The sequence below is a fragment of the Bubalus kerabau genome, chromosome 17 (assembly GCF_029407905.1).
Source record: "Bubalus kerabau isolate K-KA32 ecotype Philippines breed swamp buffalo chromosome 17, PCC_UOA_SB_1v2, whole genome shotgun sequence".
Classification (NCBI taxonomy): domain Eukaryota; kingdom Metazoa; phylum Chordata; class Mammalia; order Artiodactyla; family Bovidae; genus Bubalus; species Bubalus kerabau.
The window spans coordinates 68,329,159-68,599,529 of record NC_073640.1 but is presented as its reverse complement, the minus strand read 5'-3'; the positions used below and the strand labels follow the sequence as shown (position 1 = coordinate 68,599,529).

Sequence of the window (270,371 nt, the reverse complement as noted above, 5' to 3'; positions counted from 1 at the left end):
GTAAAGAATCCGCCTGCCAAATCAGGAGATGTGAGTTTGCTCCCTCGGTGGGGAAGATCCCCGAGAGAAGAGAATGGCAACTCACTGCAGTATTCTTGCCTGGAGAATCCCATGGACGGAGGAACCTGGTTGGCTACAGTCCATGGGGTCACAAAGAGCCACTTCACTTTCTTTCACTTTGCAACTCCATGCACTGCAGCACTCCAGGCTTCCCTGTCTTTCACTGTCTCCCAGGAGTTTGCTAGAACTCGTGTCCATTGAGTCAGTGATGCCATCCAACCATCTCATCCTCTGTTGCCTCCTTCTATCTCAAAGGATGTTAACTTACAGGCCCAAGATGGAGGCAACTAATTCAAAGAAACAATATAGAATATAAAGCCTGGGTCTCTTCAGAAACAGGGGTATTAGAACCATTATCGAAGAATCAACACAAGAAATTAATACAATGAAATATGAATAAGACTTCAAAACACAGACCCAGTTAAGTACTAGTTAAGAAAAGTGAATAACAGGGCTTCCCCGGGGGCTCGGAGGTAAAGGCTGTGCCTGCCAATGAGAGGACACGAGTTCCATCCCTGACCCGAGAAGGTCCCAGGGCTCAGGAGCAACTAAGGCCATGCGACACAACCACCAAGCCTGGGAGCCGCCACTCCTAAAGCCCAGAGCCCCGAGAGCCCGGGCTCCACACAAGAGAGGTCACTGCAGCGAGAAGCCCATGCCCGCGACGGGAGAGGAGCCCTGCGCCCTGAGCAGCAACAAAGACCCAGCACAGCCAAAACTGAATGGATTTAAAAATAAAATACATACCGACGCTGAGAAACTGCTATTGAGGAAACGTGGTGATGGAGTGAGATGCCGGGTGATAAAGCAACAGCCAGGCCTGTCCGTCTCCAAAGAACCACTGATTGTGTGGAGATCTGAAGACAGCCTGAGGGTGTCAGGGGAAGGACTTTCCAAACAGCAGAGTAAAACCCTACAAACTAGACCGCAAAGCCAGCTGGGCTTGGTGTGGTCAGGTGTGCCAGGTGGCTGGGGAGTGGAGGAGAAGGTAGAGAGTGTGAGGAGTGGTGCCCTCCGAGGGTGTGAGAAAGGATTTGGATTTGCCAAGGGAATATTTCATGCAAGGATGGGCACAATAAAGGACAGAACTGGTATGGACCCAAGAGAAGCAGAAGATATTAAGAAGAGGTGCCAAGAATACACAGAACTACACTAAAAAGAAGATCATGACCCAGATAATCCCGAAGGTGTGATCACTCACCTAGAGCCAGACATCCTGAAATGTGAAGTCAAGTGGGCCTTAGGAAGAATCACTATGAACAAAGCTAGTGGACGTGATGGGATTCCAGTTGAGCTATTTCAAATCCTCAGACATGATGCTGTGAAAGTGTTGCACTCAATAAGTCAGCAAATTTGGAAAACACAGCAGTGGCCGCAGGACTGGAAAAGGTCAGTTATCATTCCAATCCCAAAGAAAGGCAATGCCAAAGAATGTTAAAACTACTGCACAATTGCACTCATCTCACATGCTGGCAAAATAATGCTCAAAATTCTCCAAGCTGGTCTTCAACAGTACATGAACCATGAACTTTCAGATGTTCAAGCTGGATTTTAAAAAGGCAGAGGAACCAGAGATCAAATTGCCAACATCAATTGGATCATTGAAAAAGCAAGAGCGTTCCAGAGAAACATCTACTTCTGATTTATTGACTATGCCAAAGCCTTTGTCTGTGTGGATCAGAAGAAACTGTGAAAAATTGTTAGACACGAATACCAGATTTCCTGAGCTGCCTCCTGAGAAATCTGTATGCAGGTCAGGAAGCAACAGTTAGAACTGGACTTGGAACAATGGACTGATTCCAAATTGGGAAAGGAGTACATCAAGACTGTATACTGTCACCCTGCTTATGTAACTTATATGCAGAGTACATCATGAGACAAGCTGGGCTGGATGAAACACAAGCTGGAATCAAGATTTGCAGGAGAAATATCAATAACCTCAGATACACAGATGACACGACACTTTTGGCAGAAAGCAAAGAAGAACCAAGGAGTCCCTTGATGAAAGTGAAAGATGAGAGTGAAAAAGTTGGCTTAAAATTCAACGTTCAGGAAACTAAGATCATGGTATCCAGTCCCATCCCTTCATGGCAAATAGATGGGGAAACAGTGAGATAATTTATTTTTGGGGCGGGGGAGCTCCAAACTCACTGCAGATGGTGACTACAGCCATGAAATTAAGACTCTTGCTCCCTGGAAAGAAGTTATGACCAATCTCGACAGTGCAGTAAAAAACAGAGACATTACTTGGCCAACAAAGGTCCAGCTAGTCAAAGCTATGGTTTTTCCAGTAGTCATGTATGGATGTGAGAGTTGGACTTAAAGAAAGCTGAGAGGCAAGAAACTGATGCTTTTGAACCTTGGTGTTGGGGAAGACTCTTGAGTGTCCTTTGGGCTGCAAGGGGATCCAACCAGTCAATCTTAAAGGAAATCAGTCCTGAATATCATTGGAAAATATTTTAGCTGAAGCTGAAACTCCAATACTTTGGCCACCTGATGCAAAGAACTGACTCATTTGAAAAGAGCCTGATGCTGGGAAAGATGGAAGGCAGGAGGGGAAGGGGATGACAGAGGATGAGATGGTTGGATCGCATCTCTGACTCAATGGATGTGAGTTTGAGTAAACTCCGGGAGCTGCTGATGGACAGGGTGGCCTGACGTGCTGCATTTCATGCCGTCTCAAAGAGTTGGACACGACTGAGCGACTGAACTGAACTGACCTGAACTGAACCCATAGATGCAAGAAGTAGATGAATGGATTGCCAAGGGTAAGGGGGGAAGTGGGCAGAGAATGGGGAGGGACTTTTCATGATTCACATTTTGTTCTTGGGGTGATGAGAAAGCTTGGAAGTAGACAACATTGACAGCTGCACAACATTGTGAACGAACTTGATGGAACAAGATCGTACACTTTGGAAAAGAGTCAAAATTGTATGTTGTGTGTTTCATGACCATAACAAGTATGTGATCAGGAACTTGATTCTCTTTGGATCCTTTTGTGTGTCCCTTCCTTGGAGCAAATAAATACCCTGGTGACAGCAAGTAAATGTTTGGTGTGGACAATCTGTGCTTAATGTTTCCAACGTCACTATACTACATAGAATTCAGTGTTTAAATAAGCTTCCTCGTATTTTTTTCCCCCAGAAGAATCATGACGGAGAGCCTTGCCTGGTGGCTTGTCTTGACCGAATCATATAAAACCTGTCATTGCTGTTCATGTCCATTTGAGGAGTCTCACACAGTGCAAATTTCTTGAAAGTACAGCAAAGGACAACATAGTCCCAGACGACAGAATCAAAATCTAGGGAGCCGTTCAGACATTTCAACCTTTTTTTCCCATAAAGGTGGATGTCAGAAGAATGATGGATGGACTAAGGTCCATTCAATATGAAAGATTGTACCAGTGAGAGAATGGTATTTGGTATTGGGGTGAGCAATGTAGAGGAGACGGAAGGGTAGAATAAAATGGAACTAGTTCTGTTCATTTATCTTTTGCCCCCATTCTTCTGAACAGTGAATACATTGCTGATGAAAGGTAGAGGAAAACCCTTTACATAGGGGTGAATTGTCATGGGCTTCTAGAAGCATGTGCTCAACATTTTGCTAGTAAATTCCTCAGTCTCTACGGCTAAAGAATGTACATTTTTTGTGGGGTCATGGAATAGTCCTAGACAGGCTGTAATCAGAACCACTGGTGTCTGTGCCGCACCGAAGTGTACTTACTGAAAAGCCAGACTGTGACCCCAAAAGTGGCACGTTCCCTGCAGAACATTCCAGATTCAGACTTCGTCCGAGATCTTTACATGTGGAATTTTAAAAAGGGTTGTTTAGTCGCTGAGTTGTGTTCGACTCTGCTATTCCATGGCTCACCAGGTTCTTCTGTCCATCGAATTTTCCAGGCAAGATTACTGCAGTGTGTTGTCCATTTCCTTCTGCGAGAGATCTTCCGAACCCAGAGAGTGAACCCATGTCTTCTGCATTGGCAGGTAGATTCTTTACCACTGAGCCACCAGGGATGCATAGGTGAACCAAACTGGTTAAAATTTTCAGATACCTATGCTTTGACTCCTTCCAACTCTCCAGGTAAATGAGAAAAGTATTTGCTAGATCAGGAAAACCAATCTTACCTCCAAAAAGTGCACGGGCTTCCCTGGTGGTACGAGACAGTAAAAGAGGCACTGATGTATAGATCAGTCTTATGGACTCTGTGGGAGAGGGAGAGGGTGGGGAGATTTGGGAGAATGGCATTGAAACATGTATAATATCATGTATGAAACGAGTCACCAGTCCAGGTTCGATGCATGATACTGGATGCTTGGGGCTGGTGCACTGGGATGACTCAGAGGGAGGGTGTGGGGAGGGAGGAGGGAGGAGGGCTCGGGATGGGGAACACAGGTATACCTGTGTTGGATTCATTTCGATATTTGGCAAAACTAATACAATATTGTAAAGTTTAAAAATAAAATAAAATTAAACTAGAAAAAAAAATTAAAAAAAAAAAAAAAAGAAGAATCTGCCTGCAATGCGGGAGACCTGGCTTCGCTCCCTGGGTTGGGAAGATCCCTTGAAGAAGGGAACGGCTACCCACTCCAGTCTTCTGGTCCGGAGAATTCCATGGACTGTATATCCACAGGGTCACAAAGGGTCGGACATCTAAAAGATTTTCACTTTACTTCTTTCCCAGCTGAGCCACAAGGGAAGCCCAAGAACACTGAAGTGGGTAGCCTATCCCTTCTCCAGCAGATCTTCCTGACCCAGGAATTACTCTAGCATCTCCTGCATTGCAGGAGGATTCTTTACCCCCTGACCTATCAGAGAAGTCTACCGCAAAACCAATATGGAGGCCTCTTTGATATACTGTGCTTTTTTTCTGGTGGAGTGTCCGTGTGAAACTGGATCCATGGATAAATTGGATTATCTAAAGTGAGGTCATATAAATGGCTTGACCTGCCCTTACACAATCGCTGTGCTGATGGGGTAACAAGCAGGGACCCTTGCCATTTCCCCTGGCTCTATAAATACAGAGTTTCAGCCCCAGACACACTCTGATAGCCAGTCACTGACTTGAGGAGGCTTAGGGCAAGAGGGCTCAATGGAGGTAAGTGATGAGTGAGAACGTCTAAGGAGAAGGTTTGGGAATCAGCACAGAAGGAGGTGGTGGGTTTCAGAAGGATGGGTTTTCTACTCACCTTGCATCAGCTCAAAGGCCTTGTGAAAGCAGTGGATCTCCCTTAAACTCCATATTAACTACGGTTGGGTGCTGAGCTCTCTGTGAGGGGGGAGAAACGGACTTGAAACATGTAAATGGAACTTTGGAAATATAACGGGCACGGATCCTTCTCTTGCAGAAAAGACATTTAAATAAGAGGTCTTTCAGGTCCCCCTCCTGCCTCCATCTGATTTACAGGTTTATAAATCACCCTGATTTATAGACGTTGCCACCCTCCATGCTGTGGTGTGGTGTGCTGCATTTCTTCCTCAAGGCTTTCTGAACCTTCGCCCCCTGGGCTAAGCAGACATGTTCGTCTGTGTTCATTTGTGTTAACACGCACAGAGAGACCCTCTCAGATCTACAATACAGAACGATATTGTCCCAATTTCCATTTGAGAAACCTGACGCCCCGTGACTTTTGTCCATTTAGAAATCCGAATCCAAAGATGGGCAGCATGGACGCCTACGAGCAGGTCCAAATGGACCCCGGAAGCTGAAAAGAGTCACCGAACTTGGCGTGACCAAGCAGAAGGAGAAAAAGGACAGAGACAAGGCAAAACTCCTGGAACCGATGGGAAAAATCCAGAAGAACCAGGAAGAGGAGCTGAGGCGCCACCTCGACAAGCGCACTCCAGCCTAGGTGGCCTTTGAGAAGGTGCAGGAGAAGCACAAATGGAGAGGATGCTGAAGAAAGCATCCAAAACTCACAAGCAGAGAGTGGAGGACTTCAACAGACACCTGGACATGCTCACAGAGCACTATGACATTCCTAAAGTCAGCTGGACCAAGTAACCGCCCCACCCAGGAGATGGAGTATTGTCCAGGGGAAGCAGGAAGCAGAGTTGGGGTCATCTCTGGAGCCTTTGGAAACATTCTTGTACACATATTCTGTGAGTCTTCTGCTGAGCCCGTGCTTATCAAAGTAATGGGCCTTTATTCTGGAAGTGCATTAAACAGAGACGGCCCTTTAAATTACAAAGAGAAAAAAGCAACATCCATGTCCAGTGGTTCATGCAGCCTCGGGACCTGTGTGTTCACCAGGAGACCCACATGGGCAAGTAGCCCTACAGCAGTGATCTCTGCCCGAAGAAGTTCCACCATGACTCCACGCTGCAGGCTCACCAGAGGACCCACACCCAAGAGAAGCCTTTCTGCTGTGAGCACTGTGAAAAAGCTTTCGACCACAGTGGGAACCTCAGTGGTCACACTCTGGGCTCGAGCCCTACATGTGCCCCGAGTGTCACCAGTCTTCTGCTCCCTGAGGTCTGTCAAATCCCACCAGGAAACCCATTCCGAACCACTGGCCCAGGACCCTGCCCTCGGGCCAAGTCCTTTCTGCTTCAAGAAGGAAATTCACAATGATTTGTCACTTCTGCAACACAAAGGGTGGATGACATGGGAAGAGCTTCGGAGGATATTGGGTCCAGGGGGTTCCCTTTACATGAATGAGGAGGATATTTGAGTGATGGCTTATTGTTCCCTTGGGATTTTGTTTTCTACTTTAGTGTACCCTGTTTCAAAGAGTTTTTGCTTTCTTTTGTTATTCTTTTACTGAAAGCATGTCTCATTAGTTATCAGTATTTCATCATGAAACTGAGCCTACTGTTGACTGCCTTCCTGTTAGGCAGGACTTCTCTGTAAACCTGCAGGACCTGGCACAGAGGCCAAGCTCTCCAGTGGAATTTAAATGTAAATAAACACATTTCTGTCAAATGTGTCTCATAGTTTCTAAGACTTTTGTACAGGGAATAGGTGATGGCCGTGGTTTTGCCTACATGGCTGTTATTATGCTGAGGTAGATTCACTCACTCCATACTTGTTCGGGGATTTCTTCCCGAGGTGTTTTGAAAAAGGAAGGCTTCTGAAAGTGATAGGGGTCATTCTTCTTTCCTATTGGTGTACAACTTCTACTCTTCAAAAAGGCTACTTAGAAATCGGGTCTGCTCACACCTTAGCTCATCAGCTGATTTTAGAAAAGCCTTTGAAGAATATCTCACATGAACAGAAAAGACAAGAGGAGTCAAACCGATCTGGCTCCCACCACCATGTCTCTGACACCGTCAGACCCTCCAGGCAGTGAGACCAAAAATTCACGAGATCATTGAAACCAGTCCGTTCACCCCAAAGTGCAGTCCCCGAAGTCCAAAATCAATGAAATCCAAAAGGAAACCGAGGGATTTCCCGCGCGGCCCATTGGGTGAGACTCAGCGCTCCCGCGGCGGGGGGGCGTGGTTTCCTTCCGCCGTCTGGGAACTGAGACCATACCTGCCTCTCTGCTTGGCCAAAAACGGAACAAACAAAATACACAGAACCTGTCGCTAAATCACTATGGAGGCCTCTTTAGCAAATCGTGGTTTTTCCTGAGCGAGTTTCCGTGGGCAATCGAATCCCTGTGATTAAGAAAAGAGGGATTATCTAGAACGTTTCGCCCCGCCCTCACCGAATCCATGCGCCGATCGGGTAACAGGCCGAGAGGGCCGGCGTTTCTCCAGCGCGAAAGAGAGACGTGTCTCCGCCAGCCGAGTTGGAGAGCGAGTCCCCAACTGAGGAGGACCGAGGCGAGAAGGCTTCAAGGAGGTGATTGATGGGAAGTGTCTAAAGAGAACGCTAGAGAGTCAGGGCCCGTGGAAGTGGGTTTCAGTAAGTCCTGGCTTTCTGTTCCCCTTGCATTCGCTCAGAGACCGTGTGAAATCCACCCATGTCCCTCCAGCCACACATAAACCGTGGTTCATTTGTGGAATCTTCTGTGAGATGAGATTGTTTCCACACTCCATGGTGTGGTGTGGGGTGGTTCATTTTTTCAACAAGGGCTTTTAAGCACCGCCCTGTGGACAGTTGTGACCACACAGTTTCTTGTAGTATAAGATGGATGTTGGAGGAGTAAGAGAATGGATTCTTGTCCCTGGTGTGAAATTCTGAGGGGGGAATACTGCCCAGTACTGGGATGAGGGATGGTAGGGTGGATGAAAATAAAACTAATTGGCTGCATTCTTTTTTCTTTTTTGCCCGCTATTTCTGAACACTGAATCTATTCCTGAGGAAAAGCAAGAGGAAATTCCTTTCGATCGGGGTCAGTTGGGCACCAACTTCTAGAGGCATTTGCCCAGAGTCCTACTGAAAAGCTCTACAGTCGGTATGGCTGAGAACCAGACAAGGGGTCGTGGCCCCGTCGCGGACAGCCCCGGAGCAGAGTCGCCGGCGTCTGCGCCAGGCCAAGACACCCGAAGGGAAAACCGCGACTCAGACCTGGAAGAGTTGCGCGTTCGCTTCAGAACGTTTATCAGCTCAGACGAATCCGACCCCATCAAGGCTCTGAGGAGGCTCCGTGAACTCTGCGGGCTGTGGCTGAGGCCGGATCTTGACACCAAGGAGGAGATGGTGCTGGAGCAGTTCGTGATGTGCATGCCGCCTGAGATCCAGGTCTTAGTCAAGAGTAGTGGTGCCGAGACTTGTAAGGAACTTGTAAGAAACTGACGAAATGGGTGAGTAGGACCCTAGTGACCCTGTGAGACAGGGAACGGTGGGATGAGGGGCTGGGAGCTGGGAGATGAAGCAGAAGGATCACAGGGCATGGCTCTAAATCAGTGATTCCCAGAGGGGTGAGCACTTGCCTGTGGCATCACTGGAGATGTTTCTGTTGATCCTCACTTGGAGGGTGTTGGTCTTTCAAATGTCATTCGCAGGAGGTGGGCTCCTAGGGTGGGATACGCAATGAATACCTTTTTGGATCTTGTGAAGGGAGACTGATCGTATTTGAATTTTTCCTCACAGGCTGTAGTGCGTGTCCAAGGCGAGGATGTTTTGATGCCCGTCTCGGGTGTTGAGATGTTAGGGTCTGAGGTCAGTGAGGGGCACAGTGAGGGAGACCGAGCCAGGGAGCCCCAGCCTACAGTCAGTGTCATCCCTCCAGACGAGGGCCAGCAGGAAAGCCAAGACGGGCAGCATCTGCCAGGAGCCAAGGACCTGTCGAGGGGGCAGGTGAGTGTGATGTCCTGACCTCCAGTCTGGGAGCAGGTAGAAGGGGGTCGGGTGGGGGTGGCTGCGGAAGTAATTGAGAGAACTGGGCAAAGGACAGGAATGGACCCTCTGCCTCCAGGAATTGCCATGGATGCATTCCGTTCCCGGCCGTTTTCCAGACAGTATGAGAATGAAGACAGTCCATGTTTCATAGTCCTTCACCATGAAAGCTTGTGGCCCTAAGCATGAGGGCAGATGAGTCCTGTTTCCACGGGATGCTGCTGGGTCAGTTCATCAGGCATAAATGCACTCACAGCGGTCTCACCCATGATGGATTTCGTCGGAGGCACTTAATATTGGGGGATAGTGTAAACACCTTGAATTGCATAACAAGTTCCCCATTGGAGTCATTTTCCCGCTCAGATTTTGGAGTATGTCTGGAGAGAGTGGAGTTTTTTGAAATGTGAATCAGGGGAGGAGATGCTACTGATTTCTCATGAATAGAGCTATATAGTATAGAATGAGCTGTGTAGTATAACAGCTATACTGCTTATCATCTTATTATGCCCCAGGCCACCTTCCATGACGAAGACAAATCCAGGCAAGGTATCAGCAAGTGGTGAAGTCAGGAGCCCTAGAGCCAGAATCCTCTGCTTTCAGATTCAGGGCCTGGAGACTGTGAGATGAGGTGGAGAGATAGGTGCAAAGATAATTGGCAGTGCCAGCTGTGAAGTCTGGACTTGTTTGCCAGAGGTGGTCGGTATAGATCAAGGACTGACATGGGAATCAGAAGAGGATTGCCAATCAGGGTGATGGGAAGCAGTCAGGGCATCTCCCCCAAACTGATATTCAGAAAGCTGGAGTGTGAGATCAGGGTACGAGGCGGGTGGGGAAAGAGGAGACAGAGCTTGCCGTGGGCTAAGGCAGTGGGATTGACTCTGCTTGGTTGCCCCTTGTCAGGACCAGAAAGCTCTCCCGCCAGAGACCATTCCTGAAAGAGGTGAACTGGAGGGTCAGACGCCCTCCAAGGAGAACTTGGAGAAGGACCTGTGGGAAGACACAGGAGTGACAAGAACCCTTTCATCTCAAGAGCGTGAACTTCTGCAGAATCGTGGTGAGTATTAAAAACTTGGAGACCACAGGAGGTACTGACTGCCTCCATTCATGTCCAGGAAGGGGTACCCAGCATTTCCATCCCTTGTTGTTGTGGGGTAGGAGTTGGTTCTCCAATGCCAACCTTCTCCATCGTCAACATTCCAGAGTGTTTCATCAGCTAGACTCTTAGGTAGTTTGGTTGCTAGGAAGTCTGTAGCCAAGATTATGGATGGTTCCAATGAGGCTGGCACCATGGAAAATGCTCCTTGATAAATATGGTGCTGAATGTCTTCTTTCAGCAGATTCTGGGAGGGCAGAGAGAGAGGAGAGAGTCCCCCGGAAGGAAGTGATACTTCAAATGTGGCTCTGAACCCTTTGCTCTTGTGTTCCAGAGAGAGATGTTTTCACTCCGAGTGGATCCAGACGAGGTCCTCTGAAGAATCGCAGACATGTGAAAAGGAAGCGGGAGAGCAGTCCCACTTGCCAAGACGTGGGTCAAGAGGCAGCCACGTGTCTGGACCAAGGAGAGTTCTCAGGACAGCTTGGGTCCCATTCCTTTAGTGCATTTGGCACCATGCGACCCACCAGTCTTCCTGAGGGAGCAGAAACCCTGGGACGGGCACCATCTGAATGCAAGGTGTGCAAAAAGAGCTTTCCTTGTCAATCTCAGCTTACCTTGCACCAGAGGACACACACAGGAGAGAGGCCCTTTCAATGTGACGTCTGTGCCAAAGGGTTCATACAGCCTTCAGACCTGTGGGTTCACCAGCGGATCCACACTGGTGAGAAGCCCTACAGCTGTGGTATCTGCCTCAAGAAGTTCGCCCACAACTCCACGCTGCACGCTCACAAGAGGACCCACACCCAGGAGAAGCCTTTCCGCTGTGAGCAGTGTGACAGAGCTTTCGGCCACCTAGGGAACCTCAACGTTCACCTACGCACCCACTCTGGGCTCAAGCCCTACGTGTGCCCTGAGTGTCACGGTGCCTTCCGTCAGCTGGGGACTTTCAAACGCCACTGGAAAATCCATTCCAGATGACTGGCTCAGGACCCTGCCCTCAGGTCCAGGTCTTTTCTGTTTTAATGAGAAAATTGGGAATGATTTGTCACCTGTGTGATACAAAGTGGGATGACAGGGGAGGGCTTAGGAGGATCGTGGAACCCAGTGGGGTTCCACTCGCGTAAATTAGGATATTTGTGTGAATTAAGATACTTGAGTGATGACATTTTTCCCTTTGGATTTTGTTTGCTACTTTGCTATAGACTATAGTTTTCTTTTTCATTTGTGTATTTTCAGTTGGAGGAGAATTGCCTTACGATGTTAGACTCTGGTTTTCTTACATGTTTTCGCTTTGTGTTGTTCTTTTTCTTCCAATGAAGCTGTGTCTCACTGGTTATCAGTACCTCATCATCAGAGTGAGGCACTGCTGATTGCCTTCTTGTCAGGTGTGATTTCCTTTTAAAATAGGATGCTCCTAGCAGGATGGCTAGATTAAATACAGGATCACCAGTGAAATTTAAATTTCAAATAAACAAACACATTTTGATCAAAGAGCTGTGTGTTTTCTCTTCTAAGACTTTGCTACAGGTAGGTGATAGCCATAGTTTTTTCAATGTGGCCATTATTATGTTGAGATATGTTCCCCTTATACTAGTTTGGATACTGCTTCCTTAGGTATTTAGATAAAGAAGGCTTCTTAAATTGATAAGTGTCATTCTTTTCCCCTCCTGCTGCTGCTGCTGCTAAGTCGATTCAGTCGTGTCCGACTCTGTGCGACCCCATAGACGGCAGCCCACCAGGCTCCCCCATCCCTGGGATTCTCCAGGCAAGAACACTGGAGTGGGTTGCCATTTCCTTCTCCAATGCATGAAAGGAAAAAGTAGGAGTGAAGTCGCTCGGTAGTGTCTGACTCTTAGTGACCCCATGGACTGTAGCCCACCAGGCTCCTCCATCCAGTCCCTAGACTACTAAACAGTGACTTTAATGCGGAGGGAAAGCAGAGGAAATTCATTTCCATAGGCATCAACTGGGCACCCACTTCTAGAAGCATTTGCTCAGAGTCCTACTGGAAATTTCCTCCATCAATACGCCTGAGGACCAGACATTTTTTCCGGGTTGTGGACACATCACAGACAGCCCTGGGGCAGAGTCACTGGCGTCCGTGCCATCCTAGGACACACTCATGGAAGACTCAGACTGTGACCAGGAAACCTTGCACGTCCGGTTCAGAACATTTAGCAGCTCAGAGGAGTCCGACCCCGTCGAGGATCTGAGGAGACTCCGTGAACTCTGCCATCTGTGGCTGAGGCCAGATCTTCACACCAAGGAGCAGATGATGGACAGGCTGCTGCTGGAGCAGTACATGTTCTGCATGCCCCTGGAGTACCAGGTCCTGCTCAAAGAAAGTGGGGTGCAGAGTTGCAAAGCCCTGGAGGACGTGCTGAGAAATAAGCAGAAACCCAAGAACTGGGTGAGTAGGACCTTAATGATGGGTGTAGGAGGAGGAGACAATTGCAAGCTGCAGGAATCACAAGATAGGACCTGTGGGTTTGGATTTGTATCAGTGATTCCCAAACAGGTGAGAGAAGTTCACAGTTGGGCAATTTGGGAGATTCTTTGGTTGTCTCAACTCGAAGGCTGTCGATCTTTTACACCAAATGGGAGCTTCTATCGTCAATGCCATTGGATGCCTGAGAGCTACATTCCAGGTCTTATAGAGACTGATCTTGATTGATTTCTCCCCTCACAAACCATAGTCTGCATACAAGGGCAGAATATCTTGTGTGCGATCCAGACATTGAGATGGTTGAAGCCAAGGCCAGTGACATGGATGATCAGAGAGGCCCATGCGGGGAGCCCCAACCCCCCACAAAGGTCATACCTCCAGAGCATGGCCAGGAGGGAATCCAAGAGCTGCAGAATCTGGAAGGAGCCACGGACCTGTCTCGGGAGCAAGTGAGAGCATGGAAACAGGTAGAAGGGAGTCAGGTGGGTGTGGCTGTTTGAGGAATGGGGAGGTTCGGCAAAGGACAGGAATGGACGCATTGCTTCCAGGAATTCCAGTGGATGCAATCAGTTCCTAAGCATTTTTTCTAGTCAGTGTGAGAATGAAGCTAATCCATCTTTGTCCCTCTGCCATGAAAGCCTCTAGTCTTAGGAGTGGGGAGAAAGGAATCCTGTCTTCCTGACATGATGCTAGGTTCAGTTTGCTGCAGGTAAATGCACTGACAGCTGATTTACCCACGGCCACTTTGCCCAAGGGCACGTCATATTTCAGAATATGATCATTCCTTGCAACTGAAGGAGTGACTCCAAAGTGGACTCATTTTGCCCCCTAGTAGACATTGGGCTTCCCTGGAGGCTCAGATGGTGAAGAATCTGCTGACAATGCAGGAGACCTGGGTTCGATCCCTGGGCCAGGAAAATCCCCTGGAGAAGGGAATGGCTACCGACTCCAGTGTTCTTGCCTGGAGAATCCCATGAACAGAGGAACCTGGCGGCTATAGTCCCTGGGGTTGCAAAGTGTCAGACATGACTGAACGACTAACACTTTCACTTTCGGACATTGAAGAATGAATGGAAGACGGTTGATTTGTTCAAATAAGGTTGGGTATGGGCTGCTGCTGCTGCTGCTGGTAAGTCGGTTCAGTCGTGTCCAACTCTGTGTGACTCTATAGCCGGCAGCCCACCAGGCCCCACTGTCCCTGGGATTCTCAAGGTAAGAACACTGGAGTGGGTTGCCATTTCCTTCTCCAATGCATGAAAGTGAAAAGTAAAAGTGAAGTCGCTCAGTCATGTCGAACTCTTCATTATCCCATTGACCGAGCCTACCAGGCTCCTCTGTCCATGGGATTCTCCAGGCAAGAGTACTGGAGTGCAATTGCCTACTCCGTGGGTATGGGCAGGGGATACTACTGACTTGCATGGAGTAGAGACCAAGAATACTGGTCATCATTTTCCTATGTACCGGGTAACCACCATTACAAAGATGCATGCATGCAAAGTCTCCAACAATGATGGAGTCAAGTGAGCTAGACCTAGAGTTCTTTACTTCCAGAGTCAGGGTCAGGCAGAAGTGGGTATGATTTGGAGAGACCTATGCATAGAGAAGTCCGAGTGCCAGTGTGATGTCCTGATTTGATTGCAAGATACGGTCTGAATAGATCCAGGACAGTCTTGGGTATCAGGAGATGATTATCAATCAGGGTGATGGGCGGACCAGAAGAAGTCAGGGCATATGCCCTAAAATGACATGAAGAAAGCTGGAGTCTTAGATCACGATACGAGGCAGATGGGGAAACAGGAAACAGTTTTCCATGGACTGAGGTAGAAGGGTTATTGACTCTGCTTGTTTGTCCCTTGTCAGGGCCAGAGAGCTCTCCCGCCAGAGACTGTTCCTGAAACAGGTGAGCTGGAGGGTCAGACGCCCAGGGAGAACTTGGAAAGGACCTGCTGGAAGACAGGGGAGAAACAAAAACGCTTCCGTCTCAAGCACCTGAACTTCTGAAAGGTCCTGGTGAGTATTCAAAACCATGAAATTCAGCAGAGTTAGTGACTCGGTCCTATGGTGGCATGCAGCTGGGTAGCCAGCATCACCATGCTTGGATGGGTGGGGTGGAGATCATTGTCCAGTGCCAACCTTCTCCGTCATCAACGTCCCAGAGCCCCCACAGTCCAAGCTCTTAGCTTGGTTGCTTGATGGGAACTTCTCAGCCAACATCAGGTTTCCTGTGAGGCTGGCAGCACAGAAAATGCTCCTTGTTAAGTGTGGTTCTGAATCTCTTTCAGTGGATTCTGGGAGCGTAGATAATCCCTAAGCTGTGATCACTCACCTAGAGCCAGGCATCCTGGAATGTGAAGTCAAGAGGGCCTTAGGAAGAATCACTATGAACAAAGCTAGTGGAGGTGATGGAATTCCAGTTGAGCTATTTCAAATCCTCAGACACGATGCTGTGAAAGCGTTGCCCTCAGTGAGTCAGCAAATTTGGAAAACTCAGCAGTGGCCACAGTGCCCCGCCCTCCACAGTTGTTGGAGAAGGAAATGCCAACCCAGTCCAGTACTCTTGCCTGGAAAATGCCATGGACGGTGGAGCCTAGTAGGCTAGAGTCCACAGGGTCGCAAAGAGTTGGACATGACTGAGCAACTTCACTTTCACTTTCAACAGTTGCTGGCATCGAAAATAAAGCTAACTTTCCTTTCCCCCAACCTGGCCTCTGTATTGGCTTTTAAGTGCGAGCAGCCAGACACCAATATCTATTACAATATCATCCTTCAGTTTGCCGCCCCCAACAAATTCCCAGGCTAATTAATAGAAGAAAACGCTGATTCTTTAAAAGAAATACTTCATTTTCTCCATTCTGCTTCAAATGACCTCTCTTCATTTCTGCTGGAGGAGAGCCAGGTGGGATGAAAGAGTGCTACCTTGAAGAATCTTTTCAAGCACAGACACCCTAGAATCTCAGTGTTCAAAAGGGCATTAATATTACATTACCTAACAGTTCATAATTCCAAAAGAATACAGTTACTTTAAATGCTTGAGTGGATGCTCAGTCACTTCAGTCATGTCCGACTCTTTGCAACCCAACAGACCACAGCCTGCCAGGCTCCCCTGTCCATGGGAGTCTCCAGGGAAAATACTGGAGTGGGTTACCATTCCCTTCTCCAGGGAATCTTCCTGATGAGGGGATCGAACCTGGGTCTTCTAGGCTGCAGGTGGATTGTTTACCGCTGAGCTACTGGGGAAGCCTTACAGAGGGTCGATATTCCACATAATAATGGCATGTAACAAACCGCTGCTATCATCTACTCCATAGAAAGACTTTGGGGATAGGGTGGGATGATTTGGGAGAATGGCACTGACACATGTATAATATCATATATGAAACGAGTCGCCAGTCCAGGTTCGATGCACGATATTGGATGCTTGGGGCTGGTGCACTGGGACGACCCAGAGGGATGGGACAGGGAGGGAGGAGGGAGGAGGGTTCAGGATGGGGAACATGTGTATACCTGTGGCAGATTCATGTTGATACATGGCAAAAACAATACAAGATAGTAAAGTTAAAAAATAAAATAAAGAAAAAAAAAATCTTTGAAGGGGAAATACACAGGACACTTATTTGACAAAAATGTCTTTGTTTATTAGAAATTTAAATTTCACTGGTGATCCTCTTTTTCATCTAGACACTCTGCTAGGAGCATCCTATTTTACGATGAAATCTTCCCTAATGGGGGGACAATCAGCAGTGACCTCAGTTTCACAAAGAAGAAAACTAATGAGACCTGCATTCACTGAAAGAAGAACAACACAAAGCCAAAACTTATCACCAAAACACAGGCTACACTAAAGTAGAAATCAAATTCTGAAGGGAAAGAATTCACACCTAATTCATGTGAATGGAACCCCATCGGGTTCCAGTATGATCGTAAGTTCTTCACATGTCACCCTTTCATTGTATCACATAAGTGACAAATAATCCCGAATTTCTTTCTTGGAGCAGAAGGCACTTGGACCTGAGGGCAGGGTCCTGAGCCAGTCATCTGGAATGGATTTTCCGGTGGCGTTTGAAAGTCCCCAGCTGACGGAAGGCACTGTGACACTCGGGGCACACGTAGGGCTTGAGCCCAGAGTGGGTGCGTCGGTGAACACTGAGGTTCCCTCGGTGGCCGAAAGCTCTGTCACACTGCTCACAGCGGAAAGGCTTCTCCTGGGTGTGGGTCCTCTTGTGAGCGCACAGCGTGGAGTCCTGGGTGAACTTCTTGAGCCAGAGATCACAGCTGTAGGGCTTCTCGCCAGTGTGGATCCGCTCGTGAACCCGCAGATCTGAAAGCTGTATGAACACTTTGGCACAGATGTCGCACTGAAAGGGCCTCTCTCCTGTGTGTGTCCTCTGGTGCAGGCTAAGCTGAGACTGATAAGGAAAGCTCCTTTTGCACACCCTGCATTCAGAGGGTGCCCGTGGGGGTTTCTGCTCCCTCAGGAAGACTGGTGGGTCCCACGGTGCCAGATGCACCAACAAATGGGACCCACGCTGTCCTGAGAACTCTCCTGGGTCCAAACACGTGGCTGCTTCTTGACCCACATCTTGGCAAGTGGGACTGCTCTCCCGTTTCCTTTTGATATGTCTGCGATTCTTTACAGGACCTCGTCTGGATCCACTCATAGTGGAAACGTCTCCCTCTGGAACACAGGAAGAAAGGGTTCAGGAGACACATTTTAAAGATCAGTTTCTTCTTGAGGATTCGTCTCTCTCCCTATGCTCCCAGAATCCCCTCAAAGAAATTCAGCACCACACTTAACAAGGAACATTTTCTGTGCTGCTGGCCTCACTGGAAACCTGATGTTGGCTGAGAAGTTCCCATCAAGCAACCAAGCTAAGAGCTTGGACTGTGGGACAGTGGAACGTTGATGATGGAGAAGGTTGGCACTGGACAATGATCTCCACCCACCCATCCAAGCATGGTGATGCTGGCTACCCAGCCCCATGCCACCATAGGAGGGAGTCACTAACTCTGCTGAATTCCATGGTTTTGAATACTCACCAGGACCCCTCAGAAGTTCAGGTTCTTGAGATTGAAGGGTTTTTGTCTCTCCCCTATCTTCCAGCAGGTCCTTCTCCAAGTTCTCCCTGGGCGTCTGACCCTCCAGCTCACCTATTTCAGGAACAGTCTCTGGCGGGAGAGCTCTCTGGTCCTGACAAGGGACAAACAAGCAGAGTCAAAGCCATTTACCCTAGTCCATGGAAAACTGTTTCCTGTTTCCAATTCTTCCTCGTATCTTGATCTAAGACTCCAGCTTTCTTCATGTCATTTTAGGGGATATGCCGTGACTTCTTCTTGTCCACCCCATCACCCTGATTGATAATCATCTCCTGATACTCAAGGCTGTCCTGGATCTATACAGACTGTATCTGGCAATCCAATCAGGACATCACAGTTGGCACTCTGACTTCTCTATGCATACGTCTCTCCAAATCATACCCACTCCTGCCTGCCCTTGACTCTGGAAGTAAAGAACTCTAGGTCCAGCTCTCTTGACTCCATCACTGTTGGAGACTTTGCCTGGATGAATCTTTGCAATGGTGGTTACGCAGTAGATAGGAAGATGACGACCACAATTCTTGGTCTCTACTCCATGCAAGTCAATAGCATCCCCTGCCTATACCCAACCTTATTTGAAGAAATCAACTGCCTTCCATTCATTCTTCAATGTCTGAAAGGGAAAGTGTTAGTCGCTCAGTCGTGTCTGACTCTCTGCAAACCCATGGACTATAGCTGCCAGGTTCCTCTGTTCATGGGATTCTCCAGGCAAGAACACTAGAGTGGGTAGCCATTCCCTTCTCCTGGGGATCTTCCTGACCCAGGCATCGAACCCAGGTCTCATGCATTGTTGGCAGATTCTTCACCATATGAACCACCAGGGAAGCCCAATGTCTACTGGGGGGCAAAATGAGTCCAATTTCGAGTCACTCCTTCAGTTGCAAGGAATGATCATATTCTGAAATATGACATGCCCTTGGGCAAAGTGGCCGTGGGTAAATCAGCTGTCAGTGCATTTACCTGCAGCAAATTGAACCTAGCATCATGTCAGGAAGACAGGATTCCCTTCTTCCCACTCCTAAGACTAGAAGCTTTCATAGGAGAGGGACAGAGATGGATTATCTTCATTCTCACACTGATTAGAAAAAATGCCTAGGAACGGAATGCATCCACGGGAATTCCTGGAAGCAATGGGTCCATTCCTGTCCTCTGTCAAATCTCCCCATTCCTCCAGCAGCCACACCCACCTGAGTCTCTTCTACCTGCTTCCACTTTCTCACCTGCTCCGTAGATAGGTTCATGGCTCCTGGCGGATTCTGCAGCTCTTGGCTTCCTTCCTGGCCATCTTCTGCAGGTATGACCCTTGAGGGTGGTTCGGGCTCCCCGCATGGGTCTCTCTCATCATCCATGTCACCGGCCTTGGCTTCAGTCATCTCAATGTCGGGATCACGCACGGGATATTTCTGCCCTTGTATGCAGACTATGGTCTGTGAAGGGAGAAATCAATCAAGATCAGTCTCTATAAACCTGGAATGTAGCTTTCAGGCACCCAATGGCATTGACAATAGAAGCTCACGTTTGGTGTAAAAGGTCGACATCCTTCAAGTTGAGACAGCCAAAAGTATCTCCCAAATTGCCCAACTGTGAACTTCTCTCTCCTGTTTGGGAACCACTGATACAGAGCCAAACCCGCAGGTCCTATCTTGTGATCCCTGCAGCTTGCACGTGTCTCCTCCTCCCACACCCATCACTAAGGTCCTACTCACCCAGTTCTTGGGTTTCTGCTTATTTCTCAGCACGTCCTCCAGGGCTTTGCAACTCTGCACCCCACTTTCTTTGAGCAGGACCTGGCACTCCAGGGGCATGCAGATCATGAACTGCTCCAGCACCAGCCTGTCCATCATCTGCTCCTTGGTGTGAAGATCCGGCCTCAGCCACAGATGGCAGAGTTCATGGAGTCTCCTCAGATCCTTGACCGGGTCGGACTCCTCTGAGCTGCAAATGTTCTGAACCGGACGTGCCAGGTTTCCTGGTCACAGTCTGAGTCTTCCATGAGTGTGTCTTGGGGTGGCACGGATGCTGGTGACTCTGCCCCAGGGCTGTCTGTCATGTGTCCAGAACCCTGAAAAAATGGCTGGTCCTCAGCCATATTGATGGAGGCAATTTCCAGTAGGACTCTGAGCAAATGCTTCTAGAAGTGGGTGCCCAGTTGAAGCCTATGGAAATAGATTTCCTCTCCTTTTCCTCAGCATTAAAGTCACTGGTGAGCAGTCTAGGGAGATAAAAAAAAAAGAGAAACAATGGTTTCATTTTTTTCCACCCTTCTGTCTCCCCTACATCCCATATATTGGACACCATTGCTCAAATCATTCAATATTTCATAAAACTGTCTGGTCAGAAATGACCATAGGGCTTCCTTGGTGGTCCAGTGGATAAGAATCTGCCTGCCAATGCAGGGGGACATGGGTTTGATCCTTGATATGGGAAGACCCCGCCTGCCTCGAAGCCTGTGCACCACAACTTTTGAGCCTGAGAGGGGCAACTACTGAACACGAGCTGTAGACTCCCAGCTCTGCCACGGGAGAAGCCACCACAATGAGAAGCCCATACCCCTCAGCTAGAGAGTAGTCCCCACTAGCTACGACTAGAGAAAGCCCTCACAGCAAAGAAGACCCAGCCCAGCCAAAATGAAGGAATTAAAAAACTTAAAACTAATAATAAACATATATGTAGTTTTTAAATGGCCATAGGGTGCCGCTCAGAAACCCCTGAAGAAAACGAGTCACCTCACAGCAACATGTGTGGAAACATTTTTCTCCCCTGGCAGAAGACCTGGATTAACCATTGTTAACGTGGGGTTAGAGGAAGATCTCCTGTCACAAGGTCTCCCAGTTAATGTAAGATGAACAGAAAGCAACATCTTTCTGAAACCCACCCGTGTGTCCTGATTTCTAGCCATCCTCCTTGGACGTGCCCACTCATCACTTACCCCTTCCAGGTCTCTTGCCTTCAGCCTCCTCAGGTCAGGCACTGGCTCTCAAAGTGTCTGGAGCTGAAATGTCTGTATTCATAGAGACTTGGGTGAAACTCCAGGGGTTTCTGGCCATAACCTCATCATCCCAGTGATTGGATAAAGGGCATGGAAGGAACCACTTTGGATAATCCGGGTAGATTCCATTTCCTGTGGAGACTCCAACAGGACTAACCATTAAAGAGGCCACCATATTGGTTTGGCAGTAAACTTTCTCTAATATATTTTATTTACTTTAGAGTTCATGGATGGCATTTCTTGGGGAAACAGATTGATTTTCCTGATCTAATGAATTTTTTCTCTCTGCTTGGAGACTGTGAAGCAGTCCAATAATTGTAATCCGATGGTTGTAATCAAATTGGGTTACCTAATCTTGTTTCTTTTCTCAAGAAATAAGTCATCAAAGACTTTTGTCTAAAATCAGCTGATGAGATCAACTGTAAAAAACCATTTCAGAGAGGCATCACAGAAACCAGAGGTTGTACACCAGTAGGGAAAAAGAGGAGAAGGCAATGGCACCCCACTCCAGTACTCTTGCCAGGAAAATCCCATGGATGGAGGAGCCTGGTGGGCTACAGTCCATGGGGTCGCTAAGAGTCAGCCACTACCAAGCGACTTCACTCCCACTTTTCCCTTTCATGCATTGGAGAAGGAAATGGCAACCCACTCCAGTGTTCTTGCCTGGAGAATCCCAGGGACAGGGGAGCCTGGTGAGCGGCCATCTATGGGGTCTCACAATGTCAGACATGACTGGAGCAACTTAGCAGCAGTTAGCAGCAGCAGGGGAAAAGAATGACACTTATCAATTTAAGAAGCCTTCTTTTTTTCAATACCTAAGGAAGCAGTATCCAAACTAGACTAGTACAAAGGGAACATATCTCAACATAATAATGGCCACATAGACAAAACCATGGCTATCACCTACTGTAGCAAAGTCTTAGAAGAGAAAACACACAGCTCTTTGATAGAAATGTGTTTGTTTATTTGAAATTTAAATTACACTGGTGAACCTGTATTTAATCTAGCCATCCTGCTGCTGCTACTAAGTCGCTTCAGTCGTGTCCGACTCTGTGAGGCCCCATAGATGGCAGCCCACCAGGCTGCCCCATCACTGGGATTCTCCAGGCAAGAACACTGGAGTGGGTTGCCATTTCCTTCTCCAATGCATGAAAGGGAAAAGTGAAAGTGAAGTCGCTCAGTCGTATCTGAGTCTTAGCGACCCCATGGACTGTAGCCCACCAGGCCCTTCCATCCATGGGATTTTCCAGGCAAGAGTACTGGAGTGGAGTGCCATTGCCTTCTCCAGCTGTCCTGCTAGGAGAATCCATTTTACAAGGAAATCACACCTGACAAGTAGGCAATCAGCAGTAGCCTCACTCTGATAATGAGGTAATGATAACCAGTGAGACACAGCTTCATTGGAAGAACAAGAAAAGCACAAAGCGAAAACATGTAAGAAAACCAGAGTCTAACATCGTAAGGCAATTCTCCTCCAACTGAAAATACACAAATGAAAATGAAAACTATAGTCTATAGCAATGTAGAAAACAAAATCCAAAGGGAAAAATAAGTCATAACCCAAATATCCTAATACTCTCAAATATCCTAATTCACGTGAGGGAACCCTGGGTTCCACGATCCTCCTATGCCCTTCCCCTGTCATCCACACTTTGTATCACACAGGTGACAAATCATTCTCAATTTTCTCATTAAAACAGAAAAGACCTGGACCTGAGGGCAGGGTCCTGAGCCAGTCATCTGGAATGGATTTTCCGGTGGCGTTTGAAAGTCCCCAGCTGACGGAAGGCTGTGTGACACTCGGGGCACACGTAGGGCTTGAGCCCAGAGTGGGTGCGTCGGTGAACATTGAGGTTCCCTCGGTGGCAAAAAGCTCTGTCACACTGCTCACAGCGGAAAGGCTTCTCCTGGGTGTGGGTCCTCTTGTGAGTGCGCAGCGTGGAGTTGTGGGCGAACTTCCTGAGGCAGACATCACAGCTGTAGGGCTTCTCGCCAGTGTGGATCCGCTGGTGGACCCGCAGGTCTGAAGGCTGTATGAACCCTCTGGCACAGATGTCGCATTGAAAGGGCCTCTCTCCTGTGTGTGTCCTCTGGTGCAAGGTAAGCTGAGACTGACAAGGAAAGCTCTTTTTGCACACCCTGCATTCAGAGGGTGCCCGTCCCGGGGTTTCTGCTCCCTCAGGAAGACTGGTGGGTCCAACGGTGCCAGATGAACGAATAGAATGGGACCCAAGCTGTCCTGAGAACTCTCCTTGGTCCAAACACGTGGCTGCCTCTTGACCCACGTCTTGGCAAGTGGGACTGCTCTCCCGCTTCCTTTTGTTACGTCTGTGATTCTCCAGAGGGCCTCGTCTGGATCCACTTGGAGTGGAAACATCTCTCTCTGGAAAACAAGAGGAAAGGGTTCAAGGGCCACATTTGAAGTATCACTTCCTTCCTAGGGACTCTCCCCTCTCTCCCTGCCCTCCCAGAATCTTCTGAAAGAAGAGACTCAGCAACATATTTATCAAGGAGCATTTTCCATGGTGCCAGTCTTATTGGAACCATCCCTAATCTTGGCTACAGTCTTCACAGCATCGAAAGTACCTAAGGGTCTAGCTGATGAAACACTCTGGAACGTTGACGATGGAGAAGGTTGGCATTGAAGACCCAACTCCTATGCCACAACACCAAGGGATGGAAATCCTGGGTATCCCTTCCTGGACATCAGTGGAGGCAGGCAGTACTTCCTGTAGTCTCCAAGTTTTTAATACTCACCACGATCGTGCAGAAGTTCAGGCTCTTGAGACGAAAGGGTTCTTGTCACTCCTGTGTCTTCCAGCAGGTCCTTCATCAAGTACTCCTTGGAGGGCGTCTGACCCTCCAGTTCACCTCTTTCAGGAATGGTCTCTGGCGGGGGAGCTTTCTGGCCCTGACAAAGGGCAACCAAGCAGAGTCAATCCCACTGCCTTAGCCCACGGCAAGCTCTCTCTCCTCTTTCCCCACCCACCTCATACCCTGATCTCACACTCCAGCTTTCTGAATATCAGTTTGGGAGATATGCCCTGACTGCTTTCCATCACCCTGATTGACAATCCTCTTCTGATTCCCATGTCTATCCTTGATCTATACTGACCACCTCTGGCAAAAGTCCAGACTTCACAGCTGGCACTGCCAATTATCTTTGCACCTATCTCTCCACCTCATCTCACAGTCTCCAGGCCCTGAATCTGAAAGCAGAGGATTCTGGCTCTAGGGCTCCTGACTTCACCACTTGTTGATACCTTGCCTGGATTTGTCTTTGTCATGGAAGGTGGCCTGGGGCATAATAAGATGATAAGCAGTATAGCTGTTATACTACATAGCTCTGTTCTATACTATATAGCTCTATTCATGAGAAATCAGTAGCATCTCCTCCCCCCGATTCACATTTCAAAAAAATCCACTCTCTCCAGACATACTCCAAAATCTGATGGGGAAAATGACTCCAACGGGGAACTTGTTATGCAATTCAAGGTGTTTACAATATCCCCCAATATTAAGTGCCTCTGATGAAATCCATCATGGGTGAAACCGCTGTGAGTGCACTTATGCCTGATGAACTGACCCAGCACCATCCTGTGGAAACAGGACTCCTCTGCCCTCATGCTTAGGGCCACAAGCTTTCATGGTGAAGGACTATGAAACATGGACTGTCTTCATTCTCACACTGGCTGGAAAATGCCGGGAACGGAATGCATCCATGGGAATTCTTGGAGGCAGAGGGTCCATTCCTGTCCTTTGCCCAGTTCTCCCAATTACTTCCGCAGCCACCCCCACCCGACCCCCTTCTACCTGCTCCCAGACTGGAGGTCAGGACATCACACTCACCTGCCCCCTCGACAGGTCCTTGGCTCCTGGCAGATGCTGCCCGTCTTGGCTTTCCTGCTGGCCCTCGTCTGGAGGGATGACACTGACTGTAGGCTGGGGCTCCCTGGCTCGGTCTCCCTCACTGTGCCCCTCACTGACCTCAGATCCTAACATCTCAACACCCGAGACGGGCATCAAAACATCCTCGCCTTGGACACGCACTACAGCCTGTGAGGAAAAATTCAAATACGATTAGTCTCCCTTCACAAGATCCAAAAAGGTATTCATTGCGTATCCCACCCTAGGAGCCCACCTCCTGGGAATGACATTTGAAAGACCAACACCCTCCAAGTGAGGATCAACAGAAACATCTCCAGTGATGCCACAGGCAAGTGCTCACCCCTCTGGGAATCCCTGATTTAGAGCCAAGCCCTCTGATCCTTCTGCTTCATCTCCCAGCTCCCAGCCCCTCATCCCACCGTTCCCTGTCTCACAGAGTCACTAGGGTCCTACTCACCCATTTCGTCAGTTTCTGCTTCTTTCTCAGCACCTCCTCCAGATCCTTACAAGTCTCGGCACTGCTACTTTTGACTAAGACCTGGATCTCAGGCGGCACGCACATCACGAACTGCTCCAGCACCAGCCTGTCCACCATCTCCTCCTTGGTGTGAAGATCCGGCCTCAGCCACAGCCCGCAGAGTTCACGGAGCCTCCTCAGAGCCTTGATGGGGTCGGATTCGTCCGAGCTGCTAAACGTTCTGAAGCGAACGCGCAACTCTTCCAGGTCTGAGTCGCGGTTTTCCCTTCGGGTGTCTTGGCCTGGCGCAGACGCCGGCGACTCTGCTCCGGGGCTGTCCGCGACGGGGCCACGACCCCTTGTCTGGTTCTCAGCCATACCGACTGTAGAGCTTTTCAGTAGGACTCTGGGCAAATGCTTCTAGAAGTCGGTGCCCAACTGACGCTGATCGAAAGGAATTTCCTCTTGCTTTTCCTCAGGAATAGATTCAGTGTTCAGAAATAGCGGGCAAAAAAGAAAAAAGAATGCAGCCAATTAGTTTTATTTTCATCCACCCTACCATCCCTCATCCCAATACTGGGCAGTATTCCCCCCTCAGAATTTCACACCAGGGACAAGAATCCATTCTCTTACTCCTCCGACATCCATCTTATACTACAAGAAACTGTGTGGTCACAACTGTCCACAGGGCGGTGCTTAAAAGCCCTTGTTGAAAAAATGAACCACCCCACAGGCCACCATGGAGTGTGGAAACAATCTCATCTCACAGAAGATTCCACAAATGAACCACGGTTTATGTGTGGCCGGAGGAGATCGGCGGATTTCACACGGTCTCTGAGCGAATGCAAGGGGAACAGAAAGCCAGGACTTACTGAAACCCACTTCCACGGGCCCTGACTCTCTAGCGTTCTCTTTAGACACTTCCCATCAATCACCTCCTTGAAGCCTTCTCACCTCGGTCCTCCTCAGTTGGGGACTCGCTCTCCAACTCGGCTGGCGGAGACACGTCTCTCTTTCGAGCTGGAGAAACGCCGGCCCTCTCGGCCTGTTACCCGATCGGCGCATGGATTCGGTGAGGGCGGGGCAAAACGTTCTAGATAATCCTTCTTTACTTAATCAGAGGGATTCGATTGCCCATGGAAACTCGCTCAGGAGAACCACGATTTACTAAAGAGGCCTCCATAGTGATTTAGCGACAGGTTCTGTGTATTTTTTGTTGTTGTTCTGTTTTTGGCCAAGCAGGGAGGCAGGTGCCATCTTAGTTCCCAGACGGCGGAAGGAAACCATGCCGCCTGCCGCGGGAGCGCTGAGTCTCACCCGCTGGACCGCACGGGAAATCCCTCGGTTTCCTTTTGGATTTCATTGATTGTGGACTTCGGGGATTGCATTTTGCGATGAACGGACTGGTTTCAATGATCTCGTGAATTTTTGGTCTCACTGCCTGGAGGGTTTGACGGAGTCAGAGACATGATGGTGGGAGCCAGATCGGTTTGACTCCTCTGGTCTTTTCTGTTCATGTGAGATAAGTCTTCAAAGGCTTTTCTAAAATCAGCTGATGAGCTAAGGTGTGAGAAAACCCGATGTCTAAGACGCCTTTTTGAAGAGAAGAAGTTGTACATCAATAGGAAAAAGGAATGACACCTATCTCTTTCGGAAGCCTTCCTTTTTGGAAACACCTCAGGAAGAAATCCCCGAACAAGTATGGAGCGAGTGAACGTATCTCAGCATAATAACAGCCATGTAGGCAAAACCACGGCCACCACCTATTCCCTGTAGAAAAGTCTTAGAAACTACGGAGACACTCGTTGACAGAAATGTGTTTATTTGAAATTTAAAATTCCACTGGAGAGCCTGGCCTCTGTGCCAGAAACATGCAGTTTTACAGTGAAGTCCCGCCTAACAGGAAGGCAGTCAACAGTAGGCTCAGTTTCATGATGAAGTACTGATAACTAATGAGACATTCTTTCAGTAGAAGAATAACAAAAGAAAGCAAAAACGGATTGAAACAGGCTACACTAAAGTAGAAAACAAAATCCAAAGGGAAAAATAAGCTATCACTCAAAATCGTCTACATTCATGTAAATTTAACCCCCTGGACCCAATATCCTCCGAAGCTCTTCATGTGTCATCCATCCTTTGTGTTATAGAAGTGACAAATCATTGTGAATTTCCTTCTTGGAGCAGAAAGGACTTGGACCTGAGGGCAGATTCCTGGGCCAGTGGTTCCGAATGGGTTTCCTGGTGGGATTTGAGACACCCCAGGCAGCAGAAGGCCAGTGACACTCGGGGCACATGTAGGGCTCGAGCCCAGAGTGTGACCACTGAGGTTCCCACTGTGGTTGAATGCTTTTCACAGTGCTCACAGCAGAAAGGCTTCTCTTGGGTGTGGGTCCTCTGGTGAGCATGCAGCATAGAGTCGTGGGGGAACTTACTGGGGCAGAGATCACTGCTGTAGGGCTACTTGCCCATGTGGATCTCCTGGTGAACACACAGGTCTGGAGGCTGCATGAACCATTGGACATGGATGTTGCACTATTTTTTTTTTTTAATTTAGAGTTAATGAGCCGTCTCTCTTTATTGTGGTTCTGGAATAAGGACCCATTACTTTGATAAGCATGGGCTCAGCAGAAGGCTCAAAAGGATGTGTGTAAAAGAATGTTTCCAAAGGCTCCAGAGATGACTGCAACTCTGCTTCCTGCTTCCCCTGGACAATACTCCATCTCCTGGGTGGGGCGGCTACCTGGTCCAGCTGACTTTAGGGATGTCATAGTGCTCCGTGAGCGTGTCCAGGTGTCTGTTGAAGTCCTCCACTCTCTGCTTGTGGGTTTTGGATGCTTTCTTCAGGATCCTCTCCATTTGTCGCTTCTCCTGCACCTTCTCAAAGGCCACCTGGGCTGGGGTCCGCTTATTGAGGTGGCGCCTCAGCTCCTCCTCCTGGTTCTTCTGGATTTTGCCCATCGTTTCCAGGAGTTTTGCCTTGTCTATGTCCCTTTTCTTCTTTCGCTTGGACACACCAAGCTCTGTGACTCCTTTGAGCTTCAGGGGTCCCTTTTGGACCTGCTCGTAGGAGTCCATGCTGCCCATTTTTGGATTCGGATTTCTAAAAGGACAAAAGTCTGGGGTTGGTTTTCTGAAATGGAAATTGGGACAATATCGTTCTCCTCTGTAGATCCGAGAGGTTTTTGTGTGTGGGGTAACACAAATGAACACAGATGAACATCTCTGCTTAGTCCAGGGGGCCAAGGTTCAGAAAGCCTTGTGGAATAAATGCAGCACACCACACCACCGCATGGAGGGTGGCAACACCCTATAAATCAGGGTGATTTATAAACCTATAAACCAGGGTGATTTATAAACCTATAAATCAGATGGAGGCAGGAAAGGGGAGCCTGAAAGACCTCTTAATTAAAATGTCTTTTATGCAAGCGAAGGATCCGTGTTCGGTTATATTTCCAAAGTTCCTTTTACATGTTTCAAGTCCGTTCTTCCCCCCTCACAGAGAGCTCAGCAGTCAACCATAGTTAATACGGAGTTTAAGGGAGATCCACTGCTTTCACAAGGTCTTCGAGCTGATGCAAGGTGAGTAGAAAACCCGCCTTCCGAAACCCACCACCTCCTTCTGTATTGCTTCCCAAACCTTCTCCTTAGACGTTCTCACTCATCACTTACCTCCTTTGAGCCCTCTTGCCCTCAGCATCCTCAAGTCGATGACTGGCTATCAGTGTGTGTCTGGGGCTGAAACATCTCTATTTATAGAGAGATGGGGGAAATGGCAAGGGTCCCTGCTTGTTACCCCATCAGCACAGTGATTGTGTAAGGACGGGTCAAGCCATTTATATGACCTCATTTTAGATAATCCAGTTTATCCATGGATCCAGTTTCACAGGGACACTCCACCAGAAAAAAACCAATTTATCCAAGAGGCCTCCATGTTGGTTTTGTGGTAGACTTCTCTGATAGCTCAGGTGGTAAAGAATGTGCCTGCAATGCAGGAGATGCTGGAGTAATTCCAGGGTCTGGAAGATCTGCTGGGGAAGGGATAGGCTCCCCACTTCAGTGTTCTTGGGCTTCCCTTGTGGCTCAGCTGGGAAAGAAGTAAAGTGAAAGTCTTTCAGTCATGTCCAGCTCTTTGTGACCCTGTGGATATACCGTCCATGGAATTCTCCACGCCAGAAGACTGGAGTGGGTAGCTGTTCCCTTCTCCAAGGGATCGTCCCAACCCAGGGAGCGAAGCCAGGATTCCCACATTGCAGGCAGATTCTTTACCACCAGGGAAGCCCATGCACTTTTTGACAGCAAGATTGATTTTCCTGGTCTAGAATATACTTTTCTCATTTACCTGGAGAGTTGGAAGGAGTCAAAGCATAGGTATTCGAAAATTGTCACCAGTTTGGTTCGCCTATGATCCCTGGTGGCTCAGTGGTAAAGAATCTACCTGCCAATGCAGGAGACGTGGGTTCACTCCCTGGGTTCGGAAGATCTCTTGCAGAAGGAAATGGATAACGCACTGCAGTATTCTTGCCTGGAAAATTCGATGGACAGAAGAACCTGGTGGGCCATGGAATAGCAGAGTTGGACACAACTCAGCGACTAAACAATCCTTTTTAAAATTCCACATGGAAAGATCTCGGACGAAGTCAGAATCTGGAATGTTCTGCAGGGAACGTGCCACTTTTGGGGTCACAGTCTGGCTTTTCAGTAAGTACGCTTTGGTGCGGCACAGACACCAGTGGTTCTGATTACAGCCTGTCTAGGACTATTCCATGACCCCACAAAAAATGTACATTCTTTAGCCATAGTGACTGAGGAACTTACTAGCAAAATGTTGAGCACATGCTTCTAGAAGCCCATGACAATTCACCCCTATGTAAAGGGATTTCCTCTACCTTTCATCAGCAATGTATTCACTGTTCAGAAGAATGGGGGCAAAAGATAAATGAACAGGACTAGTTTCATTTTATTCCACCCTTCCATCTCCTCTACATTCCTCATCCCAATACCCAATAGCATTCCCTCACTGCTACAATCTTTCATATTGAATGGACATTAGTCCATCCATCATTCTTCTGACATCCACATTTTCTGGAAAAAAACTTTGAAATGTCTGAAAGGCTCCCTAGATTTTGACTTCTGTAGTCTGGGACTATGTTGTTCTTTGCTGTACTTTCAAGAAATTTACAGTGTGTGAGACTCCTCAAATGGATATGAACAGCAATGCCAGGTTTTATATTATTCGGTCAAGACAAGCCACCATGCAAGGCTCTCAGTCATGATTCTTCTGGGGAATAAAAATATGAGGAAGCCTATTTAAACACTGAATTCTATGTAGTATAGTGACGTTGGAAATGTTAAGCACAGATTGTCCACACAAAACATTTACTTGCTGTCACCAGGGTATTTATTAGCTCCAAGGAAGGGACACACAAAAGGATCCAAAGAGAATCAAGTTCCTGATCACATACTTGTTATGGTCATGAAACACACAACATACAATTTTGACTCTTTTATAAAGTGTACGATCTTGTTTCACCAAGTTCGGTCACAATTTTGTGCAGCTTTCAATGTTGTGTACTTCCAACTCTTTTCATCACCCCAAGAACAAAATGTGAATCATGAAAAGTCCCTCCCCATTCTCTGCCCACCTCCTCCCTTACCCTTGTCAATCCATTCATCTACTTCTTGCATCTATGGGTTCAGTTCACTTCAGTTGCTCAGTCGTGTCCGACTCTTTGAGGCCCCATGAAACGCAGCACGTCAGGCCACCCTGTCCATCGCCAACTCCCGGAGTTTACTCAAACTCATGTCTATTGAGTCGATGATGCCATCCAACCATCTCATCCTCTGTCGTCCCCTTTCCCTCCTGCCTTCAATCTTTCGCAGCATCAGGCTCTTTTCAAATGAGTCAGTTCTTTGCATCAGGTGGCCAAAGTATTGGAGTTTCAGCTTCAGCGTCAGTCCTTCCAATGAATATTCAGGACTCATTTCCTTAAGAATGGACTGGTTGGATCTCCTTGCAGTACAAAGGACACCCTAGAGTTTTCTCCAACACCAAGGTTAAAAAGCATCAGTTTTTTGCCTCTCAGCTTTCTTTAAGTCTAACTCTCACATCCATACATGACTACTGTAAAAACCATAGCTTTGACTAGCTGGACCTTTGTTGGCTAAGTAAAGTCTCTGTTTTTTAATATGCTGTCTAGGTTGGTCATAACTTTTCTTCCAAGGAGCCAGAGTCTTTTAATTTCATGGCTGCAGTCACCATCTGCAGTGATTTTGGAGCCCTACCGCCACCCCTGAAAATAAATTCTCTGACTGTTTCCACTGTTTCCTCATCTATTTGCCATGAAAGGATGGGACCGGATGCCATGATCTTAGTTTTCTGAATGCTGAGTTTTAAGCCAAATTTTTAACCCTTCTCCTTCACTTTTATCAGGAGACTCTTTGGTTCTTCTTCACTTTCTGCCATAAGGACGGTGTCATCTGCGTGTCTGTGGTTATTGATATTTCTCCTGCAAATCTTGATTCCAGCTTGTGTTTCATCCAGCCCAGCTTGTCTCATGATGTACTCTGCATATAAGTTACATAAGCAGGGTGACAATATACAGCCTTGACATACTCCTTTCCGATTTGGAATCAGTCCTTTGTTCCAAGTCCAGTTCTAACTGTTGCTTCCTGACCTGCATACAGATTTCTCAGGAAGCAGCTCAGGAAGTCTGGTATTCCTGTCCAACAATTTTCCACAGTTTCTTGTGATCCACACAGTTAAAGGCTTTGGCATAGTCAATAAAACAGAAGTAGATGTTTCTCTGGAATGCTCTTGCTTTTTCAATGATCTAATTGATGCTGGAAATTTGATCTCTGGTTCCTCTGCCTTTTCTAAATCCAGCTTGAACATCTGAGAGTTCATGGTTGATGTACTGTTGAAGAGTGCTTGGAGAATTTTGAGCATTATTTAGCTAGCGTGTGAGATGAGTGCAATTGTGCAGTAGTTTGAGCATTCTATGGGATTGAAATGGAAACTGACCTTTTCTAGTCCTGTGGCCACTGCTGAGTTTTCCAAATTTCTTGACTTGTTGAGTGCAACACTTTCACAGCATCATGCCTGAGGATTTGAAATAGCTCAACTGGAATTCCATCACGTCCAGTAGCTTTGTTCATAGTGATTCTTCCTAAGGCCCACTTGACTTCACATTCCAGAATGTCTGGCTCTAGGTGAGTGATCACACCTTCGGGATTATCTGGATCGTGAAGATCTTTTTTGTACGGTTCTTCTGTGTATTCTTGCCATCTCTTCTTAATATCTTCTGCTTCTCTTGGGTCCATACCATTTGTGTCCTGTATTGTCCCCATCCTTGCATGAAATCTTCCCTTGGCAAATCCAAATCCTTTCTCACACCCTCGGAGGGCAGTGCTCCTCACACTCTCTACCTTCTCCTCCACTCCCCAGCCACCTTGCACACCTGACCACACCAAGCCCAACTGGTTTTGCAGTCTAGTTTTAGGGTTTTCTTCCACTGTCTGGAAAGTCCTTCCCCCGACACGCTCAGGCTATCTTCAGATCTCCACACAATCAGTGGTTCTTTGGAGACGGACAGGCCTGGCTGTTGCTTTATTGCCCGGCATCTCACTCCATCACTACGATTCCTCAATAGGAGTTTCTCAGCCTCGGTATGTATTTTCTCTTTTAAATCCATTAATTCTGGCTGTGCTGGGTCTTTGTTGCTGCTCGTGATGCAGGGCTCCTCTCTAGTCGCGGGCACAGGTTTCTCACTGCAGTGACCTCTCTTGTGGGGAGCCCGGGCTCTCGGGGCTCTGGGCTTCAGGAGTGGCGACTCCCAGGCTCGGTGCTTGTGTTGCGCGGCCTTAGTTGCTCCTGAGCACTGGGAGGCCTCCATAGTGATTTAGTGACAGATTCTGTGTATTTTTTTTTGTTCTGTTTTTGGCCAAGCAGGGAGGCAAGTGCGATCTCAGTTCCCAGAGCGCAGAAGGAAACCACGCCGCCTGTAGCGGGAGCGCCAAGTATCACCCGCTGGACCGCTAAGTCTCAACCGCGGGACCGCTCGGGAAATCCCTCGGTTTCCTTTTGGATTTGATTGATTTTGGACTTTGGGGACTGCATTTTGGGGTGAACGGCTTGGTTTTAATGATCTCGTGAATTTTCGGTCTCACTGCCTGGAGGGTTTGACGGAGTTAGAGACATGGTGGTGGGAGCCAGATCGGTTTGACTCCTCTCGTCTTTTCTGTTCTTGTGAGAAAAGTCTTCAAAGGCTTTTCTAAAATCAGCTGATGAGCTAAGGTGAGAGAAGACCCGATTTCTAATAGCCTTTCTGAAGAGTAGAAGTTGTATGCCAATAGGAAAAAGGAATGACACCTATCACTTTCGGAAGCCTTCCTTTTTCTAAACACCTCAGGAAGAAATCCCCGAACAAGTATGGAGTGAGTGAATCTATCTCAGCATAATAACAGCCATGAGGGCAAAACCATGGCTATAACCTATTCCCTGCAGAAAAGTCTTAGAAACTATGCAGACACTCTTTGACAGAAATGTGTTTATTTGAAATTTAAATTCTACTGGAGAACCTGGCCTCTGTGCCAGGAGCATGCAGTTTTACAGTGAAGTCCCGCCTAACAGGAAGGCAGTCAACAGTAGGCTCAGTTTCATGATGAAGTACTGATAACTAATGAGACATGCTTTCAGTAGAAGAATAACAAAAGAAAGCAAAAACGGATTGAAACAGGCTATACTAAAGTAGAACAGAAAATCCAAAGGGAACGATAAGCCATCACTCAAATATCCTCCTCATTCATGTAAATGGAAGCCCCTGGACCCAAAATCCTCTGAAGCTCTGCCCATGTCATCCACCCTTTGTGTTACAGAAATGACAAATCATTGTGAATTTCCTTCTTGGAGCAGAAAGGACTTGGACCCGAGGGCAGATTCCTGGGCCAGTGGTTCGGAATGGGTTTCCTGGTGGGATTTGAGACACCCCAGGGATAGAAGGCAGGTGACACTCGGGGCACATGTAGGGCTCGAGCCCAGAGTGTGACCACTGAGGTTCCCACTGTGGTCGAAAGCTTTTTCACAGTGCTCTCAGCAGAAAGGCTTCTCTTGGGTGTGGGTCCTCTGGTGAGCATGCAGCGTGGAGTCGTGGGGGAACTTCTTGGGGCAGAGATGGCAGCTGTAGGGCTTCTCGCCCACGTGGGTCTCCTGGTGAACACACAGGTCCAGAGGCTGCATGAACCATTGGACATTGATGTTGCTTTTTTCTCTGTGTAATTTAAAGGGCCCTCTCTCTTTAATGCAGTTCCAGAATAAGGGCCCATTACTTTGATAAGCACGGGCTCAGCAGAAGACTCAAAAGGATGTGTGTAAAAGAATGTTTCCAAAGGATCCAGAGATGACCCCAACTCTGCTTCCTGCTTCCCCTGCACAATACTCCATCTCCTAGGTGGGGCGGCTACTTGGTCTAGCTGACTTTAGGAATGCCATAGTGCTCCATGAGCGTGTCCAGGTGTCTGTTGAAGTCCTGCACTCTCTGCTTGTGGGTTTTGGATGCTTTCTTCAGGATCCTCTCCATTTGTCGCTTCTCCTGCACCTTCTCAAAGGCCACCTGGGCTGGGGTCCGCTTGTCGAGTTGGCGCCTCAGCTCCTCCTGGTTCTTGTGGACTTTTCCCATCGTTTCCAGGAGTTTTGCAGCAGCAGCAGCAGGATGGCTAGATTAAATACAGGTTCACTACTGTAATTTAAATTTCAAATAAGCAAACACATTTCTATTAAACAGCTGTGTGTTTTCTCTTCTAAGACTTTGCTACAGGTAGGTGATAGTCATGGTTTTGTCTATATGGCCATTAGTATGTTGAGATATGTTCCCTTTCTACACGTTTGGATAGTGCTTCCTTAGGTATTTAGAAAAAGAAGGCTTCTTAAATTGATAAGTGTCATTCTTTTCCCTTGCTGCTGCTAACTGCTGCCAAGTCGCTCCAGTCGTGTCTGAAATTGTGCGACCCCATAGATGGCCGCCCACCAGGCTCCCCTGTCCCTGGGATTCTCCAGGCAAGAACACTGGAGTGGGTTGCCATTTCCTTCTCCAATGCATGAAAGGGAAATGTGAAAGTGAACTCGCTCAGTTGTGTCCGACTCATAGCGACCCCATGGACTGTAGCCCACCAGGCTCCTCCATCCATGGGATTTTCCTGGCAAGAGCACTGGAGCGTGGCGCCATTGACTTCTCATCTTTTCCCTACTGGTGTACAACCTCTGGTTTTTGTGATGCCTTTCTGAAATGGTTTCTTACAGTTGATCTCATCAGCTAATTTTAGACAAAATCTTTGATGACTTATTTCATGAGAAAGAAACAAGATTAGGTAACCCAATTTGATTACAACCATCGGATTACAATTATTGGACTGCCTCACAGTCTCCAAGCAGAAAAAATTCATTAGATCAGGAAAATCAATCTATTTCCCCAAGAAATGCCATCCATGAAGTCTACAGTAAATAAAATACATTAGAGAAAGTTTACTGCCAAACCAATATCGTGGCCTCTTTAATGGTTCTTCCTGTTGGAGTCTCCACAGGAAATGGAATCTACCCAGATTATCTGAAGTGGTTCCTTCCATGCCCTTTATCCAATCACTGGGATGATGAGGTTATGGCCAGAAATTCCTGGAGATTCACCCAAGTCTCTATAAATACAGACATTTCAGCTCCAGACACACTTTGAGAGCCAGTGCCTGACCTGAGGAGGCTGAAGGCAAGGGACCTGGAAGGGGTAAGTGGTGAGTGGGCACGTCCAAGGAGGATGGCTAGAAATCGGGACACACGGGTGGGTTTCAGAAAGATGTTGCTTTCTGTTCATCCTACATTAGCTGGGAGACCTTGTGACAGGAGATCTTACTCTAACCCCACATTAACAACGGTTAATCCATCTCTTCTGCGAGGGGAGATGAATGTTTCCACTAATGTTGCTTTGAGGTGGCTCGTTTTCTTCAAGGGTTTCTGAGCGGCACCCTATGGCCTTTTAAAAACTACATATATGTTTATTATTAGTTTTAAGTTTTTTAATTCCTTGATTTTGGCTGGGCTGGGTCTTCTTTGCTGTGAGGGCTTTCTCTAGTCGTAGCTAGTGGGGACTACTCTCTAGCTGAGGGGTATGGGCTTCTCATTGTGTTGGCTTCTCCCATGGCAGAGCTGGGAGTCTACAGCTCGGGTTCAGTAGTTGCCCCTCTCAGGCTCAAGAATTGTGGTGCACAGGCTTCGAGGCAGGCGGGGTCTTCCCATATCAGGGATCAAACCCATGTCCCCCTGCATTGGCAGGCAGATTCTTATCCACTGGACCACCAAGGAAGCCCTATGGTCATTTCAGACCAGACAGTTTTATGAAATATTGAATGAGTCGGGGAATGGTGTTCAATATTGGGATGTAGGGGAGACAGAAGGGTGGAAAAAAATGAAACCCATTTGTTTCTCTTTTTTTTTGTCTCCCCAGACTGCTAACCAGTGACTTTAATACTGAGGAAAAGCAGAGGAAATCCATTTCCATAGGCTTCAACTGGGCACCCACTTCTAGAAGCATTTGCTCAGAGTCCTACTGGAAATTGCCTCCATCAATACGCCTGAGGACCAGCCATTTTTTCAGGGTTCTGGACACATGACAGACAGCCCTGGGGCAGAGTCACCGGCATCCGTGCCACCCCAAGACACACTCATGGAAGACTCAGACTGTGACCAGGAAACATGGCACGTTCGGTTCAGAACATTTAGCAGCTCAGAGGAGTCCGACCCCATCGAGGATCTGAGGAGACTCCGTGAACTCTGCCATCTGTGGCTGAGGCCGGATCTTCACACCAAGGAGCAGATGATGGACAGGCTGGTGCTGGAGCAGTTCATGATCTGCATGCCCCTGGAGTGCCAGGTCCTGCTCAAAGAAAGTGGGGTGCAGAGTTGCAAAGCCCTGGAGGACGTGCTGAGAAATAAGCAGAAACCCAAGAACTGGGTGAGTAGGACCTTAGTGATGGGTGTGGGAGGAGGAGACACGTGCAAGCTGCAGGGATCACAAGATAGGACCTGCGGGTTTGGCTCTGTATCAGTGGTTCCCAAACAGGTGTTGGGCACAGAAGTTCACAATTGGGCAATTTGGGAGATACTTCTGACTGTCTCAACTCGAAGGATGTAGATCTTTTACACCAAACGGGAGCTTCTATTGTCAATGCCATTGGATGCCTGAAAGCTACATTCCTGGTTTATAAAGACTGGTTTTGGTTGATTTATCCCCTCATAGACCATAGTCTGCATACAAGGGCATAAATATCTTGTGCATGATCCCGATATTGAGATGGTTGTAGCCAAGGCCGGTGACATGGATGATGAGAGAGACCCGTGGGAGGAGCCCCAACCCCGCGTTAGGGTCATATCTCCAGAGGATGGCCAGGAAGGAAGCCAAGAGCTGCAGAATCTGCCAGGACCCACGAACCTGTCTAGGGAGCAGGTGAGAGCCTGTAAGCAGGTAGAAGAGAGGCAGGTGGGTGTGGCTGCTGGAGTAATGGGGAGATTTGGCAAAGAACAGGAATGGACCCAATGCTTCCAGGAATTCCCATGGATGCTTTCAGTTCCTAGGCATTTTTTTCTAATCAGTGTAATAAAGAAGATAATCCATCTCTGTCCCTCTGCTATGAAAGCTTCTAGTCTTAGGAGTGGGGAGAAGGGAATCCTGTCTTCCTTATATGATGCTAGGTTCAATTTGCTGCAGGTAAATACACTGACAGCTGATTTACCCACGGGCACTTTGCCCAAGGACACGTCATATTTCAGAATATGATCATTCCTTGCAACTTATGGAGTGACTCAAAAGTGGACTCATTTTGCCCCCTAGTAGACATTGGGCTTCCCTGGAGGCTCATATATGGTGAAGAATCTGCCGACAATGCAGGATACCTGGGTTCGATGCCTGGGTCAGGAGGATCCCCTGGAGAAGGGAATGGCTACCCACTCTAGTGTTCTTGCCTGGAGAATCCCATGAACAGAGGAACCTGGCAGCTATAGTCCATGGGTTTGCAGAGAGTCAGACACGACTGAGCGACTAACACTTTCCCTTTCAGACATTGAAGAATGAATGGAAGGCAGTTGATTTGTTCAAATAAGGTTGGGTATAGGCAGGGGATGATATTGACTTGCATGGAGTAGAGACCAAGAATACTGGTCATCAGCTTCCTATGTACTGGGTAACCACCATCACAAAGTTGCATCCAGGCAAAGTCTCCAACAATGATGGAGTCAAGAGAGCTGGACCTAGAGTTCTTTACTTCCAGAGTCAGGGGCAGGCAGGAATGGGTATGATTTGGAGAGACCTATGCATAGAGAAGTCAGAGTGCCAACTGTGATGTCCTGATTGGATTGCAATATACGGTCTGAATAGATCCAGGACAGTCTGAGTTTCAGCAGATGATTATCAATCAGGGTGATGGGGTGGACCACAAGAAGTCAGGGCATATCCCCTACATATCCAATGACATGAAGAAAGTTGAAGTCTTAGATCAAGATACGAGGGAGATGGGGAAACAGGAAACAGTTTTCCATGGACTAAGGTAAATGGCTTTGCCTCTGCTTGTTTGTCCCTTGTCAGGACCAGAGAGCTCTCCCGCCAGAGACTGTTCCTGAAACAGGTGAGCTGAAGGGTCAGACGCCCAGGGAGAACTTGGAGAAGGACCTGCTGGAAGACAGGGGAGAGACAAAAACCCTTCAATCTCAAGAACCTGAACTTCTGAAGGGTCCTGGTGAGTATTCAAAACCGTGGAATTCAGCAGAGTTAGTGACTCCCTCTTATGGTGGCATGGGGCTGGGTAGCCAGCATCACCATCCTTGGATGGGTGGGTGGAGATCATTGTCCAGTGCCAACCTTCTCCATCGTCAACGTTCCAGTGTCCCACAGTCCAAGCTCTTAGCTTGGTTGCTTGATGGGAACTTCTCAGCCAACATCAGAGTTCCAGTGAGGCCAGCCACACAGAAAATGCTCCTTGCTAAATGTGGTGCTGAATTTCTTTCAGCAGATTCTGGGAGCATAGAGAGACAGAAGAATCCTCAAGAAGAAACTGATCTTTAAAATGTGTCTCCTGAACCCTTTCTTCCTGTGTTCCAGAGGGAGACGTTTCCACTATGAGTGGATCAAGACGAGGTCCTCTAAAGAATCGCAGACATGTCAAAAGGAAATGGGACCGCAGTCCGACTTGCCAAGACGTGCGTCAAGAAGCAGCCATGTGTTTGGACCAAGGAGAGTTCTCAGGACAGCTTGGGTCCCGTTCTGTTGGTTCATCTGGGACCGTGGGACTCACCAGTCTTCCTGAGGGAGCAGAAACCCCGGGACGGGCACCCTCTGAATGCAGGGTGTGCAAAAAGAGCTTTCCTTATCAGTCTCAGCTTACCCTGCACCAGAGGACACACACAGGAGAGAGGCCCTTTCAGTGTGACATCTGTGCCAAAGGGTTCATACAGCTTTCAGATCTGCGGGTTCACGAGCGGATCCACACTGGCGAGAAGCCCTACAGCTGTGATCTCTGCCTCAAGAAGTTCACCCACGACTCCACCCTGCGCACTCACAAGAGGACCCACACCCAGGAGAAGCCTTTCCGCTGTGAGCACTGTGACAGAGCTTTCCGCCACCGAGGGAACCTCAACGTTCACCGACGCACCCACTCTGGGCTCAAGCCCTACGTGTGCCCTGAGTGTCACGGTGCCTTCCGTCAGCTGGGGACTTTCAAACGCCACCGGAAAATCCATTCCAGATGACTGGCTCAGGACCCTGCCCTCAAGTCCCAGAAGGAAATTCGGGATTATTTGTCAGTTATGTGATACAAAGAAAGGGTGACATTTGAAGAACTTACGATCATACTGGAACCCGATGGGGTTCCATTCACTTGAATTTGGTGAATATTTGAGTGATGACTTATCTTTCCCTTCAGATTTTGTTCTCTACTTTAGTGTAGCCTGTGTTTGTGATAAGTTTCATCTTTGTGTTTTTCTTATTCAGTGAATGCAGGTCTCATTAGTTTTCAGTACTTCTTCGTGAAATTGAGGTCACTGATGATTGTCCCCCCCCCCCCATTAGGGAAGATTTAATTGTACAGTAGGATGCTCTTAGCAGAGTGGCCCGATGAAAAAGAGGATCACCAGTGAAATTTAAATTTCAAATAAACGAAGACATTTCTGTCAAATAAGTGTCCTGTGTATTTCCCCTTCCAAAATTTTTTCTTATTATTTTATTTTTTAACTTTACAATATGTATTGGTTTTGCCATATATCAACATGAATCCACCACAGGTATACACTTTGTCCCCATCCTGAACCCTCCTCTCTCCTCCTTCACCATACCATCCCTCTGGGTCATCCCAGTGCACCAGCCCCAAGCATCCACTATCATGCATCGAACCTGGACTGGCTACTTTTTCATATATGATATTATACATGTTTCAATGCCATTCTCCCAAATCATCCCACCCCATCCCCAAGGCTTTTTTTATATGGAGTAGATGATAGCAGCGGTTTCTTACATGCCCATTATTATGTGGAGATATCATCCCTCTGTAAGGCTTCCCCAGTGACTCAGCAGTAAAGAATCTGCCTGCAGCACAGAAGACCCAGGTTCGATCCCTTCATCAGGAAGATCCCCTGGAGAAGGGAATGGCAACCTACTCCAGAATTCTTGCCTGGAGAATCGCATGGACAGAGGAGCCTGGCAGGCTATGGTCTGTTGGGTTGCAACGAGTTGGACACGACTGAAGTGACTAAGCACCCACTTGAGCATTTAAAGTACCTGTATTCTTTTGGAATTATGAACTGTTAGGTAATGTAGTATTAATGCCCATTTGAACATTGCGATTCTATTTTTTTTTAATTTTATTTTATTTTTAAACTTTACAATATTGTATTAGTTTTGCCAAATATCAAAATGAATCCGCCACAGGTATACATGTGTTCCCCATCCTGAACCCTCCTCCCTCCTCCCTCCCCATTCCATCCCTCTGGGTCATCCCAGTGCACCAGCCCCAAGCATCCAGTATCGTGCATCGAACCTGGACTGGCAACTCGTTTCATACATGATATTTTACATGTTTCAATGCCATTCTCTCAAATCATCCCACCCTATCCCCAAGATTTTTTTATATGGAGTAGATGATAGCTGCGGTTTGTTACATGTCCATTATTATGTGGAGATATCATCCCTCTGTAAGGCTTCCCCAGTGGCTTAGCAGTGAAGAATCCGCCTGCAGCACAGAAGACCCAGGTTCGATCCCTTCATCAGGAAGATCCCCTGGAGAAGGGAATGGCAACCCACTCCAGTATTCTTGCCTGGAGAATCCCATGGACAGAGGAGCCTGGCAGGCTATGGTCTGTCGGGTTGCAACGAGTTGGACATGACTGAAGCTACTGAGTACCCACTTGAGCATTTAAAGTAACTGTATTCTTTCGGAATTATGAACTGTTAGGTAATGTAGTATTAATGCCCATTTGAACATTGAGATTCTAGGGTGTCTCAGCTAGAAAAGATTCTTCAAGGTAGCACTCTTTCATCCCACTTGACTGTCCTCCAGCAGAAATGAAGAGAGGTCATTTGGAGCCGAATGGAGAAAATAAAAGTATTTCTTTTCAAAGAATCAGCATTTTGTTCTATTAATTAGCCTGGGAATTTGCTGGGGGAGGCAAACTCAAGGATGATATTGTAATAGATATTGGTGTCTGGCTGCTCCACTTAAAAGCCAATACAGAGGCCAGGTTGGGGGGAAGGAATGTTAGCTTTATTCTGGATGCCAGCAACTGTTGAAAGTGAAAGTGAAGTCGCTCAGTCATGTCCAACTCTTTGCGACCCCGTGGACTGTAGCCTACCAGGGTCCTCCGCCCATGGCATTTTCCTGGCAAGAGTACTGGACTCGGTTGCCATTTCCTTATCCAACAACTGTGGAGGCGGGGCAGACGTCTGTCCAATGGCTTACTCCCCCCACCTCCCACCCCAGACAATTAATGAGCAACAGCTTTTATAGATGGAGGGCGGGGGCTACAGGCAGAAACAGCGCAGTCAGCTCTGACAATCATCTTGAAACTGGTCATCACTGGTCTGATCAGTGTCATCTTGATTGTTGTCAATACAGTTAACCTTCAGGTCCAGGGTACATTTGTTTTCATTTCTTGGGTTAATTCTCAGAATTGTGTGAGCTTCTCTCATGGTTTCCCAGGAGGCTCAGTGGTAAAGAATCCGCCTGCCAAATCAGGAGATGTGAGTTTGCTCCCTCGGTGGGGAAGATCCCCGAGAGAAGAGAATGGCAACTTACTGCAGTATTCTTGCCTGGAGAATCCCATGGACGGAGGAACCTGGTGGGCTACAGTCCATGGGGTCACAAAGAGCCACTTCACTTTCTTTCACTTTGCAACTCCATGCACTGCAGCACTCCAGGCTTCCCTGTCTTTCACTGTCTCCCAGGAGTTTGCTAGAGCTCGTGTCCATTGAGTCAGTGATGCCATCCAACCATCTCATCCTCTGTTGCCTCCTTCTATCTCAAAGGATGTTAACTTACAGGCCCAAGATGGAGGCAACTAATTCAAAGAAGCAATATAGAATATAAAGCCTGGGTCTCTTCAGAAACAGGGGTATTAGAACCATTATCGAAGAATCAACACAAGAAATTAATACAATGAAATATGAATAAGACTTCAAAACACAGACCCAGTTAAGTACTAGTTAAGAAAAGTGAATAACAGGGCTCCCCCGGGGGCTCGGAGGTAAAGGCTGTGCCTGCCAATGAGAGGACACGAGTTTCATCCCTGACCCGAGAAGGTCCCAGGGCTCAGGAGCAACTAAGGCCATGCGACACAACCGCCAAGCCTGGGAGCCGCCACTCCTGAAGCCCAGAGCCCCGAGAGCCCGGGCTCCACACAAGAGAGGTCACTGCAGCGAGAAGCCTGTGCCCCATGCCTGGAGAGGAGCCCTGCGCCCTGAGCAGCAACAAAGACCCAGTACAGCCAAAACTGAATGGATTTAAAAATAAAATACATACCGACGCTGAGAAACTGCTATTGAGGAAACGTGGTGATGGAGTGAGATGCCGGGTGATAAAGCAACAGGCCTGTCCGTCTCCAAAGAACCACTGATTGTGTGGAGATCTGAAGACAGCCTGAGGGTGTTAGGGGAAGGACTTTCCAGACAGCAGAGTAAAACCCTACAAACTAGACCGCAAAGCCAGTTGGGCTTGGTGTGGTCAGGTGTGCCAGGTGGCTGGGGTTGGAGGAGAGGTAGAGAGTGTCAGGAGTTGTGCCCTCTGAGGGTGTGAGAAAGGATTTGGATTTGCCAAGGGAAGATTTCATGCAAGGATGGGCACAATAAAGGACAGAAATGGTATGGACCCAAGAGAAGCAGAAGATATTAAGAAGAGGTGCCAAGAATACACAGAACTACACTAAAAAGATCTTCATGACCCAGATAATCCCGAAGGTGTGATAACTCACCTAGAGCCAGACATCCTGAAATGTGAAGTCAAGTGGGCCTCAGGAGGAATCACTATGAACAAAGCTAGTGGACGTGATGGAATTCCAGTTGAGCTATTTCAAATCCTCAGACATGATTTTGTGAAAGTGTTGCCCTCAGTGAGTCAGCAAATTTGGAAAACTCAGCAGTGGCCACAGGACTGGAAAAGGTCAGTTATCATTCCAATCCCAAAGAAAGGCAATGCCAAAGAATGTTAAAACTACTGCACAATTGCACTCATCTCACATGCTGGCAAAATAATGCTCAAAATTCTCCAAGCTGGTCTTCAACAGTACATGAACCATGAACTTTCAGATGTTCAAGCTGGATTTAAAAAAGGCAGAGGAACCAGAGATCAAATTGCCAACATCAATTGGATCATTGAAAAAGCAAGAGCGTTCCAGAGAAATATCTACTTCTGCTTTATTGACTATGCCAAAGCCTTTGTCCGTGTGGATCAGAAGAAACTGTGAAAAATTGTTAGACAGGAATACCAGACTTCCTGAGCTGCCTCCTGAGAAATCTGTATGCAGGTCAGGAAGCAACAGTTAGAACTGGACTTGGAACAATGGACTGATTCCACATTGGGAAAGGAGTACATCAAGACTGTATACTGTCACCCTGCTTATGTAACTTATATGCAGAGTACATCATGAGACAAGCTGGGCTGGATGAAACACAAGCTGGAATCAAGATTTGCAGGAGAAATATCAATAACCTCAGATACACAGATGACACGACACTTTTGGCAGAAAGCAAAGAAGAACCAAGGAGTCCCTTGATGAAAGTGAAAGATGAGAGTGGAAAAGTTGGCTTAAAATTCAACGTTCAGGAAACTAAGATCATGGCATCCAGTCCCATCCCTTCATGGCAAATAGATGGGGAAACAGTGGAAACAGTGAGATAATTTATTTTTGGGGCGGGGGAGCTCCAAACTCACTGCAGATGGTGACTACAGCCATGAAATTAAGACTCTTGCTCCCTGGAAAGAAGTTATGACCAATCTCGACAGTGCAGTAAAAAACAGAGACATTACTTGGCCAACAAAGGTCCAGCTAGTCAAAGCTATGGTTTTTCCAGTAGTCATGTATGGATGTGAGAGTTGGACTTGAAGAAAGCTGAGAGGCAAGAAACTGATGCTTTTGAACCTTGGTGTTGGGGAAGACTCTTGAGTGTCCTTTGGGCTGCAAGGGGATCCAACCAGTCCATCTTAAAGGAAATCAGTCCTGAATATCATTGGAAAATATTTCAGCTGAAGCTGAAACTCCAATTCTTTGGCCACCTGATGCAAAGAACTGACTCATTTGAAAAGACCCTGATGCTGGGAAAGATGGAAGGCAGGAGGGGAAGGGGATGACAGAGGATGAGATGGTTGGATCGCATCTCTGACTCAATGGATGTGAGTTTGAGTAAACTCCGGGAGCTGCTGATGGACAGGGTGGCCTGACGTGCTGCATTTCATGCCGTCTCAAAGAGTTGGACACGACTGAGCGACTGAACTGAACTGACCTGAACTGAACCCATAGATGCAAGAAGTAGATGAATGGATTGCCAAGGCATTGCCAAGGGTAAGGGGGGAAGTGGGCAGAGAATGGGGAGGGACTTTTCATGATTCACATTTTGTTCTTGGGGTGATGAGAAAGCTTGGAAGTAGACAACATTGACAGCTGCACAACATTGTGAATGAACTTGATGGAAGAAGATCGTACACTTTAGAAAAGAGTCAAAACTGTATGTTGTGTGTTTCATGACCATAACAAGTATGTGATCAGGAACTTGATTCTCTTTGGATCCTTTTGTGTGTCCCTTCCTTGGAGCAAATAAATAGCCTGGTGACAGCAAGTAAATGTTTTGTGTGGACAATCTGTGCTTAATGTTTCCAACGTCACTATACTACATAGAATTCAGTGTTTAAATAAGCTTCCTCGTATTTTTATTCCCCAGAAGAATCATGATGGAGAGCCTTGCCTGGTGGCTTGTCTTGACCGAATCATATAAAACCTGTCATTGCTGTTCATGTCCATTTGAGGAGTCTCACACACTGTAAATTTCTTGAAAGTACAGCAAAGGACAACATAGTCCCAGACGACAGAATCAAAATCTAGGGAGCCGTTCAGACATTTCAACCTTTATTTCCCATAAAGGTGGATGTCAGAAGAATGATGGATGGACTAAGGTCCATTCAATATGAAAGATTGTACCAGTGAGAGAATGGTATTGGGTATTGGGGTGAGGAATATAGAGGAGATGGAAGGGTAGAATAAAATGGAACTAGTTCTGTTCATTTATCTTTTGCCCCCATTCTTCTGAACAGTGAATACATTGCTGATGAAAGGTAGAGGAAAACCCTTTACATAGGGGTGAATTTGTCATGGGCTTCTAGAAGCATGTGCTCAACATTTTGCTAGTAAATTCCTCAGTCACTATGGCTAAAGAATGTACATTTTTTGTGGGGTCATGGAATAGTCCTAGACAGGCTGTAATCAGAACCACTGGTGTCTGTGCCGCACCAGAGTGTACTTACTGAAAAGCCAGACTGTGACCCCAAAAGTGGCACGTCCCCTGCAGAACATTCCAGATTCAGACTTCGTCCGAGATCTTTACATGTGGAATTTTAAAAAGGGTTGTTTAGTCGCTGAGTTGTGTCCGACTCTGCTATTCCATGGCCCACCAGGTTCTTCTGTCCATCGAATTTTCCAGGCAAGATTACTGCAGTGTGTTGTCCATTTCCTTCTGCGAGAGATCTTCTGAACCCAGAGAGTGAACCCATGTCTTCTGCATTTGCAGGTAGATTCTTTACCACTGAGCCACCAGGGACGCATAGGCGAACCAAACTGGTTAAAATTTTCAGATACCTATACTTTGACTCCTTCCAACTCTCCAGGTAAATGAGAAAAGTATTTGCTAGATCAGGAAAACCAGTCTTACCTCCAAAAAGTGCACGGGCTTCCCTGGTGGTACGAGACAGCAAAAGAGACACTGATGTATAGATCAGTCTTATGGACTCTGTGGGAGAGGGAGAGGGTCGGGAGATTTGGGAGAATGGCATTGAAACATGTATAATATCATGTATGAAACGAGTCACCAGTCCAGGTTCGATGCACGATACTGGATGCTTGGGGCTGGTGCACTGGGATGACTCAGAGGGAGGGTGTGGGGAGGGAGGAGGGAGGAGGGCTCGGGATGGGGAACACAGGTATACCTGTGGTGTAATCATTTCGATATTTGGCAAAACTAATACAATATTGTAAAGTTTAAAAATAAAATAAAATTAAACTAGAAAAAAAAATAAATTAAAAAAAAAAAAAAAGAATCTGCCTGCAATGCGGGAGATCTGGCTTCACTCACTGGGTTGGGAAGATCCCTCGAAGAAGGGAACGGCTACCCACTCCAGTCTTCTGGTCCGGAGAATTCCATGGAATGTATATCCACGGGGTCACAAAGGGTCGGACATCTAAAAGATTTTCACTTTACTTCTTTCCCAGCTGTGCCACAAGGGAAGCCCAAGAACACTGGAGTGGGTAGCCTATCCCTTCTCCAGCAGATCTTCCTGACCCAGGAATTACTCTAGCATCTCCTGCATTGCAGGAGGATTCTTTACCCCCTGACGTAGCAGAGAAGTCTACCACAAAACCAATATGGAGGCCTCTTTGATATACTGTGTTTTTTTCTGGTGGAGTGTCCGTGTGAAACTGGATCCATGGATAAATTGGATTATCTAAAATGAGGTCATATAAATGACTTGACCCGCCCTTACACAATCACTGTGCTGATGGGGTAACAAGCAGGGACCCTTGCCATTTCCCCCGTCTCTATAAATAGAGAGTTTCAGCCCCAGACACACACTGATAGCCAGTCACTGACTTGAGGAGGCTTAGGGCAAGAGGGCTCAATGGAGGTAAGTGATGAGTGAGAACGTCTAAGGAGAAGGTTTGGGAATCAGTACAGAAGGAGGTGGTGGGTTTCAGAAGGCTGGGTTTTCTACTCACCTTGCATCAGCTCAAAGGCCTTGTGAAAGCAGTGGATCTCCCTTAAACTCCACATTAACTACGGTTGGGTGCTGAGCTCTCTGTGAGGGGGAAAAACGGACTTGAAACATGTAAATGGAACTTTGGAAATATAGTGGAACACGGATTCTTCTCTTGCAGAAAAGACATTTAAATAAGAGGTCTTTCAGGTTCCCCCTCCTGCCTCCATCTGATTTATAGGTTTATACATCACCCTGATTTATAGTTGTTGCCAGCCTCCATGCTATGGTGTGGTGTGCTGCATTTCTTCCTCAAGGCTTTCTGAACCTTGGCCCCCTGGGCTAAGCAGACATGTTCGTCTGTGTTCATTTGTGTTAACACGCACAGAGAGACCCTCTCAGATCTACAATACAGAACGATATTGTCCCAATTTCCATTTGAGAAACCTGATGCCCCCTGACTTTTGTCCATTTAGAAATCCGAATCCAAAGATGGGTAGCATGGACGCCTACGAGCAGGTCCAAAAGGGACCCTGGAAGCTGCAAGGAGTCACCGAACTTGGCGTGACCAAGCGGAAGGAGAAAAAGGACAGAGACAAGGCAAAACTCCTGGAAACGATGGGAAAAATCCAGAAGAACCAGGAGGAGGAGCTGAGGCGCCAACTCAACAAGCGCACTCCAGCCTAGGTGGCCTTTGAGAAGGTGCAGGAGAAGCGACAAATGGAGAGGATCCTGAAGAAAGCATCCAAAACTCACTAGCAGAGAGTGGAGGACTTCAACAGACACCTGGACACGCTCACGGAGCATTATGACATTCCTAAAGTCAGCTGGACCAAGTAGCCACCCCGCCCAGGAGTTGGAGTATTGTCCAGGGGAAGCAGGAAGCAGAGTTGGGGTCATCTCTGGAGCCTTTGGAAACATTCTTTTACACATATTCTGTGAGTCTTCTGCTGAGCCCGTGCTTATCAAAGTAATGGGCCTTTATTCTGGAAGCGCATTAAACAGAGACGGCCCTTTAAATTACAAAGAGAAAAAAGCAACTTCCATGTCCAGTGGTTCATGCAGCCTCGGGACCTGTGTGTTCACCAGGAGACCCACTGGGCGAAAAGCCCTACGGCTGCGATCTCTGCCCCTAGAAGTTCCCTCACGACTCCACGCTTCACGGTTACCAGAGGACCCACACCCAAGAGAAGCCTTTCTGCTGTGAGCACTGTGAAAAAGCTTTCGACCACAGTGGGAACCTCAGTGGACACACTCTGGGCTCGAGCCCTACATGTGCCCCGAGTGTCACCGGTCTTCTGCTCCCTGAGGTCTGTCAAATCCCACCAGGAAACCCATTCCGAACCACTGGCCCAGGACCCTGCCCTCGGGTCCAAGTAGGAAATTCACAGTGATTTGTCACTTCTGTAACACAAAGGGTGGATGACATGGGAAGAGCTTCGGAGGATATTGGGTCCAGGGGGTTCCATTTACATGAATGAGGAGGATATTTGAGTGATGGCTTATCGTTCCCTTTGGATTTTGTTTTCTACTTTAGTGTACCCTGTTTCAAAAAGTTTTTGCTTTCTTTTGTTATTCTTTTACTGAAAGCATGTCTCATTGGTTATCACTATTTCATCATGAAACTGAGCCTACTGTTGACTGCCTTCCTGTTAGGCAGGACTTCTCTTTAAACCTGCAGGACCTGGCAAAGAGGCCAAGGTCTCCAGTGGAATTTAAATTTCAAATAAACACATTTCTGTCAAATGTGTCTCATAGTTTCTAAGACTTTTCTACAGGGAATAGGTGATGGCCGTGGTTTTGCCTACATGGCTGTTATGTTGAGGTAGATTCACTCACTCCATAGTTGTTCAGGTATTTCTTCCCGACTTGTTTCAAAAAAGGAAGGCTTCTGAAAGTGATAGGGGTCATTCTTCTTTCCTATTGGTGTACAACTTCTACTCTTCAAAAATGCTACTTAGAAATCGGGTCTGCTCACACCTTAGCTCATCAGCTGATTTTAGAAAAGCCTTTGAAGACTTATCTCACAAGAACAGAAAAGACGAGAGGAGTCAAACCGATCTGGTTCCCACCACCATGTCTCTGACACCGTCAAACCTTCCAGGCAGTGAGACCAAAAATTCACGAGATCATTGAAACCACTCCGTTCACCCCAAAGTGCAGTCCCCAAAGTCCAAAATCAATCAAATCCAAAAGGAAACCAAGGGATTTCCCGCGCGCCCAGCGGGTGAGACTCAGCGCTCCCGCGGCAGGCGGCGTGGTTTCCTTCCGCGGTCTGGGAACTGAGACCGCACCTGCCTCCCTGCTTGGCCAAAAACAGAACAACAACAAAAATACACAGAACCTGTCGCTAAACCACTATGGAGGCCTCTTTAGCAAATCGTGGTTCTCCTGAGCGAGTTTCCGTGGGCAATCGAATCCCTGTGATTAAGTAAAGAGGGATTATCTAGAACGTTTCGCCCCGCCCTCACCGAATCCATGCGCCGATCGGGTAACAGGCCGAGAGGGCCGGCGTTTCTCCAGCGCGAAAGAGAGACGTGTCTCCGCCAGCCGAGTTGGAGAGCGAGTCCCCAACTGAGGAGGACCGAGGCGAGAAGGCTTCAAGGAGGTAATTGATGGGAAGTGTCTAAAGAGATCGCTAGAGAGTCAGGGCCCGTGGAAGTGGGTTTCAGTAAGTCCTGGCTTTCTGTTCCCCTTGCATTCGCTCAGAGACCGTGTGAAATCCACCGATCTGCCTCCGGCCACACATAAACCGTGGTTCATTTGTGGAATCTTCTGTGAGATGAGATTGTTTCCACACTCCATGGTGGCCTGTGGGGTGGTTCATTTTTTCAACAAGGGCTTTTAAGCACCGCCCTGTGGACAGTTGTGACCACACAGTTTCTTGTAGTATAAGATGGATGTTGGAGGAGTAAGAGAATGGATTCTTGTCCCTGGTGTGAAATTCTGAGGCGGGAATACTGCCCAGTATTGGGATGAGGGATGGTAGGGTGGATGAAAACAAAACTAATTGGCTGCATTCTTTTTTCTTTTTTGCCCCCTATTTCTGAACACTGAATCTATTCCTGAGGAAAAGCAAGAGGAAATTCCTTTCGATCGGGGTCAGTTGGGCACCGACTTCTAGAAGCATTTGCCCAGAGTCCTACTGAGAAGCTCTACAGTCGGTATGGCTGAGAACCAGACAAGGGGTCGTGGCCCCGTCGCGGACAGCCCCGGAGCAGAGTCACCGGCGTCTGCGCCAGGCCAAGACACCCGAAGGGAAAACCGCGACTCAGACCTGGAAGAGTTGCGCATCCGCTTCAGAACGTTTATCAGCTCGGACGAATCCGACCCCATGAAGGCTCTGAGGAGGCTCCGTGAACTCTGCGGGCTGTGGCTGAGGCCGGATCTTCACACCAAGGAGGAGATGGTGGACAGGCTGGTGCTGGAGCAGTTCGTGATGTGCATGCCGCCTGAGATCCAGGTCTTAGTCAAGAGTAGTGGTGCCAAGACTTGTAAGGATCTGGAGGAGGTGCTGAGAAAGAAGCAGAAACTGAGGAAATGGGTGAGTAGGACCCTAGTGACCCTGTGAGACAGGGAACGGTGGGATGAGGGGCTGGGAGCTGGGAGGTGAAGCAGAAGGATCAGAGGGCTTGGCTCTAAATCAGGGATTCCCAGAGGGGTGAGCACTTGCCTGTGGCATCACTGGAGATGTTTCTGTTGATCCTCACTTGGAGGGTGTTGGTCTTTCAAATGTCATTCCCAGGAGGTGGGCTCCTAGGGTGGGATACGCAATGAATACCTTTTTGGATCTTGTGAAGGGAGACTGATCCTATCTGAATTTTTCCTCACAGGCTGTAGTGCATGTCCAAGGCGACGATATTTTGATGCCCGGCACGGGTGTTGAGATGTTAGGATCTGAGGTCAGTGAGGGGCACAGTGAGGGAGACCGAGCCAGAGAGCCCCAGCCTACAGTCAGTGTCATCCCTCCAGACAAGGGCCAGCAGGAAAGCCAAGATGGGCAGCATCTGCCAGGAGCCAAGGGCCTGTCGAGGGGGCAGGTGAGTGTGATGTCCTGACCTCCAGTCTGGGAGCAGGTAGAAGGGGGTCGGGTGGGGGTGGCTGCGGAAGTAATTGGGAGAACTGGGCAAAGGACAGGAATGGACCCTCTGCCTCCAGGAATTCCCATGGATGCATTCCATTCCTGGCATTTTCCAGCCAGTGTGAGAATGAAGACAGTCCATGTTTCATAGTCCTTCACCATGAAAGCTTGTGGCCCTAAGCATGAGGGCAGAGGAGTCCTGTTTCCACAGGATGGTGCTGGGTCAGTTCATCAGGCATAAGTGCACTCACAGCGGTTTCACCCATGATGGATTTCATCAGAGGCACTTAATATTGGGGGATATTGTAAACACCTTGAATTGCATAACAAGTTCCCCGTTGGAGTCCTTTTTCCCCTCAGATATTGGAGTATGTCTGGAAAGAGTGGATTTTTTTGAAATGTGAATCGGGGGAGCAGATGCTACTGATTTCTCATGAATAGAGCTATATAGTATAGAACAGAGCTATGTAGTATAACAGCTAAACTGCTTATCATCTTATTATGCCCCAGGCCACCTTCCATGATGAAGAGAAATCCAGGCAAGGTATCAGCAAGTGGTGAAGTCAGGAGCCCTAGAGCCAGAATCCTCTGCTTTCAGATTCAGGGCCTGGAGACTGTGAGATGAGGTGGAGAGATAGGTGCAAAGATAATTGGCAGTGCCAGCTGTGAAGTCTGGACTTTTGCCAGAGGTGGTCGGTATAGATCAAGGACTGACATGGAAATCAGAAGAGGATTGCCAATCAGGGTGATGGGAAGCAGTCAGGGCATCTCCCCCAAACTGATATTCAGAAAGCTGGAGTCTTAGATCAGGGTACGAGGCGGGTGGGGAAAGAGGAGACAGAGATTGCCGTGGGCTAAGGCAGTGGGATTGACTCTGCTTGGTTGCCCCTTGTCAGGACCAGAAAGCTCTCCCGCCAGAGCCCATTCCTGAAAGAGGTGAACTGGAGGGTCAGACGCCCTCCAAGGAGAACTTGGAGAAGGACCTGTGGGAAGACACAGGAGTGACAAGAACCCTTTCGTCTCAAGAGCCTGAACTTCTGCAGAATCGTGGTGAGTATTAAAAACTTGGAGACCACAGGAGGTACTGACTGCCTCCATTCATGTCCAGGAAGGGGTACCCAGCATTTCCATCCCTTGTTGTTGTGGGGTAGGAGTTGGTTCTCCAATGCCAACCTTCTCCATCGCCAACATTCCAGAGAGTTTCATCAGCTAGACTCTTAGGTAGTTTGGTTGCTAGGAAGTCTGTAGCCAAGATTATGGATGGTTCCAATGAGGCCGGCACCATGGAAAATGCTCCTTGATAAATATGGTGCTGAATGTTTTCTTTCAGCAGATTCTGGGAGGGCAGAGAGAGAGGAGAGAGTCCCCCGGAAGGAAGTGATACTTCAAATGTGGCTCTGAACCCTTTCCTCTTGTGTTCCAGAGAGAGATGTTTTCACTCCGAGTGGATCCAGACGAGGTCCTCTGAAGAATCGCAGACGTGTGAAAAGGAAGCGGGAGAGCAGTCCCACATGCCAAGACGTGCGTCAAGAGGCAGCCTCGTGTTTGGACCAAGGAGAGTTCTCAGGACAGCTTGGGTCCCATTCCTTTGGTGCATTTGGCACCATGCGACCCACCAGTCTTCCTGAGGGAGCAGAAACCCCGGGACGGGCACCCTCTGAATGCAAGGTGTGCAAAAAGAGCTTTCCTTGTCAATCTCAGCTTACCCTGCACCAGAGGACACACACAGGAGAGAGGCCCTTTCAATGTGACGTCTGTGCCAAAGGGTTCATACAGCCTTCAGACCTGCGGGTTCACCAGCGGATCCATACTGGTGAGAAGCCCTACAGCTGTGGTATCTGCCTCAAGAAGTTCACCCACAACTCCACGCTGCACGCTCACAAGAGGACCCACACCCAGGAGAAGCCTTTCCGCTGTGAGCAGTGTGACAGAGCTTTCCGCCACCGAGGGAACCTCAACGTTCACCGACGCACCCACTCTGGGCTCAAGCCCTACGTGTGCCCCGAGTGTCACACAGCCTTCCGTCAGCTGGGGACTTTCAAACGCCACCGGAAAATCCATTCCAGATGACTGGCACAGGACCCTGCCCTCAGGTCCAGGTCTTTTCTGTTTTAATGAGAAAATTGAGAATGATTTGTCACCTGTGTGATACAAAGTGGGATGACAGGGGAGGGCTTAGGAGGATCGTGGAACCCAGTGGGGTTCCACTCGCGTAAATTAGGATATTTGTGTGAATTAAGATACTTGAGTGATGACATTTTTCCCTTTGGATTTTGTTTTCTACTTTGCTATAGACTATAGTTTTCTTTTTCATTTGTGTATTTTCAGTTGGAGGAGAATTGCCTTATGATGTTAGACTCTGGTTTTCTTACATGTTTTCGCTTTGTGTTGTTCTTTTTCTTCCAATGAAGCTGTGTCTCACTGGTTATCAGTACCTCATCATCAGAGTGAGGCTACTGCTGATTGCCTTCTTGTCAGGTGTGCTTTCCTTTTAAAATAGGATGCTCCTAGCAGGATGGCTAGATTAAATACAGGATCACCAGTGAAATTTAAATTTCAAATAAACAAACACATTTGTATCAAAGAGCTGTGTGTTTTCTCTTCTAAGACTTTGCTACAGGTAGGTGATAGCCATAGTTTTTTCAATGTGGCCATTATTATGTTGAGATATGTTCCCCTTATACTAGTTTGGATACTGCTTCCTTAGGTATTTAGATAAAGAAGGCTTCTTAAATTGATAAGTGTCGTTCTTTTCCCCTCCTGCTGCTGCTGCTGCTGCTAAGTCGATTCAGTTGTGTCCGACTCTGTGTGACCCCATAGACGGCAGCCCACCAGGCTCCCCCATCCCTGGGATTCTCCAGGCAAGAACACTGGAGTGGGTTGCCATTTCCTTCTCCAATGCATGAAAGGGAAAAGTGGGAGTGAAGTCGCTCGGTAGTGTCTGACTCTTAGCGACCCCATGGACTGTAGCCCACCAGGCTCCTCCATCCAGTCCCTAGACTACTAAACAGTGACTTTAATGTGGAGGGAAAGCAGAGGAAATTCATTTCCATAGGCATCAACTGGGCACCCACTTCTAGAAGCATTTGCTCAGAGTCCTACTGGAAATTTCCTCCATCAATACGCCTGAGGACCAGACACTTTTTCCGGGTTGTGGACACATCACAGACAGCCCTGGGGCAGAGTCACTGGCGTCCGTGGCATCCCAGGACACACTCATGGAAGACTCAGACTGTGACCAGGAAACCTTGCACGTCCGGTTCAGATCATTTAGCAGCTCAGAGGAGTCCGACCCCGTTGAGGATCTGAGGAGACTCTGTGAACTCTGCCATCTGTAGCTGAGGCCAGATCTTCACACCAAGGAGCAGATGATGGACAGGCTGCTGCTGGAGCAGTACATGTTCTGCATGCCCCTGGAGTGCCAGGTCCTGCTCAAAGAAAGTGGGGTGCAGAGTTGCAAAGCCCTGGAGGACGTGCTGAGAAATAAGCAGAAACCCAAGAACTGGGTGAGTAGGACCTTAATGATGGGTGTGGGAGGAGGAGACACGTGCAAGCTGCAGGAATCACAAGATAGGACCTGTGGGTTTGGATTTGTATCAGTGATTCCCAAACAGGTGAGAGAAGTTCACAGTTGGGCAATTTGGGAGATTCTTTGGTTGTCTCAGCTCAAAGGCTGTCGATCTTTTACACCAAATGGGAGCTTCTATCGTCAATGCCATTGGATGCCTGAGAGCTACATTCCAGGTCTTATAGAGACTGATCTTGATTGATTTCTCCCCTCACAAACCATAGTCTGCATACAAGGGCAGAATATCCTGTGCGCGATCCAGACATTGAGATGGTTGAAGCCAAGGCCAGTGACATGGATGATCAGAGAGGCCCATGCGGGGAGCCCCAACCCCCCACAAAGGTCATACCTCCAGAGGATGGCCAGAAGGGAATCCAAGAGCTGCAGAATCTGGAAGGAGCCACGGACCTGTCTCGGGAGCAAGTGAGAGCATGGAAACAGGTAGAAGGGAGTCAGGTGGGTGTGGCTGTTTGAGGAATGGGGAGGTTCGGCAAAGGACAGGAATGGACGCATTGCTTCCAGGAATTCCAGTGGATGCAATCAGTTCCTAAGCATTTTTTCCAGTCAGTGTGAGAATGAAGCTAATCCATCTTTGTCCCTCTGCCATGAAAGCCTCTAGTCTTAGGAGTGGGGAGAAAGGAATCCTGTCTTCCTGACATGATGCTAGGTTCAGTTTGCTGCAGGTAAATGCATTGACAGCTGATTTACCCACGGCCACTTTGCCCAAGGGCACGTCATATTTCAGAATATGATCATTCCTTGCAACTGAAGGAGTGACTCCAAAGTGGACTCATTTTGCCCCCTAGTAGACATTGGGTTTCCCTGGAGGCTCAGATGGTGAAGAATCTGCTGACAATGTAGGAGACCTGGGTTCGATCCCTGGGCCAGGAAAATCCCCTGGAGAAGGGAATGGCTACCGACTCCAGTGTTCTTGCCTGGAGAATCCCATGAACAGAGGAACCTGGTGGCTATAGTCCATGGGGTTGCAAAGTGTCAGACATGACTGAACGACTAACACTTTCACTTTCGGACATTGAAGAATGAATGGAAGACAGTTGATTTGTTCATATAAGGTTGGGTATGGGCTCTTGCTGCTGCTGCTGCTGCTGCTAAGTCGGTTCAGTCGTGTCCAACTCTGTGTGACTCTATAGCCGGCAGCCCACCAGGCCCCACTGTCCCTGGGATTCTCAAGGTAAGAACACTGGAGTGGGTTGACATTTCCTTCTCCAATGCGTGAAAGTGAAAAGTAAAAGTGAAGTCGCTCAGTCATGTCGAACTCTTCATTATCCCATTGACCGAGCCTACCAGGCTCCTCTGTCCATGGGATTCTCCAGGCAAGAGTACTGGAGTGCAATTGCCTACTCCGTGGGTATGGGCAGGGGATAGTACTGACTTTCATGGAGTAGAGACCAAGAATACTAGTCATCATTTTCCTATGTACCGGGTAACCACCATTACAAAGATGCATGCATGCAAAGTCTCCAACAATGATGGAGTCAAGTGAGCTAGACCTAGAGTTCTTTACTTCCAGAGTCAGGGTCAGGCAGAAGTGGGTATGATTTGGAGAGACCTATGCATAGAGAAGTCAGAGTGCCAGTGTGATGTCCTGATTTGATTGCAAGATACGGTCTGAATAGATCCAGGACAGTCTTGGGTATCAGGAGATGATTATCAATCAGGGTGATGGGCAGACCAGAAGAAGTCAGGGCATATCCCCTAAAATGACATGAAGAAAGCTGGAGTCTTAGATCATGATACGAGGCAGATGGGGAAACAGGAAACAGTTTTCCATGGACTGAGGTAGAAGGGTTATTGACTCTGCTTGTTTGTCCCTTGTCAGGGCCAGAGAGCTCTCCCGCCACAGACTGTTCCTGAAACAGGTGAGCTGGAGGGTCAGACGCCCAGGGAGAACTTGGAAAGGACCTGCTGGAAGACAGGGGAGAAACAAAAACGCTTCCGTCTCAAGCACCTGAACTTCTGAAAGGTCCTGGTGAGTATTCAAAACCATGAAATTCAGCAGAGTTAGTGACTCCGTCCTATGGTGGCATGCAGCTGGGTAGCCAGCATCACCATGCTTGGATGGGTGGGGTGGAGATCATTGTCCAGTGCCAACCTTCTCCATCATCAACGTCCCAGAGCCCCACAGTCCAAGCTCTTAGCTTGGTTGCTTGATGGGAACTTCTCAGCCAACATCAGGGTTCCTGTGAGGCTGGCAGCACAGAAAATGCTCCTTGTTAAGTGTGGTTCTGAATCTCTTTCAGCGGATTCTGGGAGCGTAGATAATCCCTAAGCTGTGATCACTCACCTAGAGCCAGACATCCTGGAATGTGAAGTCAAGAGGGCCTTAGGAAGAATCACTATGAACAAAGCTAGTGGAGATGATGAAATTCCAGTTGAACTATTTCAAATCCTCAGACACGATGCTGTGAAAGCTTTGCCCTCAGTGAGGCAGCAAATTTGGAAAACTCAGCAGTGGCCACAGTGCCCCGCCCTCCACAGTTGTTGGAGAAGGAAATGGCAACCCAGTCCAGTACTCTTGCCTGGAAAATGCCATGGACGGTGGAGCCTAGTAGGCTACAGTCCACAGGGTCGCAAAGAGTTGGACATGACTGAGCAACTTCACTTTCACTTTCAACAGTTGCCGGCATCGAAAATAAAGCTAACTTTCCTTTCCCCCAACCTGGCCTCTGTATTGGCTTTTAAGTGCGAGCAGCCAGACACCAATATCTATTACAATATCATCCTTGAGTTTGCCGCCCCCAACAAATTCCCAGGCTAATTAATTGAAGAAAACGCTGATTCTTTAAAAAGAAATACTTTATTTTCTCCATTCTGCTCCAAATGACCTCTCTTCATTTCTGCTGGAGGAGAGCCAGGTGGGATGAAAGAGTGCTACCTTGAAGAATCTTTTCAAGCACAGACACCCTAGAATCTCAGTGTTCAAAAGAGCATTAATATTACATTACCTAACAGTTCATAATTCCAAAAGAATACAGTTACTTTAAATGCTCGAGTGGATGCTCAGTCGCTTCACTCATGTCTGACTCTTTGCAACCCAACACACCACAGCCTGCCAGGCTCCCCTGTCCATGGGATTTTCCAGGCAAAATACTGGAGTGGGTTACCATTCCCTTCTCCAGGGAATCTTCCTGATGAGGGGATCGAACCTGGGTCTTCTAGGCTGCAGGTGGATTGTTTACCGCTGAGCTACTGGGGAAGCCTTACAGAGGGTCGATATTTCCACATAATAATGGCCATAGAACAAACCGCTGCTATCATCTACTCCATATAAAAATCTTGGGGATAGGGTGGGATGATTTGGGAGAATGGCACTGATACATGTATAATATCATATATGAAACGAGTCGCCAGTCCAGGTTCGATGCACGATACTGGATGCTTGGGGCTGGTGCACTGGGACGACCCAGAGGGATGGGACAGGGAGGGAGGAGGGAGGAGGGCTCAGGATGGGGAACATGTGTATACATGTGGCAGATTCATGTTGATACATGGCAAAAACAATACAAGATAGTAAAGTTAAAAAATAAAATAAAGAAAAAAAATCTTTGAAGGGGAAATACACAGGACACTTATTTGACAAAAATGTCTTTGTTTATTAGAAATTTAAATTTCACTGGTGATCCTCTTTTTCATCTAGACACTCTGCTAGGAGCATCCTATTTTACGATGAAATCTTCCCTAATGGGGGGACAATCAGCAGTGACCTCAGTTTCACAAAGAAGAAAACTAACGAGACCTGCAGTCACTGAAAGAAGAACAACACAAAGCCAAAACTTATCACCAAAACACAGGCTACACTAAAGTAGAAAACAAATTCTGAAGGGAAAGAATTCACACCTAATTCATGTCAATGGAACCTCATTGGGTTCCAGTATGATCGTAAGTTCTTCACATGTCACCCTTTGTTTGTATCACATAAGTGACAAATAATCCCGAATTTCCTTCTCGGAGCAGAAGGCACTTGGACCTGAGGGCAGGGTCCTGAGCCAGTCATCTGGAATGGATTTTCCGGTGGCGTTTGAAAGTCCCCAGCTGACGGAAGGCTGTGTGACACTCGGGGCACACGTAGGGCTTGAGCCCAGAGTGGGTGCGTCGGTGAACGTTGAGGTTCCCTCGGTGGCCGAAAGCTCTGTCACACTGCTCACAGCGGAAAGGCTTCTCCTGGGTGTGGGTCCTCTTGTGAGTGCACAGCGTGGAGTCCTGGGTGAACTACTTGAGGCAGAGATCACAGCTGTAGGGCTTCTTGTCAGTGTGGATCCGCTCGTGAACCTGCAGATCTGAAAGCTGTATGAACACTTTGGCACAGATGTCACACTGAAAGGGCCTCTCTCCTGTGTGTGTCCTCTGGTGCAGGGTAAGCTGAGACTGATAAGGAAAGCTCTTTTTGCACACCGTGCATTCAGAGGGTGCCCGTGGGGGTTTCTGCTCCCTCAGGAAGACTGGTGGGTCCCACGGTCCCAGATACACCAACAAATGGGATCCACGCTGTCCTGAGAACTCTCCTGGGTCCAAACACGTGGCTGCTTCTTGACCCACATCTTGGCAAGTGGGACTGCTCTCCCGTTTCCTTTTGACATGTCTGCGATTCTTTACAGGACCTCGTCTGGATTCACTCATAGTGGAAACGTCTCCCTCTGGAACACAGGAAGAAAGGGTTCAGGAGACACATTTTAAAGATCAGTTTCTTCTTCAGGATTCGTCTCTCTCCCTATGCTCCCAGAATCCCCTGAAAGAAATTCAGCACCACACTTAACAAGGAACATTTTCTGTGCTGCTGGCCTCACTGGAAACCTGATGTTGGCTGAGAAGTTCCCATCAAGCAACCAAGCTAAGACCTTGGACTGTGGGACAGTGGAACGTTGATGATGGAGAAGGTTGGCACTGGACAATGATCTCCACCCACCCATCCAAGCATGGTGATGCTGGCTACCCAGCCCCATGCCACCATAGGAGGGAGTCACTAACTCTGCTGAATTCCACGGTTTTGAATACTCGCCAGGACCCTTCAGAAGTTCAGGTTCTTGAGATTGAAGGGTTTTTGTCTCTCCCCTGTCTTCCAGCACGTCCTTCTCCAAGTTCTCCCTGGGCGTCTGACCCTCCAGCTTACCTGTTTCAGGAACAGTCTCTGGCGGGAGAGCTCTCTGGTCCTGACAAGGGACAAACAAGCAGAGTCAAAGCCATTTACCCTAGTCCATGGAAAACTGTTTCCTGTTTGCCCATCTCCCTCGTATCTTGATCTAAGACTCCAACTTTCTTCATGTCATTTTAGGGGATATGCCGTGACTTCTTCTTGTCCACCCCATCACCCTGATTGATAATCATCTCCTGATACTCAAGGCTGTCCTGGATCTATACAGACTGTATCTGGCAATCCAATCAGGACATCACAGTTGGCACTCTGACTTCTCTATGCATAGGTCTCTCCAAATCATACCCACTCCTGCCTGCCCTTGACTCTGGAAGTAAAGAACTCTAGGTCCAGCTCTCTTGACTCCATCACTGTTGGAGACTTTGCCTGGATGAATCTTTGCAATGGTGGTTACGCAGTAGATAGGAAGATGACGACCACAATTCTTGGTCTCTACTCCATGCAAGTCAATAGCATCCCCTGCCTATACCCAACCTTATTTGAAGAAATCAACTGTCTTCCATTCATTCTTCAATGTCTGAAAGGGAAAGTGTTAGTCGCTCAGTCGTGTCTGACTCTCTGCAAACCCATGGACTATAGCTGCCAGGTTCCTCTGTTCATGGGATTCTCCAGGCAAGAACACTAGAGTGTGTAGCCATTCCCTTCTCCTGGGGATCTTCCTGACCCAGGCATCGAACCCAGGTCTCATGCATTGTTGGCAGATTCTTCGCCATATGAACCACCAGGGAAGCCCAATGTCTACTGGGGGACAAATGAGTCCAATTTCGAGTCACTCCTTCAGTTGCAAGGAATGATCATATTCTGAAATATGACATGCCCTTGGGCAAGGTGGCCGTTGGTAAATCAGCTGTCAGTGCATTTACCTGCAGCAAATTGAACCTAGCATCATGTCAGGAAGACAGGATTCCCTTCTTCCCACTCCTAAGACTAGAAGCTTTCATAGGAGAGGGACAGAGATGGATTATCTTCATTCTCACACTGATTAGAAAAAATGCCTAGGAACGGAATGCATCCACGGGAATTCCTGGAAGCAATGGGTCCATTCCTGTCCTCTGTCAAACCTCCCCATTCCTCCAGCAGCCACACCCACCTGAGTCTCTTCTACCTGCTTCCACTTTCTCACCTGCTCCGTAGATAGGTTCATGGCTCCTGGCGGATTCTGCAGCTCTTGGCTTCCTTCCTAGCCATCTTCTGGAGGTATGACCCTTGAGGGTGGTTCGGGCTCCCCGCATGGGTCTCTCTCATCATCCATGTCACCAGCCTTGGCTTCAGTCATCTCAATGTCGGGATCATGCACGGGATATTTCTGCCCTTGTATGCAGACTATGGTCTGTGAGGGGAGAAATCAATCAAGATCAGTCTCTATAAACCTGGAATGTAGCTTTCAGGCACCCAATGGCATTGACAATAGAAGCTCACGTTTGGTGTAAAAGGTCGACATCCTTCAAGTTGAGACAGCCAAAAGTATCTCCCAAATTGCCCAACTGTGAACTTCTCTCTCCTGTTTGGGAACCACTGATACAGAGCCAAACCCGCAGGTCCTATCTTGTGATCCCTGCAGCTTGCACGTGTCTCCTCGTCCCACACCCATCACTAAGGTCCTACTCACCCAGTTCTTGGGTTTCTGCTTATTTCTCAGCACGTCCTCCAGGGCTTTGCAACTCTGCACTTCACTTTCTTTGAGCAGGACCTGGCACTCCAGGAGCATGCAGATCATGAACTGCTCCAGCACCAGCCTGTCCATCATCTGCTCCTTGGTGTGAAGATCCGGCCTCAGCCACAGATAGCAGAGTTCACGGAGTCTCCTCAGATCCTCAAACGGGTCGGACTCCTCTGAGCTGCTAAATGTTCTGAACCGGACGTGCCAGGTTTCCTGGTCACAGTCTGAGTCTTCCATGAGTGTGTCTTGGGGTGGCACGGATGCCGGTGACTCTGCCCCAGGGCTGTCTGTCATGTGTCCACAACCCTGAAAAAATGGCTGGTCCTCAGCCATATTGATGGAGGAAATTTCCAGTAGGACTCTGAGCAAATGCTTCTAGAAGTGGGTGCCCAGTTGAAGCCTATGGAAATAGATTTCCTCTGCTTTTCCTCAGCATTAAAGTCACTGGTGAGCAGTCTAGGGAGACAAAAAAAAAAGAGAAACAATGGTTTCATTTTTTTCCACCCTTCTGTCTCCCCTACATCCCATATATTGGACACCATTGCTCAACTCATTCAATATTTCATAAAACTGTCTGGTCAGAAATGACCATAGGGCTTCCTTGGTGGTCCAGTGGATAAGAATCTGCCTGCCAATGCAGGGGGACATGGGTTTGATCCCTGATATGGGAAGACCCCGCCTGCCTTGAAGCCTGTGCACTACAACTCTTGAGCCTGAGAGGGGCAACTACTGAACCCGAGCTGTAGACTCCCAGCTCTGCCACGGGAGAAGCCACCACAATGAGAAGCCCATACCCCTCAGCTAGAGAGTAGTCCCCACTAGCTACGACTAGAGAAAGCCCTCACAGCAAAGAAGACCCAGCCCAGCCAAAATGAAGGAATTAAAAAACTTAAAACTAATAATAAACATATATGTAGTTTTTAAATGGCCATAGGGTGCCGCTCAGAAAGCCCTGAAGAAAACGAGCCACCTCACAGCAACATGTGTGGAAACATTTTTCTCCCCTGGCAGAAGACCTGGATTAACCATTGTTAACGTGGGGTTAGAGGAAGATCTCCTGTCACAAGGTCTCCCAGTTAATGTAAGATGAAAAGAAAGCAACATCTTTCTGAAACCCACCCGTGTGTCCTGATTTCTAGCCATCCTCCTTGGACGTGCCCACTCATCACTTACCCCTTCCAGGTCTCTTGCCTTCAGCCTCCTCAGGTCAGGCACTGGCTCTCAAAGTGTGTCTGGAGCTGAAATGTCTGTATTTATAGAGACTTGGGTGAAACTCCAGGGGTTTCTGGCCATAACCTCATCATCCCAGTGATTGGATAAAGGGCATGGAAGGAACCACTTTGGATAATCTGGGTAGATTCCATTTCCTGTGGAGACTCCAACAGGACTAACCATTAAAGAGGCCACCATATTGGTTTGGCAGTAAACTTTCTCTAATATATTTTATTTACTTTAGACTTCATGGATGGCATTTCTTGGGGAAACAGATTGATTTTCCTGATCTAATGAATTTTTTCTCTCTGCTTGGAGACTGTGAAGCAGTCCAATAATTGTAATCCGATGGTTGTAATCAAATTGGGTTACCTAATCTTGTTTCTTTTCTCATGAAATAAGTCATCAAAGACTTTTGTCTAAAATCAGCTGACGAGATCAACTGTAAGAAACCATTTCAGAGAGGCATCAAAGAAACCAGAGGTTGTACACCAGTAGGGAAAAAGAGGAGAAGGCAATGGCACCCCACTCCAGTGCTCTTGCCAGGAAAATCCCATGGATGGAGGAGCCTGGTGGGCTACAGTCCATGGGGTCGCTAAGAGTCAGACACTACCAAGCGACTTCACTCCCACTTTTCCCTTTCATGCATTGGAGAAGGAAATGGCAACCCACTCCAGTGTTCTTGACTGGAGAATCCCAGGGACAGGGGAGCCTGGTGAGCGGCCATCTATGGGGTCTCACAATGTCAGACATGATTGGAGCAACTTAGCAGCAGTTAGCAGCAGCAGGGGAAAAGAATGACACTTATCAATTTAAGAAGCCTTCTTTTTTTCAATACCTAAGGAAGCAGTATCCAAACTAGACTAGTACAAAGGTAACATATCTCAACATAATAATGGCCACATAGACAAAACCATGGCTATCACCTACTGTAGCAAAGTCTTAGAAGAGAAATCACAGAGCTCTTTGATAGAAATGTGTTTGTTTATTTGAAATTTAAATTACACTGGTGAACCTGTATTTAATCTAGCCATCCTGCTGCTGCTGCTAAGTCGCTTCAGTCGAGTCCGACTCTTTGAGGCCCCATAGATGGCAGCCCACCAGGCTGCCCCATCACTGGGATTCTCCAGGCAAGAACACTGGAGTGGGTTGCCATTTCCTTCTCCAATGCATGAAAGGGAAAAGTGAAAGTGAAGTCGCTCAGTCGTATCTGACTCTTAGCGACCCCATGGACTGTAGCCCACCAGGCTCCTCCATCCATGGGATTTTCCAGGCAAGAGTACTGGAGTGGAGTGCCATTGCCTTCTCCAGCTGTCCTGCTAGGAGAATCCATTTTACAAGGAAATCACACCTGACAAGTAGGCAATCAGCAGTAGCCTCACTCTGATGATGAGGTAATGATAACCAGTGAGACACAGCTTCATTGGAAGAACAAGAAAAGCACAAAGCGAAAACATGTAAGAAAACCAGAGTCTAACATCGTAAGGCAATTCTCCTCCAATTGAAAATACACAAATGAAAATGAAAACTAGAGTCTATAGCAATGTAGAAAACAAAATCCAAAGGGAAAAATAAGTCATAACCCAATTATCCTAATTCACTCAAATATCCTAATTCACGTGAGGGAACCCTGGGTTCCACGATCCTCCTATGCCCTTCCCCTGTCATCCACACTTTGTATCACACAGGTGACATATCATTCTCAATTTTCTCATTAAAACAGAAAAGACCTGGACCTGAGGGCAGGGTCCTGAGCCAGTCATCTGGAATGGATTTTCCGGTGGCGTTTGAAAGTCCCCAGCTGACGGAAGGCTGTGTGACACTCGGGGCACACGTAGGGCTTGAGCCCAGAGTGGGTGCGTCGGTGAACATTGAGGTTCCCTCGGTGGCAAAAAGCTCTGTCACACTGCTCACAGCGGAAAGGCTTCTCCTGGGTGTGGGTCCTCTTGTGAGTGCACAGCGTGGAGTTGTGGGCGAACTTCCTGAGGCAGACATCACAGCTGTAGGGCTTCTCGCCAGTGTGGATCCGCTGGTGAACCCGCAGGTCTGAAGGCTGTATGAACCCTCTGGCACAGATGTCGCATTGAAAGGGCCTCTCTCCTGTGTGTGTCCTCTGGTGCAAGGTAAGCTGAGATTGACAAGGAAAGCTCTTTTTGCACACCTTGCATTCAGAGGGTGCCCGTCCCGGGGTTTCTGCTCCCTCAGGAAGACTGGTGGGTCCAACGGTGCCAGATGAACGAATAGAATGGGACCCAAGCTGTCCTGAGAACTCTCCTTGGTCCAAACACGTGGCTGCCTCTTGACCCACGTCTTGGCAAGTGGGACTGCTCTCCCGCTTCCTTTTGTTACGTCTGTGATTCTTCAGAGGACCTCGTCTGGATCCACTTGGAGTGGAAACGTCTCTCTCTGGAACACAAGAGGAAAGGGTTCAGAGCCACATTTGAAGTATCACTTCCTTCCTAGGGACTCTCCCCTCTCTCCCTGCCCTCCCAGAATCTTCTGAAAGAAGAGACTCAGCAACATATTTATCAAGGAGCATTTTCCATGGTGCCAGTCTTATTGGAACCATCCCTAATCTTGGCTACAGTCTTCACAGCATCGAAAGTACCTAAGGGTCTAGCTGATGAAACACTCTGGAACGTTGACGATGGAGAAGGTTGGCATTAAAACCCAACTCCTATGCCACAACACCAAGGGATGGAAATCCTGGGTATCCCTTCCTGGACATCAGTGGAGGCAGGCAGTACTTCCTGTAGTCTCCAAGTTTTTAATACTCACCATGATCCTGCAGAAGTTCAGGCTCTTGAGATGAAAGGGTTCTTGTCACTCCTGTGTCTTCCAGCAGGTCCTTCACCAAGTACTCCTTGGAGGGCGTCTGACCCTCCAGTTCACCTCTTTCAGGAATGGTCTCTGGCGGGAGAGCTTTCTGGCCCTGACAAAGGGCAACCAAGCAGAGTCAATCCCACTGCCTTAGCCCACGGCAAGCTCTGTCTCCTCTTTCCCCACCCGCCTCGTACCCTGATCTCACACTCCAGCTTTCTGAATATCAGTTTGGGAGATATGCCCTGACTGCTTCCCATCACCCTGATTGGCAATCCTCTTCTGATTCCCATGTCTGTCCTTGATCTATACCGACCACCTCTGGCAAAAGTCCAGACTTCACAGCTGGCACTGCCAATTATCTTTGCACCTATCTCTCCACCTCATCTCACAGTCTCCAGGCCCTGAATCTGAAAGCAGAGGATTCTGGCTCTAGGGCTCCTGACTTCACCACTTGTTGATACCTTGCCTGGATTTGTCTTTGTCATGGAAGGTGGCCTGGGGCATAATAAGATGATAAGCAGTATAGCTGTTATACTATATAGCTCTGTTCTATACTATATAGCTCTATTCATGAGAAATCAGTGGCATCTCCTCCCCCGATTCACATTTCAAAAAAATCCACTCTCTCCAGACATACTCCAATATCTGATGGGGAAAATGACTCCAACGGGGAACTTGTTGTGCAATTCAAGGTGTTTACAATATCCCCCAATATTAAGTGCCTCCGACGAAATGCATCATGGGTGAAACCACTGTGAGTGCACTTATGCCTGATGAACTGACCCAGCACCATCCTGTGGAAACAGGACTCCTCTGCCCTCATGCTTAGGGCCACAAGCTTTCATGGTGAAGGACTATGAAAGATGGACTGTCTTCATTCTCACACTGGCTGGAAAATGGCTGGAACGGAATGCATCCATGGGAATTCCTGGAGGCAGAGGGTCCATTCCTGTCCTTTGCCCAGTTCTCCCAATTACTTCCGCAGCCACCCCCACCCGACCCTCTTCTACCTGCTCCCAGACTAAAGGTCAGGACATCACACTCACCTGCCCCCTCGACAGGTCCTTGGCTCCTGGCAGATGCTGCCCATCTTGGCTTTCCTGCTGGCCCTCATCTGGAGGGATGACACTGACTGTAGGCTGGGGCTCCCTGGCTCGGTCTCCCTCACTGTGCCCCTCACTGACCTCAGATCCTAACATCTCAACACCCGAGACGGGCATCAAAACATCCTCGCCTTGGACACGCACTACAGCCTGTGAGGAAAAATTCACATAGGATCAGTCTCCCTTCACAAGATCCAAAAAGGTATTCATTGTGTATCCCACCCTAGGAGCCCACCTCCTGGGAATGACATTTGAAAGACCAACACCCTCCAAGTGAGGATCAACAGAAACATCTCCAGTGATGCCACAGGCAAGTGCTCACCCCTCTGGGAATCACTGATTTAGAGCCATGCCCTGTGATCCTTCTGCTTCATCTCCCAGCTCCCAGCCCCTCATCCCACCGTTCCCTGTCTCACAGGGTCACTAGGGTCCTACTCACCCATTTCGTCAGTTTCTGCTTCTTTCTCAGCACCTCCTCCAGATCCTTACAAGTCTCGGCACCACTACTTTTGACTAAGACCTGGATCTCAGGCGGCACGCACATCACGAACTGCTCCAGCACCAGCCTGTCCACCATCTCCTCCTTGGTGTGAAGATCCGGCCTCAGCCACAGCCCGCAGAGTTCACGGAGCCTCCTCAGAGCCTTCATGGGGTCGGATTCGTCCGAGATGCTAAACGTTCTGAAGCGAACGCGCAACTCTTCCAGGTCTGAGTCGCGGTTTTCCCTTCGGGTGTCTTGGCCTGGCGCAGACGCCGGCGACTCTGCTCCGGGGCTGTCCGCGACGGGGCCACGACCCCTTGTCTGGTTCTCAGCCATACCGACTGTAGAGCTTTTCAGTAGGACTCTGGGCAAATGCTTCTAGAAGTCGGTGCCCAACTGACCCCGATCGAAAGGAATTTCCTCTTGCTTTTCCTCAGGAATAGATTCAGTGTTCAGAAATAGGGGGCAAAAAAGAAAAAAGAATGCAGCCAATTAGTTTTTTTTTCATCCACCCTACCATCCCTCATCCCAATACTGGGCAGTATTCCCCCCTCAGAATTTCACACCAGGGACAAGAATCCATTCTCTTACTCCTCCGACATCCATCTTATAGTACAAGAAACTGTGTGGTCACAACTGTCCACAGGGCGGTGCTTAAAAGCCCTTGTTGAAAAAATGAACCACCCCACAGGCCACCATGGAGTGTGGAAACAATCTCATCTCACAGAAGATTCCACAAATGAACCACGGTTTATGTGTGGCCGGAGGCAGATCGGTGGATTTCACACGGTCTCTGAGCGAATGCAAGGGGAACAGAAAGCCAGGACTTACTGAAACCCACTTCCACGGGCCCTGACTCTCTAGCGTTCTCTTTAGACACTTCCCATCAATTACCTCCTTGAAGCCTTCTCGCCTCGGTCCTCCTCAGTTGGGGACTCGCTCTCCAACTCGGCTGGCGGAGACACGTCTCTCTTTCGCGCTGGAGAAACGCCGGCCCTCTCGGCCTGTTACCCGATCGGCGCATGGATTCGCTGAGGGCGGGGCGAAACGTTCTAGATAATCCCTCTTTACTTAATCACAGGGATTCGATTGCCCACGGAAACTCGCTCAGGAGAACCACGATTTGCTAAAGAGGCCTCCATAGTGATTTAGCGACAGGTTCTGTGTATTTTTGTTGTTGTTCTGTTTTTGGCCAAGCAGGGAGGCAGGTGCCATCTTAGTTCCCAGACGGCGGAAGGACACCACGCCGCCTGCCGCGGGAGCGCTGAGTCTCACCCGCTGGGCGCGCGGGAAATCCCTCGGTTTCCTTTTGGATTTCATTGATTTTGGACTTCGGGGATTGCATTTTGTGATGAACGGACTGATTTTAATGATCTCGTGAATTTTTGGTCTCACTGCCTGAGGGTTTGACGGAGTCAGAGACATGGTGGTGGGAGCCAGATCGGTTTGACTCCTCTGGTCTTTTCTGTTCATGTGAGATAAGGCTTCAAAGGCTTTTCTAAAATCAGCTGATGAGCTAAGGTGTGAGAAAACCCGATTTCTAAGTAGCCTTTTTGAAGAGTAGAAGTTGTACACCTATAGGAAAGAAGAATGACACCTTTCTCTTTCAGAAGACTTCCTGTTCGAAACACCTCGGGAAGAAGTCCCCGAACAAGTATGGAGTGAGTCAATCTATCTCAGCATAGTAACAGTGATGTAGGCAAAACCACGGCTATCACCTATTCCCTGTAGAAAAGTCTTAGAAACTACTCAGACACTCTTTGACAGAAATGTGTTTATTTGAAATTTAAATTCCACTGGAGAGCCTGGCCTCTGTGCCAGGGACATGCAGTTTTACAGTGAAGTCCGGCCTAACAGGAAGGCAGTCAACAGGCTCAGTTTCATGATGAAGTACTGATAACTAATGAGACATGATTTCAGTAGAAGAATAACAAAAGAAAGCAAAAACTTATTGAAACAGGCTACACTAAAGTAGAAAACAAAATCCAAAGGGAAAAATAAGCCATCACTCAAATATCCTCCACATTCATATAAATTTAACCCCCCCGGACCGAATATCCTCCGAAGCTCTTCACATGTCATCCACCCTTTGTGTTACAGAAGTGACAAATCATTGTGAATTTCCTTCTTGGAGCAGAAAGGACTTGGACCCGACGGGCAGGGTCCTGGGTCAGTGGTTCCGAATGGGTTTCCTGGTGGGATTTGAGAGACCCCAGGGAGCAGAAGGCCAGTGACACTCGGGGCACATGTAGGGCTCAAGACCAGAGTGTGGCCACTGAGGTTCCCACGGTGATTGAAAGCTTTTTCACAGTGCTCACAGCAGAAAGGCTTCTCTTGGGTGTGGGCCCTCTGGTGAGCATGCAGCATAGAGTCGTGGGGGAACTTATTGGGGCAGAGATCACTGCTGTAGGGCTTCTTGCCCATGTGGGTCTCCTCGTGAACACACAGATCTGGTGGCTGCATGAACCATTGGACATGGATGTTACACTTTTTTTTTTTTTTTAATTTAGAGTTAAAGGGCCATCTCTCTTAAATGCAGTTCCAGTATAAGGGCCCATTACTTTGATAAGCACGGGCTCAGGAGAAGACTCAAAAGGATGTGTGTAAAAGAATGTTTCCAAAGGCTCCAGAGATGACCCCAACTCTGCTTCCTGCTTCCCCTGGACAACACTCCATCTCCTGAGTGGGGCGGCTTCTTGTTCCAGCTGACTTTAGGAATGTCATAGTGCTCCGTGAGCATGTCCAGGTGTCTGTTGAAGTCCTCCACTCTCTGCTTGTGGGTTTTGGATGCTTTCTTCAGGATCCTCTCCATTTGTCGCTTCTCCTGCACCTTCTCAAAGGCCACCTGGTCTGGGGTCCGCTTATCGAGGTGGTGCCTCAGCTCCTCCTCCTAGTTCTTCTGGATTTTGCCCATCGTTTCCAGGAGTTTTGCCTTGTCTCTGCCCTTTTTCTTCTTCCGCTTGGTCACGTCAAGCTCTGTGACTCCTTTGAGCTTCAGGGGTCCCTTTGGACCTGCTCGTAGGAGTCCATGCTGCCCATTTTTGGATTCGGATTTCTAAAAGGACAAAAGTCCGAGGTCGGTTTTCTGAAATGGAAATTGGGACGATATCGTTCTCCTCTGTAGATCCGAGAGGTTTTTGTGTGTGGGGTAACACAAATGAACACAGATGAACATCTCTGCTTAGTCCAGGGGGCCAAGGTTCAGAAAGCCTTGTGGAATAAATGCACCACACCAAACCACCGCATGGAGGGTGGCAACACCCTATAAATCAGGGTGATTTATAAACCTATAAATCAGATGGAGGCAGGAAAGGGGAGCCTGAAAGACCTCTTAATTAAAATGTCTTTTATGCAAGCGAAGGATCCGTGTTCCGTTATATTTCCAAAGTTCCTTTTACATGTTTCAAGTCCGTTCTTCCCCCCTCACAGAGAGCTCGGCAGTCAACCATAGTTAATACGGAGTTTAAGGGAGATCCACTGCTTTCACAAGGTCTTTGAGCTGATGCAAGGTGAGTAGAAAACCCGCCTTCCGAAACCCACCACCTCCTTCTGTATTGCTTCCCAAACCTTCTCCTTAGACGTTCTCACTCATCACTTACCTCCTTTGAGCCCTCTTGCCCTCAGCCTCCTCAAGTCGATGACTGGCTATCAGTGCGTGTCTGGGGCTGAAACATCTCTATTTATAGAGAGCCGGGGGAAATGGCAAGGGTCCCTGCTTGTTACCCCATCAGCACAGTGATTGTGTAAGGACGGGTCAAGCCATTTATATGACCTCATTTTAGATAATCCAGTTTATCCATGGATCCAGTTTCACAGGGACACTCCACCAGAAAAAACCCAATTTATCCAAGAGGCCTCCATGTTGGTTTTGTGGTAGACTTCTCTGATAGCTCAGGTGGTAAAGAATGTGCCTGCAATGCAGGAGACGCTGGAGTAATTCCAGGGTCAGGAAGATCTGCTGGGGAAGGGATAGGCTCCCCACTTCAGTGTTCTTGGGCTTCCCTTGTGGCTCAGCTGGGAAAGAAGTAAAGTGAAACTCTTTCAGTCATGTCCAGCTCTTTGTGACTCTGTGGATATACCGTCCATGGAATTCTCCATGCCAGAAGACTGGAGTGGGTAGCTGTTCCCTTCTCCAAGGGATCTTCCCAACCCAGGGAGCGAAGCCAGGTCTCCCACTTTGCAGGCAGATTCTTTACCACCAGGGAAGCCCGTGCACTTTTTGGCAGTAAGATTGATTTTCCTGGTCTGGAATATACTTTTGTCATTTACCTGGAGAGTTGGAAGGAGTCAAAGCATAGGTATTTGAAAGTTTTAACCAGTTTGGTTCACCTATGCGTCCCTGGTGGCTCAGTGGTAAAGAATCTACCTGCCAATGCAGGAGACGTGGGTTCACTCCCTGGGTTCCGAAGATGTCTTGCAGAAGGAAATGGACAACGTACTGCAGTATTGTTGCCTGGAAAATTCGATGGACAGAAGAACCTGGTGGGCCATGGAATAACAGAGTTGGACACAACTCAGCGACTAAACAACCCTTTTTAAAATTCCGCATGTCAAGATCTCGGACGAAGTCAGAATCTGGAATGTTGTGCAGGGGATGTGCCACTTTTGGGGTGGCAGTCTGCCTTTTCAGTAAGTACGCTTTGGTGTGGTGCAGACACTGGTGATTCTGATAACAGTGGTCTAGGACTATTCCATGACCCCACAAAAATGTACATTCTTTAGCCATAGTGACTGAGGAATTTACTAGCAAAATGTTGAGCACATGCTTCTAGAAGCCCATGACAATTCACCCCTATGTAAAGGGATTTCCTCTACCTTTCATCAGCAATGTATTCACTGTTCAGAAGAATGGGGGCAAAAGATAAATGAACAGGACTAGTTTCATTTTATTCCACCCTTCCATCTCCTCTACATTCCTCATCCCAATACCCAATACCATTCCCTCACTGCTACAATGTTTCATATTGAATGGACATTAGTCCATCCATCATTCTTCTGACATCCACCTTTTCGGGAAATAAACTTTGAAATGTCTGAAAGTCTCCCTAGATTTTGACTTCTGTAGTCTGGGACTATGTTGTTCTTTGCTGTACTTTCAAGAAATTTGCAGTGTGTGAGACTCCTCAAATGGATATGAACAGCAATGCCAGGTTTTATATTGTTCAGTCAAAAGAAGCCACCAGGCAAGGCTCTCAGTCGTGATTCTTCTGGGGAATAAAAATATGAGGAAGACTATTTAAGCACTGAATTCCATGTAGTACAGGGACGTTGGAAATGTTAAGCACAGATTGTCCACACAAAACATTTACTTGCTGTCACCAGGGTATTTATTAGCTCCAAGGAACGGACACTCAAAAGGATCCAAAGAGAATCAAGTTCCTGATCACATACTTGTTATGGTCGTGCAACACACAACATACAATTTTGACTCTTTTATAAAGTGTACGATCTTCTTCCACCGAGTTCGGTCACAGTTTTGTGCAGCTGTCAATGTTGTCTACTTCCAACTCTTTTCATCACCCCAAGAACAAAATGTGAATCATGAAAAGTCCCTCCCCATTCTCTGCCCACCTCCTCCCTTACCCTTGTCAATCCATTCATCTACTTCTTGCCTCTATGGGTTCAGTTCAGTTCAGTTCAGTAGCTCAGTCGTGTCAGACTCTTTGAGGCCCCATGAAACGCAGCACATCAGGCCACCCTGTCCATCGCCAACTCCCGGAGTTTACTCAAACTCATATCCATTGAGTCAGAGATGCCATCCAAGCATCTCATCCTCTGTCGTCCCCTTCCCCTCCTGCCTTCAATCTTGCCCAGCATCAGGGTCTTTTCAAATGTGTCAGTTCTTTTCATCAGGTGGCCAAAGTATTGGAGTTTCAGCTTCAGCGTCAGTCCTTCCAATGAATATTCAGGACTGATTTCCTTTAAGATGGACTGGTTGGATCTCCTTGCAGTACAAAGGACACTCAACAGTCTTCTCCAACACCAGGGTTCAAAAGCATCAGTTTTTCACCTCTCGGCTCTAAGTCCAGCTCTCACATCCATACATGACTATTGGAAAAACCATAGCTTTGACTAGCTGGACCTTTGTTGGCTAAGTAATTTCTCTGTTTGTTAAGATGCTGTCTAGGTTGGTCATAACTTTTCTTCCAAGGGGCCAGAGTCTTTTAATTTCATGGCTGAAATCACCATCTGCAGTGATTTTGGAGCCCTACCGCCGCCCCTGAAAATAAATTCTCTCACTGTTTCCACTGTTTCCCCATCTATTTGCCATGAAAGGATGGGACCGGATGCCATGATCTTAGTTTTCTGAATGCTGAGTTTTAAGCCAAATTTTTAAGCCTCCTCCTTCACATTTATCAGGAGACTCTTTGGTTCTTCTTCGCTTTCTGCCATAAGGATGGTGTCATCTGCATGTCTGAGGTTATTGATATTTCTCCTGCAAATCTTGATTCCAGCTTGTGTTTCATCCAGCCCAGCTTGTCTCATGATGTACTCTGCATATAAGTTACATAAGCAGGGTGACAATATACAGCCTTGACGTACTCCTTTCTGATTTGGAATCAGTCCTTTGTTCCAAGTCCAGTTCTAACTGTTGCTTCCTGTCCTGCATACAGATTTCTCAGGAGGCAGCTCAGGAAGTCTGGTTTTCCTGTCCAACAATTTTCCACAGTTTCTTGTGATCCACACAGTCAAAGGCTTTGGCATAGTCAATAAAGCAGAAGTAGATGTTTCTCTGGAATGCTCTTGCTTTTTCAATAATCCAATTGATGTTGGAAATTTGATCTCCGGTTCCTCTGCCTTTTCTAAATCCAGCTTGAACATCTGAGAGTTCATGGTTGATGTACTGTTGAAGAGTGCTTGGAGAATTTTGAGCATTATTTAGCTAGCGTGTGAGATGAGTGCAATTGTGCAGTAGTTTGAACATTCTATGGGATTGAAATGGAAACTGACCTTTTCCAGTCCTGTGGCCACTGCTGAGTTTTCCAAATTTACTGACTTATTGAGTGCAACACTCTCACAGCATTATGCCTGAGGATTTGAAATAGCTCAACTGGAATTCCATCACGTCCACTAGCTTTGTTCATAGTGATTCTTCCTAAGGCCCACTTGACTTCACATTCCAGGATGTCTGGCTCTAGGTGAGTGATCACACCTTCGGGATTATCTGGGTCGTGAAGATCTTTTTTGTGTAGTTCTGTGTATTCTTGGCACCTCTTCTTAATTTCTTCTGCTTGTCTTGGGTCCATACCAGTTCTGTCCTTTATTGTGCCCATCCTTGCATGAAATATTCCCTTGGCAAATCCAAATCCTTTCTCACACCCTCAGAGGGCACAACTCCTGACACTCTCTACCTTCTCCTCCACTCCCCAGCCACCTGGCACACCTGACCACACCAAGCCCAAATCGCTTTGCAGTCTGGTTTTAGGGTTTTCCTCCGCTGTCTGGAAAGTCCTTCCCCCGACATCCTCAGGCTGTCTTCCGATCTCCACACAATCAGTGGTTCTTTGGAGACGGACAGGCCTGGCTGTTGCTTTATCGCCCAGCATCTCACTCCATCACTACGATTCCTCAATGGCAGTTTCTCAGCCCCGGTATGTATTTTATTGTTTAAATCCATTAATTCTGGCTGTGCTGGATCTTTGTTGTTGCTCGGGACGCAGGGCTCCTCTCCCGTCGCGGGCACAGGCTTCTCGCTGCAGTGACCTCTATTGTTGGGAGCCCGGGCTCTCGGGGCTCTGGGCTTCAGGAGTGGCGGCTCCCAGGCTCGGTGGTTGTGTTGTGTGGCCTTAGTTGCTCCTGAGCCCTGGGATCTTCTTGGATCAGGGATGGAAGTCGTGTCCTCTCATTGGCAGGCACAGCCTTTAGCTCCGAGCCCCCAGGGATGCCCTGTTATTCACGTTTCTTAACTAGTACTTAACGGGGTCTGTGTTTTGAAGTCTTATTCATATCGCATCGTATTAATTTCTTGTGTTGATTCTTCGATAATGTTTCTAATACCACTGTTTCTGAAGAGGCCCAGGCTTTTTATTCTATATTGCTTCTTTGAATTAGTTGCCTCCATCTTGGGCCTGTAAGTTAACATCCTTTGAGATAGAAGGAGGCGACAGAGGATGAAGTGGTTGGATGCCATCACCGACTCAATGGACACGAGTTTGAGCAAACTCCTGGGAGATAGTGAAGGACAGGGAAGCCTGGAGTGCTGCAGTGCATGGAGTTGCAAAGTGAAAGAAAGTGAAGTGGCTCTTTGTGACCCCATGGACTGTAGCCAACCAGGTTCCTCCGTCCATGGGATTCTCCAGGCAAGAATAGTGCAGTGGGTTGCCATTCCCTTCTCTCGGGGATCTTCCCCACGGAGGGAGCAAACCCACGTCTCCTGAGTTGGCAGGCAGATTCTTTACCAATGAGCCTCCTGGGAAACCATGAGAGAAGCTGACACAATTCTGAGAATTGACCCAAGAAATGAAAACAAATGTACCCTGGACCTGAAGGTTAACTGTATTGACAACAATCAAGATGACACTGATCAGACCAGTGATGACCAGTTTCAAGATGATTGTCAGAGCTGACTGCGCTGTTTCTGCCTGTAGCCCCCGCCCTCCATCTATAAAAGCTGTTGCTCATTAATTGTCTGGGGTGGGAGGTGGGGGGAGTCAGCCATTGGACAGCTGTGTGCCCCACCTCCACAGTTGTTGGAGAAGGAAATGGCAATTCAGTCCAGTACTCTTGCCAGGAAAATACCATGGACGGAGGAGCCTGGGAGGCTACAGTCCACGGGGTCACAAAGAGCTGGACATGACTGAGGGACTTCACTTTCACTTTCAACAGTTGTTGGCATCCAGAATAAAGCTAACTTTACTTTCCCCCAACCTGGCCTCTGTATTTGCTTTTAAGTGGAGCAGCCGGACACCAATATCTATTACAATATCATCCTTGAGTTTGCCACCCCCAACAAATTCCCAGGCTAATTAATAGAAGAAAACGCTGATTCTTTGAAAAGAAATAGTTTATTATCTCCATTCTGCTGTAAAGGACCTCTCTTCATTTCTGCTGGAGGAGAGCCAGGTGGGATGAAAGAGTGCTACCTTGAAGAATCTTTTCAAGCTGAGACACCTTAGAATCTCAGTGTTCAAATGGGCATTAATACTACATTACCTAACAGTTCATGATTCGAAAAGCATACAGTTGCTTTAATGCTTGAGTGGGTGCTCAGTCGCTTCAGTCATGCAGAGCATAGCCTGCCAGGCTCCTCTGCCCATGGGATTCTCCAGGCAAGAGTACTGGAGTGAGTTGCCATTCCCTTCTCCAGGGGATCTTCCTGATGAAGGGATCAAACCTGGGTCTTCTGTGCTGCAGGTGGATTTTTTACCACTGAGCCACTGGGGAAGCCTTACAGAGGGATGATATCTCCACATAATAATGGCCATGTAACAGACCACAGGTATCATCTACTCCATATAAAAAATCTTGGGTATAGGTGGGATGATTTGGGGGAATGGCATTGAAACATGTATAATATCATATGGGAAACAAGTCTCCAGTCCAGGTTCGATGCACGATAGTGGATGCTTGGGACTGGTGCACTGGGACGACCCAGAGGGATGGGACAGGGAGGGAGGAGGGAGGAGGGTTCAGGATGGGGAACACATGTATACCTGTGGTGGATTCATGTTGATATATGGCAAAACCAGTACAAGATTGTAAACTTAAAAATTAAAATAATAAGAAAAAAAATCTTGGAAGGGAAATACACAGTACACTTATTTGACAGAAATCTCTTTGTTTATTAGAAATTTAAATTTCACTGTTAATGCTCTTTTTCATCTGGCCACTCTGCTAGGAGCATCCTATTGTACAATTAAATCTTCCCCAATGGGGGCACAATCAGCAGTGACCTCACTTTCACGAAGAAGGACTGAAAACTAATGAGACCTGCATTCACTGAAGAAGAACACCACAAAGCGAAAACTTATCACAAAAACACAGGCTACACTAAAGTAGAGAACAAAATCTGAAGGGAAAGATAAGTCATCACTCAAATATTCACCAAATTCATGTCAATGGAACCTCATCGGGTTCCAGTATGATCGTAAGTTCTTCACATGTCACCCTTTGTTTGTATCATATAAGTGACAAATAATCCCGAATTTCCTTCACGGAGCAGAAGGCACTTGAACCTGAGGGCAGGGTCCTGAGCCAGTCATCTGGAATGGATTTTCCGGTGGCGTTTGAAAGTCCCCAGCTGACGGAAGGCTGTGTGACACTCGGGGCACACGTAGGGCTTGAGCCCAGAGTGGGTGCGTCGGTGAACGTTGAGGTTCCCTCGGTGGCCGAAAGCTCTGTCACACTGCTCACAGCGGAAAGGCTTCTCCTGGGTGTGGGTCCTCTTGTGAGTGCGCAGCGTGGAGTCGTGGGTGAACTTCTTGAGGCAGAGATCACAGCTGTAGGGCTTCTCGCCAGTGTGGATCCGCTCGTGAACCCGCAGATCTGAAAGCTGTATGAACCCTTTGGCACAGATGTCGCACTGAAAGGGCCTCTCTCCTGTGTGTGTCCTCTGGTGCAGGGTAAGCTGAGACTGATAAGGAAAGCTCTTTTTGCACACCCTGCATTCAGAGGGTGCCCGTCCTGGGGTTTCTGCTCCCTCAGGAAGACTGGTGGGTCCCACGGTGCCAGATGCACCAACAGAATGTAACCCATGCTGTCCTGAGAACTCTCCTGGGTCCAAACACGTGGCTGCTTCTTGACGCACGTCTTGGCAAGTGGGACTGCTCTCCCGTTTCATTTTGACATGTCTGCGATTCTTTAGAGGACCCCCTCTGGATCCAGTCGTAGTGGAAACGTCTCCCTCTGGAACACAGGAAGAAAGGGTTCAGGAGACACATTTTAAATATCAGTTTCTTCTTCAGGATTCTTCTCTCTCTCTATGCTCCCAGAATCTGCTGAAAGAAATTCAGCACCACATTTAACAAGGAACATTTTCTGTGCTGCTGGCCTCACTGGAAACCTGATGTTGGCAGAGAAGTTCCCATCAAGCAACCAAGCTAAGAGCTTGGACTGTGGGACACTGGAACGTTGATGATGGAGAAGGTTGGCACTGGACAATGATCTCCACCGCCCCATCCAAGGATGGTGATGCTGGCTACCCAGCCCCATGCCACCATAGGAGGGAGTCACTAACTCTGCTGAATTCCACGGTTTTGAATACTCACCAGGACCCTTCAGAAGTTCAGGTTCTTGAAATTGAAGGGATTTTGTCTCTCCCCTGTCTTCCAGCAGGTTCTTCTCCATGTTCTCTCTGGGCGTCTGACCCTCCAGCTCACCTGTTTCAGGAACAGTCTCTGGCGGGAGAGCTCTCTGGTCCTGACAAGGGACAAACAAGCAGAGTCAAAGCCATTTACCTTAGTCCATGGAAAACTGTTTGCAGTTTCCCCATCTGCCTCATATCTTGATCTAAGACTCCAACTTTCTTCATGTCGTTTTAGGGGATATGCCCTGACTTCTTCTGGTCCACCCCATCATCCTGATTGATAATCATCTCCTGATACTCAAGGCTGTCCTGGATCTATACAGACTGTATCCGGCAATCCAATCAGGACATCACAGTTGGCACTCTGACTTCTCTATGCATAGGTCTCTCTCCAAATCATACCCACTCCTGCCTGCCCTTGACTCTGGAGGTAAAGAACTCTAAGTCCAGCTCTCTTGACTCCATCACTGTTGGAGACTTTGCCTGGATGCATCTTTGCGATGGTGGTTACGCAGTACATAGGAAGATGATGACCAGTATTCTTGGTCTCTACTCCATGCAAGTCAATAGCATCCGCTGCCTATACCCAACCTTATTTGAACAAATCAACTGTCTTCGATTCATCCTTCAATGTCTGAAAGGGAAAGTGTTAGTCGCTCAGTCGTGTCTGACTCTCTGCAAACCCATGGACTATAGCTGCCAGATTCCTCTGTTCATGGGATTCTCCAGGCAAGAACACTAGAGTGGGTAGCCATTCCCTTCTCCAGGGGATCTTCCTGACCCAGGCATCGAACCCAGGTCTCATGCATGGTTGGCAGATTCTTCACCATCTGAGCCACCAGGGAAGCCCAATGTCTACTGTGGGGCAAAATGAGTCCAATTTCGAGTCACTCCATCAGTTGCAAGGAATGATCATATTCTGAAATATGACGTGCCCTTGGGCAAGGTGGCCGTGGGTAAATCAGCTGTCAGTGCATTTACCTGCAGCAAATTGAACCTAGCATCATATAAGGAAGACAGGATTCCCTTCTCCCCACTCCTAAGACTAGAAGCTTTCATAGCAGAGGGACAGAGATGGATTATCCTCACTCTCACACTGATTAGAAAAAATGCCTAGGAACTGAATGCATCCACGGGAATTCCTGGAAGCAATGGGTCCATTCCTGTCCTTTGCCAAATCTCCCCATTTCTCCAGCAGCCACACCCACCTGACTCTCTTCTACCTGCTTACACACTCTCACCTGCTCCCTAGAAAGGTTCATGGCTCCTGGCAGATTCTGCACCTCTTGGCTTCCTTCCTGGCTATCCTCTGGAGGTATGACCCTTGAGGGCGGTTGGGGCTCCCCACATGGGTCTCTCTCATTGTCCATGTCACTGGCCTTTGCTTCAACCATCTCAATATTGTGATCACGCACGAGATATTTCTGCCCTTGTATGCAGACTATGGTCTGTGAAGGGAGAAATCAATCAAGATCAGTCTCTATAAGGCCTGGAATGTAGTTTTCAGGCATCCAATGGCATTGACAATAGAAGCTCCCGTTTGGTGTAAAAGATCTACATCCTTCGAGTTGAGACAGTCAGAAGTATCTCCCAAATTGCCCAATTGTGAACTTCTCTCACCTGTTTGGGAACCACTGATACAGAGCCAAACCCAGAGATCCTATCTTGCAATCCCTGAAGCTTGCACGTGTCTCCTCCTCCCACACCCATCACTAATGTCCTACTCACCCAGTTCTTGGGTTTCTGCTTATTTCTCAGCACGTCCTCCAGGGCTTTGCAACTCTGCACCCCACTTTCTTTGAGCAGGACCTGGCACTCCAGGGGCATGCAGATCATGAACTGCTCCAGCACCAGCCTGTCCATCATCTGCTCCTTGGTATGAAGATCTGGCCTCAGCCACAGATGGCAGAGTTCACGGAGTCTCCTCAGATCCTCGACGGGGTCGGACTCCTCTGAGCTGCTAAATGTTCTGAACCGGACGTGCCAGGTTTCCTGGTCACAGTCTGAGTCTTCCATGAGTGTGTCTTGGGGTGGCACGGATGCCGGTGACTCTGCCCCAGGGCTGTCTGTCATGTGTCCACAACCCTGAGAAAATGGCTGGTCCTCAGCCGTATTGATGGAGGAAATTTCCAGAAGGACTCTGAGCAAATGCTTCTAGAAGTGGGTGCCCAGTTGAAACCTATGGAAATGGATTTACTTTGCTTTTCTTCAGCATTAAAGTCACTGGTTAGCAGTCTAGGGAGACAAAAAAAAAAAAGAGAAACAAATGGGTTACATTTTTTTCCACCCTTCTGTCTCCCCTACATCCCAATATTGGACACCATTACTCGACTCATTCAATATTTCATAAAACTGTCTGGTCAGAAATGACCATAGGGCTTCCTTGGTGGTCCAGTGGATAAGAATCTGCCTGCCAATGCAGGGGGACATGGGTTTGATCCCTGATATGGGAAGACCCCGCCTGCCTCGAAGCCTGTGCACCACAACTCTTGAGCCTGAGAGGGGCAACTACTGAACCCGAGCTGTAGACTCCCAGCTCTGCCACGGGAGAAGCCAACACAATGAGAAGCCCATACCCCTCAGCTAGAGAGTAGTCCCCACTAGCTACGACTAGAGAAAGCCCTCACAGCAAAGAAGACCCAGCCCAGCCAAAATGAAGGAATTAAAAAACTTAAAACTAATAATAAACATATATGTAGTTTTTAAATGGCCATAGGGTGCCGTTCAGAAACCCTTGAAGAAAACGAGCCACCTCACAGCAACATGTGTGGAAACATTCTTCTCCCCTCGAAGAAGAGATGGATTAACCATTGTTAACGTGGGGTTAGAGGAAGATCTCCTGTCACAAGGTCTCCCAGCTAATGTAGGATGAACAGAAAGCGAGACCTTTCTGAAACCCACCCGTGTGTCCTGATTTCTAGGCATCCTCCTTGGACGTGCCCACTCATCGCTTACCCCTTCCAGGTCCTTTGCCTTCAGCCTCCTCAGGTCAGGCACTGGCTCTCAAAGTGTGTCTGGAGCTGAAATGTCTGTATTTATAGAGAGTTGGGTGAAACTCCAGGGGTTTCTGGCCATAAACTCATCATCCCAGTGATTGGATAAAGGGCATGGAAGGAACCACTTTGGATAATCTGGGTAGATTCCATTTCCTGTGGAGACTCCAACAGGAAGAACCATTAAAGAGGCCACCATATTGATTTGGCAGTAAACTTTCTCTAATGTATTTTATTTACTTTAGACTTCATGGATGGCATTTCTTGGGGAAACAGATTGATTTTCCTGATCTAATGAATTTTTTCTCTGCTTGGAGACTATGAAGCAGTCCAATAATTGTAATCCGATGGTTGTAATCAAATTGGGTTACCCAATCTTGTTTCTTTTCTCATGAATTAAGTCATCAAAGACTTTTGTCTAAAATCAGCTGACGAGATCAACTGTAAGAAGCCATTTCAGAGAGCCATCACAGAAACCAGAGGTTGTACACAAGCAGGGAAAAAGAGAAGAAGGCAATGGCACCCCACTCCAGTACTCTTGCCTGGAAAATCCCATGGATGGAGGAGCCTGGTGGGCTACAGTCCATGGGGTCGCTAAGAGTCAGACACTACCAAGCGACTTCACTCCCACTTTTCCCTTTCATGCATTGGAGAAGGAAATGGCAACCCACTCCAGTGTTCTTGCCTGGAGAATCCCAGGGATGGGGGAGCCTGGTGGGCTGCCGTCTATGGGATTGCACAGAGTTGGACACGACTGAAGGGACTTAGCAGCAGCAGCAGCAGGAGGGGAAAAGAATGACACTTATCAATTTAAGAAGCCTTCTGTTTCTAAATACCTAAGGAAGCAGTATCCAAACTAGTATAAGGGGAACATATCTCAACATAATAATGGCCACATTGAAAAAACTATGGCTATCACCTACCTGTAGCAAAGTCTTAGAAGAGAAAACACACAGCTCTTTGATAGAAATGTGTTTGTTTATTTGAAATTTAAATTTCATTGGTGATCCTGTATTTAATCTAGCCATCCTGCTAGGAGCATCCTATTTTAAAAGGAAAGCACACCTGACAAGAAGGCAATCAGCAGTAGCCTCACTCTGATGATGAGGTACTGATAACCAGTGAGACACAGCTTCATTGGAAGAACAAGAACAACACAAAGCGAAAACATGTAAGAAAACCAGAGTCTAACATCGTAAGGCAATTCTCCTCCAACTGAAAATACACAAATGAAAAAGAAAACTATAGTCTATAGCAAAGTAGAAAACAAAATCCAAAGGGAAAAATGTCATCACTCAAGTATCCTAATTCACACAAATATCCTAATTTACGGGAGTGGAACCCCACTGGGTTCCACTATCCTCCTAAGCCCTTCCCCTGTCATCCACACTTTGTATCACACAGGTGACAAATCATTCTCAATTTTCTCATTAAAACAGAAAAGACCTGGACCTGAGGGCAGGGTCCTGAGCCAGTCATCTGGAATGGATTTTCCGGTGGCGTTTGAAAGTCCCCAGCTGACGGAAGGCTGTGTGACACTCGGGGCACACGTAGGGCTTGAGCCCAGAGTGGGTGCGTAGGTGAACGTTGAGGTTCCCTCGGTGGCCGAAAGCTCTGTCATAGTGCTCACAGCGGAAAGGCTTCTCCTGGGTGTGGGTCCTCTTGTGAGTGCGCAGCGTGGAGTCGTGGGTGAACTTCTTGAGGCAGAGATCACAGCTGTAGGGCTTCTCGCCAGTGTGGATCCGCTGGTGAACCCGCAGGTCTGAAGGCTGTATGAACCCTTTGGCACAGACGTCACATTGAAAGGGCCTCTGTCCTGTGTGTGTCCTCTGGTGCAGGGTAAGCTGAGATTGATAAGGAAAGCTCTTTTTGCACACCCTGCATTCAGATGGTGCCCGTCCCGGGGTTTCTGCTCCCTCAGGAAGACTGGTGGGTCGAATGGTGCCAAATGCACCAAAGGAATGGGACCCAAGCTGTCCTGAGAACTCTCCTTGGTCCAGACACGTGGCTGCCTCTTGACCCACGTCTTGGCAAGTGGGACTGCTCTCCCGCTTCCTTTTCACATGTCTGCGATTCTTCAGAGGACCTCGTCTGGATCCACTCGGAGTGAAAACATCTCTCTCTGGAACACAAGAGGAAAGGGTTCAGAGCCACCTTTGAAGTATGACTTCCTTCCAGGGGACACTCTCCTCTCTCTCTGCCCTCCCAGAATCTGCTGAAAGAAGAGATTCAGCACCATATTTATCAAGGAGCATTTTCCATGGTGCCGGCCTCATTGGAACCATCCATAATCTTGGCTACAGACTTCCTAGCAACCAAACTACCTAAGAGTCTAGCTGATGAAACACTCTGGAATGTTGACGATGGAGAAGGTTGGCATTGGGGAACCAACTCCTACCCCACAACAACAAGGGATGGAAATGCTGGGTACCCCTTCCTGGACATGAATGGAGGCAGTCAGTACCTCCTGTGGTCTCCAAGTTTTTAATACTCACCACGATTCTGCAGAAGTTCAGGCTCTTGAGACAAAAGGGTTCTTGTCACTCCTCTGTCTTCCCGCAGGTCCTTCTCCAAGTTCTCCTTGGAGGGCGTCTGACCCTGCAGTTCACCTGTTTCAGGAATGGTCTCTGGCGGGAGAGCTTTCTGGTCCTGACAAGGGGCAACCAAGCAGAGTCAATCCCACTGCCTTAGCCCACGAAAGCTCTGTCTCCTCTTTCCCCACCTGCCTCGTACCCTGATCTCACACTCCAGCTTTCTGAATATCAGTTTGGGGGAGATGCCCTGACTGCTTCCCATCACCCTGATTGGCAATCCTCTTCTGATTCCCATGTCTGTCCTTGATCTATACCGACCACCTCTGGCAAACAAGTCCAGACTTCACAGCTGGCACTGCCAATTATCTTTGCACCTATCTCTCCACCTCATCTCACAGTCTCCAGGCCCTGAATCTGAAAGTAGAGGATTCTGGCTCTAGGGCTCCTGACTTCACCACTTGTTGATACCTTGCCTGGATTTCTCTTCATCATGGAAGGTGGCCTGGGGTATAATAAGATGATAAGCAGTATAGCTGTTATACTATATAGCTCTGTTTTATACTATATAGCTCTATTCATGAGAAATCAGTAGCATCTCCTCCCCCGATTCACATTTCAAAAAAATCCACTCTCTCCAGACATACTCCAATATCTGAGGGGAAAAATGACTCCAACGGGGAACTTGCTATGCAATTCAAGGTGTTTACAATATCCCCCAATATTAAGTGCCTCTGATGAAATCCATCATGGGTGAAACCGCTGTGAGTGCACTTATGCCTGATGAACTGAACCAGCACCATCCTGTGGAAACAGGACTCCTCTGCCCTCATGCTTAGGGCCACAAACTTTCATGGTGAAGGACTATGAAACATGGATTGTCTTCATTCTCACACTGGATGGAAAACAGCCGGGAACGGAATGCATCCATGGGAATTCCTGGAGGCAGAGGGTCCATTCCTGTCCTTTGCCCAGTTCTCCCAATTACTTCCGCAGCCACCCCCACCCGACCCCCTTCTACCTGCTCCCAGACTGGAGGTCAGGACATCACACTCACCTGCCCCCTCGACAGGTCCTTGGCTCCTGGCAGATGCTGCCCATCTTGGCTTTCCTGCTGGCCCTCGTCTGGAGGGATGACACTGACTGTAGGCTGGGGCTCCCTGGCTCGGTCTCCCTCACTGTGCCCCTCACTGACCTCAGATCCTAACATCTCAACACCCGAGACGGGCATCAAAACATCCTCGCCTTGGACACGCACTACAGCCTGTGAGGAAAAATTCAGATAGGATCAGTCTCCCTTCACAAGATCCAAAAAGGTATTCATTGCGTATCCCACCCTAGGAGCCCACCTCCTGGGAATGACATTTGAAAGACCAACACCCTCCAAGTGAGGATCAACAGAAACATCTCCAGTGATGCCACAGGCAAGTGCTCACCCCTCTGGGAATCCCTGATTTAGAGCCAAGCCCTCTGATCCTTCTGCTTCATCTCCCAGCTCCCAGCCCCTCATCCCACCGTTCCCTGTCTCACAGGGTCACTAGGGTCCTACTCACCCATTTCGTCAGTTTCTTCTTCTTTATCAGCACCTCCTCCAGATCCTTACAAGTCTCGGCACCACTACTTTTGACTAAGACCTGGATCTCAGGCGGCATGCACATCACGAACTGCTCCAGCACCAGCCTGTCCACCATCTCCTCCTTGGTGTGAAGATCCGGCCTCAGCCACAGCCCGCAGAGTTCACAGAGCCTCCTCAGAGCCTTGATGGGGTCGGATTCGTCCGAGCTGCTAAACGTTCTGAAGCGAACGCGCAACTCTTCCAGGTCTGAGTCGCGGTTTTCCCTTCGGGTGTCTTGGCCTGGCGCAGACGCCGGCGACTCTGCTCCGGGGCTGTCCGCGACGGGGCCACGACCCCTTGTCTGGTTCTCAGCCATACCGACTGTAGAGCTTTTCAGTAGGACTCTGGGCAAATGCTTCTAGAAGTTGGTGCCCAACTGACCCCGATCGAAAGGAATTTCCTCTTGCTTTTCCTCAGGAATAGATTCAGTGTTCAGAAATAGGGGGCAAAAAAGAAAAAAGAATGCAGCCAATTAGTTTTATTTTCATCCACCCTACCATCCCTCATCCCAATACTGGGCAGTATTCCCGCCTCAGAATTTCACACCAGGGACAAGAATCCATTCTCTTCCTCCTCCGCCATCCATCTTATAGTACAAGAAACTGTGTGGTCACAACTGTCCACAGGGCGGTGCTTAAAAGCCCTTGTTGAAAAAATGAACCACCCCACAGGCCACCATGGAGTGTGGAAACAATCTCATCTCACAGAAGATTCCACAAATGAACCACGGTTTATGTGTGGCCGGAGGCAGATCGGTGGATTTCACACGGTCTCTGAGCGAATGCAAGGGGAACAGAAAGCCAGGACTTACTGAAACCCACTTCCACGGGCCCTGACTCTCTAGCGTTCTCTTTAGACACTTCCCATCAATTACCTCCTTGAAGCCTTCTCGCCTCGGTCCTCCTCAGTTGGGGACTCGCTCTCCAACTCGGCTGGCGGAGACAGGTCTCTCTTTCGCGCTGGAGAAACGCCGGCCCTCTCGGCCTGTTACCCGATCGGCGCATGGATTCGGTGAGGGCGGGGCGAAACGTTCTAGATAATCCTTCTTTACTTAATCACAGAGATTCGATTGCCCACGGAAACTCGCTCAGGAGAACCACGATTTGCTAAAGAGGCCTCCATAGTGATTTAGCGACAGGTTCTGTGTATTTTGTTTGTTCCGTTTTTGACCAAGCAGGGAGGCAGGTGCGGTCTCAGTTCCCAGACCGCGGAAGGAAACCACGGCGCCTGCAGCGGGAGCGCTAAGTCTCACCGGCTGGACCGCGCAGGAAATCCCTCCATTTCCTTTTGGATTTCATTGATTTTGGACTTTGGGGACTGCACTTTGGGGTGAACGGACTGGTTTCAATGATCTCGTGAATTTTTGGTCTCACTGCCTGGAGGGTTTGACAGTGTCAGAGACATGGTGGTGGGAACCAGATCGGTTTGACTCCTCTCATCTTTTCTGTTCTTGTGAGATAAGTCTTCAAAGGCTTTTCTAAAATCAGCTGATGAGCTAAGGTGTGAGCAGACCCGATTTCTAAGTAGCCTTTTTGAAGAGTAGAAGTTGCACACCAATAGGAAAGAAGAATGACCCCTATCACTTTCAGAAGCCTTCCTTTTTCGAAACAAGTCGGGAAGAAATACCTGAACAAGTATGGAGTGAGTGAATCTACCTCAGCATAACAGCCATGTAGGCAAAACCACGGCCATCACCTATTCCCTGTAGAAAAGTCTTAGAAACTATGAGACACATTTGACAGAAATGTGTTTATTTGAAATTTAAATTCCACTGGAGACCTTGGCCTCTTTGCCAGGTCCTGCAGGTTTACAGAGAAGTCCTGCCTAACAGGAAGGCAGTCAACAGTAGGCTCAGTTTCATGATGAAATAGTGATAACCAATGAGACATGCTTTCAGTAAAAGAATAACAAAAGAAAGTAAAAGCTTTTTGAAACAGGGTACACTGAAGTAGAAAACAAAATCCAAAGGGAACAATAAGCCATCACTCAAATATCCTCCTCATTCATGTAAATGGAACCCCCTGGACCCAATATCCTCCGAAGCTCTTCCCATGTCATCCACCCTTTGTGTTACAGAAGTGACAAATCATTGTGAATTTCCTTCTTGAAGCAGAAAGGACTTGGCCCGAGGGCAGGGTCCTGGGCCAGTGGTTCGGAATGGGTTTCCTGGTGGGATTTGACAGACCTCAGGGAGCAGAAGACCGGTGACACTCGGGGCACATGTAGGGCTCGAGCCCAGAGTGTGTCCACTGAGGTTCCCACTGTGGTCGAAAGCTTTTTCACAGTGCTCACAGCAGAAAGGCTTCTCTTGGGTGTGGGTCCTCTGGTAACCGTGAAGCGTGGCATCGTGAGGGAACTTCTAGGGGCAGAGATCGCAGCCGTAGGGCTTTTCCCCCAGTGGGTCTCCTGGTGAACACACAGGTCCCGAGGCTGCATGAACCACTGGACATGGAAGTTGCTTTTTTCTCTTTGTAATTTAAAGGGCCGTCTCTGTTTAATGCGCTTCCAGAATAAAGGCCCATTACTTTGATAAGCACGGGCTCAGCAGAAGACTCACAGAATATGTGTAAAAGAATGTTTCCAAAGGCTCCAGAGATGACCCCAACTCTGCTTCCTGCTTCCCCTGGACAATACTCCATCTCCTGGGTGGGGCGGCTACTTGGTCCAGCTGACTTTAGGAATGTCATAGTGCTCCGTGAGCGTGTCCAGGTGTCTGTTGAAGTCCTCCACTCTCTGCTAGTGAGTTTTGGATGCTTTCTTCAGCATCCTCTCCATTTGTGCTTCTCCTGCACCTTCTCAAAGGCCACCTAGGCTGGAGTGTGCTTGTCGAGGTGGCGCCTCAGCTCCTCCTCCTGGTTCTTCTGGATTTTTCCCATCGTTTCCAGGAGTTTTGCCTTGTCTCTGTCCTTTTTCTCCTTCCGCTTGGTCACGCCAAGTTCGGTGACTCCTTGCAGCTTCCGGGGTCCCTTTTGGACCTGCTCGTAGGCGTTCATGCTGCCCATCTTTGGATTCGGATTTCTAAATGGACAAAAGTCAGGGGGCATCAGGTTTCTCAAATGGAAATTGGGACAATATCGTTCTGTATTGTAGATCTGAGAGGGTCTCTCTGTGCGTGTTAACACAAATGAACACAGACGAACATGTCTGCTTAGCCCAGGGGGCCAAGGTTCAGAAAGCCTTGAGGAAGAAATGCAGCACACCACACCATAGCATGGAGGCTGGCAACACCTATAAATCAGGGTGATGTATAAACCTATAAATCAGATGGAGGCAGGAGGGGGAACCTGAAAGACCTCTTATTTAAATGTCTTTTCTGCAAGAGAAGAATCCGTGTTCCACTATATTTCCAAAGTTCCATTTACATGTTTCAAGTCCGTGTTTCCCCCTCACAGAGAGCTCAGCACCCAACCGTAGTTAATGTGGAGTTTAAGGGAGATCCACTGCTTTCACAAGGCCTTTGAGCTGATGCAAGGTGAGTAGAAAACCCAGCCTTCTGAAACCCACCACCTCCTTCTGTACTGATTCCCAAACCTTCTCCTTAGACGTTCTCACTCATCACTTACCTCCATTGAGCCCTCTTGCCCTAAGCCTCCTCAAGTCAGTGACTGGCTATCAAGGTGTGTCTGGGGCTGAAACTCTCTATTTATAGAGACGGGGGAAATGGCAAGGGTCCCTGCTTGTTACCCCATCAGCACAGTGATTGTGTAAGGGCGGGTCAAGTCATTTATATGACCTCATTTTAGATAATCCAATTTATCCATGGATCCAGTTTCACACGGACACTCCACCAGAAAAAAAACACAGTATATCAAAGAGGCCTCCATATTGGTTTTGTGGTAGACTTCTCTGATAGGTCAGGGGGTAAAGAATCCTCCTGCAATGCAGGAGATGCTAGAGTAATTCCTGGGTCAGGAAGATCTGCTGGAGAAGGGATAGGCTACCCACTCCAGTGTTCTTGGGCTTCCCTTGTGGCTCAGCTGGGAAAGAAGTAAAGTGAAAATCTTTTAGCTGTCCGAGCCTTTGTGACCCCATGGATATACAGTCCATGGAATTCTCCGGACCAGAAGACTGGAGTGGGTAGCCGTTCCCTTCTTCGAGGGATCTTCCCAACCCAGGGAGTGAAGCCAGGTCTCCCGCATTGCAGGCAGATTCTTTTTTTTTTTTTTTTTTTTAATTTATTTTTTTTTCTAGTTTAATTTTATTTTATTTTTAAACTTTACAATATTGTATTAGTTTTGCCAAATATCGAAATGAATCCAACACAGGTATACCTGTGTTCCCCATCCCGAACCCTCCTCCCTCCTTCCTCCCCACACCCTCCCTCTGAGTCATCCCAGTGCACCAGCCCCAAGCATCCAGTATCGTGCATCGAACCTGAACTGGTGACTCGTTTCATACATGATATTATACATGTTTCAATGCCATTCTCCCAAATCTCCCCACCCTCTCCCTCTCCCACAGAGTCCATAAGACTGATCTATACATCAGTGTCTCTTTTGCTGTCTCGTACCACCAGGGAAGCCCGTGCACTTTTTGGAGGTAAGATTGGTTTTCCTGATCTAGCAAATACTTTTCTCATTTACCTGGAGAGTTGGAAGGAGTCAAAGCATAGGTATCTGAAAATTTTAACCAGTTTGGTTCGCCTATGCGTCCCTGGTGGCTCAGTGGTAAAGAATCTACCTGCCAATGCAGAAGACATGGGTTCACTCTCTGGGTTCGGAAGATCTCTCGCAGAAGGAAATGGACAACACACTGCAGTAATCTTGCCTGGAAAATTCGATGGACAGAAGAACCTGGTGGGCCATGGAATAGCAGAGTCGGACACAACTCAGCGACTAAACAACCCTTTTTAAAATTCCACATGTAAAGATCTCGGACGAAGTCTGAATCTGGAATGTTCTGCAGGGAACGTGCCACTTTTGGGGTCACAGTCTGGCTTTTCAGTAAGTACACTCTGGTGCGGCACAGACACCAGAGGTTCTGATTACAGCCTGTCTAGGACTATTCCATGACCCCACAAAAAATGTACATTCTTTAGCCATAGTGACTGAGGAATTTACTAGCAAAATGTTGAGCACATGCTTCTAGAAGCCCATGACAAATTCACCCCTATGTAAAGGGTTTTCCTCTACCTTTCATCAGCAATGTATTCACTGTTCAGAAGAATGGGGGCAAAAGATAAATGAACAGAACTAGTTCCATTTTATTCTACCCTTCCATCTCCTCTATATTCCTCACCCCAATACCCAATACCATTCTCTCACTGGTACAATCTTTCATATTGAATGGACCTTAGTCCATCCATCATTCTTCTGACATCCACCTTTATGGGAAAAAAAGGTTGAAATGTCTGAACGGCTCCCTAGATTTTGATTCTGTCATCTGGGACTATGTTGTCCTTTGCTGTACTTTCAAGAAATTTACAGTGTGTGAGACTCCTCAAATGGACATGAACCGCAATGACAGGTTTTATATGATTCGGTCAAGACAAGCCACCAGGCAAGGCTCTCCGTCATGATTCTTCTGGGGAAAAAAAATACGAGGAAGCTTATTTAAACACTGAATTCTATGTAGTATAGTGACGTTGGAAACATTAAGCACAGATTGTCCACACAAAACATTTACTTGCTGTCACCAGGCTATTTATTTGCTCCAAGGAAGGGACACACAAAAGGATCCAAAGAGAATCAAGTTCCTGATCACATACTTGTTATGGTCATGAAACACACAACATACAATTTTGACTCTTTTCTAAAGTGTAGGATCTTGTTCCATCAAGTTCGTTCACAATGTTGTGCAGCTGTCAATGTTGTCTACTTCCAAGCTTTCTCATCACCCCAAGAACAAAATGTGAATCATGAAAAGTCCCTCCCCATTCTCTGCCCACTTCCCCCCTTACCCTTGGCAATCCGTTCATCTACTTCTTGCATCTATGGGTTCAGTTCAGGTCAGTTCAGTTCAGTCGCTCAGTCGTGTCCAACTCTTTGAGACGGCATGAAATGCAGCACGTCAGGCCACCCTGTCCATCAGCAGCTCCCGGAGTTTACTCAAACTCACATCCATTGAGTCAGAGATGCGATCCAACCATCTCATCCTCTGTCATCCCCTTCCCCTCCTGCCTTCCATCTTTCCCAGCATCAGGCTCTTTTCAAATGAGTCAGTTCTTTGCATCAGGTGGCCAAAGAATTGGAGTTTCAGCTTCAGCTGAAATATTTTCCAATGATATTCAGGACTGATTTCCTTTAAGATGGACTGGTTGGATCCCCTTGCAGCCCAAAGGACACTCAAGAGTCTTCCCCAACACCAAGGTTCAAAAGCATCAGTTTCTTGCCTCTCAGCTTTCTTTAAGTCCAACTCTCACATCCATACATGACTACTGGAAAAACCATAGCTTTGACTAGCTGGACCTTTGTTGGCCAAGTAATGTCTCTGTTTTTTACTGCACTGTCGAGATTGGTCATAACTTCTTTCCAGGGAGCAAGAGTCTTAATTTCATGGCTGTAGTCACCATCTGCAGTGAGTTTGGAGCTCCCCCGCCCCAAAAATAAATTATCTCACTGTTTCCACTGTTTCCCCATCTATTTGCCATGAAGGGATGGGACTGGATGCCATGATCTTAGTTTCCCGAATGTTGAATTTTAAGCCAACTTTTCCACTCTCATCTTTCACTTTCATCAAGGGACTCCTTGGTTCTTCTTTGCTTTCTGCCAAAAGTGTCGTGTCATCTGTGTATCTGAGGTTATTGATATTTCTCCTGCAAATCTTGATTCCAGCTTGTGTTTCATCCAGCCCAGCTTGTCTCATGATGTACTCTGCATATAAGTTACATAAGCAGGGTGACAGTATACAGTCTTGATGTACTCCTTTCCCAATGTGGAATCAGTCCATTGTTCCAAGTCCAGTTCTAACTGTTGCTTCCTGACCTGCATACAGATTTCTCAGGAGGCAGCTCAGGAAGTCTGGTATTCCTGTCTAACAATTTTTCACAGTTTCTTCTGATCCACACGGACAAAGGCTTTGGCATAGTCAATAAAGCAGAAGTAGATATTTCTCTGGAACGCTCTTGCTTTTTCAATGATCCAATTGATGTTGGCAATTTGATCTCTGGTTCCTCTGCCTTTTTTAAATCCAGCTTGAACATCTGAAAGTTCATGGTTCATGTACTGTTGAAGACCAGCTTGGAGAATTTTGAGCATTATTTTGCCAGCATGTGAGATGAGTGCAATTGTGCAGTAGTTTTAACATTCTTTGGCATTGCCTTTCTTTGGGATTGGAATGATAACTGACCTTTTCCAGTCCTGTGGCCACTGCTGAGTTTTCCAAACTTGCTGACTCACTGAGGGCAACACTTTCACAAAATCATGTCTGAGGATTTGAAATAGCTCAACTGGAATTCCATCACGTCCACTAGCTTTGTTCATAGTGATTCTTCCTAAGGCCCACTTGACTTCACATTTCAGGATGTCTGGCTCTAGGTGAGTTATCACACCTTCGGGATTATCTGGGTCATGAAGATCTTTTTAGTGTAGTTCTGTGTATTCTTGGCACCTCTTCTTAATATCTTCTGCTTCTCTTGGGTCCATACCATTTCTGTCCTTTATTGTGCCCATCCTTGCATGAAATCTTCCCTTGGCAAATCCAAATCCTTTCTCACACCCTCAGAGGGCACAACTCCTGACACTCTCTACCTCTCCTCCAACCCCAGCCCCCTGGCACACCTGAGCACACCAAGCCCAACTGGCTTTGCGGTCTAGTTTGTGGGGTTTTACTCTGCTGTCTGGAAAGTCCTTCCCCCGACACCCTCAGGCTGTCTTCAGATCTCCACACAATCAGTGGTTCTTTGGAGATGGACAGGCCTGGCTGTTGCTTTATCACCCGGCATCTCACTCCATCACCACGTTTCCTCAATAGCAGTTTCTCAGCGTCGGTATGTATTTTATTTTTAAATCCATTCATTTTTGGCTGTGCTGGGTCTTTGTTGCTGCTCAGGGCGCAGGGCTCCTCTCCAGTCGTGGGGCACAGGCTTCTCACTGCAGTGACCTCTCTTGTGTGGAGCCCGGGCTCTCGGGGCTCTGGGCTTCAGGAGTGGCGGCTCCCAGGCTCGGCGGTTGTGTCGCATGGCCTTAGTTGCTCCTGAGCCCTGGGACCTTCTCGGGTCAGGGATGGAACTCGTGTCCTCTCATTGGCAGGCACAGCCTTTACCTCCGAGCCCCCGGGGAAGCCCTGTTATTCACTTTTCTTAACTAGTACTTAACTGGGTCTGTGTTTTGAAGTCTTATTCATATTTCATTGTATTAATTTCTTGTGTTGATTCTTCGATAATGGTTCTAATACCCCTGTTTCTGAAGAGACCCAGGCTTTATATTCTATATTGCTTCTTTGAATTAGTTGCTTCCATCTTGGGCCTGTAAGTTAACATCCTTTGAGATAGAAGGAGGCAACAGAGGATGAGATGGTTGGATGGCATCACTGACTCAATGGACACGAGCTCTAGCAAACTCCTGGGAGACAGTGAAAGACAGGGAAGCCTGGAGTGCTGCAGTGCATGGAGTTGCAAAGTGAAAGAAAGTGAAGTGGCTCTTTGTGACCCCACGGACTGTAGCCAACCAGGTTCCTCCGTCCTTGGGATTCTCCAGGCAAGAATACTGCAGTGAGTTGCCATTCTCTTCTCTCGGGGATCTTCCCCACCGAGGGAGCAAAATCACGTCTCCTGATTTGGCAGGCGGATTCTTTACCACTGAGCCTCCTGGGAAACCATGAGAGAAGCAGACACAATTCTGAGAATTGACCCAAGAAATGAAAACAAATGTACCCTGGACCTGAAGGTTAACTGTATTGACAACAATCAAGATCACACTGATCAGACCAGTGATGACCAGTTTCAAGATGATTGTCAGAGCTGACTGCGTTGTTTCTGCCTGTAGCCCCCGCCCTCCATCTATAAAAGCTGTTGCTCATTAATTGTCTGGGGTGGGAGGTGGGGGGAGTCAGCCATTGGACAGACGTCTGCCCCGCCTCCACAGTTGTTAGATAAGGAAATGGCAACCGAGTCCAGTACTCTTGCCAGGAAAATGCCATGGGCGGAGGACCCTGGTAGGCTACAGTCCACGGGGTCGCAAAGAGTTGGACATGACTGAGCGACTTCAATTTCACTTTCAACAGTTGCTGGCATCCAGAATAAAGCTAACATTCCTTCCCCCCAACCTGGCCTCTGCATTGGCTTTTAAGTGGAGCAGCCAGACACCAATATCTATTACAATATCATCCTTGAGTTTGCCTCCCCCAGCAAATTCCCAGGCTAATTAATAGAAGAAAATGCTGATTCTTTGAAAAGAAATACTTTTATTTACTCCATTCTGCTCCAAATGACCTCTCTTCATTTCTGCTGGAGGACAGTCAAGTGGGATGAAAGAGTGCTACCTTGAAGAATCTTTTCTAGCTGAGACACCCTAGAATCTCAATGTTCAAATGGGCATTAATACTACATTACCTAACAGTTCATAATTCCAAAAGAATACAGGTACTTTAAATGCGCGAGTGGGTGCTTAGTCACCTCAGTCGTGTCCAACTCGTTGCAACCCAACAGACCATAGCCTGCCAGGCTCCTCTGTCCATGGGATTCTCCAGGCAAGAATTCTGGAGTGGGTTGCCATTCCCTTCTCCAGGGGATCTTCCTGATGAAGGGATCGAACCTGGGTCTTCTGTGCTGCAGGCAGATTCTTTACCGCTGAGTCACTGGGGAAGCCTTACAGAGGGATGATATCTCCACATAATAATGGGCATGTAACAAACCGCAGCTATCACCTACTCCATATAAAAAAAACCTTGGGGATGGGGTGGGATGATTTGGGAGAATGGCATTGAAACATGTATAATATCATATATGAAAAAGTAGCCAGTCCAGGTTTGATGCATGATAGTGGATGCTTGGGGCTGGTGCACTGGGATGACCCAGAGGGATGGTACAGTGAAGGAGGAGGGAAGAGGGTTCAGGATGGGACAACGTGTATACCTGTGGTGGATTCATGTTGATATATGGCAAAACCAATACATACTGTAAAGTTAAAATATAAAATAACAAGAAAAAATCTAGAAAGGGGAAATACACAGGACACTTATTTGACAGAAATGTCTTTGTTTATTTGAAATTTAAATTTCACTGGTGATCCTATTTTTCATCTGGCCACTCTGCTAAGAGCATCCTACTGTACAATTAAATCTTCCCTAATGGAGGGGGGGACAATCAGCAGTGACCTCAATTTCACGAAGAAGTACTGAAAACTAATGAGACCTGCATTCACTGAAGAAGAACAACACAAAGATGAAACTTATCACAAACACAGGCTACACTAAAGTAGAGAACAAAATCTGAAGGGAAAGATAAGTCGTCACTCAAATATTCACCAAATTCAAGTGAATGGAACCCCATCGGGTTCCAGTATGATCGTAAGTTCTTCAAATGTCACCCTTTCTTTGTATCACATAACTGACAAATAATCCCGAATTTCCTTCTGGGACTTGAGGGCAGGGTCCTGAGCCAGTCATCTGGAATGGATTTTCTGGTGGCGTCTGAAAGTCCCCAGCTGATGGAAGGCTGTGTGACACTCGGGGCACACGTAGGGCTTGAGCCCAGAGTGGGTGCGTCGGTGAACGTTGAGGTTCCCTCGGTGGCCGAAAGCTCTGTCACACTGCTCACAGCAGAAAGGCTTCTCCTGGGTGTGGGTCCTCTTGTGAGTGCGCAGGGTGGAGTCCTGGGTGAACTTCTTGAGGCAGAGATCACAGCTGTAGGGCTTCTCACCAGTGTGGATCCGCTCGTGAACCCGCAGATCTGAAAGTTGTATGAACCCTTTGGCACAGATGTCGCATTGAATGGGCCTCTCTGCTGTGTGTGTCCTCTGGTGCAGGGTAAGCCGAGATTGATAAGGAAAGCTCTTTTTGCACACCCTGCATTCAGAGGGTGCTGTCCCAGGGTTTCTGGTCCCTCAGGAAGACTGGTGGGTCCCACGGTCCCAGATGAACCAACAGAACGGGACCCAAGCTGTCCTGAGAACTCTCCTTTGTCCAAACACATGGCTGCTTCTTGACGCACGTCTTGGCAAGTCGGACTGCGGTCCCATTTCCTTTTGACATGTCTGCGATTCTTTAGAGGACCTCGTCTGGATCCACTCATAGTGGAAACGTCTCCCTCTGGAACACAGGAAGAAAGGGTTCAGGAGACACATTTTAAATATCAGTTTCTTCTTGAGGATTCTTCTCTCTCTCTATGCTCCCAGAATCTGCTGAAAGAAATTCAGCACCACATTTAGCAAGGAGCATTTTCTGTGTGGCTGGCCTCACTGGAACTCTGATGTTGGCTGAGAAGTTCCCATCAAGCAACCAAGCTAAGAGCTTGGACTGTGGGACACTGGAACGTTGATGATGGAGAAGGTTGGCACTGGACAATGATCTCCACCCACCCATCCAAGGATGGTGATGCTGGCTACCCAGCCCCATGCCACCATAGGAGGGAGTCACTAACTCTGCTGAATTCCACGGTTTTGAATACTCACCAGGACCCTTCAGCAGTTCAGGTTCTTGAGATTGAAGGGTTTTTGTCTCTCCCCTGTCTTCCAGCAGGTCCTTCTCCAAGTTCTCCCTGGGCGTCTGACCTTCCAGCTCACCTGTTTCAGGAACAGTCTCTGGTGAGAGAGCTCTCTGGTCCTGACAAGGGACAAACAAGCAGAGTCAAAGCCATTTACCTTAGTCCATGGAAAACTGTTTCCTGTTTCCCCATCTCCCTCGTATCTTGATCTAAGACTCCAACTTTCTTCATGTCATTGTAGGGGATATGCCCTGACTTCATGTGGTCCACCCCATCACCCTGATTGATAATCATCTGCTGAAACTCAGACTGTCCTGGATCTATTCAGACCGTATATTGCAATCAAATCAGGACATCACAGTTGGCACTCTGACTTCTCTATGCATAGGTCTCTCCAAATCATACCCATTCCTGCCTGCCCCTGACTCTGGAAGTAAAGAACTCTAGGTCCAGCTCTCTTGACTCCATCACTGTTGGAGACTTTGCCTGGATGCAACTTTGTGATGGTGGTTACCCAGTACATAGGAAGCTGATGACCAGTATTCTTGGTCTCTACTCCATGCAAGTCAATAGCATCCGCTGCCTATACCCAACCTTATTTGAACAAATCAACTGCCTTCCATTCATTCTTCAATGTCTGAAAGGGAAAGTGTTAGTCGCTCAGTCGTGTCTGACTCTCTGCAAACCCATGGACTATAGCTGCCAGATTCCTCTGTTCATGGGATTCTCCAGGCAAGAACACTAGAGTGGGTAGCCATTCTCTTCTCCAGGGGATCTTCCTGACCCAGGCATAGAACCCAGGTATCCTGAATTGTCGGCAGATTCTTCACCATATGAACCACCAGGGAAGCCCAATGTCTACTGGGGGGCAAAATGAGTCCAATTTCGAGTCACTCCATCAGTTGCAAGGAATGATCATATTCTGAAATATGACGTGTTCTTGGGCAAAGTGGCCTTGGGTAAATCAGCTGTCAGTGCATTTACCTGCAGCAAATTGAACCTAGCATCATATAAGGAAGACAGGATTCCCTTCTCCCCAGTTCTAAGACTAGAAGCTTTCATAGCAGAGGGACAGAGATGGATTATCTTCTTTATCACACTGATTAGAAAAAAAAGCCTAGGAACTGAATGCATCCATGGGAATTCCTGGAAGCATTGGGTCCATTCCTGTTCTTTGCCAAATCTCCCCATTACTCCAGCAGCCACACCAACCTGCCTCTCTTCTACCTGCTTACAGGCTCTCACCTGCTCCCTAGACAGGTTCGTGGGTCCTGGCAGATTCTGCAGCTCTTGGCTTCCTTCCTGGCTATCCTCTGGAGATATGACCCTAACGGGGGTTTGGGGCTCCTCCCACGGGTCTCTCTCATCGTCCATGTCACCGGCCTTGGCTTCAACCATCTCAATATCGGGATCATGTACAAGATATTTCTGCCCTTGTATGCAGACTATGGTCTGTGAGGGGAGAAATCATCAAGATCAGTCTGTATAAGGCCTGGAATGTAGCTTTCAGGCATCCAATGGCATTGACAATAGAAGCTCCCGTTTGGTGTAAAAGATCTACATCCTTCGAGTTGAGACAGTCAGAAGTATCTCCCAAATTGCCCAATTGTGAACTTCTCTCACCTGTTTGGGAACCACTGATACAGAGCCAAACCCGCAGGTCCTATCTTGTGATCCCTGCAGCTTGCACGTGTCTCCTCCTCCCACACCCATCACTAAGGTCCTACTCACCCACTACTTGGGTTTCTGCTTATTTCTCAGCACGTCCTCCAGGGCTTTGCAACTCTGCACCCCACTTTCTTTGAGCAGGACCTGGCACTCCAGGGGCATGCAGATCATGAACTGCTCCAGCACCAGCCTGTCCATCATCTGCTCCTTGGTGTGAAGATCTGGCCTCAGCCACAGATGGCAGAGTTCACGGAGTCTCCTCAGATCCTCGACGGGGTCGGACTCCTCTGAGCTGCTAAATGTTCTGAACCGGACGTGCCAGGTTTCCTGGTCACAGTCTGAGTCTTCCATGAGTGTGTCTTGGGGTGGCACGGATGCCGGTGACTCTGCCCCAGGGCTGTCTGTCATGTGTCCAGAACCCTGAAAAAATGGCTGGTCCTCAGCCATATTGATGGAGGAAATTTCCAGTAGGACTCTGAGCAAATGCTTCTAGAAGTGGGTGCCCAGTTGACGCCTATGGAAATGGATTTCCTCTGCTTTTCCTCAGCATTAAAGTCACTGGTTAGCAGTCTAGGGAGACAAAAAAAAGAGAAACAAATGGGTTTCATTTTTTCCCACCCTTCTGTCTCCCCTACATCCCAATATTGAACACCATTCCCCGACTCATTCAATATTTCATAAAACTGTCTGGTCTGAAATGACCATAGGGCTTCCTTGGTGGTCCAGTGGCTAGGAATCTGCCTGCCAATGCAGGGGGACATGGGTTTGATCCCTGATATGGGAAGACCCCGCCTGCCTCGAAGCCTGTGCACCACAACTCTTGAGCCTGAGAGGGGCAACTACTGAACCCGAGCTGTAGACTCCCAGCTCTCCCACGGGAGAAGCCACCACAATGAGAAGCCCATACCCCTCAGCTAGAGAGTAGTCCCCACTAGCTACGGCTAGAGAAAGCCCTCAGAGCAAAGAAGACCCAGCCCAGCCAAAATGAAGGAATTAAAAAACTTAAAACTAATAATAAACATATATGTAGTTTTTAAAAGGCCATAGGGTGCCGCTCAGAAACCCTTGAAGAAAACGAGCCACCTCAAAGCAACATTAGTGGAAACATTCTTCTCCCCTCGCAGAAGACCTGGATTAACCGTTGTTAACGTGGGGTTAGAGTAAGATCTCCTGTCACAAGGTCTCCTAGCTAATGTAGGATGAACAGAAAGTGAGACCTTTCTGAAACCCACCCGTGTGTCCTGATTTCTAGCCATCCTCCTTGGACGTGCCCACTCACCGCTTACCCCTTCCAGGTCCCTTGCCTTCAGCCTCCTCAGGTCAGGCACTGGCTCTCAAAGTGTGTCTGGAGCTGAAATGTCTGTATTTATAGAGAGTTGGGTGAATCTCCAGGAATTTCTGGCCATAACCTCATCATCCCAGTGATTCGATAAAGGGCATGGAAGGAACCACTTCGGATAATCTGGGTAGACTCCATTTCCTGTGGAGACTCCAACAGGAAGAACCATTAAAGAGGCCACGATATTGGTTTGGCAGTAAACTTTCTCTAATTTATTTTGTTTACTGTAGACTTCATGGATGGCATTTCTTGGGGAAACAGATTGATTTTCCTGATCTAATAAATTTTTTCTGCTTGGAGACTGTGAGGCAGTCCAATAATTGTAATCCGATGGTTGTAATCAAATTGGGTTGCCTAATCTTGTTTCTTTCTCATGAAATAAGTCATCAAAGATTTTGTCTAAAATCAGCTGATGAGATCAACTGTAAGAAACCATTTCAGAGAGGCATCACAGAAACCAGAGGTTGTACACCAGTAGGGAAAAGATGAGAAGTCAATGGCGCCACACTCCAGTGCTCTTGCCAGGAAAATCCCATGGATGGAGGAGCCTGGAGGGCTACAGTCCATGGGGTCGCTATGAGTCGGACATGACTGTGCGAGTTCACTTTCACATTTCCCTTTCATGCATTGGAGAAGGAAATGGCAACCCACTCCAGTGTTCTTGCCTGGAGAATCCCAGGGACAGGGGAGCCTGGTGGGCGGCCATCTATGGGGTCGCACAATTTCAGACACGACTGGAGTGACTTAGCAGCAGTTAGCAGCAGCAAGGGAAAAGAATGACACTTATCAATTTAAGAAGCCTTCTTTTTCTAAATACCTAAGGAAGCACTATCCAAACGTGTAGAAAGGGAACATATCTCAACATACTAATGGCCACATAGACAAAACCATGACTATCACCTACCTGTAGCAAAGTCTTAGAAGAGAAAACACACAGCTGTTTAATAGAAATGTGTTTGTTTATTTGAAATTTAAATTACAGTGGTGAACCTGTATTTAATCTAGCCATCCTGCTGCTGCTGCTGCTGCTGCTGCAAAACTCCTGGAAACGATGGGAAGAATCCACAAGAACCAGGAGGAGGTGAGGCGCCACCTCGACAAGCGGACCCCAGCCCAGGTGGCCTTTGAAAAGGTGCAGGAGAAGCGACAAATGGAGAGGATCCTGAAGAAAGCATCCAAAACCCACAAGCAGAGAGTGGAGGACTTCAACAGACACCTGGACACGCTCACGGAGCACTATGACATTCCTAAAGTCAGCTGGACCAGGTAGCCGCCCCACCCAGGAGATGGAGTTTTGTCCAAGGGAAGCAGGAAGCAGAGTTGCAGTCATCTCTGAAGCCTTTGGAAACATTCTTTTACACACATCCTTTTGAGTCTTCTGCTGAGCCCGTGCTTATCAAAGTAATGGGCCCTTATTCTGGAACTGCATTAAAGAGAGAGGGCCCTTTAAATTACAAAGAGAAAAAAGCAACATCAATGTCCAATGGTTCATGCAGCCTCCGGACCTGTGTGTTCGCCAGGAGACCCACGTGGGCGAGAAGCCCTACAGCTGCCATCTCTGCCCCAAGAAGTTCCCCCACGACTCTACGCTGCATGCTCACCAGAGGACCCACACCCAAGAGAAGCCTTTCTGCTGAGAGCACTGTGAAAAAGCTTTTGACCACAGTGGGAACCTCAGTGGTCACACTCTGGGCTCGAGCCCTACATGTGCCCCGAGTGTCACCTGCCTTCTGCTCCCTGGGGTGTCTCAAATCCCACCAGGAAACCCATTCGGAACCACTGGCCCAGGAATCTGCCCTCGGGTCCAAGTCCTTTCTGCTCCAAGAAGGAAATTCACAATGATTTGTCACTTCTGTAACACAAAGGGTGGATAACATGGGCAGAGCTTCGGAGGATTTTGGGTCCAGGGGCTTCCATTTACATGAATGAGGAGGATATTTGAGTGATGGCTTATCGTTCCCTTTGGATTTTGTGTTCTACTTTAGTATAGCCTGTTTCAATCCGTTTTTGCTTTCTTTTGTTATTCTTCTACTGAAAGCATGTCTCATTAGTTATCAGTACTTCATCATGAAACTGAGCCTACTGTTGACTGCCTTCCTATTAGGCGGGACTTCACTGTAAAACTGCATGCTCCTGGCACAGAGGCCAGGTTGTCCAGTAGAATTTAAATTTCAAATAAACACATTTCTGTCAAAGAGTGTCTGCATAGTTTCTAAGACTTTTCTGCAGGGAATAGGTGATAGCCGTGGTTTTGCCCTCATGGCTGTTATTATGCTGAGATAGATTCACTCACTCCATACTTGTTTGGGGATTTCTTCCCGAGGTGTTTAGAAAAAGGAAGGCTTCCGAAAGTAATAGGTGTCATTCCTTTTTCCTATTGGTGTACAACTTCAACTCTTCAGAAAGGCTATTAGAAATCAGGTCTTCTCTCACCTTAGCTCATCAGCTGATTTTAGAAAAGCGTTTGGAGACTTTTCTCACAAGAACAGAAAAGACGAGAGGAGTCAAACCGATCTGGCTCCCACCACCATGTCTCTAACTCCGTCGAACCCTCCAGGCAGTGAGACCGAAAATTCACGAGATCATTGAAACCAAGCCGTTCACCCCAAAATGCAGTCCCCAAAGTCCAAAATCAATCAAATCCAAAAGGAAACCGAGGGATTTCCCGAGCGGTCCCACGGTTGAGACTTAGCGGTCCAGCGGGTGATACTTGGCGCTCCCGCTACAGGCGGCGTGGTTTCCTTCCGCGCTCTGGGAACTGAGATCGCACTTGCCTCCCTGCTTGGCCAAAAACAGAACAAAAAAAATACACAGAATCTGTCACTAAATCACTATGGAGGCCTCCCAGTGCTCAGGAGCAACTAAGGCCGCGCAACACAAGCACCGAGCCTGGGAGCCGCCACTACTGAAGCCCAGAGCCCCGAGAGCCCGGGCTCCCCACGAGAGAGCTCACTGCAGTGAGAAGCCTGTGCCCGCGACTAGAGAGGAGCCCTGCGTCAGGAGCAGCAACAAAGACCCAGCACAGCCAGAATTAATGGATTTAAAAGAGAAAATACATACCGAGGCTGAGAAACTCCTATTGAGGAATCGTAGTGATGGAGTGAGATGCCGGGCGATAAAGCAACAGCCAGGCCTGTCCGTCTCCAAAGAACCACTGATTGTGTTGAGATCTGAAGATAGCCTGAGCGTGTCGGGGGAAGGACTTTCCAGACAGTGGAAGAAAACCCTAAAACTAGACTGCAAAACCAGTTGGGCTTGGTATGGTCAGGTGTGCAAGGTGGCTGGGGAGTGGAGGAGAAGGTAGAGAGTGTGAGGAGCACTGCCCTCCGAGGGTGTGAGAAAGGATTTGGATTTGCCAAGGGAAGATTTCATGCAAGTATGGGGACAATACAGGACACAAATGGTATGGACCCAAGAGAAGCAGAAGATATTAACAAGAGATGGCAAGAATACACAGAAGAACCGTACAAAAAAGATCTTCACGACCCAGATAATCCCGAAGGTGTGATCACTCACCTAGAGCCAGACATCCTGGAATGTGAAGTCAAGTGGGCCTGAGGAAGAATCACTATGAACAAACCTAGTGGAGGTGATGGAATTCCAGGTGAGCTATTTCAAATCCTCAGGCATGATGCTGTGAAAGTGTTGCATTCAATAAGTCAAGAAATTTGGAAAACTCAGCAGTGGCCACAGGACTGGAAAAGTTCAGTTTCCATTTCAATGCCATAGAATGCTCAAACTACTGCACAATTGCACTCATCTCACACGCTAGCTAAATAATGCTCAAAATTCTCCAAGCACTCTTCAACAGTACATCAACCATGAACTCTCAGATGTTCAAGCTGGATTTAGAAAAGGCAGAGGAACCAGAGATCAAATTTCCAACATCAATTGGATCATTGAAAAAGCAAGAGCATTCCAGAGAAACATCTACTTCTGCTTTATTGACTATGCCAAAGCCTTTGACTGTGTGGATCACAAGAAACTGTGGAAAATTGTTGGACAGGAATACCAGACTTCCTGAGCTGCTTCCTGAGAAATCTGTATGCAGGTCAGGAAGCAACAGTTAGAACTGGACTTGGAACAAAGGACTGATTCCAAATCGGAAAGGAGTACGTCAAGGCTGTATATTGTCACCCTGCTTATGTAACTTATATGCAGAGTACATCATGAGAAAAGCTGGGCTGGATGAAACACAAGCTGGAATCAAGATTTGCAGGAGAAATATCAATAACCACAGACACGCAGATGACACCGTCCTTATGGCAGAAAGTGAAGAAGAACCAAAGAGTCTCCTGATAAAAGTGAAGGAGAAGGGTTAAAAATTTGGCTTAAAACTCAGCATTCAGAAAACTAAGATCATGGCATCCGGTCCCATCCTTTCATGGCAAATAGATGAGGAAACAGTGGAAACAGTGAGAGAATTTATTTTCAGGGGTGGCGGTAGGGCTCCAAAATCACTGCAGATGGTGACTGCAGCCATGAAATTAAAAGACTCTGGCTCCTTGGAAGAAAAGTTATGACCAACCTAGACAGCATATTAAAAAACAGAGACATTACTTAGCCAACAAAGGTCCAGCTAGTCAAAGCTATGGTTTTTCCAGTAGTCGTGTATGGATGTGAGAGTTAGACTTAAAGAAAGCTGAGAGGCAAAAAACTGATGCATTTTAACCTTGGTGTTGGAGAAAACTCTAGGGTGTCCTTTGTACTGCAAGGAGATCCAACCAGTCCATTCTTAAGGAAATGAGTCCTGAATATTTATTGGAAGGACTGACGCTGAAGCTGAAACTCCAATACTTTGGCCACCTGATGCAAAGAACTGACTCATTTGAAAAGAGCCTGATGCTGGGAAAGATTGAAGGCAGGAGGGGAAGGGGACGACAGAGGATGAGATGGTTGGATGGCATCTCTGACTCAATAGACATGAGTTTGAGTAAACTCCGGGAGTTGGCGATGGACAGGGTGGCTTGACGTGCTGCCTTTCATGGGGTCTCAAAGAGTCGGACACGACTGAGCAACTGAACTGAACTGAACTGAACCCATAGATGCAAGAAGTAGATGAATGGATTGACAAGGGTAAGGGAGGAGGTGGGCAGAGAATGGGGAGGGACTTTTCATGATTCACATTTTGTTCTTGGGGTGATGAAAAGAGTTGGAAGTAGACAACATTGACAGCTGCACAAAATTGTGACCAAACTCGGTGGAAGAAGATCGTACACTTTATAAAAGAGTCAAAATTGTATGTTGTGTGTTTCATGACCATAACAAGTATGTGATCAGGAACTTGATTCTCTTTGGATCCTTTTGTGCGTCCCTTCCTTGGAGCTAATAAATACCCTAGTGACAGCAAGGACATGTTTTGGGTGGACAATCTGTGCTTAACATTTCCAACGTCACTATACTACATGGAATTCAGTGTTTAAATAGGCTTCCTCGTATTTTTTTTCCCCAGAAGAATGACTGAGAGCCTTGCCTGGTGGCTTGTCTTGACTGAATAATATAAAACCTGGCATTGCTGTTCATATCCATTTGAGGAGTCTCACACACTGTAAATTTCTTGAAAGTACAGCAAAGAACAACATAGTCCCAGACTACAGAAATCAAAATCTAGGGAGCCTTTCAGACATTTCAACATTTTTTTCCTGAAAAGGTGGATGTCAGAAGAATGATGGATGGACTAAGGTCCATTCAATATGAAAGAGTGTAGCAGTGAGGGAATGGTATTGGGTATTGGGATGAGGAATGTAGAGGAGATGGAAGGGTGGAATAAAATGAAACTAGTCCTGTTCATTTATCTTTTGCCCCCATTCTTCTGAACAGTGAATACATTGCTGAAGAAAGGTAGAGGAAATCCCTTTACATAGGGGTGAATTGTCATGGGCTTCTAGAAGCATGTGCTCAACATTTTGCTAGTAAATTCCTCAGTCACTATGGCTAAAGAATGTACATTTTTTGTGGGGTCATGGAATAGTCCTAGACCACTGTTATCAGAATCACCAGTGTCTGCACCACACCAAAGCGTACTTACTGAAAAGGCAGACTGCCACCCCAAAAGTGGCACATCCCCTGCACAACATTCCAGATTCTGACTTCGTCCGAGATCTTGACATGCGGGATTTTAAAAAGGGTTGTTTAGTCGCTGAGTTGTGTCCAACTCTGCTATTCCATGGCCCACCAGGTTCTTCTGTCCATCGAATTTTCCAGGCAAGAATACTGCAGTGCGTTGTCCATTTCCTTCTGCGAGAGATCTTCCGAACCCAGAGAGTGAACCCACGTCTCCTGCATTGGCAGGTAGATTCTTTACCACTGAGCCACCAGGGACGCATAGGCGAACCAAACTGGTTAAAACTTTCAGATACCTATGCTTTGACTCCTTCCAACTCTCCAGGTAAATGAGAAAAGTATATTCTAGACCAGGAAAATCAATCTTACTGCCAAAAAGTGCACAGGATTCCCTGGTGGTAAAGAATCTGCCTGCAATGTGGGAGACCTGGCTTCGCTCCCTGGGTTGGGAAGATCCCGTGGAGAATGGAATGGCTACCCACTCCAGTCCTCTGGGGTGGAGAATTCATTGGACGGTACATCCACAGGGTCACAAAGAGCTGGACATGAATGAAAGACTTTCACTTTACTTCTTTCCCAGCTGAGCCACAAGGGAAGCCCAAGAACACTGAAGTGGGGAGCCTATCCCTTCCCCAGAAGAGATTCCTGACCCAGGAATTACTCCAGCATCTCCTGCATAGCAGGCACATTCTTTACCACCTGAGCTATCAGAGAAGTCTACCACAAAACCAACATGGAGGCCTCTTGGATAAATTGGGTTTATTCTGGTGGAGTGTCCGTGTGAAACTGGATCCATGGATAAACTGGATTATCTAAAATGAGGTCATATAAATGGCTTGACCCGCCCTTACACAATCACTGTGCTGATGGGGTAACAAGCAGGGACCCTTGCCATTTCCCCCGGCTCTCTATAAATAGAGATGTTTCAGCCCCAGACACGCACTGATAGCCAGTCATCGACTTGAGGAGGCTGAGGGCAAGAGGGCTCAAAGGAGGTAAGTGATGAGTGAGAACATCTAAGGAGAAGGTTTGGGAAGCAATACAGAAGGAGGTGGTGGGTTTCGGAAGGCGGGTTTTCTACTCACCTTGCATCAGCTCAAAGACCCTGTGAAAGCAGTGGATCTCCCTTAAACGGTTGACTGCCGAGCTCTCTGTGAGGGGGGAAGAACGGACTTGAAACATGTAAAAGGAACTTTGGAAATATAACGGAACACGGATCCTTCGCTTGCATAAAAGACATTTTAATTAAGAGGTCTTTCAGGCTCCCCTTTCCTGCCTCCATCTGATTTATAGGTTTATAAATCACCCTGATTTATAGGGTGTTGCCACCCTCCATGCGGTGGTGCGGTGTGGTGCATTTATTTCACAAGGCTTTCTGAACCTTGGCCCCCTGGACTAAGCAGAAATGTTCATCTGTGTTCATTTGTGTTACCCCACACACAAAAACCTCTCGGATCTACAGAGGAGAACGATATTGTCCCAATTTCCATTTCAGAAAACCGACCCCGGACTTTTGTCCTTTTAGAAATCCGAATCCAAAAATGGGCAGCATGGACTCCTATGAGCAGGTCCAAAAGGGACCCCTGAAGCTCAAAGGAGTCACAGAGCTTGACGTGACCAAGCGGAAGAAGAAAAAGGGCAGAGACAAAGCAAAGCTCCTGGAAACGATGGGCAAAATCCAGAAGAACCAGGAGGAGGAGCTGAGGCACCACCTCGACAAGCGGACCCCAGCCCAGGTGGCCTTTGAGAAGGTGCAGGAGAAGCGACAAATGGAGAGGATCCTGAAGAAAGCATCCAAAACCCACAAGCAGAGAGTGGAGGACTTCAACAGACACCTGGACACGCTCACGGAGCACTATGACATTCCTAAAGTCAGCTGGACCAAGTAGCCGCCCCGCCCAGGAGATGGAGTATTGTCCAGGGGAAGCAGGAAGCAGAGTTGGGGTCATCTCTGGAGCCTTTGGAAACATTCTTTTACACACATCCTTTTCAGTCTTCTGCTGAGGCCATGCTTATCAAAGTAATGGGCCCTTATACTGGAACTGCATTTAAGAGAGATGGCCCTTTAACTCTAAATTAAAAAAAAAAAAGTGTAACATCCATGTCCAATGGTTCATGCAGCCACCAGACCTGTGTGTTCACCAGGAGACCCACATGGGTAAGAAGCCCTACAGCAGTGATCTCTGCCCCAATAAGTTCCCCCACGACTCTATGCTGCATGCTCACCAGAGGGCCCACACCCAAGAGACGCCTTTCTACTGTGAGCACTGTGAAAAAGGTTTCAACCACAGTGGGAACCTGAGTGGTCACAGTCTGGTCTCGAGCTCTACGTGTGCCCCGAGTGTCACTGGCCTTCTTCTCCCTGGGGTCTCTGAAATCCCACCAGGAAACCCATTCGGAAACACTGACCCAGGACCCTGCCCGTCGGGTCCAAGTCCTTTCTACTCCAAGAAGGAAATTCACAATGATTTGTCACTTCTGTAACACAAAGGGTGGATGACATGTGAAGAGCTTCGGAGGATATTCGGTCCGGGGGGGTTAAATTTATATGAATGTGGAGGATATTTGAGTGATGGCTTATTTTTCCCTTTGGATTTTGTTTTCTACTTTAGTGTAGCCTGTTTCAATAAGTTTTTGCTTTCTTTTGTTATTCTTCTACTGAAATCATGTCTCATTAGTTAACAGTACTTCATCATGAAACTGAGCCTGTTGACTGCCTTCCTGTCAGGCCGGACTTCACTGTAAAACTGCATGTCCCTGGCACAGAGGCCAGGCTCTCCAGTGGAATTTAAATTTCAAATAAACACATTTCTGTCAAAGAGTGTCTGAGTAGTTTCTAAGACTTTTCTACAGGGAATAGGTGATAGCCGTGGTTTTGCCTACATCGCTGTTACTATGCTGAGATAGATTGACTCACTCCATACTTGTTCGAGGATTTCTTCCCGAGGTGTTTCGAACAGGAAGTCTTCTGAAAGAGAAAGGTGTCATTCTTCTTTCCTATAGGTGTACAACTTCTACTCTTCAAAAAGGCTACTTAGAAATCGGGTTTTCTCACACCTTAGCTCATCAGCTGATTTTAGAAAAGCCTTTGAAGCCTTATCTCACATGAACAGAAAAGACCAGAGGAGTCAAACCGATCTGGCTCCCACCACCATGTCTCTGACTCCGTCAGACCCTCCAGGCAGCGAGACCAAAAATTCACGAGATCATTGAAACCAGTTCTTTCATCGCAAAATGCAATTCCCAAAGTCCAAAATCAATGAAATCCAAAAGGAAATGGAGGGATTTCCCGCGCGCCCAGCGGGTGAGACTCAGCGCTCCCGCGGCAGGCGCCGTGGTGTCCTTCCGCCGTCTGGGAACTAAGATGGCACCTGCCTCCCTGCTTGGCCAAAAACAGAACAACAACAAAAATACACAGAACCTGTCGCTAAATCACTATGGAGGCCTCTTTAGCAAATCGTGGTTCTCCTGAGCGAGTTTCCGTGGGCAATCGAATCCCTGTGATTAAGTAAAGAGGGATTATCTAGAACGTTTCGCCCCGCCCTCACCGAATCCATGCGCCGATCGGGTAACAGGCCGAGAGGGCCGGCGTTTCTCCAGCGCGAAAGAGAGACGTGTCTCCGCCAGCCGAGTTGGAGAGCGAGTCCCCAACTGAGGAGGACCGAGGCGAGAAGGCTTCAAGGAGGTAATTGATGGGAAGTGTCTAAAGAGATCGCTAGAGAGTCAGGGCCCGTGGAAGTGGGTTTCAGTAAGTCCTGGCTTTCTGTTCCCCTTGCATTCGCTCAGAGACCGTGTGAAATCCACCGATCTGCCTCCGGCCACACATAAACCGTGGTTCATTTGTGGAATCTTCTGTGAGATGAGATTGTTTCCACACTCCATGGTGGCCTGTGGGGTGGTTCATTTTTTTCAAAAAGGGCTTTTAAGCACCGCCCTGTGGACAGTTGTGACCACACAGTTTCTTGTAGTATAAGATGGATGGCGGAGGAGTAAGAGAATGGATTCTTGTCCCTGGTGTGAAATTCTGAGGCGGGAATACTGCCCAGTATTGGGATGAGGGATGGTAGGGTGGATGAAAATAAAACTAATTGGCTGCATTCTTTTTTCTTTTTTGCCCCCTATTTCTGAACACTGAATCTATTCCTGAGGAAAAGCAAGAGGAAATTCCTTTCGATCGGGGTCAGTTGGGCACGGACTTCTAGAAGCATTTGCCCAGAGTCCTACTGAAAAGCTCTACAGTCGGTATGGCTGAGAACCAGACAAGGGGTCGTGGCCCCGTCGCGGACAGCCCCGGAGCAGAGTCGCCGGCGTCTGCGCCAGGCCAAGACACCCGAAGGGAAAACCGCGACTCCGACTGGAAGAGTTGCGCGTTCGCTTCAGAACGTTTATCAGCTCGGTCGAATCCGACCCCATCAAGGCTCTGAGGAGGCTCCGTGAACTCTGCGGGCTGTGGCTGAGGCCGGATCTTCACACCAAGGAGGAGATGGTGGACAGGCTGGTGCTGGAGCAGTTCGTGATGTGCGTGCCGCCTGAGATCCAGGTCTTAGTCAAAAGTAGTGGTGCCGAGACTTGTAAGGATCTGGAGGAGGTGCTGATAAAGAAGAAGAAACTGACGAAATGGGTGAGTAGGACCCTAGTGACCCTGTGAGACAGGGAACGGTGGGATGAGGGGCTGGGAGCTGGGAGATGAAGCAGAAGGATCAGAGGGCTTGGCTCTAAATCAGGGATTCCCAGAGGGGTGAGCACTTGCCTGTGGCATCACTGGAGATGTTTCTGTTGATCCTCACTTGGAGGGTGTTGGTCTTTCAAATGTCATTCCCAGGAGGTGGGCTCCTAGGGTGGGATACGCAATGAATACCTTTTTGGATCTTGTGAGGGGAGACTGATCCTATTTGAATTTTTCCTCACAGGCTGTAGTGCGTGTCCAAGGCGAGGATGTTTTGATGCCCGTCTCGGGTGTTGAGATGTTAGGATCTGAGGTCAGTGAGGGGCACAGTGAGGGAGACCGAGCCAGGGAGCCCCAGCCTACAGTCAGTGTCATCCCTCCAGACGAGGGCCAGCAGGAAAGCCAAGACGGGCAGCATCTGCCAGGAGCCAAGGGCCTGTCGAGGGGGCAGGTGAGTGTGATGTCCTGACCTTCAGTCTGGGAGCAGGTAGAAGGGGGTCGGGTGGGGGTGGCTGCGGAAGTAATTGGGAGAACTGGGCAAAGGACAGGAATGGACCCTCTGCCTCCAGGAATTCCCATGGATGCATTCCGTTCCCGGCATTTTCCAGCCAGTGTGAGAATGAAGACAATCCATCTTTCATAGTCCTTCACCATGAAAGCTTGTGGCCCTAAGCATGAGGGCAGAGGAGTCCTGTTTCCACAGGATGGTGCTGGGTCAGTTCATCAGGCATAAGTGCACTCACAGTGGTTTCACCCATGATGGATTTCATCAGAGGCACTTAATATTGGGGGATATTGTAAACACCTTGAATTGCATAACAAGTTCCCCGTTGGAGTCATTTTCCCCATCAGATTTTGGAGTATGTCTGGAGAGAGTGGATTTTTTTGAAATGTGAATCGGGGGGAGGAGATGCTACTGATTTCTCATGAATAGAGCTATATAGTATAGAACAGAGCTCTATAGTATAACAGCTATACTGCTTATCATCTTATTATGCCCCAGGCCACCTTCCATGACAAAGACAAATCCAGGCAAGGTATCAACAAGTGGTGAAGTCAGGAGCCCTAGAGCCAGAATCCTCTGCTTTCAGATTCAGGGCCTGGAGACTGTGAGATGAGGTGGAGAGATAGGTGCAAAGATAATTGGCAGTGCCAGCTGTGAAGTCTGGACTTTTGCCAGAGGTGGTCAGTATAGATCAAGGACAGACATGGGAATCAGAAGAGGATTGTCAATCAGGGTGATGGGAAGCAGTCAGGGCATATCTCCCAAACTGATATTCAGAAAGCTGGAGTGTGAGATCAGGGTACGAGGTGGGTGGGGAAAGAGGAGACAGAGCTTGCCGTGGGCTAAGGCAGTGGGATTGACTCTGCTTGGTTGCCCTTTGTCAGGGCCAGAAAGCTCTCCCGCCAGAGACCATTCCTGAAAGAGGTGAACTGGAGGGTCAGACGCCCTCCAAGGAGTACTTGGTGAAGGACCTGCGCGAAGACACAGGAGTGAGAAGAACCCTTTCATCTCAAGAGCCTCAACTTCTGCAGGATCGTGGTGAGTATTAAAAACTTGGAGACTACAGGAAGTACTGCCTGCCTCCACTGATGTCCAGGAAGGGATACCCAGGATTTCCATCCCTTGGTGTTGTGGCATAGGAGTTGGGTCTTCAATGCCAACCTTCTCCATCGTCAACGTTCCAGAGTGTTTCATCAGCTAGACCCTTAGGTACTTTCGATGCTGTGAAGACTGTAGCCAAGATTAGGGATGGTTCCAATAAGACTGGCACCATGGAAAATGCTCCTTGATAAATATGTTGCTGAGTCTCTTCTTTCAGAAGATTCTGGGAGGGCAGGGAGAGAGGTGAGAGTCCCTAGGAAGGAAGTGATACTTCAAATGTGGCCCTTGAACCCTTTCCTCTTGTGTTCCAGAGAGAGACGTTTCCACTGCAAGTGCATCCAGACGAGGTCCTCTGAAGAATCACAGACGTAACAAAAGGAAGCGGGAGAGCAGTCCCACTTGCCAAGACGTGGGTCAAGAGGCAGCCACGTGTTTGGACCAAGGAGAGTTCTCAGGACAGCTTGGGTCCCATTCTATTCGTTCATCTGGCACCGTTGGACCCACCAGTCTTCCTGAGGGAGCAGAAACCCCGGGACGGGCACCCTCTGAATGCAAGGTGTGCAAAAAGAGCTTTCCTTGTCAATCTCAGCTTACCTTGCACCAGAGGACACACACAGGAGAGAGACCCTTTCAATGCGACATCTGTGCCAGAGGGTTCATACAGCCTTCAGACCTGCGGGTTCACCAGCGGATCCACACTAGCGAGAAGCCCTACAGCTGTGATGTCTGCCTCAGGAAGTTCGCCCACAACTCCACGCTGCGCACTCACAAGAGGACCCACACCCAGGAGAAGCCTTTCCGCTGTGAGCAGTGTGACAGAGCTTTCAGCCACCGAGGGAACCTCAATGTTCACCGACGCACCCACTCTGGGCTCAAGCCCTACGTGTGCCCCGAGTGTCACACAGCCTTCCGTCAGCTGGGGACTTTCAAACGCCAACGGAAAATCCATTCCAGATGACTGGCTCAGGACCCTGCCCTCAGGTCCAGGTCTTTTCTGTTTTAATGAGAAAATTGAGAATGATTTGTCACCTGTGTGATACAAAGTGTGGATGACAGGGGAAGGGCATAGGAGGATCGTGGAACCCAGGGCCCTCACGTGAATTAGGATATTTGAGTGAATTAGGATATTTGGGTTATGACTTATTTTTCCCTTTGGATTTTGTTTTCTACATTGCTATAGACTATAGTTTTCATTTTCATTTGTGTATTTTCAGTTGGAGGAGAATTGCCTTATGATGTTAGACTCTGGTTTTCTTACATGTTTTTGCTTTGTGCTTTTCTTGTTCTTCCAATGAAGCTGTGTCTCACTGGTTATCATTACCTCATCATCAGAGTGAGGCTAGTGCTGATTGCCTACTTGTCAGGTGTGATTTCCTTGTAAAATGGATTCTCCTAGCAGGACAGCTGGAGAAGGCAATGGCACTCCACTCCAGTACTCTTGCCTGGAAAATCCCATGGATGGAGGAGCCTGGTGGGCTACAGTCCATGGGGTCGCTAAGACTCAGATACGACTGAGCGACTTCACTTTCACTTTTCCCTTTCATGCATTGGAGAAGGAAATGGCAACCCACTCCAGTGTTCTTGCCTGGAGAATCCCAGTGATGGGGCAGCCTGGTGGGCTGCCATCTATGGGGCCTCACAGAGTCGGACACGACTGACGCGACTTAGCAGCAGCAGCAGGATGGCTAGATTAAATACAGGTTCACCAGTGTAATTTAAATTTCAAATAAACAAACACATTTCTATCAAAGAGCTGTGTGTTTTCTCTTCTAAGACTTTGCTACAGTAGGTGATAGCCATGGTTTTGTCTATGTGGCCATTATTATGTTGAGATATGTTCCCTTTGTACTAGTTTAGTTTGGATACTGCTTCCTTAGGTATTTAGAAAAAGAAGGCTTCTTAAATTGATAAGTGTCATTCTTTTCCCCTGCTGCTGCTAACTGCTGCTAAGTTGCTCCAGTCATGTCTGACATTGTGAGATCCCATAGATGGCCGCTCACCAGGCTCCCCTGTCCCTGGGATTCTCCAGGCAAGAACACTGGAGTGGGTTGCCATTTCCTTCTCCAATGCATGAAAGGGAAAAGTGGGAGTGAAGTCGCTTGGTAGTGTCTGACTCTTAGCGACCCCATGGACTGTAGCCCACCAGGCTCCTCCATCCATGGGATTTTTCTGGCAGGAGCACTGGAGTGGGGTGCCATTGCCTTCTCCTCTTTTTCCCTACTGGTGTACAACCTCTGGTTTCTGTGATGCCTCTCTGAAATGGTTTCTTACAGTTGATCTCATCAGCTGATTTTAGACAAAAGTCTTTGATGACTTATTTCATGAGAAAAGAAACAAGATTAGGTAACCCAATTTGATTACAACCATCGGATTACAATTATTGGACTGCTTCACAGTCTCCAAGCAGAGAGAAAAAATTCATTAGATCAGGAAAATCAATCTGTTTCCCCAAGAAATGCCATCCATGAACTCTAAAGTAAATAAAATACATTAGAGAAAGTTTACTGCCAAACCAATATGGTGGCCTCTTTAATGGTTAGTCCTGTTGGAGTCTCCACAGGAAATGGAATCTACCCAGATTAGGCAAAGTTGTTCCTTCCATGCCCTTTATCCAATCACTGGGATGATGAGGTTATGGCCTGCAACCCCTGGAGTTTCACCCAAGTCTCTATAAATACAGACATTTCAGCTCCAGACACACTTTGAGAGCCAGTGCCTGACCTGAGGAGGCTGAAGGCAAGAGACCTGGAAGGGGTAAGTGATGAGTGGGCACGTCCAAGGAGGATGGCTAGAAATCAGGACACACGGGTGGGTTTCAGAAAGATGTTGCTTTCTTTTCATCTTACATTAACTGGGAGACCTTGTGACAGGAGATCTTCCTCTAACCCCACGTTAACAATGGTTAATCCAGGTCTTCTGCCAGGGGAGAAAAATGTTTCCACACATGTTGCTGTGAGGTGGCTCGTTTTCTTCAGGGCTTTCTGAGCAGCACCCTATGGCCATTTAAAAACTACATATATGTTTATTATTAGTTTTAAGTTTTTTAATTCCTTGATTTTTCCTGGGCTGGGTCTTCTTTGCTCTGAGGGCTTTCTCTAGTCGTAGCTAGTGGGGACTACTCTCTAGCTGAGGGGTATGGGCTTCTCATTGTGGTGGCTTCTCCCGTGGCAGAGCTGGGAGTCTACAGCTTGGGTTCAGTAGTTGCCCCTCTCAGGCTCAAGAGTTGTGGTGCACAGGCTTCGAGGCAGGCGGGGTCTTCCCATATCAGGGATCAAACCCATGTCCCCCTGCATTGGCAGGCAGATTCTTAGCCACTGGACCACCAAGGAAGCCCTATGGTCATTTCTGACCAGACAGTTTTATGAAATATTGAATGAGTTGAGCAATGGTGTCCAATATATGGGATGTAGGGGAGACAGAAGGGTGGAAAAAAGTGAAACCATTGTTTCTCTTTTTTTTTTGTCTCCCTAGACTGCTCACCAGTGACTTTAATGCTGAGGAAAAGCAGAGGAAATCTATTTCCATAGGCTTCAACTGGGCACCCACTTCTAGAAGCATTTGCTCAGAGTCCTACTGGAAATTTCCTCCATCAATATGGCTGAGGACCAGCCATTTTTTCAGGGTTCTGGACACATGACAGACAGCCCTGGGGCAGAGTCACCGGCATCCGTGCCACCCCAAGACACACTCATGGAAGACTCAGACTGTGACCAGGAAACCTGGCACGTCCGGTTCAGAACATTTAGCAGCTCAGAGGAGTCCGACCCGGTCAAGGATCTGAGGAGACTCCGTGAACTCTGCCATCTGTGGCTGAGGCCAGATCTTCACACCAAGGAGCAGATGATGGACAGGCTGGTGCTGGAGCAGTTCATGATCTGCATGCCCCTGGAGTGCCAGGTCCTGCTCAAAGAAAGTGAAGTGCAGAGTTGCAAAGCCCTGGAGGACGTGCTGAGAAATAAGCAGAAACCCAAGTAGTGGGTGAGTAGGACCTTAGTGATGGGTGTGGGAGGAGGAGACACGTGCAAGCTGCAGGGATCACAAGATAGGACCTGCGGGTTTGGCTCTGTATCAGTGGTTCCCAAACAGGAGAGAGAAGTTCACAGTTGGGCAATTTGGGAGATACTTTTGGCTGTCTCAACTTGAAGGATGTCGACCTTTTACACCAAACGGGAGCTTCTATTGTCAATGCCATTGGGTGCCTGAAAGCTACATTCCAGGTTTATAGAGACTGATCTTGATTGATTTCTCCCCTCACAGACCATAGTCTGCATACAAGGACAGAAATATCCCGTGCATGATCCCGACATTGAGATGACTGAAGCCAAGGCCGGTGACATGGATGATGAGAGAGACCCATGCGCGGAGCCCGAACCACCCTCAAGGGTCATACCTCCAGAAGATGGCCAGGAAGGAAGCCAAGAGCTGCAGAATCTGCCAGGAGCCATGAACCTATCTACGGAGCAGGTGAGAAAGTGGAAGCAGGTAGAAGAGACTCAGGTGGGTGTGGCTGCTGGAGGAATGGGGAGATTTGACAGAGGACAGGAATGGACCCATTGCTTCCAGGAATTCCCGTGGATGCATTCCGTTCGTAGGCATTTTTTCTAATCAGTGTGAGAATGAAGATAATCCATCTCTGTCCCTCTCCTATGAAAGCTTCTAGTCTTAGGAGTGGGAAGAAGGGAATCCTGTCTTCCTGACATGATGCTAGGTTCAATTTGCTGCAGGTAAATGCACTGACAGCTGATTTACCCACGGCCACTTTGCCCAAGGGCATGTCATATTTCAGAATATGATCATTCCTTGCAACTGAAGGAGTGACTCGAAATTGGACTCATTTTGCCCCCCAGTAGACATTGGGCTTCCCTGGTGGTTCATATGGTGAAGAATCTGCCAACAATGCATGAGACCTGGGTTCGATGCCTGGGTCAGGAAGATCCCCAGGAGAAGGGAATGGCTACCCACTCTAGTGTTCTTGCCTGGAGAATCCCATGAACAGAGGAACCTGGCAGCTATAGTCCATGGGTTTGCAGAGAGTCAGACACGACTGAGCGACTAACACTTTCCCTTTCAGACATTGAAGAATGAATGGAAGACAGTTGATTTCTTCGAATAAGGTTGGGTATAGGCAGGGGATGCTATTGACTTGCATGGAGTAGAGACCAAGAATTGTGGTCGCCATCTTCCTATCTACTGCGTAACCACCATTGCAAAGATTCATCCAGGCAAAGTCTCCAACAGTGATGGAGTCAAGAGAGCTGGACCTAGAGTTCTTTACTTCCAGAGTCAAGGGCAGGCAGGAGTGGGTATGATTTGGAGAGACGTATGCATAGAGAAGTCAGAGTGCCAACTGTGATGTCCTGATTGGATTGCCAGATACAGTCTGTATAGATCCAGGACAGCCTTGAGTATCAGGAGATGATTATCAATCAGGGTGATGGGGTGGACCAGAAGAAGTCAGGGCATATCTCCTAAAATGACATGAAGAAAGCTGGAGTCTTAGATCAAGGTATGAGGAAGAATTGGAAACATGAAACAGTTTTCCATGGACTAGGGTAAATGGCTTTGACTCTGCTTGTTTGTCCCTTGTCAGGACCAGAGAGCTCTCCCGCCAGAGACTGTTCCTGAAACAGGTGAGCTGGAGGGTCAGACGCCCAGGGAGAACTTGGAGAAGGACCTGCTGGAAGACAGGGGAGAGACAAAAACCCTTCAATCTCAAGAACCTGAACTTCTGAAGGGTCCTGGTGAGTATTCAAAACCGTGGAATTCAGCAGAGTTAGTGACTCCCTCCTATGGTGGCATGGGGCTGGGTAGCCAGCATCACCATGCTTGGATGGGTGGGGTGGAGATCATTGTCCAGTGCCAACCTTCTCCATCATCAACGTTCCACTGTCCCACAGTCCAAGCTCTTAGCTTGGTTGCTTGATGGGAACTTCTCAGCCAACATCAGGTTTCCAGTGAGGCCAGCAGCACAGAAAATGTTCCTTGTTAAGTGTGGTGCTGAATTTCTTTCAGGGGATTCTGGGAGCATAGGGAGAGAGACGAATCCTCAAGAAGAAACTGATATTTAAAATGTGTCTCCTGAACCCTTTCTTCCTGTGTTCCAGAGGGAGACGTTTCCACTATGAGTGGATCCAGACGAGGTCCTGTAAAGAATCGCAGACATGTCAAAAGGAAATGGGAGAGCAGTCCCACTTGCCAAGATGTGGGTCAAGAAGCAGCCACGTGTTTGGACCCAGGAGAGTTCTCAGGACAGCGTGGGTCCCATTTGTTGGTGCATCTGGCACCGTGGGACCCACCAGTCTTCCTGAGGGAGCAGAAACCCCCACGGGCACCCTCTGAATGCAGGGTGTGCAAAAGGAGCTTTCCTTATCAGTCTCAGCTTAGCCTGCACCAGAGGACACACACAGGAGAGAGGCCCTTTCAATGCGACATCTGTGCCAAAGTGTTCATACAGCTTTCAGATCTGCGGGTTCACGAGCGGATCCACACTGGCGAGAAGCCCTACAGCTGTGATCTCTGCCTCAAGAAGTTCACCCACAACTCCACGCTGTGCGCTCACAAGAGGACCCACACCCAGGAGAAGCCTTTCCGCTATGAGCAGTGTGACAGAGCTTCAGCCACCGAGGGAACCTCAGTGTTCACCGTCGCACCCACTCTGGGCTCAAGCCCTACGTGTGCCCCGAGTGTCACACAGCCTTCCGTCAGCTGGGGACTTTCAAACGCCACCGGAAAATCCATTCCAGATGACTGGCTCAGGACCCTGCCCTCAAGTCCAAGTGCCTTCTGCTCCGAGAAAGAAATTCGGGATTATTTGTCACTTATGTGATACAATGAAAGGGTGACATGTGAAGAACTTACGATCATACTGGAACCCGATGGGGTTCCATTCACATGAATTAGGTGTGAATTCTTTCCCTTCAGAATTTGATTTCTACTTTAGTGTAGCCTGTGTTTTGGTGATAAGTTTTGGCTTTGTGTTGTTCTTCTTTCAGTGAATGCAGGTCTCGTTAGTTTTCTTCTTTGTGAAACTGAGGTCACTGCTGATTGTCCCCCCATTAGGGAAGATTTCATCGTAAAATAGGATGCTCCTAGCAGAGTGTCTAGATGAAAAAGAGGATCACCAGTGAAATTTAAATTTCTAATAAACAAAGACATTTCTGTCGAACAAGTGTCCTGTGTATTTCCCCTTCAAAGATTTTTTTTTCTTTATTTTATTTTTTAACTTTACTATCTTGTATTGTTTTTGCCATGTATCAACATGAATCTGCCACAGGTATACACATGTTCCCCATCCTGAACCCTCCTCCCTCCTCCCTCCCTGTCCCATCCCTCTGGGTCGTCCCAGTGCACCAGCCCCAAGCATCCAGTATCGTGCATTGAACCTGGACTGGCGACTCGTTTCATATATGATATTATACATGTGTCAGTGCCATTCTCCCAAATCATCCCACCCTATCCCCAAAGTCTTTATATGGAGTAGATGATAGCAGCGGTTTGTTACATGCCATTATTATGTGGAATATCGACCCTCTGTAAGGCTTCCCCAGTAGCTCAGCAGTAAACAATCCACCTGCAGCCTAGAAGACCCAGGTTCGATCCCCTCATCAGGAAGATTCCCTGGAGAAGGGAATGGTAACCCACTCCAGTATTTTGCCTGGAGAATCCCATGGACAGGGGAGCCTGGCAGGCTGTGGTCTGTTGGGTTGCAAAGAGTCGGACATGACTGAAGCGACTGAGCATCCACTCGAGCATTTAAAGTAACTGTATTCTTTTGGAATTATGAACTGTTAGGTAATGTAATATTAATGCTCTTTTGAACACTGAGATTCTAGGGTGTCTGTGCTTGAAAAGATTCTTCAAGGTAGCATTCTTTCATCCCACCTGGCTCTCCTCCAGCAGAAATGAAGAGAGGTCATTTGGAGCAGAATGGAGAAAATGAAGTATTTCTTTTTAAAGAATCAGCGTTTTCTTCAATTAATTAGCCTGGGAATTTGTTGGGGGCGGCAAACTCAAGGATGATATTGTAATAGATATTGGTGTCTGGCTGCTCGCACTTAAAAGCCAATACAGAGGCCAGGTTGGGGGAAAGGAAAGTTAGCTTTATTTTCGATGCCGGCAACTGTTGAAAGTGAAAGTGAAGTTGCTCAGTCATGTCCAACTCTTTGCGACCCTGTGGACTGTAGCCTACTAGGCTCCACCGTCCATGGCATTTTCCAGGCAAGAGTACTGGACTGGGTTGGCATTTGCTTCTCCAACAACTGTGGAGGGCGGGGCACTGTGGCCACTGCTGAGTTTTCCAAATTTGCTGACTCACTGAGGGCAAAGCTTTCACAGCATCGTGTCTGAGGATTTGAAATAGTTCAACTGGAATTCCATCACCTCCACTAGCTTTGTTCATAGTGATTCTTCCTAAGGCCCTCTTGACTTCACATTCCAGGATGTCTGGCTCTAGGTGAGTGATCACAGCTTAGGGATTATCTACGCTCCCAGAATCCACTGAAAGAGATTCAGAACCACACTTAACAAGGAGCATTTTCTGTGCTGCCAGCCTCACAGGAACCCTGATGTTGGCTGAGAAGTTCCCATCAAGCAACCAAGCTAAGAGCTTGGACTGTGGGGCTCTGGGACGTTGATGACAGAGAAGGTTGGCACTGGACAATGATCTCCACCCCACCCATCCAAGCATGGTGATGCTGGCTACCCAGCTGCATGCCACCATAGGACGGAGTCACTAACTCTGCTGAATTTCATGGTTTTGAATACTCACCAGGACCTTTCAGAAGTTCAGGTGCTTGAGACGGAAGCGTTTTTGTTTCTCCCCTGTCTTCCAGCAGGTCCTTTCCAAGTTCTCCCTGGGCGTCTGACCCTCCAGCTCACCTGTTTCAGGAACAGTCTCTGGCGGGAGAGCTCTCTGGCCCTGACAAGGGACAAACAAGCAGAGTCAATAAGCCTTCTACCTCAGTCCATGGAAAACTGTTTCCTGTTTCCCCATCTGCCTCGTATCGTGATCTAAGACTCCAGCTTTCTTCATGTCATTTTAGGGCATATGCCCTGACTTCTTCTGGTCCGCCCATCACCCTGATTGATAATCATCTCCTGATACCCAAGACTGTCCTGGATCTATTCAGACCGTATCTTGCAATCAAATCAGGACATCACACTGGCACTCGGACTTCTCTATGCATAGGTCTCTCCAAATCATACCCGCTTCTGCCTGACCCTGGCTCTGGAAGTAAAGAACTCTAGGTCTAGCTCACTTGACTCCATCATTGTTGGAGACTTTGCATGCATGCATCTTTGTAATGGTGGTTACCCGGTACATAGGAAATTGATGACCAGTATTCTTGGTCTCTACTCCATGAAAGTCAGTAGTATCTCCTGCCCATACCCACGGAGTAGGCAATAGCACTCCAGTACTCTTGCCTGGAGAATCCCATGGACAGAGGAGCCTGGTAGGCTCGGTCAATGGGATAATGAAGAGTTCGACATGACTGAGCGACTTCACTTTTACTTTTCACTTTCATGCATTGGAGAAGGAAATGGCAACCCACTCCAGTGTTCTTACCTTGAGAATCCCAGGGACAGTGGGGCCTGGTGGGCTGCCGGCTATAGAGTCACACAGAGTTGGACACGACTGAACCGACTTACCAGCAGCAGCAGCAGCAGCCCATACCCAACCTTATTTGAACAAATCAACTGTCTTCCATTCATTCTTCAATGTCCGAAAGTGAAAGTGTTAGTCGTTCAGTCATGTCTGACACTTTGCAACCCCAGGGACTTTAGCCGCCAGGTTCCTCTGTTCATGGGATGCTCCAGGCAAGAACACTGGAGTCGGTAGCCATTCCCTTCTCCAGGGGATTTTCCTGGCCCAGGGATCGAACCCAGGTCTCCTGCATTGTCAGCAGATTCTTCACCATCTGAGCCTCCAGGGAAGCCCAATGTCTACTAGGGGGCAAAATGAGTCCACTTTGGAGTCACTCCTTCAGTTGCAAGGAGTGATCATATTCTGAAATATGACGTGCCCTTGGGCAAAGTGGCCGTGGGTAAATCAGCTGTCAGTGCATTTACCTGCAGCAAACTGAACCTAGCATCATGTCAGGAAGACAGGATTCCTTTCTCCCCACTCCTAAGACTAGAGGCTTTCATGGCAGAGGGACAAAGATGGATTAGCTTCATTCTCACACTGACTAGAAAAAATGCTTAGGAACTGATTGCATCCACTGGAATTCCTGGAAGCAATGCGTCCATTCCTGTCCTTTGCCGAACCTCCCCATTCCTCAAACAGCCACACCCACCTGACTCCCTTCTACCTGTTTCCATGCTCTCACTTGCTCCCGAGACAGGTCCGTGGCTCCTTCCAGATTCTGCAGCTCTTGGATTCCCTCCTGGCCATGCTCTGGAGGTATGACCTTTGTGGGGGGTTGGGGCTCCCCGCATGGGCCTCTCTGATCACCCATGTCACTGGCCTTGGCTTCAAACATCTCAATGTCTGGATTGCACACAAGATATTCTGCCCTTTTATGCAGACTATGGTTTGTGAGGGGAGAAATCAATCAAGATCAGTCTCTATAAGACCTGGAATGTAGCTCTCAGGCATCCAATGGCATTGACGATAGAAGCTCCCATTTGGTGTAAAAGATCGACAGCCTTCGAGTTGAGACAACCAAAGAATCTCCCAAATTGCCCAACTGTGAACTTCTCTCACCTGTTTGGGAATCACTGATACAAATCCAAACCCACAGGTCCTATCTTGTGATTCCTGCAGCTTGCAATTGTCTCCTCCTCCTACACCCATCATTAAGGTCCTACTCACCCACTTCTTGGGTTTCTGCTTATTTCTCAGCACGTCCTCCAGGGCTTTGCAACTCTGCACCCCACTTTCTTTGAGCAGGACCTGGCACTCCAGGGGCATGCAGAACATGTACTGCTCCAGCACCAGCCTGTCCATCATCTGCTCCTTGGTGTGAAGATCCAGCCTCAGCTACAGATGGCAGAGTTCACGGAGTCTCCTCAGATCCTCAACGGGGTCGGACTCCTCTGAGCTGCTAAATGTTCTGAACCGGACGTGCCAGGTTTCCTGGTCACAGTCTGAGTCTTCCATGAGTGTGTCCTGGGACGGCACGGATGCCAGTGACTCTGCCCCAGGGCTGTATGTGATATGTCCACAACCCGGAAAAAATGTCTGGTCCTCAGGCGTATTGATGGAGGAAATTTCCAGTAGGACTCTGAGCAAATGCTTCTAGAAGTGGGTGCCCAGTTGACGCCTATGGAAATGAATTTCCTCTGCTTTCCCTCAGCATTAAAGTCACTGTTTAGTAGTCTAGGGACTGGATGGAGGAGCCTGGTGGGCTACAGTCCATGGGGTCGCTAAGAGTCAGACACTGCCGAGCGACTTCACTCCTACTTTTTCCTTTCATGCATTGGAGAAGGAAATGGCAACCCACTCCAGTGTTCTTGCCTGGAGAATCCCAGGCATGGGGGAGCCTGGTGGGCTGCCGTCTATGGGGTCGCACAGAGTCGGACACGACTGAATCGACTTAGCAGCAGCAGCAGCAGGAGGGGAAAAGAATGACACTTATCAATTTAAGAAGCCTTCTTTATCTAAATACCTAAGGAAGCAGTATCCAAACTAGTATAAGGGGAACATATCTCAACATAATAATGGCCACATTGAAAAAACTATGGCTATCACCTACCTGTAGCAAAGTCTTAGAAGAGAAAACACACAGCTTTTTGATCAAAATGTGTTTGTTTATTTGAAATTTAAATTTCACTGGTGATCCTGTATTTAATCTAGCCATCCTGCTAGGAGCATCCTATTTTAAAAGGAAATCACACCTGACAAGAAGGCAATCAGCAGTAGCCTCACTCTGATGATGAGGTAATGACAACCAGTGAGACACAGCTTCATTGGAAGAAAAAGAACAACACAAAGCGAAAACATGTAAGAAAACCAGAGTTTAACATCGTAAGGCAATTCTCCTCCAACTGAAAATACACAAATGAAAAAGAAAACTATAGTCTATAGCAAAGTAGAAAACAAAATCCAAAGGGAAAAATGTCATCACTCAAGTACCTTAATTCACACAAATATCCTAATTTACGCGAGTGGAACCCCACAGGGTTCCACGATCCTCCTAAGCCCTTCCCCTGTCATCCCACTTTGTATCACACAGGTGACAAATCATTCTCAATTTTCTCATTAAAACAGAAAAGACCTGGACCTGAGGGCAGGGTCCTGAGCCAGTCATCTGGAATGGATTTTCCGTTGGCGTTTGAAAGTCCCCAGCTGACGGAAGGCTGTGTGACACTCGGGGCACACGTAGGGCTTGAGCCCAGAGTGGGTGCGTCGGTGAACATTGAGGTTCCCTCGGTGGCAAAAAGCTCTGTCACACTGCTCACAGCGGAAAGGCTTCTCCTGGGTGTGGGTCCTCTTGTGAGTGCGCAGCGTGGAGTTGTGGGCGAACTTCCTGAGGCAGACATCACAGCTGTAGGGCTTCTCGCCAGTGTGGATCCGCTGGTGGACCCGCAGGTCTGAAGGCTGTATGAACCCTCTGGCACAGATGTCGCATTGAAAGGGCCTCTCTCCTGTGTGTGTCCTCTGGTGCAAGGTAAGCTGAGATTGACAAGGAAAGCTCTTTTTGCACACCTTGCATTCAGAGGGTGCCCGTCCCGGGGTTTCTGCTCCCTCAGGAAGACTGGTGGGTCCAACGGTGCCAGAGGAACGAATAGAATGGGACCCAAGCTGTCCTGAGAACTCTCCTTGGTCCAAACACGTGGCTGCCTCTTGACCCACGTCTTGGCAAGTGGGACTGCTCTCCCGCTTCCTTTTGTTACGTCTGTGATTCTTCAGAGGACCTCGTCTGGATCCACTTGGAGTGGAAACGTCTCTCTCTGGAACACAAGAGGAAAGGGTTCAGAGCCACATTTGAAGTATCACTTCCTTCCTAGGGACTCTCCCCTCTCTCCCTGCCCTCCCAGAATCTTCTGAAAGAAGAGACTCAGCAACATATTTATCAAGGAGCATTTTCCATGGTGCCAGTCTTATTGGAACCATCCCTAATCTTGGCTACAGTCTTCACAGCATCGAAAGTACCTAAGGGTCTAGCTGATGAAACACTCTGGAACGTTGACGATGGAGAAGGTTGGCATTGAAGACCCAACTCCTATGCCACAACACCAAGGGATGGAAATCCTGGGTATCCCTTCCTGGACATCAGTGGAGGCAGGCAGTACTTCCTGTAGTCTCCAAGTTTTTAATACTCACCATGATCCTGCAGAAGTTCAGGCTCTTGAGATGAAAGGGTTCTTGTCACTCCTGTGTCTTCCAGCAGGTCCTTCACCAAGTACTCCTTGGAGGGCGTCTGACCCTCCAGTTCACCTCTTTCAGGAATGGTCTCTGGCGGGAGAGCTTTCTGGCCCTGACAAAGGGCAACCAAGCAGAGTCAATCCCACTGCCTTAGCCCACGGCAAGCTCTGTCTCCTCTTTCCCCACCCACCTCGTACCCTGATCTCACACTCCAGCTTTCTGAATATCAGTTTGGGAGATATGTCCTGACTGCTTCCCATCACCCTGATTGGCAATCCTCTTCTGATTCCCATGTCAGTCCTTGATCTATACCGACCACCTCTGGCAAAAGTCCAGACTTCACAGCTGGCACTGCCAATTATCTTTGCACCTATCTCTCCACCTCATCTCACAGTCTCCAGGCCCTGAATCTGAAAGCAGAGGATTCTGGCTCTAGGGCTCCTGACTTCACCACTTGTTGATACCTTGCCTGGATTTGTCTTTGTCATGGAAGGTGGCCTGGGGCATAATAAGATGACAAGCAGTATAGCTGTTATACTATATAGCTCTGTTCTATACTATATAGCTCCATTAATGAGAAATCAGTGGCATCTCCTCCCCCGATTCACATTTCAAAAAAATCCACTCTCTCCAGACATACTCCAAAATCTGAGGGGGAAAATGACTCCAACGGGGAACTTGTTATGCAATTCAAGGTGTTTACAATATCCCCCAATATTAAGTGCCTCTGATGAAATCCATCATGGGTGAAACCGCTGTGAGTGCACTTATGCCTGATGAACTGACCCAGCACCATCCTGTGGAAACAGGACTCCTCTGCCCTCATGCTTAGGGCCACAAGCTTTCATGGTGAAGGACTATGAAAGATGGATTGTCTTCATTCTCACACTGGCTGGAAAATGCCGGGAACGGAATGCATCCATGGGAATTCCTGGAGGCAGTGGGTCCATTCCTGTCCTTTGCCCAGTTCTCCCAATTACTTCCGCAGCCACCCCCACCCGACCCCCTTCTACCTGCTCCCAGACTGGAGGTCAGGACATCACACTCACCTGCCCCCTCGACAGGTCCTTGGCTCCTGGCAGATGCTGCCCATCTTGGCTTTCCTGCTGGCCCTCGTCTGGAGGGATGACACTGACTGTAGGCTGGGGCTCCCTGGCTCGGTCTCCCTCACTGTGCCCCTCACTGACCTCAGATCCTAACATCTCAACACCCGAGACGGGCATCAAAACATCCTCGCCTTGGACACGCACTACAGCCTGTGAGGAAAAATTCAGATAGGATCAGTCTCCCTTCACAAGATCCAAAAAGGTATTCATTGCGTATCCCACCCTAGGAGCCCACCTCCTGGGAATGACATTTGAAAGACCAACACCCTCCAAGTGAGGATCAACAGAAACATCTCCAGTGATGCCACAGGCAAGTGCTCACCCCTCTGGGAATCCCTGATTTAGAGCCAAGCCCTCTGATCCTTCTGCTTCATCTCCCACCTCCCAGCCCCTCATCCCACCGTTCCCTGTCTCACAGGGTCACTAGGGTCCTACTCACCCATTTCTTCAGTTTCTGCTTCTTTCTCAGCACCTCCTCCAGATCCTTACAAGTCTCGGCACCACTACTCTTGACTAAGACCTGGATCTCAGGCGGCATGCACATCACGAACTGCTCCAGCACCAGCCTGTCCACCATCTCCTCCTTGGTGTGAAGATCCGGCCTCAGCCACAGCCCGCAGAGTTCACGGAGCCTCCTCAGAGCCTTGATGGGGTCGGATTCGTCCGAGCTGCTAAACGTTCTGAAGCGGACGCGCAACTCTTCCAGGTCTGAGTCGCGGTTTTCCCTTCGGGTGTCTTGGCCTGGCGCAGACGCCGGCGACTCTGCTCCGGGGCTGTCCGCGACGGGGCCACGACCCCTTGTCTGGTTCTCAGCCATACCGACTGTAGAGCTTTTCAGTAGGACTCTGGGCAAATGCTTCTAGAAGTCCGTGCCCAACTGACCCCGATCGAAAGGAATTTCCTCTTGCTTTTCCTCAGGAATAGATTCAGTGTTCAGAAATAGGGGGCAAAAAAGAAAAAAGAATGCAGCCAATTAGTTTTATTTTCATCCACCCTACCATCCCTCATCCCAATATTGGGCAGTATTCCCCCCTCAGAATTTCACACCAGGGACAAGAATCCATTCTCTTACTCCTCCGCCATCCATCTTATACTACAAGAAACTGTGTGGTCACAACTGTCCACAGGGCGGTGCTTAAAAGCCCTTGTTGAAAAAATGAACCACCCCACAGGCCACCATGGAGTGTGGAAACAATCTCATCTCACAGAAGATTCCACAAATGAACCACGGTTTATGTGTGGCCGGAGGAGATCGGTGGATTTCACACGGTCTCTGAGCGAATGCAAGGGGAACAGAAAGCCAGGACTTACTGAAACCCACTTCCACGGGCCCTGACTCTCTAGCGTTCTCTTTAGACACTTCCCATCAATTACCTCCTTGAAGCCTTCTCGCCTCGGTCCTCCTCAGTTGGGGACTCGCTCTCCAACTCGGCTGGCGGAGACACGTCTCTCTTTCGCGCTGGAGAAACGCCGGCCCTCTCGGCCTGTTACCCGATCGGCGCATGGATTCGGTGAGGGCGGGGCGAAACGTTCTAGATAATCCCTCTTTACTTAATCACAGGGATTCGATTGCCCACGGAAACTCGCTCAGGAGAACCACGATTTGCTAAAGAGGCCTCCATAGTGATTTAGCGACAGATTCTGTGTATTTTTGTTGTTGTTCTGTTTTTGGCCAAGCAGGGAGGCAGGTGCCATCTTAGTTCCCAGACGGCGGAAGGACACCACGGCGCCTGCCGCGGGAGCGCTGAGTCTCACCCGCTGGGCGCGCGGGAAATCCCTCGGTTTCCTTTTGGATTTCGTTGATTTTGGACTTCGGGAATGCATTTTGCGATGAACGAACTGGTTTCAATGATCTCGTGAATTTTTGTTCTCGCTGCCTGGAGGGTTTGACGGAGTCAGAGACATGGTGGTGGGAGCCAGATCAGTTTGACTCCTCTCGTCTTTTCTGTTCTTGTGAGATAAGGCTTCAAAGGCTTTTCTAAAATCAGCTGATGAGCTAAGGTGTGAGAAAACCCGATTTCTAAGTAGCCTTTTTGAAGAGTAGAAGTTGTACACCTATAGGAAAGAAGAATGACACCTTTCTCTTTCAGAAGACTTCCTGTTCGAAACACCTCGGGAAGAAATCCCCGAACAAGTATGGAGTTAGTCAATCTATCTCAGCATAGTAACAGCCATTTAGGCAAAACCACGGCTATCACCTATTCCCTGTAGAAAAGTCTTAGAAACTACTCAGACACTCTTTGACAGAAATGTGTTTATTTGAAATTTAAATTCCACTGGAGAGCCTGGCCTCTGTGCCAGGGACATGCAGTTTTACAGTGAAGTCCCGCCTAACAGGAAGGCAGTCAACAGGCTCAGTTTCATGATGAAGTACTGATAACTAATGAGACATGATTTCAGTAGAAGAATAACAAAAGAAAGCAAAAACTTATTGAAACAGGCTACACTAAAGTAGAAAACAAAATCCAAAGGGAAAAATAAGCCATCACTCAAATATCCTCCACATTCATATAAATTTAACCCCCCCGGACCGAATATCCTCCGAAGCTCTTCACATGTCATCCACCCTTTGTGTTAGAGAAGTGACAAATCATTGTGAATTTCCTTCTTGGAGCAGAAAGGACTTGGACCCGACGGGCAGGGTCCTGGGTCAGTGGTTCCGAATGGGTTTCCTGGTGGGATTTGAGAGACCCCAGGGAGCAGAAGGCCAGTGACACTCGGGGCACATGTAGGGCTCAAGACCAGAGTGTGGCCACTGAGGTTCCCATGGTGATTGAAAGCTTTTTCACAGTGCTCACAGCAGAAAGGCTTGTCTTGGGTGTGGGCCCTCTGGTGAGCATGCAGCATAGAGTCGTGGGGGAACTTATTGGGGCAGAGATCACTGCTGTAGGGCTTCTTGCCCATGTGGGTCTCCTCGTGAACACACAGATCTGGTGGCTGCATGAACCATTGGACATGGATGTTACACTTTTTTTTTTTTTTAATTTAGAGTTAAAGGGCCATCTCTCTTAAATGCAGTTCCAGTATAAGGGCCCATTACTTTGATAAGCACGGGCTCAGCAGAAGACTCAAAAGGATGTGTGTAAAAGAATGTTTCCAAAGGCTCCAGAGATGACCCCAACTCTGCTTCCTGCTTCCCCTGGACAACACTCCATCTCCTGAGTGGGGCGGCTTCTTGTTCCAGCTGACTTTAGGAATGTCATAGTGCTCCGTGAGCATGTCCAGGTGTCTGTTGAAGTCCTCCACTCTCTGCTTGTGGGTTTTGGATGCTTTCTTCAGGATCCTCTCCATTTGTCGCTTCTCCTGCACCTTCTCAAAGGCCACCTGGTCTGGGGTCCGCTTATCGAGGTGGTGCCTCAGCTCCTCCTCCTAGTTCTTCTGGATTTTGCCCATCGTTTCCAGGAGTTTTGCCTTGTCTCTGCCCTTTTTCTTCTTCCGCTTGGTCACGTCAAGCTCTGTGACTCCTTTGAGCTTCAGGGGTCCCTTTGGACCTGCTCGTAGGAGTCCATGCTGCCCATTTTTGGATTCGGATTTCTAAAAGGACAAAAGTCCGGGGTCGGTTTTCTGAAATGGAAATTGGGACGATATCGTTCTCCTCTGTAGATCCGAGAGGTTTTTGTGTGTGGGGTAACACAAATGAACACAGATGAACATCTCTGCTTAGTCCAGGGGGCCAAGGTTCAGAAAGCCTTGTGGAATAAATGCACCACACCACACCACCGCATGGAGGGTGGCAACACCCTATAAATCAGGGTGATTTATAAACCTATAAATCAGATGGAGGCAGGAAAGGGGAGCCTGAAAGACCTCTTAATTAAAATGTCTTTTATGCAAGCGAAGGATCCGTGTTCCGTTATATTTCCAAAGTTCCTTTTACATGTTTCAAGTCCGTTTTTCCCCCCTCACAGAGAGCTCGGCAGTCAACCCTTTAAGGGAGATCCACTGCTTTCACAAGGTCTTTGAGCTGATGCAAGGTGAGTAGAAAACCCGCCTTCCGAAACCCACCACCTCCTTCTGTATTGCTTCCCAAACCTTCTCCTTAGATGTTCTCACTCATCACTTACCTCCTTTGAGCCCTCTTGCCCTCAGCCTCCTCAAGTCGATGACTGGCTATCAGTGCGTGTCTGGGTCTGAAACATCTCTATTTATAGAGAGCCGGGGGAAATGGCAAGGGTCCCTACTTGTTACCCCATCAGCACAGTGATTGTGTAAGGGCGGGTCAAGCCATTTATATGACCTCATTTTAGATAATCCAGTTTATCCATGGATCCAGTTTCACATGGACACTCCACCAGAATAAACCCAATTTATCCAAGAGGCCTCCATGTTGGTTTTGTGGTAGACTTCTCTGATAGCTCAGGTGGTAAAGAATGTGCCTGCTATGCAGGAGATGCTGGAGTAATTCCTGGGTCAGGAATCTCTTCTGGGGAAGGGATAGGCTCCCCACTTCAGTGTTCTTGGGCTTCCCTTGTGGCTCAGCTGGGAAAGAAGTAAAGTGAAAGTCTTTCATTCATGTCCAGCTCTTTGTGACCCTGTGGATATACCGTCCAATGAATTCTCCACCCCAGAGGACTGGAGTGGGTAGCCGTTCCATTCTCCATGTGATCTTCCCAACCCAGGGAGCGAAGCCAGGTCTCCCACATTGCAGGCAGATTCTTTACCACCAGGGAAGCCTGTGCACTTTTTGGCAGTAAGATTGATTTTCCTGGTCTAGAATATACTTTTCTCATTTACCTGGAGAGTTGGAAGGAGTCAAAGCATAGGTATCTGAAAGTTTTAACCAGTTTGGTTCGCCTATGCGTCCCTGGTGGCTCAGTGGTAAAGAATCTACCTGCCAATGCAGGAGACGTGGGTTCACTCTCTGGGTTCGGAAGATCTCTCGCAGAAGGAAATGGACAACGCACTGCAGTATTCTTGCCTGGAAAATTCGATGGACAGAAGAACCTGGTGGGCCATGGAATAGCAGAGTTGGACACAACTCAGCGACTAAACAACCCTTTTTAAAATTCCGCATGTCAAGATCTCGGACGAAGTCAGAATCTGGAATGTTGTGCAGGGGATGTGCCACTTTTGGGGTGGCAGTCTGCCTTTTCAGTAAGTACGCTTTGGTGTGGTGCAGACACTGGTGATTCTGATAACAGTGGTCTAGGACTATTCCATGACCCCACAAAAAATGTACATTCTTTAGCCATAGTGACTGAGGAATTTACTAGCAAAATGTTGAGCACATGCTTCTAGAAGCCCATGACAATTCACCCCTATGTAAAGGGATTTCCTCTACCTTTCTTCAGCAATGTATTCACTGTTCAGAAGAATGGGGGCAAAAGATAAATGAACAGGACTAGTTTCATTTTATTCCACCCTTCCATCTCCTCTACATTCCTCATCCCAATACCCAATACCATTCCCTCACTGCTACACTCTTTCATATTGAATGGACCTTAGTCCATCCATCATTCTTCTGACATCCACCTTTTCAGGAAAAAAATGTTGAAATGTCTGAAAGGCTCCCTAGATTTTGATTTCTGTAGTCTGGGACTATGTTGTTCTTTGCTGTACTTTCAAGAAATTTACAGTGTGTGAGACTCCTCAAATGGATATGAACAGCAATGCCAGGTTTTATATTATTCAGTCAAGACAAGCCACCAGGCAAGGCTCTCAGTCATTCTTCTGGGGAAAAAAAATACGAGGAAGCCTATTTAAACACTGAATTCCATGTAGTATAGTGACGTTGGAAATGTTAAGCACAGATTGTCCACCCAAAACATGTCCTTGCTGTCACTAGGGTATTTATTAGCTCCAAGGAAGGGACGCACAAAAGGATCCAAAGAGAATCAAGTTCCTGATCACATACTTGTTATGGTCATGAAACACACAACATACAATTTTGACTCTTTTATAAAGTGTACGATCTTCTTCCACCGAGTTTGGTCACAATTTTGTGCAGCTGTCAATGTTGTCTACTTCCAACTCTTTTCATCACCCCAAGAACAAAATGTGAATCATGAAAAGTCCCTCCCCATTCTCTGCCCACCTCCTCCCTTACCCTTGTCAATCCATTCATCTACTTCTTGCATCTATGGGTTCAGTTCAGTTCAGTTCAGTTGCTCAGTCGTGTCCGACTCTTTGAGACCCCATGAAAGGCAGCACGTCAAGCCACCCTGTCCATCGCCAACTCCCGGAGTTTACTCAAACTCATGTCTATTGAGTCAGAGATGCCATCCAACCATCTCATCCTCTGTCGTCCCCTTTCCCTCCTGCCTTCAATCTTTCCCAGCATCAGGCTCTTTTCAAATGAGTCAGTTCTTTGCATCAGGTGGCCAAAGTATTGGAGTTTCAGCTTCAGCGTCAGTCCTTCCAATAAATATTCAGGACTCATTTCCTTAAGAATGGACTGGTTGGATCTCCTTGCAGTACAAAGGACACCCTAGAGTTTTCTCCAACACCAAGGTTAAAATGCATCAGTTTTTTGCCTCTCAGCTTTCTTTAAGTCTAACTCTCACATCCATACACGACTACTGGAAAAACCATAGCTTTGACTAGCTGGACCTTTGTTGGCTAAGTAATGTCTCTGTTTTTTAATATGCTGTCTAGGTTGGTCATAACTTTTCTTCCAAGGAGCCAGAGTCTTTTAATTTCATGGCTGCAGTCACCATCTGCAGTGATTTTGGAGCCCTACCGCCACCCCTGAAAATAAATTCTCTCACTGTTTCCACTGTTTCCTCATCTATTTGCCATGAAAGGATGGGACCGGATGCCATGATCTTAGTTTTCTGAATGCTGAGTTTTAAGCCAAATTTTTAACCCTTCTCCTTCACTTTTATCAGGAGACTCTTTGGTTCTTCTTCACCTTCTGCCATAAGGACGGTGTCATCTGCGTGTCTGTGGTTATTGATATTTCTCCTGCAAATCTTGATTCCAGCTTGTGTTTCATCCAGCCCAGCTTGTCTCATGATGTACTCTGCATATAAGTTACATAAGCAGGGTGACAATATACAGCCTTGACGTACTCCTTTCCGATTTGGAATCAGTCCTTTGTTCCAAGTCCAGTTCTAACTGTTGCTTCCTGACCTGCATACAGATTTCTCAGGAAGCAGCTCAGGAAGTCTGGTATTCCTGTCCAACAATTTTCCACAGTTTCTTGTGATCCACACACTCAAAGGCTTTGGCATAGTCAATAAAGCAGAAGTAGATGTTTCTCTGGAATGCTCTTGCTTTTTCAATGATCTAATTGATGTTGGAAATTTGATCTCTGGTTCCTCTGCCTTTTCTAAATCCAGCTTGAACATCTGAGAGTTCATGGTTGATGTACTGTTGAAGAGTGCTTGGAGAATTTTGAGCATTATTTAGCTAGCGTGTGAGATGAGTGCAATTGTGCAGTAGTTTGAGCATTCTATGGCATTGAAATGGAAACTGAACTTTTCCAGTCCTGTGGCCACTGCTGAGTTTTCCAAATTTCTTGACTTGTTGAGTGCAACACTTTCACAGCATCATGCCTGAGGATTTGAAATAGCTCACCTGGAATTCCATCACCTCCACTAGGTTTGTTCATAGTGATTCTTCTTCAGGCCCACTTGACTTCACATTCCAGGATGTCTGGCTCTAGGTGAGTGATCACACCTTCGGGATTATCTGGGTCGTGAAGATCTTTTTTGTACGGTTCTTCTGTGTATTCTTGCCATCTCTTGTTAATATCTTCTGCTTCTCTTGGGTCCATACCATTTGTGTCCTGTATTGTCCCCATCCTTGCATGAAATCTTCCCTTGGCAAATCCAAATCCTTTCTCACACCCTCGGAGAGCAGTGCTCCTCACACTCTCTACCTTCTCCTCCACTCCCCAGCCACCTTGCACACCTGACCATACCAAGCCCAACTGGTTTTGCAGTCTAGTTTTAGGGTTTTCTTCCACTGTCTGGAAAGTCCTTCCCCCGACACACTCAGGCTGTCTTCAGATCTCAACACAATCAGTGGTTCTTTGGAGACGGACAGGCCTGGCTGTTGCTTTATCGCCCGGCATCTCACTCCATCACTACGATTCCTCAATAGGAGTTTCTCAGCCTCGGTATGTATTTTCTCTTTTAAATCCATTAATTCTGGCTGTGCTGGGTCTTTGTTGCTGCTCCTGACGCAGGGCTCCTCTCTAGTCGCGGGCACAGGCTTCTCACTGCAGTGAGCTCTCTCGTGGGGAGCCCGGGCTCTCGGGGCTCTGGGCTTCAGTAGTGGCAGCTCCCAGGCTCGGTGCTTGTGTTGCGCGGCCTTAGTTGCTCCTGAGCACTGGGAGGCCTCCATAGTGATTTAGTGACAGATTCTGTGTATTTTTTTTTTGTTCTGTTTTTGGCCAAGCAGGGAGGCAAGTGCGATCTCAGTTCCCAGAGCGCGGAAGGAAACCACGCCGCCTGTAGCGGGAGCGCCAAGTATCACCCGCTGGACCGCTAAGTCTCAACCGCGGGACCGCTCGGGAAATCCTTCGGTTTCCTTTTGGATTTGATTGATTTTGGACTTTGGGGACTGCATTTTGGGGTGAACGGCTTGGTTTTAATGATCTCGTGAATTTTCGGTCTCACTGCCTGGAGGGTTCGACGGAGTTAGAGACATGGTGGTGGGAGCCAGATCGGTTTGACTCCTCTCGTCTTTTCTGTTCTTGTGAGAAAAGTCTCCAAACGCTTTTCTAAAATCAGCTGATGAGCTAAGGTGAGAGAAGACCCGATTTCTAATAGCCTTTCTGAAGAGTTGAAGTTGTACACCAATAGGAAAAAGGAATGACACCTATTACTTTCGGAAGCCTTCCTTTTTCTAAACACCTCGGGAAGAAATCCCCGAACAAGTATGGAGTGAGTGAATCTATCTCAGCATAATAACAGCCATGAGGGCAAAACCAGGCTATCACCTATTCCCTGCAGAAAAGTCTTAGAAACTATGCAGACACTCTTTGACAGAAATGTGTTTATTTGAAATTTAAATTCTACTGGACAACCTGGCCTCTGTGCCAGGAGCATGCAGTTTTACAGTGAAGTCCCGCCTAACAGGAAGGCAGTCAACAGTAGGCTCAGTTTCATGATGAAGTACTGATAACTAATGAGACATGCTTTCAGTAGAAGAATAACAAAAGAAAGCAAAAACGGATTGAAACAGGCTATACTAAAGTAGAACACAAAATCCAAAGGGAACGATAAGCCATCACTCAAATATCCTCCTCATTCATGTAAATGGAAGCCCCTGGACCCAAAATCCTCCGAAGCTCTGCCCATGTTATCCACCTTTTGTGTTACAGAAGTGACAAATCATTGTGAATTTCCTTCTTGGAGCAGAAAGGACTTGGACCCGAGGGCAGATTCCTGGGCCAGTGGTTCCGAATGGGTTTCCTGGTGGGATTTGAGACACCCCAGGGAGCAGAAGGCAGGTGACACTCGGGGCACATGTAGGGCTCGAGCCCAGAGTGTGACCACTGAGGTTCCCACTGTGGTCAAAAGCTTTTTCACAGTGCTCTCAGCAGAAAGGCTTCTCTTGGGTGTGGGTCCTCTGGTGAGCCTGCAGCGTGGAGTCGTGGGGGAACTTCTTGGGGCAGAGATGGCAGCTGTAGGGCTTCTCGCCCACGTGGGTCTCCTGGTGAACACACAGGTCCGGAGGCTGCATGAACCATTGGACATTGATGTTGCTTTTTTCTCTTTGTAATTTAAAGGGCCCTCTCTCTTTAATGCAGTTCCAGAATAAGGGCCCATTACTTTGATAAACACGGGCTCAGCAGAAGACTCAAAAGGATGTGTGTAAAAGAATGTTTCCAAAGGCTTCAGAGATGACTGCAACTCTGCTTCCTGCTTCCCTTGGACAAAACTCCATCTCCTGGGTGGGGCGACTACCTGGTCCAGCTGACTTTAGGAATGTCATAGTGCTCCGTGAGCGTGTCCAGGTGTCTGTTGAAGTCCTGCACTCTCTGCTTGTGGGTTTTGGATGCTTTCTTCAGGATCCTCTCCATTTGTCGCTTCTCCTGCACCTTCTCAAAGGCCACCTGGGCTGGGGTCCGCTTGTCGAGGTGGCGCCTCATCTCCTCCTGATTCTTGTGGATTCTTCCCATCGTTTCCAGGAGTTTTGCAGCAGCAGCAGCAGCAGGATGGCTAGATTAAATACAGGTTCACCACTGTAATTTAAATTTCAAATAAACAAACACATTTCTATTAAACAGCTGTGTGTTTTCTCTTCTAAGACTTTGTTACAGGTAGGTGATTGTCATGGTTTTGTCTATGTGGCCATTAGTATGTTGAGATATGTTCCCTTTCTACATGTTTGGATAGTGCTTCCTTAGGTATTTAGAAAAAGAAGGCTTCTTAAATTGATAAGTGTCATTCTTTTCCCTTGCTGCTGCTAACTGCTGCTAAGTCACTCCAGTCGTGTCTGAAATTGTGCGACCCCATAGATGGCCGCCCACCAGGCTCCCCTGTCCCTGGGATTCTCCAGGCAAGAACACTGGAGTGGGTTGCCATTTCCTTCTCCAATGCATGAAAGGGAAATGTGAAAGTGAACTCGCACAGTCATGTCCGACTCATAGCGACCCCATGGACTGTAGCCCTCCAGGCTCCTCCATCCATGGGATTTTCCTGGCAAGAGCACTGGAGCGTGGCGCCATTGACTTCTCATCTTTTCCCTACTGGTGTACAACCTCTGGTTTTTGTGATGCCTCTCTGAAATGGTTTCTTACAGTTGATCTCATCAGCTGATTTTAGACAAAATCTTTGATGACTTATTTCATGAGAAAGAAACAAGATTAGGCAACCCAATTTGATTACAACCATCGGATTACAATTATTGGACTGCCTCACAGTCTCCAAGCAGAAAAAATTCATTAGATCAGGAAAATCAATCTGTTTCCACAAGAAATGCCATCCATGAAGTCTACAGTAAATAAAATACATTAGAGAAAGTTTACTGCAAACCAATATGGTGGACTCTTTAATGGTTCTTCCTGTTGGAGTCTCCACAGGAAATGGAGTCTACCCAGATTATCCCAAGTGGTTCCTTCCATGCCCTTTATCGAATCACTGGGATGATGAGGTTATGGCCAGAAATTCCTGGAGATTCACCCAACTCTCTATAAATACAGACATTTCAGCTCCAGACACACTTTGAGAGCCAGTGCCTGACCTGAGGAGGCTGAAGGCAAGGGACCTGGAAGGGGTAAGCGGTGAGTGGGCACGTCCAAGGAGGATGGCTAGAAATCAGGACACACGGGTGGGTTTCAGAAAGGTCTCACTTTCTGTTCATCCTACATTAGCTAGGAGACCTTGTGACAGGAGATCTTACTCTAACCCCACGTTAACAACGGTTAATCCAGGTCTTCTGCGAGGGGAGAAGAATGTTTCCACTAATGTTGCTTTGAGGTGGCTCGTTTTCTTCAAGGGTTTCTGAGCGGCACCCTATGGCCTTTTAAAAACTACATATATGTTTATTATTAGTTTTAAGTTTTTAATTCCTTGATTTTGGCTGGGCTGGGTCTTCTTTGCTGTGAGGGCTTTCTCTAGTCGTAGCTAGTGGGGACTACTCTCTAGCTGAGGGGTATGGGCTTCTCATTGTGGTGGCTTCTCCCGTGGGAGAGCTGGGAGTCTACAGCTCGGGTTCAGTAGTTGCCCCTCTCAGGCTCAAGAGTTGTGGTGCACAGGCTTCGAGGCAGGCGGGGTCTTCCCATATCAGGGATCAAACCCATGTCCCCCTGCATTGGCAGGCAGATTCCTAGCCACTGGACCACCAAGGAAGCCCTATGGCCATTTCTGACCAGACAGTTTTATGAAATATTGAATGAGTCGGGGAATGGTGTTCAATATTGGGATGTAGGGAAGACAGAAGGGTGGGAAAAAATGAAACCCATTTGTTTCTCTTTTTTTTTGTCTCCCTAGACTGCTAACCAGTGACTTTAATGCTGAGGAAAAGCAGAGGAAATCCATTTCCATAGGCGTCAACTGGGCACCCACTTCTAGAAGCATTTGCTCAGAGTCCTGCTGGAAATTTCCTCCATCAATATGGCTGAGGACCAGCCATTTTTTCAGGGTTCTGGACACATGACAGACAGCCCTGGGGCAGAGTCACCGGCATCCGTGCCACCCCAAGACACACTCATGGAAGACTCAGACTGTGACCAGGAAACCTGGCACATCCGGTTCAGAACATTTAGCAGCTCAGAGGAGTCCGACCCCGTCGAGGATCTGAGGAGACTCCGTGAACTCTGCCATCTGTGGCTGAGGCCAGATCTTCACACCAAGGAGCAGATGATGGACAGGCTGGTGCTGGAGCAGTACATGTTCTGCATGCCCCTGGAGTGCCAGGTCCAGCTCAAAGAAAGTGGGGTGCAGAGTTGCAAAGCCCTGGAGGACGTGCTGAGAAATAAGCAGAAACCCAAGTAGTGGGTGAGTAGGACCTTAGTGATGGGTGTGGGAGGAGGAGACACGTGCAAGCTGCAGGGATCACAAGATAGGACCTGCGGGTTTGGCTCTGTATCAGTGGTTCCCAAACAGGTGAGAGAAGTTCACAATTGGGCAATTTGGGAGATACTTCTGACTGTCTCAACTCGAAGGATGTAGATCTTTTACACCAAACGGGAGCTTCTATTGTCAATGACATTGGATGCCTGAAAGGTACATTCCAGGCCTTATAGAGACTGATCTTGATGATTTCTCCCCTCACAGACCATAGTCTGCATACAAGGGCAGAAATATCTTGTACATGATCCCGATATTGAGATGGTTGAAGCCAAGGCCAGTGAAATGGACGATGAGAGAGACCCGTGGGAGGAGCCCCAAACCCCCGTTAGGGTCATATCTCCAGAGGATAGCCAGGAAGGAAGTCAAGAGCTGCAGAATCTGCCAGGACCCACGAACCTGTCTAGGGAGCAGGTGAGAGCCTGTAAGCAGGTAGAAGAGAGGCAGGTTGGTGTGGCTGCTGGAGTAATGGGGAGATTTGGCAAAGAACAGGAATGGACCCAATGCTTCCAGGAATTCCCATGGATGCATTCAGTTCCTAGGCTTTTTTTTCTAATCAGTGTGATAAAGAAGATAATCCATCTCTGTCCCTCTGCTATGAAAGCTTCTAGTCTTAGAACTGGGGAGAAGGGAATCCTGTCTTCCTTATATGATGCTAGGTTCAATTTGCTGCAGGTAAATGCACTGACAGCTGATTTACCCAAGGCCACTTTGCCCAAGGACACGTCATATTTCAGAATATGATCATTCCTTGCAACTGATGGAGTGACTCAAAAGTGGACTCATTTTGCCCCCCAGTAGACATTGGGCTTCCCTGGTGGTTCATATGGTGAAGAATCTGCCGACAATGCAGGATACCTGGGTTCGATGCCTGGGTCAGGAGGATCCCCTGGAGAAGGGAATGACTAGCCACTCTAGTGTTCTTGCCTGGAGAATCCCATGAACAGAGGAATCTGGCAGCTATAGTCCATGGGTTTGCAGACAGTCAGACACGACTTAGCGACTAACACTTTCCCTTTCAGACATTGAAGAATGAATGGAAGGCAGTTGATTTGTTCAAATAAGGTTGGGTATAGGCAGCGGATGCTATTGACTTGCATGGAGTAGAGACCAAGAATACTGGTCATCAGCTTCCTATGTACTGGGTAACCACCATTGCAAAGATGCATCCAGGCAAAGTCTCCAACAATGATGGAGTCAAGAGAGCTGGACCTAGAGTTCTTTACTTCCAGAGTCAGGGGCAGGCAGGAGTGGGTATGATTTGGAGAGACCTATGCATAGAGAAGTCAGAGTGCCAACTGTGATGTCCTGATTTGATTGCAATATACGGTCTGAATAGATCCAGGACAGACTGAGTTTCAGCAGATGATTATCAATCAGGGTGATGGGGTGGACCAGAAGAAGTCAGGGCATATCCCCTACAATGACATGAAGAAAGTTGGAATCTTAGATCAAGATACGAGGGAGATGGGGAAACAGGAAACAGTTTTCCATGGACTAAGGTAAATGGCTTCGACTCTGCTTGTTTGTCCCTTGTCAGGATGAGAGAGCTCTCTCACCAGAGACTGTTCCTGAAACAGGTGAGCTGGAGGGTCAGACGCCCAGGGAGAACTTGGAGAAGGACCTGCTGGAAGACAGGGGAGAGACAAAAACCCTTCAATCTCAAGAACCTGAACTGCTGAAGGGTCCTGGTGAGTATTCAAAACCGTGGAATTCAGCAGAGTTAGTGACTCCCTCCTATGGTGGCATGGGGCTGGGTAGCCAGCATCACCATCCTTGGATGGGTGGGTGGAGATCATTGTCCAGTGCCAACCTTCTCCATCATCAACGTTCCAGTGTCCCACAGTCCAAGCTCTTAGCTTGGTTGCTTGATGGGAACTTCTCAGCCAACATCAGAGTTCCAGTGAGGCCAGCCACACAGAAAATGCTCCTTGCTAAATGTGGTGCTGAATTTCTTTCAGCAGATTCTGGGAGCATAGAGAGACAGAAGAATCCTCAAGAAGAAACTGATATTTAAAATGTGTCTCCTGAACCCTTTCTTCCTGTGTTCCAGAGGGAGACGTTTCCACTATGAGTGGATCAAGACGAGGTCCTCTAAAGAATCGCAGACATGTCAAAAGGAAATGGGACCGCAGTCCGACTTGCCAAGACGTGCGTCAAGAAGCAGCCATGTGTTTGGACAAAGGAGAGTTCTCAGGACAGCTTGGGTCCCGTTCTGTTGGTTCATCTGGGACCGTGGGACCCACCAGTCTTCCTGAGGGACCAGAAACCCCGGGACAGCACCCTCTGAATGCAGGGTGTGCAAAAAGAGCTTTCCTTATCAATCTCAGCTTACCCTGCACCAGAGGACACACACAGGAGAGAGGCCCTTTCAATGCGACATCTGTGCCAAAGGGTTCATACAACTTTCAGATCTGCGGGTTCACGAGCGGATCCACACTGGTGAGAAGCCCTACAGCTGTGATATCTGCCTCAAGAAGTTCACCCAGGACTCCACCCTGTGCGCTCACAAGAGGACCCACACCCAGGAGAAGCCTTTCCGCTGTGAGCAGTGTGACAGAGCTTTCGGCCACCGAGGGAACCTCAACGTTCACCGACGCACCCACTCTGGGCTCAAGCCCTACGTGTGCCCTGAGTGTCACACAGCCTTCCGTCAGCTGGGGACTTTCAGACGCCACCGGAAAATCCATTCCAGATGACTGGCTCAGGACCCTGCCCTCAAGTCCCAGAAGGAAATTCGGGATTATTTGTCAGTTATGTGATACAAAGAAAGGGTGACATTTGAAGAACTTACGATCATACTGGAACCCGATGGGGTTCTATTCACTTGAATTTGGTGAATATTTGAGTGACGACTTATCTTTCCCTTCAGATTTTGTTCTCTACTTTAGTGTAGCCTGTGTTTGTGATAAGTTTCATCTTTGTGTTGTTCTTCTTCAGTGAATGCAGGTCTCATTAGTTTTCAGTACTTCTTCGTGAAATTGAGGTCACTGCTGATTGTCCCCCCCTCCATTAGGGAAGATTTAATTGTACAGTAGGATGCTCTTAGCAGAGTGGCCAGATGAAAAAGAGGATCACCAGTGAAATTTAAATTTCAAATAAACGAAGACATTTCTGTCAAATAAGTGTCCTGTGTATTTCCCCTTTCTAGATTTTTTCTTGTTATTTTATATTTTAACTTTACAATATGTATTGGTTTTGCCATATATCAACATGAATCCACCACAGGTATACACGTTGTCCCCATCCTGAACCCTCCTCCCTCCTCCTTCACCATACCATCCCTCTGGGTCATCCCAGTGCACCAGCCCCAAGCATCCACTATCATGCATCAAACCTGGACTGGCTACTTTTTCATATATGATATTATACATGTTTCAATGCCATTCTCCCAAATCATCCCACCCCATCCCCAAGGCTTTTTTTATATGGAGTAGGTGATAGCAGCAGTTTGTTACATGCCCATTATTATGTGGAGATATCATCCCTCTGTAAGGCTTCCCCAGTGACTCAGCGGTAAAGAATCTGCCTGCAGCACAGAAGACCCAGGTTCGATCCCTTCATCAGGAAGATCCCCTGGAGAAGGGAATGGCAACCCACTCCAGAATTCTTGCCTGGAGAATCCCATGGACAGAGGAGCCTGGCAGGCTATGGTCTGTTGGGTTGCAACGAGTTGGACACGACTGAGGTGACTAAGCACCCACTCGCGCATTTAAAGTACCTGTATTCTTTTGGAATTATGAACTGTTAGGTAATGTAGTATTAATGCCCATTTGAACATTGAGATTCTAGGGTGTCTCAGCTAGAAAAGATTCTTCAAGGTAGCACTCTTTCATCCCACTTGACTGTCCTCCAGCAGAAATGAAGAGAGGTCATTTGGAGCAGAATGGAGTAAATAAAAGTATTTCTTTTCAAAGAATCAGCATTTTCTTCTATTAATTAGCCTGGGAATTTGCTGGGGGAGGCAAACTCAAGGATGATATTGTAATAGATATTGGTGTCTGGCTGCTCCACTTAAAAGCCAATGCAGAGGCCAGGTTGGGGGGAAGGAATGTTAGCTTTATTCTGGATGCCAGCAACTGTTGAAAGTGAAATTGAAGTCGCTCAGTCATGTCCAACTCTTTGCGACCCCGTGGACTGTAGCCTACCAGGGTCCTCCGCCCATGGCATTTTCCTGGCAAGAGTACTGGACTCGGTTGCCATTTCCTTATCTAACAACTGTGGAGGCGGGGCAGACGTCTGTCCAATGGCTGACTCCCCCCACCTCCCACCCCAGACAATTAATGAGCAACAGCTTTTATAGATGGAGGGCGGGGGCTACAGGCAGAAACAGCGCAGTCAGCTCTGACAATCATCTTGAAACTGGTCATCACTGGTCTGATCAGTGTCATCTTGATTGTTGTCAATACAGTTAACCTTCAGGTCCAGGGTACATTTGTTTTCATTTCTTGGGTCAATTCTCAGAATTGTGTCTGCTTCTCTCATGGTTTCCCAGGAGGCTCAGTGGTAAAGAATCCGCCTGCCAAATCAGGAGACGTGATTTTGCTCCCTCGGTGGGGAAGATCCCCGAGAGAAGAGAATGGCAACTCACTGCAGTATTCTTGCCTGGAGAATCCCAAGGACGGAGGAACCTGGTTGGCTACAGTCCATGGGGTCACAAAGAGCCACTTCACTTTCTTTCACTTTGCAACTCCATGCACTGCAGCACTCCAGGCTTCCCTGTCTTTCACTGTCTCCCAGGAGTTTGCTAGAACTCGTGTCCATTGAGTCAGTGATGCCATCCAACCATCTCATCCTCTGTTGCCTCCTTCTATCTCAAAGGATGTTAACTTACAGGCCCAAGATGGAGGCAACTAATTCAAAGAAGCAATATAGAATATAAAGCCTGGGTCTCTTCAGAAACAGGGGTATTAGAACCATTATCGAAGAATCAACACAAGAAATTAATACAATGAAATATGAATAAGACTTCAAAACACAGACCCAGTTAAGTACTAGTTAAGAAAAGTGAATAACAGGGCTTCCCCGGGGGCTCGGAGGTAAAGGCTGTGCCTGCCAATGAGAGGACACGAGTTCCATCCCTGACCCGAGAAGGTCCCAGGGCTCAGGAGCAACTAAGGCCATGCGACACAACCACCAAGCCTGGGAGCCGCCACTCCTGAAGCCCAGAGCCCCGAGAGCCCGGGCTCCACACAAGAGAGGTCACTGCAGTGAGAAGCCTGTGCCCCACGACTGGAGAGGAGCCCTGCGCCCTGAGCAGCAACAAAGACCCAGCACAGCCAAAAATGAATGGATTTAAAAATAAAATACATACCGACGCTGAGAAACTGCTATTGAGGAAACGTGGTGATGGAGTGAGATGCCGGGTGATAAAGCAACAGCCAGGCCTGTCCATCTCCAAAGAACCACTGATTGTGTGGAGATCTGAAGACAGCCTGAGGGTGTCGGGGGAAGGACTTTCCAGACAGCAGAGTAAAACCCTACAAACTAGACCGCAAAGCCAGTTGGGCTTGGTGTGGTCAGGTGTGCCAGGTGGCTGGGGTTGGAGGAGAGGTAGAGAGTGTCAGGAGTTGTGCCCTCTGAGGGTGTGAGAAAGGATTTGGATTTGCCAAGGGAATATTTCATGCAAGGATGGGCACAATAAAGGACAGAAATAGTATGGACCCAAGAGAAGCAGAAGATATTAAGAAGAGGTGCCAAGAATACACAGAACTACACTAAAAAGATCTTCATGACCCAGATAATCCCGAAGGTGTGATCACTCATCTAGAGCCAGACATCCTGAAATGTGAAGTCAAGTGGGCCTTAGGAAGAATCACTATGAACAAAGCTAGTGGACGTGATGGAATTCCAGTTGAGCTATTTCAAATCCTCAGACATGATTTTGTGAAAGTGTTGCACTCAATAAGTCAGCAAATTTGGAAAACACAGCAGTGGCCGCAGGACTGGAAAAGGTCAGTTATCATTCCAATCCCAAAGAAAGGCAATGCCAAAGAATGTTAAAACTACTGCACAATTGCACTCATCTCACATGCTGGCAAAATAATGCTCAAAATTCTCCAAGCTGGTCTTCAACAGTACATGAACCATGAACTTTCAGATGTTCAAGCTGGATTTAAAAAAGGCAGAGGAACCAGAGATCAAATTGCCAACATCAATTGGATCATTGAAAAAGCAAGAGCGTTCCAGAGAAACATCTACTTCTGCTTTACTGACTATGCCAAAGCCTTTGTCTGTGTGGATCAGAAGAAACTGTGAAAAATTGTTAGACAGGAATACCAGACTTCCTGAGCTGCCTCCTGAGAAATCTGTATGCAGGTCAGGAAGCAACAGTTAGAACTGGACTTGGAACAATGGACTGATTCCAAATTGGGAAAGGAGTACATCAAGACTGTATACTGTCACCCTGCTTATGTAACTTATATGCAGAGTACATCATGAGACAAGCTGGGCTGGATGAAACACAAGCTGGAATCAAGATTTGCAGGAGAAATATCAATAACCTCAGATACACAGATGACACGACGCTTTTGGCAGAAAGCAAAGAAGAACCAAGGAGTCCCTTGATGAAAGTGAAAGATGAGAGTGAAAAAGTTGGCTTAAAATTCAACGTTCAGGAAACTAAGATCATGGCATCCAGTCCCATCCCTTCATGGCAAATAGATGGGGAAACAGTGGAAACAGTGAGATAATTTATTTTTGGGGAGGGGGAGCTCCAAACTCACTGCAGATGGTGACTACAGCCATGAAATTAAGACTCTTGCTCCCTGGAAAGGAGTTATGACCAATCTCGACAGTGCAGTAAAAAACAGAGACATTACTTGGCCAACAAAGGTCCAGCTAGTCAAAGCTATGGTTTTTCCAGTAGTCATGTATGGATGTGAGAGTTGGACTTAAAGAAAGCTGAGAGGCAAGAAACTGATGCTTTTGAACCTTGGTGTTGGGGAAGACTCTTGAGTGTCCTTTGGGCTGCAAGGGGATCCAACCAGTCAATCTTAAAGGAAATCAGTCCTGAATATCATTGGAAAATATTTCAGCTGAAGCTGAAACCCCAACACTTTGGCCACCTGATGCAAAGAACTGACTCATTTGAAAAGAGCCTGATGCTGGGAAAGATTGAAGGCAGGAGGGGAAGGGGACGACAGAGGATCAGATGGTTGGATGGCATCTCTGACTCAATAGACATGAGTTTGAGTAAACTCCGGGAGCTGCTGATGGACAGGGTGGCCTGACATGCTGCATTTCATGCCATCTCAAAGAGTTGGACACGACTGAGCGACTGAACTGAACTGACCTGAACTGAACCCATAGATGCAAGAAGTAGATGAATGGATTGCCAAGGGTAAGGGGGGAAGTGAGCAGAGAATGGGGAGGGACTTTTCATGATTCACATTTTGTTCTTGGGGTGATGAGAAAGCTTGGAAGTAGACAACATTGACAGCTGCACAACATTGTGAACGAACTTGATGGACCAAGATCGTACACTTTAGATAAGAGTCAAAACTGTATGTTGTGTGTTTCATGACCATAACAAGTATGTGATCAGGAACTTGATTCTCTTTGGATCCTTTTGTGTGTCCCTTCCTTGGAGCAAATAAATACCCTGGTGGCAGCAAGTAAATGTTTTGTGTGGACAATCTGTGCTTAATGTTTCCAACGTCACTATACTACATAGAATTCAGTGTTTAAATAGGCTTCCTCGTATTTTTTTCCCCCAGAAGAATCATGACGGAGAGCCTTGCCTGGTGGCTTGTCTTGACCGAATCATATAAAACCTGTCATTGCGGTTCATGTCCATTTGAGGAGTCTCACACACTGTAAATTTCTTGAAAGTACAGCAAAGGACAACATAGTCCCAGACGACAGAATCAAAATCTAGGGAGCCATTCAGACATTTCAACCTTTTTTTCCCATAAAGGTGGATGTCAGAAGAATGATGGATGGACTAAGGTCCATTCAATATGAAAGATTGTACCAGTGAGAGAATGGTATTGGGTATTGGGGTGAGCAATGTAGAGGAGATGGAAGGGTGGAATAAAATGGAACTAGTTCTGTTCATTTATCTTTTGCCCCCATTCTTCTGAGCAGTGAATACATTGCTGATGAAAGGTAGAGGAAAACCCTTTACATAGGGGTGAATTTGTCATGGGCTTCTAGAAGCATGTGCTCAACATTTTGCTAGTAAATTCCTCAGTCACTATGGCTAAAGAATGTACATTTTTTGTGGGGTCATGGAATAGTCCTAGACAGGCTGTAATCAGAACCACTGGTGTCTGTGCCGCACCAAAGTGTACTTAATGAAAAGCCAGGCTGCGACCCCAAAAGTGGCACGTTCCCTGCAGAACATTCCAGATTCGGACTTGGTCCGAGATCTTTACATGTGGAATTTTAAAAAGGGTTGTTTAGTCGCTGAGTTGTGTCCGACTCTGCTATTCCATGGCCCACCAGGTTCTTCTGTCCATCGAATTTTCCAGGCAAGATTACTGCAGTGTGTTGTCCATTTCCTTCTGCGAGAGATCTTCCGAACCCAGAGAGTGAACCCATGTCTTCTGCATTGGCAGGTAGATTCTTTACCACTGAGCCACCAGGGACGCATAGGCGAACCAAACTGGTTAAAATTTTCAGATACCTATGCTTTGACTCCTTCCAACTCTCCAGGTAAATGAGAAAAGTATTTGCTAGATCAGGAAAACCAATCTTACCTCCAAAAAGTGCACGGGCTTCCCTGGTGGTACGAGACAGCAAAAGAGACACTGATGTATAGATCAGTCTTATGGACTCTGTGGGAGAGGGAGAGGGTGGGGAGATTTGGGAGAATGGCATTGAAACATGTATAATATCATGTATGAAACGAGTCACCAGTCCAGGTTCGATGCACGATACTGGATGCTTGGGGCTGGTGCACTGGGATGACTCAGAGGGAGGGTGTGGGGAGGGAGGAGGGAGGAGGGCTCCGGATGGGGAACACAGGTATACCTGTGTTGGATTCATTTCGATATTTGGCAAAACTAATACAATATTGTAAAGTTTAAAAATAAAATAAAATTAAACTAGAAAAAAAAATAAATTAAAAAAAAAAAAAGAATCTGCCTGCAATGCGGGAGACCTGGCTTCGCTCCCTGGGTTGGGAAGATCCCTCGAAGAAGGGAACGGCTACCCACTCCAGTCTTCTGGTCCAGAGAATTCCATGGACTGTATATCCACGGGGTCACAAAGGCTCGGACAGCTAAAAGATTTTCACTTTACTTCTTTCCCAGCTGAGCCACAAGGGAAGCCCAAGAACACTGAAGTGGGGAGCCTATCCCTTCTCCAGCAGATCTTCCTGACCCAGGAATTACTCTAGCATCTCCTGCATTGCAGGAGGATTCTTTACCCCCTGACGTAGCAGAGAAGTCTACCACAAAACCAATATGGAGGCCTCTTTGATATACTGTGTTTTTTTCTGGTGGAGTGTCCGTGTGAAACTGGATCCATGGATAAATTGGATTATCTAAAATGAGGTCATATAAATGGCTTGACCTGCCCTTACACAATCGCTGTGCTGATGGGGTAACAAGCAGGGACCCTTGCCATTTCCCCCATCTCTATAAATAGAGAGTTTTAGCCCCAGACACACTCTGATAGCCAGTCACTGACTTGAGGAGGCTTAGGGCAAGAGGGCTCAATGGAGGTAAGTGATGAGTGAGAACGTCTAAGGAGAAGGTTTGGGAATCAGTACAGAAGGAGGTGGTGGGTTTCAGAAGGCTGGGTTTTCTACTCACCTTGCATCAGCTCAAAGGCCTTGTGAAAGCAGTGGATCTCCCTTAAACTCCATATTAACTACGGTTGGGTGCTGAGCTCTCTGTGAGGGGGGAAAACGGACTTGAAACATGTAAATGGAACTTTGGAAATATAGCGGAACACGGATTCTTCTCTTGCAGAAAAGACATTTAAATAAGAGGTCTTTCAGGTTCCCCCTCCTGCCTCCATCTGATTTATAGGTTTATACATCACCCTGATTTATAGGTGTTGCCAGCCTCCATGCTGTGGTGTGGTGTGCTGCATTTCTTCCTCAAGGCTTTCTGAACCTTCGCCCCCTGGGCTAAGCAGACATGTTCGTCTGTGTTCATTTGTGTTAACACGCACAGAGAGACCCTCTCAGATCTACAATACAGAACGATATTGTCCCAATTTCCATTTGAGAAACCTGACGCCCCCTGACTTTTGTCCATTTAGAAATCCGAATCCAAAGATGGGCAGCATGGACGCCTACGAGCAGGTCCAAAGGGACCCCGGAAGCTGCAAGGAGTCACCGAACTTGGCGTGACCAAGCGGAAGGAGAAAAAGGACAGAGACAAGGCAAAACTCCTGGAAACGATGGGAAAAATCCAGAAGAACCAGGAGGAGGAGCTGAGGCGCCACCTCGACAAGCACACTCCAGCCTAGGTGGCCTTTGAGAAGGTGCAGGAGAAGCACAAATGGAGAGGATGCTGAAGAAAGCATCCAAAACTCACAAGCAGAGAGTGGAGGACTTCAACAGACACCTGGACACGCTCACGGAGCACTATGACATTCCTAAAGTCAGCTGGACCAAGTAGCCGCCCCACCCAGGAGATGGAGTATTGTCCAGGGGAAGCAGGAAGCAGAGTTGGGGTCATCTCTGGAGCCTTTGGAAACATTCTTGTACACATATTCTGTGAGTCTTCTGCTGAGCCCGTGCTTATCAAAGTAATGGGCCTTTATTCTGGAAGCGCATTAACAGAGACGGCCCTTTAAATTACAAAGAGAAAAAAGCAACTTCCATGTCCAGTGGTTCATGCAGCCTCGGGACCTGTGTGTTCACCAGGAGACCCACTGGGCGAAAAGCCCTACGGCTGCGATCTCTGCCCCTAGAAGTTCCCTCACGACTCCACGCTTCACGGTTACCAGAGGACCCACACCCAAGAGAAGCCTTTCTGCTGTGAGCACTGTGAAAAAGCTTTCGACCACAGTGGGAACCTCAGTGGACACACTCTGGGCTCGAGCCCTACATGTGCCCCGAGTGTCACCGGTCTTCTGCTCCCTGAGGTCTGTCAAATCCCACCAGGAAACCCATTCCGAACCACTGGCCCAGGACCCTGCCCTCGGGTCCAAGTAGGAAATTCACAATGATTTGTCACTTCTGTAACACAAAGGGTGGATGACATGGGACGAGCTTTGGAGGATATTGGGTCCAGGGGGTTCCATTTACATGAATGAGGAGGATATTTGAGTGATGGCTTATTGTTACCTTTGGATTTTGTTTTCTACTTTAGTGTACCCTGTTTCAAAAAGTTTTTGCTTTCTTTTGTTATTCTTTTACTGAAAGCATGTCTCATTAGTTATCACTATTTCATCATGAAACTGAGCCTACTGTTGACTGCCTTCCTGTTAGGCAGGACTTCTCTGTAAACCTGCAGGACCTGGCACAGAGGCCAAGCTCTCCAGTGGAATTTAAATGTAAATAAACACATTTCTGTCAAATGTGTCTCATAGTTTCTAAGACTTTTCTACAGGGAATAGGTGATGGCCGTGGTTTTGCCTACATGGCTGTTATTATGCTGAGGTAGATTCACTCACTCCATACTTGTTCGGGGATTTCTTCCCGAGGTGTTTCCAAAAAGGAAGGCTTCTGAAAGTGATAGGGGTCATTCTTCTTTCCTATTGGTGTACAACTTCTACTCTTCAAAAAGGCTACTTAGAAATCGGGTCTGCTCACACCTTAGCTCATCAGCTGATTTTAGAAAAGCCTTTTAAGCCTTATCTCACAAGAACAGAAAAGACAAGAGGAGTCAAACCGATCTGGTTCCCACCACCATGTCTCTGACTCTGTCATACCCTCCAGGCAGCGAGACCAAAAATTCATGAGATCATTGAAACCAGTCCGTTCATCGCAAAATGCAATTCCCAAAGTCCAAAATCAATGAAATCCAAAAGGAAACCGAGGGATTTCCCGCGCGCCCAGCGGGTGAGACTCAGCGCTCCCGCGGCAGGCGCCGTGGTGTCCTTCCGCCGTCTGGGAACTAAGATGGCACCTGCCTCCCTGCTTGGCCAAAAACAGAACAACAACAAAAATACACAGAACCTGTCGCTAAACCACTATGGACGCCTCTTTAGTAAATCGTGGTTCTCCTGAGCGAGTTTCCGTGGGCAATCGAATCCCTGTGATTAAGTAAAGAGGGATTATCTAGAACGTTTCGCCCCGCCCTCACCGAATCCATGCGCCGATCGGGTAACAGGCCGAGAGGGCCGGCGTTTCTCCAGCGCGAAAGAGAGACGTGTCTCCGCCAGCCGAGTTGGAGAGCGAGTCCCCAACTGAGGAGGACCGAGGCGAGAAGGCTTCAAGGAGGTGATTGATGGGAAGTGTCTAAAGAGAACGCTAGAGAGTCAGGGCCCGTGGAAGTGGGTTTCAGTAAGTCCTGGCTTTCTGTTCCCCTTGCATTCGCTCAGAGACCGTGTGAAATCCACCCGTCTCCCTCCGGCCACACATAAACCGTGGTTCATTTGTGGAATCTTCTGTGAGATGAGATTGTTTCCACACTCCATGGTGTCGTGTGGGGTGGTTCATTTTTTCAACAAGGGCTTTTAAGCACCGCCCTGTGGACAGTTGTGACCACACAGTTTCTTGTAGTATAAGATGGATGGCGGAGGAGGAAGAGAATGGATTCTTGTCCCTGGTGTGAAATTCTGAGGGGGGAATACTGCCCAGTATTGGGATGAGGGATGGTAGGGTGGATGAAAATAAAACTAATTGGCTGCATTCTTTTTTCTTTTTTGCCCCCTATTTCTGAACACTGAATCTATTCCTGAGGAAAAGCAAGAGGAAATTCCTTTCGATCGGGGTCAGTTGGGCACGGACTTCTAGAAGCATTTGCCCAGAGTCCTACTGAAAAGCTCTACAGTCGGTATGGCTGAGAACCAGACAAGGGGTCGTGGCCCCGTCGCGGACATCCCCGGAGCAGAGTCGCCGGCGTCTGCGCCAGGCCAAGACACCCGAAGGGAAAACCGCGACTCAGACCTGGAAGAGTTGCGCGTTCGCTTCAGAACGTTTAGCAGCTCCGACGAATCCGACCCCATGAAGGCTCTGAGGAGGCTCCGTGAACTCTGCGGGCTGTGGCTGAGGCCGGATCTTCACACCAAGGAGGAGATGGTGGACAGGCTGGTGCTGGAGCAGTTTGTGATGTGCATGCCGCCGGACATCCAGGTCTTAGTCAAAAGTAGTGGTGCCGAGACTTGTAAGGATCTGGAGGAGGTGCTGAGAAAGAAGCAGAAACTGACGAAATGGGTGAGTAGGACCTAGTGACCCTGTGAGACAGGGAACGGTGCGATGAGGGGCTGGGAGCTGGGAGATGAAGCAGAAGGATCAGAGGGCTTGGCTCTAAATCAGTGATTCCCAGAGGGGTGAGCACTTGGCCTGTGGCATCACTGGAGATGTTTCTGTTGATCCTCACTTGGAGGGTGTTGGTCTTTCAAATGTCATTCCCAGGAGGTGGGCTCCTAGGGTGGGATACACAATGAATACCTTTTTGGATCTTGTGAAGGGAGACTGATCCTATTTGAATTTTTCCTCATAGGCTGTAGTGCGTGTCAAAGGCGAGGATGTTTTGATGCCCGTCTCGGGTGTTGAGATGTTAGGATCTGAGGTCAGTGAGGGGCACAGTGAGGGAGACCGAGCCAGGGAGCCCCAGCCTACAGTCAGTGTCATCCCTCCAGACGAGGGCCAGCAGGAAAGCCAAGACGGGCAGCATCTGCCAGGAGCCAAGGACCTGTCGAGGGGGCAGGTGAGTGTGATGTCCTGACCTCCAGTCTGGGAGCAGGTAGAAGGGGGTCGGGTGGGGGTGGCTGTGGAAGTAATTGGGAGAACTGGGCAAAGGACAGGAATGGACCCTCTGCCTCCAGGAATTCCCATGGATGCATTCCGTTCCCGGCATTTTCCAGCCAGTGTGAGAATGAAAACAATCCATCTTTCATAGTCCTTCACCATGAAAGCTTGTGGCCCTAAGCATGAGGGCAGAGGAGTCCTGTTTCCACAGGATGGTGCTGGGTCAGTTCATCAGGCATAAGTGCACTCACAGCGGTTTCACCCATGATGGATTTCATCAGAGGCACTTAATATTGGGGGATATTGTAAACACCTTGAATTGCATAACAAGTTCCCCGTTGGAGTCATTTTCCCCATCAGATTTTGGAGTATGTCTGGAGAGAGTGGATTTTTTTGAAATGTGAATCGGGGGGAGGAGATGCTACTGATTTCTCATGAATAGAGCTATATAGTATAGAACAGAGCTATATAGTATAACAGCTATACTGCTTGTCATCTTATTATGCCCCAGGCCACCTTCCATGACAAAGACAAATCCAGGCAAGGTATCCACAAGTGGTGAAGTCAGGAGCCCTAGAGCCAGAATCCTCTGCTTTCAGATTCAGGGCCTGGAGACTGTGAGATGAGGTGGAGAGATAGGTGCAAAGATAATTGGCAGTGCCAGCTGTGAAGTCTGGACTTTTGCCAGAGGTGTTCGGTATAGATCAAGGACAGACATGGGAATCAGAAGAGGATTGTCAATCAGGGTGATGGGAAGCAGTCAGGGCATATCTCCCAAACTGATATTCAGAAAGCTGGAGTGTGAGATCAGGGTACGAGGCGGGTGGGGAAAGAGGAGACAGAGCTTGCCGTGGGCTAAGGCAGTGGGATTGACTCTGCTTGGTTGCCCTTTGTCAGGGCCAGAAAGCTCTCCCGCCAGAGACCATTCCTGAAAGAGGTGAACTGGAGGGTCAGACGCCCTCCAAGGAGTACTTGATGAAGGACCTGCGGGAAGACACAGGAGTGACAAGAACCCTTTTGTCTCAAGAGCCTCAACTTCTGCACGATCGTGGTGAGTATTAAAAACTTGGAGACTACAGGAAGTACTGCCTGCCTCCACTGATGTCCAGGAAGGGATACCCAGGATTTCCATCCCTTGGTGTTGTGGCATAGGAGTTGGGTCTTCAATGCCAACCTTCTCCATCGTCAACGTTCCAGAGTGTTTCATCAGCTAGACTCTTAGGTAGTTTCGATGCTGTGAAGACTGTAGCCAAGATTAGGGATGGTTCCAATCAGACTGGCACCATGGAAAATGCTCCTTGATAAATATGTTGCTGAGTCTCTTCTTTCAGAAGATTCTGGGAGGGCAGGGAGAGAGGTGAGAGTCCCTAGGAAGGAAGTGATACTTCAAATGTGGCCCTTGAACCCTTTCCTCTTGTGTTCCAGAGAGAGACGTTTCCACTCCAAGTGGATCCAGACGAGGTCCTCTGAAGAATCACAGACGTAACAAAAGGAAGCGGGAGAGCAGTCCCACTTGCCAAGACGTGGGTCAAGAGGCAGCCACGTGTTTGGACCAAGGAGAGTTCTCAGGACAGCTTGGGTCCCATTCTATTCGTTCATCTGGCACCGTTGGACCCACCAGTCTTCCTGAGGGAGCAGAAACCCCGGGACGGGCACCCTCTGAATGCAAGGTGTGCAAAAAGAGCTTTCCTTGTCAATCTCAGCTTACCTTGCACCAGAGGACACACACAGGAGAGAGGCCCTTTCAATGCGACATCTGTGCCAGAGGGTTCATACAGCCTTCAGACCTGCGGGTCCACCAGCGGATCCACACTGGCGAGAAGCCCTACAGCTGTGATGTCTGCCTCAGGAAGTTCGCCCACAACTCCACGCTGCGCACTCACAAGAGGACCCACACCCAGGAGAAGCCTTTCCGCTGTGAGCAGTGTGACAGAGCTTTTTGCCACCGAGGGAACCTCAATGTTCACCGACGCACCCACTCTGGGCTCAAGCCCTACGTGTGCCCCGAATGTCACACAGCCTTCCGTCAGCTGGGGACTTTCAAACGCCACCGGAAAATCCATTCCAGATGACTGGCTCAGGACCCTGCCCTCAGGTCCAGGTCTTTTCTGTTTTAATGAGAAAATTGAGAATGATTTGTCACCTGTGTGATACAAAGTGTGGATGACAGGGGAAGGGCATAGGAGGATCGTGGAACCCAGGGTTCCCTCACGTGAATTAGGATATTTGAGTGAATTAGGATATTTGCATTATGACTTATTTTTCCTTTTGGATTTTGTTTTCTACATTGCTATAGACTATAGTTTTCATTTTCATTTGTGTATTTTCAATTGGAGGAGAATTGCCTTACGATGTTAGACTCTGGTTTTCTTACATGTTTTCGCTTTGTGCTTTTCTTGTTCTTCCAATGAAGCTGTGTCTCACTGGTTATCATTACCTCATCATCAGAGTGAGGCTACTGCTGATTGCCTACTTGTCAGGTGTGATTTCCTTGTAAAATGGATTCTCCTAGCAGGACAGCTGGAGAAGGCAATGGCACTCCACTCCAGTACTCTTGCCTGGAAAATCCCATGGATGGAGGAGCCTGGTGGGCTACAGTCCATGGGGTCGCTAAGAGTCAGATACGACTGAGCGACTTCACTTTCACTTTTCCCTTTCATGCATTGGAGAAGGAAATGGCAACCCACTCCAGTGTTCTTGCCTGGAGAATCCCAGTGATGGGGCAGCCTGGTGGGCTGCCATCTATGGGGCCTCACAGAGTCGGACACGACTGAAGCGACTTAGCAGCAGCAGCAGGATGGCTAGATTAAATACAGGTTCACCAGTGTAATTTAAATTTCAAATAAACAAACACATTTCTATCAAAGAGCTGTGTGTTTTCTCTTCTAAGACTTTGCTACAGTAGGTGATAGCCATGGTTTTGTCTATGTGGCCATTATTATGTTGAGATATGTTCCCTTTGTACTAGTCTAGTTTGGATACTGCTTCCTTAGGTATTTAGAAAAAGAAGGCTTCTTAAATTGATAAGTGTCATTCTTTTCCCCTGCTGCTGCTAACTGCTGCTAAGTTGCTCCAGTCATGTCTGACATTGTGAGACCCCATAGATGGCCGCTCACCAGGCTCCCCTGTCCCTGGGATTCTCCAGGCAAGAACACTGGAGTGGGTTGCCATTTCCTTCTCCAATGCATGAAAGGGAAAAGTGGGAGTGAAGTCGCTTGGTAGTGTCTGACTCTTAGGGACCCCGTGGACTGTAGCCCATCAGGCTCCTCCATCCATGGGATTTTTCTGGCAAGAGCACTGGAGTGGGGTGCCATTGCCTTCTCCTCTTTTTCCCTACTGGTGTACAACCTCTGGTTTCTGTGATGCCTCTCTGAAATGGTTTCTTACAGTTGATCTCATCAGCTGATTTTAGACAAAAGTCTTTGATGACTTATTTCATGAGAAAAGAAACAAGATTAGGTAACCCAATTTGATTACAACCATCGGATTACAATTATTGGACTGCTTCACAGTCTCCAAGCAGAGAGAAAAAACTCATTAGATCAGGAAAATCAATCTGTTTCCCCAAGAAATGCCATCCATGAAGTCTAAAGTAAATAAAATATATTAGAGAAAGTTTACTGCCAAACCAATATGGTGGCCTCTTTAATGGTTAGTCCTGTTGGAGTCTCCACAGGAAATGGAATCTACCCAGATTAGGCAAAGTGGTTCCTTCCATGCCCTTTATCCAATCACTGGGATGATGAGGTTATGGCCTGAAATCCCTGGAGTTTCATCCAACTCTCTATAAATACAGACATTTCAGCTCCAGACACACTTTGAGAGCCAGTGCCTGACCTGAGGAGGCTGAAGGCAAGAGACCTGGAAGGGGTAAGTGATGAGTGGGCACGTCCAAGGAGGATGGCTAGAAATCAGGACACACGGGTGGGTTTCAGAAAGATGTTGCTTTCTTTTCATCTTACATTAGCTGGGAGACCTTGTGACAGGAGATCTTCCTCTAACTCCACGTTAACAATGGTTAATCCAGGTCTTCTGCCAGGGGAGAAAAATGTTTCCACACATGTTGCTGTGAGGTGGCTCGTTTTCTTCAGGGCTTTCTGAGCGGCACCCTATGGCCATTTAAAAACTACATATATGTTTATTATTAGTTTTAAGTTTTTTAATTCCTTGATTTTGGCTGGGCTGGGTCTTCTTTGCTGTGAGGGCTTTCTCTAGTCGTAGCTAGTGGGGACTACTCTCTAGCTGAGGGGTATGGGCTTCTCATTGTGGTGGCTTCTCCCGTGGCAGAGCTGGGAGTCTACAGCTTGGGTTCAGTAGTTGCCCCTCTCAGGCTCAAGAGTTGTGGTGCACAGGCTTCGAGGCAGGCGGGGTCTTCCCATATCAGGGATCAAACCCATGTCCCCCTGCATTGGCAGGCAGATTCTTAGCCACTGGACCACCAAGGAAGCCCTATGGTCATTTCTGACCAGACAGTTTTATGAAATATTGAATGATTTGAGCAATGGTGTCCAATATATGGGATGTAGGTGAGACAGAAGGGTGGATAAAAGTGAAACCATTGTTTCTCTTTTTTTTTGTCTCCCTAGACTGCTCACCAGTGACTTTAATGCTGAGGAAAAGCAGAGGAAATCCATTTCCATAGGCTTCAACTGGGCACCCACTTCTAGAAGCATTTGCTCAGAGTCCTACTGGAAATTTCCTCCATCAATATGGCTGAGGACCAGCCATTTTTTCAGGGTTCTGGACACATGACAGACAGCCCTGGGGCAGAGTCACCAGCATCCGTGCCACCCCAAGACACACTCATGGAAGACTCAGACTGTGACCAGGAAACCTGGCACGTCCGGTTCAGAACATTTAGCAGCTCAGAGGAGTCCGACCCGTTTGAGGATCTGAGGAGACTCCGTGAACTCTGCCATCTGTGGCTGAGGCCAGATCTTCACACCAAGGAGCAGATGATGGACAGGCTGGTGCTGGAGCAGTTCATGATCTGCATGCCCCTGGAGTGCCAGGTCCTGCTCAAAGAAAGTGGGGTGCAGAGTTGCAAAGCCCTGGAGGACGTGCTGAGAAATAAGCAGAAACCCAAGAACTGGGTGAGTAGGACCTTAGTGATGGGTGTGGGAGGAGGAGACACGTGCAAGCTGCAGGGATCACAAGATAGGACCTGCGGGTTTGGCTCTGTATCAGTGGTTCCCAAACAGGTGAGAGAAGTTCACAGTTGGGCAATTTGGGAGATATTTTTGGCTGTCTCAACTTGAAGGATGTCGACCTTTTACACCAAACGGGAGCTTCTATTGTCAATGCCATTGGGTGCCTGAAAGCTACATTCCAGGTTTATAGAGACTGATCTTGATTGATTTCTCCCCTCACAGACCATAGTCTGCATACAAGGACAGAAATATCCCGTGCGTGATCCCGACATTGAGATGACTGAAGCCAAGGCCGGTGACATGGATGATGAGAGAGACCCATGCGGGGAGCCCGAACCACCCTCAAGGGTCATACCTCCAGAAGATGGCCAGGAAGGAAGCCAAGAGCTGCAGAATCCGCCAGGAGCCATGAACCTATCTAGGGAGCAGGTGAGAAAGTGGAAGCAGGTAGAAGAGACTCAGGTGGGTGTGGCTGCTGGAGGAATGGGGAGATTTGACAGAGGACAGGAATGGACCCATTGCTTCCAGGAATTCCCGTGGATGCATTCCATTCGTAGGCATTTTTTCTAATCAGTGTGAGAATGAAGATAATCCATCTCTGTCCCTCTCCTATGAAAGCTTCTAGTCTTAGGAGTGGGAAGAAGGGAATCCTGTCTTCCTGACATAATGCTAGGTTCAATTTGCTGCAGGTAAATGCACTGACAGCTGATTTACCCATGGCCACTTTGCCCAAGGGCATGTCATATTTCAGAATATGATCATTCCTTGCAACTGAAGGAGTGACTCGAAATTGGACTCATTTTGCCCCCCAGTAGACATTGGGCTTCCCTGGTGGTTCATATGGTGAAGAATCTGCCAACAATGCATGAGACCTGGGTTCGATGCCTGGGTCAGGAAGATCCCCAGGAGAAGGGAATGGCTACCCACTCTAGTGTTCTTGCCTGGAGAATCCCATGAACAGAGGAACCTGGCAGCTATAGTCCATGGGTTTGCAGAGAGTCAGACACGACTGAGCGACTAACACTTTCCCTTTCAGACATTGAAGAATGAATGGAAGACAGTTGATTTCTTCAAATAAGGTTGGGTATAGGCAGGGGATGCTATTGACTTGCATGGAGTAGAGACCAAGAATTGTGGTCGTCATCTTCCTATCTACTGCGTAACCACCATTGCAAAGATGCATCCAGGCAAAGTCTCCAACAGTGATGGAGTCAAGAGAGCTGGACCTAGAGTTCTTTACTTCCAGAGTCAAGGGCAGGCAGCAGTGGGTATGATTTGGAGAGACCTATGCATAGAGAAGTCAGAGTGCCAACTGTGATGTCCTGATTGGATTGCCAGATACAGTCTGTATAGATCCAGGACAGCCTTGAGTATCAGGAGATGATTATCAATCAGGGTGATGGGGTGGACAAGAAGAAGTCAGGGCATATCCCCTAAAATGACATGAAGAAAGCTGGAGTCTTAGATCAAGGTACGAGGAAGAATTGGAAACAGGAAACAGTTTTCCATGGACTAGGGTAAATGGCTTTGACTCTGCTTGTTTGTCCCTTGTCAGGACCAGAGAGCTCTCCCGCCAGAGACTGTTCCTGAAACAGGTGAGCTGGAGGGTCAGACGCCCAGGAAGAACTTGGAGAAGGACCTGCTGGAAGACAGGGGAGAGACAAAAACCCTTCAATCTCAAGAACCTGAACTTCTGAAGGGTCCTGGTGAGTATTCAAAACCGTGGAATTCAGCAGAGTTAGTGACTCCCTCCTATGGTGGCATGGGGCTGGGTAGCCAGCATCACCATGCTTGGATGGGTGGGGTGGAGATCATTGTCCAGTGCCAACCTTCTCCATCATCAACGTTCCACTGTCCCACAGTCCAAGCTCTTAGCTTGGTTGCTTGATGGGAACTTCTCAGCCAACATCAGGTTTCCAGTGAGGCCAGCAGCACAGAAAATGTTCCTTGTTAAGTGTGGTGCTGAATTTCTTTCAGGGGATTCTGGGAGCATAGGGAGAGAGACGAATCCTCAAGAAGAAACTGATCTTTAAAATGTGTCTCCTGAACCCTTTCTTCCTGTGTTCCAGAGGGAGACGTTTCCACTATGAGTGGATCCAGACGAGGTCCTGTAAAGAATCGCAGACATGTCAAAAGGAAACGGGAGAGCAGTCCCACTTGCCAAGACGTGGGTCAAGAAGCAGCCACGTGTTTGGACCCAGGAGAGTTCTCAGGACAGCGTGGGTCCCATTTGTTGGTGCATATGGCACTGTGGGACCCACCAGTCTTCCTGAGGGAGCAGAAACCCCCACGGGCACACTCTGAATGCAGGGTGTGCAAAAGGAGCTTTCCTTATCAGTCTCAGCTTAGCCTGCACCAGAGGACACACACAGGAGAGAGGCCCTTTCAATGCGACATCTGTGCCAAAGTGTTCATACAGCTTTCAGATCTGCGGGTTCATGAGCGGATCCACATTGGCGAGAAGCCCTACAGCTGTGATCTCTGGCTCAAGAAGTTCACCCACAACTCCACGCTGTGCGCTCACAAGAGGACCCACACCCAGGAGAAGCCTTTCCGCTGTGAGCAGTGTGACAGAGCTTCAGCCACCGAGGGAACCTCAGTGTTCACCGTCGCACCCACTCTGGGCTCAAGCCCTACGTGTGCCCCGAGTGTCACACAGCCTTCCGTCAGCTGGGGACTTTCAAACGCCACCGGAAAATCCATTCCAGATGACTGGCTCAGGACCCTGCCCTCAGGTCCAAGTGCCTTCTGCTCCGAGAAAGAAATTCGGGATTATTTGTCACTTATGTGATACAATGAAAGGGTGACATGTGAAGAACTTACGATCATACTGGAACCCGATGGGGTTCCATTCACATGAATTAGGTGTGAATTCTTTCCCTTCAGAATTTGATTTCTACTTTAGTGTAGCCTGTGTTTTGGTGATAAGTTTTGGCTTTGTGTTGTTCTTCTTTCAGTGAATGCAGGTCTCATTAGTTTTCTTCTTTGTGAAACTGAGGTCACTGCTGATTGTCCCCCCATTAGGGAAGATTTCATCGTAAAATAGGATGCTCCTAGCAGAGTGTCTAGATGAAAAAGAGGATCACCAGTGAAACTTAAATTTCTAATAAACAAAGACATTTCTGTCAAATAAGTGTCCTGTGTATTTCCCCTTCAAAGATTTTTTTTTTCTTTATTTTATTTTTTAACTTTACTATCTTGTATTGTTTTTGCCATGTATCAACATGAATCTGCCACAGGTATACACATGTTCCCCATCCTGAACCCTCCTCCCTCCTCCCTCCCTGTCCCATCCCTCTGGGTCGTCCCAGTGCACCAGCCCCAAGCATCCAGTATCGTGCATCGAACCTGGACTGGCGACTCGTTTCATATATGATATTATACATGTGTCAGTGCCATTCTCCCAAATCATCCCACCCTATCCCCAAGATTTTTATATGGAGTAGATGATAGCAGCGGTTTGTTACATGCCATTATTATGTGGAATATCGACCCTCTGTAAGGCTTCCCCAGTAGCTCAGCAGTAAACAATCCACCTGCAGCCTAGAAGACCCAGGTTCGATCCCCTCATCAGGAAGATTCCCTGGAGAAGGGAATGGTAACCCACTCCAGTATTTTGCCTGGAGAATCCCATGGACAGGGGAGCCTGGCAGGCTGTGGTCTGTTGGGTTGCAAAGATTCGGACATGACTGAAGCGACTGAGCATCCACTCGAGCATTTAAAGTAACTGTATTCTTTTGGAATTATGAACTGTTAGGTAATGTAATATTAATGCCCTTTTGAACACTGAGATTCTAGGGTGTCTGTGCTTGAAAAGATTCTTCAAGGTAGCATTCTTTCATCCCACCTGGCTCTCCTCCAGCAGAAATGAAGAGAGGTCATTTGGAGCAGAATGGAGAAAATAAAGTATTTCTTTTTAAAGAATCAGCGTTTTCTTCTATTAATTAGCCTGGGAATTTGTTGGGGGCGGCAAACTCAAGGATGATATTGTAATAGATATTGGTGTCTGGCTGCTCGCACTTAAAAGCCAATACAGAGGCCAGGTTGGGGGAAAGGAAAGTTAGCTTTATTTTCGATGCCAGCAACTGTTGAAAGTGAAAGTGAAGTTGCTCAGTCATGTCCAACTCTTTGCGACCCTGTGGACTGTAGCCTACTAGGCTCCACCGTCCATGGCATTTTCCAGGCAAGGGTACTGGACTGGGTTGGCATTTGCTTCTCCAACAACTGTGGAGGGCGGGGCACTGTGGCCACTGCTGAGTTTTCCAAATTTGCTGACTCACTGAGGGCAATGCTTTCACAGCATCGTGTCTGAGGATTTGAAATAGTTCAACTGGAATTCCATCACCTCCACTAGCTTTGTTCATAGTGATTCTTCCTAAGGCCCTCTTGACTTCACATTCCAGGATGTCTGGCTCTAGGTGAGTGATCACAGCTTAGGGATTATCTACGCTCCCAGAATCCACTGAAAGAGATTCAGAACCACACTTAACAAGGAGCATTTTCTGTGCTGCCTCACAGGAACCCTGATGTTGGCTGAGAAGTTCCCATCAAGCAACCAAGCTAAGAGCTTGGACTGTGGGGCTCTGGGACGTTGATGATGGAGAAGGTTGGCACTGGACAATGATCTCCACCCCACCCATCCAAGCATGGTGATGCTGGCTACCCAGCTGCATGCCACCATAGGACGGAGTCACTAACTCTGCTGAATTTCATGGTTTTGAATACTCACCAGGACCTTTCAGAAGTTCAGGTGCTTGAGATGGAAGCGTTTTTGTTTCTCCCCTGTCTTCCAGCAGGTCCTTTCCAAGTTCTCCCTGGGCGTCTGACCCTCCAGCTCACCTGTTTCAGGAACAGTCTCTGGCGGGAGAGCTCTCTGGCCCTGACAAGGGACAAACAAGCAGAGTCAATAAGCCTTCTACCTCAGTCCATGGAAAACTGTTTCCTGTTTCCCCATCTGCCTCGTATCGTGATCTAAGACTCCAGCTTTCTTCATGTCATTTTAGGGCATATGCCCTGACTTCTTCTGGTCCGCCCATCACCCTGATTGATAATCATCTCCTGATACCCAAGACTGTCCTGGATCTATTCAGACCGTATCTTGCAATCAAATCAGGACATCACACTGGCACTCGGACTTCTCTATGCATAGGTCTCTCCAAATCATACCCACTTCTGCCTGACCCTGACTCTGGAAGTAAAGAACTCTAGGTCTAGCTCACTTGACTCCATCATTGTTGGAGACTTTGCATGCATGCATCTTTGTAATGGTGGTTACCCGGTACATAGGAAATTGATGACCAGTATTCTTGGTCTCTACTCCATGAAAGTCAGTAGTATCCCCTGCCCATACCCACGGAGTAGGCAATTGCACTCCAGTACTCTTGCCTGGAGAATCCCATGGACAGAGGAGCCTGGTAGGCTCGGTCAACGGGATAATGAAGAGTTCGACATGACTGAGCGACTTCACTTTTACTTTTCACTTTCACGCATTGGAGAAGGAAATGGCAACCCACTCCAGTGTTCTTACCTTGAGAATCCCAGGGACAGTGGGGCCTGGTGGGCTGCCGGCTATAGAGTCACACAGAGTTGGACACGACTGAACCGACTTACCAGCAGCAGCAGCAGCAGCCCATACCCAACCTTATTTGAACAAATCAACCGTCTTCCATTCATTCTTCAATGTCCAGAAGTGAAAGTGTTAGTCGTTCAGTCATGTCTGACACTTTGCAACCCCAGGGACTTTAGCCGCCAGGTTCCTCTGTTCATGGGATTCTCCAGGCAAGAACACTGGAGTCGGTAGCCATTCCCTTCTCCAGGGGATTTTCCTGGCCCAGGGATCGAACCCAGGTCTCCTGCATTGTCAGCAGATTCTTCACCATCTGAGCCTCCAGGGAAGCCCAATGTCTACTAGGGGGCAAAATGAGTCCACTTTGCAGTCACTCCTTCAGTTGCAAGGAATGATCATATTCTGAAATATGACGTGCCCTTGGGCAAAGTGGCCGTGGGTAAATCAGCTGTCAGAGCATTTACCTGCAGCAAACTGAACCTAGCATCATGTCAGGAAGACAGGATTCCTTTCTCCCCACTCCTAAGACTAGAGGCTTTCATGGCAGAGGGACAAAGATGGATTAGCTTCATTCTCACACTGACTAGAAAAAATGCTTAGGAACTGATTGCATCCACTGGAATTCCTGGAAGCAATGCGTCCATTCCTGTCCTTTGCCGAACCTCCCCATTCCTCAAACAGCCACACCCACCTGACTCCCTTCTACCTGTTTCCATGCTCTCACTTGCTCCCGAGACAGGTCCGTGGCTCCTTCCAGATTCTGCAGCTCTTGGATTCCCTCCTGGCCATGCTCTGGAGGTATGACCTTTGTGGGGGGTTGGGGCTCCCCGCATGGGCCTCTCTGATCATCCATGTCACTGGCCTTGGCTTCAACCATCTCAATGTCTGGATCGCACACAAGATATTCTGCCCTTGTATGCAGACTATGGTTTGTGAGGGGAGAAATCAATCAAGATCAGTCTCTATAAGACCTGGAATGTAGCTCTCAGGCATCCAATGGCATTGACGATAGAAGCTCCCATTTGGTGTAAAAGATCGACAGCCTTCGAGTTGAGACAACCAAAGAATCTCCCAAATTGCCCAACTGTGAACTTCTCTCACCTGTTTGGGAATCACTGATACAAATCCAAACCCACAGGTCCTATCTTGTGATTCCTGCAGCTTGCACGTGTCTCCTCCTCCTACACCCATCATTAAGGTCCTACTCACCCACTTCTTGGGTTTCTGCTTATTTCTCAGCACGTCCTCCAGGGCTTTGCAACTCTGCACCCCACTTTCTTTGAGCAGGACCTGGCACTCCAGGGGCATGCAGAACATGTACTGCTCCAGCACCAGCCTGTCCATCATCTGCTCCTTGGTGTGAAGATCCGGCCTCAGCTACAGATGGCAGAGTTCACGGAGTCTCCTCAGATTCTCAACGGGGTCGGACTCTTCTGAGCTGCTAAATGTTCTGAACCGGACGTGCCAGGTTTCCTGGTCACAGTCTGAGTCTTCCATGAGTGTGTCCTGGGATGGCACAGATGCCAGTGACTCTGCCCCAGGGCTGTCTGTGATGTGTCCACAACCCGGAAAAAATGTCTGGTCCTCAGGCGTATTGATGGAGGAAATTTCCAGTAGGACTCTGAGCAAATGCTTCTAGAAGTGGGTGCCCAGTTGACGCCTATGGAAATGAATTTCCTCTGCTTTCCCTCAGCATTAAAGTCACTGTTTAGTAGTCTAGGGACTGGATGGAGGAGCCTGGTGGGCTACAGTCCATGGGGTCGCTAAGAGTCAGACACTACCGAGCGACTTCACTCCTACTTTTTCCTTTCATGCATTGGAGAAGGAAATGGCAACCCACTCCAGTGTTCTTGCCTGGAGAATCCCAGGGATGGGGGAGCCTGGTGGGCTGCCGTCTATGGGGTCGCACAGAGTCGGACACGACTGAATCGACTTAGCAGCAGCAGCAGCAGGAGGGGAAAAGAATGACACTTATCAATTTAAGAAGCCTTCTTTATCTAAATACCTAAGGAAGCAGTATCCAAACTAGTATAAGGGGAACATATCTCAACATAATAATGGCCACATTGAAAAAACTATGGCTATCACCTACCTGTAGCAAAGTCTTAGAAGAGAAAACACACAGCTCTTTGATCAAAATGTGTTTGTTTATTTGAAATTTAAATTTCACTGGTGATCCTGTATTTAATCTAGCCATCCTGCTAGGAGCATCCTATTTTAAAAGGAAATCACACCTGACAAGAAGGCAATCAGCAGTAGCCTCACTCTGATGATGAGGTACTGATAACCAGTGAGACACAGCTTCATTGGAAGAAAAAGAACAACACAAAGCGAAAACATGTAAGAAAACCAGAGTCTAACATCGTAAGGCAATTCTCCTCCAACTGAAAATACACAAATGAAAAAGAAAACTATAGTCTATAGCAAAGTAGAAAAGAAAATCCAAAGGGAAAAATGTCATCACTCAAGTATCTTAATTCACACAAATATCCTAATTTACGCGAGTGGAACCCCACTGGGTTCCACTATCCTCCTAAGCCCTTCCCCTGTCATCCATACTTTGTATCACACAGGTGACAAATCATTCTCAATTTTCTCATTAAAACAGAAAAGACCTGGACCTGAGGGCAGGGTCCTGAGCCAGTCATCTGGAATGGATTTTCCGGTGGCGTTTGAAAGTCCCCAGCTGACGGAAGGCTGTGTGACACTCGGGGCACACGTAGGGCTTGAGCCCAGAGTGGGTGCGTAGGTGAACGTTGAGGTTCCCTCGGTGGCCGAAAGCTCTGTCACACTGCTCACAGCGGAAAGGCTTCTCCTGGCTGTGCGTCCTCTTGTGAGCGTGCAGCGTGGAGTTGTGGGCGAACTTCTTGAGGCAGATACCACAGCTGTAGGGCTTCTCGCCAGTGTGGATCCGCTGGTGAACCCACAGGTCTGAAGGCTGTATGAACCCTTTGGCACAGACGTCACATTGAAAGGGCCTCTCTCCTGTGTGTGTCCTCTGGTGCAGGGTAAGCTGAGATTGACAAGAAAAGCTCTTTTTGCACACCTTGCATTCAGAGGGTGCCCGTCCCAGGGTTTCTGCTCCCTCAGGAAGACTGGTGGGTCGCATGGTGCCAAATGCAGCAAAGGAATGGGACCCAAGCTGTCCTGAGAACTCTCCTTGGTCCAAACACGTGGCTGCCTCTTGACGCACGTCTTGGCAAGTGGGACTGCTCTCCCGCTTCCTTTTCACATGTCTGCGATTCTTCAGAGGACCTCGTCTGGATCCACTCGGAGTGAAAACATCTCTCTCTGGAACACAAGAGCAAAGGGTTCAGAGCCACATTTGAAGTATCACTTCCTTCCGGGGGACTCTCTCCTCTCTCTCTGCCCTCCCAGAATCTGCTGAAAGAAGACATTCAGCACCATATTTATCAAGTAGCATTTTCCATGGTGCCGGCCTCATTGGAACCATCCATAATCTTCGCTACAGACTTCCTAGCAACCAAACTACCTAAGAGTCTAGCTGATGAAACTCTCTGGAATGTTGACGATGGAGAAGGTTGGCATTGGAGAACCAACTCCTACCCCACAACAACAAGGGATGGAAATGCTGGGTACCCCTTCCTGGACATGAATGGAGGCAGTCAGTAAATCCTGTGGTCTCCAAGTTTTTAATACTCAACACGATTCTGCAGAAGTTCAGGCTCTTGAGACAAAAGGGTTCTTGTCACTCCTGTGTCTTCCCGCAGGTCCTTCTCCAAGTTCTCCTTGGAGGGCGTCTGACCCTCCAGTTCACCTCTTTCAGGAATGGGCTCTGGCGGGAGAGCTTTCTGGTCCTGACAAGGGGCAACCAAGCAGAGTCAATCCCACTGCCTTAGCCCACGGCAAGCTCTGTCTCCTCTTTCCCCACCCGCCTCGTACCCTGATCTCACACTCCAGCTTTCTGAATATCAGTTTGGGGGAGATGCCCTGACTGCTTCCCATCACCCTGATAGGCAATCCTCTTCTGATTTCCATGTCAGTCCTTGATCTATACCGACCACCTCTGGCAAAAGTCCAGACTTCACAGCTGGCACTGCCAATTATCTTTGCACCTATCTCTCCACCTCATCTCACAGTCTCCAGGCCCTGAATCTGAAAGCAGAGGATTCTGGCTCTAGGGCTCCTGACTTCACCACTTGCTGATACCTTGCCTGGATTTGTCTTTGTCATGGAAGGTGGCCTGGGGCATAATAAGATGATAAGCAGTATAGCTGTTATACTATATAGCTCTGTTCTATACTATATAGCTCTATTCATGAGAAATCAGTAGCATCTCCTCCCCCCGATTCACATTTCAAAAAAATCCACTCTCTCCAGACATACTCCAATATCTGACGGGGAAAATGACTCCAACGGGGAACTTGTTATTCAATTCAAGGTGTTTACAATATCCCCCAATATTAAGTGCCTCTGATGAAATCCATCATGGGTGAAACCGCTGTGAGTGCATTTACCCCTGATGAACTAAGCCACCACCATCCCATGGAAACAGGACTCCTCTGCCCTCATGCTTAGGGCCTCAAGCTTTCATGGTGAAGGACTATGAAACATGGATTGTCTTCATTCTCACTCTGGATGGAAAACGGCCGGGAACGGAATGCATCCATGGGAATTCCTGGAGGCAGAGGGTCCATTCCTGTCCTTTGCCCAGTTCTCCCAATTACTTCCGCAGCCACCCCCACCCGACCCCCTTCTACCTGCTCCCAGACTGGAGGTCAGGACATCACACTCACCTGCCCCCTCGACAGGTCCTTGGCTCCTGGCAGATGCTGCCCGTCTTGGCTTTCCTGCTGGCCCTCGTCTGGAGGGATGACACTGACTGTAGGCTGGGGCTCCCTGGCTCGGTCTCCCTCACTGTGCCCCTCACTGACCTCAGATCCTAACATCTCAACACCCGAGATGGGCATCAAAACATCCTCGCCTTGGACACGCACTACAGCCTGTGAGGAAAAATTCAAATAGGATCAGTCTCCCTTCACAAGATCCAAAAAGGTATTCATTGCGTATCCCACCCTAGGAGCCCACCTCCTGGGAATGACATTTGCAAGACCAACACCCTCCAAGTGAGGATCAACAGAAACATCTCCAGTGATGCCACAGGCAAGTGCTCACCCCTCTGGGAATCACTGATTTAGAGCCAAGCCCTCTGATCCTTCTGCTTCATCTCCCAGCTCCCAGCCCCTCATCCCACCGTTCCCTGTCTCACAGGGTCACTAGGGTCCTACTCACCCATTTCGTCAGTTTCTGCTTCTTTCTCAGCACCTCCTCCAGATCCTTACAAGTCTCGGCACTGCTACTTTTGACTAAGACCTGGATGTCCAGCGGCACGCACATCACGAACTGCTCCAGCACCAGCCTGTCCACCATCTCCTCCTTGGTGTGAAGATCCGGCCTCAGCCACAGCCCGCAGAGTTCACGGAGCCTCCTCAGAGCCTTGATCCGGTCGGATTCGTCTGAGCTGCTAAACGTTCTGAAGCGAACGAGCAACTCTTCCAGGTCTGAGGCGGGGTTTTCCCTTCGGGTGTCTTGGCCTGGCGCAGACGCCGGCGACTCTGCTCCGGGGCTGTCCGCGACGGGGCCACGACCCCTTGTCTGGTTCTCAGCCATACCGACTGTAGAGCTTTTCAGTAGGACTCTGGGCAAATGCTTCTAGAAGTCCGTGCCCAACTGACCCCGATCGAAAGGAATTTCCTCTTGCTTTTCCTCAGGAATAGATTCAGTGTTCAGAAATAGGGGGCAAAAAAGAAAAAAGAATGCAGCCAATTAGTTTTATTTTCATCCACCCTACCATCCCTCATCCCAATACTGGGCAGTATTCCCCCCTCAGAATTTCACACCAGGGACAAGAATCCATTCTCTTACTCCTCCAACATCCATCTTATACTACAAGAAACTGTGTGGTCACAACTGTCCACAGGGCGGTGCTTAAAAGCCCTTGTTGAAAAAATGAACCACCCCACACGACACCATGGAGTGTGGAAACAATCTCATCTCACAGAAGATTCCACAAATGAACCACGGTTTATGTGTGGCCGGAGGAGATCGGTGGATTTCACATGGTCTCTGAGCGAATGCAAGGAGAACAGAAAGCCAGGACTTACTGAAACCCACTTCCACGGGCCCTGACTCTCTAGCGTTCTCTTTAGACACTTCCCATCAATTACCTCCTTGAAGCCTTCTCGCCTCGGTCCTCCTCAGTTGGGGACTCGCTCTCAAACTCGGCTGGCGGAGACACGTCTCTCTTTCGAGCTGGAGAAACGCCGGCCCTCTCGGCCTGTTACCCGATCGGCGCATGGATTCGGTGAGGGCGGGGCGAAACATTCTAGATAATCCCTCTTTACTTAATCACAGGGATTCGATTGCCCACGGAAACTCGCTCAGGAGAATCCACGATTTACTAAAGAGGCCTCCATAGTGATTTAGCGACAGGTTCTGTGTATTTTTGTTGTTGTTCTGTTTTTGGCCAAGAAGAGAGGCAGGTGCGGTCTCAGTTCCCAGACGGCGGAAGGACACCACGGCGCCTGCCGCGGGAGCGCTGAGTCTCACCCGCTGGGCCGCGCGGGAAATCCCTCGGTTTCCTTTTGGATTTCACTGATTTTGGACTTCGGGGACTGCACTTTGGGGTGAACGGACTGGTTTCAATGATCTCGTGAATTTTTGGTCTCACTGCCTGGAGGGTTTGATGGAGTCAGAGACATGATGGTGGGAGCCAGATCGGTTTGACTCCTCTGGTCTTTTCTGTTCATGTGAGATAAGTCTTCAAAGGCTTTTCTAAAATCAGCTGATGAGCTAAGGTGTGAGGAAACCCGATGTCTAAGACGCCTTTTTGAAGAGAAGAAGTTGTACACCAATAGGAAAAAGGAATGACACCTATCTCTTTCGGAAGCCTTCCTTTTTCGAAACACCTCGGGAAGAAATCCCCGAACAAGTATGGAGCGAGTGAACCTATCTCAGCATAATAACAGCCATGTAGGCAAAACCACGGCCACCACCTATTTCCTGTAGAAAAGTCTTAGAAACTACGGAGACACTCATTGACAGAAATGTGTTTATTTGAAATTTAAAATTGCACTGGAGAGCCTGGCCTCTGTGCCAGAAACATGCAGTTTTACAGTGAAGTCCCGCCTAACAGGAAGGCAGTCAACAGTAGGCTCAGTTTCATGATGAAGTACTGATAACTAATGAGACATGCTTTCAGTAGAAGAATAACAAAAGAAAGCAAAAACGGATTGAAACAGGCTACACTAAAGTAGAAAACAAAATCCAAAGGGAAAAATAAGCTATCACTCAAAATCGTCTACATTCATGTAAATTTAACCCCCTGGACCCAATATCCTCCGAAGCTCTTCATGTGTCATCCATCCTTTGTGTTATAGAAGTGACAAATCATTGTGAATTTCCTTCTTGGAGCAGAAAGGACTTGGACCTGAGGGCAGATTCCTGGGCCAGTGGTTCCGAATGGGTTTCCTGGTGGGATTTGAGACACCCCAGGCAGCAGAAGGCCAGTGACACTCGGGGCACATGTAGGGCTCGAGCCCAGAGTGTGACCACTGAGGTTCCCACTGTGGTTGAATGCTTTTCACAGTGCTCACAGCAGAAAGGCTTCTCTTGGGTGTGGGTCCTCTGGTGAGCATGCAGCATAGAGTCGTGGGGGAACTTACTGGGGCAGAGATCATTCCTGTAGGGCTACTTGCCCATGTGGGTCTCCTGGTGAACACACAGGTCTGGAGGCTGCATGAACCATTGGACATGGATGTTGCACTATTTTTTTTTTTTAATTTAGAGTTAATGGGCCGTCTCTCTTTATTGTGGTTCCGGAATAAGGACCCATTACTTTGATAAGCATGGGCTCAGCAGAAGGCTCAAAAGGATGTGTGTAAAAGAATGTTTCCAAAGGCTCCAGAGATGACTGCAACTCTGCTTCCTGCTTCCCCTGGACAATACTCCATCTCCTGGGTGGGGCGGCTACCTGGTCCAGCTGACTTTAGGGATGTCATAGTGCTCCGTGAGCATGTCCAGGTGTCTGTTGAAGTGCTGCACTCTCTGCTTGTGGGTTTTGGATGTTTTCTTCAGGATCCTCTCCATTTGTCGCTTCTCCTGCACCTTCTCAAAGGCCACCTGGGCTGGGGTCCGCTTATTGAGGTGGCGCCTCAGCTCCTCCTCCTGGTTCTTCTGGATTTTGCCCATCGTTTCCAGGAGTTTTGCCTTGTCTATGTCCCTTTTCTTCTTTCGCTTGGACACACCAAGCTCTGTGACTCCTTTGAGCTTCAGGGGTCCCTTTTGGACCTGCTCGTAGGAGTCCATGCTGCCCATTTTTGGATTCGGATTTCTAAAAGGACAAAAGTCTGGGGTTGGTTTTCTGAAATGGAAATTGGGACAATATCGTTCTCCTCTGTAGATCCGAGAGGTTTTTGTGTGGGGGGTAACACAAATGAACACAGATGAACATCTCTGCTTAGTCCAGGGAGCCAAGGTTCAGAAAGCCTTGTGGAATAAATGCAGCACACCACACCACCGCATGGAGGGTGGCAACACCCTATAAATCAGGGTGATTTATAAACCTATAAACCAGGGTGATTTATAAACCTATAAATCAGATGGAGGCAGGAAAGGGGAGCCTGAAAGACCTCTTAATTAAAATGTCTTTTATGCAAGCGAAGGATCCGTGTTCGGTTATATTTCCAAAGTTCCTTTTACATGTTTCAAATCCGTTCTTCCCCCCTCACGGAGAGCTCAGCAGTCAACCATAGTTAATACGGAGTTTAAGGGAGATCCACTGCTTTCACAAGGTCTTCGAGCTGATGCAAGGTGAGTAGAAAACCCGCCTTCCGAAACCCACCACCTCCTTCTGTATTGCTTCCCAAACCTTCTCCTTAGACGTTCTCACTCATCACTTACCTCCTTTGAGCCCTCTTGCCCTCAGCATCCTCAAGTCGATGACTGGCTATCAGTGTGTGTCTGGGGCTGAAACATCTCTATTTATAGAGAGATGGGGGAAATGGCAAGGGTCCCTGCTTGTTACCCCATCAGCACAGTGATTGTGTAAGGACAGGTCAAGCCATTTATATGACCTCATTTTAGATAATCCAGTTTATCCATGGATCCAGTTTCACAGGGACACTCCACCAGAAAAAAACCAATTTATCCAAGAGGCCTCCATGTTGGTTTTGTGGTAGAATTCTCTGATAGCTCAGGTGGTAAAGAATGTGCCTGCAATGCAGGAGATGCTGGAGTAATTCCAGGGTCTGGAAGATCTGCTGGGGAAGGGATAGGCTCCCCACTTCAGTGTTCTTGGGCTTCCCTTGTGGCTCAGCTGGGAAAGAAGTAAAGTGAAAGTCTTTCAGTCATGTCCAGCTCTTTGTGACCCTGTGGATATACCGTCCAATGAATTCTCCACGCCAGAAGACTGGAGTGGGTAGCTGTTCCCTTCTCCAAGGGATCGTCCCAATCCAGGGAGCGAAGCCAGGATTCCCACATTGCAGGCAGATTCTTTACCACCAGGGAAGCCCATGCACTTTTTGACAGCAAGATTGATTTTCCTGGTCTAGAATATACTTTTCTCATTTACCTGGAGAGTTGGAAGGAGTCAAAGCATAGGTAATCGAAAATTGTCACCAGTTTGGTTCGCCTATGCATCCCTGGTGGCTCAGTGGTAAAGAATCTACCTGCCAATGCAGGAGACGTGGGTTCACTCCCTGGGTTCGGAAGATCTCTTGCAGAAGGAAATGGATAACGCACTGCAGTATTCTTGCCTGGAAAATTCGATGGACAGAAGAACCTGGTGGGCCATGGAATAGCAGAGTTGGACACAACTCAGCGACTAAACAATCCTTTTTAAAATTCCACATGGAAAGATCTCGGACGAAGTCAGAATCTGGAATGTTCTGCAGGGAACGTGCCACTTTTGGGGTCAGAGTCTGGCTTTTCAGTAAGTATGCTTTGGTGCGGCACAGACACCAGTGGTTCTGATTACAGCCTGTCTAGGACTATTCCATGACCCCACAAAAAATGTACATTCTTTAGCCACAGTGACTGAGGAACTTACTAGCAAAATGTTGAGCACATGCTTCTAGAAGCCCATTACAATTCACCCCTATGTAAAGGGATTTCCTCTACCTTTCATCAGCAATGTATTCACTGTTCAGAAGAATGGGGGCAAAAGATAAATGAACAGGACTAGTTTCATTTTATTCCACCCTTCCATCTCCTCTACATTCCTCATCCCAATACCCAATAGCATTCCCTCACTGCTACAATCTTTCATATTGAATGGACATTAGTCCATCCATCATTCTTCTGACATCCACATTTTCTGGAAAAAAACTTTGAAATGTTTGAAAGGCTCCCTAGATTTTGACTTCTGTAGTCTGGGACTATGTTGTTCTTTGCTGTACTTTCAAGAAATTTACAGTGTGTGAGACTCCTCAAATGGATATGAACAGCAATGCCAGGTTTTATATTATTCGGTCAAGACAAGCCACCAGGCAAGGCTCTCAGTCATGATTCTTCTGGGGAATAAAAATATGAGGAAGCCTATTTAAACACTGAATTCTATGTAGTATAGTGACGTTGGAAATGTTAAGCACAGATTGTCCACACAAAACATTTACTTGCTGTCACCAGGGTATTTATTAGCTCCAAGGAAGGGACACACAAAAGGATCCAAAGAGATTCAAGTTCCTGATCACATACTTTTTATGGTCATGAAACACACAACATACAATTTTGACTCTTTTATAAAGTGTACGATCTTGTTCCACCAAATTCATTCACAATTTTGTGCAGCTGTCAATGTTGTCTACTTCCAACTCTTTTCATCACCCCAAGAACAAAATGTGAATCATGAAAAGTCCCTCCCCATTCTCTGCCCACCTCCTCCCTTACCCTTGTCAATCCATTCATCTACTTCTTGCATCTATGGGTTCAGTTCAGTTCAGTTGCTCAGTCGTGTCCGACTCTTTGAGGCCCCATGAAATGCAGCACGTCAGGCCACCCTGTCCATCGCCAACTCCCGGAGTTTACTCAAACTCATGTCTATTGAGTCGATGATGCCATCCAACCATCTCATCCTCTGTCGTCCCCTTCCCCTCCTGCCTTCAATCTTGCCCAGCCTCCGGGTCTTTTCAAATGAGTCAGTTCTTTACATCAGGTGGCCAAAGCATTGGAGTTTCCGCTTCAGCGTCAGTCCTTCCAATGAATATTCAGGACGGATTTCTTTTAAGATGGACTGGTTGGATCTCCTTGCAGTCCACAGGACACTCAACAGTCTTTTCCAACACCAGGGTTCAAAAGCATCAGTTTTTCACCTCTCAGCTCTAAGTCCAGCTCTCACATCTGTACATGACTATTGGAAAAACCATAGCTTTGACTAGCTGGGCCTTTGTTTGCTAAGTAATTTCTCAGTTTTTTAATATGCTGTCTAGGTTGGTCATAACTTTTCTTCCAAGGAGCCAGAGTCTTTTAATTTCATGGCTGCAGTCACCATCTGCAGTGATTTTGGAGCCCTACCGCCACCCCTGAAAATAAATTCTCTCACTGTTTCCACTGTTTCCCCATCTATTTGCCATGAAAGGATGGGACCGGATGCCATGATCTTAGTTTTCTGAATGCTGAGTTTTAAGCCAAATTTTTAACCCTTTTCCTTCACTTTTATCAGGAGACTCTTTGGTTCTTCTTCGCTTTCTGCCATAAGGACGGTGTCATCTGCGTGTCTGTGGTTATTGATATTTCTCCTGCAAATCTTGATTCCAGCTTGTGTTTCATCCAGCCCAGCTTGTCTCATGATGTACTCTGCATATAAGTTACATAAGCAGGGTGACAATATACAGCCTTGACGTACTCCTTTCCGATTTGGAATCAGTCCTTTGTTCCAAGTCCAGTTCTAACTGTTGCTTCCTGAACTGCATACAGATTTCTCAGGAGGCAGCTCAGGAAGTCTGGTATTCCTGTCCAACAATTTTTCACAGTTTCTTGTGATCCACACAGTCAAAGGCTTTGGCATAGTCAATAAAGCAGAAGTAGATGTTTCTCTGGAATGCTCTTGCTTTTTCAATGATCTAATTGATGTTGGCAATTTGATCTCAGGTTCCTCTGCCTTTTCTAAATCCAGCTTGAACATCTGAGAGTTCATGGTTGATGTACTGTTGAAGAGTGCTTGGAGAATTTTGAGCATTATTTAGCTAGCGTGTGAGATGAGTGCAATTGTGCAGTAGTTTGAGCATTCTATGGGATTGAAATGGAAACTGAACTTTTCCAGTCCTGTGGCCATGGCTGAGTTTTCCAAATTTCTTGACTTATTGAGTGCAACACTTTCACAGCATCATGCCTGAGGATTTGAAATAGCTCACCTGGAATTCCATCACGTCCACTAGCTTTGTTCATAGTGATTCTTCCTAAGGCCCACTTGACTTCACATTCCAGGATGTCTGGCTCTAGGTGAGTGATCACACCTTTGGGATTATCTGGGTCATGAAGATCTTTTTTGTACGGTTCTTCTGTGTATTCTTGCCATCTCTTCTTAATATCTTCTGCTTCTCTTGGGTCCATACCATTTGTGTCCTGTATTGTCCCCATCCTTGCATGAAATCTTCCCTTGGCAAATCCAAATCCTTTCTCACACCCTCGGAGGGCACCGCTCCTCACGCTCTCTACCTTCTCCTCCACTTCCCAGCCACCTTGCACACCTGACCACACCAAGCCCAACTGGTTTTGCAGTCTAGTTTTAGGGTTTTCTTCCACTGTCTAGAAAGTCCTTCCCCCGACACGCTCAGGCTATCTTCAGATCTCAACACAATCAGTGGTTCTTTGGAGACGGACAGGCCTGGCTGTTGCTTTATTGCCCGGCATCTCACTCCATCACTACGATTCCTCAATAGGAGTTTCTCAGCCTCGGTATGTATTTTATTGTTTAAATCCATTAATTCTGGCTGTGCTGGGTCTTTGTTGCTGCTCGTGACGCAGGGCTCCTCTCTAGTCGCGGGCACAGGCTTCTCACTGCAGTGACCTCTCTTGTGGGGAGCCCGGGCTCTCGGGGCTCTGGGCTTCAGGAGTGGCGGCTCCCAGGCTCGGTGCTTGTGTTGCATGGCCTTAGTTGCTCCTGAGCACTGGGAGGCCTCCATAGTGATTTAGTGACAGATTCTGTGTATTTTTTTTGTTCTGTTTTTGGCCAAGCAGGGAGGCAAGTGCGATCTCAGTTCCCAGAGCGCGGAAGGAAACCACGCCGCCTGTAGCGGGAGCGCCAAGTATCACCCGCTGGACCGCTAAGTCTCAACCGCGGGACCGCTCGGGAAATCCCTCGGTTTCCTTTTGGATTTGATTGATTTTGGACTTTGGGGACTGCATTTTGGGGTGAACGGCTTGGTTTTAATGATCTCGTGAATTTTCGGTCTCACTGCCTGGAGGGTTTGACGGAGTTAGAGACATGGTGGTGGGAGCCAGATCGGTTTGACTCCTCTCGTCTTTTCTGTTCTTGTGAGAAAAGTCTCCAAACGCTTTTCTAAAATCAGCTGATGAGCTAAGGTGAGAGAAGACCCAATTTCTAATAGCCTTTCTGAAGAGTAGAAGTTGTATGCCAATAGGAAAAAGGAATGACACCTATTACTTTCGGAAGCCTTCCTTTTTCTAAACACCTCAGGAAGAAATCCCCGAACAAGTATGGAGTGAGTGAATCTATCTCAGCATAATAACAGCCATGAGGGCAAAACCATGGCTACAACCTACTCCCTGCAGAAAAGTCTTAGAAACTATGCAGACACTCTTTGACAGAAATGTGTTTATTTGAAATTTAAATTCTACTGGACAACCTGGCCTCTGTGCCAGGAGCATGCAGTTTTACAGTGAAGTCCCGCCTAACAGGAAGTCAGTCAACAGTAGGCTCAGTTTCATGATGAAGTACTGATAATGAGACATGCTTTCAGTAGAAGAATAACAAAAGAAAGCAAAAGCCAGGACATGGAAGCAACCTAGATGTCCATCAGCAGATGAATGGATAAGAAAGCTGTGGTACATATACACAATGGAGTATTATTCAGCCATTAAAAAGAATACATTTGAATCAGTTCTAATGAGGTGGATGAAACTGGAGCCTATTATACAGAGTGAAGTAAGCCAGAAAGAAAAACACCAATACAGTATACTAACGCATATATATGGAATTGAGAAAGATGGTAACAATAACCCTGTGTACAAGACAGCAAAAGAGACACTGATGTATAGAACAGTCTTATGGACTCTGTGGGAGAGGGAGAGGGTGGGAAGATTTGGGAGAATGGCATTGAAACATGTAAAATATCATGTATGAAATGAGTTGCCAGTCCAGGTTCGATGCACGATACTGGATGCTTGGGGCTCATGCACTGGGATGACCCAGAGGGATGGAATGGGGAGGGAGGAGGGAAGAGGGTTCAGGATGGGGAACACATGTATACCTGTGGCGGATTCATTTTGATATTTGGCAAATCTAATACAGTTATGTAAAGTTTAAAAATAAAATAAAATTAAAAAAAAAAAAAGAAAGCAAAAACGGATTGAAACAGGCTATACTAAAGTAGAACACAAAATCCAAAGGGAACGATAAGCCATCACTCAAATATCCTCCTCATTCATGTAAATGGAAGCCCCTGGACCCAAAATCCTCCGAAGCTCTGCCCATGTTATCCACCCTTTGTGTTACAGAAGTGACAAATCATTGTGAATTTCCTTCTTGGAGCAGAAAGGACTTGGACCTGAGGGCAGATTCCTGGGTCAGTGGTTCTGAATGGGTTTCCTGGTGGGATTTGAGACACCCCAGGGAGCAGAAGGCAGGTGACACTCGGGGCACATGTAGGGCTCGAGCCCAGAGTGTGACCACTGAGGTTCCCACTGTGGTCAAAAGCTTTTTCACAGTGCTCTCAGCAGAAAGGCTTCTCTTGGGTGTGGGTCCTCTGGTGAGCATGCAGCGTAGAGTCGTGGGGAACTTCTTGGGGCAGAGATGGCAGCTGTAGGGCTTCTCGCCCACGTGGGTCTCCTGGCGAACACACAGGTCCGGAGGCTGCATGAACCATTGGACATTGATGTTGCTTTTTTCTCTTTGTAATTTAAAGGGCCCTCTCTCTTTAATGCAGTTCCAGGTTAAGGGCCCATTACTTTGATAAGCACGGGCTCAGCAGAAGACTCAAAAGGATGTGTGTAAAAGAATGTTTCCAAAGGCTTCAGAGATGACTGCAACTCTGCTTCCTGCTTCCCCTGGACAATACTCCATCTCCTGGGTGGGGCGGCTACCTGGTCCAGCTGACTTTAGGAATGTCATAGTGCTCCGTGAGCGTGTCCAGGTGTCTGTTGAAGTCCTGCACTCTCTGCTTGTGGGTTTTGGATGCTTTCTTCAGGATCCTCTCCATTTGTCGCTTCTCCTGCACCTTTTCAAAGGCCACCTGGGCTGGAGTCCGCTTGTCGAGGTGGCGCCTCACCTCCTCCTGGTTCTTGTGGATTCTTCCCATCGTTTCCAGGAGTTTTGCAGCAGCAGCAGCAGCAGCAGCAGGATGGCTAGATTAAATACAGGTTCACCAGTGTAATTTAAATTTCAAATAAACAAACACATTTCTATTAAACAGCTGTGTGTTTTCTCTTCTAAGACTTTGCTACAGGTAGGTGATAGTCATGGTTTTGTCTATGTGGCCATTAGTATGTTGAGATATGTTCCCTTTCTACACGTTTGGATAGTGCTTCCTTAGGTATTTAGAAAAAGAAGGCTTCTTAAATTGATAAGTGTCATTCTTTTCCCTTGCTGCTGCTAACTGCTGCTAAGTCGCTCCAGTCGTGTCTGAAATTGTGCGACCCCATAGATGGCCGCCCACCAGGCTCCCCTGTCCCTGGGATTCTCCAGGCAAGAACACTGGAGTGGGTTGCCATTTCCTTCTCCAATGCATGAAAGGGAAATGTGAAAGTGAACTCACACAGTCATGTCCGACTCATAGCGACCCCATGGACTGTAGCCCTCCAGGCTCCTCCATCCATGGGATTTTCCTGGCAAGAGCACTGGAGTGTGGCGCCATTGACTTCTGATCTTTTCCCTACAGGTGTACAACCTCTGGTTTCTGTGATGCCTCTCTGAAATGGTTTCTTACAGTTGATCTCATCAGCTGATTTTAGACAAAATCTTTGATGACTTATTTCATGAGAAACAAGATTAGGTAACCCAATTTGATTACAACCATCGGATTACAATTATTGGACTGCCTCACAGTCTCCAAGCAGAAAAAATTCATTAGATCAGGAAAATCAATCTGTTTCCCCAAGAAATGCCATCCATGAAGTCTACAGTAAATAAAATACATTAGAGAAAGTTTACTGCCAAACCAATATCGTGGCCTCTTTAATGGTTCTTCCTGTTGGAGTCTCCACAGGAAATGGAGTCTACCCAGATTATCCCAAGTGGTTCCTTCCATGCCCTTTATCCAATCACTGGGATGATGAGGTTATGGCCAGAAATCCCTGGAGTTTCACCCAACTCTCTATAAATACAGACATTTCAGCTCCAGACACACTTTAAGAGCCAGTGCCTGACCTGAGGAGGCTGAAGGCAAGGGACCTGGAAGGGGTAAGCGGTGAGTGGGCACGTCCAAGGAGGATGGCTAGAAATCAGGACACACGGGTGGGTTTCAGAAAGGTCTCACTTTCTGTTCATCCTACATTAGCTAGGAGACCTTGTGACAGGAGATCTTACTCTAACCCCACGTTAACAACGGTTAATCCAGGTCTTCTGCGAGGGGAGAAGAATGTTTCCACTAATGTTGCTTTGAGGTGGCTCGTTTTCCTCAAGGGTTTCTGAGCGGCACCCTATGGCCTTTTAAAAACTACATATATGTTTATTATTAATTTTAAGTTTTTTAATTCATTCATTTTGTCTGGGCTGGGTCTTCTTTGCTGTGAGGGCTTTCTCTAGTCGTAGCTAGTGGGGACTACTCTCTAGCTGAGGGGTATGGGCTTCTCATTGTGGTGGCTTCTCCCATGGCAGAGCTGGGAGTCTACAGCTCGGGTTCAGTAGTTGCCCCCCTCAGGCTCAAGAATTGTGGTGCACAGGCTTCGAGGCAGGCGGGGTCTTCCTATATCAGGGATCAAACCCATGTCCCCCTGCATTGGCAGGCAGATTCCTAGCCACTGGACCACCAAGGAAGCCCTATGGTCATTTCTGACCAGACAGTTTTATGAAATATTGAATGAGTCGGGGAATGGTGTTCAATATTGGGATGTAGGGGAGACAGAAGGGTGGGAAAAAATGAAACCCATTTGTTTCTCTTTTTTTTGTCTCCCTAGACTGCTCACCAGTGACTTTAATGCTGAGGAAAAGCAGAGGAAATCCATTTCCATAGGCGTCAACTGGGCACCCACTTCTAGAAGCATTTGCTCAGAGTCCTACTGGAAATTTCCTCCATCAATATGGCTGAGGACCAGCCATTTTTTCAGGGTTGTGGACACATGACAGACAGCCCTGGGGCAGAGTCACCGGCATCCGTGCCACCCCAAGACACACTCATGGAAGACTCAGACTGTGACCAGGAAACCTGGCACGTCCGGTTCAGAACATTTAGCAGCTCAGAGGAGTCCGACCCCATCGAGGATCTGAGGAGACTCCGTGATCTCTGCTATCTGTGGCTGAGGCCAGATCTTCACACCAAGGAGCAGATGATGGACAGGCTGGTGCTGGAGCAGTTCATGATCTGCATGCCCCTGGAGTGCCAGGTCCTGCTCAAAGAAAGTGGGGTGCAGAGTTGCAAAGCCCTGGAGGACGTGCTGAGAAATAAGCAGAAACACAAGAAGTGGGTGAGTAGGACCTTAGTGATGGGTGTGGGAGGAGGAGACACGTGCAAGCTGCAGGGATCACAAGATAGGACCTGCGGGTTTGGCTCTGTATCAGTGGTTCCCAAACAGGTGAGAGAATTTCACAATTGGGCAATTTGGGAGATACTTCTGACTGTCTCAACTCGAAGGATGTAGATCTTTTACACCAAACGGGAGCTTCTATTGTCAATGCCATTGGATGCCTGAGAGCTACATTCCAGGTCTTATACAGACTGATCTTGATGATTTCTCCCCTCATAGACCATAGTCTGCATACAAGGGCAGAAATATCTTGTACATGATCCCGATATTGAGATGGTTGAAGCCAAGGCCGGTGACATGGACGATGAGAGAGACCCGTGGGAGGAGCCCCAAACCCCCGTTAGGGTTATATCTCCAGAGGATGGCCAGGAAGCAAGCCAAGAGCTGCAGAATCTGCCAGGACCCACGAACCTGTCTAGGGAGCAGGTGAGAGCCTGTAAGCAGGTAGAAGAGAGGCAGGTTGGTGTGGCTGCTGGAGTAATGGGAAGATTTGGCAAAGAACAGGAATGGACCCAATGCTTCCAGGAATTCCCATGGATGCATTCAGTTCCTAGGCATTTTTTCCTAATCAGTGTGATAAAGAAGATAATCCATCTCTGTCCCTCTGCTATGAAAGCTTCTAGTCTTAGGACTGGGGAGAAGGGAATCCTGTCTTCCTTATATGATGCTAGGTTCAATTTGCTGCAGGTAAATGCACTGACAGCTGATTTACCCAAGGCCACTTTGCCCAAGGACACGTCATATTTCAGAATATGATCATTCCTTGCAACTGATGGAGTGACTCAAAAGTGGACTCATTTTGCCCCCCAGTAGACATTGGGCTTCCCTGGTGGTTCATATGGTGAAGAATCTGCCGACAATGCAGGATACCTGGGTTCGATGCCTGGGTCAGGAGGATCCCCTGGAGAAGGGAATGACTACCCACTCTAGTGTTCTTGCCTGGAGAATCCCATGAACAGAGGAATCTGGCAGCTATAGTCCATGGGTTTGCAGAGAGTCAGACACGACTGAGTGACTAACACTTTCCCTTTCAGACATTGAAGAATGAATGGAAGGCAGTTGATTTGTTCAAATAAGGTTGGGTATAGGCAGGGGATGATATTGACTTGCATGGAGTAGAGACCAAGAATACTGGTCATCAGCTTCCTATGTACTGGGTAACCACCATCACAAAGTTGCATCCAGGCAAAGTCTCCAACAATGATGGAGTCAAGAGAGCTGGACCTAGAGTTCTTTACTCCCAGAGTCAGGGGCAGGCAGGAATGGGTATGATTTGGAGAGACCTATGCATAGAGAAGTCAGAGTGCCAACTGTGATGTCCTGATTGGATTGCAATATACGGTCTGTATAGATCCAGGACAGTCTGAGTTTCAGCAGATGATTATCAATCAGGGTGATGGGGTGGACCACAAGAAGTCAGGGCATATCCCCTACATATCCAATGACATGAAGAAAGTTGAAGTCTTAGATCAAGATACGAGGGAGATGGGGAAACAGGAAACAGTTTTCCATGGACTAAGGTAAATGGCTTCGACTCTGCTTGTTTGTCCCTTGTCAGGACCAGAGAGCTCTCTCACCAGAGACTGTTCCTGAAACAGGTGAGCTGGAGGGTCAGACGCCCAGGGAGAACTTGGAGAAGGACCTGCTGGAAGACAGGGGAGAGACAAAAACCCTTCAATCTCAAGAACCTGAACTGCTGAAGGGTCCTGGTGAGTATTCAAAACCGTGGAATTCAGCAGAGTTAGTGACTCCCTCCTATGGTGGCATGGGGCTGGGTAGCCAGCATCATCATGCTTGGATGGGTGGGTGGAGATCATTGTCCAGTGCCAACCTTCTCCATCATCAACGTTCCAGTGTCCCACAGTCCAAGCTCTTAGCTTGGTTGCTTGATGGGAACTTCTCAGCCAACATCAGAGTTCCAGTGAGGCCAGCCACACAGAAAATGCTCCTTGTTAAATGTGGTGCTGAATTTCTTTCAGCAGATTCTGGGAGCATAGAGAGACAGAAGAATCCTCAAGAAGAAACTGATATTTAAAATGTGTCTCCTGAACCCTTTCTTCCTGTGTTCCAGAGGGAGACGTTTCCACTATGAGTGGATCCAGACGAGGTCCTCTAAAGAATCGCAGACATGTCAAAAGGAAATGGGACCGCAGTCCGACTTGCCAAGACGTGCGTCAAGAAGCAGCCATGTGTTTGGACCAAGGCGAGTTCTCAGGACAGCTTGGGTCCCGTTCTGTTGGTTCATCTGGGACCGTGGGACCCATCAGTCTTCCTGAGGGACCAGAAACCCGGGGACGGGCACCCTCTGAATGCAGGGTGTGCAAAAAGAGCTTTCCTTATCAGTCTCAGCTTACCCTGCACCAGAGGACACACACAGCAGAGAGGCCCATTCAATGCGACATCTGTGCCAAAGGGTTCATACAGCTTTCAGATCTGCGGGTTCACGAGCGGATCCACACTGGTGAGAAGCCCTACAGCTGTGATCTCTGCCTCAAGAAGTTCACCCACGACTCCACCCTGCGCACTCACAAGAGGACCCACACCCAGGAGAAGCCTTTCCGCTGTGAGCACAGTGACAGAGCTTTCAGCCACTGAGGGAACCTCAATGTTCACCGATGCACCCACTCTGGGCTCAAGCCCTACGTGTGCCCCGAGTGTCACAGTGCCTTCCGTCAACTGGGGACTTTCAAACGCCACCGGAAAATCCAGTCCAGATGACTGGCTCAGGACCCTGCCCTCAAGTCCCAGAAGGAAATTCGGGATTATTTGTCAGTTATGTGATACAAAGAAAGGGTGACATATGAAGAACTTACGATCATACTGGAACCCGATGGGGTTCCATTCACTTGAATTTGGTGAATATTTGAGTGATGACTTATCTTTCCCTTCAGATTTTGTTCTCTACTTTAGTGTAGCCTGTGTTTGTGATAAGTTTCATCTTTGTGTTGTTCTTATTCAGTGAATGCAGGTCTCATTAGTTTTCAGTACTTCTTCGTGAAATTGAGGTCACTGCTGATTGTCCCCCCCCCCCCCATTAGGGAAGATTTAATTGTACAGTAGGATGCTCTTAGCAGAGTGGCCAGATGAAAAAGAGGATCACCAGTGAAATTTAAATTTCAAATAAACGAAGACATTTCTGTCAAATAAGTGTCCTGTGTATTTCCCCTTCCAAAATTTTTTCTTATTATTTTATTTTTTAACTTTACAATATGTATTGGTTTTGCCATATATCAACATGAATCCACCACAGGTATACACGTTGTCCCCATCCTGAACCCTCCTCTCTCCTCCTTCACCATACCATCCCTCTGGGTCATCCCAGTGCACCAGCCCCAAGCATCCACTATCATGCACCGAACCTGGACTGGCTACTTTTTCATATATGATATTATACATGTTTCAATGCCATTCTCCCAAATCATCCCACCCCATCCCCAAGGCTTTTTTTATATGGAGTAGATGATAGCAGCGGTTTCTTACATGCCCATTATTATGTGGAGATATCATCCCTCTGTAAGGCTTCCCCAGTGACTCAGCAGTAAAGAATCTGCCTGCAGCACAGAAGACCCAGGTTCGATCCCTTCATCAGGAAGATCCCCTGGAGAAGGGAATGGCAACCCACTCCAGAATTCTTGCCTGGAGAATCCCATGGACAGAGGAGCCTGGCAGGCTATGGTCTGTTGGGTTGCAACGAGTTGGACACGACTGAAGTGACTAAGCACGCACTCGAGCATTTAAAGTACCTGTATTCTTTTGGAATTATGAACTGTTAGGTAATGTAGTATTAATGCCCATTTGAACATTGCGATTCTATTTTTTTTAATTTTATTTTATTTTTAAACTTTACATAATTGTATTAGTTTTGCCAAATATCAAAATGAATCCGCCACAGGTATACATGTGTTCCCCATCCTGAACCCTCCTCCCTCTTCCCTCCCCATTCCATCCCTCTGGGTCGTCCCAGTGCACCAGCCCCAAGCATCCAGTATCGTGCATCGAACCTGGACTGGCAACTCGTTTCATACATGATATTTTACATGTTTCAATGCCATTCTCTCAAATCATCCCACCCTATCCCCAAGATTTTTTTATATGGAGTAGATGATAGCTGCGGTTTGTTACATGTCCATTATTATGTGGAGATATCATCCCTCTGTAAGGCTTCCCCAGTGGCTTAGCAGTGAAGAATCCGCCTGCAGCACAGAAGACCCAGGTTCGATCCCTTCATCAGGAAGATCCCCTGGTGAAGGGAATGGCAACCCACTCCAGTATTCTTGCCTGGAGAATCCCATGGACAGAGGAGCCTGGCAGGCTATGGTCTGTTGGGTTGCAACGAGTTGGACATGACTGAAGCTACTGAGTAACCACTTGAGCATTTAAAGTAACTGTATTCTTTCGGAATTATGAACTGTTAGGTAATGTAGTATTAATGCCCATTTGAACATTGAGATTCTAGGGTGTCTCAGCTAGAAAAGATTCTTCAAGGTAGCACTCTTTCATACCACCTGGCTCTCCTCCAGCAGAAATGAAAGAGAGGTCATTTGGAGCAGAATGGAGTAAATAAAAGTATTTCTTTTCAAAGAAACAGCATTTTCTTCTATTAATTAGCCTGGGAATTTGCTGGGGGAGGCAAACTCAAGGATGATATTGTAATAGATATTGGTGTGTGGCTGCTCACACTTAAAAGCCAATACAGAGGCCAGGTTGGGGGGAAGGAATGTTAGCTTTATTCTGGATGCCAGCAACTGTTGAAAGTGAAAGTGAAGTCGCTCAGTCATGTCCAACTCTTTGCGACCCCGTGGACTGTAGCCTACCAGGGTCCTCTGTCCACGGCATTTTCCTGGCAAGAGTACTGGACTCGGTTGCCATTTCCTTATCCAACAACTGTGGAGGCGGGGCAGACGTCTGTCCAATGGCTGACTCCCCCCACCTCCCACCCCAGACAATTAATGAGCAACAGCTTTTATAGATGGAGGGCGGGGGCTACAGGCAGAAACAGCGCAGTCAGCTCTGACAATCATCTTGAAACTGGTCATCACTGGTCTGATCAGTGTCATCTTGATTGTTGTCAATACAGTTAACCTTCAGGTCCAGGGTACATTTGTTTTCATTTCTTGGGTTAATTCTCAGAATTGTGTGAGCTTCTCTCATGGTTTCCCAGGAGGCTCAGTGGTAAAGAATCCGCCTGCCAAATCAGGAGATGTGAGTTTGCTCCCTCGGTGGGGAAGATCCCCGAGAGAAGAGAATGGCAACTCACTGCAGTATTCTTGCCTGGAGAATCCCATGGACGGAGGAACCTGGTTGGCTACAGTCCATGGGGTCACAAAGAGCCACTTCACTTTCTTTCACTTTGCAACTCCATGCACTGCAGCACTCCAGGCTTCCCTGTCTTTCACTGTCTCCCAGGAGTTTGCTAGAACTCGTGTCCATTGAGTCAGTGATGCCATCCAACCATCTCATCCTCTGTTGCCTCCTTCTATCTCAAAGGATGTTAACTTACAGGCCCAAGATGGAGGCAACTAATTCAAAGAAACAATATAGAATATAAAGCCTGGGTCTCTTCAGAAACAGGGGTATTAGAACCATTATCGAAGAATCAACACAAGAAATTAATACAATGAAATATGAATAAGACTTCAAAACACAGACCCAGTTAAGTACTAGTTAAGAAAAGTGAATAACAGGGCTTCCCCGGGGGCTCGGAGGTAAAGGCTGTGCCTGCCAATGAGAGGACACGAGTTCCATCCCTGACCCGAGAAGGTCCCAGGGCTCAGGAGCAACTAAGGCCATGCGACACAACCACCAAGCCTGGGAGCCGCCACTCCTAAAGCCCAGAGCCCCGAGAGCCCGGGCTCCACACAAGAGAGGTCACTGCAGCGAGAAGCCCGTGCCCACGACGGGAGAGGAGCCCTGCGCCCTGAGCAGCAACAAAGACCCAGCACAGCCAAAACTGAATGGATTTAAAAATAAAATACATACCGACGCTGAGAAACTGCTATTGAGGAAACGTGGTGATGGAGTGAGATGCCGGGTGATAAAGCAACAGCCAGGCCTGTCCGTCTCCAAAGAACCACTGATTGTGTGGAGATCTGAAGACAGCCTGAGGGTGTCAGGGGAAGGACTTTCCAAACAGCAGAGTAAAACCCTACAAACTAGACCGCAAAGCCAGCTGGGCTTGGTGTGGTCAGGTGTGCCAGGTGGCTGGGGAGTGGAGGAGAAGGTAGAGAGTGTGAGGAGTGGTGCCCTCCGAGGGTGTGAGAAAGGATTTGGATTTGCCAAGGGAATATTTCATGCAAGGATGGGCACAATAAAGGACAGAACTGGTATGGACCCAAGAGAAGCAGAAGATATTAAGAAGAGGTGCCAAGAATACACAGAACTACACTAAAAAGAAGATCATGACCCAGATAATCCCGAAGGTGTGATCACTCACCTAGAGCCAGACATCCTGAAATGTGAAGTCAAGTGGGCCTTAGGAAGAATCACTATGAACAAAGCTAGTGGACGTGATGGGATTCCAGTTGAGCTATTTCAAATCCTCAGACATGATGCTGTGAAAGTGTTGCACTCAATAAGTCAGCAAATTTGGAAAACACAGCAGTGGCCGCAGGACTGGAAAAGGTCAGTTATCATTCCAATCCCAAAGAAAGGCAATGCCAAAGAATGTTAAAACTACTGCACAATTGCACTCATCTCACATGCTGGCAAAATAATGCTCAAAATTCTCCAAGCTGGTCTTCAACAGTACATGAACCATGAACTTTCAGATGTTCAAGCTGGATTTTAAAAAGGCAGAGGAACCAGAGATCAAATTGCCAACATCAATTGGATCATTGAAAAAGCAAGAGCGTTCCAGAGAAACATCTACTTCTGATTTATTGACTATGCCAAAGCCTTTGTCTGTGTGGATCAGAAGAAACTGTGAAAAATTGTTAGACACGAATACCAGATTTCCTGAGCTGCCTCCTGAGAAATCTGTATGCAGGTCAGGAAGCAACAGTTAGAACTGGACTTGGAACAATGGACTGATTCCAAATTGGGAAAGGAGTACATCAAGACTGTATACTGTCACCCTGCTTATGTAACTTATATGCAGAGTACATCATGAGACAAGCTGGGCTGGATGAAACACAAGCTGGAATCAAGATTTGCAGGAGAAATATCAATAACCTCAGATACACAGATGACACGACACTTTTGGCAGAAAGCAAAGAAGAACCAAGGAGTCCCTTGATGAAAGTGAAAGATGAGAGTGAAAAAGTTGGCTTAAAATTCAACGTTCAGGAAACTAAGATCATGGTATCCAGTCCCATCCCTTCATGGCAAATAGATGGGGAAACAGTGAGATAATTTATTTTTGGGGCGGGGGAGCTCCAAACTCACTGCAGATGGTGACTACAGCCATGAAATTAAGACTCTTGCTCCCTGGAAAGAAGTTATGACCAATCTCGACAGTGCAGTAAAAAACAGAGACATTACTTGGCCAACAAAGGTCCAGCTAGTCAAAGCTATGGTTTTTCCAGTAGTCATGTATGGATGTGAGAGTTGGACTTAAAGAAAGCTGAGAGGCAAGAAACTGATGCTTTTGAACCTTGGTGTTGGGGAAGACTCTTGAGTGTCCTTTGGGCTGCAAGGGGATCCAACCAGTCAATCTTAAAGGAAATCAGTCCTGAATATCATTGGAAAATATTTTAGCTGAAGCTGAAACTCCAATACTTTGGCCACCTGATGCAAAGAACTGACTCATTTGAAAAGAGCCTGATGCTGGGAAAGATGGAAGGCAGGAGGGGAAGGGGATGACAGAGGATGAGATGGTTGGATCGCATCTCTGACTCAATGGATGTGAGTTTGAGTAAACTCCGGGAGCTGCTGATGGACAGGGTGGCCTGACGTGCTGCATTTCATGCCGTCTCAAAGAGTTGGACACGACTGAGCGACTGAACTGAACTGACCTGAACTGAACCCATAGATGCAAGAAGTAGATGAACGGATTGCCAAGGGTAAGGGGGGAAGTGGGCAGAGAATGGGGAGGGACTTTTCATGATTCACATTTTGTTCTTGGGGTGATGAGAAAGCTTGGAAGTAGACAACATTGACAGCTGCACAACATTGTGAACGAACTTGATGGAACAAGATCGTACACTTTGGAAAAGAGTCAAAATTGTATGTTGTGTGTTTCATGACCATAACAAGTATGTGATCAGGAACTTGATTCTCTTTGGATCCTTTTGTGTGTCCCTTCCTTGGAGCAAATAAATACCCTGGTGACAGCAAGTAAATGTTTGGTGTGGACAATCTGTGCTTAATGTTTCCAACGTCACTATACTACATAGAATTCAGTGTTTAAATAAGCTTCCTCGTATTTTTTTCCCCCAGAAGAATCATGACGGAGAGCCTTGCCTGGTGGCTTGTCTTGACCGAATCATATAAAACCTGTCATTGCTGTTCATGTCCATTTGAGGAGTCTCACACAGTGCAAATTTCTTGAAAGTACAGCAAAGGACAACATAGTCCCAGACGACAGAATCAAAATCTAGGGAGCCGTTCAGACATTTCAACCTTTTTTTCCCATAAAGGTGGATGTCAGAAGAATGATGGATGGACTAAGGTCCATTCAATATGAAAGATTGTACCAGTGAGAGAATGGTATTTGGTATTGGGGTGAGCAATGTAGAGGAGACGGAAGGGTAGAATAAAATGGAACTAGTTCTGTTCATTTATCTTTTGCCCCCATTCTTCTGAACAGTGAATACATTGCTGATGAAAGGTAGAGGAAAACCCTTTACATAGGGGTGAATTGTCATGGGCTTCTAGAAGCATGTGCTCAACATTTTGCTAGTAAATTCCTCAGTCTCTACGGCTAAAGAATGTACATTTTTTGTGGGGTCATGGAATAGTCCTAGACAGGCTGTAATCAGAACCACTGGTGTCTGTGCCGCACCGAAGTGTACTTACTGAAAAGCCAGACTGTGACCCCAAAAGTGGCACGTTCCCTGCAGAACATTCCAGATTCAGACTTCGTCCGAGATCTTTACATGTGGAATTTTAAAAAGGGTTGTTTAGTCGCTGAGTTGTGTTCGACTCTGCTATTCCATGGCTCACCAGGTTCTTCTGTCCATCGAATTTTCCAGGCAAGATTACTGCAGTGTGTTGTCCATTTCCTTCTGCGAGAGATCTTCCGAACCCAGAGAGTGAACCCATGTCTTCTGCATTGGCAGGTAGATTCTTTACCACTGAGCCACCAGGGATGCATAGGTGAACCAAACTGGTTAAAATTTTCAGATACCTATGCTTTGACTCCTTCCAACTCTCCAGGTAAATGAGAAAAGTATTTGCTAGATCAGGAAAACCAATCTTACCTCCAAAAAGTGCACGGGCTTCCCTGGTGGTACGAGACAGTAAAAGAGGCACTGATGTATAGATCAGTCTTATGGACTCTGTGGGAGAGGGAGAGGGTGGGGAGATTTGGGAGAATGGCATTGAAACATGTATAATATCATGTATGAAACGAGTCACCAGTCCAGGTTCGATGCATGATACTGGATGCTTGGGGCTGGTGCACTGGGATGACTCAGAGGGAGGGTGTGGGGAGGGAGGAGGGAGGAGGGCTCGGGATGGGGAACACAGGTATACCTGTGTTGGATTCATTTCGATATTTGGCAAAACTAATACAATATTGTAAAGTTTAAAAATAAAATAAAATTAAACTAGAAAAAAAAATTAAAAAAAAAAAAAAAGAAGAATCTGCCTGCAATGCGGGAGACCTGGCTTCGCTCCCTGGGTTGGGAAGATCCCTTGAAGAAGGGAACGGCTACCCACTCCAGTCTTCTGGTCCGGAGAATTCCATGGACTGTATATCCACAGGGTCACAAAGGGTCGGACATCTAAAAGATTTTCACTTTACTTCTTTCCCAGCTGAGCCACAAGGGAAGCCCAAGAACACTGAAGTGGGTAGCCTATCCCTTCTCCAGCAGATCTTCCTGACCCAGGAATTACTCTAGCATCTCCTGCATTGCAGGAGGATTCTTTACCCCCTGACCTATCAGAGAAGTCTACCGCAAAACCAATATGGAGGCCTCTTTGATATACTGTGCTTTTTTTCTGGTGGAGTGTCCGTGTGAAACTGGATCCATGGATAAATTGGATTATCTAAAGTGAGGTCATATAAATGGCTTGACCTGCCCTTACACAATCGCTGTGCTGATGGGGTAACAAGCAGGGACCCTTGCCATTTCCCCTGGCTCTATAAATACAGAGTTTCAGCCCCAGACACACTCTGATAGCCAGTCACTGACTTGAGGAGGCTTAGGGCAAGAGGGCTCAATGGAGGTAAGTGATGAGTGAGAACGTCTAAGGAGAAGGTTTGGGAATCAGCACAGAAGGAGGTGGTGGGTTTCAGAAGGATGGGTTTTCTACTCACCTTGCATCATCTCAAAGGCCTTGTGAAAGCAGTGGATCTCCCTTAAACTCCATATTAACTACGGTTGGGTGCTGAGCTCTCTGTGAGGGGGGAGAAACGGACTTGAAACATGTAAATGGAACTTTGGAAATATAACGGGCACGGATCCTTCTCTTGCAGAAAAGACATTTAAATAAGAGGTCTTTCAGGTCCCCCTCCTGCCTCCATCTGATTTACAGGTTTATAAATCACCCTGATTTATAGACGTTGCCACCCTCCATGCTGTGGTGTGGTGTGCTGCATTTCTTCCTCAAGGCTTTCTGAACCTTCGCCCCCTGGGCTAAGCAGACATGTTCGTCTGTGTTCATTTGTGTTAACACGCACAGAGAGACCCTCTCAGATCTACAATACAGAACGATATTGTCCCAATTTCCATTTGAGAAACCTGACGCCCCGTGACTTTTGTCCATTTAGAAATCCGAATCCAAAGATGGGCAGCATGGACGCCTACGAGCAGGTCCAAATGGACCCCGGAAGCTGAAAAGAGTCACCGAACTTGGCGTGACCAAGCAGAAGGAGAAAAAGGACAGAGACAAGGCAAAACTCCTGGAACCGATGGGAAAAATCCAGAAGAACCAGGAAGAGGAGCTGAGGCGCCACCTCGACAAGCGCACTCCAGCCTAGGTGGCCTTTGAGAAGGTGCAGGAGAAGCACAAATGGAGAGGATGCTGAAGAAAGCATCCAAAACTCACAAGCAGAGAGTGGAGGACTTCAACAGACACCTGGACATGCTCACAGAGCACTATGACATTCCTAAAGTCAGCTGGACCAAGTAACCGCCCCACCCAGGAGATGGAGTATTGTCCAGGGGAAGCAGGAAGCAGAGTTGGGGTCATCTCTGGAGCCTTTGGAAACATTCTTGTACACATATTCTGTGAGTCTTCTGCTGAGCCCGTGCTTATCAAAGTAATGGGCCTTTATTCTGGAAGTGCATTAAACAGAGACGGCCCTTTAAATTACAAAGAGAAAAAAGCAACATCCATGTCCAGTGGTTCATGCAGCCTCGGGACCTGTGTGTTCACCAGGAGACCCACATGGGCAAGTAGCCCTACAGCAGTGATCTCTGCCCGAAGAAGTTCCACCATGACTCCACGCTGCAGGCTCACCAGAGGACCCACACCCAAGAGAAGCCTTTCTGCTGTGAGCACTGTGAAAAAGCTTTCGACCACAGTGGGAACCTCAGTGGTCACACTCTGGGCTCGAGCCCTACATGTGCCCCGAGTGTCACCAGTCTTCTGCTCCCTGAGGTCTGTCAAATCCCACCAGGAAACCCATTCCGAACCACTGGCCCAGGACCCTGCCCTCGGGCCAAGTCCTTTCTGCTTCAAGAAGGAAATTCACAATGATTTGTCACTTCTGCAACACAAAGGGTGGATGACATGGGAAGAGCTTCGGAGGATATTGGGTCCAGGGGGTTCCCTTTACATGAATGAGGAGGATATTTGAGTGATGGCTTATTGTTCCCTTGGGATTTTGTTTTCTACTTTAGTGTACCCTGTTTCAAAGAGTTTTTGCTTTCTTTTGTTATTCTTTTACTGAAAGCATGTCTCATTAGTTATCAGTATTTCATCATGAAACTGAGCCTACTGTTGACTGCCTTCCTGTTAGGCAGGACTTCTCTGTAAACCTGCAGGACCTGGCACAGAGGCCAAGCTCTCCAGTGGAATTTAAATGTAAATAAACACATTTCTGTCAAATGTGTCTCATAGTTTCTAAGACTTTTGTACAGGGAATAGGTGATGGCCGTGGTTTTGCCTACATGGCTGTTATTATGCTGAGGTAGATTCACTCACTCCATACTTGTTCGGGGATTTCTTCCCGAGGTGTTTTGAAAAAGGAAGGCTTCTGAAAGTGATAGGGGTCATTCTTCTTTCCTATTGGTGTACAACTTCTACTCTTCAAAAAGGCTACTTAGAAATCGGGTCTGCTCACACCTTAGCTCATCAGCTGATTTTAGAAAAGCCTTTGAAGAATATCTCACATGAACAGAAAAGACAAGAGGAGTCAAACCGATCTGGCTCCCACCACCATGTCTCTGACACCGTCAGACCCTCCAGGCAGTGAGACCAAAAATTCACGAGATCATTGAAACCAGTCCGTTCACCCCAAAGTGCAGTCCCCGAAGTCCAAAATCAATGAAATCCAAAAGGAAACCGAGGGATTTCCCGCGCGGCCCATTGGGTGAGACTCAGCGCTCCCGCGGCGGGGGGGCGTGGTTTCCTTCCGCCGTCTGGGAACTGAGACCATACCTGCCTCTCTGCTTGGCCAAAAACGGAACAAACAAAATACACAGAACCTGTCGCTAAATCACTATGGAGGCCTCTTTAGCAAATCGTGGTTTTTCCTGAGCGAGTTTCCGTGGGCAATCGAATCCCTGTGATTAAGAAAAGAGGGATTATCTAGAACGTTTCGCCCCGCCCTCACCGAATCCATGCGCCGATCGGGTAACAGGCCGAGAGGGCCGGCGTTTCTCCAGCGCGAAAGAGAGACGTGTCTCCGCCAGCCGAGTTGGAGAGCGAGTCCCCAACTGAGGAGGACCGAGGCGAGAAGGCTTCAAGGAGGTGATTGATGGGAAGTGTCTAAAGAGAACGCTAGAGAGTCAGGGCCCGTGGAAGTGGGTTTCAGTAAGTCCTGGCTTTCTGTTCCCCTTGCATTCGCTCAGAGACCGTGTGAAATCCACCCATGTCCCTCCAGCCACACATAAACCGTGGTTCATTTGTGGAATCTTCTGTGAGATGAGATTGTTTCCACACTCCATGGTGTGGTGTGGGGTGGTTCATTTTTTCAACAAGGGCTTTTAAGCACCGCCCTGTGGACAGTTGTGACCACACAGTTTCTTGTAGTATAAGATGGATGTTGGAGGAGTAAGAGAATGGATTCTTGTCCCTGGTGTGAAATTCTGAGGGGGGAATACTGCCCAGTACTGGGATGAGGGATGGTAGGGTGGATGAAAATAAAACTAATTGGCTGCATTCTTTTTTCTTTTTTGCCCGCTATTTCTGAACACTGAATCTATTCCTGAGGAAAAGCAAGAGGAAATTCCTTTCGATCGGGGTCAGTTGGGCACCAACTTCTAGAGGCATTTGCCCAGAGTCCTACTGAAAAGCTCTACAGTCGGTATGGCTGAGAACCAGACAAGGGGTCGTGGCCCCGTCGCGGACAGCCCCGGAGCAGAGTCGCCGGCGTCTGCGCCAGGCCAAGACACCCGAAGGGAAAACCGCGACTCAGACCTGGAAGAGTTGCGCGTTCGCTTCAGAACGTTTATCAGCTCAGACGAATCCGACCCCATCAAGGCTCTGAGGAGGCTCCGTGAACTCTGCGGGCTGTGGCTGAGGCCGGATCTTGACACCAAGGAGGAGATGGTGCTGGAGCAGTTCGTGATGTGCATGCCGCCTGAGATCCAGGTCTTAGTCAAGAGTAGTGGTGCCGAGACTTGTAAGGAACTTGTAAGAAACTGACGAAATGGGTGAGTAGGACCCTAGTGACCCTGTGAGACAGGGAACGGTGGGATGAGGGGCTGGGAGCTGGGAGATGAAGCAGAAGGATCACAGGGCATGGCTCTAAATCAGTGATTCCCAGAGGGGTGAGCACTTGCCTGTGGCATCACTGGAGATGTTTCTGTTGATCCTCACTTGGAGGGTGTTGGTCTTTCAAATGTCATTCACAGGAGGTGGGCTCCTAGGGTGGGATACGCAATGAATACCTTTTTGGATCTTGTGAAGGGAGACTGATCGTATTTGAATTTTTCCTCACAGGCTGTAGTGCGTGTCCAAGGCGAGGATGTTTTGATGCCCGTCTCGGGTGTTGAGATGTTAGGGTCTGAGGTCAGTGAGGGGCACAGTGAGGGAGACCGAGCCAGGGAGCCCCAGCCTACAGTCAGTGTCATCCCTCCAGACGAGGGCCAGCAGGAAAGCCAAGACGGGCAGCATCTGCCAGGAGCCAAGGACCTGTCGAGGGGGCAGGTGAGTGTGATGTCCTGACCTCCAGTCTGGGAGCAGGTAGAAGGGGGTCGGGTGGGGGTGGCTGCGGAAGTAATTGAGAGAACTGGGCAAAGGACAGGAATGGACCCTCTGCCTCCAGGAATTGCCATGGATGCATTCCGTTCCCGGCCGTTTTCCAGACAGTATGAGAATGAAGACAGTCCATGTTTCATAGTCCTTCACCATGAAAGCTTGTGGCCCTAAGCATGAGGGCAGATGAGTCCTGTTTCCACGGGATGCTGCTGGGTCAGTTCATCAGGCATAAATGCACTCACAGCGGTCTCACCCATGATGGATTTCGTCGGAGGCACTTAATATTGGGGGATAGTGTAAACACCTTGAATTGCATAACAAGTTCCCCATTGGAGTCATTTTCCCGCTCAGATTTTGGAGTATGTCTGGAGAGAGTGGAGTTTTTTGAAATGTGAATCAGGGGAGGAGATGCTACTGATTTCTCATGAATAGAGCTATATAGTATAGAATGAGCTGTGTAGTATAACAGCTATACTGCTTATCATCTTATTATGCCCCAGGCCACCTTCCATGACGAAGACAAATCCAGGCAAGGTATCAGCAAGTGGTGAAGTCAGGAGCCCTAGAGCCAGAATCCTCTGCTTTCAGATTCAGGGCCTGGAGACTGTGAGATGAGGTGGAGAGATAGGTGCAAAGATAATTGGCAGTGCCAGCTGTGAAGTCTGGACTTGTTTGCCAGAGGTGGTCGGTATAGATCAAGGACTGACATGGGAATCAGAAGAGGATTGCCAATCAGGGTGATGGGAAGCAGTCAGGGCATCTCCCCCAAACTGATATTCAGAAAGCTGGAGTGTGAGATCAGGGTACGAGGCGGGTGGGGAAAGAGGAGACAGAGCTTGCCGTGGGCTAAGGCAGTGGGATTGACTCTGCTTGGTTGCCCCTTGTCAGGACCAGAAAGCTCTCCCGCCAGAGACCATTCCTGAAAGAGGTGAACTGGAGGGTCAGACGCCCTCCAAGGAGAACTTGGAGAAGGACCTGTGGGAAGACACAGGAGTGACAAGAACCCTTTCATCTCAAGAGCGTGAACTTCTGCAGAATCGTGGTGAGTATTAAAAACTTGGAGACCACAGGAGGTACTGACTGCCTCCATTCATGTCCAGGAAGGGGTACCCAGCATTTCCATCCCTTGTTGTTGTGGGGTAGGAGTTGGTTCTCCAATGCCAACCTTCTCCATCGTCAACATTCCAGAGTGTTTCATCAGCTAGACTCTTAGGTAGTTTGGTTGCTAGGAAGTCTGTAGCCAAGATTATGGATGGTTCCAATGAGGCTGGCACCATGGAAAATGCTCCTTGATAAATATGGTGCTGAATGTCTTCTTTCAGCAGATTCTGGGAGGGCAGAGAGAGAGGAGAGAGTCCCCCGGAAGGAAGTGATACTTCAAATGTGGCTCTGAACCCTTTGCTCTTGTGTTCCAGAGAGAGATGTTTTCACTCCGAGTGGATCCAGACGAGGTCCTCTGAAGAATCGCAGACATGTGAAAAGGAAGCGGGAGAGCAGTCCCACTTGCCAAGACGTGGGTCAAGAGGCAGCCACGTGTCTGGACCAAGGAGAGTTCTCAGGACAGCTTGGGTCCCATTCCTTTAGTGCATTTGGCACCATGCGACCCACCAGTCTTCCTGAGGGAGCAGAAACCCTGGGACGGGCACCATCTGAATGCAAGGTGTGCAAAAAGAGCTTTCCTTGTCAATCTCAGCTTACCTTGCACCAGAGGACACACACAGGAGAGAGGCCCTTTCAATGTGACGTCTGTGCCAAAGGGTTCATACAGCCTTCAGACCTGTGGGTTCACCAGCGGATCCACACTGGTGAGAAGCCCTACAGCTGTGGTATCTGCCTCAAGAAGTTCGCCCACAACTCCACGCTGCACGCTCACAAGAGGACCCACACCCAGGAGAAGCCTTTCCGCTGTGAGCAGTGTGACAGAGCTTTCGGCCACCTAGGGAACCTCAACGTTCACCTACGCACCCACTCTGGGCTCAAGCCCTACGTGTGCCCTGAGTGTCACGGTGCCTTCCGTCAGCTGGGGACTTTCAAACGCCACTGGAAAATCCATTCCAGATGACTGGCTCAGGACCCTGCCCTCAGGTCCAGGTCTTTTCTGTTTTAATGAGAAAATTGGGAATGATTTGTCACCTGTGTGATACAAAGTGGGATGACAGGGGAGGGCTTAGGAGGATCGTGGAACCCAGTGGGGTTCCACTCGCGTAAATTAGGATATTTGTGTGAATTAAGATACTTGAGTGATGACATTTTTCCCTTTGGATTTTGTTTGCTACTTTGCTATAGACTATAGTTTTCTTTTTCATTTGTGTATTTTCAGTTGGAGGAGAATTGCCTTACGATGTTAGACTCTGGTTTTCTTACATGTTTTCGCTTTGTGTTGTTCTTTTTCTTCCAATGAAGCTGTGTCTCACTGGTTATCAGTACCTCATCATCAGAGTGAGGCACTGCTGATTGCCTTCTTGTCAGGTGTGATTTCCTTTTAAAATAGGATGCTCCTAGCAGGATGGCTAGATTAAATACAGGATCACCAGTGAAATTTAAATTTCAAATAAACAAACACATTTTGATCAAAGAGCTGTGTGTTTTCTCTTCTAAGACTTTGCTACAGGTAGGTGATAGCCATAGTTTTTTCAATGTGGCCATTATTATGTTGAGATATGTTCCCCTTATACTAGTTTGGATACTGCTTCCTTAGGTATTTAGATAAAGAAGGCTTCTTAAATTGATAAGTGTCATTCTTTTCCCCTCCTGCTGCTGCTGCTGCTAAGTCGATTCAGTCGTGTCCGACTCTGTGCGACCCCATAGACGGCAGCCCACCAGGCTCCCCCATCCCTGGGATTCTCCAGGCAAGAACACTGGAGTGGGTTGCCATTTCCTTCTCCAATGCATGAAAGGAAAAAGTAGGAGTGAAGTCGCTCGGTAGTGTCTGACTCTTAGTGACCCCATGGACTGTAGCCCACCAGGCTCCTCCATCCAGTCCCTAGACTACTAAACAGTGACTTTAATGCGGAGGGAAAGCAGAGGAAATTCATTTCCATAGGCATCAACTGGGCACCCACTTCTAGAAGCATTTGCTCAGAGTCCTACTGGAAATTTCCTCCATCAATACGCCTGAGGACCAGACATTTTTTCCGGGTTGTGGACACATCACAGACAGCCCTGGGGCAGAGTCACTGGCGTCCGTGCCATCCTAGGACACACTCATGGAAGACTCAGACTGTGACCAGGAAACCTTGCACGTCCGGTTCAGAACATTTAGCAGCTCAGAGGAGTCCGACCCCGTCGAGGATCTGAGGAGACTCCGTGAACTCTGCCATCTGTGGCTGAGGCCAGATCTTCACACCAAGGAGCAGATGATGGACAGGCTGCTGCTGGAGCAGTACATGTTCTGCATGCCCCTGGAGTACCAGGTCCTGCTCAAAGAAAGTGGGGTGCAGAGTTGCAAAGCCCTGGAGGACGTGCTGAGAAATAAGCAGAAACCCAAGAACTGGGTGAGTAGGACCTTAATGATGGGTGTAGGAGGAGGAGACAATTGCAAGCTGCAGGAATCACAAGATAGGACCTGTGGGTTTGGATTTGTATCAGTGATTCCCAAACAGGTGAGAGAAGTTCACAGTTGGGCAATTTGGGAGATTCTTTGGTTGTCTCAACTCGAAGGCTGTCGATCTTTTACACCAAATGGGAGCTTCTATCGTCAATGCCATTGGATGCCTGAGAGCTACATTCCAGGTCTTATAGAGACTGATCTTGATTGATTTCTCCCCTCACAAACCATAGTCTGCATACAAGGGCAGAATATCTTGTGTGCGATCCAGACATTGAGATGGTTGAAGCCAAGGCCAGTGACATGGATGATCAGAGAGGCCCATGCGGGGAGCCCCAACCCCCCACAAAGGTCATACCTCCAGAGCATGGCCAGGAGGGAATCCAAGAGCTGCAGAATCTGGAAGGAGCCACGGACCTGTCTCGGGAGCAAGTGAGAGCATGGAAACAGGTAGAAGGGAGTCAGGTGGGTGTGGCTGTTTGAGGAATGGGGAGGTTCGGCAAAGGACAGGAATGGACGCATTGCTTCCAGGAATTCCAGTGGATGCAATCAGTTCCTAAGCATTTTTTCTAGTCAGTGTGAGAATGAAGCTAATCCATCTTTGTCCCTCTGCCATGAAAGCCTCTAGTCTTAGGAGTGGGGAGAAAGGAATCCTGTCTTCCTGACATGATGCTAGGTTCAGTTTGCTGCAGGTAAATGCACTGACAGCTGATTTACCCACGGCCACTTTGCCCAAGGGCACGTCATATTTCAGAATATGATCATTCCTTGCAACTGAAGGAGTGACTCCAAAGTGGACTCATTTTGCCCCCTAGTAGACATTGGGCTTCCCTGGAGGCTCAGATGGTGAAGAATCTGCTGACAATGCAGGAGACCTGGGTTCGATCCCTGGGCCAGGAAAATCCCCTGGAGAAGGGAATGGCTACCGACTCCAGTGTTCTTGCCTGGAGAATCCCATGAACAGAGGAACCTGGCGGCTATAGTCCCTGGGGTTGCAAAGTGTCAGACATGACTGAACGACTAACACTTTCACTTTCGGACATTGAAGAATGAATGGAAGACGGTTGATTTGTTCAAATAAGGTTGGGTATGGGCTGCTGCTGCTGCTGCTGGTAAGTCGGTTCAGTCGTGTCCAACTCTGTGTGACTCTATAGCCGGCAGCCCACCAGGCCCCACTGTCCCTGGGATTCTCAAGGTAAGAACACTGGAGTGGGTTGCCATTTCCTTCTCCAATGCATGAAAGTGAAAAGTAAAAGTGAAGTCGCTCAGTCATGTCGAACTCTTCATTATCCCATTGACCGAGCCTACCAGGCTCCTCTGTCCATGGGATTCTCCAGGCAAGAGTACTGGAGTGCAATTGCCTACTCCGTGGGTATGGGCAGGGGATACTACTGACTTGCATGGAGTAGAGACCAAGAATACTGGTCATCATTTTCCTATGTACCGGGTAACCACCATTACAAAGATGCATGCATGCAAAGTCTCCAACAATGATGGAGTCAAGTGAGCTAGACCTAGAGTTCTTTACTTCCAGAGTCAGGGTCAGGCAGAAGTGGGTATGATTTGGAGAGACCTATGCATAGAGAAGTCCGAGTGCCAGTGTGATGTCCTGATTTGATTGCAAGATACGGTCTGAATAGATCCAGGACAGTCTTGGGTATCAGGAGATGATTATCAATCAGGGTGATGGGCGGACCAGAAGAAGTCAGGGCATATGCCCTAAAATGACATGAAGAAAGCTGGAGTCTTAGATCACGATACGAGGCAGATGGGGAAACAGGAAACAGTTTTCCATGGACTGAGGTAGAAGGGTTATTGACTCTGCTTGTTTGTCCCTTCTCAGGGCCAGAGAGCTCTCCCGCCAGAGACTGTTCCTGAAACAGGTGAGCTGGAGGGTCAGACGCCCAGGGAGAACTTGGAAAGGACCTGCTGGAAGACAGGGGAGAAACAAAAACGCTTCCGTCTCAAGCACCTGAACTTCTGAAAGGTCCTGGTGAGTATTCAAAACCATGAAATTCAGCAGAGTTAGTGACTCGGTCCTATGGTGGCATGCAGCTGGGTAGCCAGCATCACCATGCTTGGATGGGTGGGGTGGAGATCATTGTCCAGTGCCAACCTTCTCCGTCATCAACGTCCCAGAGCCCCCACAGTCCAAGCTCTTAGCTTGGTTGCTTGATGGGAACTTCTCAGCCAACATCAGGTTTCCTGTGAGGCTGGCAGCACAGAAAATGCTCCTTGTTAAGTGTGGTTCTGAATCTCTTTCAGTGGATTCTGGGAGCGTAGATAATCCCTAAGCTGTGATCACTCACCTAGAGCCAGGCATCCTGGAATGTGAAGTCAAGAGGGCCTTAGGAAGAATCACTATGAACAAAGCTAGTGGAGGTGATGGAATTCCAGTTGAGCTATTTCAAATCCTCAGACACGATGCTGTGAAAGCGTTGCCCTCAGTGAGTCAGCAAATTTGGAAAACTCAGCAGTGGCCACAGTGCCCCGCCCTCCACAGTTGTTGGAGAAGGAAATGCCAACCCAGTCCAGTACTCTTGCCTGGAAAATGCCATGGACGGTGGAGCCTAGTAGGCTAGAGTCCACAGGGTCGCAAAGAGTTGGACATGACTGAGCAACTTCACTTTCACTTTCAACAGTTGCTGGCATCGAAAATAAAGCTAACTTTCCTTTCCCCCAACCTGGCCTCTGTATTGGCTTTTAAGTGCGAGCAGCCAGACACCAATATCTATTACAATATCATCCTTCAGTTTGCCGCCCCCAACAAATTCCCAGGCTAATTAATAGAAGAAAACGCTGATTCTTTAAAAGAAATACTTCATTTTCTCCATTCTGCTTCAAATGACCTCTCTTCATTTCTGCTGGAGGAGAGCCAGGTGGGATGAAAGAGTGCTACCTTGAAGAATCTTTTCAAGCACAGACACCCTAGAATCTCAGTGTTCAAAAGGGCATTAATATTACATTACCTAACAGTTCATAATTCCAAAAGAATACAGTTACTTTAAATGCTTGAGTGGATGCTCAGTCACTTCAGTCATGTCCGACTCTTTGCAACCCAACAGACCACAGCCTGCCAGGCTCCCCTGTCCATGGGAGTCTCCAGGGAAAATACTGGAGTGGGTTACCATTCCCTTCTCCAGGGAATCTTCCTGATGAGGGGATCGAACCTGGGTCTTCTAGGCTGCAGGTGGATTGTTTACCGCTGAGCTACTGGGGAAGCCTTACAGAGGGTCGATATTCCACATAATAATGGCATGTAACAAACCGCTGCTATCATCTACTCCATAGAAAGACTTTGGGGATAGGGTGGGATGATTTGGGAGAATGGCACTGACACATGTATAATATCATATATGAAACGAGTCGCCAGTCCAGGTTCGATGCACGATACTGGATGCTTGGGGCTGGTGCACTGGGACGACCCAGAGGGATGGGACAGGGAGGGAGGAGGGAGGAGGGTTCAGGATGGGGAACATGTGTATACCTGTGGCAGATTCATGTTGATACATGGCAAAAACAATACAAGATAGTAAAGTTAAAAAATAAAATAAAGAAAAAAAAAATCTTTGAAGGGGAAATACACAGGACACTTATTTGACAAAAATGTCTTTGTTTATTAGAAATTTAAATTTCACTGGTGATCCTCTTTTTCATCTAGACACTCTGCTAGGAGCATCCTATTTTACGATGAAATCTTCCCTAATGGGGGGACAATCAGCAGTGACCTCAGTTTCACAAAGAAGAAAACTAATGAGACCTGCATTCACTGAAAGAAGAACAACACAAAGCCAAAACTTATCACCAAAACACAGGCTACACTAAAGTAGAAATCAAATTCTGAAGGGAAAGAATTCACACCTAATTCATGTGAATGGAACCCCATCGGGTTCCAGTATGATCGTAAGTTCTTCACATGTCACCCTTTCATTGTATCACATAAGTGACAAATAATCCCGAATTTCTTTCTTGGAGCAGAAGGCACTTGGACCTGAGGGCAGGGTCCTGAGCCAGTCATCTGGAATGGATTTTCCGGTGGCGTTTGAAAGTCCCCAGCTGACGGAAGGCACTGTGACACTCGGGGCACACGTAGGGCTTGAGCCCAGAGTGGGTGCGTCGGTGAACACTGAGGTTCCCTCGGTGGCCGAAAGCTCTGTCACACTGCTCACAGCGGAAAGGCTTCTCCTGGGTGTGGGTCCTCTTGTGAGCGCACAGCGTGGAGTCCTGGGTGAACTTCTTGAGCCAGAGATCACAGCTGTAGGGCTTCTCGCCAGTGTGGATCCGCTCGTGAACCCGCAGATCTGAAAGCTGTATGAACACTTTGGCACAGATGTCGCACTGAAAGGGCCTCTCTCCTGTGTGTGTCCTCTGGTGCAGGCTAAGCTGAGACTGATAAGGAAAGCTCCTTTTGCACACCCTGCATTCAGAGGGTGCCCGTGGGGGTTTCTGCTCCCTCAGGAAGACTGGTGGGTCCCACGGTGCCAGATGCACCAACAAATGGGACCCACGCTGTCCTGAGAACTCTCCTGGGTCCAAACACGTGGCTGCTTCTTGACCCACATCTTGGCAAGTGGGACTGCTCTCCCGTTTCCTTTTGATATGTCTGCGATTCTTTACAGGACCTCGTCTGGATCCACTCATAGTGGAAACGTCTCCCTCTGGAACACAGGAAGAAAGGGTTCAGGAGACACATTTTAAAGATCAGTTTCTTCTTGAGGATTCGTCTCTCTCCCTATGCTCCCAGAATCCCCTCAAAGAAATTCAGCACCACACTTAACAAGGAACATTTTCTGTGCTGCTGGCCTCACTGGAAACCTGATGTTGGCTGAGAAGTTCCCATCAAGCAACCAAGCTAAGAGCTTGGACTGTGGGACAGTGGAACGTTGATGATGGAGAAGGTTGGCACTGGACAATGATCTCCACCCACCCATCCAAGCATGGTGATGCTGGCTACCCAGCCCCATGCCACCATAGGAGGGAGTCACTAACTCTGCTGAATTCCATGGTTTTGAATACTCACCAGGACCCCTCAGAAGTTCAGGTTCTTGAGATTGAAGGGTTTTTGTCTCTCCCCTATCTTCCAGCAGGTCCTTCTCCAAGTTCTCCCTGGGCGTCTGACCCTCCAGCTCACCTATTTCAGGAACAGTCTCTGGCGGGAGAGCTCTCTGGTCCTGACAAGGGACAAACAAGCAGAGTCAAAGCCATTTACCCTAGTCCATGGAAAACTGTTTCCTGTTTCCAATTCTTCCTCGTATCTTGATCTAAGACTCCAGCTTTCTTCATGTCATTTTAGGGGATATGCCGTGACTTCTTCTTGTCCACCCCATCACCCTGATTGATAATCATCTCCTGATACTCAAGGCTGTCCTGGATCTATACAGACTGTATCTGGCAATCCAATCAGGACATCACAGTTGGCACTCTGACTTCTCTATGCATACGTCTCTCCAAATCATACCCACTCCTGCCTGCCCTTGACTCTGGAAGTAAAGAACTCTAGGTCCAGCTCTCTTGACTCCATCACTGTTGGAGACTTTGCCTGGATGAATCTTTGCAATGGTGGTTACGCAGTAGATAGGAAGATGACGACCACAATTCTTGGTCTCTACTCCATGCAAGTCAATAGCATCCCCTGCCTATACCCAACCTTATTTGAAGAAATCAACTGCCTTCCATTCATTCTTCAATGTCTGAAAGGGAAAGTGTTAGTCGCTCAGTCGTGTCTGACTCTCTGCAAACCCATGGACTATAGCTGCCAGGTTCCTCTGTTCATGGGATTCTCCAGGCAAGAACACTAGAGTGGGTAGCCATTCCCTTCTCCTGGGGATCTTCCTGACCCAGGCATCGAACCCAGGTCTCATGCATTGTTGGCAGATTCTTCACCATATGAACCACCAGGGAAGCCCAATGTCTACTGGGGGGCAAAATGAGTCCAATTTCGAGTCACTCCTTCAGTTGCAAGGAATGATCATATTCTGAAATATGACATGCCCTTGGGCAAAGTGGCCGTGGGTAAATCAGCTGTCAGTGCATTTACCTGCAGCAAATTGAACCTAGCATCATGTCAGGAAGACAGGATTCCCTTCTTCCCACTCCTAAGACTAGAAGCTTTCATAGGAGAGGGACAGAGATGGATTATCTTCATTCTCACACTGATTAGAAAAAATGCCTAGGAACGGAATGCATCCACGGGAATTCCTGGAAGCAATGGGTCCATTCCTGTCCTCTGTCAAATCTCCCCATTCCTCCAGCAGCCACACCCACCTGAGTCTCTTCTACCTGCTTCCACTTTCTCACCTGCTCCGTAGATAGGTTCATGGCTCCTGGCGGATTCTGCAGCTCTTGGCTTCCTTCCTGGCCATCTTCTGCAGGTATGACCCTTGAGGGTGGTTCGGGCTCCCCGCATGGGTCTCTCTCATCATCCATGTCACCGGCCTTGGCTTCAGTCATCTCAATGTCGGGATCACGCACGGGATATTTCTGCCCTTGTATGCAGACTATGGTCTGTGAAGGGAGAAATCAATCAAGATCAGTCTCTATAAACCTGGAATGTAGCTTTCAGGCACCCAATGGCATTGACAATAGAAGCTCACGTTTGGTGTAAAAGGTCGACATCCTTCAAGTTGAGACAGCCAAAAGTATCTCCCAAATTGCCCAACTGTGAACTTCTCTCTCCTGTTTGGGAACCACTGATACAGAGCCAAACCCGCAGGTCCTATCTTGTGATCCCTGCAGCTTGCACGTGTCTCCTCCTCCCACACCCATCACTAAGGTCCTACTCACCCAGTTCTTGGGTTTCTGCTTATTTCTCAGCACGTCCTCCAGGGCTTTGCAACTCTGCACCCCACTTTCTTTGAGCAGGACCTGGCACTCCAGGGGCATGCAGATCATGAACTGCTCCAGCACCAGCCTGTCCATCATCTGCTCCTTGGTGTGAAGATCCGGCCTCAGCCACAGATGGCAGAGTTCATGGAGTCTCCTCAGATCCTTGACCGGGTCGGACTCCTCTGAGCTGCAAATGTTCTGAACCGGACGTGCCAGGTTTCCTGGTCACAGTCTGAGTCTTCCATGAGTGTGTCTTGGGGTGGCACGGATGCTGGTGACTCTGCCCCAGGGCTGTCTGTCATGTGTCCAGAACCCTGAAAAAATGGCTGGTCCTCAGCCATATTGATGGAGGCAATTTCCAGTAGGACTCTGAGCAAATGCTTCTAGAAGTGGGTGCCCAGTTGAAGCCTATGGAAATAGATTTCCTCTCCTTTTCCTCAGCATTAAAGTCACTGGTGAGCAGTCTAGGGAGATAAAAAAAAAAGAGAAACAATGGTTTCATTTTTTTCCACCCTTCTGTCTCCCCTACATCCCATATATTGGACACCATTGCTCAAATCATTCAATATTTCATAAAACTGTCTGGTCAGAAATGACCATAGGGCTTCCTTGGTGGTCCAGTGGATAAGAATCTGCCTGCCAATGCAGGGGGACATGGGTTTGATCCTTGATATGGGAAGACCCCGCCTGCCTCGAAGCCTGTGCACCACAACTTTTGAGCCTGAGAGGGGCAACTACTGAACACGAGCTGTAGACTCCCAGCTCTGCCACGGGAGAAGCCACCACAATGAGAAGCCCATACCCCTCAGCTAGAGAGTAGTCCCCACTAGCTACGACTAGAGAAAGCCCTCACAGCAAAGAAGACCCAGCCCAGCCAAAATGAAGGAATTAAAAAACTTAAAACTAATAATAAACATATATGTAGTTTTTAAATGGCCATAGGGTGCCGCTCAGAAACCCCTGAAGAAAACGAGTCACCTCACAGCAACATGTGTGGAAACATTTTTCTCCCCTGGCAGAAGACCTGGATTAACCATTGTTAACGTGGGGTTAGAGGAAGATCTCCTGTCACAAGGTCTCCCAGTTAATGTAAGATGAACAGAAAGCAACATCTTTCTGAAACCCACCCGTGTGTCCTGATTTCTAGCCATCCTCCTTGGACGTGCCCACTCATCACTTACCCCTTCCAGGTCTCTTGCCTTCAGCCTCCTCAGGTCAGGCACTGGCTCTCAAAGTGTCTGGAGCTGAAATGTCTGTATTCATAGAGACTTGGGTGAAACTCCAGGGGTTTCTGGCCATAACCTCATCATCCCAGTGATTGGATAAAGGGCATGGAAGGAACCACTTTGGATAATCCGGGTAGATTCCATTTCCTGTGGAGACTCCAACAGGACTAACCATTAAAGAGGCCACCATATTGGTTTGGCAGTAAACTTTCTCTAATATATTTTATTTACTTTAGACTTCATGGATGGCATTTCTTGGGGAAACAGATTGATTTTCCTGATCTAATGAATTTTTTCTCTCTGCTTGGAGACTGTGAAGCAGTCCAATAATTGTAATCCGATGGTTGTAATCAAATTGGGTTACCTAATCTTGTTTCTTTTCTCATGAAATAAGTCATCAAAGACTTTTGTCTAAAATCAGCTGATGAGATCAACTGTAAAAAACCATTTCAGAGAGGCATCACAGAAACCAGAGGTTGTACACCAGTAGGGAAAAAGAGGAGAAGGCAATGGCACCCCACTCCAGTACTCTTGCCAGGAAAATCCCATGGATGGAGGAGCCTGGTGGGCTACAGTCCATGGGGTCGCTAAGAGTCAGCCACTACCAAGCGACTTCACTCCCACTTTTCCCTTTCATGCATTGGAGAAGGAAATGGCAACCCACTCCAGTGTTCTTGCCTGGAGAATCCCAGGGACAGGGGAGCCTGGTGAGCGGCCATCTATGGGGTCTCACAATGTCAGACATGACTGGAGCAACTTAGCAGCAGTTAGCAGCAGCAGGGGAAAAGAATGACACTTATCAATTTAAGAAGCCTTCTTTTTTTCAATACCTAAGGAAGCAGTATCCAAACTAGACTAGTACAAAGGGAACATATCTCAACATAATAATGGCCACATAGACAAAACCATGGCTATCACCTACTGTAGCAAAGTCTTAGAAGAGAAAACACACAGCTCTTTGATAGAAATGTGTTTGTTTATTTGAAATTTAAATTACACTGGTGAACCTGTATTTAATCTAGCCATCCTGCTGCTGCTACTAAGTCGCTTCAGTCGTGTCCGACTCTGTGAGGCCCCATAGATGGCAGCCCACCAGGCTGCCCCATCACTGGGATTCTCCAGGCAAGAACACTGGAGTGGGTTGCCATTTCCTTCTCCAATGCATGAAAGGGAAAAGTGAAAGTGAAGTCGCTCAGTCGTATCTGAGTCTTAGCGACCCCATGGACTGTAGCCCACCAGGCCCTTCCATCCATGGGATTTTCCAGGCAAGAGTACTGGAGTGGAGTGCCATTGCCTTCTCCAGCTGTCCTGCTAGGAGAATCCATTTTACAAGGAAATCACACCTGACAAGTAGGCAATCAGCAGTAGCCTCACTCTGATGATGAGGTAATGATAACCAGTGAGACACAGCTTCATTGGAAGAACAAGAAAAGCACAAAGCGAAAACATGTAAGAAAACCAGAGTCTAACATCGTAAGGCAATTCTCCTCCAACTGAAAATACACAAATGAAAATGAAAACTATAGTCTATAGCAATGTAGAAAACAAAATCCAAAGGGAAAAATAAGTCATAACCCAAATATCCTAATACTCTCAAATATCCTAATTCACGTGAGGGAACCCTGGGTTCCACGATCCTCCTATGCCCTTCCCCTGTCATCCACACTTTGTATCACACAGGTGACAAATCATTCTCAATTTTCTCATTAAAACAGAAAAGACCTGGACCTGAGGGCAGGGTCCTGAGCCAGTCATCTGGAATGGATTTTCCGGTGGCGTTTGAAAGTCCCCAGCTGACGGAAGGCTGTGTGACACTCGGGGCACACGTAGGGCTTGAGCCCAGAGTGGGTGCGTCGGTGAACATTGAGGTTCCCTCGGTGGCAAAAAGCTCTGTCACACTGCTCACAGCGGAAAGGCTTCTCCTGGGTGTGGGTCCTCTTGTGAGTGCGCAGCGTGGAGTTGTGGGCGAACTTCCTGAGGCAGACATCACAGCTGTAGGGCTTCTCGCCAGTGTGGATCCGCTGGTGGACCCGCAGGTCTGAAGGCTGTATGAACCCTCTGGCACAGATGTCGCATTGAAAGGGCCTCTCTCCTGTGTGTGTCCTCTGGTGCAAGGTAAGCTGAGACTGACAAGGAAAGCTCTTTTTGCACACCCTGCATTCAGAGGGTGCCCGTCCCGGGGTTTCTGCTCCCTCAGGAAGACTGGTGGGTCCAACGGTGCCAGATGAACGAATAGAATGGGACCCAAGCTGTCCTGAGAACTCTCCTTGGTCCAAACACGTGGCTGCCTCTTGACCCACGTCTTGGCAAGTGGGACTGCTCTCCCGCTTCCTTTTGTTACGTCTGTGATTCTCCAGAGGGCCTCGTCTGGATCCACTTGGAGTGGAAACATCTCTCTCTGGAAAACAAGAGGAAAGGGTTCAAGGGCCACATTTGAAGTATCACTTCCTTCCTAGGGACTCTCCCCTCTCTCCCTGCCCTCCCAGAATCTTCTGAAAGAAGAGACTCAGCAACATATTTATCAAGGAGCATTTTCCATGGTGCCAGTCTGATTGGAACCATCCCTAATCTTGGCTACAGTCTTCCCAGCATCGAAACTAGTTAAGAGTCTAGCTGATGAAACACTCTGGAACGTTGACGATGGAGAAGGCTGGCATTGAAGACCCAACTCCTATGCCACAACACCAAGGGATGGAAATCCTGGGTATCCCTTCCTGGACATCAGTGGAGGCAGGCAGTACTTCCTGTAGTCTCCAAGTTTTTAATACTCACCACGATCGTGCAGAAGTTCAGGCTCTTGAGACGAAAGGGTTCTTGTCACTCCTGTGTCTTCCAGCAGGTCCTTCATCAAGTACTCCTTGGAGGGCGTCTGACCCTCCAGTTCACCTCTTTCAGGAATGGTCTCTGGCGGGGGAGCTTTCTGGCCCTGACAAAGGGCAACCAAGCAGAGTCAATCCCACTGCCTTAGCCCACGGCAAGCTCTCTCTCCTCTTTCCCCACCCACCTCATACCCTGATCTCACACTCCAGCTTTCTGAATATCAGTTTGGGAGATATGCCCTGACTGCTTTCCATCACCCTGATTGACAATCCTCTTCTGATTCCCATGTCTATCCTTGATCTATACTGACCACCTCTGGCAAAAGTCCAGACTTCACAGCTGGCACTGCCAATTATCTTTGCACCTATCTCTCCACCTCATCTCACAGTCTCCAGGCCCTGAATCTGAAAGCAGAGGATTCTGGCTCTAGGGCTCCTGACTTCACCACTTTTTGATACCTTGCCTGGATTTGTCTTTGTCATGGAAGGTGGCCTGGGGCATAATAAGATGATAAGCAGTATAGCTGTTATACTACATAGCTCTGTTCTATACTATATAGCTCTATTCATGAGAAATCAGTAGCATCTCCTCCCCCCGATTCACATTTCAAAAAAATCCACTCTCTCCAGACATACTCCAAAATCTGATGGGGAAAATGACTCCAACGGGGAACTTGTTATGCAATTCAAGGTGTTTACAATATCCCCCAATATTAAGTGCCTCTGATGAAATCCATCATGGGTGAAACCGCTGTGAGTGCACTTATGCCTGATGAACTGACCCAGCACCATCCTGTGGAAACAGGACTCCTCTGCCCTCATGCTTAGGGCCACAAGCTTTCATGGTGAAGGACTATGAAACATGGATTGTCTTCATTCTCACACTGGCTGGAAAATGCCGGGAACGGAATGCATCCATGGGAATTCTTGGAGGCAGAGGGTCCATTCCTGTCCTTTGCCCAGTTCTCCCAATTACTTCCGCAGCCACCCCCACCCGACCCCCTTCTACCTGCTCCCAGACTGGAGGTCAGGACATCACACTCACCTGCCCCCTCGACAGGTCCTTGGCTCCTGGCAGATGCTGCCCGTCTTGGCTTTCCTGCTGGCCCTCGTCTGGAGGGATGACACTGACTGTAGGCTGGGGCTCCCTGGCTCGGTCTCCCTCACTGTGCCCCTCACTGACCTCAGATCCTAACATCTCAACACCCGAGACGGGCATCAAAACATCCTCGCCTTGGACACGCACTACAGCCTGTGAGGAAAAATTCAAATACGATTAGTCTCCCTTCACAAGATCCAAAAAGGTATTCATTGCGTATCCCACCCTAGGAGCCCACCTCCTGGGAATGACATTTGAAAGACCAACACCCTCCAAGTGAGGATCAACAGAAACATCTCCAGTGATGCCACAGGCAAGTGCTCACCCCTCTGGGAATCCCTGATTTAGAGCCAAGCCCTCTGATCCTTCTGCTTCATCTCCCAGCTCCCAGCCCCTCATCCCACCGTTCCCTGTCTCACAGAGTCACTAGGGTCCTACTCACCCATTTCGTCAGTTTCTGCTTCTTTCTCAGCACCTCCTCCAGATCCTTACAAGTCTCGGCACTGCTACTTTTGACTAAGACCTGGATCTCAGGCGGCACGCACATCACGAACTGCTCCAGCACCAGCCTGTCCACCATCTCCTCCTTGGTGTGAAGATCCGGCCTCAGCCACAGCCCGCAGAGTTCACGGAGCCTCCTCAGAGCCTTGATGGGGTCGGATTCGTCCGAGCTGCTAAACGTTCTGAAGCGAACGCGCAACTCTTCCAGGTCTGAGTCGCGGTTTTCCCTTCGGGTGTCTTGGCCTGGCGCAGACGCCGGCGACTCTGCTCCGGGGCTGTCCGCGACGGGGCCACGACCCCTTGTCTGGTTCTCAGCCATACCGACTGTAGAGCTTTTCAGTAGGACTCTGGGCAAATGCTTCTAGAAGTCGGTGCCCAACTGACGCTGATCGAAAGGAATTTCCTCTTGCTTTTCCTCAGGAATAGATTCAGTGTTCAGAAATAGGGGGCAAAAAAGAAAAAAGAATGCAGCCAATTAGTTTTATTTTCATCCACCCTACCATCCCTCATCCCAATACTGGGCAGTATTCCCCCCTCAGAATTTCACACCAGGGACAAGAATCCATTCTCTTACTCCTCCGACATCCATCTTATACTACAAGAAACTGTGTGGTCACAACTGTCCACAGGGCGGTGCTTAAAAGCCCTTGTTGAAAAAATGAACCACCCCACAGGCCACCATGGAGTGTGGAAACAATCTCATCTCACAGAAGATTCCACAAATGAACCACGGTTTATGTGTGGCCGGAGGAGATCGGCGGATTTCACACGGTCTCTGAGCGAATGCAAGGGGAACAGAAAGCCAGGACTTACTGAAACCCACTTCCACGGGCCCTGACTCTCTAGCGTTCTCTTTAGACACTTCCCATCAATCACCTCCTTGAAGCCTTCTCACCTCGGTCCTCCTCAGTTGGGGACTCGCTCTCCAACTCGGCTGGCGGAGACACGTCTCTCTTTCGAGCTGGAGAAACGCCGGCCCTCTCGGCCTGTTACCCGATCGGCGCATGGATTCGGTGAGGGCGGGGCAAAACGTTCTAGATAATCCTTCTTTACTTAATCAGAGGGATTCGATTGCCCATGGAAACTCGCTCAGGAGAACCACGATTTACTAAAGAGGCCTCCATAGTGATTTAGCGACAGGTTCTGTGTATTTTTTGTTGTTGTTCTGTTTTTGGCCAAGCAGGGAGGCAGGTGCCATCTTAGTTCCCAGACGGCGGAAGGAAACCATGCCGCCTGCCGCGGGAGCGCTGAGTCTCACCCGCTGGACCGCACGGGAAATCCCTCGGTTTCCTTTTGGATTTCATTGATTGTGGACTTCGGGGATTGCATTTTGCGATGAACGGACTCGTTTCAATGATCTCGTGAATTTTTGGTCTCACTGCCTGGAGGGTTTGACGGAGTCAGAGACATGATGGTGGGAGCCAGATCGGTTTGACTCCTCTGGTCTTTTCTGTTCATGTGAGATAAGTCTTCAAAGGCTTTTCTAAAATCAGCTGATGAGCTAAGGTGTGAGAAAACCCGATGTCTAAGACGCCTTTTTGAAGAGAAGAAGTTGTACATCAATAGGAAAAAGGAATGACACCTATCTCTTTCGGAAGCCTTCCTTTTTGGAAACACCTCAGGAAGAAATCCCCGAACAAGTATGGAGCGAGTGAACGTATCTCAGCATAATAACAGCCATGTAGGCAAAACCACGGCCACCACCTATTCCCTGTAGAAAAGTCTTAGAAACTACGGAGACACTCGTTGACAGAAATGTGTTTATTTGAAATTTAAAATTCCACTGGAGAGCCTGGCCTCTGTGCCAGAAACATGCAGTTTTACAGTGAAGTCCCGCCTAACAGGAAGGCAGTCAACAGTAGGCTCAGTTTCATGATGAAGTACTGATAACTAATGAGACATTCTTTCAGTAGAAGAATAACAAAAGAAAGCAAAAACGGATTGAAACAGGCTATACTAAAGTAGAAAACAAAATCCAAAGGGAAAAATAAGCTATCACTCAAAATCGTCTACATTCATGTAAATTTAACCCCCTGGACCCAATATCCTCCGAAGCTCTTCATGTGTCATCCATCCTTTGTGTTATAGAAGTGACAAATCATTGTGAATTTCCTTCTTGGAGCAGAAAGGACTTGGACCTGAGGGCAGATTCCTGGGCCAGTGGTTCCGAATGGGTTTCCTGGTGGGATTTGAGACACCCCAGGCAGCAGAAGGCCAGTGACACTCGGGGCACATGTAGGGCTCGAGCCCAGAGTGTGACCACTGAGGTTCCCACTGTGGTTGAATGCTTTTCACAGTGCTCACAGCAGAAAGGCTTCTCTTGGGTGTGGGTCCTCTGGTGAGCATGCAGCATAGAGTCGTGGGGGAACTTACTGGGGCAGAGATCACTGCTGTAGGGCTACTTGCCCATGTGGATCTCCTGGTGAACACACAGGTCTGGAGGCTGCATGAACCATTGGACATGGATGTTGCACTATTTTTTTTTTTTAATTTAGAGTTAATGAGCCGTCTCTCTTTATTGTGGTTCTGGAATAAGGACCCATTACTTTGATAAGCATGGGCTCAGCAGAAGGCTCAAAAGGATGTGTGTAAAAGAATGTTTCCAAAGGCTCCAGAGATGACTGCAACTCTGCTTCCTGCTTCCCTTGGACAATACTCCATCTCCTGGGTGGGGCGGCTACCTGGTCCAGCTGACTTTAGGGATGTCATAGTGCTCCGTGAGCGTGTCCAGGTGTCTGTTGAAGTCCTCCACTCTCTGCTTGTGGGTTTTGGATGCTTTCTTCAGGATCCTCTCCATTTGTCGCTTCTCCTGCACCTTCTCAAAGGCCACCTGGGCTGGGGTCCGCTTATTGAGGTGGCGCCTCAGCTCCTCCTCCTGGTTCTTCTGGATTTTGCCCATCGTTTCCAGGAGTTTTGCCTTGTCTATGTCCCTTTTCTTCTTTCGCTTGGACACACCAAGCTCTGTGACTCCTTTGAGCTTCAGGGGTCCCTTTTGGACCTGCTCGTAGGAGTCCATGCTGCCCATTTTTGGATTCGGATTTCTAAAAGGACAAAAGTCTGGGGTTGGTTTTCTGAAATGGAAATTGGGACAATATCGTTCTCCTCTGTAGATCCGAGAGGTTTTTGTGTGTGGGGTAACACAAATGAACACAGATGAACATCTCTGCTTAGTCCAGGGGGCCAAGGTTCAGAAAGCCTTGTGGAATAAATGCAGCACACCACACCACCGCATGGAGGGTGGCAACACCCTATAAATCAGGGTGATTTATAAACCTATAAACCAGGGTGATTTATAAACCTATAAATCAGATGGAGGCAGGAAAGGGGAGCCTGAAAGACCTCTTAATTAAAATGTCTTTTATGCAAGCGAAGGATCCGTGTTCGGTTATATTTCCAAAGTTCCTTTTACATGTTTCAAGTCCGTTCTTCCCCCCTCACAGAGAGCTCAGCAGTCAACCATAGTTAATACGGAGTTTAAGGGAGATCCACTGCTTTCACAAGGTCTTCGAGCTGATGCAAGGTGAGTAGAAAACCCGCCTTCCGAAACCCACCACCTCCTTCTGTATTGCTTCCCAAACCTTCTCCTTAGACGTTCTCACTCATCACTTACCTCCTTTGAGCCCTCTTGCCCTCAGCATCCTCAAGTCGATGACTGGCTATCAGTGTGTGTCTGGGGCTGAAACATCTCTATTTATAGAGAGATGGGGGAAATGGCAAGGGTCCCTGCTTGTTACCCCATCAGCACAGTGATTGTGTAAGGACGGGTCAAGCCATTTATATGACCTCATTTTAGATAATCCAGTTTATCCATGGATCCAGTTTCACAGGGACACTCCACCAGAAAAAAACCAATTTATCCAAGAGGCCTCCATGTTGGTTTTGTGGTAGACTTCTCTGATAGCTCAGGTGGTAAAGAATGTGCCTGCAATGCAGGAGATGCTGGAGTAATTCCAGGGTCTGGAAGATCTGCTGGGGAAGGGATAGGCTCCCCACTTCAGTGTTCTTGGGCTTCCCTTGTGGCTCAGCTGGGAAAGAAGTAAAGTGAAAGTCTTTCAGTCATGTCCAGCTCTTTGTGACCCTGTGGATATACCGTCCATGGAATTCTCCACGCCAGAAGACTGGAGTGGGTAGCTGTTCCCTTCTCCAAGGGATCGTCCCAACCCAGGGAGCGAAGCCAGGATTCCCACATTGCAGGCAGATTCTTTACCACCAGGGAAGCCCATGCACTTTTTGACAGCAAGATTGATTTTCCTGGTCTAGAATATACTTTTCTCATTTACCTGGAGAGTTGGAAGGAGTCAAAGCATAGGTATTCGAAAATTGTCACCAGTTTGGTTCGCCTATGATCCCTGGTGGCTCAGTGGTAAAGAATCTACCTGCCAATGCAGGAGACGTGGGTTCACTCCCTGGGTTCGGAAGATCTCTTGCAGAAGGAAATGGATAACGCACTGCAGTATTCTTGCCTGGAAAATTCGATGGACAGAAGAACCTGGTGGGCCATGGAATAGCAGAGTTGGACACAACTCAGCGACTAAACAATCCTTTTTAAAATTCCACATGGAAAGATCTCGGACGAAGTCAGAATCTGGAATGTTCTGCAGGGAACGTGCCACTTTTGGGGTCACAGTCTGGCTTTTCAGTAAGTACGCTTTGGTGCGGCACAGACACCAGTGGTTCTGATTACAGCCTGTCTAGGACTATTCCATGACCCCACAAAAAATGTACATTCTTTAGCCATAGTGACTGAGGAACTTACTAGCAAAATGTTGAGCACATGCTTCTAGAAGCCCATGACAATTCACCCCTATGTAAAGGGATTTCCTCTACCTTTCATCAGCAATGTATTCACTGTTCAGAAGAATGGGGGCAAAAGATAAATGAACAGGACTAGTTTCATTTTATTCCACCCTTCCATCTCCTCTACATTCCTCATCCCAATACCCAATAGCATTCCCTCACTGCTACAATCTTTCATATTGAATGGACATTAGTCCATCCATCATTCTTCTGACATCCACATTTTCTGGAAAAAAACTTTGAAATGTCTGAAAGGCTCCCTAGATTTTGACTTCTGTAGTCTGGGACTATGTTGTTCTTTGCTGTACTTTCAAGAAATTTACAGTGTGTGAGACTCCTCAAATGGATATGAACAGCAATGCCAGGTTTTATATTATTCGGTCAAGACAAGCCACCATGCAAGGCTCTCAGTCATGATTCTTCTGGGGAATAAAAATATGAGGAAGCCTATTTAAACACTGAATTCTATGTAGTATAGTGACGTTGGAAATGTTAAGCACAGATTGTCCACACAAAACATTTACTTGCTGTCACCAGGGTATTTATTAGCTCCAAGGAAGGGACACACAAAAGGATCCAAAGAGAATCAAGTTCCTGATCACATACTTGTTATGGTCATGAAACACACAACATACAATTTTGACTCTTTTATAAAGTGTACGATCTTGTTTCACCAAGTTCGGTCACAATTTTGTGCAGCTTTCAATGTTGTGTACTTCCAACTCTTTTCATCACCCCAAGAACAAAATGTGAATCATGAAAAGTCCCTCCCCATTCTCTGCCCACCTCCTCCCTTACCCTTGTCAATCCATTCATCTACTTCTTGCATCTATGGGTTCAGTTCACTTCAGTTGCTCAGTCGTGTCCGACTCTTTGAGGCCCCATGAAACGCAGCACGTCAGGCCACCCTGTCCATCGCCAACTCCCGGAGTTTACTCAAACTCATGTCTATTGAGTCGATGATGCCATCCAACCATCTCATCCTCTGTCGTCCCCTTTCCCTCCTGCCTTCAATCTTTCGCAGCATCAGGCTCTTTTCAAATGAGTCAGTTCTTTGCATCAGGTGGCCAAAGTATTGGAGTTTCAGCTTCAGCGTCAGTCCTTCCAATGAATATTCAGGACTCATTTCCTTAAGAATGGACTGGTTGGATCTCCTTGCAGTACAAAGGACACCCTAGAGTTTTCTCCAACACCAAGGTTAAAAAGCATCAGTTTTTTGCCTCTCAGCTTTCTTTAAGTCTAACTCTCACATCCATACATGACTACTGTAAAAACCATAGCTTTGACTAGCTGGACCTTTGTTGGCTAAGTAATGTCTCTGTTTTTTAATATGCTGTCTAGGTTGGTCATAACTTTTCTTCCAAGGAGCCAGAGTCTTTTAATTTCATGGCTGCAGTCACCATCTGCAGTGATTTTGGAGCCCTACCGCCACCCCTGAAAATAAATTCTCTGACTGTTTCCACTGTTTCCTCATCTATTTGCCATGAAAGGATGGGACCGGATGCCATGATCTTAGTTTTCTGAATGCTGAGTTTTAAGCCAAATTTTTAACCCTTCTCCTTCACTTTTATCAGGAGACTCTTTGGTTCTTCTTCACTTTCTGCCATAAGGACGGTGTCATCTGCGTGTCTGTGGTTATTGATATTTCTCCTGCAAATCTTGATTCCAGCTTGTGTTTCATCCAGCCCAGCTTGTCTCATGATGTACTCTGCATATAAGTTACATAAGCAGGGTGACAATATACAGCCTTGACATACTCCTTTCCGATTTGGAATCAGTCCTTTGTTCCAAGTCCAGTTCTAACTGTTGCTTCCTGACCTGCATACAGATTTCTCAGGAAGCAGCTCAGGAAGTCTGGTATTCCTGTCCAACAATTTTCCACAGTTTCTTGTGATCCACACAGTCAAAGGCTTTGGCATAGTCAATAAAACAGAAGTAGATGTTTCTCTGGAATGCTCTTGCTTTTTCAATGATCTAATTGATGCTGGAAATTTGATCTCTGGTTCCTCTGCCTTTTCTAAATCCAGCTTGAACATCTGAGAGTTCATGGTTGATGTACTGTTGAAGAGTGCTTGGAGAATTTTGAGCATTATTTAGCTAGCGTGTGAGATGAGTGCAATTGTGCAGTAGTTTGAGCATTCTATGGGATTGAAATGGAAACTGACCTTTTCTAGTCCTGTGGCCACTGCTGAGTTTTCCAAATTTCTTGACTTGTTGAGTGCAACACTTTCACAGCATCATGCCTGAGGATTTGAAATAGCTCAACTGGAATTCCATCACGTCCAGTAGCTTTGTTCATAGTGATTCTTCCTAAGGCCCACTTGACTTCACATTCCAGAATGTCTGGCTCTAGGTGAGTGATCACACCTTCGGGATTATCTGGATCGTGAAGATCTTTTTTGTACGGTTCTTCTGTGTATTCTTGCCATCTCTTCTTAATATCTTCTGCTTCTCTTGGGTCCATACCATTTGTGTCCTGTATTGTCCCCATCCTTGCATGAAATCTTCCCTTGGCAAATCCAAATCCTTTCTCACACCCTCGGAGGGCAGTGCTCCTCACACTCTCTACCTTCTCCTCCACTCCCCAGCCACCTTGCACACCTGACCACACCAAGCCCAACTGGTTTTGCAGTCTAGTTTTAGGGTTTTCTTCCACTGTCTGGAAAGTCCTTCCCCCGACACGCTCAGGCTATCTTCAGATCTCCACACAATCAGTGGTTCTTTGGAGACGGACAGGCCTGGCTGTTGCTTTATTGCCCGGCATCTCACTCCATCACTACGATTCCTCAATAGGAGTTTCTCAGCCTCGGTATGTATTTTCTCTTTTAAATCCATTAATTCTGGCTGTGCTGGGTCTTTGTTGCTGCTCGTGATGCAGGGCTCCTCTCTAGTCGCGGGCACAGGTTTCTCACTGCAGTGACCTCTCTTGTGGGGAGCCCGGGCTCTCGGGGCTCTGGGCTTCAGGAGTGGCGACTCCCAGGCTCGGTGCTTGTGTTGCGCGGCCTTAGTTGCTCCTGAGCACTGGGAGGCCTCCATAGTGATTTAGTGACAGATTCTGTGTATTTTTTTTTGTTCTGTTTTTGGCCAAGCAGGGAGGCAAGTGCGATCTCAGTTCCCAGAGCGCAGAAGGAAACCACGCCGCCTGTAGCGGGAGCGCCAAGTATCACCCGCTGGACCGCTAAGTCTCAACCGTGGGACCGCTCGGGAAATCCCTCGGTTTCCTTTTGGATTTGATTGATTTTGGACTTTGGGGACTGCATTTTGGGGTGAACGGCTTGGTTTTAATGATCTCGTGAATTTTCGGTCTCACTGCCTGGAGGGTTTGACGGAGTTAGAGACATGGTGGTGGGAGCCAGATCGGTTTGACTCCTCTCGTCTTTTCTGTTCTTGTGAGAAAAGTCTTCAAAGGCTTTTCTAAAATCAGCTGATGAGCTAAGGTGAGAGAAGACCCGATTTCTAATAGCCTTTCTGAAGAGTAGAAGTTGTATGCCAATAGGAAAAAGGAATGACACCTATCACTTTCGGAAGCCTTCCTTTTTCTAAACACCTCAGGAAGAAATCCCCGAACAAGTATGGAGTGAGTGAATCTATCTCAGCATAATAACAGCCATGAGGGCAAAACCATGGCTATAACCTATTCCCTGCAGAAAAGTCTTAGAAACTATGCAGACACTCTTTGACAGAAATGTGTTTATTTGAAATTTAAATTCTACTGGAGAACCTGGCCTCTGTGCCAGGAGCATGCAGTTTTACAGTGAAGTCCCGCCTAACAGGAAGGCAGTCAACAGTAGGCTCAGTTTCATGATGAAGTACTGATAACTAATGAGACATGCTTTCAGTAGAAGAATAACAAAAGAAAGCAAAAACGGATTGAAACAGGCTATACTAAAGTAGAACACAAAATCCAAAGGGAACGATAAGCCATCACTCAAATATCCTCCTCATTCATGTAAATGGAAGCCCCTGGACCCAAAATCCTCTGAAGCTCTGCCCATGTCATCCACCCTTTGTGTTACAGAAATGACAAATCATTGTGAATTTCCTTCTTGGAGCAGAAAGGACTTGGACCCGAGGGCAGATTCCTGGGCCAGTGGTTCGGAATGGGTTTCCTGGTGGGATTTGAGACACCCCAGGGATAGAAGGCAGGTGACACTCGGGGCACATGTAGGGCTCGAGCCCAGAGTGTGACCACTGAGGTTCCCACTGTGGTCGAAAGCTTTTTCACAGTGCTCTCAGCAGAAAGGCTTCTCTTGGGTGTGGGTCCTCTGGTGAGCATGCAGCGTGGAGTCGTGGGGGAACTTCTTGGGGCAGAGATGGCAGCTGTAGGGCTTCTCGCCCACGTGGGTCTCCTGGTGAACACACAGGTCCAGAGGCTGCATGAACCATTGGACATTGATGTTGCTTTTTTCTCTGTGTAATTTAAAGGGCCCTCTCTCTTTAATGCAGTTCCAGAATAAGGGCCCATTACTTTGATAAGCACGGGCTCAGCAGAAGACTCAAAAGGATGTGTGTAAAAGAATGTTTCCAAAGGATCCAGAGATGACCCCAACTCTGCTTCCTGCTTCCCCTGCACAATACTCCATCTCCTAGGTGGGGCGGCTACTTGGTCTAGCTGACTTTAGGAATGCCATAGTGCTCCATGAGCGTGTCCAGGTGTCTGTTGAAGTCCTGCACTCTCTGCTTGTGGGTTTTGGATGCTTTCTTCAGGATCCTCTCCATTTGTCGCTTCTCCTGCACCTTCTCAAAGGCCACCTGGGCTGGGGTCCGCTTGTCGAGTTGGCGCCTCAGCTCCTCCTGGTTCTTGTGGACTTTTCCCATCGTTTCCAGGAGTTTTGCAGCAGCAGCAGCAGGATGGCTAGATTAAATACAGGTTCACTACTGTAATTTAAATTTCAAATAAGCAAACACATTTCTATTAAACAGCTGTGTGTTTTCTCTTCTAAGACTTTGCTACAGGTAGGTGATAGTCATGGTTTTGTCTATATGGCCATTAGTATGTTGAGATATGTTCCCTTTCTACACGTTTGGATAGTGCTTCCTTAGGTATTTAGAAAAAGAAGGCTTCTTAAATTGATAAGTGTCATTCTTTTCCCTTGCTGCTGCTAACTGCTGCCAAGTCGCTCCAGTCGTGTCTGAAATTGTGCGACCCCATAGATGGCCGCCCACCAGGCTCCCCTGTCCCTGGGATTCTCCAGGCAAGAACACTGGAGTGGGTTGCCATTTCCTTCTCCAATGCATGAAAGGGAAATGTGAAAGTGAACTCGCTCAGTTGTGTCCGACTCATAGCGACCCCATGGACTGTAGCCCACCAGGCTCCTCCATCCATGGGATTTTCCTGGCAAGAGCACTGGAGCGTGGCGCCATTGACTTCTCATCTTTTCCCTACTGGTGTACAACCTCTGGTTTTTGTGATGCCTTTCTGAAATGGTTTCTTACAGTTGATCTCATCAGCTAATTTTAGACAAAATCTTTGATGACTTATTTCATGAGAAAGAAACAAGATTAGGTAACCCAATTTGATTACAACCATCGGATTACAATTATTGGACTGCCTCACAGTCTCCAAGCAGAAAAAATTCATTAGATCAGGAAAATCAATCTATTTCCCCAAGAAATGCCATCCATGAAGTCTACAGTAAATAAAATACATTAGAGAAAGTTTACTGCCAAACCAATATCGTGGCCTCTTTAATGGTTCTTCCTGTTGGAGTCTCCACAGGAAATGGAATCTACCCAGATTATCTGAAGTGGTTCCTTCCATGCCCTTTATCCAATCACTGGGATGATGAGGTTATGGCCAGAAATTCCTGGAGATTCACCCAAGTCTCTATAAATACAGACATTTCAGCTCCAGACACACTTTGAGAGCCAGTGCCTGACCTGAGGAGGCTGAAGGCAAGGGACCTGGAAGGGGTAAGTGGTGAGTGGGCACGTCCAAGGAGGATGGCTAGAAATCGGGACACACGGGTGGGTTTCAGAAAGATGTTGCTTTCTGTTCATCCTACATTAGCTGGGAGACCTTGTGACAGGAGATCTTACTCTAACCCCACATTAACAACGGTTAATCCATCTCTTCTGCGAGGGGAGATGAATGTTTCCACTAATGTTGCTTTGAGGTGGCTCGTTTTCTTCAAGGGTTTCTGAGCGGCACCCTATGGCCTTTTAAAAACTACATATATGTTTATTATTAGTTTTAAGTTTTTTAATTCCTTGATTTTGGCTGGGCTGGGTCTTCTTTGCTGTGAGGGCTTTCTCTAGTCGTAGCTAGTGGGGACTACTCTCTAGCTGAGGGGTATGGGCTTCTCATTGTGTTGGCTTCTCCCATGGCAGAGCTGGGAGTCTACAGCTCGGGTTCAGTAGTTGCCCCTCTCAGGCTCAAGAATTGTGGTGCACAGGCTTCGAGGCAGGCGGGGTCTTCCCATATCAGGGATCAAACCCATGTCCCCCTGCATTGGCAGGCAGATTCTTATCCACTGGACCACCAAGGAAGCCCTATGGTCATTTCAGACCAGACAGTTTTATGAAATATTGAATGAGTCGGGGAATGGTGTTCAATATTGGGATGTAGGGGAGACAGAAGGGTGGAAAAAAATGAAACCCATTTGTTTCTCTTTTTTTTTGTCTCCCCAGACTGCTAACCAGTGACTTTAATACTGAGGAAAAGCAGAGGAAATCCATTTCCATAGGCTTCAACTGGGCACCCACTTCTAGAAGCATTTGCTCAGAGTCCTACTGGAAATTGCCTCCATCAATACGCCTGAGGACCAGCCATTTTTTCAGGGTTCTGGACACATGACAGACAGCCCTGGGGCAGAGTCACCGGCATCCGTGCCACCCCAAGACACACTCATGGAAGACTCAGACTGTGACCAGGAAACATGGCACGTTCGGTTCAGAACATTTAGCAGCTCAGAGGAGTCCGACCCCATCGAGGATCTGAGGAGACTCCGTGAACTCTGCCATCTGTGGCTGAGGCCGGATCTTCACACCAAGGAGCAGATGATGGACAGGCTGGTGCTGGAGCAGTTCATGATCTGCATGCCCCTGGAGTGCCAGGTCCTGCTCAAAGAAAGTGGGGTGCAGAGTTGCAAAGCCCTGGAGGACGTGCTGAGAAATAAGCAGAAACCCAAGAACTGGGTGAGTAGGACCTTAGTGATGGGTGTGGGAGGAGGAGACACGTGCAAGCTGCAGGGATCACAAGATAGGACCTGCGGGTTTGGCTCTGTATCAGTGGTTCCCAAACAGGTGTTGGGCACAGAAGTTCACAATTGGGCAATTTGGGAGATACTTCTGACTGTCTCAACTCGAAGGATGTAGATCTTTTACACCAAACGGGAGCTTCTATTGTCAATGCCATTGGATGCCTGAAAGCTACATTCCTGGTTTATAAAGACTGGTTTTGGTTGATTTATCCCCTCATAGACCATAGTCTGCATACAAGGGCATAAATATCTTGTGCATGATCCCGATATTGAGATGGTTGTAGCCAAGGCCGGTGACATGGATGATGAGAGAGACCCGTGGGAGGAGCCCCAACCCCGCGTTAGGGTCATATCTCCAGAGGATGGCCAGGAAGGAAGCCAAGAGCTGCAGAATCTGCCAGGACCCACGAACCTGTCTAGGGAGCAGGTGAGAGCCTGTAAGCAGGTAGAAGAGAGGCAGGTGGGTGTGGCTGCTGGAGTAATGGGGAGATTTGGCAAAGAACAGGAATGGACCCAATGCTTCCAGGAATTCCCATGGATGCTTTCAGTTCCTAGGCATTTTTTTCTAATCAGTGTAATAAAGAAGATAATCCATCTCTGTCCCTCTGCTATGAAAGCTTCTAGTCTTAGGAGTGGGGAGAAGGGAATCCTGTCTTCCTTATATGATGCTAGGTTCAATTTGCTGCAGGTAAATGCACTGACAGCTGATTTACCCACGGGCACTTTGCCCAAGGACACGTCATATTTCAGAATATGATCATTCCTTGCAACTTATGGAGTGACTCAAAAGTGGACTCATTTTGCCCCCTAGTAGACATTGGGCTTCCCTGGAGGCTCATATATGGTGAAGAATCTGCCGACAATGCAGGATACCTGGGTTCGATGCCTGGGTCAGGAGGATCCCCTGGAGAAGGGAATGGCTACCCACTCTAGTGTTCTTGCCTGGAGAATCCCATGAACAGAGGAACCTGGCAGCTATAGTCCATGGGTTTGCAGAGAGTCAGACACGACTGAGCGACTAACACTTTCCCTTTCAGACATTGAAGAATGAATGGAAGGCAGTTGATTTGTTCAAATAAGGTTGGGTATAGGCAGGGGATGATATTGACTTGCATGGAGTAGAGACCAAGAATACTGGTCATCAGCTTCCTATGTACTGGGTAACCACCATCACAAAGTTGCATCCAGGCAAAGTCTCCAACAATGATGGAGTCAAGAGAGCTGGACCTAGAGTTCTTTACTTCCAGAGTCAGGGGCAGGCAGGAATGGGTATGATTTGGAGAGACCTATGCATAGAGAAGTCAGAGTGCCAACTGTGATGTCCTGATTGGATTGCAATATACGGTCTGAATAGATCCAGGACAGTCTGAGTTTCAGCAGATGATTATCAATCAGGGTGATGGGGTGGACCACAAGAAGTCAGGGCATATCCCCTACATATCCAATGACATGAAGAAAGTTGAAGTCTTAGATCAAGATACGAGGGAGATGGGGAAACAGGAAACAGTTTTCCATGGACTAAGGTAAATGGCTTTGCCTCTGCTTGTTTGTCCCTTGTCAGGACCAGAGAGCTCTCCCGCCAGAGACTGTTCCTGAAACAGGTGAGCTGAAGGGTCAGACGCCCAGGGAGAACTTGGAGAAGGACCTGCTGGAAGACAGGGGAGAGACAAAAACCCTTCAATCTCAAGAACCTGAACTTCTGAAGGGTCCTGGTGAGTATTCAAAACCGTGGAATTCAGCAGAGTTAGTGACTCCCTCTTATGGTGGCATGGGGCTGGGTAGCCAGCATCACCATCCTTGGATGGGTGGGTGGAGATCATTGTCCAGTGCCAACCTTCTCCATCGTCAACGTTCCAGTGTCCCACAGTCCAAGCTCTTAGCTTGGTTGCTTGATGGGAACTTCTCAGCCAACATCAGAGTTCCAGTGAGGCCAGCCACACAGAAAATGCTCCTTGCTAAATGTGGTGCTGAATTTCTTTCAGCAGATTCTGGGAGCATAGAGAGACAGAAGAATCCTCAAGAAGAAACTGATATTTAAAATGTGTCTCCTGAACCCTTTCTTCCTGTGTTCCAGAGGGAGACGTTTCCACTATGAGTGGATCAAGACGAGGTCCTCTAAAGAATCGCAGACATGTCAAAAGGAAATGGGACCGCAGTCCGACTTGCCAAGACGTGCGTCAAGAAGCAGCCATGTGTTTGGACCAAGGAGAGTTCTCAGGACAGCTTGGGTCCCGTTCTGTTGGTTCATCTGGGACCGTGGGACTCACCAGTCTTCCTGAGGGAGCAGAAACCCCGGGACGGGCACCCTCTGAATGCAGGGTGTGCAAAAAGAGCTTTCCTTATCAGTCTCAGCTTACCCTGCACCAGAGGACACACACAGGAGAGAGGCCCTTTCAGTGTGACATCTGTGCCAAAGGGTTCATACAGCTTTCAGATCTGCGGGTTCACGAGCGGATCCACACTGGCGAGAAGCCCTACAGCTGTGATCTCTGCCTCAAGAAGTTCACCCACGACTCCACCCTGCGCACTCACAAGAGGACCCACACCCAGGAGAAGCCTTTCCGCTGTGAGCACTGTGACAGAGCTTTCCGCCACCGAGGGAACCTCAACGTTCACCGACGCACCCACTCTGGGCTCAAGCCCTACGTGTGCCCTGAGTGTCACGGTGCCTTCCGTCAGCTGGGGACTTTCAAACGCCACCGGAAAATCCATTCCAGATGACTGGCTCAGGACCCTGCCCTCAAGTCCCAGAAGGAAATTCGGGATTATTTGTCAGTTATGTGATACAAAGAAAGGGTGACATTTGAAGAACTTACGATCATACTGGAACCCGATGGGGTTCCATTCACTTGAATTTGGTGAATATTTGAGTGATGACTTATCTTTCCCTTCAGATTTTGTTCTCTACTTTAGTGTAGCCTGTGTTTGTGATAAGTTTCATCTTTGTGTTTTTCTTATTCAGTGAATGCAGGTCTCATTAGTTTTCAGTACTTCTTCGTGAAATTGAGGTCACTGCTGATTGTCCCCCCCCCCCCATTAGGGAAGATTTAATTGTACAGTAGGATGCTCTTAGCAGAGTGGCCCGATGAAAAAGAGGATCACCAGTGAAATTTAAATTTCAAATAAACGAAGACATTTCTGTCAAATAAGTGTCCTGTGTATTTCCCCTTCCAAAATTTTTTCTTATTATTTTATTTTTTAACTTTACAATATGTATTGGTTTTGCCATATATCAACATGAATCCACCACAGGTATACACTTTGTCCCCATCCTGAACCCTCCTCTCTCCTCCTTCACCATACCATCCCTCTGGGTCATCCCAGTGCACCAGCCCCAAGCATCCACTATCATGCATCGAACCTGGACTGGCTACTTTTTCATATATGATATTATACATGTTTCAATGCCATTCTCCCAAATCATCCCACCCCATCCCCAAGGCTTTTTTTATATGGAGTAGATGATAGCAGCGGTTTCTTACATGCCCATTATTATGTGGAGATATCATCCCTCTGTAAGGCTTCCCCAGTGACTCAGCAGTAAAGAATCTGCCTGCAGCACAGAAGACCCAGGTTCGATCCCTTCATCAGGAAGATCCCCTGGAGAAGGGAATGGCAACCTACTCCAGAATTCTTGCCTGGAGAATCGCATGGACAGAGGAGCCTGGCAGGCTATGGTCTGTTGGGTTGCAACGAGTTGGACACGACTGAAGTGACTAAGCACCCACTTGAGCATTTAAAGTACCTGTATTCTTTTGGAATTATGAACTGTTAGGTAATGTAGTATTAATGCCCATTTGAACATTGCGATTCTATTTTTTTTTAATTTTATTTTATTTTTAAACTTTACAATATTGTATTAGTTTTGCCAAATATCAAAATGAATCCGCCACAGGTATACATGTGTTCCCCATCCTGAACCCTCCTCCCTCCTCCCTCCCCATTCCATCCCTCTGGGTCATCCCAGTGCACCAGCCCCAAGCATCCAGTATCGTGCATCGAACCTGGACTGGCAACTCGTTTCATACATGATATTTTACATGTTTCAATGCCATTCTCTCAAATCATCCCACCCTATCCCCAAGATTTTTTTATATGGAGTAGATGATAGCTGCGGTTTGTTACATGTCCATTATTATGTGGAGATATCATCCCTCTGTAAGGCTTCCCCAGTGGCTTAGCAGTGAAGAATCCGCCTGCAGCACAGAAGACCCAGGTTCGATCCCTTCATCAGGAAGATCCCCTGGAGAAGGGAATGGCAACCCACTCCAGTATTCTTGCCTGGAGAATCCCATGGACAGAGGAGCCTGGCAGGCTATGGTCTGTCGGGTTGCAACGAGTTGGACATGACTGAAGCTACTGAGTACCCACTTGAGCATTTAAAGTAACTGTATTCTTTCGGAATTATGAACTGTTAGGTAATGTAGTATTAATGCCCATTTGAACATTGAGATTCTAGGGTGTCTCAGCTAGAAAAGATTCTTCAAGGTAGCACTCTTTCATCCCACTTGACTGTCCTCCAGCAGAAATGAAGAGAGGTCATTTGGAGCCGAATGGAGAAAATAAAAGTATTTCTTTTCAAAGAATCAGCATTTTGTTCTATTAATTAGCCTGGGAATTTGCTGGGGGAGGCAAACTCAAGGATGATATTGTAATAGATATTGGTGTCTGGCTGCTCCACTTAAAAGCCAATACAGAGGCCAGGTTGGGGGGAAGGAATGTTAGCTTTATTCTGGATGCCAGCAACTGTTGAAAGTGAAAGTGAAGTCGCTCAGTCATGTCCAACTCTTTGCGACCCCGTGGACTGTAGCCTACCAGGGTCCTCCGCCCATGGCATTTTCCTGGCAAGAGTACTGGACTCGGTTGCCATTTCCTTATCCAACAACTGTGGAGGCGGGGCAGACGTCTGTCCAATGGCTTACTCCCCCCACCTCCCACCCCAGACAATTAATGAGCAACAGCTTTTATAGATGGAGGGCGGGGGCTACAGGCAGAAACAGCGCAGTCAGCTCTGACAATCATCTTGAAACTGGTCATCACTGGTCTGATCAGTGTCATCTTGATTGTTGTCAATACAGTTAACCTTCAGGTCCAGGGTACATTTGTTTTCATTTCTTGGGTTAATTCTCAGAATTGTGTGAGCTTCTCTCATGGTTTCCCAGGAGGCTCAGTGGTAAAGAATCCGCCTGCCAAATCAGGAGATGTGAGTTTGCTCCCTCGGTGGGGAAGATCCCCGAGAGAAGAGAATGGCAACTTACTGCAGTATTCTTGCCTGGAGAATCCCATGGACGGAGGAACCTGGTGGGCTACAGTCCATGGGGTCACAAAGAGCCACTTCACTTTCTTTCACTTTGCAACTCCATGCACTGCAGCACTCCAGGCTTCCCTGTCTTTCACTGTCTCCCAGGAGTTTGCTAGAGCTCGTGTCCATTGAGTCAGTGATGCCATCCAACCATCTCATCCTCTGTTGCCTCCTTCTATCTCAAAGGATGTTAACTTACAGGCCCAAGATGGAGGCAACTAATTCAAAGAAGCAATATAGAATATAAAGCCTGGGTCTCTTCAGAAACAGGGGTATTAGAACCATTATCGAAGAATCAACACAAGAAATTAATACAATGAAATATGAATAAGACTTCAAAACACAGACCCAGTTAAGTACTAGTTAAGAAAAGTGAATAACAGGGCTCCCCCGGGGGCTCGGAGGTAAAGGCTGTGCCTGCCAATGAGAGGACACGAGTTTCATCCCTGACCCGAGAAGGTCCCAGGGCTCAGGAGCAACTAAGGCCATGCGACACAACCGCCAAGCCTGGGAGCCGCCACTCCTGAAGCCCAGAGCCCCGAGAGCCCGGGCTCCACACAAGAGAGGTCACTGCAGCGAGAAGCCTGTGCCCCATGCCTGGAGAGGAGCCCTGCGCCCTGAGCAGCAACAAAGACCCAGTACAGCCAAAACTGAATGGATTTAAAAATAAAATACATACCGACGCTGAGAAACTGCTATTGAGGAAACGTGGTGATGGAGTGAGATGCCGGGTGATAAAGCAACAGGCCTGTCCGTCTCCAAAGAACCACTGATTGTGTGGAGATCTGAAGACAGCCTGAGGGTGTTAGGGGAAGGACTTTCCAGACAGCAGAGTAAAACCCTACAAACTAGACCGCAAAGCCAGTTGGGCTTGGTGTGGTCAGGTGTGCCAGGTGGCTGGGGTTGGAGGAGAGGTAGAGAGTGTCAGGAGTTGTGCCCTCTGAGGGTGTGAGAAAGGATTTGGATTTGCCAAGGGAAGATTTCATGCAAGGATGGGCACAATAAAGGACAGAAATGGTATGGACCCAAGAGAAGCAGAAGATATTAAGAAGAGGTGCCAAGAATACACAGAACTACACTAAAAAGATCTTCATGACCCAGATAATCCCGAAGGTGTGATAACTCACCTAGAGCCAGACATCCTGAAATGTGAAGTCAAGTGGGCCTCAGGAGGAATCACTATGAACAAAGCTAGTGGACGTGATGGAATTCCAGTTGAGCTATTTCAAATCCTCAGACATGATTTTGTGAAAGTGTTGCCCTCAGTGAGTCAGCAAATTTGGAAAACTCAGCAGTGGCCACAGGACTGGAAAAGGTCAGTTATCATTCCAATCCCAAAGAAAGGCAATGCCAAAGAATGTTAAAACTACTGCACAATTGCACTCATCTCACATGCTGGCAAAATAATGCTCAAAATTCTCCAAGCTGGTCTTCAACAGTACATGAACCATGAACTTTCAGATGTTCAAGCTGGATTTAAAAAAGGCAGAGGAACCAGAGATCAAATTGCCAACATCAATTGGATCATTGAAAAAGCAAGAGCGTTCCAGAGAAATATCTACTTCTGCTTTATTGACTATGCCAAAGCCTTTGTCCGTGTGGATCAGAAGAAACTGTGAAAAATTGTTAGACAGGAATACCAGACTTCCTGAGCTGCCTCCTGAGAAATCTGTATGCAGGTCAGGAAGCAACAGTTAGAACTGGACTTGGAACAATGGACTGATTCCACATTGGGAAAGGAGTACATCAAGACTGTATACTGTCACCCTGCTTATGTAACTTATATGCAGAGTACATCATGAGACAAGCTGGGCTGGATGAAACACAAGCTGGAATCAAGATTTGCAGGAGAAATATCAATAACCTCAGATACACAGATGACACGACACTTTTGGCAGAAAGCAAAGAAGAACCAAGGAGTCCCTTGATGAAAGTGAAAGATGAGAGTGGAAAAGTTGGCTTAAAATTCAACGTTCAGGAAACTAAGATCATGGCATCCAGTCCCATCCCTTCATGGCAAATAGATGGGGAAACAGTGGAAACAGTGAGATAATTTATTTTTGGGGCGGGGGAGCTCCAAACTCACTGCAGATGGTGACTACAGCCATGAAATTAAGACTCTTGCTCCCTGGAAAGAAGTTATGACCAATCTCGACAGTGCAGTAAAAAACAGAGACATTACTTGGCCAACAAAGGTCCAGCTAGTCAAAGCTATGGTTTTTCCAGTAGTCATGTATGGATGTGAGAGTTGGACTTGAAGAAAGCTGAGAGGCAAGAAACTGATGCTTTTGAACCTTGGTGTTGGGGAAGACTCTTGAGTGTCCTTTGGGCTGCAAGGGGATCCAACCAGTCCATCTTAAAGGAAATCAGTCCTGAATATCATTGGAAAATATTTCAGCTGAAGCTGAAACTCCAATTCTTTGGCCACCTGATGCAAAGAACTGACTCATTTGAAAAGACCCTGATGCTGGGAAAGATGGAAGGCAGGAGGGGAAGGGGATGACAGAGGATGAGATGGTTGGATCGCATCTCTGACTCAATGGATGTGAGTTTGAGTAAACTCCGGGAGCTGCTGATGGACAGGGTGGCCTGACGTGCTGCATTTCATGCCGTCTCAAAGAGTTGGACACGACTGAGCGACTGAACTGAACTGACCTGAACTGAACCCATAGATGCAAGAAGTAGATGAATGGATTGCCAAGGCATTGCCAAGGGTAAGGGGGGAAGTGGGCAGAGAATGGGGAGGGACTTTTCATGATTCACATTTTGTTCTTGGGGTGATGAGAAAGCTTGGAAGTAGACAACATTGACAGCTGCACAACATTGTGAATGAACTTGATGGAAGAAGATCGTACACTTTAGAAAAGAGTCAAAACTGTATGTTGTGTGTTTCATGACCATAACAAGTATGTGATCAGGAACTTGATTCTCTTTGGATCCTTTTGTGTGTCCCTTCCTTGGAGCAAATAAATAGCCTGGTGACAGCAAGTAAATGTTTTGTGTGGACAATCTGTGCTTAATGTTTCCAACGTCACTATACTACATAGAATTCAGTGTTTAAATAAGCTTCCTCGTATTTTTTTTCCCCAGAAGAATCATGATGGAGAGCCTTGCCTGGTGGCTTGTCTTGACCGAATCATATAAAACCTGTCATTGCTGTTCATGTCCATTTGAGGAGTCTCACACACTGTAAATTTCTTGAAAGTACAGCAAAGGACAACATAGTCCCAGACGACAGAATCAAAATCTAGGGAGCCGTTCAGACATTTCAACCTTTATTTCCCATAAAGGTGGATGTCAGAAGAATGATGGATGGACTAAGGTCCATTCAATATGAAAGATTGTACCAGTGAGAGAATGGTATTGGGTATTGGGGTGAGGAATATAGAGGAGATGGAAGGGTAGAATAAAATGGAACTAGTTCTGTTCATTTATCTTTTGCCCCCATTCTTCTGAACAGTGAATACATTGCTGATGAAAGGTAGAGGAAAACCCTTTACATAGGGGTGAATTTGTCATGGGCTTCTAGAAGCATGTGCTCAACATTTTGCTAGTAAATTCCTCAGTCACTATGGCTAAAGAATGTACATTTTTTGTGGGGTCATGGAATAGTCCTAGACAGGCTGTAATCAGAACCACTGGTGTCTGTGCCGCACCAGAGTGTACTTACTGAAAAGCCAGACTGTGACCCCAAAAGTGGCACGTCCCCTGCAGAACATTCCAGATTCAGACTTCGTCCGAGATCTTTACATGTGGAATTTTAAAAAGGGTTGTTTAGTCGCTGAGTTGTGTCCGACTCTGCTATTCCATGGCCCACCAGGTTCTTCTGTCCATCGAATTTTCCAGGCAAGATTACTGCAGTGTGTTGTCCATTTCCTTCTGCGAGAGATCTTCTGAACCCAGAGAGTGAACCCATGTCTTCTGCATTTGCAGGTAGATTCTTTACCACTGAGCCACCAGGGACGCATAGGCGAACCAAACTGGTTAAAATTTTCAGATACCTATACTTTGACTCCTTCCAACTCTCCAGGTAAATGAGAAAAGTATTTGCTAGATCAGGAAAACCAGTCTTACCTCCAAAAAGTGCACGGGCTTCCCTGGTGGTACGAGACAGCAAAAGAGACACTGATGTATAGATCAGTCTTATGGACTCTGTGGGAGAGGGAGAGGGTCGGGAGATTTGGGAGAATGGCATTGAAACATGTATAATATCATGTATGAAACGAGTCACCAGTCCAGGTTCGATGCACGATACTGGATGCTTGGGGCTGGTGCACTGGGATGACTCAGAGGGAGGGTGTGGGGAGGGAGGAGGGAGGAGGGCTCGGGATGGGGAACACAGGTATACCTGTGGTGTAATCATTTCGATATTTGGCAAAACTAATACAATATTGTAAAGTTTAAAAATAAAATAAAATTAAACTAGAAAAAAAAATAAATTAAAAAAAAAAAAAAAGAATCTGCCTGCAATGCGGGAGATCTGGCTTCACTCACTGGGTTGGGAAGATCCCTCGAAGAAGGGAACGGCTACCCACTCCAGTCTTCTGGTCCGGAGAATTCCATGGAATATATATCCACGGGGTCACAAAGGGTCGGACATCTAAAAGATTTTCACTTTACTTCTTTCCCAGCTGTGCCACAAGGGAAGCCCAAGAACACTGGAGTGGGTAGCCTATCCCTTCTCCAGCAGATCTTCCTGACCCAGGAATTACTCTAGCATCTCCTGCATTGCAGGAGGATTCTTTACCCCCTGACGTAGCAGAGAAGTCTACCACAAAACCAATATGGAGGCCTCTTTGATATACTGTGTTTTTTTCTGGTGGAGTGTCCGTGTGAAACTGGATCCATGGATAAATTGGATTATCTAAAATGAGGTCATATAAATGACTTGACCCGCCCTTACACAATCACTGTGCTGATGGGGTAACAAGCAGGGACCCTTGCCATTTCCCCCGTCTCTATAAATAGAGAGTTTCAGCCCCAGACACACACTGATAGCCAGTCACTGACTTGAGGAGGCTTAGGGCAAGAGGGCTCAATGGAGGTAAGTGATGAGTGAGAACGTCTAAGGAGAAGGTTTGGGAATCAGTACAGAAGGAGGTGGTGGGTTTCAGAAGGCTGGGTTTTCTACTCACCTTGCATCAGCTCAAAGGCCTTGTGAAAGCAGTGGATCTCCCTTAAACTCCACATTAACTACGGTTGGGTGCTGAGCTCTCTGTGAGGGGGAAAAACGGACTTGAAACATGTAAATGGAACTTTGGAAATATAGTGGAACACGGATTCTTCTCTTGCAGAAAAGACATTTAAATAAGAGGTCTTTCAGGTTCCCCCTCCTGCCTCCATCTGATTTATAGGTTTATACATCACCCTGATTTATAGGTGTTGCCAGCCTCCATGCTATGGTGTGGTGTGCTGCATTTCTTCCTCAAGGCTTTCTGAACCTTGGCCCCCTGGGCTAAGCAGACATGTTCGTCTGTGTTCATTTGTGTTAACACGCACAGAGAGACCCTCTCAGATCTACAATACAGAACGATATTGTCCCAATTTCCATTTGAGAAACCTGATGCCCCCTGACTTTTGTCCATTTAGAAATCCGAATCCAAAGATGGGTAGCATGGACGCCTACGAGCAGGTCCAAAAGGGACCCTGGAAGCTGCAAGGAGTCACCGAACTTGGCGTGACCAAGCGGAAGGAGAAAAAGGACAGAGACAAGGCAAAACTCCTGGAAACGATGGGAAAAATCCAGAAGAACCAGGAGGAGGAGCTGAGGCGCCAACTCAACAAGCGCACTCCAGCCTAGGTGGCCTTTGAGAAGGTGCAGGAGAAGCGACAAATGGAGAGGATCCTGAAGAAAGCATCCAAAACTCACTAGCAGAGAGTGGAGGACTTCAACAGACACCTGGACACGCTCACGGAGCATTATGACATTCCTAAAGTCAGCTGGACCAAGTAGCCACCCCGCCCAGGAGTTGGAGTATTGTCCAGGGGAAGCAGGAAGCAGAGTTGGGGTCATCTCTGGAGCCTTTGGAAACATTCTTTTACACATATTCTGTGAGTCTTCTGCTGAGCCCGTGCTTATCAAAGTAATGGGCCTTTATTCTGGAAGCGCATTAAACAGAGACGGCCCTTTAAATTACAAAGAGAAAAAAGCAACTTCCATGTCCAGTGGTTCATGCAGCCTCGGGACCTGTGTGTTCACCAGGAGACCCACTGGGCGAAAAGCCCTACGGCTGCGATCTCTGCCCCTAGAAGTTCCCTCACGACTCCACGCTTCACGGTTACCAGAGGACCCACACCCAAGAGAAGCCTTTCTGCTGTGAGCACTGTGAAAAAGCTTTCGACCACAGTGGGAACCTCAGTGGACACACTCTGGGCTCGAGCCCTACATGTGCCCCGAGTGTCACCGGTCTTCTGCTCCCTGAGGTCTGTCAAATCCCACCAGGAAACCCATTCCGAACCACTGGCCCAGGACCCTGCCCTCGGGTCCAAGTAGGAAATTCACAGTGATTTGTCACTTCTGTAACACAAAGGGTGGATGACATGGGAAGAGCTTCGGAGGATATTGGGTCCAGGGGGTTCCATTTACATGAATGAGGAGGATATTTGAGTGATGGCTTATCGTTCCCTTTGGATTTTGTTTTCTACTTTAGTGTACCCTGTTTCAAAAAGTTTTTGCTTTCTTTTGTTATTCTTTTACTGAAAGCATGTCTCATTGGTTATCACTATTTCATCATGAAACTGAGCCTACTGTTGACTGCCTTCCTGTTAGGCAGGACTTCTCTTTAAACCTGCAGGACCTGGCAAAGAGGCCAAGGTCTCCAGTGGAATTTAAATTTCAAATAAACACATTTCTGTCAAATGTGTCTCATAGTTTCTAAGACTTTTCTACAGGGAATAGGTGATGGCCGTGGTTTTGCCTACATGGCTGTTATGTTGAGGTAGATTCACTCACTCCATAGTTGTTCAGGTATTTCTTCCCGACTTGTTTCAAAAAAGGAAGGCTTCTGAAAGTGATAGGGGTCATTCTTCTTTCCTATTGGTGTACAACTTCTACTCTTCAAAAAGGCTACTTAGAAATCGGGTCTGCTCACACCTTAGCTCATCAGCTGATTTTAGAAAAGCCTTTGAAGACTTATCTCACAAGAACAGAAAAGACGAGAGGAGTCAAACCGATCTGGTTCCCACCACCATGTCTCTGACACCGTCAAACCTTCCAGGCAGTGAGACCAAAAATTCACGAGATCATTGAAACCACTCCGTTCACCCCAAAGTGCAGTCCCCAAAGTCCAAAATCAATCAAATCCAAAAGGAAACCAAGGGATTTCCCGCGCGCCCAGCGGGTGAGACTCAGCGCTCCCGCGGCAGGCGGCGTGGTTTCCTTCCGCGGTCTGGGAACTGAGACCGCACCTGCCTCCCTGCTTGGCCAAAAACAGAACAACAACAAAAATACACAGAACCTGTCGCTAAACCACTATGGAGGCCTCTTTAGCAAATCGTGGTTCTCCTGAGCGAGTTTCCGTGGGCAATCGAATCCCTGTGATTAAGTAAAGAGGGATTATCTAGAACGTTTCGCCCCGCCCTCACCGAATCCATGCGCCGATCGGGTAACAGGCCGAGAGGGCCGGCGTTTCTCCAGCGCGAAAGAGAGACGTGTCTCCGCCAGCCGAGTTGGAGAGCGAGTCCCCAACTGAGGAGGACCGAGGCGAGAAGGCTTCAAGGAGGTAATTGATGGGAAGTGTCTAAAGAGATCGCTAGAGAGTCAGGGCCCGTGGAAGTGGGTTTCAGTAAGTCCTGGCTTTCTGTTCCCCTTGCATTCGCTCAGAGACCGTGTGAAATCCACCGATCTGCCTCCGGCCACACATAAACCGTGGTTCATTTGTGGAATCTTCTGTGAGATGAGATTGTTTCCACACTCCATGGTGGCCTGTGGGGTGGTTCATTTTTTCAACAAGGGCTTTTAAGCACCGCCCTGTGGACAGTTGTGACCACACAGTTTCTTGTAGTATAAGATGGATGTTGGAGGAGTAAGAGAATGGATTCTTGTCCCTGGTGTGAAATTCTGAGGCGGGAATACTGCCCAGTATTGGGATGAGGGATGGTAGGGTGGATGAAAACAAAACTAATTGGCTGCATTCTTTTTTCTTTTTTGCCCCCTATTTCTGAACACTGAATCTATTCCTGAGGAAAAGCAAGAGGAAATTCCTTTCGATCGGGGTCAGTTGGGCACCGACTTCTAGAAGCATTTGCCCAGAGTCCTACTGAGAAGCTCTACAGTCGGTATGGCTGAGAACCAGACAAGGGGTCGTGGCCCCGTCGCGGACAGCCCCGGAGCAGAGTCACCGGCGTCTGCGCCAGGCCAAGACACCCGAAGGGAAAACCGCGACTCAGACCTGGAAGAGTTGCGCATCCGCTTCAGAACGTTTATCAGCTCGGACGAATCCGACCCCATGAAGGCTCTGAGGAGGCTCCGTGAACTCTGCGGGCTGTGGCTGAGGCCGGATCTTCACACCAAGGAGGAGATGGTGGACAGGCTGGTGCTGGAGCAGTTCGTGATGTGCATGCCGCCTGAGATCCAGGTCTTAGTCAAGAGTAGTGGTGCCAAGACTTGTAAGGATCTGGAGGAGGTGCTGAGAAAGAAGCAGAAACTGAGGAAATGGGTGAGTAGGACCCTAGTGACCCTGTGAGACAGGGAACGGTGGGATGAGGGGCTGGGAGCTGGGAGGTGAAGCAGAAGGATCAGAGGGCTTGGCTCTAAATCAGGGATTCCCAGAGGGGTGAGCACTTGCCTGTGGCATCACTGGAGATGTTTCTGTTGATCCTCACTTGGAGGGTGTTGGTCTTTCAAATGTCATTCCCAGGAGGTGGGCTCCTAGGGTGGGATACGCAATGAATACCTTTTTGGATCTTGTGAAGGGAGACTGATCCTATCTGAATTTTTCCTCACAGGCTGTAGTGCATGTCCAAGGCGACGATATTTTGATGCCCGGCACGGGTGTTGAGATGTTAGGATCTGAGGTCAGTGAGGGGCACAGTGAGGGAGACCGAGCCAGAGAGCCCCAGCCTACAGTCAGTGTCATCCCTCCAGACAAGGGCCAGCAGGAAAGCCAAGATGGGCAGCATCTGCCAGGAGCCAAGGGCCTGTCGAGGGGGCAGGTGAGTGTGATGTCCTGACCTCCAGTCTGGGAGCAGGTAGAAGGGGGTCGGGTGGGGGTGGCTGCGGAAGTAATTGGGAGAACTGGGCAAAGGACAGGAATGGACCCTCTGCCTCCAGGAATTCCCATGGATGCATTCCATTCCTGGCATTTTCCAGCCAGTGTGAGAATGAAGACAGTCCATGTTTCATAGTCCTTCACCATGAAAGCTTGTGGCCCTAAGCATGAGGGCAGAGGAGTCCTGTTTCCACAGGATGGTGCTGGGTCAGTTCATCAGGCATAAGTGCACTCACAGCGGTTTCACCCATGATGGATTTCATCAGAGGCACTTAATATTGGGGGATATTGTAAACACCTTGAATTGCATAACAAGTTCCCCGTTGGAGTCCTTTTTCCCCTCAGATATTGGAGTATGTCTGGAAAGAGTGGATTTTTTTGAAATGTGAATCGGGGGAGCAGATGCTACTGATTTCTCATGAATAGAGCTATATAGTATAGAACAGAGCTATGTAGTATAACAGCTAAACTGCTTATCATCTTATTATGCCCCAGGCCACCTTCCATGATGAAGAGAAATCCAGGCAAGGTATCAGCAAGTGGTGAAGTCAGGAGCCCTAGAGCCAGAATCCTCTGCTTTCAGATTCAGGGCCTGGAGACTGTGAGATGAGGTGGAGAGATAGGTGCAAAGATAATTGGCAGTGCCAGCTGTGAAGTCTGGACTTTTGCCAGAGGTGGTCGGTATAGATCAAGGACTGACATGGAAATCAGAAGAGGATTGCCTATCAGGGTGATGGGAAGCAGTCAGGGCATCTCCCCCAAACTGATATTCAGAAAGCTGGAGTGTGAGATCAGGGTACGAGGCGGGTGGGGAAAGAGGAGACAGAGATTGCCGTGGGCTAAGGCAGTGGGATTGACTCTGCTTGGTTGCCCCTTGTCAGGACCAGAAAGCTCTCCCGCCAGAGCCCATTCCTGAAAGAGGTGAACTGGAGGGTCAGACGCCCTCCAAGGAGAACTTGGAGAAGGACCTGTGGGAAGACACAGGAGTGACAAGAACCCTTTCGTCTCAAGAGCCTGAACTTCTGCAGAATCGTGGTGAGTATTAAAAACTTGGAGACCACAGGAGGTACTGACTGCCTCCATTCATGTCCAGGAAGGGGTACCCAGCATTTCCATCCCTTGTTGTTGTGGGGTAGGAGTTGGTTCTCCAATGCCAACCTTCTCCATCGCCAACATTCCAGAGAGTTTCATCAGCTAGACTCTTAGGTAGTTTGGTTGCTAGGAAGTCTGTAGCCAAGATTATGGATGGTTCCAATGAGGCCGGCACCATGGAAAATGCTCCTTGATAAATATGGTGCTGAATGTTTTCTTTCAGCAGATTCTGGGAGGGCAGAGAGAGAGGAGAGAGTCCCCCGGAAGGAAGTGATACTTCAAATGTGGCTCTGAACCCTTTCCTCTTGTGTTCCAGAGAGAGATGTTTTCACTCCGAGTGGATCCAGACGAGGTCCTCTGAAGAATCGCAGACATGTGAAAAGGAAGCGGGAGAGCAGTCCCACATGCCAAGACGTGCGTCAAGAGGCAGCCTCGTGTTTGGACCAAGGAGAGTTCTCAGGACAGCTTGGGTCCCATTCCTTTGGTGCATTTGGCACCATGCGACCCACCAGTCTTCCTGAGGGAGCAGAAACCCCGGGACGGGCACCCTCTGAATGCAAGGTGTGCAAAAAGAGCTTTCCTTGTCAATCTCAGCTTACCCTGCACCAGAGGACACACACAGGAGAGAGGCCCTTTCAATGTGACGTCTGTGCCAAAGGGTTCATACAGCCTTCAGACCTGCGGGTTCACCAGCGGATCCACACTGGTGAGAAGCCCTACAGCTGTGGTATCTGCCTCAAGAAGTTCACCCACAACTCCACGCTGCACGCTCACAAGAGGACCCACACCCAGGAGAAGCCTTTCCGCTGTGAGCAGTGTGACAGAGCTTTCCGCCACCGAGGGAACCTCAACGTTCACCGACGCACCCACTCTGGGCTCAAGCCCTACGTGTGCCCCGAGTGTCACACAGCCTTCCGTCAGCTGGGGACTTTCAAACGCCACCGGAAAATCCATTCCAGATGACTGGCACAGGACCCTGCCCTCAGGTCCAGGTCTTTTCTGTTTTAATGAGAAAATTGAGAATGATTTGTCACCTGTGTGATACAAAGTGGGATGACAGGGGAAGGGCTTAGGAGGATCGTGGAACCCAGTGGGGTTCCACTCGCGTAAATTAGGATATTTGTGTGAATTAAGATACTTGAGTGATGACATTTTTCCCTTTGGATTTTGTTTTCTACTTTGCTATAGACTATAGTTTTCTTTTTCATTTGTGTATTTTCAGTTGGAGGAGAATTGCCTTATGATGTTAGACTCTGGTTTTCTTACATGTTTTCGCTTTGTGTTGTTCTTTTTCTTCCAATGAAGCTGTGTCTCACTGGTTATCAGTACCTCATCATCAGAGTGAGGCTACTGCTGATTGCCTTCTTGTCAGGTGTGCTTTCCTTTTAAAATAGGATGCTCCTAGCAGGATGGCTAGATTAAATACAGGATCACCAGTGAAATTTAAATTTCAAATAAACAAACACATTTGTATCAAAGAGCTGTGTGTTTTCTCTTCTAAGACTTTGCTACAGGTAGGTGATAGCCATAGTTTTTTCAATGTGGCCATTATTATGTTGAGATATGTTCCCCTTATACTAGTTTGGATACTGCTTCCTTAGGTATTTAGATAAAGAAGGCTTCTTAAATTGATAAGTGTCGTTCTTTTCCCCTCCTGCTGCTGCTGCTGCTGCTAAGTCGATTCAGTTGTGTCCGACTCTGTGTGACCCCATAGACGGCAGCCCACCAGGCTCCCCCATCCCTGGGATTCTCCAGGCAAGAACACTGGAGTGGGTTGCCATTTCCTTCTCCAATGCATGAAAGGGAAAAGTGGGAGTGAAGTCGCTCGGTAGTGTCTGACTCTTAGCGACCCCATGGACTGTAGCCCACCAGGCTCCTCCATCCAGTCCCTAGACTACTAAACAGTGACTTTAATGTGGAGGGAAAGCAGAGGAAATTCATTTCCATAGGCATCAACTGGGCACCCACTTCTAGAAGCATTTGCTCAGAGTCCTACTGGAAATTTCCTCCATCAATACGCCTGAGGACCAGACACTTTTTCCGGGTTGTGGACACATCACAGACAGCCCTGGGGCAGAGTCACTGGCGTCCGTGGCATCCCAGGACACACTCATGGAAGACTCAGACTGTGACCAGGAAACCTTGCACGTCCGGTTCAGATCATTTAGCAGCTCAGAGGAGTCCGACCCCGTCGAGGATCTGAGGAGACTCTGTGAACTCTGCCATCTGTAGCTGAGGCCAGATCTTCACACCAAGGAGCAGATGATGGACAGGCTGCTGCTGGAGCAGTACATGTTCTGCATGCCCCTGGAGTGCCAGGTCCTGCTCAAAGAAAGTGGGGTGCAGAGTTGCAAAGCCCTGGAGGACGTGCTGAGAAATAAGCAGAAACCCAAGAACTGGGTGAGTAGGACCTTAATGATGGGTGTGGGAGGAGGAGACACGTGCAAGCTGCAGGAATCACAAGATAGGACCTGTGGGTTTGGATTTGTATCAGTGATTCCCAAACAGGTGAGAGAAGTTCACAGTTGGGCAATTTGGGAGATTCTTTGGTTGTCTCAGCTCAAAGGCTGTCGATCTTTTACACCAAATGGGAGCTTCTATCGTCAATGCCATTGGATGCCTGAGAGCTACATTCCAGGTCTTATAGAGACTGATCTTGATTGATTTCTCCCCTCACAAACCATAGTCTGCATACAAGGGCAGAATATCCTGTGCGCGATCCAGACATTGAGATGGTTGAAGCCAAGGCCAGTGACATGGATGATCAGAGAGGCCCATGCGGGGAGCCCCAACCCCCCACAAAGGTCATACCTCCAGAGGATGGCCAGAAGGGAATCCAAGAGCTGCAGAATCTGGAAGGAGCCACGGACCTGTCTCGGGAGCAAGTGAGAGCATGGAAACAGGTAGAAGGGAGTCAGGTGGGTGTGGCTGTTTGAGGAATGGGGAGGTTCGGCAAAGGACAGGAATGGACGCATTGCTTCCAGGAATTCCAGTGGATGCAATCAGTTCCTAAGCATTTTTTCCAGTCAGTGTGAGAATGAAGCTAATCCATCTTTGTCCCTCTGCCATGAAAGCCTCTAGTCTTAGGAGTGGGGAGAAAGGAATCCTGTCTTCCTGACATGATGCTAGGTTCAGTTTGCTGCAGGTAAATGCATTGACAGCTGATTTACCCACGGCCACTTTGCCCAAGGGCACGTCATATTTCAGAATATGATCATTCCTTGCAACTGAAGGAGTGACTCCAAAGTGGACTCATTTTGCCCCCTAGTAGACATTGGGTTTCCCTGGAGGCTCAGATGGTGAAGAATCTGCTGACAATGTAGGAGACCTGGGTTCGATCCCTGGGCCAGGAAAATCCCCTGGAGAAGGGAATGGCTACCGACTCCAGTGTTCTTGCCTGGAGAATCCCATGAACAGAGGAACCTGGTGGCTATAGTCCATGGGGTTGCAAAGTGTCAGACATGACTGAACGACTAACACTTTCACTTTCGGACATTGAAGAATGAATGGAAGACAGTTGATTTGTTCATATAAGGTTGGGTATGGGCTCTTGCTGCTGCTGCTGCTGCTGCTAAGTCGGTTCAGTCGTGTCCAACTCTGTGTGACTCTATAGCCGGCAGCCCACCAGGCCCCACTGTCCCTGGGATTCTCAAGGTAAGAACACTGGAGTGGGTTGACATTTCCTTCTCCAATGCGTGAAAGTGAAAAGTAAAAGTGAAGTCGCTCAGTCATGTCGAACTCTTCATTATCCCATTGACCGAGCCTACCAGGCTCCTCTGTCCATGGGATTCTCCAGGCAAGAGTACTGGAGTGCAATTGCCTACTCCGTGGGTATGGGCAGGGGATAGTACTGACTTTCATGGAGTAGAGACCAAGAATACTAGTCATCATTTTCCTATGTACCGGGTAACCACCATTACAAAGATGCATGCATGCAAAGTCTCCAACAATGATGGAGTCAAGTGAGCTAGACCTAGAGTTCTTTACTTCCAGAGTCAGGGTCAGGCAGAAGTGGGTATGATTTGGAGAGACCTATGCATAGAGAAGTCAGAGTGCCAGTGTGATGTCCTGATTTGATTGCAAGATACGGTCTGAATAGATCCAGGACAGTCTTGGGTATCAGGAGATGATTATCAATCAGGGTGATGGGCAGACCAGAAGAAGTCAGGGCATATCCCCTAAAATGACATGAAGAAAGCTGGAGTCTTAGATCATGATACGAGGCAGATGGGGAAACAGGAAACAGTTTTCCATGGACTGAGGTAGAAGGGTTATTGACTCTGCTTGTTTGTCCCTTGTCAGGGCCAGAGAGCTCTCCCGCCACAGACTGTTCCTGAAACAGGTGAGCTGGAGGGTCAGACGCCCAGGGAGAACTTGGAAAGGACCTGCTGGAAGACAGGGGAGAAACAAAAACGCTTCCGTCTCAAGCACCTGAACTTCTGAAAGGTCCTGGTGAGTATTCAAAACCATGAAATTCAGCAGAGTTAGTGACTCCGTCCTATGGTGGCATGCAGCTGGGTAGCCAGCATCACCATGCTTGGATGGGTGGGGTGGAGATCATTGTCCAGTGCCAACCTTCTCCATCATCAACGTCCCAGAGCCCCACAGTCCAAGCTCTTAGCTTGGTTGCTTGATGGGAACTTCTCAGCCAACATCAGGGTTCCTGTGAGGCTGGCAGCACAGAAAATGCTCCTTGTTAAGTGTGGTTCTGAATCTCTTTCAGCGGATTCTGGGAGCGTAGATAATCCCTAAGCTGTGATCACTCACCTAGAGCCAGACATCCTGGAATGTGAAGTCAAGAGGGCCTTAGGAAGAATCACTATGAACAAAGCTAGTGGAGATGATGAAATTCCAGTTGAACTATTTCAAATCCTCAGACACGATGCTGTGAAAGCTTTGCCCTCAGTGAGGCAGCAAATTTGGAAAACTCAGCAGTGGCCACAGTGCCCCGCCCTCCACAGTTGTTGGAGAAGGAAATGGCAACCCAGTCCAGTACTCTTGCCTGGAAAATGCCATGGACGGTGGAGCCTAGTAGGCTACAGTCCACAGGGTCGCAAAGAGTTGGACATGACTGAGCAACTTCACTTTCACTTTCAACAGTTGCCGGCATCGAAAATAAAGCTAACTTTCCTTTCCCCCAACCTGGCCTCTGTATTGGCTTTTAAGTGCGAGCAGCCAGACACCAATATCTATTACAATATCATCCTTGAGTTTGCCGCCCCCAACAAATTCCCAGGCTAATTAATTGAAGAAAACGCTGATTCTTTAAAAAGAAATACTTTATTTTCTCCATTCTGCTCCAAATGACCTCTCTTCATTTCTGCTGGAGGAGAGCCAGGTGGGATGAAAGAGTGCTACCTTGAAGAATCTTTTCAAGCACAGACACCCTAGAATCTCAGTGTTCAAAAGAGCATTAATATTACATTACCTAACAGTTCATAATTCCAAAAGAATACAGTTACTTTAAATGCTCGAGTGGATGCTCAGTCGCTTCACTCATGTCTGACTCTTTGCAACCCAACACACCACAGCCTGCCAGGCTCCCCTGTCCATGGGATTTTCCAGGCAAAATACTGGAGTGGGTTACCATTCCCTTCTCCAGGGAATCTTCCTGATGAGGGGATCGAACCTGGGTCTTCTAGGCTGCAGGTGGATTGTTTACCGCTGAGCTACTGGGGAAGCCTTACAGAGGGTCGATATTTCCACATAATAATGGCCATAGAACAAACCGCTGCTATCATCTACTCCATATAAAAATCTTGGGGATAGGGTGGGATGATTTGGGAGAATGGCACTGATACATGTATAATATCATATATGAAACGAGTCGCCAGTCCAGGTTCGATGCACGATACTGGATGCTTGGGGCTGGTGCACTGGGACGACCCAGAGGGATGGGACAGGGAGGGAGGAGGGAGGAGGGCTCAGGATGGGGAACATGTGTATACATGTGGCAGATTCATGTTGATACATGGCAAAAACAATACAAGATAGTAAAGTTAAAAAATAAAATAAAGAAAAAAAATCTTTGAAGGGGAAATACACAGGACACTTATTTGACAAAAATGTCTTTGTTTATTAGAAATTTAAATTTCACTGGTGATCCTCTTTTTCATCTAGACACTCTGCTAGGAGCATCCTATTTTACGATGAAATCTTCCCTAATGGGGGGACAATCAGCAGTGACCTCAGTTTCACAAAGAAGAAAACTAACGAGACCTGCAGTCACTGAAAGAAGAACAACACAAAGCCAAAACTTATCACCAAAACACAGGCTACACTAAAGTAGAAAACAAATTCTGAAGGGAAAGAATTCACACCTAATTCATGTCAATGGAACCTCATTGGGTTCCAGTATGATCGTAAGTTCTTCACATGTCACCCTTTGTTTGTATCACATAAGTGACAAATAATCCCGAATTTCCTTCTCGGAGCAGAAGGCACTTGGACCTGAGGGCAGGGTCCTGAGCCAGTCATCTGGAATGGATTTTCCGGTGGCGTTTGAAAGTCCCCAGCTGACGGAAGGCTGTGTGACACTCGGGGCACACGTAGGGCTTGAGCCCAGAGTGGGTGCGTCGGTGAACATTGAGGTTCCCTCGGTGGCCGAAAGCTCTGTCACACTGCTCACAGCGGAAAGGCTTCTCCTGGGTGTGGGTCCTCTTGTGAGTGCACAGCGTGGAGTCCTGGGTGAACTACTTGAGGCAGAGATCACAGCTGTAGGGCTTCTCGCCAGTGTGGATCCGCTCGTGAACCCGCAGGTCTGAAAGCTGTATGAACACTTTGGCACAGATGTCACACTGAAAGGGCCTCTCTCCTGTGTGTGTCCTCTGGTGCAGGGTAAGCTGAGACTGATAAGGAAAGCTCTTTTTGCACACCGTGCATTCAGAGGGTGCCCGTGGGGGTTTCTGCTCCCTCAGGAAGACTGGTGGGTCCCACGGTCCCAGATACACCAACAAATGGGATCCACGCTGTCCTGAGAACTCTCCTGGGTCCAAACACGTGGCTGCTTCTTGACCCACATCTTGGCAAGTGGGACTGCTCTCCCGTTTCCTTTTGACATGTCTGCGATTCTTTACAGGACCTCGTCTGGATTCACTCATAGTGGAAACGTCTCCCTCTGGAACACAGGAAGAAAGGGTTCAGGAGACACATTTTAAAGATCAGTTTCTTCTTGAGGATTCGTCTCTCTCCCTATGCTCCCAGAATCCCCTGAAAGAAATTCAGCACCACACTTAACAAGGAACATTTTCTGTGCTGCTGGCCTCACTGGAAACCTGATGTTGGCTGAGAAGTTCCCATCAAGCAACCAAGCTAAGAGCTTGGACTGTGGGACAGTGGAACGTTGATGATGGAGAAGGTTGGCACTGGACAATGATCTCCACCCCACCCATCCAAGCATGGTGATGCTGGCTACCCAGCCCCATGCCACCATAGGAGGGAGTCACTAACTCTGCTGAATTCCACGGTTTTGAATACTCGCCAGGACCCTTCAGAAGTTCAGGTTCTTGAGATTGAAGGGTTTTTGTCTCTCCCCTGTCTTCCAGCACGTCCTTCTCCAAGTTCTCCCTGGGCGTCTGACCCTCCAGCTTACCTGTTTCAGGAACAGTCTCTGGCGGGAGAGCTCTCTGGTCCTGACAAGGGACAAACAAGCAGAGTCAAAGCCATTTACCCTAGTCCATGGAAAACTGTTTCCTGTTTGCCCATCTCCCTCGTATCTTGATCTAAGACTCCAACTTTCTTCATGTCATTTTAGGGGATATGCCGTGACTTCTTCTTGTCCACCCCATCACCCTGATTGATAATCATCTCCTGATACTCAAGGCTGTCCTGGATCTATACAGACTGTATCTGGCAATCCAATCAGGACATCACAGTTGGCACTCTGACTTCTCTATGCATAGGTCTCTCCAAATCATACCCACTCCTGCCTGCCCTTGACTCTGGAAGTAAAGAACTCTAGGTCCAGCTCTCTTGACTCCATCACTGTTGGAGACTTTGCCTGGATGAATCTTTGCAATGGTGGTTACGCAGTAGATAGGAAGATGACGACCACAATTCTTGGTCTCTACTCCATGCAAGTCAATAGCATCCCCTGCCTATACCCAACCTTATTTGAAGAAATCAACTGTCTTCCATTCATTCTTCAATGTCTGAAAGGGAAAGTGTTAGTCGCTCAGTCGTGTCTGACTCTCTGCAAACCCATGGACTATAGCTGCCAGGTTCCTCTGTTCATGGGATTCTCCAGGCAAGAACACTAGAGTGTGTAGCCATTCCCTTCTCCTGGGGATCTTCCTGACCCAGGCATCGAACCCAGGTCTCATGCATTGTTGGCAGATTCTTCGCCATATGAACCACCAGGGAAGCCCAATGTCTACTGGGGGACAAATGAGTCCAATTTCGAGTCACTCCTTCAGTTGCAAGGAATGATCATATTCTGAAATATGACATGCCCTTGGGCAAGGTGGCCGTTGGTAAATCAGCTGTCAGTGCATTTACCTGCAGCAAATTGAACCTAGCATCATGTCAGGAAGACAGGATTCCCTTCTTCCCACTCCTAAGACTAGAAGCTTTCATAGGAGAGGGACAGAGATGGATTATCTTCATTCTCACACTGATTAGAAAAAATGCCTAGGAACGGAATGCATCCACGGGAATTCCTGGAAGCAATGGGTCCATTCCTGTCCTCTGTCAAACCTCCCCATTCCTCCAGCAGCCACACCCACCTGAGTCTCTTCTACCTGCTTCCACTTTCTCACCTGCTCCGTAGATAGGTTCATGGCTCCTGGCGGATTCTGCAGCTCTTGGCTTCCTTCCTAGCCATCTTCTGGAGGTATGACCCTTGAGGGTGGTTCGGGCTCCCCGCATGGGTCTCTCTCATCATCCATGTCACCAGCCTTGGCTTCAGTCATCTCAATGTCGGGATCATGCACGGGATATTTCTGCCCTTGTATGCAGACTATGGTCTGTGAGGGGAGAAATCAATCAAGATCAGTCTCTATAAACCTGGAATGTAGCTTTCAGGCACCCAATGGCATTGACAATAGAAGCTCACGTTTGGTGTAAAAGGTCGACATCCTTCAAGTTGAGACAGCCAAAAGTATCTCCCAAATTGCCCAACTGTGAACTTCTCTCTCCTGTTTGGGAACCACTGATACAGAGCCAAACCCGCAGGTCCTATCTTGTGATCCCTGCAGCTTGCACGTGTCTCCTCGTCCCACACCCATCACTAAGGTCCTACTCACCCAGTTCTTGGGTTTCTGCTTATTTCTCAGCACGTCCTCCAGGGCTTTGCAACTCTGCACTTCACTTTCTTTGAGCAGGACCTGGCACTCCAGGAGCATGCAGATCATGAACTGCTCCAGCACCAGCCTGTCCATCATCTGCTCCTTGGTGTGAAGATCCGGCCTCAGCCACAGATAGCAGAGTTCACGGAGTCTCCTCAGATCCTCAAACGGGTCGGACTCCTCTGAGCTGCTAAATGTTCTGAACCGGACGTGCCAGGTTTCCTGGTCACAGTCTGAGTCTTCCATGAGTGTGTCTTGGGGTGGCACGGATGCCGGTGACTCTGCCCCAGGGCTGTCTGTCATGTGTCCACAACCCTGAAAAAATGGCTGGTCCTCAGCCATATTGATGGAGGAAATTTCCAGTAGGACTCTGAGCAAATGCTTCTAGAAGTGGGTGCCCAGTTGAAGCCTATGGAAATAGATTTCCTCTGCTTTTCCTCAGCATTAAAGTCACTGGTGAGCAGTCTAGGGAGACAAAAAAAAAAGAGAAACAATGGTTTCATTTTTTTCCACCCTTCTGTCTCCCCTACATCCCATATATTGGACACCATTGCTCAACTCATTCAATATTTCATAAAACTGTCTGGTCAGAAATGACCATAGGGCTTCCTTGGTGGTCCAGTGGATAAGAATCTGCCTGCCAATGCAGGGGGACATGGGTTTGATCCCTGATATGGGAAGACCCCGCCTGCCTTGAAGCCTGTGCACTACAACTCTTGAGCCTGAGAGGGGCAACTACTGAACCCGAGCTGTAGACTCCCAGCTCTGCCACGGGAGAAGCCACCACAATGAGAAGCCCATACCCCTCAGCTAGAGAGTAGTCCCCACTAGCTACGACTAGAGAAAGCCCTCACAGCAAAGAAGACCCAGCCCAGCCAAAATGAAGGAATTAAAAAACTTAAAACTAATAATAAACATATATGTAGTTTTTAAATGGCCATAGGGTGCCGCTCAGAAAGCCCTGAAGAAAACGAGCCACCTCACAGCAACATGTGTGGAAACATTTTTCTCCCCTGGCAGAAGACCTGGATTAACCATTGTTAACGTGGGGTTAGAGGAAGATCTCCTGTCACAAGGTCTCCCAGTTAATGTAAGATGAAAAGAAAGCAACATCTTTCTGAAACCCACCCGTGTGTCCTGATTTCTAGCCATCCTCCTTGGACGTGCCCACTCATCACTTACCCCTTCCAGGTCTCTTGCCTTCAGCCTCCTCAGGTCAGGCACTGGCTCTCAAAGTGTGTCTGGAGCTGAAATGTCTGTATTTATAGAGACTTGGGTGAAACTCCAGGGGTTTCTGGCCATAACCTCATCATCCCAGTGATTGGATAAAGGGCATGGAAGGAACCACTTTGGATAATCTGGGTAGATTCCATTTCCTGTGGAGACTCCAACAGGACTAACCATTAAAGAGGCCACCATATTGGTTTGGCAGTAAACTTTCTCTAATATATTTTATTTACTTTAGACTTCATGGATGGCATTTCTTGGGGAAACAGATTGATTTTCCTGATCTAATGAATTTTTTCTCTCTGCTTGGAGACTGTGAAGCAGTCCAATAATTGTAATCCGATGGTTGTAATCAAATTGGGTTACCTAATCTTGTTTCTTTTCTCATGAAATAAGTCATCAAAGACTTTTGTCTAAAATCAGCTGACGAGATCAACTGTAAGAAACCATTTCAGAGAGGCATCAAAGAAACCAGAGGTTGTACACCAGTAGGGAAAAAGAGGAGAAGGCAATGGCACCCCACTCCAGTGCTCTTGCCAGGAAAATCCCATGGATGGAGGAGCCTGGTGGGCTACAGTCCATGGGGTCGCTAAGAGTCAGACACTACCAAGCGACTTCACTCCCACTTTTCCCTTTCATGCATTGGAGAAGGAAATGGCAACCCACTCCAGTGTTCTTGACTGGAGAATCCCAGGGACAGGGGAGCCTGGTGAGCGGCCATCTATGGGGTCTCACAATGTCAGACATGATTGGAGCAACTTAGCAGCAGTTAGCAGCAGCAGGGGAAAAGAATGACACTTATCAATTTAAGAAGCCTTCTTTTTTTCAATACCTAAGGAAGCAGTATCCAAACTAGACTAGTACAAAGGTAACATATCTCAACATAATAATGGCCACATAGACAAAACCATGGCTATCACCTACTGTAGCAAAGTCTTAGAAGAGAAATCACAGAGCTCTTTGATAGAAATGTGTTTGTTTATTTGAAATTTAAATTACACTGGTGAACCTGTATTTAATCTAGCCATCCTGCTGCTGCTGCTAAGTCGCTTCAGTCGAGTCCGACTCTTTGAGGCCCCATAGATGGCAGCCCACCAGGCTGCCCCATCACTGGGATTCTCCAGGCAAGAACACTGGAGTGGGTTGCCATTTCCTTCTCCAATGCATGAAAGGGAAAAGTGAAAGTGAAGTCGCTCAGTCGTATCTGACTCTTAGCGACCCCATGGACTGTAGCCCACCAGGCTCCTCCATCCATGGGATTTTCCAGGCAAGAGTACTGGAGTGGAGTGCCATTGCCTTCTCCAGCTGTCCTGCTAGGAGAATCCATTTTACAAGGAAATCACACCTGACAAGTAGGCAATCAGCAGTAGCCTCACTCTGATGATGAGGTAATGATAACCAGTGAGACACAGCTTCATTGGAAGAACAAGAAAAGCACAAAGCGAAAACATGTAAGAAAACCAGAGTCTAACATCGTAAGGCAATTCTCCTCCAATTGAAAATACACAAATGAAAATGAAAACTAGAGTCTATAGCAATGTAGAAAACAAAATCCAAAGGGAAAAATAAGTCATAACCCAATTATCCTAATTCACTCAAATATCCTAATTCACGTGAGGGAACCCTGGGTTCCACGATCCTCCTATGCCCTTCCCCTGTCATCCACACTTTGTATCACACAGGTGACATATCATTCTCAATTTTCTCATTAAAACAGAAAAGACCTGGACCTGAGGGCAGGGTCCTGAGCCAGTCATCTGGAATGGATTTTCCGGTGGCGTTTGAAAGTCCCCAGCTGACGGAAGGCTGTGTGACACTCGGGGCACACGTAGGGCTTGAGCCCAGAGTGGGTGCGTCGGTGAACATTGAGGTTCCCTCGGTGGCAAAAAGCTCTGTCACACTGCTCACAGCGGAAAGGCTTCTCCTGGGTGTGGGTCCTCTTGTGAGTGCACAGCGTGGAGTTGTGGGCGAACTTCCTGAGGCAGACATCACAGCTGTAGGGCTTCTCGCCAGTGTGGATCCGCTGGTGAACCCGCAGGTCTGAAGGCTGTATGAACCCTCTGGCACAGATGTCGCATTGAAAGGGCCTCTCTCCTGTGTGTGTCCTCTGGTGCAAGGTAAGCTGAGATTGACAAGGAAAGCTCTTTTTGCACACCTTGCATTCAGAGGGTGCCCGTCCCGGGGTTTCTGCTCCCTCAGGAAGACTGGTGGGTCCAACGGTGCCAGATGAACGAATAGAATGGGACCCAAGCTGTCCTGAGAACTCTCCTTGGTCCAAACACGTGGCTGCCTCTTGACCCACGTCTTGGCAAGTGGGACTGCTCTCCCGCTTCCTTTTGTTACGTCTGTGATTCTTCAGAGGACCTCGTCTGGATCCACTTGGAGTGGAAACGTCTCTCTCTGGAACACAAGAGGAAAGGGTTCAGAGCCACATTTGAAGTATCACTTCCTTCCTAGGGACTCTCCCCTCTCTCCCTGCCCTCCCAGAATCTTCTGAAAGAAGAGACTCAGCAACATATTTATCAAGGAGCATTTTCCATGGTGCCAGTCTTATTGGAACCATCCCTAATCTTGGCTACAGTCTTCACAGCATCGAAAGTACCTAAGGGTCTAGCTGATGAAACACTCTGGAACGTTGACGATGGAGAAGGTTGGCATTAAAACCCAACTCCTATGCCACAACACCAAGGGATGGAAATCCTGGGTATCCCTTCCTGGACATCAGTGGAGGCAGGCAGTACTTCCTGTAGTCTCCAAGTTTTTAATACTCACCATGATCCTGCAGAAGTTCAGGCTCTTGAGATGAAAGGGTTCTTGTCACTCCTGTGTCTTCCAGCAGGTCCTTCACCAAGTACTCCTTGGAGGGCGTCTGACCCTCCAGTTCACCTCTTTCAGGAATGGTCTCTGGCGGGAGAGCTTTCTGGCCCTGACAAAGGGCAACCAAGCAGAGTCAATCCCACTGCCTTAGCCCACGGCAAGCTCTGTCTCCTCTTTCCCCACCCGCCTCGTACCCTGATCTCACACTCCAGCTTTCTGAATATCAGTTTGGGAGATATGCCCTGACTGCTTCCCATCACCCTGATTGGCAATCCTCTTCTGATTCCCATGTCTGTCCTTGATCTATACCGACCACCTCTGGCAAAAGTCCAGACTTCACAGCTGGCACTGCCAATTATCTTTGCACCTATCTCTCCACCTCATCTCACAGTCTCCAGGCCCTGAATCTGAAAGCAGAGGATTCTGGCTCTAGGGCTCCTGACTTCACCACTTGTTGATACCTTGCCTGGATTTGTCTTTGTCATGGAAGGTGGCCTGGGGCATAATAAGATGATAAGCAGTATAGCTGTTATACTATATAGCTCTGTTCTATACTATATAGCTCTATTCATGAGAAATCAGTGGCATCTCCTCCCCCGATTCACATTTCAAAAAAATCCACTCTCTCCAGACATACTCCAATATCTGATGGGGAAAATGACTCCAACGGGGAACTTGTTGTGCAATTCAAGGTGTTTACAATATCCCCCAATATTAAGTGCCTCCGACGAAATGCATCATGGGTGAAACCACTGTGAGTGCACTTATGCCTGATGAACTGACCCAGCACCATCCTGTGGAAACAGTACTCCTCTGCCCTCATGCTTAGGGCCACAAGCTTTCATGGTGAAGGACTATGAAAGATGGACTGTCTTCATTCTCACACTGGCTGGAAAATGGCTGGAACGGAATGCATCCATGGGAATTCCTGGAGGCAGAGGGTCCATTCCTGTCCTTTGCCCAGTTCTCCCAATTACTTCCGCAGCCACCCCCACCCGACCCTCTTCTACCTGCTCCCAGACTAAAGGTCAGGACATCACACTCACCTGCCCCCTCGACAGGTCCTTGGCTCCTGGCAGATGCTGCCCATCTTGGCTTTCCTGCTGGCCCTCATCTGGAGGGATGACACTGACTGTAGGCTGGGGCTCCCTGGCTCGGTCTCCCTCACTGTGCCCCTCACTGACCTCAGATCCTAACATCTCAACACCCGAGACGGGCATCAAAACATCCTCGCCTTGGACACGCACTACAGCCTGTGAGGAAAAATTCACATAGGATCAGTCTCCCTTCACAAGATCCAAAAAGGTATTCATTGTGTATCCCACCCTAGGAGCCCACCTCCTGGGAATGACATTTGAAAGACCAACACCCTCCAAGTGAGGATCAACAGAAACATCTCCAGTGATGCCACAGGCAAGTGCTCACCCCTCTGGGAATCACTGATTTAGAGCCATGCCCTGTGATCCTTCTGCTTCATCTCCCAGCTCCCAGCCCCTCATCCCACCGTTCCCTGTCTCACAGGGTCACTAGGGTCCTACTCACCCATTTCGTCAGTTTCTGCTTCTTTCTCAGCACCTCCTCCAGATCCTTACAAGTCTCGGCACCACTACTTTTGACTAAGACCTGGATCTCAGGCGGCACGCACATCACGAACTGCTCCAGCACCAGCCTGTCCACCATCTCCTCCTTGGTGTGAAGATCCGGCCTCAGCCACAGCCCGCAGAGTTCACGGAGCCTCCTCAGAGCCTTGATGGGGTCGGATTCGTCCGAGATGCTAAACGTTCTGAAGCGAACGCGCAACTCTTCCAGGTCTGAGTCGCGGTTTTCCCTTCGGGTGTCTTGGCCTGGCGCAGACGCCGGCGACTCTGCTCCGGGGCTGTCCGCGACGGGGCCACGACCCCTTGTCTGGTTCTCAGCCATACCGACTGTAGAGCTTTTCAGTAGGACTCTGGGCAAATGCTTCTAGAAGTCGGTGCCCAACTGACCCCGATCGAAAGGAATTTCCTCTTGCTTTTCCTCAGGAATAGATTCAGTGTTCAGAAATAGGGGGCAAAAAAGAAAAAAGAATGCAGCCAATTAGTTTTTTTTTCATCCACCCTACCATCCCTCATCCCAATACTGGGCAGTATTCCCCCCTCAGAATTTCACACCAGGGACAAGAATCCATTCTCTTACTCCTCCGACATCCATCTTATAGTACAAGAAACTGTGTGGTCACAACTGTCCACAGGGCGGTGCTTAAAAGCCCTTGTTGAAAAAATGAACCACCCCACAGGCCACCATGGAGTGTGGAAACAATCTCATCTCACAGAAGATTCCACAAATGAACCACGGTTTATGTGTGGCCGGAGGCAGATCGGTGGATTTCACACGGTCTCTGAGCGAATGCAAGGGGAACAGAAAGCCAGGACTTACTGAAACCCACTTCCACGGGCCCTGACTCTCTAGCGTTCTCTTTAGACACTTCCCATCAATTACCTCCTTGAAGCCTTCTCGCCTCGGTCCTCCTCAGTTGGGGACTCGCTCTCCAACTCGGCTGGCGGAGACACGTCTCTCTTTCGCGCTGGAGAAACGCCGGCCCTCTCGGCCTGTTACCCGATCGGCGCATGGATTCGCTGAGGGTGGGGCGAAACGTTCTAGATAATCCCTCTTTACTTAATCACAGGGATTCGATTGCCCACGGAAACTCGCTCAGGAGAACCACGATTTGCTAAAGAGGCCTCCATAGTGATTTAGCGACAGGTTCTGTGTATTTTTGTTGTTGTTCTGTTTTTGGCCAAGCAGGGAGGCAGGTGCCATCTTAGTTCCCAGACGGCGGAAGGACACCACGCCGCCTGCCGCGGGAGCGCTGAGTCTCACCCGCTGGGCGCGCGGGAAATCCCTCGGTTTCCTTTTGGATTTCATTGATTTTGGACTTCGGGGATTGCATTTTGTGATGAACGGACTGATTTTAATGATCTCGTGAATTTTTGGTCTCACTGCCTGAGGGTTTGACGGAGTCAGAGACATGGTGGTGGGAGCCAGATCGGTTTGACTCCTCTGGTCTTTTCTGTTCATGTGAGATAAGGCTTCAAAGGCTTTTCTAAAATCAGCTGATGAGCTAAGGTGTGAGAAAACCCGATTTCTAAGTAGCCTTTTTGAAGAGTAGAAGTTGTACACCTATAGGAAAGAAGAATGACACCTTTCTCTTTCAGAAGACTTCCTGTTCGAAACACCTCGGGAAGAAGTCCCCGAACAAGTATGGAGTGAGTCAATCTATCTCAGCATAGTAACAGTGATGTAGGCAAAACCACGGCTATCACCTATTCCCTGTAGAAAAGTCTTAGAAACTACTCAGACACTCTTTGACAGAAATGTGTTTATTTGAAATTTAAATTCCACTGGAGAGCCTGGCCTCTGTGCCAGGGACATGCAGTTTTACAGTGAAGTCCGGCCTAACAGGAAGGCAGTCAACAGGCTCAGTTTCATGATGAAGTACTGATAACTAATGAGACATGATTTCAGTAGAAGAATAACAAAAGAAAGCAAAAACTTATTGAAACAGGCTACACTAAAGTAGAAAACAAAATCCAAAGGGAAAAATAAGCCATCACTCAAATATCCTCCACATTCATATAAATTTAACCCCCCCGGACCGAATATCCTCCGAAGCTCTTCACATGTCATCCACCCTTTGTGTTACAGAAGTGACAAATCATTGTGAATTTCCTTCTTGGAGCAGAAAGGACTTGGACCCGACGGGCAGGGTCCTGGGTCAGTGGTTCCGAATGGGTTTCCTGGTGGGATTTGAGAGACCCCAGGGAGCAGAAGGCCAGTGACACTCGGGGCACATGTAGGGCTCAAGACCAGAGTGTGGCCACTGAGGTTCCCACGGTGATTGAAAGCTTTTTCACAGTGCTCACAGCAGAAAGGCTTCTCTTGGGTGTGGGCCCTCTGGTGAGCATGCAGCATAGAGTCGTGGGGGAACTTATTGGGGCAGAGATCACTGCTGTAGGGCTTCTTGCCCATGTGGGTCTCCTCGTGAACACACAGATCTGGTGGCTGCATGAACCATTGGACATGGATGTTACACTTTTTTTTTTTTTTTAATTTAGAGTTAAAGGGCCATCTCTCTTAAATGCAGTTCCAGTATAAGGGCCCATTACTTTGATAAGCACGGGCTCAGGAGAAGACTCAAAAGGATGTGTGTAAAAGAATGTTTCCAAAGGCTCCAGAGATGACCCCAACTCTGCTTCCTGCTTCCCCTGGACAACACTCCATCTCCTGAGTGGGGCGGCTTCTTGTTCCAGCTGACTTTAGGAATGTCATAGTGCTCCGTGAGCATGTCCAGGTGTCTGTTGAAGTCCTCCACTCTCTGCTTGTGGGTTTTGGATGCTTTCTTCAGGATCCTCTCCATTTGTCGCTTCTCCTGCACCTTCTCAAAGGCCACCTGGTCTGGGGTCCGCTTATCGAGGTGGTGCCTCAGCTCCTCCTCCTAGTTCTTCTGGATTTTGCCCATCGTTTCCAGGAGTTTTGCCTTGTCTCTGCCCTTTTTCTTCTTCCGCTTGGTCACGTCAAGCTCTGTGACTCCTTTGAGCTTCAGGGGTCCCTTTGGACCTGCTCGTAGGAGTCCATGCTGCCCATTTTTGGATTCGGATTTCTAAAAGGACAAAAGTCCGAGGTCGGTTTTCTGAAATGGAAATTGGGACGATATCGTTCTCCTCTGTAGATCCGAGAGGTTTTTGTGTGTGGGGTAACACAAATGAACACAGATGAACATCTCTGCTTAGTCCAGGGGGCCAAGGTTCAGAAAGCCTTGTGGAATAAATGCACCACACCAAACCACCGCATGGAGGGTGGCAACACCCTATAAATCAGGGTGATTTATAAACCTATAAATCAGATGGAGGCAGGAAAGGGGAGCCTGAAAGACCTCTTAATTAAAATGTCTTTTATGCAAGCGAAGGATCCGTGTTCCGTTATATTTCCAAAGTTCCTTTTACATGTTTCAAGTCCGTTCTTCCCCCCTCACAGAGAGCTCGGCAGTCAACCATAGTTAATACGGAGTTTAAGGGAGATCCACTGCTTTCACAAGGTCTTTGAGCTGATGCAAGGTGAGTAGAAAACCCGCCTTCCGAAACCCACCACCTCCTTCTGTATTGCTTCCCAAACCTTCTCCTTAGACGTTCTCACTCATCACTTACCTCCTTTGAGCCCTCTTGCCCTCAGCCTCCTCAAGTCGATGACTGGCTATCAGTGCGTGTCTGGGGCTGAAACATCTCTATTTATAGAGAGCCGGGGGAAATGGCAAGGGTCCCTGCTTGTTACCCCATCAGCACAGTGATTGTGTAAGGACGGGTCAAGCCATTTATATGACCTCATTTTAGATAATCCAGTTTATCCATGGATCCAGTTTCACAGGGACACTCCACCAGAAAAAACCCAATTTATCCAAGAGGCCTCCATGTTGGTTTTGTGGTAGACTTCTCTGATAGCTCAGGTGGTAAAGAATGTGCCTGCAATGCAGGAGACGCTGGAGTAATTCCAGGGTCAGGAAGATCTGCTGGGGAAGGGATAGGCTCCCCACTTCAGTGTTCTTGGGCTTCCCTTGTGGCTCAGCTGGGAAAGAAGTAAAGTGAAACTCTTTCAGTCATGTCCAGCTCTTTGTGACTCTGTGGATATACCGTCCATGGAATTCTCCATGCCAGAAGACTGGAGTGGGTAGCTGTTCCCTTCTCCAAGGGATCTTCCCAACCCAGGGAGCGAAGCCAGGTCTCCCACTTTGCAGGCAGATTCTTTACCACCAGGGAAGCCCGTGCACTTTTTGGCAGTAAGATTGATTTTCCTGGTCTGGAATATACTTTTGTCATTTACCTGGAGAGTTGGAAGGAGTCAAAGCATAGGTATTTGAAAGTTTTAACCAGTTTGGTTCACCTATGCGTCCCTGGTGGCTCAGTGGTAAAGAATCTACCTGCCAATGCAGGAGACGTGGGTTCACTCCCTGGGTTCCGAAGATGTCTTGCAGAAGGAAATGGACAACGTACTGCAGTATTGTTGCCTGGAAAATTCGATGGACAGAAGAACCTGGTGGGCCATGGAATAACAGAGTTGGACACAACTCAGCGACTAAACAACCCTTTTTAAAATTCCGCATGTCAAGATCTCGGACGAAGTCAGAATCTGGAATGTTGTGCAGGGGATGTGCCACTTTTGGGGTGGCAGTCTGCCTTTTCAGTAAGTACGCTTTGGTGTGGTGCAGACACTGGTGATTCTGATAACAGTGGTCTAGGACTATTCCATGACCCCACAAAAATGTACATTCTTTAGCCATAGTGACTGAGGAATTTACTAGCAAAATGTTGAGCACATGCTTCTAGAAGCCCATGACAATTCACCCCTATGTAAAGGGATTTCCTCTACCTTTCATCAGCAATGTATTCACTGTTCAGAAGAATGGGGGCAAAAGATAAATGAACAGGACTAGTTTCATTTTATTCCACCCTTCCATCTCCTCTACATTCCTCATCCCAATACCCAATACCATTCCCTCACTGCTACAATGTTTCATATTGAATGGACATTAGTCCATCCATCATTCTTCTGACATCCACCTTTTCTGGAAATAAACTTTGAAATGTCTGAAAGTCTCCCTAGATTTTGACTTCTGTAGTCTGGGACTATGTTGTTCTTTGCTGTACTTTCAAGAAATTTGCAGTGTGTGAGACTCCTCAAATGGATATGAACAGCAATGCCAGGTTTTATATTGTTCAGTCAAAAGAAGCCACCAGGCAAGGCTCTCAGTCGTGATTCTTCTGGGGAATAAAAATATGAGGAAGACTATTTAAGCACTGAATTCCATGTAGTACAGGGACGTTGGAAATGTTAAGCACAGATTGTCCACACAAAACATTTACTTGCTGTCACCAGGGTATTTATTAGCTCCAAGGAACGGACACTCAAAAGGATCCAAAGAGAATCAAGTTCCTGATCACATACTTGTTATGGTCGTGCAACACACAACATACAATTTTGACTCTTTTATAAAGTGTACGATCTTCTTCCACCGAGTTCGGTCACAGTTTTGTGCAGCTGTCAATGTTGTCTACTTCCAACTCTTTTCATCACCCCAAGAACAAAATGTGAATCATGAAAAGTCCCTCCCCATTCTCTGCCCACCTCCTCCCTTACCCTTGTCAATCCATTCATCTACTTCTTGCCTCTATGGGTTCAGTTCAGTTCAGTTCAGTAGCTCAGTCGTGTCAGACTCTTTGAGGCCCCATGAAACGCAGCACATCAGGCCACCCTGTCCATCGCCAACTCCCGGAGTTTACTCAAACTCATATCCATTGAGTCAGAGATGCCATCCAAGCATCTCATCCTCTGTCGTCCCCTTCCCCTCCTGCCTTCAATCTTGCCCAGCATCAGGGTCTTTTCAAATGTGTCAGTTCTTTTCATCAGGTGGCCAAAGTATTGGAGTTTCAGCTTCAGCGTCAGTCCTTCCAATGAATATTCAGGACTGATTTCCTTTAAGATGGACTGGTTGGATCTCCTTGCAGTACAAAGGACACTCAACAGTCTTCTCCAACACCAGGGTTCAAAAGCATCAGTTTTTCACCTCTCGGCTCTAAGTCCAGCTCTCACATCCATACATGACTATTGGAAAAACCATAGCTTTGACTAGCTGGACCTTTGTTGGCTAAGTAATTTCTCTGTTTGTTAAGATGCTGTCTAGGTTGGTCATAACTTTTCTTCCAAGGGGCCAGAGTCTTTTAATTTCATGGCTGAAATCACCATCTGCAGTGATTTTGGAGCCCTACCGCCGCCCCTGAAAATAAATTCTCTCACTGTTTCCACTGTTTCCCCATCTATTTGCCATGAAAGGATGGGACCGGATGCCATGATCTTAGTTTTCTGAATGCTGAGTTTTAAGCCAAATTTTTAAGCCTCCTCCTTCACATTTATCAGGAGACTCTTTGGTTCTTCTTCGCTTTCTGCCATAAGGATGGTGTCATCTGCATGTCTGAGGTTATTGATATTTCTCCTGCAAATCTTGATTCCAGCTTGTGTTTCATCCAGCCCAGCTTGTCTCATGATGTACTCTGCATATAAGTTACATAAGCAGGGTGACAATATACAGCCTTGACGTACTCCTTTCTGATTTGGAATCAGTCCTTTGTTCCAAGTCCAGTTCTAACTGTTGCTTCCTGTCCTGCATACAGATTTCTCAGGAGGCAGCTCAGGAAGTCTGGTTTTCCTGTCCAACAATTTTCCACAGTTTCTTGTGATCCACACAGTCAAAGGCTTTGGCATAGTCAATAAAGCAGAAGTAGATGTTTCTCTGGAATGCTCTTGCTTTTTCAATAATCCAATTGATGTTGGAAATTTGATCTCCGGTTCCTCTGCCTTTTCTAAATCCAGCTTGAACATCTGAGAGTTCATGGTTGATGTACTGTTGAAGAGTGCTTGGAGAATTTTGAGCATTATTTAGCTAGCGTGTGAGATGAGTGCAATTGTGCAGTAGTTTGAACATTCTATGGGATTGAAATGGAAACTGACCTTTTCCAGTCCTGTGGCCACTGCTGAGTTTTCCAAATTTACTGACTTATTGAGTGCAACACTCTCACAGCATTATGCCTGAGGATTTGAAATAGCTCAACTGGAATTCCATCACGTCCACTAGCTTTGTTCATAGTGATTCTTCCTAAGGCCCACTTGACTTCACATTCCAGGATGTCTGGCTCTAGGTGAGTGATCACACCTTCGGGATTATCTGGGTCGTGAAGATCTTTTTTGTGTAGTTCTGTGTATTCTTGGCACCTCTTCTTAATTTCTTCTGCTTGTCTTGGGTCCATACCAGTTCTGTCCTTTATTGTGCCCATCCTTGCATGAAATATTCCCTTGGCAAATCCAAATCCTTTCTCACACCCTCAGAGGGCACAACTCCTGACACTCTCTACCTTCTCCTCCACTCCCCAGCCACCTGGCACACCTGACCACACCAAGCCCAAATCGCTTTGCAGTCTGGTTTTAGGGTTTTCCTCCGCTGTCTGGAAAGTCCTTCCCCCGACATCCTCAGGCTGTCTTCCGATCTCCACACAATCAGTGGTTCTTTGGAGACGGACAGGCCTGGCTGTTGCTTTATCGCCCAGCATCTCACTCCATCGCTACGATTCCTCAATGGCAGTTTCTCAGCCCCGGTATGTATTTTATTGTTTAAATCCATTAATTCTGGCTGTGCTGGATCTTTGTTGTTGCTCGGGACGCAGGGCTCCTCTCCCGTCGCGGGCACAGGCTTCTCGCTGCAGTGACCTCTATTGTTGGGAGCCCGGGCTCTCGGGGCTCTGGGCTTCAGGAGTGGCGGCTCCCAGGCTCGGTGGTTGTGTTGTGTGGCCTTAGTTGCTCCTGAGCCCTGGGATCTTCTTGGATCAGGGATGGAAGTCGTGTCCTCTCATTGGCAGGCACAGCCTTTAGCTCCGAGCCCCCAGGGATGCCCTGTTATTCACGTTTCTTAACTAGTACTTAACGGGGTCTGTGTTTTGAAGTCTTATTCATATCGCATCGTATTAATTTCTTGTGTTGATTCTTCGATAATGTTTCTAATACCACTGTTTCTGAAGAGGCCCAGGCTTTTTATTCTATATTGCTTCTTTGAATTAGTTGCCTCCATCTTGGGCCTGTAAGTTAACATCCTTTGAGATAGAAGGAGGCGACAGAGGATGAAGTGGTTGGATGCCATCACCGACTCAATGGACACGAGTTTGAGCAAACTCCTGGGAGATAGTGAAGGACAGGGAAGCCTGGAGTGCTGCAGTGCATGGAGTTGCAAAGTGAAAGAAAGTGAAGTGGCTCTTTGTGACCCCATGGACTGTAGCCAACCAGGTTCCTCCGTCCATGGGATTCTCCAGGCAAGAATAGTGCAGTGGGTTGCCATTCCCTTCTCTCGGGGATCTTCCCCACGGAGGGAGCAAACCCACGTCTCCTGAGTTGGCAGGCAGATTCTTTACCAATGAGCCTCCTGGGAAACCATGAGAGAAGCTGACACAATTCTGAGAATTGACCCAAGAAATGAAAACAAATGTACCCTGGACCTGAAGGTTAACTGTATTGACAACAATCAAGATGACACTGATCAGACCAGTGATGACCAGTTTCAAGATGATTGTCAGAGCTGACTGCGCTGTTTCTGCCTGTAGCCCCCGCCCTCCATCTATAAAAGCTGTTGCTCATTAATTGTCTGGGGTGGGAGGTGGGGGGAGTCAGCCATTGGACAGCTGTGTGCCCCACCTCCACAGTTGTTGGAGAAGGAAATGGCAATTCAGTCCAGTACTCTTGCCAGGAAAATACCATGGACGGAGGAGCCTGGGAGGCTACAGTCCACGGGGTCACAAAGAGCTGGACATGACTGAGGGACTTCACTTTCACTTTCAACAGTTGCTGGCATCCAGAATAAAGCTAACTTTACTTTCCCCCAACCTGGCCTCTGTATTTGCTTTTAAGTGGAGCAGCCGGACACCAATATCTATTACAATATCATCCTTGAGTTTGCCACCCCCAACAAATTCCCAGGCTAATTAATAGAAGAAAACGCTGATTCTTTGAAAAGAAATAGTTTATTATCTCCATTCTGCTGTAAAGGACCTCTCTTCATTTCTGCTGGAGGAGAGCCAGGTGGGATGAAAGAGTGCTACCTTGAAGAATCTTTTCAAGCTGAGACACCTTAGAATCTCAGTGTTCAAATGGGCATTAATACTACATTACCTAACAGTTCATGATTCGAAAAGCATACAGTTGCTTTAATGCTTGAGTGGGTGCTCAGTCGCTTCAGTCATGCAGAGCATAGCCTGCCAGGCTCCTCTGCCCATGGGATTCTCCAGGCAAGAGTACTGGAGTGAGTTGCCATTCCCTTCTCCAGGGGATCTTCCTGATGAAGGGATCAAACCTGGGTCTTCTGTGCTGCAGGTGGATTTTTTACCACTGAGCCACTGGGGAAGCCTTACAGAGGGATGATATCTCCACATAATAATGGCCATGTAACAGACCACAGGTATCATCTACTCCATATAAAAAATCTTGGGTATAGGTGGGATGATTTGGGGGAATGGCATTGAAACATGTATAATATCATATGGGAAACAAGTCTCCAGTCCAGGTTCGATGCACGATAGTGGATGCTTGGGACTGGTGCACTGGGACGACCCAGAGGGATGGGACAGGGAGGGAGGAGGGAGGAGGGTTCAGGATGGGGAACACATGTATACCTGTGGTGGATTCATGTTGATATATGGCAAAACCAGTACAAGATTGTAAACTTAAAAATTAAAATAATAAGAAAAAAAATCTTGGAAGGGAAATACACAGTACACTTATTTGACAGAAATCTCTTTGTTTATTAGAAATTTAAATTTCACTGTTAATGCTCTTTTTCATCTGGCCACTCTGCTAGGAGCATCCTATTGTACAATTAAATCTTCCCCAATGGGGGCACAATCAGCAGTGACCTCACTTTCACGAAGAAGGACTGAAAACTAATGAGACCTGCATTCACTGAAGAAGAACACCACAAAGCGAAAACTTATCACAAAAACACAGGCTACACTAAAGTAGAGAACAAAATCTGAAGGGAAAGATAAGTCATCACTCAAATATTCACCAAATTCATGTCAATGGAACCTCATCGGGTTCCAGTATGATCGTAAGTTCTTCACATGTCACCCTTTGTTTGTATCATATAAGTGACAAATAATCCCGAATTTCCTTCACGGAGCAGAAGGCACTTGAACCTGAGGGCAGGGTCCTGAGCCAGTCATCTGGAATGGATTTTCCGGTGGCGTTTGAAAGTCCCCAGCTGACGGAAGGCTGTGTGACACTCGGGGCACACGTAGGGCTTGAGCCCAGAGTGGGTGCGTCGGTGAACGTTGAGGTTCCCTCGGTGGCCGAAAGCTCTGTCACACTGCTCACAGCGGAAAGGCTTCTCCTGGGTGTGGGTCCTCTTGTGAGTGCGCAGCGTGGAGTCGTGGGTGAACTTCTTGAGGCAGAGATCACAGCTGTAGGGCTTCTCGCCAGTGTGGATCCGCTCGTGAACCCGCAGATCTGAAAGCTGTATGAACACTTTGGCACAGATGTCGCACTGAAAGGGCCTCTCTCCTGTGTGTGTCCTCTGGTGCAGGGTAAGCTGAGACTGATAAGGAAAGCTCTTTTTGCACACCCTGCATTCAGAGGGTGCCCGTCCTGGGGTTTCTGCTCCCTCAGGAAGACTGGTGGGTCCCACGGTGCCAGATGCACCAACAGAATGTAACCCATGCTGTCCTGAGAACTCTCCTGGGTCCAAACACGTGGCTGCTTCTTGACGCACGTCTTGGCAAGTGGGACTGCTCTCCCGTTTCATTTTGACATGTCTGCGATTCTTTAGAGGACCCCCTCTGGATCCAGTCGTAGTGGAAACGTCTCCCTCTGGAACACAGGAAGAAAGGGTTCAGGAGACACATTTTAAATATCAGTTTCTTCTTCAGGATTCTTCTCTCTCTCTATGCTCCCAGAATCTGCTGAAAGAAATTCAGCACCACATTTAACAAGGAACATTTTCTGTGCTGCTGGCCTCACTGGAAACCTGATGTTGGCAGAGAAGTTCCCATCAAGCAACCAAGCTAAGAGCTTGGACTGTGGGACACTGGAACGTTGATGATGGAGAAGGTTGGCACTGGACAATGATCTCCACCGCCCCATCCAAGGATGGTGATGCTGGCTACCCAGCCCCATGCCACCATAGGAGGGAGTCACTAACTCTGCTGAATTCCACGGTTTTGAATACTCACCAGGACCCTTCAGAAGTTCAGGTTCTTGAAATTGAAGGGATTTTGTCTCTCCCCTGTCTTCCAGCAGGTTCTTCTCCATGTTCTCTCTGGGCGTCTGACCCTCCAGCTCACCTGTTTCAGGAACAGTCTCTGGCGGGAGAGCTCTCTGGTCCTGACAAGGGACAAACAAGCAGAGTCAAAGCCATTTACCTTAGTCCATGGAAAACTGTTTGCAGTTTCCCCATCTGCCTCATATCTTGATCTAAGACTCCAACTTTCTTCATGTCGTTTTAGGGGATATGCCCTGACTTCTTCTGGTCCACCCCATCATCCTGATTGATAATCATCTCCTGATACTCAAGGCTGTCCTGGATCTATACAGACTGTATCCGGCAATCCAATCAGGACATCACAGTTGGCACTCTGACTTCTCTATGCATAGGTCTCTCTCCAAATCATACCCACTCCTGCCTGCCCTTGACTCTGGAGGTAAAGAACTCTAAGTCCAGCTCTCTTGACTCCATCACTGTTGGAGACTTTGCCTGGATGCATCTTTGCGATGGTGGTTACGCAGTACATAGGAAGATGATGACCAGTATTCTTGGTCTCTACTCCATGCAAGTCAATAGCATCCGCTGCCTATACCCAACCTTATTTGAACAAATCAACTGTCTTCGATTCATCCTTCAATGTCTGAAAGGGAAAGTGTTAGTCGCTCAGTCGTGTCTGACTCTCTGCAAACCCATGGACTATAGCTGCCAGGTTCCTCTGTTCATGGGATTCTCCAGGCAAGAACACTAGAGTGGGTAGCCATTCCCTTCTCCAGGGGATCTTCCTGACCCAGGCATCGAACCCAGGTCTCATGCATGGTTGGCAGATTCTTCACCATCTGAGCCACCAGGGAAGCCCAATGTCTACTGGGGGGCAAAATGAGTCCAATTTCGAGTCACTCCATCAGTTGCAAGGAATGATCATATTCTGAAATATGACGTGCCCTTGGGCAAGGTGGCCGTGGGTAAATCAGCTGTCAGTGCATTTACCTGCAGCAAATTGAACCTAGCATCATATAAGGAAGACAGGATTCCCTTCTCCCCACTCCTAAGACTAGAAGCTTTCATAGCAGAGGGACAGAGATGGATTATCCTCACTCTCACACTGATTAGAAAAAATGCCTAGGAACTGAATGCATCCACGGGAATTCCTGGAAGCAATGGGTCCATTCCTGTCCTTTGCCAAATCTCCCCATTTCTCCAGCAGCCACACCCACCTGACTCTCTTCTACCTGCTTACACACTCTCACCTGCTCCCTAGAAAGGTTCATGGCTCCTGGCAGATTCTGCACCTCTTGGCTTCCTTCCTGGCTATCCTCTGGAGGTATGACCCTTGAGGGCGGTTGGGGCTCCCCACATGGGTCTCTCTCATTGTCCATGTCACTGGCCTTTGCTTCAACCATCTCAATATTGTGATCACGCACGAGATATTTCTGCCCTTGTATGCAGACTATGGTCTGTGAAGGGAGAAATCAATCAAGATCAGTCTCTATAAGGCCTGGAATGTAGTTTTCAGGCATCCAATGGCATTGACAATAGAAGCTCCCGTTTGGTGTAAAAGATCTACATCCTTCGAGTTGAGACAGTCAGAAGTATCTCCCAAATTGCCCAATTGTGAACTTCTCTCACCTGTTTGGGAACCACTGATACAGAGCCAAACCCAGAGATCCTATCTTGCAATCCCTGAAGCTTGCACGTGTCTCCTCCTCCCACACCCATCACTAATGTCCTACTCACCCAGTTCTTGGGTTTCTGCTTATTTCTCAGCACGTCCTCCAGGGCTTTGCAACTCTGCACCCCACTTTCTTTGAGCAGGACCTGGCACTCCAGGGGCATGCAGATCATGAACTGCTCCAGCACCAGCCTGTCCATCATCTGCTCCTTGGTATGAAGATCTGGCCTCAGCCACAGATGGCAGAGTTCACGGAGTCTCCTCAGATCCTCGACGGGGTCGGACTCCTCTGAGCTGCTAAATGTTCTGAACCGGACGTGCCAGGTTTCCTGGTCACAGTCTGAGTCTTCCATGAGTGTGTCTTGGGGTGGCACGGATGCCGGTGACTCTGCCCCAGGGCTGTCTGTCATGTGTCCACAACCCTGAGAAAATGGCTGGTCCTCAGCCGTATTGATGGAGGAAATTTCCAGAAGGACTCTGAGCAAATGCTTCTAGAAGTGGGTGCCCAGTTGAAACCTATGGAAATGGATTTACTTTGCTTTTCTTCAGCATTAAAGTCACTGGTTAGCAGTCTAGGGAGACAAAAAAAAAAAAGAGAAACAAATGGGTTACATTTTTTTCCACCCTTCTGTCTCCCCTACATCCCAATATTGGACACCATTACTCGACTCATTCAATATTTCATAAAACTGTCTGGTCAGAAATGACCATAGGGCTTCCTTGGTGGTCCAGTGGATAAGAATCTGCCTGCCAATGCAGGGGGACATGGGTTTGATCCCTGATATGGGAAGACCCCGCCTGCCTCGAAGCCTGTGCACCACAACTCTTGAGCCTGAGAGGGGCAACTACTGAACCCGAGCTGTAGACTCCCAGCTCTGCCACGGGAGAAGCCAACACAATGAGAAGCCCATACCCCTCAGCTAGAGAGTAGTCCCCACTAGCTACGACTAGAGAAAGCCCTCACAGCAAAGAAGACCCAGCCCAGCCAAAATGAAGGAATTAAAAAACTTAAAACTAATAATAAACATATATGTAGTTTTTAAATGGCCATAGGGTGCCGTTCAGAAACCCTTGAAGAAAACGAGCCACCTCACAGCAACATGTGTGGAAACATTCTTCTCCCCTCGAAGAAGAGATGGATTAACCATTGTTAACGTGGGGTTAGAGGAAGATCTCCTGTCACAAGGTCTCCCAGCTAATGTAGGATGAACAGAAAGCGAGACCTTTCTGAAACCCACCCGTGTGTCCTGATTTCTAGGCATCCTCCTTGGACGTGCCCACTCATCGCTTACCCCTTCCAGGTCCTTTGCCTTCAGCCTCCTCAGGTCAGGCACTGGCTCTCAAAGTGTGTCTGGAGCTGAAATGTCTGTATTTATAGAGAGTTGGGTGAAACTCCAGGGGTTTCTGGCCATAAACTCATCATCCCAGTGATTGGATAAAGGGCATGGAAGGAACCACTTTGGATAATCTGGGTAGATTCCATTTCCTGTGGAGACTCCAACAGGAAGAACCATTAAAGAGGCCACCATATTGATTTGGCAGTAAACTTTCTCTAATGTATTTTATTTACTTTAGACTTCATGGATGGCATTTCTTGGGGAAACAGATTGATTTTCCTGATCTAATGAATTTTTTCTCTGCTTGGAGACTATGAAGCAGTCCAATAATTGTAATCCGATGGTTGTAATCAAATTGGGTTACCCAATCTTGTTTCTTTTCTCATGAATTAAGTCATCAAAGACTTTTGTCTAAAATCAGCTGACGAGATCAACTGTAAGAAGCCATTTCAGAGAGCCATCACAGAAACCAGAGGTTGTACACAAGCAGGGAAAAAGAGAAGAAGGCAATGGCACCCCACTCCAGTACTCTTGCCTGGAAAATCCCATGGATGGAGGAGCCTGGTGGGCTACAGTCCATGGGGTCGCTAAGAGTCAGACACTACCAAGCGACTTCACTCCCACTTTTCCCTTTCATGCATTGGAGAAGGAAATGGCAACCCACTCCAGTGTTCTTGCCTGGAGAATCCCAG

At 47.8% G+C, this 270,371-nt stretch overlaps 27 protein-coding genes, 4 long non-coding RNA genes and 14 pseudogenes across 55 annotated transcripts; 20 read left to right on the top strand and 25 right to left on the bottom strand.

Annotated features, from left to right (window-relative positions):
- The first annotated feature begins 5,727 nt into the window (after positions 1-5,727).
- LOC129632300 (protein FAM32A-like) lies at positions 5,728-6,987 on the top strand (annotated as a pseudogene).
- A 1,355-nt stretch (positions 6,988-8,342) lies between these two features.
- On the top strand, positions 8,343-11,876 carry LOC129632305 (zinc finger and SCAN domain-containing protein 5B-like; annotated as a pseudogene).
- A 4,565-nt stretch (positions 11,877-16,441) lies between these two features.
- Positions 16,442-20,947, bottom strand: LOC129632234 (zinc finger and SCAN domain-containing protein 5B-like; annotated as a pseudogene).
- A 1,353-nt stretch (positions 20,948-22,300) lies between these two features.
- On the bottom strand, positions 22,301-25,712 carry LOC129632310 (zinc finger and SCAN domain-containing protein 5B-like). The gene is made up of 4 exons (XM_055553825.1): positions 25,260-25,712; positions 24,764-24,970; positions 23,672-23,825; positions 22,301-23,297 (listed from the first exon to the last, which is right to left on the bottom strand). Exons 1-4 carry the CDS (start codon positions 25,635-25,637, stop codon positions 22,651-22,653), a joined length of 1,386 nt encoding a protein of 461 aa, XP_055409800.1. The 5' UTR covers positions 25,638-25,712; the 3' UTR covers positions 22,301-22,650.
- A 1,352-nt stretch (positions 25,713-27,064) lies between these two features.
- LOC129632286 (protein FAM32A-like) lies at positions 27,065-29,052 on the bottom strand. 2 transcript variants are annotated; one of them, XM_055553804.1, is made up of 2 exons: positions 28,929-29,052; positions 27,065-28,359 (listed from the first exon to the last, which is right to left on the bottom strand). In XM_055553804.1, the coding sequence occupies exon 2, from the start codon at positions 28,341-28,343 to the stop codon at positions 27,996-27,998; it is 348 nt and encodes a 115-aa protein (XP_055409779.1). In that variant the 5' UTR covers positions 28,344-28,359; positions 28,929-29,052; the 3' UTR covers positions 27,065-27,995. The 2 variants fall into 2 exon arrangements, with proteins under 2 accessions (XP_055409779.1, XP_055409780.1); XM_055553805.1 differs by having other exon boundaries at positions 27,065-28,389; positions 28,929-28,980.
- Positions 29,053-34,266: 5,214 nt separating this feature from the next.
- LOC129632304 (protein FAM32A-like) lies at positions 34,267-35,837 on the bottom strand. 2 transcript variants are annotated; one of them, XR_008704456.1, is made up of 2 exons: positions 35,788-35,837; positions 34,267-34,970 (listed from the first exon to the last, which is right to left on the bottom strand). XR_008704456.1 is itself a non-coding variant. In XM_055553820.1 (2 exons), exons 1-2 carry the CDS (start codon positions 35,439-35,441, stop codon positions 34,724-34,726), a joined length of 264 nt encoding a protein of 87 aa, XP_055409795.1. In that variant the 5' UTR covers positions 35,442-35,513; the 3' UTR covers positions 34,267-34,723. The 2 variants fall into 2 exon arrangements, 1 of the variants encoding a protein (XP_055409795.1); XM_055553820.1 differs by lacking the exon at positions 35,788-35,837 and adding an exon at positions 35,425-35,513.
- Positions 35,838-35,913: 76 nt separating this feature from the next.
- On the top strand, positions 35,914-40,440 carry LOC129632241 (zinc finger and SCAN domain-containing protein 5B-like). Of its 2 annotated transcripts, XM_055553747.1 has the most exons (5): positions 35,914-36,028; positions 36,746-37,252; positions 37,538-37,744; positions 38,879-39,029; positions 39,392-40,440. In XM_055553747.1, exons 2-5 carry the CDS (start codon positions 36,908-36,910, stop codon positions 40,036-40,038), a joined length of 1,350 nt encoding a protein of 449 aa, XP_055409722.1. In that variant the 5' UTR covers positions 35,914-36,028; positions 36,746-36,907; the 3' UTR covers positions 40,039-40,440. The 2 variants fall into 2 exon arrangements, with proteins under 2 accessions (XP_055409722.1, XP_055409723.1); XM_055553748.1 differs by lacking the exon at positions 37,538-37,744.
- Positions 40,441-47,554: 7,114 nt separating this feature from the next.
- On the top strand, positions 47,555-49,478 carry LOC129632292 (protein FAM32A-like; annotated as a pseudogene).
- Positions 49,479-50,898: 1,420 nt separating this feature from the next.
- On the top strand, positions 50,899-54,542 carry LOC129632246 (zinc finger and SCAN domain-containing protein 5B-like). The gene is made up of 4 exons (XM_055553752.1): positions 50,899-51,276; positions 51,566-51,772; positions 52,710-52,863; positions 53,237-54,542. The coding sequence occupies exons 1-4, from the start codon at positions 50,899-50,901 to the stop codon at positions 53,881-53,883; spliced, it is 1,386 nt and encodes a 461-aa protein (XP_055409727.1). The 3' UTR covers positions 53,884-54,542.
- A 1,068-nt stretch (positions 54,543-55,610) lies between these two features.
- Positions 55,611-57,808, top strand: LOC129632323 (uncharacterized). Its single transcript, XR_008704462.1, has 3 exons — positions 55,611-55,822; positions 57,222-57,371; positions 57,643-57,808. It is a non-coding gene; the product is annotated as an uncharacterized LOC129632323 (long non-coding RNA).
- A 1,163-nt stretch (positions 57,809-58,971) lies between these two features.
- Positions 58,972-63,516, bottom strand: LOC129632274 (zinc finger and SCAN domain-containing protein 5B-like). 3 transcript variants are annotated; one of them, XM_055553791.1, is made up of 5 exons: positions 63,385-63,516; positions 62,161-62,667; positions 61,675-61,881; positions 60,510-60,549; positions 58,972-60,036 (listed from the first exon to the last, which is right to left on the bottom strand). In XM_055553791.1, the coding sequence occupies exons 3-5, from the start codon at positions 61,693-61,695 to the stop codon at positions 59,612-59,614; spliced, it is 486 nt and encodes a 161-aa protein (XP_055409766.1). In that variant the 5' UTR covers positions 61,696-61,881; positions 62,161-62,667; positions 63,385-63,516; the 3' UTR covers positions 58,972-59,611. The 3 variants fall into 3 exon arrangements, 1 of the variants encoding a protein (XP_055409766.1); XR_008704452.1 differs by lacking the exon at positions 58,972-60,036 and having other exon boundaries at positions 60,372-60,549; XR_008704453.1 differs by lacking the exons at positions 58,972-60,036; positions 60,510-60,549 and adding an exon at positions 60,573-61,068.
- A 921-nt stretch (positions 63,517-64,437) lies between these two features.
- On the bottom strand, positions 64,438-68,269 carry LOC129632309 (zinc finger and SCAN domain-containing protein 5B-like). The gene is made up of 4 exons (XM_055553824.1): positions 67,789-68,269; positions 67,293-67,499; positions 66,202-66,355; positions 64,438-65,829 (listed from the first exon to the last, which is right to left on the bottom strand). The coding sequence occupies exons 1-4, from the start codon at positions 68,164-68,166 to the stop codon at positions 65,183-65,185; spliced, it is 1,386 nt and encodes a 461-aa protein (XP_055409799.1). The 5' UTR covers positions 68,167-68,269; the 3' UTR covers positions 64,438-65,182.
- Positions 68,270-69,589: 1,320 nt separating this feature from the next.
- Positions 69,590-70,860, bottom strand: LOC129632277 (protein FAM32A-like; annotated as a pseudogene).
- Positions 70,861-77,588: 6,728 nt separating this feature from the next.
- On the bottom strand, positions 77,589-82,087 carry LOC129632238 (zinc finger and SCAN domain-containing protein 5B-like). Of its 5 annotated transcripts, none has more exons than XM_055553733.1 (5): positions 82,031-82,087; positions 80,804-81,310; positions 80,284-80,523; positions 79,038-79,188; positions 77,589-78,675 (listed from the first exon to the last, which is right to left on the bottom strand). In XM_055553733.1, exons 2-5 carry the CDS (start codon positions 81,146-81,148, stop codon positions 78,029-78,031), a joined length of 1,383 nt encoding a protein of 460 aa, XP_055409708.1. In that variant the 5' UTR covers positions 81,149-81,310; positions 82,031-82,087; the 3' UTR covers positions 77,589-78,028. The 5 variants fall into 5 exon arrangements, with proteins under 5 accessions (XP_055409708.1, XP_055409710.1, XP_055409709.1 ...); XM_055553735.1 differs by having other exon boundaries at positions 79,149-79,188; XM_055553734.1 differs by having other exon boundaries at positions 80,317-80,523.
- Positions 82,088-83,409: 1,322 nt separating this feature from the next.
- LOC129632313 (zinc finger and SCAN domain-containing protein 5B-like) lies at positions 83,410-86,535 on the bottom strand. The gene is made up of 4 exons (XM_055553829.1): positions 86,153-86,535; positions 85,657-85,863; positions 84,564-84,717; positions 83,410-84,190 (listed from the first exon to the last, which is right to left on the bottom strand). The coding sequence occupies exons 1-4, from the start codon at positions 86,528-86,530 to the stop codon at positions 83,544-83,546; spliced, it is 1,386 nt and encodes a 461-aa protein (XP_055409804.1). The 5' UTR covers positions 86,531-86,535; the 3' UTR covers positions 83,410-83,543.
- A 1,410-nt stretch (positions 86,536-87,945) lies between these two features.
- On the bottom strand, positions 87,946-89,216 carry LOC129632294 (protein FAM32A-like; annotated as a pseudogene).
- A 6,558-nt stretch (positions 89,217-95,774) lies between these two features.
- Positions 95,775-124,053, bottom strand: LOC129632258 (zinc finger and SCAN domain-containing protein 5C-like). 6 transcript variants are annotated; one of them, XM_055553764.1, is made up of 5 exons: positions 100,750-100,864; positions 99,527-100,033; positions 99,041-99,247; positions 97,764-97,914; positions 95,775-97,401 (listed from the first exon to the last, which is right to left on the bottom strand). In XM_055553764.1, the coding sequence occupies exons 3-5, from the start codon at positions 99,191-99,193 to the stop codon at positions 96,677-96,679; spliced, it is 1,029 nt and encodes a 342-aa protein (XP_055409739.1). In that variant the 5' UTR covers positions 99,194-99,247; positions 99,527-100,033; positions 100,750-100,864; the 3' UTR covers positions 95,775-96,676. The 6 variants fall into 6 exon arrangements, 5 of the variants coding, with proteins under 5 accessions (XP_055409739.1, XP_055409740.1, XP_055409737.1 ...); XM_055553765.1 differs by having other exon boundaries at positions 100,743-100,821; XR_008704446.1 differs by lacking the exon at positions 99,041-99,247.
- On the top strand, positions 107,729-109,684 carry LOC129632289 (protein FAM32A-like). 2 transcript variants are annotated; one of them, XM_055553811.1, is made up of 2 exons: positions 107,729-107,860; positions 108,361-109,684. In XM_055553811.1, the coding sequence occupies exon 2, from the start codon at positions 108,407-108,409 to the stop codon at positions 108,752-108,754; it is 348 nt and encodes a 115-aa protein (XP_055409786.1). In that variant the 5' UTR covers positions 107,729-107,860; positions 108,361-108,406; the 3' UTR covers positions 108,755-109,684. The 2 variants fall into 2 exon arrangements, with proteins under 2 accessions (XP_055409786.1, XP_055409787.1); XM_055553812.1 differs by having other exon boundaries at positions 107,744-107,860; positions 108,391-109,684.
- On the top strand, positions 111,051-115,078 carry LOC129632249 (zinc finger and SCAN domain-containing protein 5B-like; annotated as a pseudogene).
- On the top strand, positions 115,820-120,299 carry LOC129632263 (zinc finger and SCAN domain-containing protein 5B-like). Its single transcript, XM_055553775.1, has 5 exons — positions 115,820-115,891; positions 116,609-117,115; positions 117,395-117,601; positions 118,728-118,878; positions 119,242-120,299. Exons 3-5 carry the CDS (start codon positions 117,449-117,451, stop codon positions 119,961-119,963), a joined length of 1,026 nt encoding a protein of 341 aa, XP_055409750.1. The 5' UTR covers positions 115,820-115,891; positions 116,609-117,115; positions 117,395-117,448; the 3' UTR covers positions 119,964-120,299.
- Positions 121,438-123,575, bottom strand: LOC129632325 (uncharacterized). Its single transcript, XR_008704464.1, has 3 exons — positions 123,448-123,575; positions 121,905-122,054; positions 121,438-121,633 (listed from the first exon to the last, which is right to left on the bottom strand). It is a non-coding gene; the product is annotated as an uncharacterized LOC129632325 (long non-coding RNA).
- An 814-nt stretch (positions 124,054-124,867) lies between the features above and the next one.
- On the bottom strand, positions 124,868-129,013 carry LOC129632308 (zinc finger and SCAN domain-containing protein 5B-like). Its single transcript, XM_055553823.1, has 5 exons — positions 128,927-129,013; positions 127,992-128,459; positions 127,496-127,702; positions 126,405-126,558; positions 124,868-126,031 (listed from the first exon to the last, which is right to left on the bottom strand). The coding sequence occupies exons 2-5, from the start codon at positions 128,367-128,369 to the stop codon at positions 125,385-125,387; spliced, it is 1,386 nt and encodes a 461-aa protein (XP_055409798.1). The 5' UTR covers positions 128,370-128,459; positions 128,927-129,013; the 3' UTR covers positions 124,868-125,384.
- Positions 129,014-129,791: 778 nt separating this feature from the next.
- On the bottom strand, positions 129,792-131,061 carry LOC129632280 (protein FAM32A-like; annotated as a pseudogene).
- A 7,545-nt stretch (positions 131,062-138,606) lies between these two features.
- LOC129632262 (zinc finger and SCAN domain-containing protein 5C-like) lies at positions 138,607-143,141 on the top strand. 2 transcript variants are annotated; one of them, XM_055553773.1, is made up of 5 exons: positions 138,607-138,721; positions 139,438-139,944; positions 140,224-140,430; positions 141,557-141,707; positions 142,070-143,141. In XM_055553773.1, exons 3-5 carry the CDS (start codon positions 140,278-140,280, stop codon positions 142,792-142,794), a joined length of 1,029 nt encoding a protein of 342 aa, XP_055409748.1. In that variant the 5' UTR covers positions 138,607-138,721; positions 139,438-139,944; positions 140,224-140,277; the 3' UTR covers positions 142,795-143,141. The 2 variants fall into 2 exon arrangements, with proteins under 2 accessions (XP_055409748.1, XP_055409749.1); XM_055553774.1 differs by having other exon boundaries at positions 138,650-138,728.
- Positions 143,142-150,256: 7,115 nt separating this feature from the next.
- Positions 150,257-151,859, top strand: LOC129632297 (protein FAM32A-like; annotated as a pseudogene).
- A 1,061-nt stretch (positions 151,860-152,920) lies between these two features.
- LOC129632314 (zinc finger and SCAN domain-containing protein 5B-like) lies at positions 152,921-157,051 on the top strand. The gene is made up of 4 exons (XM_055553830.1): positions 152,921-153,298; positions 153,588-153,794; positions 154,733-154,886; positions 155,261-157,051. The coding sequence occupies exons 1-4, from the start codon at positions 152,921-152,923 to the stop codon at positions 155,905-155,907; spliced, it is 1,386 nt and encodes a 461-aa protein (XP_055409805.1). The 3' UTR covers positions 155,908-157,051.
- A 556-nt stretch (positions 157,052-157,607) lies between these two features.
- On the top strand, positions 157,608-162,118 carry LOC129632233 (zinc finger and SCAN domain-containing protein 5B-like). The gene is made up of 5 exons (XM_055553730.1): positions 157,608-157,705; positions 158,422-158,928; positions 159,208-159,414; positions 160,541-160,691; positions 161,055-162,118. The coding sequence occupies exons 2-5, from the start codon at positions 158,545-158,547 to the stop codon at positions 161,774-161,776; spliced, it is 1,464 nt and encodes a 487-aa protein (XP_055409705.1). The 5' UTR covers positions 157,608-157,705; positions 158,422-158,544; the 3' UTR covers positions 161,777-162,118.
- A 4,206-nt stretch (positions 162,119-166,324) lies between these two features.
- Positions 166,325-170,241, bottom strand: LOC129632252 (zinc finger and SCAN domain-containing protein 5B-like). The gene is made up of 4 exons (XM_055553754.1): positions 169,805-170,241; positions 169,309-169,515; positions 168,212-168,369; positions 166,325-167,838 (listed from the first exon to the last, which is right to left on the bottom strand). The coding sequence occupies exons 1-4, from the start codon at positions 170,180-170,182 to the stop codon at positions 167,196-167,198; spliced, it is 1,386 nt and encodes a 461-aa protein (XP_055409729.1). The 5' UTR covers positions 170,183-170,241; the 3' UTR covers positions 166,325-167,195.
- A 1,368-nt stretch (positions 170,242-171,609) lies between these two features.
- LOC129632288 (protein FAM32A-like) lies at positions 171,610-173,597 on the bottom strand. 2 transcript variants are annotated; one of them, XM_055553809.1, is made up of 2 exons: positions 173,474-173,597; positions 171,610-172,904 (listed from the first exon to the last, which is right to left on the bottom strand). In XM_055553809.1, exon 2 carries the CDS (start codon positions 172,886-172,888, stop codon positions 172,541-172,543), a length of 348 nt encoding a protein of 115 aa, XP_055409784.1. In that variant the 5' UTR covers positions 172,889-172,904; positions 173,474-173,597; the 3' UTR covers positions 171,610-172,540. The 2 variants fall into 2 exon arrangements, with proteins under 2 accessions (XP_055409784.1, XP_055409785.1); XM_055553810.1 differs by having other exon boundaries at positions 171,610-172,934; positions 173,474-173,525.
- Positions 173,598-177,754: 4,157 nt separating this feature from the next.
- Positions 177,755-180,627, bottom strand: LOC129632303 (protein FAM32A-like). The gene is made up of 2 exons (XM_055553819.1): positions 180,505-180,627; positions 177,755-180,094 (listed from the first exon to the last, which is right to left on the bottom strand). Exons 1-2 carry the CDS (start codon positions 180,510-180,512, stop codon positions 179,830-179,832), a joined length of 273 nt encoding a protein of 90 aa, XP_055409794.1. The 5' UTR covers positions 180,513-180,627; the 3' UTR covers positions 177,755-179,829.
- Positions 180,628-181,091: 464 nt separating this feature from the next.
- On the top strand, positions 181,092-185,587 carry LOC129632256 (zinc finger and SCAN domain-containing protein 5B-like). Its single transcript, XM_055553758.1, has 5 exons — positions 181,092-181,148; positions 181,865-182,371; positions 182,651-182,857; positions 183,990-184,140; positions 184,503-185,587. The coding sequence occupies exons 2-5, from the start codon at positions 181,988-181,990 to the stop codon at positions 185,024-185,026; spliced, it is 1,266 nt and encodes a 421-aa protein (XP_055409733.1). The 5' UTR covers positions 181,092-181,148; positions 181,865-181,987; the 3' UTR covers positions 185,027-185,587.
- A 7,742-nt stretch (positions 185,588-193,329) lies between these two features.
- Positions 193,330-194,589, top strand: LOC129632299 (protein FAM32A-like; annotated as a pseudogene).
- A 1,355-nt stretch (positions 194,590-195,944) lies between these two features.
- LOC129632306 (zinc finger and SCAN domain-containing protein 5B-like) lies at positions 195,945-199,478 on the top strand (annotated as a pseudogene).
- Positions 199,479-204,043: 4,565 nt separating this feature from the next.
- Positions 204,044-208,549, bottom strand: LOC129632235 (zinc finger and SCAN domain-containing protein 5B-like; annotated as a pseudogene).
- Positions 208,550-208,718: 169 nt separating this feature from the next.
- Positions 208,719-213,294, bottom strand: LOC129632311 (zinc finger and SCAN domain-containing protein 5B-like). The gene is made up of 4 exons (XM_055553826.1): positions 212,862-213,294; positions 212,366-212,572; positions 211,274-211,427; positions 208,719-210,899 (listed from the first exon to the last, which is right to left on the bottom strand). Exons 1-4 carry the CDS (start codon positions 213,237-213,239, stop codon positions 210,253-210,255), a joined length of 1,386 nt encoding a protein of 461 aa, XP_055409801.1. The 5' UTR covers positions 213,240-213,294; the 3' UTR covers positions 208,719-210,252.
- Positions 213,295-214,666: 1,372 nt separating this feature from the next.
- Positions 214,667-216,654, bottom strand: LOC129632284 (protein FAM32A-like). Of its 2 annotated transcripts, none has more exons than XM_055553802.1 (2): positions 216,531-216,654; positions 214,667-215,961 (listed from the first exon to the last, which is right to left on the bottom strand). In XM_055553802.1, exon 2 carries the CDS (start codon positions 215,943-215,945, stop codon positions 215,598-215,600), a length of 348 nt encoding a protein of 115 aa, XP_055409777.1. In that variant the 5' UTR covers positions 215,946-215,961; positions 216,531-216,654; the 3' UTR covers positions 214,667-215,597. The 2 variants fall into 2 exon arrangements, with proteins under 2 accessions (XP_055409777.1, XP_055409778.1); XM_055553803.1 differs by having other exon boundaries at positions 214,667-215,991; positions 216,531-216,582.
- Positions 216,655-221,392: 4,738 nt separating this feature from the next.
- LOC129632328 (uncharacterized) lies at positions 221,393-223,439 on the bottom strand. Its single transcript, XR_008704467.1, has 2 exons — positions 223,390-223,439; positions 221,393-222,572 (listed from the first exon to the last, which is right to left on the bottom strand). It is a non-coding gene; the product is annotated as an uncharacterized LOC129632328 (long non-coding RNA).
- A 76-nt stretch (positions 223,440-223,515) lies between these two features.
- LOC129632242 (zinc finger and SCAN domain-containing protein 5B-like) lies at positions 223,516-228,068 on the top strand. Its single transcript, XM_055553749.1, has 5 exons — positions 223,516-223,630; positions 224,348-224,854; positions 225,140-225,346; positions 226,481-226,631; positions 226,994-228,068. The coding sequence occupies exons 2-5, from the start codon at positions 224,510-224,512 to the stop codon at positions 227,638-227,640; spliced, it is 1,350 nt and encodes a 449-aa protein (XP_055409724.1). The 5' UTR covers positions 223,516-223,630; positions 224,348-224,509; the 3' UTR covers positions 227,641-228,068.
- A 7,088-nt stretch (positions 228,069-235,156) lies between these two features.
- On the top strand, positions 235,157-237,080 carry LOC129632293 (protein FAM32A-like; annotated as a pseudogene).
- A 1,420-nt stretch (positions 237,081-238,500) lies between these two features.
- On the top strand, positions 238,501-242,145 carry LOC129632245 (zinc finger and SCAN domain-containing protein 5B-like). Its single transcript, XM_055553751.1, has 4 exons — positions 238,501-238,878; positions 239,168-239,374; positions 240,312-240,465; positions 240,839-242,145. Exons 1-4 carry the CDS (start codon positions 238,501-238,503, stop codon positions 241,483-241,485), a joined length of 1,386 nt encoding a protein of 461 aa, XP_055409726.1. The 3' UTR covers positions 241,486-242,145.
- Positions 242,146-243,230: 1,085 nt separating this feature from the next.
- On the top strand, positions 243,231-245,411 carry LOC129632324 (uncharacterized). The gene is made up of 3 exons (XR_008704463.1): positions 243,231-243,425; positions 244,825-244,974; positions 245,246-245,411. It is a non-coding gene; the product is annotated as an uncharacterized LOC129632324 (long non-coding RNA).
- Positions 245,412-246,574: 1,163 nt separating this feature from the next.
- On the bottom strand, positions 246,575-251,120 carry LOC129632275 (zinc finger protein 32-like). 3 transcript variants are annotated; one of them, XM_055553792.1, is made up of 5 exons: positions 250,989-251,120; positions 249,765-250,271; positions 249,279-249,485; positions 248,114-248,153; positions 246,575-247,639 (listed from the first exon to the last, which is right to left on the bottom strand). In XM_055553792.1, the coding sequence occupies exons 3-5, from the start codon at positions 249,297-249,299 to the stop codon at positions 247,215-247,217; spliced, it is 486 nt and encodes a 161-aa protein (XP_055409767.1). In that variant the 5' UTR covers positions 249,300-249,485; positions 249,765-250,271; positions 250,989-251,120; the 3' UTR covers positions 246,575-247,214. The 3 variants fall into 3 exon arrangements, 1 of the variants encoding a protein (XP_055409767.1); XR_008704454.1 differs by lacking the exon at positions 246,575-247,639 and having other exon boundaries at positions 247,983-248,153; XR_008704455.1 differs by lacking the exons at positions 246,575-247,639; positions 248,114-248,153 and adding an exon at positions 248,177-248,672.
- Positions 251,121-252,041: 921 nt separating this feature from the next.
- Positions 252,042-255,873, bottom strand: LOC129632307 (zinc finger and SCAN domain-containing protein 5B-like). The gene is made up of 4 exons (XM_055553822.1): positions 255,393-255,873; positions 254,897-255,103; positions 253,806-253,959; positions 252,042-253,433 (listed from the first exon to the last, which is right to left on the bottom strand). The coding sequence occupies exons 1-4, from the start codon at positions 255,768-255,770 to the stop codon at positions 252,787-252,789; spliced, it is 1,386 nt and encodes a 461-aa protein (XP_055409797.1). The 5' UTR covers positions 255,771-255,873; the 3' UTR covers positions 252,042-252,786.
- A 1,320-nt stretch (positions 255,874-257,193) lies between these two features.
- Positions 257,194-258,464, bottom strand: LOC129632279 (protein FAM32A-like; annotated as a pseudogene).
- Positions 258,465-265,192: 6,728 nt separating this feature from the next.
- LOC129632239 (zinc finger and SCAN domain-containing protein 5B-like) lies at positions 265,193-269,691 on the bottom strand. Of its 5 annotated transcripts, none has more exons than XM_055553738.1 (5): positions 269,635-269,691; positions 268,408-268,914; positions 267,888-268,127; positions 266,642-266,792; positions 265,193-266,279 (listed from the first exon to the last, which is right to left on the bottom strand). In XM_055553738.1, the coding sequence occupies exons 2-5, from the start codon at positions 268,750-268,752 to the stop codon at positions 265,633-265,635; spliced, it is 1,383 nt and encodes a 460-aa protein (XP_055409713.1). In that variant the 5' UTR covers positions 268,753-268,914; positions 269,635-269,691; the 3' UTR covers positions 265,193-265,632. The 5 variants fall into 5 exon arrangements, with proteins under 5 accessions (XP_055409713.1, XP_055409715.1, XP_055409714.1 ...); XM_055553740.1 differs by having other exon boundaries at positions 266,753-266,792; XM_055553739.1 differs by having other exon boundaries at positions 267,921-268,127.
- Between the last annotated feature and the right edge of the window lie 680 nt (positions 269,692-270,371).

Coding starts and splice junctions, on each gene's coding strand:
- LOC129632245 (XM_055553751.1), top strand. CDS start 238,501: ATGGCTGAGAACCAGACAAGGGGTCGTGGCCCCGTCGCGGACAGCCCC. Junction 238,879..239,167: donor AGCAGAAACTGAGGAAATGG/GTGAGTAGGACC, acceptor TTTTCCTCACAG/GCTGTAGTGCATGTCCAAGG. Junction 239,375..240,311: donor AGGGCCTGTCGAGGGGGCAG/GTGAGTGTGATG, acceptor GCCCCTTGTCAG/GACCAGAAAGCTCTCCCGCC.
- LOC129632252 (XM_055553754.1), bottom strand. CDS start 170,182: ATGGCTGAGAACCAGACAAGGGGTCGTGGCCCCGTCGCGGACAGCCCC. Junction 169,516..169,804: donor AGCAGAAACTGACGAAATGG/GTGAGTAGGACC, acceptor TTTTCCTCACAG/GCTGTAGTGCGTGTCCAAGG. Junction 168,370..169,308: donor AGGACCTGTCGAGGGGGCAG/GTGAGTGTGATG, acceptor GCCCCTTGTCAG/GACCAGAAAGCTCTCCCGCC.
- LOC129632309 (XM_055553824.1), bottom strand. CDS start 68,166: ATGGCTGAGAACCAGACAAGGGGTCGTGGCCCCGTCGCGGACAGCCCC. Junction 66,356..67,292: donor AGGACCTGTCGAGGGGGCAG/GTGAGTGTGATG, acceptor GCCCTTTGTCAG/GGCCAGAAAGCTCTCCCGCC. Junction 65,830..66,201: donor TGAACTTCTGCAGGATCATG/GTGAGTATTAAA, acceptor CTTGTGTTCCAG/AGAGAGACGTTTCCACTCCA.
- LOC129632263 (XM_055553775.1), top strand. CDS start 117,449: ATGACTGAAGCCAAGGCCGGTGACATGGATGATGAGAGAGACCCATGC. Junction 117,602..118,727: donor TGAACCTATCTACGGAGCAG/GTGAGAAAGTGG, acceptor GTCCCTTGTCAG/GACCAGAGAGCTCTCCCGCC. Junction 118,879..119,241: donor TGAACTTCTGAAGGGTCCTG/GTGAGTATTCAA, acceptor CCTGTGTTCCAG/AGGGAGACGTTTCCACTATG.
- LOC129632246 (XM_055553752.1), top strand. CDS start 50,899: ATGGCTGAGAACCAGACAAGGGGTCGTGGCCCCGTCGCGGACAGCCCC. Junction 51,277..51,565: donor AGCAGAAACTGAGGAAATGG/GTGAGTAGGACC, acceptor TTTTCCTCACAG/GCTGTAGTGCATGTCCAAGG. Junction 51,773..52,709: donor AGGGCCTGTCGAGGGGGCAG/GTGAGTGTGATG, acceptor GCCCCTTGTCAG/GACCAGAAAGCTCTCCCGCC.
- LOC129632307 (XM_055553822.1), bottom strand. CDS start 255,770: ATGGCTGAGAACCAGACAAGGGGTCGTGGCCCCGTCGCGGACAGCCCC. Junction 253,960..254,896: donor AGGACCTGTCGAGGGGGCAG/GTGAGTGTGATG, acceptor GCCCTTTGTCAG/GGCCAGAAAGCTCTCCCGCC. Junction 253,434..253,805: donor TGAACTTCTGCAGGATCATG/GTGAGTATTAAA, acceptor CTTGTGTTCCAG/AGAGAGACGTTTCCACTCCA.
- LOC129632262 (XM_055553773.1), top strand. CDS start 140,278: ATGGTTGAAGCCAAGGCCAGTGAAATGGACGATGAGAGAGACCCGTGG. Junction 140,431..141,556: donor CGAACCTGTCTAGGGAGCAG/GTGAGAGCCTGT, acceptor GTCCCTTGTCAG/GATGAGAGAGCTCTCTCACC. Junction 141,708..142,069: donor TGAACTGCTGAAGGGTCCTG/GTGAGTATTCAA, acceptor CCTGTGTTCCAG/AGGGAGACGTTTCCACTATG.
- LOC129632286 (XM_055553804.1), bottom strand. CDS start 28,343: ATGGGCAGCATGGACTCCTACGAGCAGGTCCAAAAGGGACCCCTGAAG.
- LOC129632239 (XM_055553738.1), bottom strand. CDS start 268,752: ATGACAGACAGCCCTGGGGCAGAGTCACCGGCATCCGTGCCACCCCAA. Junction 268,128..268,407: donor AGCAGAAACCCAAGAACTGG/GTGAGTAGGACA, acceptor CTCCCTTCACAG/ACCATAGTCTGCATACAAGG. Junction 266,280..266,641: donor TGAACTTCTGAAGGGTCCTG/GTGAGTATTCAA, acceptor CCTGTGTTCCAG/AGGGAGACGTTTCCACTACG.
- LOC129632314 (XM_055553830.1), top strand. CDS start 152,921: ATGGCTGAGAACCAGACAAGGGGTCGTGGCCCCGTCGCGGACATCCCC. Junction 153,795..154,732: donor AGGACCTGTCGAGGGGGCAG/GTGAGTGTGATG, acceptor GCCCTTTGTCAG/GGCCAGAAAGCTCTCCCGCC. Junction 154,887..155,260: donor TCAACTTCTGCACGATCGTG/GTGAGTATTAAA, acceptor CTTGTGTTCCAG/AGAGAGACGTTTCCACTCCA.
- LOC129632308 (XM_055553823.1), bottom strand. CDS start 128,369: ATGGCTGAGAACCAGACAAGGGGTCGTGGCCCCGTCGCGGACAGCCCC. Junction 127,703..127,991: donor AGCAGAAACTGAAGAAATGG/GTGAGTAGGACC, acceptor TTTTCCTCACAG/GCTGTAGTGCGTGTCCAAGG. Junction 126,559..127,495: donor AGGACCTGTCGAGGGGGCAG/GTGAGTGTGATG, acceptor GCCCTTTGTCAG/GGCCAGAAAGCTCTCCCGCC.
- LOC129632256 (XM_055553758.1), top strand. CDS start 181,988: ATGGCTGAGGACCAGCCATTTTTTCAGGGTTGTGGACACATGACAGAC. Junction 182,372..182,650: donor AGCAGAAACACAAGAAGTGG/GTGAGTAGGACC, acceptor CTCCCCTCATAG/ACCATAGTCTGCATACAAGG. Junction 184,141..184,502: donor TGAACTGCTGAAGGGTCCTG/GTGAGTATTCAA, acceptor CCTGTGTTCCAG/AGGGAGACGTTTCCACTATG.
- LOC129632274 (XM_055553791.1), bottom strand. CDS start 61,695: ATGAACCTATCTACGGAGCAG. Junction 60,550..61,674: donor TGAACCTATCTACGGAGCAG/GTGAGAAAGTGG, acceptor GTCCCTTGTCAG/GACCAGAGAGCTCTCCCGCC. Junction 60,037..60,509: donor AGAGACTGTTCCTGAAACAG/GTAAGCTGGAGG, acceptor CCTGTGTTCCAG/AGGGAGACGTTTCCACTATG.
- LOC129632310 (XM_055553825.1), bottom strand. CDS start 25,637: ATGGCTGAGAACCAGACAAGGGGTCGTGGCCCCGTCGCGGACAGCCCC. Junction 24,971..25,259: donor AGCAGAAACTGACGAAATGG/GTGAGTAGGACC, acceptor TTTTCCTCACAG/GCTGTAGTGCGTGTCCAAGG. Junction 23,298..23,671: donor TGAACTTCTGCACGATCGTG/GTGAGTATTAAA, acceptor CTTGTTTTCCAG/AGAGAGATGTTTCCACTCCA.
- LOC129632313 (XM_055553829.1), bottom strand. CDS start 86,530: ATGGCTGAGAACCAGACAAGGGGTCGTGGCCCCGTCGCGGACAGCCCC. Junction 85,864..86,152: donor AGAAGAAACTGACGAAATGG/GTGAGTAGGACC, acceptor TTTTCCTCACAG/GCTGTAGTGCGTGTCCAAGG. Junction 84,191..84,563: donor TGAACTTCTGCAGAATCGTG/GTGAGTATTAAA, acceptor CTTGTGTTCCAG/AGAGAGATGTTTTCACTCCG.
- LOC129632289 (XM_055553811.1), top strand. CDS start 108,407: ATGGGCAGCATGGACTCCTATGAGCAGGTCCAAAAGGGACCCCTGAAG.
- LOC129632241 (XM_055553747.1), top strand. CDS start 36,908: ATGACAGACAGCCCTGGGGCAGAGTCACCGGCATCCGTGCCACCCCAA. Junction 37,253..37,537: donor AGCAGAAACCCAAGAACTGG/GTGAGTAGGACC, acceptor ATCCCCTCATAG/ACCATAGTCTGCATACAAGG. Junction 37,745..38,878: donor CGAACCTGTCTAGGGAGCAG/GTGAGAGCCTGT, acceptor GTCCCTTGTCAG/GACCAGAGAGCTCTCCCGCC.
- LOC129632275 (XM_055553792.1), bottom strand. CDS start 249,299: ATGAACCTATCTACGGAGCAG. Junction 248,154..249,278: donor TGAACCTATCTACGGAGCAG/GTGAGAAAGTGG, acceptor GTCCCTTGTCAG/GACCAGAGAGCTCTCCCGCC. Junction 247,640..248,113: donor AGAGACTGTTCCTGAAACAG/GTAAGCTGGAGG, acceptor CCTGTGTTCCAG/AGGGAGACGTTTCCACTATG.
- LOC129632258 (XM_055553762.1), bottom strand. CDS start 124,049: ATGCCCCTGGAGTGCCAGGTCCTGCTCAAAGAAAGTGGGGTGCAGAGT. Junction 97,915..99,040: donor CGAACCTGTCTAGGGAGCAG/GTGAGAGCCTGT, acceptor GTCCCTTGTCAG/GACCAGAGAGCTCTCTCACC. Junction 97,402..97,763: donor TGAACTGCTGAAGGGTCCTG/GTGAGTATTCAA, acceptor CCTGTGTTCCAG/AGGGAGACGTTTCCACTATG.
- LOC129632311 (XM_055553826.1), bottom strand. CDS start 213,239: ATGGCTGAGAACCAGACAAGGGGTCGTGGCCCCGTCGCGGACAGCCCC. Junction 212,573..212,861: donor AGCAGAAACTGACGAAATGG/GTGAGTAGGACC, acceptor TTTTCCTCACAG/GCTGTAGTGCGTGTCCAAGG. Junction 210,900..211,273: donor TGAACTTCTGCACGATCGTG/GTGAGTATTAAA, acceptor CTTGTTTTCCAG/AGAGAGATGTTTCCACTCCA.
- LOC129632242 (XM_055553749.1), top strand. CDS start 224,510: ATGACAGACAGCCCTGGGGCAGAGTCACCGGCATCCGTGCCACCCCAA. Junction 225,347..226,480: donor CGAACCTGTCTAGGGAGCAG/GTGAGAGCCTGT, acceptor GTCCCTTGTCAG/GACCAGAGAGCTCTCCCGCC. Junction 226,632..226,993: donor TGAACTTCTGAAGGGTCCTG/GTGAGTATTCAA, acceptor CCTGTGTTCCAG/AGGGAGACGTTTCCACTATG.
- LOC129632238 (XM_055553733.1), bottom strand. CDS start 81,148: ATGACAGACAGCCCTGGGGCAGAGTCACCGGCATCCGTGCCACCCCAA. Junction 80,524..80,803: donor AGCAGAAACCCAAGAACTGG/GTGAGTAGGACA, acceptor CTCCCTTCACAG/ACCATAGTCTGCATACAAGG. Junction 78,676..79,037: donor TGAACTTCTGAAGGGTCCTG/GTGAGTATTCAA, acceptor CCTGTGTTCCAG/AGGGAGACGTTTCCACTACG.
- LOC129632233 (XM_055553730.1), top strand. CDS start 158,545: ATGGCTGAGGACCAGCCATTTTTTCAGGGTTCTGGACACATGACAGAC. Junction 158,929..159,207: donor AGCAGAAACCCAAGAACTGG/GTGAGTAGGACC, acceptor CTCCCCTCACAG/ACCATAGTCTGCATACAAGG. Junction 159,415..160,540: donor TGAACCTATCTAGGGAGCAG/GTGAGAAAGTGG, acceptor GTCCCTTGTCAG/GACCAGAGAGCTCTCCCGCC.
- LOC129632288 (XM_055553809.1), bottom strand. CDS start 172,888: ATGGGCAGCATGGACTCCTACGAGCAGGTCCAAAAGGGACCCCTGAAG.
- LOC129632284 (XM_055553802.1), bottom strand. CDS start 215,945: ATGGGCAGCATGGACTCCTACGAGCAGGTCCAAAAGGGACCCCTGAAG.